Source organism: Pinus tabuliformis, chromosome 6 (assembly GCF_031772625.1).
Source record: "Pinus tabuliformis cultivar Carrire ecotype Pingquan chromosome 6, CPIR1, whole genome shotgun sequence".
Classification (NCBI taxonomy): Eukaryota; Viridiplantae; Streptophyta; class Pinopsida; order Pinales; family Pinaceae; genus Pinus; species Pinus tabuliformis.
Window position 1 is genome coordinate 793,200,590 of NC_142292.1, and position 288,358 is coordinate 793,488,947.

At 39.5% G+C, this 288,358-nt stretch overlaps 2 protein-coding genes and 1 pseudogene across 3 annotated transcripts; 1 reads left to right on the forward strand and 2 right to left on the reverse strand.

Moving 5' to 3' along the window:
* Positions 1–17,607: 17,607 nt before the first annotated feature.
* LOC149261175 (calcium uptake protein, mitochondrial-like) lies at positions 17,608–216,721 on the reverse strand (annotated as a pseudogene). Its single transcript, XR_016258402.1, has 9 exons — positions 216,682–216,721; positions 54,517–54,584; positions 54,021–54,086; positions 52,798–52,955; positions 52,080–52,161; positions 50,507–50,720; positions 19,141–19,317; positions 18,884–19,003; positions 17,608–18,727 (listed from the first exon to the last, which is right to left on the reverse strand). The product of XR_016258402.1 is annotated as a calcium uptake protein, mitochondrial-like (transcript).
* Positions 70,631–71,567, reverse strand: LOC149261176 (uncharacterized). The gene is made up of 2 exons (XM_089381281.1): positions 71,377–71,567; positions 70,631–71,252 (listed from the first exon to the last, which is right to left on the reverse strand). Exons 1-2 carry the CDS (start codon positions 71,541–71,543, stop codon positions 70,772–70,774), a joined length of 648 nt encoding a protein of 215 aa, XP_089237407.1. The 5' UTR covers positions 71,544–71,567; the 3' UTR covers positions 70,631–70,771.
* Positions 216,722–220,059: 3,338 nt separating the features above from the next.
* On the forward strand, positions 220,060–220,628 carry LOC149261177 (uncharacterized protein PHLOEM PROTEIN 2-LIKE A4-like). Its single transcript, XM_089368037.1, has 2 exons — positions 220,060–220,142; positions 220,346–220,628. Exons 1-2 carry the CDS (start codon positions 220,060–220,062, stop codon positions 220,626–220,628), a joined length of 366 nt encoding a protein of 121 aa, XP_089224163.1.
* The last annotated feature ends 67,730 nt before the right edge of the window (positions 220,629–288,358 follow it).

Below are 288,358 nucleotides of genomic sequence, written 5' to 3' on the forward strand. Positions count from 1 at the left end.
GCTAGAGAGATCGCCTATGTCCACGAACGAGATTTATCTTCACAACAACATGGTGAATCCACTGGGGAAGTTATAGCCTCTTCAATCTCTTTTTTCGATTTGGCTTTTTGATCAGTTTTACCAACCATTAAATTATCATTTAGTTTTAGCTTGTATAGGTCTACACATTGAATGATCACTACTTTAGAGTGTTAGGTCTGAACTATTTGTTGAAATTCTTTTTTTCCCAAATTTCTTGCCAACGTGTTTTACCCTGAACAATTATGTTACCAGTGTGGTTTTCCTTAAAACAGTCATGATGAAACCCCTTTCAACATAGGTTTGGCTATGACAGCCACGTTGATCTTAGAGATTTGAAAAAAATTAGGGTTTTTTCCCTAGAATCCAGTGTGTCCTGGCCTCTGAAGGTCTTTTCCTGTCCTCTGTGTCTAGATTTTCCAGTGTTTTGTCTAGTTGTCTTGGTTAATTAGCAAAATTTGTCTCTTTGGCTTTGAAGTGCTTCAAGTGAAAATTTGATTTAATTATAGGGTTTCTATTTCAATTAGTCATCACTTTCTCTTTGTTTATGTCATTGAGATACTGGTTTGTTAATTGATTGAGTCTTGTTTTCTATGGAAATCATTGAAAACATCAGTTTGCATTTGTTTTAGCTTGTCTTTCACAAAGTTTCTTTCCAAGTTGCATTAGGTCATTTGAATTTGGAAATAATCTTTGTTTCTAATCAAGCATAGATTACATTGTTTGATTTTCAAGTTGGGAAAAGTGCCTTGTTTATTTGTTCAAAAATAAAAAGTGAAAGATATTTTCATTTAGGTGCTTTTGAATTGGATTTGGAGCATTTGAATCAAATTCTCCTTTTTATTTAGTTGATTCTTTAGTTGCATTAGAGCATTCAAAAATCAAATAAAACATCATTTATATAAGTGCATCTTAGTAAAAGTGAAAATAATTTTGCTTTTGAAAACTTGCATTAAGGATAGTGAAAAGTGAAGATCATTTTTACTTTTGAGCTTTGCATTTGGAAAGCGAAAGTGAAAGTTAGTGGAAGGCATGTTGTTTGATTCATTATTATTGAAATTTCTTCCCTTTATTAGTCTAGCTTTCATTGAAGTGGAAATTTTTCATTTTCTCATATAACTGCATCTTATGGATTCAGCTAACATCGTTTTGAGCCCAAAATTGAAATATAATTCAAGATAAACATTAAAATTTATTCAATTAAACTAAGGAGCATTTGGAACTTAATGCAAACATTTAGAGGTCTAGGCTAGAGACATTTAGAGGTCTAGGCTAGAGACGTGTTCCAACGTCTATAAACCTAGCAGCTGTCGTTATCTGCCAACATTGTATCCCGGGGGTGAAATCTTGTTTCACATACGAAATTATATAGGATCGTTCTCCAGTACTCTCAGGTATATCGAAGGCACTCCACATATGGAAAGCATATGGGAAAGAGCTCATCAAACGGTTATGCATTAGACAACGCTAACACGGACTTATGTTCCCATACCGTCATGTATATATTGGGAAACCCCACTAGGTTTCTATCCTTTAGCCACAGGTAATAGAATCAGCCACCTTGTAAACGTGATACACCAAACAAAACATTCGGGAAAATTGGTCGTTGTACATTAAGTCCTTGGTTTCGAATAAGGTTTATATTGTGGTTCATAGATACTTGGTAAACCCTCTTACCTAGATTTCCCCTCTTTTATTTTGTTTTTCTAATTTCTAAAATCAATTAATTGACCGTGGAACAACATCCTTCCTATGGAAATACTCCTTAGTAGACCTTAGGTTGATACTAATGGCAACATTTCCTGAGTCTACCAATCAATGAAACCCCTCTGACGAGAATCCTAGTCCTTTTCCTTCTTTTGGAAATACTGGTGCTCCTTATATGGCAACGTTGTCCCTTCTTGGATTGACCATTGGTCTACCAGTTTGGTTATTTTCGGCCTCGGTGATTCTGAGTGTCCAAACTTCTTTTCAACCGAGTTCTCCTCCACCTAAACAACATCAACCTCATGTTGATCCTAAAGTTGACCCCTCACCTTATTTACCTATTTCTTCACCCTGTTCTTCCTCTTCGCCTAGTGAAAGTTTGGATTCTAGTAACCAGGAATCTAAGAAGAAGAAGAAGAGGACGAAGAAGAAGAAGCAAAATAAGCAAGGGGGAAACCAAGCAGCCATTGCTATGAATGCAACTAATGTAGAAAAATCTTCCAACCAGCCCTGAAATTCCCTTGCATGTTATGTAAGGGTGACCACCTTCTTCGAAATTGTCCTGGTATTCCCAAGGTCTTAGAAGTGTGGTCCATAGGTTCACATCAACCTTTGTCATCAGCCTCTGGAGATCATGTTGGTGATAAACCTTCAACTAGTAATAATAAGGTCCATGGGAAAAAGGGAAAAGTAAAATTTCCATGTAAGTTGTGTGAAGGTAATCATCCCATTCACCTTTGTCCTCTTATGGATGAGGCTTCCAAAGAGTTGGAAAAACTTACAACTTCTGAGCCTTGTCTTCCGACTAGTTATCAAAATCTTTCCCCTGATCCTTCGCTAGTTGATCAAGTGATTGATCAAAATTAGCCTTTGGTCAACCCCGCTCTCTCTGAAAGTGATTCTCGTGAGTCCATTCTCGACCAACCATTCCTTGAGAAAATGGTAGACTTGGCTCCACCTTCATTTGATCGTACCTCTATAGTAGACAATGAACCTCATACCGCTTAGGTTCTTCTTGTTTCTTCAATTTCGAATGAACTGGAGGGAAATCCTCATGTTCCCAAGGTGCATGGGAGTAGTTCTCCTATTCCCATAGCGCAAGTAGATAGCTCTCTCGTTCTTATGGCACCCTCTTTGAGTAGTTTGGTTACTTCTTTTGATTGGAGTCGACTGGCAGAATATCTTCTTTCGTCTTATGTTCCTTTCCAGATTACAGTGCAAGCTTATAATATGGTCGTACCTAGCACAGTTGTAGACGAGGGCACATCTGCTAGTATTATGTCCTCCACTGTTTGGCAAGCTTTAGGTTCTCTGCAACTTGTCCCCGTCACCCATAATTTGTTGGCTTTTAACATAGGAACCAGTCAATCATTAGGGATCCTTCCTAAGTTGCCTACTACTTTGGGAGGCAAGACTGGCTATATTAACGTGATGGTTGTCCAAGGCCTGTTGGATTTGAATCTACTCCTTGGACGTGACTATGTTTATGTTATGGGAGCTCTTGTCTCTTCCCTCTTTCAAGTGATGTGTTTCCCGCATGAAGGAAGAATTGTGATCATCGATCAACTTTCATTTGTTGGTCCTAATATGGCTCCTGATCAACCATATTCCCTAAATGGTTATTCTATGTAAGTGGTATCACCCCTGCCACAGGATAATTACGTGGCCACCTGTTCCATGCCCATGTCTATTGATGATCTAGTTAGCGATATAGTGCACCATGTACTGGAGGCATTGGAGCCTAATATTTCTATTAGATCCCTTGACATGTTTACCTTCCAGAGCATTTTTCTCCCATCTAATGACAAAATCATGGAAGCCATGGTCTCTTATAGTCCATGAACAAGGTGTCATGAGCATAGTTCTTTTACTTGTGTCAAGCTCGTTAAAAAATGAAACAAGGCGTCATGAGCATGGTTATTTTCCTGTGTCAATATCATTAAAAAATGAAACAAATCCCCTTCCAATTTGAGTCTTTGATTAGATCTCATAAAGTCCTAGTCAAATCTTTCACTTGGTCACATATGTGAACCTTCATTCCATCCACCTGTTAGTAACTAGTAGTCTTCTTAGGTGAATGAAATGAAGCTCGAGGGGCATCTACCTTGAATTGAGTCATTATGTTGGGGGAATGCAAATTCATCTCAAGCATAGTTTATCTTTGTTTCAAGCGTGTTTAAAAATGAAACCAAACCCAAGCATAGTTTGTTTCCATTTCAAGCTTGTGTAAAATGAAAACAAATCCTCAAGCATAGTTTCCCACGTTTCAATCTTGTGTAAAGATGAAACCATCCCACTTTACCTCTTGTGATTGTCGTTTTTATCAGCCTATTTTTGTCATATGAGCCTTGGTTTTTCCTTTCCATCGTCACCATCTCTTTGGTCGATCATACGCTTTCACTTGGTAGTTTTACCCTTACCCGAGCAACATATGCGATGAGTAGTCTTACTAGTCAGCGTCTTGACCTTTATGTGTTTTGAGTAGTTCCATCATCACCGGAACCAGTTTCTATCCTTTTATACCACTTGTTCCTCCATGAGGAATCCTCTTTTAGCTCTTTTCATACTATAAAATCATGAAAAGGTTGTCGAGCACTTGTCTTTTCGAACTCATAAAAGTAAATGAAAAGACGTCTACTTAGTATAAGTTTAACCCTTTTCTAGACTAAGATAGAGTAGTTATGAAAAAGGAATACCTTAGTCAAACATGGCTAAGAGGTTCTCTTAAATATTGTTTTATACCTTTTTGGATTCGAGAGACTATCTACGAAAACGGACCTTTGGAGTTTCCTTTTTGCCTCTTTTTCAAATTCTCTAAACATGAAAAAGACATCAAGTTACCCCTCCGTCGGACTCATAAAAATTAAACAACGTAGGACTTGTCACCATGACAAGACCGAGTTACTCCTTCCTAAGGGTCATTAAAATTACTAAAATGGATTCATCCAAAGGATGAACTTATATGACAAGTATATGGTATCCTCTTCAAGCTTGTGTAAAAATAAAGAGGTACTCACTAGAAATAACAGGGGAAAAATGAAAGTGGACATCTCTTGTATTTTGTGTAAAGGCAAAATGTCGCTCTTGAACATGACACTTATCTGTTGCTTGTGTCGGGTTTGGGTTATCTTCACTTCATCACTTTCCTTCCTGGGTTTGGGAAATCTGTTTGCCTCTAATTTGATCACCCTTGTTGTCACCATGACCTCTGATCCCATTTTGAGTCAAACACTACCAAACTCTGGAGTCGTGTCGTTGAGACGTTCAAGAGAAGTCCTATCTGCAAATTCAAACTTCCTATGTGTATTTAACCTTCTCTGCAACAATCCTGAATCACTCCTATCATTTTGAGATATACTATGTTTCGTGTTGACGATGTGGGAAACATTATGTCCCCCCTTTTATGGATCACTTCATGTCAACTTCAACTCATTATCCAAGAAGATGATTTAGAAACTCCCTTTCAGTACCTTGGAGCTTGCATGCTTCAATGGTAAGTTCTTCGTGTTCGACGACATGCTTGCATCATTGGCCTTCAATCGAATGATTCTACAAGTGTTCGACTTCAACTCACCTATTCACACTTGTAGATTGTGTTGGCGTACCGTGAGGGCCATCGTCATTATTGGTTGATACTCCCGTGCTTGTTAACGATTTACACAGGACTTGTCACCATGACGAGACCGAGCTGCTCCTTCCTAGGGTTCATTAAAATTACTAGGATAGATTCATCCGAAGGATGAAATTATACAACAAGAGTATGGTATCCTCTTCAAGCTTGTGTAAAAATAAAGCAGTACTTGCTAGAAATAGCAGGGGAAAAATGAAAGTGAACATCTCTTGTATTTTGTGTAAAGGAAGCATGTCTCTCTTGAACATGACACTTATTTGTTGCTCGTGTTGGGTTTGGGTTATCCCCACTTCATCACTTGCCTTCCTGGGTTTTGGAAACCTGTCTGCCTCTGATTCGATCACCCTTGTTGTCACCATGACCTTTGATCCAATTTTGAGTCAAACACTACCAAAATCCAGAGTCGTGTCACTGATATGTTCAAGAGAAGTCCTATCTATAAAGTCAAACTTCCTATACTCATTTCATCCTCTCTGCAACAATCCTAAATCACTCCCAACATTTTGAGATATCATATGTTTCGTGTCGATGATGTGGGAAACATTATGGCCCCCCTTCAACAGATCACTTCCTGTCGACTTCGGCTGATTATCCACGAAGATGATCTAGAAACTCTCTTTCAGTACCTTAGAGCTTGCATGTCTCAATGACAAGTTCTTCGTGTTCAATGATAGACTTACATCATTGGCCTTCAATTGAATGATTCTATAAGTGTTCGACTTCAGCTCACCTATTCACACTTGTAGATTGTGTTGGTGTACCTTGAGGTCCATTGTCATTATTGGTGGATTCTCTCGTGCCTGTTAACTGTTTACATTATTGATTGGTATTCAGGTAGTTTCTACCATGTTCAACATCAACACATCTATTCACATGGTTAGATGTGTACTTTGGGTGGGATATAGATGAAGAAGCTAGATTTCATCTAATAAATCCAGGTTGCGAGGAGTTATTGGGTATTCATGATTACATACATGATCCTTTTCATATGAATGGATGCATCCATGTCGTGGATCCATACACATGATCCTTTCTAGGTGGATGGTTGCGTCCATGTCGTGGATTCATGTATTACTATATGCATATAGTGACATATCACTAGGCATGTTTATGTCACTATATGCATATAGTGATGTATCACTAGATATGTATATGTATATGCTTGATTTGTAGGTCTCCTAGCGGTGTTTTTCCGGCCCTTGCCTTGACTTGTAAAGCATTTCACCCATCACTCCCTGTTCTATCCTCATGCTTTAGGGGGCATTTGTTACACAGTATTTTTTCACACTTCCTATTCCACATCCTGAAGTGCCAAAATGTTGACAACTGGGAAGTGTACTCATCATGAAACACACACTAAAACATCCCTGAAGAATGGAAGAAAAACTGCCTTGAGTCAATTCTGGAGAAGGTTGACTGAAACCCTAAATCTCAGGACCAACACTCTCTGCTCCATTGCTTGCCCATGCTGATGGCAGGATGTAGTTCTTTGACCTAGTGTTGTCAACGTTGGTTTTGATATGAAATCTCGCGCTGAACCTCTTCTAGGAGGTTTTCTCAAAATGGAGGAGAAGCTTTGTATACTAGAAACTTCAAGAAACAACGAGCTAATCGGGTGTGATATATTTATACATGATGCTTTAATCAAAGCGCTAGTTTGATGTGTTGTGACAAGGAGTAAACAAAATTGCAAGTGTACCATATTGACAGGCCAACAATGAGGTTTGATTTGAATTTATTTCAATTCCTTTTAAATCTAATGGAAATTATGTGCTTGGTACAATATAGCAAGGAAATGCTCGATTTGGGTGGTTGAAACTAATTACAAGAATTAGCCACAAAAAAAATGAATTGGAATATGGCGCAGTATGTTGGTGAAGCATTGAGGAGCAGGGCCATTGTGGGACACTAGTACCCAATAGTGTCCATTGATTGCCATGAGCTTGTTATGACCAATATGATGGCTTTGAGGTAGGGATATGCCTTGGTTTTTGGACCTTATAATGCAAGAAAACCTTGGCAAGGGATAGATTTCCTGAGGGATTGTGTAGCAGAGAAGAGGATGCCAGGGAACTTGGAAGGTGATTGTCTGCACAGAAGGGGGTAACCAGATTGCCTGAGGAATTGTGTAGCACATTGGGAGTGTGCCCTGGAACAATGAGTTGCTAATTGTTCACTGAGGGAACATGTAGCGAAAGGATCATAGTGTTGGAACTTGGATGCAGGTTTGACTTTGGTAGTGGATTCTGGACTTCCTTGGAAGGAGGTGAATCTCGTACTAGTTTTGAAGGTGGAGATGTGAGACTATGGATTCCCTTGTTGACTTAGGTGGACATCGTATCCTTTTATTTGTTGGTTAGACCATATGTGCATATGCATATCTGTATAGTATTGTAAATATTATATTGAGTTGTGATTATAAAGCTCCAAAGAAAGTATGATTATTTTTTGGTTGAAGTAGATGTGCATGAGTATATATGTGGTTGTTAATGTAAATATCGTAATGAGTTGTGTTATAAAGCTCCATTAAGCGGTGTGTTTGTTTTTCTTTCAACAAGATGTCATTGTAAATATTGCATCGAGCAATATTATAAATATCCATAGGCGATATGTTTTGTTTTTACTAGTTCGATGGTCATATGTTCCATAGAACATCGAGGACGGTGTTCCCCCAAGGGAGATGAGTTTGTAACAACTTTGGGTTAAGTTTCCATGTAAATAAAAATAATACCAAGGTCATGGGACATATTCCAAGCTAAATGGTGGGGAAAACATCACATTGGGGGTCACTTTTGGTTTACTTATGGCTATGGAAATTGGCAAAAGAATTGGTGAAGGTAAAGAGGCATTAATTGACATGTATTTATGAGAAATAAAGGAAAATATGAGAAAAGGAAGCTGAAAAGACACAAATTTGCATGCTAAGGAAATCAAAGGAAAATGAAGAAAAATGAGAAATCAATGATAAAAAGGCACCTAAGAATCAATTCAAATATTTTTCCCATCTTTGGAGCAGATGTAGCAAATGAAAGAGAATAATCACTTGGAAAAGCAACTAAAGGAAGGATAAATGAAAGCAAAGGATAAGCAAGGAAAACAAGGAGAAGGTTGGATCAACAACTTCAGTAGGAAGATTTCACAAGTAACATGTTGCATGTGTGATTTCCTAGTTGAGGTGTGAATGCATGTTACATGCATTTGTTTATTTGGTTCATCTATTGTCATTGGCATGGGTTTTGTCAGGTTTAACAGTGGTTTCATCCTTTCCTTTCTATTTATTGGATAGCCTTGGTGTGATGGGGTGCATCCTTGGTTGAGATTTGGATTTTCGAAAGGTTTTAGAATCGGGTGAGGTGGTCTCAGGAAAATTCCCAAGGGTTGGTGGTGGAGATGGTTTTCTCTGGGAAGCCCTCAACAGGTCGGTGGAAACATGCAAATTCGTCAAGGTATGTGGAAGAAACTCGAAGGCATCCAACCTCGGTTTGGTTTCGTGATCATGAGACCGATTTAGGTGAGATCACGATAGGTTGAGGGTGGAGGTGGTTTAATCTATGGAGTTCCCCTATTGATTATGTCTTGGTTTATCCCACGATATCCCACATTAATTCTTGGAATATGGCACGGGGGTGATTGGATAAAAGAAATATTTGGTTCAGCTCAATCTATGGTCAGATGGTACGTGGAAGTCCCTGACTTGGTTGGCTTTTGCATAAGTTAATAAGAGTTATTTTCCTATTGTAATATATGAGCACTTGTATTTGGTATTATGTTGATTTGATGGATGTTATGTCATGGTTAATATTCTAGTTATATGTTGGCCATAAGCATGGTTCTATGATATACTCTAACTATGGCTCTTGTTCATGATTTGACAAGCAGGTGAATGGTCGATGAATGCATGGGCTAACAAGTGTTGTTGCAACTACTTGAGAGGGAATTATACCTTCTTGGTGATTCTAAGATGAAGTTTAGACTCTTAAGATCATATATGCATTTGTGACCTGTAGCTTCTATGTTTGACGGAATGCGTGGCATGGCTACGCATAGTTAGGTCAAGTTCTTGTTCAAGTTCTAAATGATTAACATTGTTAGCATCTTATTTATGCTTATGGAAAGTTACAGGCAGTTCTCGGAAATGGTCTAGAGACTATCTTAAAAAGTGGCTCACATCCTAGAATTGCAGGCACAAAACTTGAGTTATTGGGCCTTAACCGCATGGAGGCAAGTGTGTGAGTGCGGTTATAGCCTCATAACTGCATGGAAGTAGTGTCAAGGGTGTAGTTGTGGGTCCAAGTCAGTGAAAAAAGGTTTCATCTCATGGATTTGTCACCTGGGGTGGTTTTTTAGCTCTTGGGTTGTTTGTAGTCCTGAGGAAGGTTAGAAAGGTTTTAGTTAGTAGGCCCAACTTCCTTAACTGGAACTTGGAGGTCGGGTCATCTCATAGCGACACTCGTCTCATGTTTACCTTGGTAGGCATGTGAATTTTGGGTAAATGTAGGAGGAGGTGTTACAATCAATATGTCTAATCCAATGGCATTTATGTGCAAGGAAAGCGAGAAAATTGAAGGAGCATCCAACATTAAAGCTGGAATAAGAGAATCAACCTAGTTCTTACAGAAAACGATGTCATGAAATTCGTTCAATGGAAAGTTCCAGTACCAAATGACAAGAGGGTGCTCAAGAGATGGAAAAATGTGAAAAGGGGGAAATTAAGGCTCAAAGGATCCTCTCCCAGTCCATCAAAGACCACCTTATCACTTATGTATCAGAATTATCTACATCTAAAGAAGTCTATGATACCTTGGTAAAATTATACTTTGTTAGTACAACAAGTCACAAGATAGACCTAAGAACTAGACTATATCAATCAAAGATGACAAAAGAATACACTAGCTTCTTATTTCATGAAGCTATAAAAAATTAAAGATCAACTTCAAGAAGTTGGTGATAAAATATTTGATTTAGAATTAATTACAGTGGAAATCAATGCCTTACCTGAAGAGTGGGATTCTTTTGCAAAAAGCATTTGTGCTAGAAAAGAAACTCCATCATTTGAAGAATTATGGGCTCAATGTATAATAAGAAACCAGAATAAAGGCTAGAAGTGATACTCAACCTGTCTATGAAGCCTCTCAAGCCTTTGCAGCCAAATTAAAGAAGAAATTCAAAAAAAGAAGAAAAAAAAGAATAAAGACATGTCTAGAGTGCAATGCTTTGGTTGTGATGGATATGGAAACTACAAGGCAGATTGTCCTATGAACCCTAAGAACAACAAAATGAAGGAAAAATATGAAGAATTAACAGATGAGGATGAAGAACCTTCAAAGAAGCAGAAGGAAGATCCCAAAGACCTCTATTATTGAAAGATCATGATGACTAGTGTATCATGCACTTGGCTTGTAATATAAAATTCAGAATATAGGAAATAGTCTAGCATGTGTGATAAAATTTGAGGACATATTTAAAATATAGTTAACTCCCTCTACAGTATTAGTACAAACAGGGAGGAGTAGATAGACATCACATTGACCATTCTTCTCATAAAAATACAAGCTAAAGAGACTGCAGACCTCAAGAGGAAGACGAGTTGGATAGGAGGAAGGAAGATGAAATTTGTTCTTTGTTTCTATGTTTTGGTTCAAGTCTAAAGAAGGAATGTCGATCAAGTAATATTTGCATGATTTTGTGATCAAATATTGGCTAGAATTTGTGAGGGACTCTGTGCATAAGGATGAGTTTTGTGTGCATTCAAAATGGAGACAAATCCCTGTCGAGGAGTAGAAGCTCTCTGTGCCAAAAACATGTGCTAGGATCGAGTTGTTTTCATTTAGTTCATGAGGGTCGAGTCTCCCTTAAAGAGCATTGTATAAGACCGTAAAGGTATACTACCTACCGTGTAAGGGTCAAGCCCTTAGTTTAGCGAAGAAAAAAAAATCAAGGTGTCTTGTGCCGAGATTTGGAGTTGTAACAGAGATACGAGGGACAAGGGTTTATTTTGCACAAGGTTGTGATACTTGCAGATTGAGAAGAGATTGCAAGGAGGATGTGTGGCAATGTCTTTGTGGTGAAGAAGTGCTATACGATGCATGGTTGAAGTATGTTCTACATGGAGGATTAGGACAGAGTTTTGGTTTCCTTAGAACAATCATCTTATGAGGAATTAAGGCATTGTGTTTGGGTTGCCATGTAAGCTCTAGTTCTGTGATTTTTTATGGAACAAATAGATAGTGTGAGGGTTGGTTAATATGCCCTTAATCAGTGGACTATGTAAGAGCTGGTTTGATTCCCTTGTTTAGTGAATTCTATGATAAGAGGGTTGTGTGCTAGCAGTTGTAAGTATAGTGATACAAGAGTGTTTTGTCACTATGGGAAAGCAGTTTGGTTGGTGCCCTAAAAAATGACAATTTGGAGCAGCATAAGGATAGTTAGAGGGTTGTATAGAAACCTTAAGGTCAGTCATCTAAGGGACAACTAGAGGACTGACAAGAAGGTATATTCAAAGACCCTAAGAGTTGGATTTCTTGGAGGAACATGAGAAGCAGCTAAAGGGAAAATTATGTTGAAGGTTGATTGAAGAACTGCAGTTTGAAAATAACAATGAAATTGTGTTCAAGGATTGGACAATGTATTTGCTAACCTTGTATTGTGATGATCAATTAGTTGAAGGACTATGTGATGGACTATCTTCAAGGAAGGAAGCAGTACAGGAAGTAGTGTTGGATGTAGTGCAGGATGCAATAGGTGAAGACCTCAAGTGTAGGATCATCATCTGTTAGGAGGCAGATTTGGAGCCCTTGTTCAGACATTGTAGTTGAGCAAACTCAGTGATAAGAGGATTCGTTGAGTAAGCTACAACATATTCCCACGGAATAACATGTAGTAGATTTAAGGGAAGTATGTGTACTTCCAACATAAGTCAAGGCTTGTTGATGCACTCTCCCTATTTGAGAGGGAGTGAGCATGGAGTTCTCCTCTCAAGTTGAGAGGGAGTGAGGACACATGATTTTCCTTGTTGCATGTACTATGACAGATTAGGATTGAAATCCTAAGTCAAGTACATGGACATGAATAAGGAGAATGGTGGATTAGATAAGCATCTTGGACGAACATTCTTGAATCATGTATTGTGATGGATTAGGATGGAATTCCTAAGTCAAGTACATGGAATTGGATAAAGAATGGTCCAGTGGACAAACATTTCCTTGAGTGAAATGGTCCAGTGGATAGACATTTCCTTGAGGGAAATGGTCTGAGGAAGGACATATTTCGGGTATCCTATGTGGAGTATGTGCCTTTGAGAGGCAGTATGGTGTCCCATGGAATGCCTCCCAACATTGTGCTTTGATCTTGTGGAGAGATAGAGTGTACTTGTCAAGGCCTTGGTAATGTGACAATGTTGGCTATGATGATACTATCATCATTGATGCTTATCAATCTGGATCCCTTCTTATGTGAATATTTCAACTTGAGATAGACATGATTGAGTCATTATGAATACCTCCCTAGTTAAGAGGGAGTGTTGGAAAACGTATCTAGTGTCAGTGTTCATAATGAAAGAAAAATTATTATTGATTTTTTTCTTTTATTCTATTCCTGATCAAAGATGTTCTTCATGCTTTAGGAGTAAAAAAGAGTCGAAATAATATGTATTTGATTCATGTCATTTGACATTTGAAAAGATAGAAAAATGATTTTTATTTTGGTCAATAAAAATCAATCAAAAGGTTCAAGTCAACCCCCTCTCAGTTAAGTCATCTTGTATGGCTATTGGACACCTCTTGGACAATTATTTCAAGACACCTAATTGAGCTCTTTTAGAGCAAAGAAAAGTGTACAAGTTTGATCTTTGCGATAATCATAAGACATATAGGACAAAATTTCAAGAGCAAGAAGAAGTCAAGAAATTGAATTCTCTTCCATACCTTTTACATGTGTGAGTTCTTTGAAATTGTGTGATAGGGCCGAAAAATCTAAAGTACCGTAAAGTTTGTGATAAGGCCAAAAACTTCGAAGCATCGCATAGTTTATAATAGGGTCGAGAATCTCAGTTTTTCCTGAAGTTAGCTACAAGGTCAAGACCTTTGCATCTGGACCGAAGTTTGAGAAGAGTTGACTATATCTTGAGTAGAAAGGAGGGTGCCTACATTTGATTTTGACTTAAGAGGAACACTAACTTGGAACCTTTGAGGGAGTCTTTGGTCCTGGGTTGGATATCTCATTTTGAATTGATTCAATAAGAAGAGGATTGTTGGGTTTGCCCCCTTGTGGGGTTTTGGCCTGGCTAGAAAACCTAATTTTTTGTGTCTCTTGCTTCTTTGTGATCTTGGAAGACTAGTGTTACATAATTGCTTCATGAAGGAATAATAAATAATAGGAGATAGAAGATTAACTCTCACAAGTAATTACTAAGAAAAGCAATCATCATATACATTGCCTTTGATTTTCTAACAAGCAGATCTATCAAAGACAAATGATATTCATGCAATCTTCCAATCTCAGGTAGCCATATGCAGATTCAACGGTTTCTGGCCAAAAATGGTGGATCTATTTCAGTGGATTTTCATGACATGGACAATAAATCGTGATATCCACCTATGTTTCAAAGGTTTCTTCATCATAAAATTTGAATTATTGGAGGCAAGAGATTTTATCTTACAAGAGGGTCCATGGTTCTGGCATAAACGACACTATCCAGAATGTCAGTATGGATTAGATTGCATAATCTACCTCTATCAGTATTGGGGAAGTACATAAAGACAAATACACAAAGAACTGAAGAAGGAATCTATACTATTGCTAGAATATGCATGCAAGTAGACCTCGACAAAGGATTATCGGATCACATTCTCCTAACACATAACAAGCAGTGTTGGACCCAATTTGTAGATTTTGAAAACACGACATTTGGATGTTGAATATGTTGACAAGCGAGACACTTACAAAACTCATTTCCTATGGCAAAGAAAGATCCAAGAAGGAAAAAGAAACCAATCAAGAAACCCAAGGGATGGCAATTTCCATAGCAACACTCTGAAGAAGAGGACGACGAGGAAAGGGGCACTCCCATGAATGAGGAAACCCAAAATCAACAAGAAAATGTAGCAAATAGAGTTAATCATGAAGCAGTAAGAACTCCAATCCCAACATTGCAAAAGGAGAAGATTCTTGTAGAAAAAGAAACAAGAGGTTACAAATGACATCATGTATCTGAGTGTTCAAATTCAGATAAGAAAAGTCCAAGAATGATTGAAGAGAACCAACTAACATTTGCAATGGCCACTCTTAATCAAGGAGGATGGCAGAAAGTAGAAAAGAAGAAAGGAAGAAAAGGGTAACTAAGTATTTTCGTTTAGACCCGAGTTGTTTATTTTATTGTTTTTATCCTGTTTGTTATTATTATTATTATTATTATTGTTATTATATTGATATGGCTAAAACAATTAATAATAATAGTAAGCATTAGATGTCAAATGGTATTGTAATCTATATCTATTTCAACCTTTATTTTACCTTCAACTACATTATGTTTGGATTATCATTTAAATATTTAAATCCAACCTTCATCTTCTATTTAATTGGTGATTTGTGTTTTTTTCTCCTTTTATATATGCTTGATGGTTGTTGATGGTGATTTTTTTCTTATCCATCTCATGATGTTTGTAATTGTTATAGTATTTATGTCTAATCAATTCTCACCAACTTATTATATTTTTCTCTCAGTGATGGTTTTTCAATCCTTCAATTTTGACATCTAATTTTGTTTTTCCATGTGATGTATGTATTAGATGTTTATTATTTATTCAAACCATCTCTTGCTCCCACATTTTATATTTCACACCATGTGTTCATTATATTCTCATATTAATATATCAAAACTTTCTATGTAAATACTATGTGATAATAATGGTTCCAATTACCATCTTACAAAAATATTATCTTTAAAGAGTCATATAAGATATACTTATAAATGCTTTTCTAATAAAGAAACATTGTAATAATGGCACTAATTCTTATTTTGTTTTAACACAAAAAAACAAAACAAAAAATACACTATAAATTACTAACCAACTAGTCTTCATATTTTTTAAGTGACATTTTATATTTTACTTGGCATTTGTAAATATGGTTAAATTATGATATTCATTTTTATCTATGGTAACAAGTTTCAAAGATGATGTGACCATAGTTGTATTTGGAGAAAAGATAGGGTACAACTCTCTCTTTTTTTTGTAGGATGGTGAAACTCTATTTTTTTTGGACGCTTATGTCACCTTTGATTACAAAGTTAAACAATGTTATTTCTTGATGATGACATGAAGCTTGATAGGGATGTGAAGATTCTGAAAACACATACATATATGAACTTTCAGGGTCCATAAAAATGCTTTCAACATGGTTTGTCATAATATTATGATTTTGGGGAAAAACTAATATGGTTGTTTTTATCACTCACACACACATTAGTTTTTGCCCACGGGGTGTAGAATAGACAAATATGGGGTGTACTGTTAAGTCACTCCGTGATGTAATGCTCACCAGTTCGAAACTCCATGTGCAAAAATCCCAGCCATGTTGAGGGCAAGTGCAATCCCCGAGTGATTTTGACGGCTTAGATGTCCCTTGGTTGCAGTTTCTCAAGACACAGGGCAAGCTTGAAGTAATCTTTGGAAAACTCAGACAACTTGACAAACACACACACACACACGCATTCATCTCTTCCCAAATAAACCTAAACTGATCTAATTCCAATGTGAAGATAAGATATTCTCCCTGCCTCTTAACAATAGACTAAAAAACTAAAAATGATCTCAACAAACTCAACTCTATCTATTGCAATAATCTCCCCCATTCATCCTAAAAGTTGTTCAAGTATAACAAATAAACCTCACTTTATCAATTGATCATAAAATCTGTTGAACAAAAATGAAATAATATAATTCCACATGATATTACTCTTCCCACATTTTAACAACTGATACTAAAAATGATCTCAGCAAACTCAACTCTATCTACTGCAATAATCTCCCCCATTCATCCTAAAATTTGTTCAAGTAAAATAAATAAACCTCACTTTATCAATCGATCATAAAATCTGTTGAACAAAAAAGAAAATATATTACTCTTCCCACATTTTAACAACTGATATCTTCTGCATTGATCACACAATATTACTCTCTCCACATTTTAACAACTCATATCTTCTCTACTAATCAATTATTGTACTATAGGTGTGATAATATTCTAATTTACCATTATGAATTCAGGAACTAGTTTTACTCAAAATTCATTTCGCTGTATTCAATTCTTGCTTCAAAAACTATCTGTACTTGGACACAAACTTCAAGGTATTCTTGCTTTAACAAAATTTAAAAGTATAGTCCAAAAACCCCACAAATTAGCCTGGAAAAAAATAGAAATTCCGGCAAGATTATGAGAAAATCTGGTAGAAACATTTTAAAATCTGGTTTGCATCTGTCAAACTTCAAGATTTTGGGTGCCCTAGGGATTTTTTTATGGTGCTGAATCCATTCCCACCATCAAAAAACGATTCAAACCCTCCAAAATCCTTTTTTTTTTTTATTTGACCGGATTCCAGCAGAAAACTGTCGTCCAAATAAAAAATTTATAATGTCGGCAGACATTGCAAAATAACACTCTCCCATAACTTGTATTATTTCTTATTTCTGACAAAAATATAAACATAACAAAACAAATTTATGACATCAGTAACATCGCAAAATAAAACTCTACCATAGCTTGTATTATTTCTCAAAAAATAGAAACAAAGCAAAACAAATGAACGATTAAATTCCCAGGCCAAAAGATCTTATTCATCAATGTCAGAAAACCAAGTAAAAAACAAATCATATAAATGATAAAGAGATTTCATAACTTGATTTTAAAGACTATTTGCAGCGCACTTTATGATTAAAAATTATTTCGATTGAAAATTTAAACAAATCATATAAATATAAATGATAAAGAAAATTCCCAAACTTGATTTTAAAGAGTATTTGCGCGTTTATTTCAATTTAAAATTTATCAAAAACTTTCTATAAACTATTCCTTGGAAAGTGGGAAAAATTGAAGTTTTAGCCAAAATCAGCCATTCTCAAGATAATAAAAACTCGCCAATGTTCTACGCTTACCAAAACGAAAACTGCCAGTGCTTGGTAATTTTTCTTATCCTTGTTTATTCGGTGCCCTTCCCTCAATATCAAGGGTAAATTTGTCCTTGTTTCACAGTGGCATGAATAACCATCTTAAAGATATTATGCTATTGATGGTTGGCTGCTATAGACACTCTCCGACAAGTTGAGACCCCAGTGCTTTACAGGTTGAGTGAATTGAAAATCAGGTTCAGATTATCGGCCAAAATCACTGCCAACTATTTCCATCCTCTCCCATCAAAACAATGACAGTTTGATTTTAAAATAAAGCAGAGCGGGTTTCAGCAGAGAGTTGAGTAATTACTGGTAGATAAGTTACAGATAAACGTGTAATGTTTCGTCCAGATACAGAGAGCTTAAACTCAGCCAAACACTGATGTGTCGATAAATATTAAAAACCATGAAAGAAGTCCTAACAAATAGTAATTTAAGAAAACAGTTAGTGAAACCATATGTTCTATATAAATAGTTCCGTGATATTAAGTTACACTCTTAACTAGGAAGCACAGATTAGTTAGATTAGTTTTTTTACTTTTAAAGATGACATAAAAAATTGATATTCTACATGAGACGGTTTCCCTTACTCGACAAGTCACCACCAAGTTCCAACTCCGATTAAACCCACTAGGCATTCTAAATAATTGGCAATGAAAAAGCGTGTGAATTGTTAGATGCCATAACGAAAACTTCCCGAAAGACGATTTGTAAAGAGCCATTGCTCGTCTTCTGCCTCCAGCCAAAGTCACTAGGGCTTGAAGGTAATTCCTTGTATTGCCAGACACAGTGACTGGATTTTCCAATGATGATATGATTTGAATATATATCAGCCGCAATAGAAGCTCTGAGCTGCCAGGATTTGTTTGCTCCTTCCAATGTACACAACTAGCTGTCACAAGTCCTGCACCTGTTGCAATTGTGGAGTCTCATCAAACCTCATTGTAAAATTCCTTGATTTGCATGGGATAATAATGAATGGTTCTTCAAATCATTAATAATTCCACGCTGAACAACAAACTTTTGCACATTTCCACCAACAAGTCAGCGAGACAATGATCCCAGACTCTATAGGGTATGCAATATCTCTTTCACGCCTCTCTAATACTGCGAAAAATTCATCCATGCTAAGGTTGCCATCAATATTTATGTCAAAAATATAAAATATGATATCAACCATGTTGTCTGTGACGTCAACATCACAAACCTGCACAATACAAAATTTTCTCAGTTTATTCGCCATTTAAAATCCTGAAGCCATAGAACTTCATTTTCTTCAAACAAAACTATCTAAATGCTTGCGCATATTTAGCACAATTGTATGAGAAAAATCAAGCAAAGCTTAAGAGAATTGATTTACTACGTGAGATGCTGCTCGTCGAAAATCAGACTTGGTCAAGGTTCCACAAACTTCTCCATAACCAGATATGGCCAATGATAGAAGTTGTAGTTTCTTGCCCAACTCAACAAAGTTCTCAAACGCCTGCATATAGTAGTGCATGAAACATGTACAAGGGTATCATAATAGAGAACTATTGCACATATATGACCTATCCCACATTATGCTGAAGAACCAAAATCAGATCAAAGAAGTCCCCTTTTATCAAGAAGAGGTCATACCTCACGTCTATTGTGTATATTACTGAGACTAGGGTCCTTGCTGAGATCATCCACCCGATCCAAGTACCGATTTACACATATCACATATGCTGCAGCAACCATGGACAACACAAAATCTCTGGCTGATATGCTGCCACATTCCTGATGATCATAGTGCAAAAACTCTAGAAGTGTAATCTGCTAGAACATAACAGTACAAGATTGTTAGAAGGGTACAAGAAAATAGGCTAAATTTTATTCATCAATATCATGCACAGTTGATCAAAGAAACCCTCGCCAAATAGGAAGACGAAATCTAAGAAAGCATGGCTGACAAAGTAGCATATCATCATCAGAATGTCCCAATGAACCATTGAACTAGAAAAAAGGCAATACGTCACACAAACCAATCACGTTGAAACATCCAATAAAATTTCTCAAACACTCTCACAATTTGTCAAGAGGGGTTAGGGTTATTTTCTGACTTTTTCGGAGTTTTTTTTCAGAACTTTTTACAGTGGTTTATAGTTTTCAGTTCCCACAAGCTGTTGACTGCAGACTCCCCTCCTTCCTACACAGCTAGCAATTTTCCCTGTCAGCAGTGGGTATGGTGGAGCTCGTGGATTTCTCACCAAAGTCTGAAAACTATTAGTCTATCTGGGTTGACGTGCCTCCTATGATTCATGCGGGCGCAGATGAAAGGACATCTGGGGGGTCAGTCATCGGAGACAATGCTCTATCCCATTCCTGGGAACTGGGTATGCAATTTTCTCCATCCATTCATTTTCATGTTAGTTCTAGTGATTTGGTGACAGTTCCAACGTCTCTTCTAGTCTTTGGTTCTTTGGTTCTTCAGGGTTTTTCAATGAACAAGGCCCTTTTCATGTTAGTTCTAGTGATTTGGTGACAGTTCCAACGTCTCTTCTAGTCTTTGGTTCTTCAGGGTTTTTCAATGAACAAGGCCCTTTGGTACCCAGTTCTCTACACCTAGGATTATCACAGAGCGGGGATCTCTATGGAATGCTCTCTACAAGGTTTTAAAGTGGTGGCTTACTCCACAGTGAACGGACTTATGAGGGACTAGGGTTTGCTTTCTCCGGGGGCTAGCATAAGATTCGTACCACTGGAGGTGTTACATTTTCCCTAGTTTCTGAGGATAACTTGGGTATTGGCCATTCTTTGGGTTGAGGGTATTTTCTGCGAGGACCAAAACCCTAATTTGCCTTGTGATGCAACAATAGGAGAAGGGCCATCGCTTTATCAAAATGCACAAGTACCTTACACAGAGAAGAAAGCTAGGGATTCATCACGAGGAGATGATTCTGATAGTGGGGGAAGGAGGAATAGTGAAGCTTAGGGCTTAGACTCCACATATATGGGGCTTCAATAGGAGGGGGCTGATTTCATGCACACAGAAGAAGCGGTTGCTACAAGGCTCGGGCCCATCTCACAGTCAATGTGAACCTACGGCAGTGACCCTTCCTCTGCCGGAGTCAATATGGTTATTTCTGCCATCGCAGCCATAGCAGGGACTTGTCAGATCACTGCCTCTAGCCAAACGGAGACTATTACAGATGGGACTTCCTCCGCGGAACCTCTTCCTTTGGGTACTTTTTCCTCCCCCACTCCTATCTCAAATCTTATAAGTCCTTTTTGTTCTCTTCTTGTGGGATCATGTAATATGCTTATACCCCTCTTTCTGTCCTTGAGGCCTTTCCTATTCAAACATTATGAACACGGTTCATGTCTAACCCCCCTAGCTCCCTCATCTATTTTGTTCCCTATCCTGTTCCCTTCCACTTTGAAGGCATCACCTTCCTCCTCTCTTTCTAGATACTAGATCCCATGTGAAGTCAGATTGCATCCTGGGTATAGGTGGCCTGGGTTCTTCATCTCCTATTGAACACGGAGGTTGGGGGAGGGGTCAAAAATATTCCATAATGAGAGCTAAACAGAAGGGAAGTCTTGAAGTTGTGGTCGAGAAACAAAAATCTATTGTCGGGGTGCTTAGAGCAGCAGGCCCCAGACGTCCCCCGTCCATGATTTTTCTATCTTTCAATTGCAAGGAGTTGGCTAGCCCCCAAAGAAGCTAGGCCTGAAAAGATTGATGCTTTATGAGTCCATTCACATTAGTTTTCTGCAAGAAACTCTGGGGAATGGTGAATGTGAGGGCTCTGGAATCCCTCTTGCCTAGGTGGGGTTTTTTGGTTTCAAACGCCAGGGGGAGGCCTATATGAAAATTTCAAAACTGAAATCCTATTGTAGCAACTGAAATTAATTCTTCTAATTGTTAATTAATTTAACCATTTTATTTGATACGACAAATACCAAATTAATCACGCTGCAACCTTCACAAATAAAACTATGTAAATAAGTTGGAAACTAAGAAAATACTAGCACACAAAATAAAAATGACACCGTTATTTTTGGACAAATGTCCCCAAAAAAACCCAACTTGGGAAAACCGACGCAGCAGCTGAAGGTTTTTATTATTATGCAACAATGAAATTCTAAGTACAATAATCTAGATGTCGAAATCTAGCTATCCTGTAGAGAAAATACTGGAAAAAATATCTAGAGGGAATTTACCCTCGCTCTAGGCAATTATGGCCCTAGAATGCCTCTAAAAAGCAAGTCGTCCTACTGGGCCTGCGCAGACTCTACGTCAACCTGATGTTGCCTACTGCAACTGTTGCCTGAACTAACTGCTAGTCTAGTTATCTTGCCTGCTGCTGTAGGAAAACGTCTCTTCGACACTTTGGAACCTTTGCTTGGCCTCTTGAACTGAAAACATCTTCCTTCTTGGTGAATCGAACTGCCTTCTTGAGGCTTTGTGTTGCCTCTGCGCAACCTCCTAGAGAAATCTTGACCTCTCTGCAAATGTATTCGTTGGATCTGGAAAACTTCCACCAATCTCACTGTCCCTGTGCCTCAATGACTTTGCTTTCTCACTGAAGCTCAAACTCTCCGGCAACTGACTACTACTACTCTGGAAAATCGAATTCTCCAAGTGATTGGTGTTTTCTCCAAGTGCCCCATCAACTTCTTCTTATAATCCTTTGTTGGAACACCAAAGGCCAAGATTAAAACTTAATCAACGGCTAGGATCATCTTGAAGCCGATTCATGTGAGTTTCTAGACTATTTTCACCTTGACTTAATTAATTTTGATTAATTAACCAATTTTCTTAAGTTTAGACTTAGGAAACATTAAAAAAATCGTTAATAATCTAATTAAGTCATCTCTAGGTGGAATTTCCAAAAATAATTTCTGGGTTTTGGAGATCTCATGTATTCTAGCCTCCCTACCAAATTTCGTGACTACAAGACATCTGATGCTATAGAAACTAACACTCTCTCTTAGTGAGGATTATGTTCTAGTGTTGCACACCCTGTCACAACACTCTATCTCTGTATCATCCTCTGTCATGTTGTTGATTTCTAGCCATACTACCCACAAACCACTATGCAATTCTAATGTTGCCTTTGTGCTTCTGCTGACATTGCCATATTGTTGCCTATGCTGCATCTACACTGCAACTCCCTCTCATATGTTGTTGTTGCAACCTGAGAAGCATCCAAAGTATTGAATCATCTGTGTTCAGTATGCTGCATCTATCTCCTGAGTCTCTAATAGCTACTAGCATCTGCATTGTCACTGAAGAATTTGCGTTGCTGCCAACTCTGCACTGAGCCACCTTCTTTGTTGTCAACATTACACTGCGCTCCTCAGCATCTGACTGCCACTAGTCTGCAACTGTCACTCTAGTACTGACTGCATCAATTGCCACTAATCCATCCTTCTACTGAATATTGTGGGCCCCCATAGCCAAGTAATGATCCATGAGATGGACTCCTCAAGGACCCTACCCAATCTCTGTAGCTCTTTAGGGCTACAACTCCAAGTCACCCCACCTCACTCCTAGAGGTATGGCTGCCATCATCACAAACTTTGATCTACTCATACAACTGCCAACTACTACAATAATGTGTTTGATCTCCCCATATCTTGAAGTACTAGCTTCCATATGGTTTCTCCCTTTGAAACTAGACTCCCTCTGAGTCTTGATCTCCCTATGGGAAATCTTTATGCTCCCTCCTAGCAACTCGCACTGTCCTCCTACACTCGAACTGGGTTCCCTAGCTCTAACCTGGGAATCTTCTGGCTAGAACTGCACCTGCATAGTACAACTAGACAATTCACACTACCTGGATCACTACAACTAGTTCTGCAACTGTCTCCCAAGTACTGACTGCAACTAGCTTTGCAACTATCTAATGACAGAGTGCGTCTGCTGACACTGAACCTGCTACTATGATACTGCGGGCTCCTATAGCAAAGGTGATGGTCCCACTACAACAATCCCGAACTGATCTAATTGATCTCCTTATTGCAACTGTGCTAGACCCTGCCCATTCGATACACTGGAGTTTCATACTCCTGTATCTAGTGCCCCACTATCTCCTTTCAAGACTAGTCACTGGGTGGGACCCTTCCTCACGTTGCAACTCACACTAAACAACTCGCACTTCTCCCGACACTTATTTTTGGCAACTGGAAGTTGAACTGTTGCCCAAATTTGCATTTTGGCTAACTCACACAGCCTCCTCACGAAATCTCATACAATCAACCCTGCAAAGTTGCAAAATCTATGAAACTCATAACTGGAGAAAATAAACCCAAAAATCTCCCTCTTTCTCGTTGCTCGGATGCTAGATCTACTCCCTACATACTACAACTGGGCAATTCACACTACTTGTGTCCAGTGCCGCATGAACCCCCCCCCCCCCCCGGATCAAAAGCCCAAACCGTGATCCGTAGGGATTCTTGGGTGATTTGCCCTCTCAAACGCGTTTCAGAAAACCGAAACGCAGATTAGTCTGAAAAATGTGGTTCCTGCCATTTCGGAAACATATAGCCAATCCGTGTTTCGGTTTTTCCGAAACGTGTTTCGTACGGCAGATCGATCATACAATCTGCGGCATTTCAGGTCAGATCCATATAGATCGCGACCGCTTTGTTGGGGGTGGGTCCACTTTGGGTTAGGGTGAGGAGTGAAGGGTTTGAAGAGGAAGGGGATGAAGATGAACTTGAAGGAAACACTGAAACACTAGAGGAGAAGGCTGCATTAACACCCTTGTGGAATTTTGTGACCAAACTTGAAGGGGGAAAGGGTGGTGGAAGCTACAAATTTTTGTGCCCTCATGGTTGTCACGAAGGAAAACCATTTAGTGGTTCATATACCCATGTGAGGAGGCATCTTTGTGGGGTGATGGACAGTGATGATAAAAAGGGTGTTGTGGGGATACAAATTTTCCCAAACATTTCAGCTGAACAAAGAAGAAAATTCATCCAAATAGAGGAGGTTGCACAACAAAAAAGAAAGAAACAAAAAACTCATTCTGAATCAAGTGCAACCTCTAGATTTGGTATCTCATCTCCTCATGGTACTTCTGCAATCTCTGGAGGTAAAAGAACAATAGGAGATTTCCTGAATGTTGCTGGGAGGGATGATGTGGATGGAAAGATAGTCTGATTTCTTTGTGCTTGCAGTGTACCATTCAATGTGCTTCACTCTCCCTATTGGCATGATATGGTAAAGGCCATCAATGAAGCCCCAAAAGGATACAAGTCCCCCAACTATGAGAAAGCTAGAACAATGTTATTAGAAAGAGAAAAATCAAAGGTTCAAAGAGCTTTGACACATTTTACAAATGAGTGGGTAGATTGTGGGGTAATCCACAATATCAAATGGGTGGACAAATATTAGAAACCAACATTTGATAAATGTTCTTGGTGTTTCTGCTAGTGGTGCATTATTTATTACATGTCATGACTCCTCCATCAGTGCATCTTCCCAAAACATTGCAGGTTTCCTATTGCAGTCAATCAGAGATGTTGGTCTGAATAATGTGGTTCAAGTGATCACAAATAATGCAACAAATTGTAAGGTAACAAGAAAAGTTATTGAGCGTACTCATCCACACATCTTTTGGTTTGGGTGTCTGGTTCACACATTGAACCTTTTGATGCATGATATTGTGAAGCATAAAGAATGTGGGTGGATTAATGAGCTTTACAGAAGAGGGAAGCAACTCATTAAATTCATCACAGGGCATACAAGGGTAAACTACTTCTATGGCACTTACTCCAAGTTGCAGTTGCTTAAACTTGCAAAAACAAGATTTTCCAGTTATTACGTCACCTTTAGGCGGCTAGTGAAGGTGAGACAAGCTTTAACTAATATGGTGTGCATTGAATCATGGGAGGAAATTAACACTGATAGAGATGGTGCTAATCTAGCCAAGCACACTATTCTTGACATATACTTTTGGTTACAGGATAGATATGTTTTGCAATTCACCAAACCAATTTATTACATGATCAAGTTTGGAGATTCGGATCGACCAATAATTGGGGAGGTGTATGAGCAAATGGATAGCATGTGGGGCAAATTAAAGCCATTGTTGAGCCTAGAGATATCACCTTATACAATTATATTCGTGCAGAGGTGGAAAACCGATGGGACATGCTAAATGTTCCATTGCATGCATTAGCATATGTTTTGACACCTAAATACTATCATCCATCATGGCTTTCAACACCAGCACCTGGGGGGGGGAGTAGGAGAAAACCATACCAAGATCAAGAGGTTTACAAAAACTATATGATTGCATTGAGTAAATTAGTCCCTTATGAGGAGGAGGCAACCATCATATAAAGACAGTTGAGCAACTATACACTTAGCACTGGTCCATTTGCGAGCATGCATGCAATTAGAGATTGAGACTTTTTCTTCTCTTGAGTGGTGGAACATGCATGGAGGTGCTACTCCACATCTACAAACTTTGGCATTGCGGGTGCTATCACAGGTGGTAAACACTTCTTCTATAGAGAGGTGTTGGAGCTCTTATTTTTCCATCCACAATGTTAAAAGGAACAGGTTGAATTTAGACGAGGCAGAGAGCTTGGTTTATGTTCATTACAACTTGCAATTATTGTCCCATTATTGTGACGATGCAAAGACTAATAAAGACCTTAAGGTTTGGGACAGGAATCCAGAGGGGCCCAATTTGGAGGATGGAGTGTTGTGATTAGAGAAATTAGAGGATTCTCTTATCCAGGTATGTCCATTGTGGTATGAATTTTGCTTATAAAGAATTTCTCTAATTCTTGTTTTTAATTTTTTTTGTCAACTAGTGGTTTTTGTTGGTATGAATTTTTTGAGCGATTTTGGAATGATGATGATCGAGTTGAGATGCCACCCCAATCTGGTTCCTTGGTTCCATGGTTCCATGGTTCAACACCAACAACAAGGGGTTCATATTCATCAGTTTCAGTGCCACAACTTCCGCAGGGACCATCTTCTTCATTGCCACCACGTGGAGGCCCACTGCCACGTTCTCTTCGTGGTGGAAGGAGGAGAGATTAGTAGATAGATTCACAATTTACTATTGTTATAGATTAATCATTAGACTTGTAGGCTTGTTGTGAATTTGAACCTTTTTGTCTTGGCGGTGACCAAGTGACCTATCTTGTAAACATTATTATTTGAATTTTGGACATGACAAATGTCGACAGTTGCTCACTTGCTAGATAAATCATAATATGCTCTATGTTTTATGTTTTATAATATGCCTAAATGTTTTATGTTTTATAATATGCTTAAATATTTGATGTATGTTTGTAATTTCTAGAATATAGATGGTTGAGGATTGAATAATTAATCATTGATGTACAATGGAATCATGGATGCCATATCTATGTTGATTTATGTAAAAATATGCATTTTTTCATGTCTTCTACAACTAATTTGGTATTTGGGTTGTTTGTTTTGAATATAAATGCAAAAAAATATAAAATATATATATATATATATATCGTAGATGCTTCGCTTCCTAGATTTTTGGGAAATGACGCTTTTGCATCCCCGCTTCCAAAAAACATCCATGTTTCATCCCCACTTCGTGCACATTGCCTGTATCACTACAACTAGTTCTGCAACTATCTCCCGAGTACTGACTGCAACTGTCTAATGACAGATTGCGTCAGCTACAGTGTTGCAGGAAACGCCCCCCCCCCCACCCCCCCCGGATCTAAACCCTGAAACGCGATCTGTACGGATGCGTGGGGGAAGAGCCGCCCAAAACGCACTTCGAAAAAACCGAAACACATTTTGGACTGATAAACATGCTTCCTCGAAATTCCGAAAGCGTGCATCCGAAGCGCATTTCGTACAACACTTCAACCGTACGAAGCGCGACGCTTCAGAGACCGAATCATACGGATCACGTACAATTCCATACGCGCTTCCTTTTTTCTGCTGCATAGCCAAAAAAAACCTATTTTTTTAATTTTTTATTTTATTTTTGTGTGAGTTGGCTTGTTGGGGGTGGGTCCACCTTGGGTTAGGGTGAGGAATGAAGTGATTAAAGCCCCCATTCATCCCTCATTTACTCACTTTGAGTTTATGAGAGTTGGAGAAGAGAAGAGAGGAAAGGAGAAGAGAAGAGAAGAGAAGAGAGGAGAGCTTGGAGGAGTGAAGGAGGAGGAGCTAGGAGAAGGAGGAGGAGCTTGGAGGACTTCATCTACAAGAGCTAAAGAGGTAAGTGCAAACCCCAAACTCCCTTATTTTTTTGACATTTTTTTGTATTTTTCTCCTCCCTCTCCTACTCTTTCCCATTGTTTCTACTTGCTCCTTTACTTGCAGGTTTTCCACCACTTATATCCATATTCCAAGATGGTGTTCTTTTGGCTTCTATGTATCATTCCACTTTTGGTTTTAATGATGGCAAGGGGGAGTAGGAATAGAAGGGAAGAAGCACAAAAGGATAGTGGTCCCAATATGAGTGACCCAATGTATGATGAGAAGGAAGGGTTTGAAGAGGAAGGGGATGAAGTTGAACCTGAAGGGGAAACTGAAACACTAGAGGTGAAAGTTGCATTAACACCCCTGTGGAACTATGTGACCAAACTTGAAGGGGGAAAGGGTCGTGGAAGCTACAAATTTTTGTGCCCTCATGGTTGTCATGGAGGAAAACCATTTAGTGGTTCATATACCCATGTGAGGAGGCATCTTTGTGGGGTGATGGACAGTGATGGTAAAAACGGTGCTATGGGGATACAAATTTGCCCAAACATTTCATCTGAACAAAGAAGAAAATACATCCAAATAGAGGAGGCTACACAACAAAAAAGAAAGAAACAAAAAACTCATTTTGAATCAAGTGCAACCTCTAGATTTGGTAGCTCATCTCCTAATGGTACTTCTGGAAGCTCTGGAGGTAAAAGAACAATAGGGGATTTCCTTAATGTTGCTTGGAGGGATGATGTGGATCGAAAGATAGTCTGATTTCTTTATGCTTGCGGTGTACCATTCAGTGTGCTTCACTCTCCCTATTGGCATGAAATGGTAAAGGCCATCAATGAAGCCCCAAAAGGATACAAGTCCCCCAACTATGAGAAAGCTAGAACAATGTTATTAGAAAGAGAAAAAGCAAAGGTTCAAAGAGCTTTGACACATTTTACAAATGAGTGGGTAGATTATGGGGTATCCATTGTATCAGATGGGTGGACAAATATTAGAAACCAACATTGATAAATGTTCTTGATGTTTCTACTAGTGGTGTAGTATTTATTACATGTCATGACTCCTCCTCCATCAGTGCATCTTCACAAAACATTGCAGATCTCCTATTGCAATCAATCAAAGATGTTGGTCCGAATAATGTGGTTCAAGTGATCATAGATAATGCAGCAAATTGTAAGGCAACAGGAAAATTATTGAGCATACTCATCCACACATCTTTTGGTCTGGGTTCCTGGTTCACACATTGAACCTTTTGATGCATGATATTGTGAAGCATAAAAAATGTGGGTGGATTAATGAGCTTTATAGGAGAGGGAAGCAACTCATTAAATTCATCACAGGGCATACAATGGTAAACTACTTCTATGGCACTTACCCCAAGTTGCAGTTTCTTAAACTTGCAAAGTTATTACCTCACCTTTAGGCGGCTAGTGAAGGTGAGACAAGCTTTAACTAATATGGTGTGCGCTGAAACATGGGATGAAATTAACACTGATAGAGATGGTGCTAATGTAGCCAAGGACACTATTCTTGACATGTACTTTTGGTCATAGGTTAAATATGTTTTGCAATTCACCAAACCAATTTATTACATGATCAAATTTGGAGATTCAAATCGACCAATAATTGGGGAGGTGTATGAGCAAATGGATAGCATGTTGGGGCAGATTAAAGACATTGTTGAGCCTAGAGATATCACCATGTACAATTATATTTGTGCAGAGGTGGAAAACCAATGGGAACTGCTAAATGTTCCATTGCATGCATTAGCATATGTTTTGACACCTAATTACTATATCCATCATGGCTTTCAACACCAGCACCTGGGAAGGGGGGGGGGGGGGGGGGGGGGGGAGCAGGAGAAAACCACACCAAGATCAAGAGGTTCACAAAAAATATATGATTGCATTCAGTAAATTAATCCCTGATGATGAGGACGCTGCCATGGTACGAAGACAGTTGAGCAACTATATGCTTAACACTGGTCCATTTGGGAGCATGCATGCAATTAGAGATTGAGAGACTTTTTCTTCTTTTGAGTGGTGGAACATGCATGGAGGGGCTACTCCACTTCTACAGACTTTGGCATTGCGAGTGCTATCACAGGTGGTAAACACTTCTTCTGCAAAGAGGTGTTGGAGCTCTTATTCTTTCATCCACAGTGTTAAAAGGAACAGGTTGAGTTTAGACCGGGCAAAGAGCTTGGTTTATGTTCATTACAAATTGCAGAGGAATCTGCTCAGCGAAAATCTGAGTTATTGTTGCTTCCTTTGCCTGCTGGAATCACTATTAGGAGAAATTCGAACTTTTCTACCACCTACAACTAAAAATCGAATTCTTCCCAGCGATTTGCACTACCTAGATAGGAACTACGCAGCACCAAAAAATTTCGGCTTGTTGCTCCCTCTGAACATCGCAATTTTCTTTTGAGCTTTTGAGCTTCCTAGCTAATCACTCATAGTCGAATACCATGTGAAAATTTCAAAACTGAAATCTTATTGCAGCGACTGGAATTAATTATTCTAATTGTTAATTAATTTAACAATTTTATTTGCTATGGAAAATACCAAATTAATCACATTGCAACCTTCACAAACAAAATTGTGGAAATAAATAGCGCTAGAAACTGAGAAAATACAAAAGCACACAAAAAATGACACCATTATTTTTGGACAAATGTCCCCGGAAAAACCCAGCTTGGGAAAACGAGGGCAGCAACTGAGGATTTTTATTATTATGTAGTAGTGAAATTCTAAGTACAATAATTTGGATGTCGAAATATGGCTATTCTGCAGAGAAAATACTAGAAAAAATATCTAGAGGGAATTTACTCTCACTCTAGGCAATTCTGGCACTGGAATGCCTCTGAAAAGCAAGCCGTCCAACTGGACCTGCACAAGCTCTATGTCAACTTGGTGTTGCCTGCTGCAACTGCTGCCTGAACTGACTGCTAGTCTAGCCGTCATGCTTGCTACTGACTAGAAAAACATCTCTCTGACACTATGGAACTTATGCCCGGCCTCTTGAACTGAAAACTTCTTCCTTCCCAACAAATCGAACTTCCTTCTTGAGGCTATGCGCTACCTGTACGCAGCCTCCTGGAGAAATCTCAACCTCTCTGCCAATGTACTCGCTAGATCTGGAAAACTTTCACCAGCGTCATTGTCCCTACCCCTCACTGACTCTGCTTCCTCACTGAAGCTCAAACTCTCCAACAACTGGTTGTTGCTACTCTGGAAAATCGAATTCTCCAAGTGACTCTTGTGTATCCCCCAAGTGCCCATTGACTTCTTCTTATAATCCACTATTGGAGCACCAACAACTAAGATAACAACTTAATCAATGGTTGGGATCATCTTGAAGTCAATCCATGTGACTTTCTAGACTATTCTCACCTTGACTTAATTTGTTTTGACTAATTAACCAATTTTCCTAAGTTTAGACTTAGGAAACATTCAAAAATTGGTTAATAATCTCATTAAGTCAAATCTAAGGTGAAATTTCCAGAAAGGATTTCTGGGTTTTGGAGATCTCATGTATTTTGGGGCTAGAACACATCTGATGCTACAGAAACGACTAGTCTAGTGGTCTAGCTCTGGGTTACAATCTTAAATCGGTTCATATGATTGGATCCTAGAGGTCAAATATGTATTTGGGTGCAAATTTATTTTCCTCAAAATTGGGGATAGAATTGAAAGTGATAAACATATATGGATCATGTCAGAACATAATTGTTTTTTGTGACACATATTTAGACAGACCTTCATGATGGAGGAAAATATTATTGTGGGGGAAGGAGGGGAGGGATTTGAATTTCTCATTAGGGGCCTCTGAGATATGGGGACCTCGTTCCCACCCCGATCCCTTATCTGAATATTTTAGTTACAAACTTGAAGAGCACCATCTTTGTGATGTGAACCTAATCTGGAATAGGGCTACCTAGCGAAATAAAAGGACTGGTGATGCTAGAATTGCTCAAATAATTGACCAATGCCTTATGATTGAACCTTTAATGGATCAAATTGCTTTATTTCGTCAATGGATCGGGGTGGGCGGTGTTTTTGATCACCATCCCATATTCTTGGAACTGCGGGGTGACTAAAGAAAGTCAGGAAGTACTTTCAAGTACAACTCTTCCTGGATAAAAGATGAATCTTTTCAAAAGTTGGTTGCAGACAATTGGTCCCCTTTTAACCTGATTAAGGGGGATCGACAACCCAATTTGCTACGAATCTCAAAAAATTAAAGAAAGAATCGATCTCTTGGAAGGCTAAAAAAAATAAGGAGAGGAGGAAGTTCTTAAGGTTGTCCAAGAAAAACTGGAAAGTCTTGAAGTTCCAAATGAGGGGGCGGGTTATCTTTTGAATGATTCTAAACAAAGGATCGTTCATCTGAAAACCCAAAAGGAGAATTCTTGATAAAAGGGAGGAGATGTAGCTCTAAAGAGTCAAGCCATATGGCGAAAGAGTGGAGATGAAAACTCGCAGTTCTTTCCGTAGTATGCCAAAGGCAAGCGACTTTAAAATACCATATAAACATTGGATAAATCAAATGGCAGCAAAGTGTCAAGCTTTAATGAACTTACAACTCTAGGAAAAATTCATTTTGGAAATTTGTATAAAGCTCCTCTAAAGGCTTTCATTGCAGAGGTGTTATCCATGGTAAGAGTTTTTCACAGATTTGTTGGGATGGAAGAAAATGGTAGATTGATGGATCCAATCTCAGAAAATGAATTGCACAAAACCCTTCACATCTTTCAAAGAGATAAAAGCCCTGGCCCTAACAGTTGGAGGCGAAGTTCTTTGTAGACGTATATAATATCTTTGGCAATGATATGCTAAAGGTGGTGGAGGAATCAAATCAAACTGGTAACATCCATGACTCCTTCAACTACACCTTATTGCTCTCATTCCAAAATCTGAGACACTGCTATTTTATGATGATTAAAGGCCTATTTCTTTATGTAATTGCATTTACAAAGTCATTGCAAAAATTTATTATCTATCGCCTGAAGCCTATTATTTCAACCAATCTCTTAACGGACTAATTTGCATTTTCAGAAGACATGCATATGCATGAGGCCATTGCAGGTGTGCAGGAAGGTCTCCAAAGCTTAAAGACAAAGATGTTGAAGGGTTCGATCATCATGATTAACCTTTCAAAAGCTTATGAGAGCGTCAATTGTGTTGAAAATAGTGTAACTAGGTTCGGTCTTCATCTTGTAATAATGCAATTGTTGTATTATTACTTGAGCATGGGTTTCATGCTCAAGGAATGTTTATTTAGTAATGACTTGCATTTAAGAGTGTTAAGATTGAGTCATGAAAGAGAAGACAACCATGAGTTGTTAAACTTATAAATATATTCAATATTAGTCAAAGAGTCCTTCTAGACCATCAATGAAAACCACTAAGATGTACCCACCGAATTAAAGAAAGGAATTCACTTGTATTCGAGAAGCCTCCCATGATGTCAGCTTAGTAAAGGGGATCAAGTCGTCTTAGAGATGGATGAACAAGCCTATATATAGGCATCAATGGTACCTCCTAGTCATGAAAGAGAAGACAACAATGAGTTGTTAAACTTATAAATATATTCAATATTAGTCAAAGAGTCCTAGACCATCAATGAAAACCACTAAAATGTACCCACCGAATTAAAGAAAGGAATCCACTTGTATTCGAGAAGCCTCCCATGATGTCAGCTTAGTAAAGGGGATCAAGTCGTCTTAGAGATGGATGAACAAGCCTATATATAGGCATCAATGGTACCTCCTTAATTCACATTCACTCTCATGCATTCATGTATCCAAGACGAAGAAAACGAAACGAAGGAGAGGCAGCAGTAGTCAATGAGGAAGTATGTTCCCTCATCCAGTCTGATCACACATGCGAACGTCTGATCCAAGCTAGGGCATCCATGTATATTGATGTTTTATTGGGTTAGAGATTCAATCTAGCAACAAACTGAAGGAAAGATCCATTGTCAAGGAGATCAAAGTTGTAGAAGGGCTAGAAGAGCCCTAATTCTCCTCGCACGTATGTCCACAATCTGAAATAGACAGTTATGATTTCGCTGCTCTAGAACAGTCACTGTTTCGACATCTAAACTTGTAGATGAAGCTCAAGTCAAAGAGCTACATCATGTGTGATTAGTTTACATGTAAAGCAAAGGTGCAAGAAGGCTAAAGGAAGTTGCTCTCGACATCATCTGCTGACTGTCATCACCTTGTTACAGACCTACTACACAGTGCGAAGTTGCAGAAGGAGATTCATTGTTTGGGTACATTTCGGAGGGTTTGTCATTTTGATGTTGAAGGCTATCTTGTGTCATTTGTCAGATTCTTGGAATTCGTCAATAAAGATTCTATAAGAAATAGTTCAAGGGTTTTTCTTCTCAAGATTTGGAGAGGTTTTTGCCCTAGCTTCGTGCCAATATCGTACTTGTGCATGATTAATCTTCTTGTTTTGATAGTTGGTTGATGATAACAATACATGTTTAATCAGAAGGAAATAATATCACAAACAGTTACCATAGTAAAGAGAAATTGAATATTTAAGTTGCCCTTTAATTTCTCAACATGGTATCAAAGGCAAGTACTACTAAGGGCATGAAGAAGATCACCTCCCTCACGAAGAAGTTGGAAAGCATTGGATCAGTTATGACAAGCTTCATCAGCCAAAAGATCAAGCAAGTATGGGTCAGCGCAAAAAGGCAAAAGAAGAACTCGCATTTCTCTTTGAAATTTCGGGAGAATATGGGAATAGAGATCCGCGTAAAGGGAGGGGCAGAACTCGGGTTTGACTACTATGTCAGATGGGTATAAGGAGCAGAAGAGAAACCCGGGCTAGTCTCACTCTACCACATGACAACACACATGATCACAAGGACCTAAGGAACGCATTACAAGAGGACGCAAGAAGTTTTGTGCATACCTTGAAGGCTGCAGTCTCGGCACAAATAAAATGATAAGGATCTCGGTATATCCCAACATACTCGAAGGTATCATGACGACATCAATCCAAAGAGAGAATAGTCTTGATAAAGAGACGCAGAAACAACAATGACAAAGATGATCAATCTCAGAATTATGACAGTGAATTAAGATCACAGTCTCGACACAATTAGAAGCAACAATAACTACTATAGTCTCACTGGAGGGTAAGGATCTCAGTATCACAATCTCAGTGGACCTGTTTCATAATAGTCAATGTATACCTACGATGAAGAAGGGCTCAAAATCCTCATTGTATTTATATAGTCTCATTGTCTCAAAATAAGATCTCACTATTATAATCACAATATACTCTCGGCATGCTCACAATTAATGTGATGAAAAGCTCAGCTAGTGTACAGTGATGATGAATCAGTCATCATGGTGATTGTAACAGTGAAGATCTCAACAGACCTCGTTGACATAATGAAGAAGCAGTAATAAAGATCTCGGTGCAAGGAAGGTACACACTCTCTGTCTTGATACGTTTATGTCTCGGAAAAATTGTCATCCCACAGTAATGCATTCACATCATACTCTGTCTCGATATATTGGTAATAAACAAGTCATACCACCTGAACGAAATCATGATCTCGGTCTCAGCATTGATTATGAGAAGGTCTTGATACCGCTGTCTTAATATATCGAGATCTTAGTGTTATAGTTATGGTTTCAATAAAAGCGCAGAGATTATCTTAGTAAAAGAACAATAAAGTTCTCAGTGAAGATGTGACAATAAAATAGCAGTCATGATCTTGTTCTTCCATGAAGACAAGGTCATGGGCATGATCCCGATCATGATGAAGGCAAGGTCCTGAAACCTATCTCGGTGTAGCTATCATAAAGACCCTGTTGTTATGATCTCAATAAAGGTACAACAATGATGATCTCGGTGAAGGAGCAACAAGGATGATTGCAGTCATGATGCAACAGTGACCTAACTAGAATGCTAGAAGACATACTCTCTAAAATGCAGTAAAGAAGGTCATCTTCATGAGATCTCAATAGGGAGATCTGAGAAAGATGATAAGAAGACAATCATCTATTTTCTTAATAAGCAAGATGTCAAGTGTCCTTCGGACAAGGAAGCTTCCTCATCTAACTTATTATGGTACCTGTACAAAATGGAAAAAGGATAAGTTGTGGACAAAAGTGTTGAAGGTTAAAGCATGAGAAGGGAAGTTTGGTCCTCAAACAAGACAGTTTAATATAGCTAAGATTCAGTGCTATGGGAAGATTATGGAAAGAAGCTCATATCGTCGGAAGGATGGAGGAAGTTGAAGAAAAAGGGCCAAGGAAAGAGGAAGTAACAGACCTCTACTATGAGTGAAAAGGTGTCCCTCATAAAAGGGTCCTATCACAAGCTCCAAATCTCTTGCAAATATGATCATGATAATAAGATGCATCGTGGCATCATGGAAACAAGAGCTCGTAATCATGAAGGACAAAATCCATGGCAGTCGAGCATGAAGAACATAACTCTTGGGAATCTGATTGGACATTAAAGGAAAGGACAAGAAGTCAAAAGGGAAAACATTTGCTAGATGGAGACATGCAAGATCCTCTAGACTCTCTGATAGAAATCTCAGCGAAGGATCCTCTAATATGGGAATGCAGTGAGTGTTTCATCAAGAAATCCAACTTTTGGAATTCATGAGATGATGGTCTGATAACTTGAGAAATGAAGCAAATCTAGGGATTGAAGATCTTTTAAATCAAGAAAATTGCTGGAAGAAGCCTAGATAGCCTAGAGGTATGTATGCTTATATTTATATTTAATATTGTAATGTCATGATATATGGTTGCAGGTAACATGGATCAAGCATGATCAAAAGGAAAAGGATCTCCTCCTCTGTAAGGATACAGAAAGACATGAAATCAACATAATATGTCCTCACCTGAAGTATGAGGTGGTTGACCACAATTAAAGAATCTCTGATTGAAAGCTCCTGAAGGTGTGAGGATTGAAGAGATAGTGAAATATGCAACCATGATGAAGGCAATCAACATCCAAAAGATCAAGAAGATTTTGACCAAGAAATCTCCCAGAAAGATGTGAAGACTCTGATGGAAGTCTGAAAAGTTGAAGACCCTTGACAACAGATATCGTTGGGAGATGTGTCAACATGTATGCAAGATGTCGATACCTACAAGAAGATGTCACTGGAAAGGGCCATCACCAAAAAGGTAAACATGTATGCAAGATGTCGATACCTACAAGAAGATGTCACTGGAAAGGGCCATCACCAAAAAGGTAATATGTGATTTTTTTTTTTTGGTTTCTAACCTCTTGGAGAAAGTCTGGGTATGTGTGTAGGGCAAAGGGCCAAGGTTAGGAGAGTTGTGAAGAATGTCACAACTATGTACCTTGTGATCCAGAGCAATCATTGTTAAAGGAAAGTGAAGATAGATGGCCCTATGAAGGAAGTCCCAAAGGTAAAGCTAAAGACGATACTTTCCGGGAAAGAAGGAATGACATAATGGAGGAAATTGATGGATGGCTAAACTCTACATGTGAAGAAATTGATGACATCAAAGTCTTGGATCATCATTCAACTAGAAGATCCTATAAAGTACCGATGATAGAGTCCCTAGGTAAGAGGGAGCTCTGGGAGGTTCCTATGAGTAAAGGAACTCGAGTAAGTTTCTGAGTGAAGAGAAACTTGGAACTCATCCCTGGTTAAGAGGGAGAGTCAGACACGACATTCTTATCTTCAGTTGGAATTAAGAATGGAGGAATGTGTAATCATCTGGCATCTGACACTCTTTGAGGATGTGGTAGGGCATCCAAGACAAGAGTGCGCAAGAGGAACGATATTCTTGAGGGATGGGAACCGAAGATAAGAATATTCCTAGTAGGGCATATTCGGAGAACACTCGGGTGGGTATGACCCTAAGAGAGACAATGATGATGCGTGTCTATCAGTCATTGGTCTCACCAACATTGTGTGTTTTGATCTATTTGAGAGATAGAGCTGTTAGTCAAGGCCTTTCTATATGGAAAAAATGTTGGTTGAAATGATGCTGTAACAGATGGATGAGTAATCCGACTCTTTGCTTATGAGAACTCTTGTATAGTGAATGTCCATGTACCATGTATGTATGAATGCCTCCCTAGTTAAGAGGGAGAATTGAAAATAGTGTAACTAGGTTCGATCTTCCTCTTGTAATAATGTAAGTTTTGTATTATTACTTGAGCATGGGTTTCATGCTCAAGGAATTTTATTTAGTAATGACTCGCATTTAAGAGTCTTAAGATTGAGTCATGAAAGAGAAGACAACCACGAGTTGCTACACTTATAAATATATTCAATATTAGTCAAAGAGTCCTTCTAGACCATCAATGAAAACCATCGAAATGTACCCACCGAATTAAAGAAAGGAATTCGCTTGTATTCGAGGAGCCTCCCATGATGTCGGCTTAGTAAAGGGGATCAAGTCAGCTTAGAGATGGATGAACAAGCCTATATATAGGCATCGATGGTACCTCCTTAATTCACATTCACTCTCATGCATTCATGTATCCAAGACGAAGAAAAAGAAACGAAGGAGAGGCAACTGCAGTCAATGAGGAAGTTTGTTCCCTCATCCGAAACCCTCATCAAATCTGATCACATGTGTGGAAGTTTGATCCGAGCTAGGGCATCCATGTATCTTGATGTTTTATTGGGTTAGAGATTCGATCTAGCAGCAAACTAAAGGGAAGATCCATTGTCAAGGAGATCAAAGTTGTAGAAGGGCTAGAAGAGCCCTAATTCTCCTTGCATGTATGATGTATGTCCACAATCTGAAATATATAGTCATGATTTCGCTGCTCTAGAACAGTCACTGTTTCGGCATCTAAATTTGTAGGTCAAGCTCAAGTCAAAGAGCTACATCATGTGTGATTAGTTTACATGTAAAGTGAAGGTACAAGAAGGCTAAAGGAAGTTGCTCTCAACATTATTTGTTGACTGTCATCACCTTGTTAAAGACCTGCTATACAATGCGAAGTTGCAGAAGGAGATTCATTGTTTGGGTACATTTCAGAAGGTTTTTCATTTTGATGTTGAAGGCTAGTGTCATTTGTCAGATTCTTGGAATTCATCAATAAAGATTCTCTAAGAAAGAGTTCAAGGGTTTTTCCTCTCAAAGATTTGGAGAGGTTTTTGCCCTGGCTTGGTGCCAATATCTTGTGTACTTGTGCATGATTGATCTTCTTGTTTTGATAGTTAGTTGTTCGATGATAACAATACATGCTTAATCAAAAGGAAATAATATCACAAGCAGTTATCATAGTAAAAAGAAATTGAATATTTAAGTTGCCCATTAATTTCTCAACAAATTGGATCTATATCCACCTCCTTATGACACATCTGGGATTCAAAGTGCCATTTATTACTTGGGTTATGAGTTGCATTACTTTTGTGTCTTTTGTTGTTCTCATCAATGGTTCAGCCATGCCTTTCTTTCATTACCAGTAAGGACTAAGACAAGGTTGTCCCTTATTGCCAGTTCTTTTCTTCTTGGTAGCCGAGGACCTAAGAAGACTTATTTCTCAGGCCAAGAGTAGGGGAGACTTAAAGAGAGTCGCCATGGCAGAGGATCTATAAATAACTCATATCCTTTTTGTGGATGACATTTTATTGTTTTATGATGGTTCAAGGAAGGATTTGGCTTCCTTGAAAGCTTTGTTATCTTTGTTTGAAAAAGCTATAGGAATGTAGGTAAACCATAACAAATCCTCCCTTTTACCTCATGGCTTACCGCGGTATGAACTTCCCAATGCTCAGAATCTTCTTTCTTTCCAATCTAACATGTTTGATGAAGGTCTAAAATACTTGGGTTTTCACTTAAAACCTATTAATTATAGAAAAGCGAACTGACATTGGCTTTTGGAAAAATTTGAGAAACGGATAAAAGTTTGGAGCTTCAGATTGTTGTCACGAGATGATAGGCTAATTCTTATCAAATATGTTTTGCAGGCCATCCCAGTCTTCTGGATGTCCCTCTCATGGATTCCAAAGGGCATCCTTAATTTAGTTCGTAAAATTTGTAGATTTTTGTAGCCGCGGAAAAAAGAGGGTCGAGTATTTCCATGGACAAATCCTCCCTTTTACCTCATGGCTTATTGCAGTATGAATTTACCAATGCTCAAAATCTTCTTTCTTTCCAATCTAACATGTTTGATGAAGGTCTCAAATAATGGATTGTAGATTTCTGTGGTCAGGTTTTTTCGAATTTACACTCGGATATTCCACAGTTTTCATTTTTGCTTTGTCGACGTTTCGAGTCTAGACCCAGACTCATCATCAGGACTTGATTTACAAAGGAGAGAGACAGAAGAGATAAATAGGGTTTAGGGTTCAGTTGTCAAGTATGTGAACCGACAGCCTACTAATTTGAATTAACTAGTTTTATAAAAATAATTGTAGAAAAGCGAACTAACACTGGCTTTTGGAAAAAATTAAGAGATGGATAAAAGTTTGTAGCTTCAGATGGTTGTCACGAGCGATAGGCTAATTCTTATCAAATCTGTTTTGGAGGCCATCCCAATCTTTAGGATGTCCCTCTCATGGATTCCAAAGGGCATCCTTAATTTTGTTCGTAGAATTTGTAGATTTTTGTGGTCACGGAAAAAGGGGGCTCAAGTATTTCCATGGACAAAATCTCCCTTCCAAAGGAGTGGGGAGGTGTGGGCTCAAAAAATTACAATTTTTGGCCAAGGCCTTGGTTGCTAAGGTCGAATGGAGACTGATCTCCACTGTGAGTCTCTGGACAGAAGTGGTGTACATCTTCCCGATTTCGCTTGAAGAATGGATTAGAGCCCCTATAAAATCGAGGTCGAACATATTGGTGATATGGAAAGTCATTATTTCTTCCTTTCACGTGATTGAGGAAGGTTTGTCTGTGATATTTGGCAATGGAGAGAAAGTTTGGATTAGCATGGACCCCTGGGTAGGGTGTGGGACAATATTTCACTTGCCTCAAGAGTTAGTGGAATATTTGCACTCTATTGGAAAATATATGTTGAATCAAATTGTTGATGAGGGTCAGACCTCCATATGGGCGCAAGGATTGTTAGACACGATCCATCTGAACTTGCCCAATGCTTATACAAACATGTGGCATCAATTCATTAAAGTGCTCAATACAACTCATGTGTGGATCAGAGATAGAGATGACTCTCTTATTTGGGCACATGCTCCATCTGGAGTATACTCCCCAAAAATGGGATATGGGTACATCATTGAGCATAGGCAACCTGGAATTATGGCTTGGCATTGGAAGAAAATATGGAAGTTTGTAGAAAATCCATGAAATTCTACAACTGCTAATACGAACAATCTGAAAACAAGTTTCTTTTCATATTGACACATAATTTCTCTATCAAATTGCAGCGGAATAGGAACATAAATAAATACACGATTCACACAATAGAATAGCACAATTTTCTAGGGAGCCCAACTAGGAAAACCCTCTGCTTGATTGAGAATATTACTAAAGAAGAATGAGCAATAGATCTATTACAAACAATCTTTGTTTCACTTGAGAATACAACGGTTCTCATTGCCTTAGACTAGGCTTTGAACACTTGCTTGATCCCTGATCCTGCCTCTGATTTTCATGCACACTAGTAACCCCTATTAAATAGGAAATCCTCCTATTTCTATGCGCACTTCCTTGAGGAATTTCTTCCGTCCAACAATTCACACAACAACTCTAGGCACCTTTCTCGCACACACACAAACCCATGCTCAATTGTGATAAATGAGTGCCTTCGTTCCTCCTTTTAAAGGCAATTCGAATGACTAAAGTTAGCTAGTCTTATTTTTAGGAATTGACCTGGTGATTGAGTGGTTCATGCAACTCATCCTAAGTCTCAACCTAGAATTAGAGACTTTTATTTGTCCTTTTCAAAGTCAACTTGCACTAGAAGACAGTGAACTCGGCCTTCTACTTTAACACATTAGTTAATTGCTACATAGCTCGTCCTAATTTCTAGGAAATCTCCTATTCTTTAGGAAATCAAGTATGCCAAATAAGAAACTCGATTTGACTCCTTGAATTAACGGACAAATCAAGGAATCCATTTCTCGCTACTATTTTCAACACTCCCTCTTAGCGAGGAAGGGATTTTGTACAACTCCCAACTTATCTCCATGATGAACAGAAATGCTTCTTGCCAATCTCTTGCAAGATATATGTTGTTTGCTCCATTGTTGGAATGTACAATAGCCTCACTCTCCCTTTCTACACACAATCTTTAAGATGGTGGTACCTGAATCTTGATATGCTTTGAGTGATCATGAAAAATTGGGTTCTCAGAGAGCTTGATGCAACTCTGATTATCACATCGTATCACAGTAGGCTCCACCCCTTGCCTGGAAAGTCCCACAAGTAGCTTCCTCATCCAAATAGCCTCACATGCTGCCAAACTAGCAGTGATGTACTCGGCCTCTATTGAATTGAGTGCAATTGTTCTCTCCTTCCTGCTATACCAAGAAACAACTGCTGACCCAATGTTGATGATGCCACCAGAAGTACTCTTCCTGTCTGTGGAGTACCTTACCAAATCTGCGTCTGTGCAGCCCTCAAGCCTCACTCTATCAACTTGTCTGTACCACAATCCATAATTTTCTATGCCTATGAGATATCTCAACACAGGCTTTGCAGCAACCCAATGAACTTTGTTCGATTCTAACATGAATTGACTCGATTGGTTGACTGCAAAACAAATATCAAGTCGTGTTTAGACCAAGTACATCAACGACCCAATGAGTTTCCCGTATACTATAGCATCCACTCACTTTGATCTACTAGCATCCACCTTCCTCCAGTTTGTGACTAGATGCATGGTCATGGGCCTGTAGTCCTGCATATGAAATCTCTAGAGAATCTTTCTAGTGTACTTCCCACGTCCCACAAAGATCTCACCATCACCGTGCCAAATCTCCAAGCCAAGGAAATAGTGCATAAGCCCCATATCCTTCAGCTCAAACTCCCTTGCATGGTCCTCCTTGCAATCCCAGATCAAGTTGTCTACTCCAGTCAATAATAGGTCATCGACATAGAGCACTAGAATGAGCGAAAGTCCTCCAACCATGATGTAGTACAGGTTGGCATCCACCTCACTCTCAGTGAAGCTCAATCCCCAAAGGTAACTATCAATATGACTATACCATGCTCTTGGAGTCTGCTTGAGCCCATAAAGAGCTCTCTTCATCCTGCACACATGTGTGTCTTTGCTGAATTGCTCAAACCCCTCCGGCTACTCCATATAAATCTCCTCCTCAACCATTCCATTGAGGAAGGTTGTCTTCATGTCCAACTAGTGGATCTTCCACCCCATCTATGCTGCAAGTGCCAGAATAGTCTTGATAGATGAATACCATGCTACTGGGGAAAAAATATCATCATAATTTATGCCCTCATTCTATGAGAAGCCCTTGGCCACAAACCTAGCCTTGTACTTCTCCACACTCCCATCTGTGCCATGCTTCACCTTGTACACCCACCTCGATCCAACTACTGATTTTCCCTCAGGTCATGGCACAATCCCCCACGCATCCTTCTTCATGATGGAGGAATATTCATCCACCATGGCATCTTGCCAAAGCTATTCTGTCATCATTGCCTCATCCTTGTAAGAAGAAGGCTCAATTTCCACCAACTCTATCATCATTGCCTCATAAGAAGAAAGCTCAGTGTCCACCAACTCTGTCATCATTGCCATATAACTTGTGTGCCTTTGTGGCTTCTTACTCTGCCTAAACATGGTATTAGGAGCTTTAACCTACTCCTGGGCTACCTGAATCAACCTCTTGGCCCACTTGGCCTTCGTCCTCCCTATGTCAAGAGTCTCCATCTGAGTAGTTTCCTACTCTTGTCCTGTTCTCTTCTCCTCATCATCCTGCTGTGCGGGCCTCTTGTCACCTATCTGAGACTTTGTCTATGATCCTACCTGAGGCTCCTCCTTAGGAGCGAGTAGCTCCTCCATCATAACTATTGTTGTATGCTCCCTCTCAAGGGAATCCCTCAAGGCTCTATCCTCCTCGAACCTCTTATCTGGTCTCAAGACTGTCTTCTTGAGTCCTGGTAGATACACCTTGTATACTTGAGTTGTCCCACTGTACCCTACAAAAATACCCTTTTCTGTTGTGGGCTCCAACTTCTTCATGCTATCTTTGGACACATGGCAATAAACTCTTGTGCCAAAGATCCGGAAGTGTGAAACATCATACTTCTTGCTTGTGAAAGCCTTCTCTAGTGTAACTCGTCCAAGAACCCTGTGTTGACTCATGTTTTGCAGAAACACTACAGTGTTGCATGCCTTTGCTAACAAGAACATAGGTAGCCCCTGATAATACAACATGGCCCTGGCTGCTCCAACAATGTTGCGGTTCTTCCTCTCAGCCACCCCATTCTGCTAAGGGTTATGAGGTGCTATCAACTCTCTCTTGGTGCCTTCTTTTGCACACAACTCCTTGAAGGCATTGGAGACATATTCTCCACCATTGTCACTTATCACTACCTTGATCTTCTTCCCTGTCTGGTTTTCAACTAAGCCTTAAACTCCACGAACTTGGTTAAGACCTCATCTTTCTTTTTAATGAAATAAATCCAAGTTTTACAAGAATAATCATCAATGAAAGTAACATAATACATGTGTCTCATAAGAGATGGAAAAGAGAAGGGTCCACACACATCTAAATGCACCATCTCCAAAATCTCTTTGGCTCTGTTGTCTCCACCCTGAAAAGAAGACTTGGAATACTTTCCAAGCGTGCATCCCTTGCACACTCCATTCTTGTCAAGGATGCATGTTGGTAATCCTGAGGATCTGATGAATATTCAATGCCCCATGATGCAATTGCCCCATGCGCCTGTGCCAAAGTTTTCCAATATCTCTACTTTACTCACCACTTGCCTTGTTCCTCAAGGATGCACAAATCTCCACCTACAACCTGTAAAGGTTCTTCATCCTCACACTTATCTGCTTCATTGATCCAGAAGCTAGACGCTTGATGTACACCTTACCTCTGTTGAAGATGACATCATATCCCTTGTCCTCAAGGGTAGCTACTGAAACCATGTTCTTCTTCAACCCTGGAACATAGAGAACATCTCTGAGATGGAGAGTGCTCCCAGACTCCCTCTCAAAGTTGACAATACCAACCCCCTTGGTTGCATACTTGCCATTATCTCCAAGCTCGATATGCACCTATAAATCCTTCTCCTCCAGCTGGTTGAAATACTCCTTGTTCCTGGTCATATGGAAAGAGGCACCTGAATCAATAGACCATGTGTTGCTGCCTATTGAGCTTGCCATGCAAGCTATCAATGAGAAATATTTCTCAAACTAAGAAGCAAACCCATCTACCTCAGCTAAAGCAGCCACATGCTCCTTATTTGACCCCTTTTTTCCGATTAGGACAGTTACTAGCATAGTGCCCAAACTCATGGCAATGGAAGCATTTGACCTTACTTAGATCCTTCTTCTTCTTGTCACTCTTCTGACTAGTCTCGCCTTTCTATTTCCTTTCTTGCCCTTGGCTTTACTTGCAAGAGCAAAATTCTCCTCATCCTCAATCTTGACTGATCTCCCTTCTAAGGTTCCTCTTCAGATCTCTTCCTATATGTATCCAATCCAAAACCTTTCCCAATTGGGAAAGTTCTCTCTCCTACTAACAACATCTTTGAACAACACCACCACACACCACCTAGTTCATCTCGAACATGAGATAACCTAGTAAGATATGTGTGATGGGCCCTCCTTGTTTCATCCAGATACTCCCTAGCTTCTCCTTAAGAGCAACCATATGAGAAACTATATGACCTTTGACAACCTCTAGAATAATCCTCCTAGCCTTGACACCATTCTTAGTATGTTGGGCCAATTGTTGGGGATCTTAAGGTACTGGGACAGCCTGTTTCACGAAGTCTCCCACACCATTATCCTCCAACACTATCATAATCCTCCCTTTCCAAGAGATGCAGTTCGAAGCTCCTTCAAGACAATGATCAACACTCGGTCCTTTGTACACAATGCTGCCTGTAAAAAGAATTGTTCTTGAAAAACTGATTTCTGTTCTCCAACAATAACTCGTGTTGGTGTTTATCATGTTCACCACTTTGATACCATGTACAAAATGCACAAAATTATGCAAATGCTAATATGAACAATCTGGAAACAGGTCTCTTTTCATATAGACAAAAAATTTCTACCAAATTGCAACGGAATAGGAACAGAAATAAATACACAATTCACACAATAGAGCAACACAATTTTCTAGGGAACCCAACTGGGAAAACCCTCTGCTTGATTGAGAATATTACTGAAGAAGAATGAGCAATAGACCTCTTACAAACAATCTCTGTTTCGCTAGATAATACAATGATTCTCACTGCTTTAGACCAGGCTTGAAACACTAGCTTGTTCCCTGATCCTGCCTCCGATTTTCATGTGCACTAGTAGCCCCTATTAAATAAGAAATCCTCCTATTTCTATGCACACTTCCTTGAGGAATTGCTTTCCTCTCCAACAATTCGCTCAATAACTCTCGGCACCTTTCTCTCATAAGCTCACACAAACCCGTGCTCAATTATGATACAATGAGTGCCTTCGTTCCTCCTTTTAAAGGCAATTCGAATGGCTAAAGTTAGCAAGTCTTATTTTTAGGAATCAAACTAGTGATTGAGTGGGTCATGCAACTCGTCCTAAGTCTCGATCTAGAATTAGAGTCTTTTACTCGTCCTTTTCCAAGTCAACTCACACTAGAAGACAGTGAACTCGGCCTTCTACTTTAACACATTAGTTAACTGCTACATAGCTCGTCCTAATTTTTAGGAAATCTCATATTCTTTAGGAAATCGAGCATGCCAAAGAAGAAACTCGATTTGAATCCTTGAATTAAGGCACAAATCAAGGAATCCATTTCTCGCTACCATTTTCAACAAAGTTAAACTGTCCTACAAAGGCACGTCTCTTCCTGTGGTGTATTCTGGAAAATAAATTCCCAACAGGGGACAACTTAAAAGGAAGAGGTATTATAGGGCCATGCTGGTGTGCGCTCTGTAAATATTGTTACGAAACAGTTGACCATCATTTTCAATCATGTCCTTTCTCTTTGGAAGTATGGGTTGCTGTCAGAGAATCTCTGGGTTTTCAATCTATCTGGCAGGGAGAGTCCTTCCAGGAGGCATGGGAGGCTTGGTGGAATGCTGCTACCACTAAGAAGAATCGAATCCTGCCCCCCCTAGTTTCCTGGGGTATATGGCTGTCACGAAATGATGAAATCTTTCAAGCCAAAACAAATATCCCTCACAAGGTGGCAGCTCAGGTCACTGCTATTTATGCTCTCACTTCCTCAGAAGATCCTGTCTACCAGCCACACATTATTTCTGAAGAACCCATCAACGGGATCTTATCCCTGGGCCTACTTTGATGGTGCCTCCCTGGCAGGAGGTGAATCCAGGGGGGGCTACCTTGTTCCTTCGTCAAGAGCATGTTTTCAAAATGCAGAGTGGGTTGGGCAGAGGCACAAACAATTTTCAAGAACTAATGACTCTCAAACTCCTTTTGCTGTTCGCTATAGAGAAGGGTGTTCCAAGGCTTCAGATTTTTGGAGATTCAAAGCTTGTCAGTAATTGGTTCAATGAAACTTCACGATGCCACATGCACACAGTGTCCTTTGCTTGACGAGATTTTCCTTTTAAAGCAGTCCTTTGATCAAATACCTTGTGATCATATCTACAGGGAAAGAAATGGGACGGTAGACTACTTATCTAAGGCACTTCACAATCTGAGGGCACTTTGAAAACTTTTGAGCAGTTAGATGGACAGTTTTATGAGTACTACCATCAGCCATTTATAGACGACAGGCAGATGGATGTTCCTGAAGTACCTCGCAGCTGATTTTTTGCATTTTTGTATTTATGCCTAAAGCCTGCAATATTGGCTCTATTGTGCTGTTTTGTATTTTTTCTTCTACTAATAGTCTCTCTAGAGACTGCTTTATGTATATGTATATATTTCTGAACTCAATAGGGCTTTTAAAGAGTCCTGGATGTTTATATCGACAGTATCTGAACAGTATGGGGTTATACTTGTGAGTGCACCTTGATTCACCTACCAAATGTAACTTTCAAAATCTTTTAATGAAAGTTGCACTTGTTTTCCTCGGATAAAAAGAAAAATAAACTTGTCAAGATAATGACACAATGAAGATATATACCATAATAAATAAGCCATTAGCATCACCCTATGGTCCACAGTGAATGGATTAGATGTCTGGTTCTGCATGAAATTTTACAAAATATACAAATATTTATATAACATGCAAACGGATGCACTTGGTTCCCTTCAAAACCTGGTTATTCAGCTTTATGTGCATCCACTAAAATCATCACCTTGCAGAAACAGATATGCACAATCCTTTGAGCTAAGTCAGGGGAAAGACATTGTATAATTTGACAAGATGATCTTGCACTACCTTTCTTTGTGCCATTTCAGATATGAGAATGGAAAACTAAAAATATATGCAAGAAACAGTTGCAGCTTCATGTTTTTGAGACGGATGCTTTACCTGCCAATGATAGCAACATTTTGGATTATTTCTGTTTTTACAAAGAAATTGAAAGGCCCAGGTTCACATTCAAAGATAGCATCAACCTAAGAGTTTAAACTGATCTCATCCACACAGTCAAGTCATGGACACACCTACTGTTTGTATCATAAAACTTCCTAAAATATAACTTATACCCTATGTTGCCAGGAAACATGGATTCAAGTACGGGTACTGGGACGGGTACATCACTTTTGAAATAGGGTACATGGGTTCGTCGCAGGTATATATATATATCTATATATAGATATATACCCCCAAAATATTTTCCAACTTTAAACAAGAAAAATAAAATATTTATTCTTTAAACTTTAAAGATTTAAACATGCATATCATTGAACATTCAAATTGATATCAAGTGCAAATTGGGGTTTACATATTAATAAAAATCACGATATATGTGCATTGTCATAGTACATTAAAAAATTGCCTTAAGGCATCTCCAAACACGAACTAGGAAATTTCGAAATAGTGAACAATGGCTTCCTCAAGACATGTCATCAGCATCACTTATATCTTCAGTGAGCATGCTCTCCAGCTACATACCTACACTAGTCAGGACCTTAACATAGCTACACTAGTAATGAAATTTGGTCTACACAATAAATCTACAGTGGCCATCTCTAGGTCGGAACAGCCAAAAGAGAAATAAAAAGGCCGAGCTTGAAAATAATTACAACAAAATCATTAAAAATAATTGACCCTAACATTCCCGATTTTTGGGTTCCACACACTTGTTGCCAAGGTTTGGCACACCCAAGTAGACAAAAGAAACCAAATTTTGGTTGCGAAGAAGAACCCGGTGCTTACTCAAAGCGGTTATTTTGGGTGTGTTTTAGAAGAACTTGTGCCTGAACCTGGTACTTGAGGACAAGAACCCTACCCCCGGGTTCGCGAACCCGTGCAACATAGCTTATACCACATCTGATCAGATTTGCATTTGGACAATGTGAATAACAATATATTTGATAATATTTGCATATGGACAATGTTAATAACAAATATCTCCCAGCATCCCTTTCAAACATGAGCCTTGGCTCCCAATGTTCATAATGCTCATTCTTTCTTGTCTTATTCCGTCTCTCACAGCCTAATAGTCACCTACTCATCTTAGAAAGTGAACCCTTGTCTCTTGATATTGATGTAAATACAGATTGAGTAAGAGTCTCATGGTTAAGAACATGTGTTTCCTCCTAAGAGGTCACAAGTTCAAATCCAAGGAGGGGGTAGAGTATGTACACCTTTATAGACTTTAGCGATAAAATTACTGTGTACGGGGATCCATTCTCAAGCAAACAAGGGGATCTCATCCATCCCTTATTAGACTTTAACAATAAAATCAATTTGGTGTCTGGCAATTATACATTTTTGTGATGTATAATTGCATACTTTTCTAAGGGCAATTCAACAAACCATACTTTCGTAAGAGATAGCACCCTATGTCAACCACTTCCACTGTCTTATAAATAATGCATTCATCCCTAACGAAAGAAAATGCATTTTAGCTAACAGTATGTTATTTATCGTGAATATCACTCAGTCTTATAATTATGCTAATAGTATATTACCTATTGAGAATATATATCAATCTTATAGTTCTACAAGTGCACATCATAACATATCCACAACTCTTCAGAAAAGGCACCAAAGAAGGTTTTATAAAAATTAACAACATGACAATTCTCCCATGTAAATTCATCATTATGCAATGGATTCTTTCCTTGCATAGTCTTTTTACTGTTCTCAAGTTTTTTTTTCTTTTTTTTATTCTGAGGTTTTCTGTATAAAAACTGTGGGGGGTGGCACCAAAACATCCAGTTTTTAGGAAGGGTTGCTCAGAAATCCCACTTTTCCAGGGTGGGGGTTGTCAGTGCCCAAAAGCCCCACATTTTGCCAAACATGACCCACATTGAAGAAATGTTTCCCTTGTGTTTTGAAAGCTTCACAAAATGGAAGGCATGGCAAAATGTTTCACCAGGTGTCTCACATCCTGAGGGCATGGGAAGCACAAGGGTCGCTTCACCGCCAACCCTGCAGCATGCATGCCCATGGAACATCCGTAAAAGCATATTAAACTGAAGCATGAACAGAACATTTGTACTTTAGTAATTATTAGTTGATTAGTTTTTCAAAGAAAATTTTTATTAAATGTAATGAACATGACATTAAGTGTTATGGCCAACCATAGACACATACTTCCTTGTGCAAATCATTAACAAACTGTGCAAAGTTCATAAGCTGAAGATGGTCCTTCTTGTCCTTCCCAAAAAAATACTCCACAAGACCTCCATTATCCACAGAATTGTCAACTTTAAGTCCTATACGAAGACCATCACGTTGAGCAGACCCTTGCCTGTTATTAGCTCACAAAAATTTCATTACTTTCTTGAATTCTTCTTTCTTTATCTCGCTGAAATAGGGAACAGTCTCCACGTTAAAGCTTTTTTTTAGATGTGTAGTCAACAAGCAAACACAAAAACTGAATTTTATCAGGAGTTCAAAAATGAACATTCCGAACTCTGAGAGGGAGAAAACTGCAATTAAAAAAATTATTGAGTGCCGCTCCGAGAACTATTTTAATACATCGAGAGACTCCAATGTAAATATGCAATCCTACAAAAGTCTTAATAACTAGAAGATACATCCCAGTGCATCATCCAGATGTAATCATTGGGAAAGTGCACCAGCCTTATTAAATGTGCCAGTTGGAAGGAAATTTGTGAAGAATAAGCACATTTTTACAATTGAACCAGCTCCATGTTAAATCCTTAATTAAATGAGTAATCAATGAACAAACATGAAAAGTGATTTTTAATAAGAGCTAGTGACAGTTGCTCGGAAATTTAAACAGCGAATTTGACCATTGAACAGACTTGAAGATATGTCGCAGTACCTCATACAAACAGTTTTAGTAAAGCATGCCAGTTGGAAGAAAACTTTTGAAGAGAGAAAATGAAATCTTGATAAAGCTCGTTGCTTCCTAAGTTTCATACAGTGTATGGATCACTTAGAGATGTCAAAATAAACATTCCTCAGACAATATTCTAGTTTTAGATTGAGTTTTTATTTGAGTAAAACGAAGATAATCACTTTGTTAATCTCAAAACAATCTTTTGTGTCTAGAATATTGTAAGACTCTTGAGAAACTATAAATTATCTGAACTAATCATCAAAGATGGATAATACTCTCAGCCCCTCTGCCTAACTAAATCTAGTGGCATTTCTTGTTACTGTGCATTTTTATCAAAAAACACTTATATCTCAAACCTAGAATATTAGTTCCAGTCAAACAAAATGTGGACGAAGACAATAATATTCATGTCAACCTGCTTCAGTAAATTAGACAGTAAGAAGCACAAAATTTTCACAGGTTGCAGCAAAATATAAGACCTAAAATTGAGGGTTTTACTTATTGTACTACAGAATGAGTAGCAGTGCATGGGTAAGCACAGCTTATATGGTTGATCACAAGTTACAACAACACCCCGTGATTATATTACTGGACTATCCTTATACTACTAACATTGCTAAGGCAAATGCCTTATCCGGGGACAAGTTCCACAATTCTGATAATAAAATCCCCATTAACGGCAGGCAATGGATTGAAACTACTTTCAAGCATGATTACCAGTCAATGAACTGATTAGCAAGCACTGGATTACTATGCAATGCAAATAACTTTTTGTTTGTACTCTATCACGTCAATGTCCATGTACAGTCAGCAAAAAAACAGTTGTTGCACTTTATAAGGAGGGAGAGGAGGGCATACCCATTGTGGTCCAGATTGAACATTTTGATCGCAGCTAAAATATCTGATTCGGGAATACTCGAGTGTTATGAAGAAAATATACCTGTTTAACATAATAACACGTAAGCATCCAATGCTGAAGAACATAATACTAAGGCTTATAAATGTTTAATTTCTCAGACAAGAAAATAATATAAAGAAACTACAATGAAACCTCTCTTCAATGAATAAAAATGTACCAACAAAAGTTTGAACTGAACCTTGAAATGTCAAGCATCCCAGGAAACTAAGGATTTAGTAGCCCTATATGATATTAGGATTCAATATTGATATATTTTTTGACTGCAAATGCTTGCTCCAGGAGTCTTGACTTTATGAGTTGACAAATGTAACCTAAAACTTGTAAAATTCTAACTCAAAAATGACAGCATGTTGCCAGATCATATGACAGAATGCACAATTACTACTACATCAGTGTGAATTTATCTCTTTATATATGCCCGACCAACTGAAGGCAGCAAGGTTCCCATGATTGCTCCATCTGTAATAATGTGAAGGATACCACATTCTTTTTCTCACCTAGTCTATATGGACAGATCTTTACAAAAAGTCCCATGCAATGCTTTATTTCTCTAAGGTATTTACCTGGGTAACTAGCCTTCTTTCAGGGCCAGAAAGAGATCTTTCAGGGGCTTCCTTCAAGGCCTTTAAGCAATATTTTTAGATTAAAAAGAGTTACTCTGGAAAGGAGATAAGGCCATTCCCATTAGTATCAAACCGCATGAAGAACTCTGAGTGAGGGCAATGAAGTTCTCCAGAAGATCGTTCCCCTCTCAAACATCCATTCCTGACAATATTAGAATCTGGTGTTGGAAACACAGGAACTACTGCTCGCACCTATGTTGCAGGAAACGTGGGGTAGGAGGGTGTTTCCGTACGGAAATGAGTACGAAACGCTGAAACGCGTTTGGTACAGTGCTGAAACGCGTTTCAGGCCGTACTGCCACGTTTCACGAAACTGAAACATGGCCAGTACGGCCTGAAACGCGTTTCAGGGCCGTACGACCCACGTTTCAGCATTTACTTGTGTTTTTTTTAATTTTTTTTGTTATTTGTTTTCTAATATATTCTTACGTTAGCCTGGTGACTTCTAGTTGCTTCCAGATGCCTGTCTAAAGTTATAAAAGTGAACTTTTGCCCTAGTGTTGATATGCAGACTTGCAGTTCATGGTAATGTTAAATTCTTAAAGTAAAAGTGATATTCTCCTTTATTTTTCATTTTCATCCTTTTACTTAAATTTTTAACATTACCATGAAATGACTCAGCATGTTTGAGAGTGGTTTCGCCCTTATTGGATTTCATATGGAGAAAGTAGAATTTTAGATCTCACTCAAAATCCAGCAGACTTATCTGTTTTTCAGGATTTCAGGATTGGGGGATTGCAATGTTTCCATTGGATTTTATCATGTACTAGGGTATGGAACTTGTATTTAATCGAGAGAACAAAGCCCTCTATGCAGGGGAGACTCCCAATAATCAAGAGATAGTAGGGTACTAGGGTATGAAACTTGTATTTAATCAAGAGCACTAAGGTCATTCGACTATGTAGGAGGAGACTCCCAATCAAGCACGAGACAAAAAATTAGAAATTTCTCGTGGCTGATTTTGGATATTTCTATTTTCATTATGTGATTATTCATGAGTAAATGTGATGTAAATTTAGATACTTTTAGTTTATGCATTGACAATTGACAATTTTATCATAATGTAATAAATTAGAATGTATCATATATGCTTTATGATTGCACATATTTCTTAAATGTCCTAAAATATATATATATATATATATATATATATTCGCGTTTCCCCGTTTCCAAAATTTGGGGAGGTCGCGTTTCGTATCGCTTCCCGTTTCGGAAACTCGTACCTGTTTCCCCGTTTCGTGCAACCTTGGCTCGCACCAGGTCAGCATGAGTCATAAATAACTCTCCATCAGAAGTTCTAAAGGATGCAAAGTATTCAAATACCTGAAAGAAATGCAAATATAAACGATAGTGTTTTAGTGTGCCCAAAAAGATGAAGACGACTAACAACAAATCAGACAGTATTTAGAGTGAAACTTCTATAAAAATATTTAGGCAACAACTCAAAGCTTCATGCAATGGCAGGATGTATAAGTTAGCAAGAAACACAGCTTACAAAAAAGCACGGTGTATGTTATGTTTCTCCACCTAAATTTCTTCTCTTATGAAGTAATTGGACGGCAGGCGAAAAAGGCAACACTATACTGGATATATTCCCAAAAGCAAGTAATGAAACAGTTCAAATTCTTTGATAATTAGACTACATAAACTCCAAGCCTCATCAGCATTATCTGAATATAACCTTCCATTAAGTTAGCTTCTAGTCTTCCTAACAAGTATTACCATATTTCAACTGCCAAAGTTAGAAAATTACCTTTTCAGGAGAACTTCGCATCCTTATTCTCCTTTCGTAGTTGAAAAATAGTCGTCTCCTGTACGAATCTTCCATACATACGAAAGAAAATCCTATCAAAACACTATGGATGCCTTTTCACAACATTTCTCATCATGAAAGTTAAAACAATTCACAAATTTCCACACACAGTTTCATGTGCCCACTTCAATTATTTCTCTGTGGAATTGGTTGTTGTGTCTGAAAAAGAAGGAAAAGGATTTAATTGAAATAAAATCAGTCTTGTGTCCAATCATATTGGGGAACTGGGACCTCACTAGCCTAAGGTGCTTGGCTTACCATAGATACATTTTCTGTGAGATATAAAAGTAACAATCTCCTGAGTATCCCTGAAAATCAAGCAAGCATAGAAAAAGCATAACCAAATCAAGATGAAAACAAATAGCTCATCTTAGCAAATACAAATCAATCAACAATTGGATGCAGTTAAAGAACTCTACTCTCTGTATGTTTGGTTTCAAAGATTGCACATAAACACAAAAACAACAATGCAAGGAGATCCCAAATCCAGAAATGATGCTCATAATAAAAATGGAACCCCACTAAGGGCACCTCTCTAGTTTATTCCTGCTATCATAATGCTCTCAAAACAACTTAAATTACACACCACTTAAAGAGCTTCATTAGACTATTCCTACTTCCATATTGTTCACAATCTTGGAAAAGATATGTAATATTTATTTCCTTAAGACGAATACATGCCAGACAAAAGCATAGCTAGAATGATATCAAGTCAAGTTTAAGTTTTAGCTTTAGCTAGAACAATATTGGGTCTATTTAAATATAAACTAAGGCTTTGAATCACCCAAACTATACCTCCATTTGGACTCCACATGTTGAACCACTAGGCTTAAATATCAATTCACCATTTGGGATTTTCAAATATCCAGACCGCCAGTAATGGCACCCCTCAAGGTAACAATATAAAAATATCAAAAACTACAAAACAATATAGCTCAAGGTAACAATACAAAACAATCGGTTATTACATATTGTTAATTTTAAGTACGTTCTATGCTAGAGCAATTTATTTAAATTTTCACAGTTAACAATCACATCAGCATTAAGATAAACTAGAGATAGAACATAAATATAAATCACAGAGGACAAACCAAGACAAGAGAACACAAGATGTGGCGCTAGCCAAGGACAAACCCCACAATGTGTGGGAAAACCCTTGATCAATTATTCTTTTATGTTCTTCAAAGTTCAGCAGAGAAAGAAAGAAAGAAGATAGTACATTTACAATAGAAGTCAACACTTTGACTTATCTAGATCTAGCATAGATCATTTCGTATAACGATGAGATCAGTTGAAGACATTCTGCTTCAACTGATTCTCCAAGGTGACCCCTACACCTATCATCGTGCTGCATCTCATCCATTTGCTGCACCTTACTGTGTAGCACCATCATGCTGCTCATGATCTCATACATCACGCTGCCCTACATCATGCTGTCCATGATCTGCATCATGCTGCCCATGCTCATGATCTCATTTATCATGATGCTTCCCGTTGCATCATTCATCACAGTTGCACCATTGCTGCACCTTTACTGAGATCATGCTTGTTGTACCTTTTGAAGTTGTTACAGCAGCATCTTTCCAATGATGAGATCTATTGAGATCTTCACTGTGCTCTTTGTTAGATAACTTCATTTAGGGCTTCATTATTATAATGACAGTTTCATCATGATTACATAAACACTATATAGAAACTGTAGTGATAACTGAGAGATCACTGTTGTGACAACGTTTGAGCTCATCCTTAAATTGATGCCAAGACATTACTGCTGACTCTTGAGCTAGCAGGAGCACAGATCAACACACATATATATACTGATATCATATGTTAATACATAGTCCTTTTTCATCCATCCGAGATTTGCTTATTCTTGTGGCTATTGCTGTTTACCGAGACAATGAGTACCTTACTGCGACTAAGTGTCTCCATTTACAGCGTGTAACTGTCTTCCTTACTGCGGCCACCATTGCCTGTGTGATCTTGCTGCGTCTGCTGCGTTGTTTATTCATTGCCTGCATAATTTCCAGCGTGTATGATGCCTTCATTGCCTGCGAAATTTTCCAGCGAGTATGGTCTCTCTGCCCTGCGTATAAATGATGAGGGCATTACATTGACTGCGTATCAATGTCTAACTGCGTGTAAGGTCTCTCTGCGTATAAATGATGAGAGCATTATGTTGGCTGTGTAGAGAGCGTAGAAATGTCTTTATGACTGCGTATATATATGTCTCCATGTACAGAGTTTGACATGTCTCCATGACTGCATTTGCATGTCTTCACATACAACATATCCGGTCTTCCATACAGTGTATGAGAGCAGCGTCTTCATATACAGTGTGAGACAGCGTATACATATACAGCGTATGAGGTCTTCCATGTACAGTATAAGTAATTGACTGCGTTGGATCAGTTAGGGCATCTTCTGTGGTTAGGGCTTCATGATGGGCTAGCATATTCTTTAGTGTCTCTTCTTCTCCAAAAACCCAAGACGTGGAGAGGAGGAGATCACTCAAGAATGTGTGTTCAAATGACATAAAATCCTCATCTATTTATACCTAAAACGTATAGGTTGAATAGACATGACGTTTGGGTTCTTGAGACTACATAAGCGCTGGTCGGCTTGATAATAATTACATAATCAAAGTAAATTCATATCTCCATAAATACTTATCGGAATCGGATGATTTTAGGATTAATCCTACACCTCTCGACGAGAGGGATCCAATAAAAATATCAGCTGCCATAAATAAGCTGACCCACATGGAGTTTGGCCCTAGTTGCCAATTTTAACACATATCAACAATTAGATGAAGTTAAAGATTATTATACACACACATATGATTATGTCTGAAAAAAATCTATGTTTCAGAAACTTATGTCATTTCTCCATTCAGGCAACTCAGTTCTAATTAAGTATCCCACAAGTGTGTGCATGTAGTCCCAATGGTTAGCTTACTGAGTTGAACCATCTGACATAGGCCACAGGTTCAAATCCAATCAAGTCCATTGGGGTTACCAAATGTTATTGTGGTTGGTGGGTAAGCCATCCTCTGTCCAAATAGTCTAGGGAAGATAGGGTTGGATTCCACAAGATCTTCCTTGGGGAAAATGTGTGTTTGTGTGTGTGTGTGTGGAGCCAGGTGAGGTGAGGCACAGAGGACAACTCAACAATCAGTTGAGGTGGCCAGCCAAAGCATGTTGCTGATGGGGATCCAACAGCACAAGTTCCAATTTAATCAATCAAGTCCTTCGGGGTTTACCAACCAATAATTGTGGCTGGCACTTGAACTGCCCTCCATTGAGATATTCCAAAGAAAATGGAGGAATCCCACAAGATTTTCCTCAAGTTTTCTTCATTCAGCCTCAGATGCTAGAAGAGATAGTTTTTGTGAACCATGACCTGGTTTCTGGATCCTTTCCCTCTGTACATATCCTCCCCCTTGCAGCCGCCCACACTTGGAGTCAATGGTTCTACATGTTTTAATATATACACATCATGTTTTACTTTAGATAGACCTCTTGTTCTTTATATAGGAGACATTTTTGTACTCCTGCTTTGTATCAACATCATTGCACTGAGCAGTCTAGTTGACCTACTTATATGGTCATTTGTTGCACATTAATATAACTATCTTATCTGACCTATCCTTGGAAATATATGTGTGTGTGTGTGTGTGCGCGCGCGCGCATTTGTTACACACAAATATATAAATGCTTGTTACACACACCCACACAAAAAAAAATGTTTGTTTCAGAAAAAATTCTCCCTTCCAAAAGTTTGTTAATTTTCCCATTTCCAACAACTGGATTCTAAGGATCTAATTAATTATGCAAAACATTCCATCCTTTGAAAGACATGTTAGAAAACATATGCTTGATTAAGCAATCATTCACATCCACAGGTAAAATCTAAGTTTAGACATATCTTGATATCACATGATTTATTAAATGGAAATGGAAACATATGTAGATTTCCCACTTGAAGAAAATCAAAATGAAAATATTTTATTGGATCGATTGTGGTTAAGAGAAGAAGAGAGTGGCGTGCTAGGCTACCTACCACGGTTGAATTTTATTAATGATCATTTGGCATTCTAAAAGCCATAAAGGCAGAATTATTTTTTGTTGAATCCAAAGCTTGTGCCTAGTCATCTATGTTGTCTTTGCCTCATCTAGCAAAACTGATTCTCGTAAACAAATAGTTAAAGTCCATACCGTTGTCTCTTGGATTGTACAGGCACCGCGACAACCGCTAAGGGCGAGGGTTGTCACTCTGATCCCTGCCCACTCTGTTCTAGTTGTCTCCAAACAGTAGGCTATAAGGGGTAGTCCCGATGGAAATGAGGTGGAGGAAAACAAGTTGAGAACCAACTTGTTCTAGAGACACAGTTGATGGCCTAGCTACTCGGTAGAATTTAGCAATATTAAGAATTTGATTAGATTTAATGTTAAGACTAACGTCTGATGGAGTAAAAGCTTCTTGCTTGTTAGAAGTTATAGCCAAGTAACCAAATGAACAAATGTCGCTAATCTGATGAACTAACCTATATGAAGATGCAACTCCTAAGAACTAGGTGTGATGCTAGGATGTTGGTTAATTTTTAGATTAAATGCCTAATCTAAGTGGAACCTTTCCATTAATTGTTTTGAGAAACAATGTTCAGAGTAGGTTGCGAGATGGAAGCCAACGGAAAAAGGTAGTGGCCTGATTAACGATACCTCCCCTTGTGTTCCAACCACCCAATGCCTCCAGCGCTGCAAAGACTATGGCTCTGACGACTGCAAGGTCATTGTGTTAAACACTAAGAAGCGTTGAATCCCTCAAGCTAGATGACAGAGGGTTGTCCTAGGAGTCTATCAACCAAGCTTATGCTTGGAGGTAAGTTATTAAGTGCAAAGCTAAGACTAGAATGCTTATGCAATGATTATGAGTGAAGTCACTTGAGTTAAGATTGTTTAAGTGTTTAAGTACTTAAGTTATAATTACTTTTTATGACAATGGTACTTAATAGCAATTAGAAGACAATCTTAAAACAAGACAAGTGCTTAAGGATACAAGTGCCAATGAATCAATCCACAATATACTTAGAACAAATTATCCAATTTCTCAATTATTACACAATGCCAATAAAATTTATTCAAAACGTTCTTATCACAATGCCAATTAGATTTCAAATGCCAAAGTAACTTATACCATCAACAAGATCAGCAATTTAGAGCTTAAGTGTATGAGTGTTTTAAGTGTAAAATTAAAAAATACTTCTACCTTAGAACAAGACAAGTGAATGTTAGATCTTAAATATCCCAAATCAGCAATAATACTTCAGAAATTCAAGCACTTATTTTTTTTTGTAAGCTAAGGTAGAACCCATTCTATTACTCGATAGAAATTAGAACTTTACATATCATCAGGAAAGTATAGAGAACCCGCCCACTTGGGGAAATCGAGTGATAAACCACCTATAGTTTCTGGTAGCCGCCCAAAAATAAAAGGCCCACAGTCTCAGAATCTTAGCCAAAATTACTAAACAGTCATTAGAGTTCCTAATGCTATTGATCTGCAAAAAACAAGTATCTTTCTCTAAGAATCTCAAAAAACTACAGCTAAAAAGGCAATGAAGATTTTCCAGCATATCTTAGATCAGGCAGTATCCATGTCAGGTTGTTGACTTGTCCCTCCCGCATCATCTCGTTGCATGCTCTTCAGCAGTTGATGCATAGCCTCCATCTTTTCCTCTTGTCGCTCCATAGCAACACGAATGAAGCTAAGCTCTCTGCGCAGGTCCGGGTCTCCCTTGACCAGCTCCACCATCTCTTTAGCCACCTGCTCGAGCGCCTTCGCCAGTAACCCCTTCATCACCTAGTAAATGTGTAGTGACTGTTTAAAGAGCGTCCTTCGTCCCCTAGTATGACCAGGGTCGTGGAGCAGAGACTCCCATTCTTCCATTTCGTCAGCGGACTGGTTCTGGAGGGACTCCTCCTCCATAAACTGCATAACTCTTCGAACAACGGGATTGGACTCCCTCTGGAACGCTCTTTCCGCCCGTCTGAGTCTATAATTCACTGTTTGCATTGTCTTTTTCTCAGGATTCAACTTCCGCCCCGAACTCTCACCTTCCCCTGCGTCCTCTTCCTCTGGCCCCATCCTCTTTTTCTCCTCGCCTTCGTTTCCTCAACAGGGTTTCTCGCACGGTTCCTCAGCCCCGGGCTCCGCTCCTTCTTCCCCTTCGGCTCAGAGAACCCTTCACACTGCTGGCGCTGACCCTCAGCAGCAGCCCTTTTCTGCGTGACCGACCACCCTCCATCACCACCCAGCGGAAGTTCCTCCTCCAACTCATCTTCAATTTCCCAAATCTCCGTCGGGGGGCTATCCTGGGCTCTGCCCTTCCCTTTCTGTTCCTGCGTCTCCGTCGCCACCCTTTGATGTTCCTCAGTCTCCTTGGTCCGCTGCCTGGTCTCCATAATTCGCCCGCTTCCTTTACTGGGAGGTCTCTGATATTCCACGCGCTCAATCCAGGCTAGACGGCTCTCCAACACCCTAATCACTCCTCTCCCAATTTGGAAACAACCAGATGTCCGATCGCCTTCCCCGATCTTGATATAAATAGGATTTTTGACCTCCTCATACCGTTTATCACCGGCGAACGAATGCCGCCATTTGCTAGCTCGGTGGGCAATATTAATGGTAATTATTCCTTGGGTAATGTTTGTTATCGAGGCTTCTGACAGCCCACCATCCCCTCCACTGAAAATACATAAATTAATGATCTCACCCTGCGCAAGATCGAGTGCCATTACCTTCGCACACTGCCATAGTACAGCTCTGTACTCAACCATCATTTCATTAAGCTTCCCCGATTGATCATTGATAAAAAACCGGGATCTCCACATCCTTTGTTCATGCCAGCTCAAAGATCCGACAAGGTGCTTACGTGGCTTGGTCATAATCCGAGTTAATGATCCCAGCCAACTCTTTCCACTCGCTGTTTCCACACACAGCCTTCCATTGTTGGTCAATCCTGTTACCCCTCCCTCTGCTGCCCCAATTGGCCAGGTAATCAGCCGCCTGGTTACCTTTCCTGCGGACATGACTTACTACCTTATACTCAATCTTTTTTAAGAGAACTGCAATATCCTGAACGATACCCGCAGTACGCCAACTGCTGGTGGCTTTTTCCCAGCTCTTGCCATTATTTAATTTCCTCACCATGTCCACTGCAATCTGAGAAACGCCCGCGATTTCCAGGTTAGGATAACCATTTCTAACTGCAATCCTTAATCCTTGATGGAGGGCCCAGAATTCAGCTTCATTATTAGTCATCTCTCCTCCCCCTTCTGCGAATATCCATCTGACCTGTTTATTACTATCTCTGAAGATGCCTCCGAAGCCTGCTTCTCCTGGGTTTCCTTTCGAAGCCCCATCGAAATTTAACTTAACAAAGGTATTCCTGGGATAACTGAATTTGTCAGGGCTCTGGCTCCTCATGTCCTGAGGGACGGATAGCTTGTGATGGACCATCTCCAGTTTTAAGTTTAACTTAATCAGAATTTCTTGTTCCTCCTGATTTGTCTTCCAATCATCCTCGTACCATCTCTCCACCAGAACTGTTTCCCGCATGAGCTCTACAGCTTTTACCCAGATTGTCTCCGGATCCTTTGACAAATTCTGGAAAATCCTCCGATTTCTCTCCTTCCAGATCATCCACATAACAAACCCCGGAATAAGATTCCAGGCTCTTTTAACGACCTTGCATTGGAAGACTTCCTTATTCCATTTGAAGACCAATTCATTAAAATCACTGATGACAAATCCTGGTTTATTGAAGGTCTGCTTAATATTCACCCACAGATTCTTAGAATACGGACATTTAATCAGAAGATGATCTCTGGTCTCCCCCTCCTTATTGCAGAGACAGCATATCGATGGCCCATTGAAGCCCTTTTTCTAGATTCTATCCCAGGTTAGGATCTTATTTTTTGCAGCCAACCATATGAATATGGAGACTTTTGGCCACCAATTATTTTCCCATACGACTTTCCAATCCAGGTTTCCAACATCCCCATTCTGAGGATCAAATAAGTAATAAGCTTCTTTGGTGGTAAACAGACCTTTCATGGAATTCCCCCACCTAAGGATATCTTGGCCATCACGAGCTCTGATTTTCCTGGATCCAACTTCTTTTTTGTATTTGTCTTGCAGTTCTTGTTCAATCTCCCTATCCCATTCCACTGGATCAATCCAAACTCTCCACCCTTCTTCCACAGTATGAACTTTCCAATAGTCTCTAACACAAGTCCTGTTTCCTTCTATTCTGGCTCGGATTTGATTAAGATCTTGGATTCTACTCAGTCTTTCTCTCTGTTGCCACCTAACTTCCCAAAAATTTGCCTCTGCTCCTCCATGGATCTCCCAGAAAGCAAGTTTTCCACCAGATCCCGGTTCTGGCGAGCCAGGTCCCAAATAGAAGAACCTTTAGGCGTTTCCTGTTGCCTTAGGATCTCTAACGTTGAATCAGGCATGTTATATTTAGTCTTCCATATGTTCTTCCACAGATCATTGCCCCCCCTGAGCCACCTCCACCACAACTTGGCTCCCAGGACCCTGTTGATAGTTTCAGGGTCTCTCAGCCCCAAACCACCTTTCTCCTTTCTCTCCGTTAACTGTTCCCAAGATACAAGAGCCCACTTCTTTTTTTGGTCAGACCCTCTCCAGATGAAGTTCCTTATGATTTCTCTGATTTTAGCACAAACCCCTAAAGGTGCGGCCATTATCGAAAGAGAATAAATTGGGATAGCTTGCAAGACAGATTTCACCAAGACTATTCTACCTGCAATGTTTAAGGCTCTGAAGGCCCAGTTTGCTACCTTTGCGTTCAATTTATCCAAGACACCCTGCCAATTTTTCATCTTTTTAGAGGTGAGGTCTAGAAGATTACCTAAATACCTCGTAGGTAATTCCCCTCTTCTAAAACCCAAAAGTCTGGTGAGATGGGTTCTTACCTGATCTAGTGTGTTGAATATGAAGATACAAGATTTGTCTCTATTGATTTCCAGGCCAGATGCCTCCGCGAATAAATCCAGAATTCTTTTGATATGTCTGACTTCTTTGACTGTTGGTTCTCCAAAAAGCATAATGTCATCCACGAATTGTTGGTGGGTTAAGGGCAAATTATTCCCCCATAGCTTGAGACCCTTCAACCTGTTTGCCTCTCTTTCTTGTTTAATAAAGCGACCCAAACCTTCAGCTGCAAGGATGAACAGAAAAGGGGATAAAGGATCTCCTTATCTAATTCCTCGAGAAGCATTAAAAGTTTTCGTTGGAGTTCCATTGACCAGGATAGAGAAATTTGGAGAGGAGATCAAACTATGGATCCAAGCAATCCACCTCTTATTAAACCCAAAGCTCTCTAGGACTTTTCCCAGATAATTCCAATTCAATCTGTCATAAGCCTTAGACAAGTCCAGCTTAATCAGCATGCCTTTTTGTTTTTTAACCTTAAGAGAGTGCAAAACTTCCTGAGTTACAACAAGACCATCAAGGATCTGTCTTCCTTCAACAAAACCAGTTTGTTCTGTAGATATTAACTGGTCTAGAAGGGGTTTTAATCTCTTAGCTATCAGGGACGTTACAATCTTGTAAATAACATTGCACAATGCTATTGGTCTAAAGCCATTTGCATCCTCTAAATTTTCACCTTTAGGAATTAAAGCAAAAAAGGTAGCGTTGAGAGCCGGCCATACCTTTTGATTCCTTCTTGATTCTTCAACCAGATCAAGGATATCTCCCCCCAAGAAATGCCATCCCGCCTGGTAAAAGTCTACTGTGAAGCCATCTGGTCCCGGGGCAGTACCCTTCTTCATTGCTTTCACCGTCTCTTCTACCTCCTCGAGGGTCGCAGCTCTCATCAAAGCCTTATTTTGGTCTTCAGTGACAAGGCTGGGAATGGCTAGCAGATTTCCTGAATAGCTCTAGTTCTATCAACCTGTGGTTCAGATAAGATTTCTTTGTGGTGATCCACAAGAACCTGTTCAATCTCCTCTTGCTCCACCGCTCTATTTCCATTCCTATCCTTAACGGATAGGATTTTGTTCCTCTGTCTATGTTTAATCATTGCCTGATGGAAGAATTTAGTATTTCGTTCTCCCTCTCTTAACCATTTTATTCGAGATTTTTGTCTCCATAGAACCTCCTTCCGCTTTCGTCTTTCTTCTAATTTCCCAAGGATGACCCCTTCTTTGTTGATGCTATCCTCTGTCCTGCCTTCCACTATCATCTTTTGCTGAATGCTTTCCATTTCTCCTTCTAATTTTTGTTTATCCTCAAAGATGTTTCCAAACTCTTCTTTGTTCCACTTTTTAATTTTGCCCTTCAGCTCTTTCAGTTTTAATTGGAACGTTTGCATTTTTCCTTTACCTTGCATAGAAGATTGTCGCCACCATTCCTCGATTCTCTTGATGAATTCTGGGTCTCTCAACCAGAAAGATTCAAACCGGAAAGGTCTCCTCCCACGATTCTTTTTGATATCAATCTCTAATCTAATCGGCCAGTGATCAGACCCCAAGGAAGGTATAATCTTTGCCTCTACAAAAATGTCTTTATTCATAATAGCTTCTGAAACTAGGAATCTGTCCAGCCTAGAAGCGATTTGGTTTTTGCCTCCTCTCCTGTTATTCCAGGTAAAAATCCCATTGATAGTTTGAATGTCAACTAGTCTTAAATCCTCTATCGTCTCATTGAATCTATCCATGATTTGGTCCACCTTCCTCACCCCTCCTTTTTTCTCATCCAAGGATCTGATTAAGTTAAAATCACCCCCTATGATCCAGGCAGCTTCAGGATACAGTCTACGGATAACTTTCATGCTTGCTATGAAGTTTTCTTTTTCACCTAAGGAGGGGGGGCCATAAACCCCTGAAACAACAACCTGCTCCTTGGTTCCCACTATCCTACCCTGACCAGTAAGGATTCTACTCATACTAGTCCATCTATCCAGGATGATATCGTTAGGGTTCCACAAAATTGCTATACCTCCTGCAGATCCAATAGCATCCAACCCCATCACTTCGTAATGAAGATTATTTTTTCCTATAATACCCTCAAGCTGTTGAACCGATATTTTAGTCTCCTGCAAAATCATAATGCTAGGTTTCTCTTTTTTCAACTTGTCTTTCATGTACCTTTGTTTACCCTTACTGTTTAAACCCCTGATATTCCAACTGATGACAATCATTTAAAACTTTTGATAGGAGGGGAAAAAAACCTCTGACAGAGGTATCACCTTACCTGAATTGATCAACTCTTCTCCCACCGTCTGGATGGTTTCGCTCATTGTCTTACGACCCCTCTTTCTATTGTTCTTGCCAGAGCTGTCCAGTCCCATCAATTCTGTCCCCTGATCATTTCCGGTCATCACCTGCTTGACTATATTCTCCCCTTTTTTCTCCTTATATTTCTGGAATACTTCCTTATACAGCTGTTTCTGTTTTTCAGGTATGAATCTTCTGTCAAGGTATTTCCATTCTTGAAGAAGCCTTTTCATTATTCTCTCTTCCTCAACCTCGTTTTCTGCCTGGTTCTCCACCTCCATTTGTGATTGCATTGCGGTATCTTCCAGCTGCTCCTCCGTTCGTTCTCCATCGATTTTTCCTGGGTCTATTTCCTTTCCTTTACCTTCCCTTACTATTTCCATTGGGATGTTCCCAGGATCCTCATCATCCTCTAAATTTATTTCATAATCCTCATTGCCCTCCTGTAATACCTGAAATTTGTTCTGGCTTGACATTTGAGCAGGTTTCCCCTGAGGTTGCGATCTAGGGCCTTCCTTGTTTTGCCTTCGTCTTCTTATAACCTGCTGAAAACCTCCAGACACTTCCTCCTGACTTTTCTTTGGTTCCTCCTCATTGTTCAACGGGCATTGCCTGTATAAATGGCCGTATTCATGACAGTTTCGGCATCTAAAAGGGATGTGTTCGTAATCTATTGGCTGTTCCCAAACCTCATCATGATATTCCACCTCAATGCTGTCAGGAAGGGGTTCCGCCAAATTCATGTATACACAGATTCTTGCGAAGGAGTTATACTTACCCCGTTTTGTAGCCTCTGCAATCTTAACAAAACTCCCGATTGTGTTGCCGATTCCTTCTAATATTCCAGGGTCCCAGCATTCGTCGGGCAACCCAAAGAGTCTGACCCAGATTGGTGCCTCCAGCAACTTTTCCTTATCTGGGCTATATCGTTCCTCCCAATATTTCATGAACAGACCTGCATTGTTCAAAAAATATGGTCCTTCTTCAAATATCCTGTTCTTGTCTTCCACGTTCGTGAAGATTGCTATGAAAAACCCTTTGGCTCCCAATTTCAGATCAATATGACCTCGAGGTTTCCATTTCTGGTCAATCCATTGATGTAGCTCCTTCTCCGAAGGCCAATAACCAATGAATTTACAAATCAGGGCATGGTCCTTCATATAACAGTTGTATTCCTCCAACTTGTTACAAGGGATGACATATCTTGGTTTTTTTTGAGCCCGCGGTAGACATTTCCCTTTCATCCTTTTCTGCCATAAATTGCCCATGACCGGGACGTGGCTTTCCTTCTGATTATGCCTCATTCCACTCCCGCTGTTCTCCCCGGTTACCACATTCTTGAAGGAGGGGATCTCTCCCCCCCCCCTTCGGCTCTTCCATTTCCTCTCAGTTCCTGTCTCTCTGTTGTTATCCTGGCCCAATAAGTGAAAAAACGTAGCAATCGGGTCTGCCCCTCCTGCCTGATTCTCTTCCTTATCCTGTCGTCTTCAGCCTTGCTCGCGCTGACTCCTGCAACGTCCTCTAGTCAGGTCCTTCTGTGGCGGCTCCTGCAAACCCTAGCAGAGCGCATCCTCATCTCATCCTCCCGACGCTCGGGGTTCCTTTTTCATTTTTAACAGCGAAATTCAAGCACTTATTGATCTCATGACAGCAGTGAGAAAATCATGCCCTTGGTGTGTTATTAGTGAGTTAATGATGCTACAACAAGTGCTACTTCAAGCCCAATACTAGGAAAAAATTGTCAAAACTCAAAATTTTAGCTTTTGAGCCTTTTTAGGAGAATTATTTAGAAAATTACAGATATGATTCAAAGATTTATGCAGAAAATTCCAGTAAGAAAAATAATAGATCTAGCCTAGAAACTAATGCCCAATTGGCCAAATTTTGAGAAAATTAAATTTTGCAATTTAAGAGTAATTTTTACCATTTAGATGTTCTAGAGCACTTATATCATCGTTATAAAATTAAAATTACAGCAGAAGTAAATAGTGAAAAACTGGGGTTTAAAGAAAAAACCCTAGGACCAAGGCTTTGAAGATCCCTTGGTCCAAATTTGCTAAAACTTTAGAATGAGTTTGCCACCCGAAAATAGATTTTTTGGGGCCAAAAACCTGCAAAACCACCAATTCTACAATCCAGAATATTCAAAGATGGATTTAAGGCAAACTAGGGCTAGGAGGAGCTAGGAAGAGGGTCAAGGAAGGTAGGAAAAGGCCTTGGAGGCCTAGCAGCTCAAGGAGGGGAACTAAAGAGGCCCACGACAAGCCCTAGAGGGTTGTCGCTTGGCTAAAGGGAGGGTCAAGAGGCCCTTAGGGGTTGCGGCCTAGGGTTTTTAGGCCCTTAAGGCCTGTGACACCCTAAAGTGAGCCTCAAAGAGCAGTTGCAAACCCTTTAGGGCTGTGGCCTTAGGGAAATTGAGGGGAGGAGTGGGGCCAAAGGACCTAAGCCTCATGGTTAGGGCTAGATGCCCCTAAAACCAAGATGCATGGGGAATAAGAGGAGGTCGAGGCCTCTAGGCCTGACGGCTAGCCTGAGAGAGGCCTAAAACTTAGACGTAGGGGAAAAATAGGCTAACACGGAGAAAGACGAGGAAGACATTGGCCTTGGAGAGGCCAGATTTGAGCTCGAAAGGGCTGAAACTCAAAACCCCAACTTCAGAAAATTTTCTCCTTTCAGATCTGAATTTTGCTGCAAAATTTTCAATGGTTGGCCCTACAAAAATTTGTAGATACTAGATCTTACTCTCAAGGGCCTAGATCTAGCTCTACTTTAGCTTCTACTCTTGACTTCACCTGCAAAAATGGAAATAAAACACCCAAAACCCCAAATATATACAAAATATCAAAACCCCAATTAGCAAAAATATTTTACAAATATACAAGGGTTTTAAAAAATAATTTTTTTGAGAAATAAATTTTTTATGGATATTTTCTTTGATAAATGGCTAAAATATACTTTAGAAACCCAATGCACACTATAGCCTTAGCGAAGATTAAATCCACCACATAAATATTCGGGATCCAAGCAAAGTTGGTCCCTGCCCATAGTTTGTGAACTTGGAGACCAAGGACTAAAGTACCTGCAAATACTATGTATTTTATCTCAAGAAAATCCATTAATCATATGGCGAATCAAATCATCTAAGATTAGCCCAAAACTATCAATCGAATGACTTTATCTCCATCTAATGAAAAACAGATCTTAGCATTACCAACACAACAAAGGAAAGTTTGTAGTCAATACATACCACAAATCAATGAACATGGAACACCTTGAATTGCACCCCAAAGTCTTTATTATGATAAAAATAAAAGTTCCCAACGGGACAATAGTGTTACATCAATGCTTCAGCAACAATTTCTTAGCCAGAAATCAGATGGCTAGAGACTCAAATGACTCTCTAATTTATAGATAAATCCTCCAAGTGGAAAAATAATGGCTAGTTTGTTTGATCCTTGTCAAAATAATCTCGGCCATTGAAAAATACTTGATCATTTTTTAATCTTAGCCGTTGAATTTTTATTTTTGAGGAATTTTCGAATTTATCAATTAATTCCATTTTTATTAGCTCAAAATTAATTATTTTGATCTAATTTCGTCAAAAATTTGACTTTGACTTAACCACCAAGGTCCAAAGGTTCAATTTTTCTTGAAATATCCAATATTCCCTTAGTGGAGGACCTCCAAAAATTAATTCTTATAAAACCCACGAATTTTTCCACTTAGAGAATTTAATTTTCCTAAGACATTTTAATTTGACTCTAATTAATTAATTTTTTGGCTTAGGATTTAATTATTTTTGCCAGAAAAATTAATTAATTAATTTTTGCCAGGGAATTTAATGTTTTTTCCACACTCTAATATTTTAATCATGGTGTCTAAGTATGAGAGACCATGCATTAAAATATTTTTTACAAAAAAAAAAAAAATTACAATTCAACCCTCAAAGGGGGAATACCCATTTGGCTTATACCCTCAAACTACATACCCAATCTGCAACACAATATGATCTAGTAGACCAAGTGATTTGTAATAAAATAATTTAACCAATTAGCTTACGTCATTCCGAAATCACTTTTATATAAAACTTGACTAAAATGCTAGGACTCATCTAAGACTTTGACGAAAAATTCCATCCTAGCTTTGGAGTGAAGTTGGAGGGAAAAACTCTGCCGACCATCCATGTTTAGAAACACAAATGAATGAGTGAGACGAAAAACCTCCTAGAATGAAACTCTTGCCAAAATAATAGGCTTACCGAATTTGTTACATACACTATTACAATTCAACCCTCAAAGGGGGAATACCCATTTGTCTTATACCCTTAGTCACCAGGTTCGAATTCGAGTTCGAGTTCGAGGACCTTGAAATTCGAATAAAGTTCGGCAACTCAAATTTTGTCAATAAAATTCGACATAAAATTCGACATATAGAAATTCGAAAAAAAAAATGTATATTAAAGATAGAGGGCAGATTTATACAATTATAAAGACTATCTTATTGTTAGAAATTATATTAATAATGGAGTCAAAGCATAATTCGATGAAAAGCTTGAAATGTATAGGAAAAATCAGCAAGTTATAACTTATAACTTATGTAGCACATGAAAATTTCTAATGAGTCAACCATATTGACAAAGAAATAATGAAAATTTCTAAAAGATACCATTTGATCACCAACCAAAATATGATGTACCATGTAACCATCAAAGCGAATAGAACAGTACTGAGTAAATAGTCATCAAATAAGAGTGAACAGCTTCCACATTAGATAAAAAGAGAGTTTAAACTTTAAACTTTAAAGTAGCAGCTAGCTTGGCAGTTTTAGGCTCTAGCAAATTGTTCATGCAAAAACTAAACTAGAACTCTAAAACAGGAACACAAGTTTTATTCTTGACGTTCCTGTTGCCCACTTGTTATATCAAAAAGTTCTATGTCATCAAGAGCAGTATGAGATATGGATCCGCTAGATGCTTCAGCACCAGATTCATCAGCGAATTCCCTGTCACTATCAATGTACAAATCAGCATCACCCATTGTTGCATTTGGAACAGGATCGATCCACGGAGTAGAAGAATTGGATGACTCTTTAGCCACATTCTTCAATGCCAACTGCAAATTACTACGAACATAAACAAGATCTTCTAATTTTTGAGATGACAGTCTATTTCTTTTTTTGGAATGAATGTGGTCAAAGGAACTCCAATTCCTTTCACATGCTGATGCACTTGCTCCTTGGCTTAAGATACGCATTGCAAAATTTTGCAATTCTGGTGCCCCTGAACCATACCATTCCCACCATAGTGTTGGATCACTTTTGCTCCTATCATACTTTGCTGATACTGTTCCAAATAATCCTTCTTCTAACCTGTATGCATTCAAGTTGAGAGTCTCAATCAGTTCATATACAACAAGATTCATATAATTGCAAGACATTAACAACAAGATTCATATAATTGCATGCAAAGGAATATAATTCAATAGACATTTACCTGTATGCTCTCAACTGACTTCTGATCAAACCTGCAATCTCTAGATCTGGATTTAGCTTCTCAATAGATTGGATAAGTCCATTCATGATTTCTTCGTCCCTATGTCTTGGCAACCCAAACAATCTAGGGTCCAAATAGCATGCTGCTGCGTGTAATGGACTATGCATCTTCTTCCATCTATTATCAATTAAATCCCATATCTCCTTGTAATCAGCTTCCACATTATCAAAAGCAATTGCAATGGCCTCTTTGCAACGATCAAGGCTTTCATAAACAAAACCCATACAAGGTTTGTCACCATCAACCATGCGAAGCACATTAACAATTGGGCCACAAATTTTTAAAACCTTGTTTGCATTTTCCCAAAAGCCATTACTGAGCACTATTTGTTCAACATTTTTCCCCTTAGTTTCTTTTGAGAGAGTAGATCTCTCCCACTCAGTGCTGCAAAAAACAGCTCTTAGGCTCGCTTTTTCCTCAACAACTCTTTTCAGAGTAATATAAAAAGTGGCAAACCTTGTATCACAAGGCCTCAACAACTCTTTTGATGCATTCTTCCTGTATATGCTCAAAGTGAGACGATGGTTGATGATGAAGTTTGAAATTGATTTGGCTCTTCGGATTGTTTCATTGACCCAAGGAAATTTGGCTAAGTCATGCAACATTAAATCCAAGCAATGAGCTGCACAAGGGGTCCAATAAATATGCCCATATTTTTCCATAATCAGCTTCCCTGCACCAACACAATTTGATGCATTATCTGTAACAACATGGACAACATTTTCCACCCCAACTTCTTGAATCGCTTCATCCAAAATTCCAAAAATGAATTCTGATGTCTTCACTTGATCCATTGCATTCACTGCCTTCAAGAAAACTACCCCTTGAGGACAATAAACAAGCACATTGATCAATGGGCGATGACACAAATCTGACCAACCATCACTCAAAATTGTGCATCCTGTAAGCTTCCAGGACTCTCTAATATCAGCCAACTTTTCTGTCACTCTGTCTTTCGCTCTCTTTAGCAAAGTTGTCCTTAAAGCTTCAGATCCAGGAGGAACATAGCCCTTCCCAAAATCAATGGCCTTTTTAATTACATTTGTAAAAAATGGACTCCTCGCCACATTAAAGGGAATTGCACATGCATAAAAATACTCAGCAACAGCGTCATCAACTTCTTGTTTCTCAACAGGTTTCCAGAATTGATTTAATGTTTTCGGCACACCTGTTTTTGCTTGAGGAGCTGTAGAACTAGATCCACCAATGTTTGAAACTGAATTAATGGTGGAGGAAGACATGGCAATCTCCCTCTCAATTCGCTGCCTCTTATTCACCATTTTCTGCCTTTGCATCTGTGAACTGGAATGGTCTTTATCCACTTTGGCTTTTTGTTCATCAGTGATCTTACTGCAGGCTTCAACACCACCTCCACTTCCATTGGTAATACCGAGAAGGTGATCCACTGCTCTAGTCAAAGTGCCCTTGAAATTATGTCCACACAGCTGACATGAAAGATTAGAACCATCTTTTTGGATAAAAGTCCAAGCTACAGCAGTTGACTTTGGGGGTGCCATTGGAATTTAGAAGTCTGTTCAATGTCTGAAATGCCTGCAATTCGTGTTGAAATTACATTTTCGTTAGTCATATTCAACACAGTCAAATCAGGCTTCAGCCTTCAACACAGTGAGAAGTTAGAACATAATTACAGTGGCTGATATCATTATAATTTATTACAGAACAGTGGCTTGACATAAAATTACAGAGGTTTGATCTTGTTATGACTGTTGAAATAACAGTGAAAGACAGTGGAACTGGACAGTGGACACTACCTTTCTGTTCAGCTTGTTTCTGGCTTACCTTTCAGGCTTTCTGTATAGTAAATTAGTAATAGAATACATTGAAATTTGAGCCTAGAATGAGCCTGGAATTGAGCCTAGAATAAACTACCTTTCTGTCTATTGAGTGAATAGAATGAGCCTGATTTAAGACTGTTCTAGTGGGTGTATGATATGGGATGCTAGTTTCCAGCTACTTCCACGTTTAATCTGCTGAATATTTTTCCAGATAAATGTTACTTCAATTACTAGCACATTCAACCCTTTTCCTCGGTGAACCTTACCTCAACTTTCAAGTTCTCAAAACTGAATTATAAAGTTTTCTGGGCTCAAAAGTTATTAAATTTATCAGTCTTCTTTTCCCTCCGCGTAGATGAACTTGAATGCTGTGATATGAATTACAGATCATAAAATTCCACACGAATAGGGTCTACAAGTTAAAATTTTAAGTGCAAAGATTTGTTTTGATTCAATATGAGCAAAGATTTGTTCTGAAAGAGAGAAGGGTTATAATCTTAGCATTCTATTAGCAGGTCTTCAATTTAATACCTTTTTAAATATGTCTTATTGATGAATAAGTAGACTATGATGTGAATTGGGTTTGTTGTCACTGTTGAGAGACAATATAAAGGTTTCTAGAGAATTAAATTAAAATTTTATTATATTACAATAGATTTAGATGCACTTAAGTCCTTTCAGATTCATTGAAGACGATTTAGAAATTTCTCATTTAAATGCTATTTGCAATTTCAAGTTTGACATTTTTATATGGTTCTCTTTTCTGTGTCGTTTTTCCTGGAGGACATCGTTTGCATCGGTATAGATTGAATAGATATGGTCAATGAATTACTAAGTCACAAATTATACGAGTCCCTCAAACACAAAGTCACCGCATTACAATCTAACCTAGTTGAAGGAAACATGAAAATTCTAGTTATCACCCGAACTTTAGCACCGATTGGGTGGATTAGATTACATGGACTACTTCACTGAATGATAAAAAGGGTACATCGTTTCCTCAAACAGAAAGTAACTACACAAATTTGGATGCAAAGAAGTGCTTGCCTTTAAAAAAATAAAATCATATATCTAGCGCAAAAGTCAATATCAAAAACAAAAAAGTTATATTTGTGTTGAAAGATTTATCATAATAATGATTTTTAAGTTTTTTTGAATTAAAAATGTATACAAAATTGGTTACAATTCCGATCCAACTTGTTACTAATGCTTGCTGCATTTTTCCACTGACTTTAATACCGTCTCTCTGCATGGCGAGATGATCTTCAAACAGCTCAATGTTTTCTCTAATACATATTTGGACCACAACCATATCAATAGCTACGGAAGTTCCATTATTTAAAATTTCTGCATCCACCTAGTTATGTCAAGCATGAAAAATATCATCACAGGTCACAAGAGAAAGAGTGCGGGTGTGCAAAGGACTGCAACCTATAACAAACTAAAATTTGTGTTTAAAGATAAAAGAAAACAAACTCGTGAGTCGTAGCAAGAGCCTCGATCCTCATATTGAAACAAACTCATACGAAGAGCCTTGATCATTTATAATGGGTAGCTAATATATGTATTTCATGAAAAACTTACAAGTTACAGCGTGTGCGGGCCTGCGGCAGCAATGAAACCCTAGCCCGAGCCGTCAAGGTGTCGACGCGTCGTGTTACAGACTTACAGTGTAGTCTCTCTGTCTCTGTCGTGCGGCGGCAATGAAAACAACAATAAAACCTAATCTAAAGCCTAAAACAGCAATTTACCAACACGCATGCCCGAAAAACGAATTTGAACGCATTAAAACGAATTTAATCGATTTTAATGTCGAATTTATTCGACAAAAATTCGAATACGCATTCAAATTCGAATACGCCATTAAATACGCCGAATTGAAACGAATAAATTCGACTGTCCATTAAATACGCCGAATTTCGAATTTTTTTGATTAAATTCGCCGAATGCGGTGACTAAGCTTATACCCTCAAACTACATACCCAATCTGCAACACAATATGATCTAGTAGACCAAGTGATTTGTAATAAACTAGTTTAGCCAATTAGCTTACGTTATTCTGAAATCACTTTTACATAAAACTTGACTAAAACGCTAGGGCTCATCTAAGACTTTGACGAAGAATTCCATGTCATTCCGAAATCACTTTTACATAAAACTTAACTAAAACGCTAGGACTCATCTAAGACTTTGACGGAAAATTCCATCCTAGCTTTGGAGTGAGGTTGGAGGGAAAAACTCTGCCGACCATCCACATTTAGAAACACAAATGAATGAGTGAGACGAAAAACCTCCTAGAATGAAACTCTTGCCAAAATAATAGGCTTACCGAATTTGTTACATACACTATTACAATTCAACCCTCAAAGGGGGAATACCCATTTGGCTTATACCCTCAAACTACATACCCAATCTGCAACACAATATGATCTAGTAGACCAAGTGATTTGTAATAAAATAGTTTAGCCAATTAGCTTACGTTATTCTGAAACCACTTTTACATAAAACTTGACTAAAACGCTAGGGCTCATCTAAAACTTTGACGAAGAATTCCACCCTGGCTTTGGAGTGGGGTTGGAGGAAAAAACACTGCCGACCATCCATGTTTAGAAACACAAATGAATCAGTGAGACGAAAAACCTCCTAGGATGAAACTCTCACCAAAATAGTAGGCTTACTGAGTTTGTTACATACACTCGCGGTCTTACTAGCATCATTTACATTACATAACTTGTATAATGGGTTTATAATGACACATAAATTGTTGATAGATGACCCGATCATGTTGAAAAAATTGGTACTTCCACTTGCTTGGAACTTTGACAAAAACTCTGCAACATTTGGCCCCATATGGAGACACGTTGCTTCCAAGAAGTAACGTGAGAATCCCATAATCTTGCATCCAAGAAAAAAGAAGTCCATCAAATAGATATCCATTCAAAATCAAAATCATCATGCATACAAAATAAATGTCGTTGGACAGAAAATTCTATTATAACAAACCGAAACATAAAAGACATAATATAAATGCGTGAAATAAAACTATCTAATGACATGAAATAAAAGGGAGTAGGGTTAGAGATACTATACAAAACGATGCCCTATGGCATCAGATGTCATCAATGAGGCACAATCTCGGGCATTTGCCTGCTGATTGGTAGATCAATGGGTTGCTTTCCAGTTGTCCCTTGTTGAAATTTCACCCTCTTCGGTTGGTGTAACTGCTCATCACTTGTTGCATATCTCTGTCAAACTGAAATTTGTTTCTCTTTCTGCTAGGAGGAGGGGATGGTCGGTGGAATGAAAAAAAGTGACAGACCCTGTGGCATGAACAAATTCTGACTCGAAGTGCGGTGGATGACCATGTGGCATGACCTCTTCACCATTTTCCAATCTCTTTGGGACTTCCACATGATACATTCTCTCCACCTCTCTATATAATCTGACCATGCCACCTGCAGCTGCTGGAATAATGGTATAAGATAGATCCATTTGAACATAACCACCAAGATCGGTTGCAAACTTCCTAGAAAGAAGCATTCCCCACACATCTGGTGCATCAATTACTGCTATGTCCATGGTGATGATCTTGTATGGGTAATCAGCCAATGAAGCCTGTAGATCTTTAACCACACCAAGGACTTCAACTTTCCTAGAATCCATTGAAAAAATGTTATGATAAGGCCTAGAGATTCTTAAGTTCAATTGTTCCATAACTTTCTTAGTCATAACATTTGTAGATGCACCAGAGTCAAGCATGCAATTATGAAGCAAACGATCATTTATGTCCAATGTCAGGAAGAAATGTTGATGGTCTTCATTAGTCATATAGTAGTTTAAGTCCTTTAACTTGATTTCTTCATCTTTAGGCTGATTATCAAATCTTTCTTGTTGAGCAATGCCTAAGGCTTTAAAGATTGAATCTCTTTGTGATGGAACCTTCAGCGATTCTAAGACTGGAACTAACATCTTAATGTTATTGATCCACGCTGCCTAATCTACCTTTAATCCTGACTTACACCTTTCGGATGAAACTTGTCTATTTTGGCTCTAATCCTTACCTCTCCTAGTATAACCTTTACTTTTTGCAAGCTCTAAAATCTTCTCCTGAGATGGCTTCTCACTATATGCTTGAGTAATGGGGTCTTTCTCTTCATTGAAGGTATTGATGGCGAAAGCTGAAAATATCATGTCGACACATCGACTTTCCTTGGAGTTATCTTGACTTGCATTATGATCTTGTTGATTCCTACTTTCCTTCAAGATTCTTCTAGCAAAGGCACATGCACTCTCTTCATGGAAACTCTCACAAGGTTTGCAGAAAGGAACAGGCTCATCAATCACATTAGCAGACTCAAGTGGTGTAGGAGGCCTTTGATCATTTGGTGGATTTCTTCTCGGCCATGGATTGTTGTTATTATTATTTCTAGGCGGCATACTCTGCATTCGGGACCTTTCCATTTATATTAATTGATTTTACATCTCGCTCATATGTCTCGCATGTTCAACCTTTATTTATTTCATTAATCGAGTCAATTATTTCACTGTCTCAGATTCCTCTTCTTTAACATCTTTCCCCTTAGACTTGATTTGGACTCTTTCAAAACCAGGGATTTCTGACTTTTCTGAGGCTTTTTTGTCCTTTTCCAATTCCTCAGTTGTGCTTTGGGAAATAGCTAAAGTGTTGGGATTAACACGTCTTATCTCATACTGCGTCTCCGCAAGGTAAGCTTCAATATATTGTTCCAGAATTGCCTTGTTAGGAGGCTTGTAATCTTAATTCATATGCCTTAATAGTTTATTAAATCTTTGGTAAAATTCTTCGACTGTTTTGTTTTCTCTTTTCTTAGTAGTGTTGAATTCTTTAACCAAATACTTTCCTTCCCCTCTTATCTCTATACTTATCTTTAAATGCATCAAGAAGGGATCTCAAAGAGTCAAAGGCATTGTTAGCTTTGTCTTAAAACCAATCAAGAGCATCATCTTCTAGAGAGCACAAACAATTTTATTCGAAAATCCTCGTGATTATCGGCAATAGCATGAGCGAATCTTTAGATAAATCAGTTGAACTTGTTTATGTGACTTTCAGCATTAATAGCATTGTTCCTTGGAAGAGAGGCAACTTACTCATAGTGGACTCATTGTTGGAAATCCATAGATGTGGTAGTTAAAACGATATCCTCTTAATGACAGTAACTTGTGATGATTTCTTTATTCGTATTATATCTTTTATTTATCTTTCCTTATCATCAAGATTAATGTTCAGTAACAAATAAATGAGAACACAAGATGTAGGAACGTTGCTAGGGCAAAACCCCCCTCGAGGGGAAAACCCAGTCACAAATTCTTCCTTCATTAGATTCACAAGATGAGACGACCAAGACCCTTACAACTTAGACTCGAGACTATCTCCATCCATCAAGTCAACCTTGTTATGCTTCAATTCCATTGCTCCTGTAGCAATCAATCTTCTTCATACTTGTCCTTGAAGAGATCACCTCTGCAACCAATCCGAGCTCCTTCATGTATTACTGTGACACTTATGCAACCAATCCGAGCACCGAGCACTGAGATGATATCACTGTGGTGAGAGCACCGAGTTAGTATCACTATGACAACACTGAATCCTACAATGCAAGTTCATCTTTGTGTTAGCAACGGTCCTTTCCTTCTGAAATAGCATCAAGTTGAAGCAGCACCGAACACTTTGAGACATCCAAACCTTTTATTGTAGAGACCCCGAAATATATATCTTTGAAGGTATATCAGAACATTTTTGTGATCACCAAAAAAGAGATTCTCTGAAATCCAAACTTTGATATGTATAAAATGTGAAGATTTAGTGCATGTATATATAGTGGTTCGACCATACAATTGAGACGACATGACATTTCGAATAGTTGTGTACTCATATAGGCTGACATGTGCTCTGCTTATGAAATTGACTTGTAGAGGATCCTTTAAACAACAGGAAGACTTTGATGGATGGAGGAGTCTTCACAAATTTGACTTTGACAAATAACCTAAAGCCTACAATAGAGGCTTAACCTAAGACAAATGACCCAAGCATGAAACCCATGCTTTAATAAGTCAAAATAAAATAATAAGAATTTCTTTTCTTTTCTTTTAACAAATATATTACATTTGACTCAAGTACGATAATGAAGACAGAACCTAGTTACATTTTCCAACACTCCCTCTATACTAGGGAGATATTCATATTTACATATAATCAAATAGGTACATGGAAAATCTCAAACCACATCATCTATGAAGAATTTTAGGCACCGCAATGTCGTGGACTAGATTCCTGACTAGGGCAATCTATCCATTGGTCTCTCAAAAATTTAGGCACCACAATGCCATGGACTAGATTCCTAGCCAGGACAATCTATCCATTGGTCTCTCAACAAGTTAGGCACTGCAATGCCACGAACTAAATTCCTGACCAGGGAAATCTATCCAGATGGGACTAAGATGGACTCAAGCTTTCAGCCTCTCTAGGTACCATCAGGTTTACTTGCTAACCATCAACACAAGGATCCAGGTGTGTGTCAGAGCTCAATAACAAACGCCACACTTTGAGACATCCAAACCTCTTATTGTAGAGACACCGAAATATATATCTCTGAAGGTATATCTGAACATTTTTGTGATCACCAAAAAAGAGATTCTCTGAAATCCGAACTTAGATATGTATAAAATGTGAAGATTCAGTGCTTGTATATATAGTGGTTCGACCATACAATTGAGACGACATGACATTTCGAACAATTGTGTCTTCATATAGGCCGACATGAGCTCTGCTTATGAAAGTCGACTTGTAGAGGATCCTTTCAACAACAGGAAGACTTTGATGGATGGAGGAGTCTTCACAAATTTGACTTTGACAAATAACCTAAAGCCTACAATGGAGGCTTAACCTAAGACAAATGACCCAAGCATGAAACCCATGCTTTAATAAGTCAAAATAAAATAATAAGAATTCTTTTTGCTTTTCTTTTGACAAATATATTACATTTGACTCAAGTACAATAATGAAGACCAAACCTAGTTACATTTTCCAACACTCCCTCTTAACTAGGGAGGTATTCATATTTACATATAATCAAATAGGTACATGGAAGATTTCAAACCACATCATATATGAAGAATTTTAGGCACCGCAATGCCATGGACTAGATTCCTGACCAGGGCAATCTATCCATTGGTCTCTCAACAATTTAGGCACCACAATGCCATGGACTAGATTCCTAGCCAGGGCAATCTATCCATTGGTCTCTCAACAAGTTAGGCACTGTAATGCCGCGGACTAGATTCCTGACCAGGGAAATCTATCCAGATGGGACTAAGATGGACTCAAGCTTTCAGCCTCTCTAGGTACCATCAGGCTTACTTGCTAACCATCAACACAAGGATCCAGGTGTGTGTCAAAGCTCAATAACAAACGCCACCCTTCCAACTTCGAGACCTGGACATCAACACAAAGTGTCGGCCAGATGTCCTCCCAGACAATGCTTCACTCATAAAGCCTCAACAACCATTGATCTAGCAAATCAAGGACCACAAATCTCTCTTGATAAAACTGATCGATAACCAGCAAAAAATCTTTGAGAGATTTACCTATACAAACAAAACCCCAATCAATAAGATAATTTCACATGTACATAACCAAATACAAACCTTCAGGGTCATTCAAACAACAGATGTTGCTTCTCAACACAGTAGGACTATGAATCGAATCTTTGACAGAAGATTCCTTAATCATATACTTTCCTTTCCTACTTCACATACACCAACATATCCTTCATTCTCCAATCAAAACTATGCTCTCCCTCTCAACCAGGGAGATTTTCTTTATCTAGGGTCCCTTTTAGCTTAGGGAGATTTCTTCTATCCAGGCTCCCTCTTAAATTAGGGAATTTTACTTCTTTACGACATCAAAGAATTTTTCTTGGCTTCCATCCTTCTTATCAGAGTCATTCATATATCATGTTTATCACATCAATTTTGCTTGCAATCATCTTCACCAACACGAAGATGATGTACCTGCACAACTTAGATAGCAAGTACAACTAAAATTATAGGAGCATGAACTTAGCCATATCAAAAACTTATAACAGCGGAAGCATTTAGACTTTAAAAACATAATCAACGAGAGACTATACTTCAATACTTCAACTTCTTGCCCAAGTTTAGTTACAAACCCTCAATCACATTCATAGCTCATCAATCAAACTCATTATATCTAGGGTTTCAATTTTCTCAACGATGTAGGACTATCAACCGAATCTTTGACAGAAGATTCCTTAATCATACACTTTCCTTTCCTACTTCACATACAGCAAAATATCCTTCATTCTCCAATCAAAACTATGCTCTCCCTCTCAACCTAGGAGATTTTCTTTATCCAAACTCCCTCTTAGCTTAGGGAGATTTCTTCTATCCAGGCCCCCTCAGAACTTAGGGAATTCTACTTCTTTACGCCATCCTTCTTATTAGAGTCATTCATATATCAGGTTTATCACATCAATTTTACTTGCGATCATCTTCACCAACTTGAAGATTATGTACCTGCACAACTTAGATAGCAGGAACGACTAAAATTATAGTAGCATGAAGTTAGCCATATCAAAAACTTATAACAACGGAAGCATCTAGACTTTACAAACATAATCAGCAAGCGACTATATTTCAATACTTTAACTTCTTGCCCAAGATTAGTTACAAACCCTAAATCACATTCATAGCTCATCAATCAAACTCATTACATCTAGGGTTTCAATTTTTTTTCAACGACAAGTTCCCTTATATAGCAAACCCTAGAAACAAATCAAATCAATGAATCTAAAAACTTTCATAAATCATAGGTTAAACTCCTCACTAAGATTTCATTCATGAGCTTCATTAAACAAAACCAATCACAGCTTAATCAACATCATGAATAACATATACTAGGGTTTGATGTAAACCCTAGATTTTTTTAGAAAATCAAAAAGGCGGAAAGATTTTCCTATAGTTGATAATTACTTGTGATGTGTTCTTGACTTCTTGTTAAGTTTTATATCTTCTTTCGTTTAGCTCATCAATCAATTACCAAAGCAAAAGCACATAAAACAATGGACACCAGATATAGGCACTATGCCAAGGAAAACCCCCCTTGAGGGAAAAACCCAGTGAAAATTATCTTCCTTTCAATAGTATTCTTTGAGACTCTTCACCCTAGACAAAGACCAAACCTTCCCTCCACACCAAGTTAGCCTCCTAGATCTTCAACCTCTCTTCCAGCGACTTCGACTATGTAGCAGCTTCCGGCATCAGCAAAACTTGGAAGACTTTGATCTCCCAAACTAGGGCACGAAACAAAGAGAGAGAGGCACCAAAATTTCATTTTTCTTCTTCTCCTTAGACTCCACCCAACACACACTTCCTTTGGCTTCCTTAGACCCACTTCACACTTCTCCAACTTACTTAGAGATATCAAACTTGCTTGACGTGAGGTAATCCAAAATAATTCGACTTGCTTTTAATTATAGGCTTCAAGGGAGGTCGAATTGATGTCCTTAGGTCGACTTGATCTCTTCTAGGCTGACTTGATGTGGAGGATACATAAATTATATTTGATTCAACACTAAACCTTTTTACATGATTCAAAAGCCCAAGAAGAGTCTCTTTAAAAGTACAATGACTCTATTGACTCATATTAAATCCTAGAAGTCCTCAACGGGAACTTTGACCTAAAACGTGGTGACCCAAGCATGAAACCCATGCTTTAATAAGTCACAATAATAATAATAGAAACTCTTTTCTTTATTCTTTTGACAAGTACATTACAAGATGACTCAAATACATTTAATGAAGACTAAAGCTAGTTACATTTTACAACACAGCCTCTTAACTAGGGAGGTATTCATCATATAAGTACAAGGAAGATCTCAACTATATGAACCATGAAGAACTTTAGGTACCGCAATGCCATGGACTAGATTCCTGACTAGCGCAATCTATCCATTCGCCTCTCAACAATTTAGGCACCGCAATGCCACGGACTAGATTCCTGAGCAGTGCAATTTATCCAAGTGGGAATAAGGTGGACTCGAGCTTTCATCCTCTCTAGGTACCATCAGGTTTACTTGCTAACCACCAACCCAAGGACCCAGGTGTGATATCCAAAAACAGAGCTCTATAATCAACACCACCTTTCCAGCTTCGGGACCTAGACATCAACACAAAGTGCCTGCCAGATGTCCTCCCACGCAATGTTTCACTCACAAAACCTCAACAATCCTTGATCTAGCAGATCAAGGATGACCAATCTCTCCCAATCAAACTGATTGGTAACCAGCATGATATCAAAACCTTCGAGAGATTCACCTATACAAATCATTAGAGAACTTTGAGGTCTAAAATAGGCCTCCTAAGAAAAATGTACAACCAAATAGCCACTATAAGAACCCATAGGATTCAAGATGATGTCAACCATGGGGGATGATTCACCATTTTTGGGGTAAAAATATAAAAAGATTAAAAAACAATAAGATAAAACTACATTTTCAACTTGTTTTTTCAACTTATCTCCCCAAGGTTTTACTCAAATTTCGAGCGGGAGTACTCATTGGATGCAAAATTTAATTCTTCAACCAAATAGTACCCATGTTGCATACTTTCAATGCACCCTGCTACACTAAAAATGAAAAATACATGAAAAAACGTGATTGTAATCACGTTTTTCATGTATTTTGGATGCAAAATTTAATTCTTCAACCAAATAGTACCCATGTTGCATACTTTCAATGCACCCTGCTACACTAAAAATGAAAAATACATGAAAAAACGTGATTGTAATCACGTTTTTCATGTATTTTGGATGCAAAATTTAATTCTTCAACCAAATAGTACCCATGTTGCATACTTTCAATGCACCCTGCTACACTAAAAATGAAAAATACATGAAAAAACGTGATTGTAATCACGTTTTTCATGTATTTTTAATTTTTCGTGTAGCAGGGTCCATCGAAAGTAAGCAACATGAGTACTCTTTGGATGAGGAATCAAATTATGCATTCAACGATTGTTCTCACTCGAAATTTGAGTAAACCCATGGAGAGATAAGTTGAAAATACGAGTTGAAAAAATAAATTTTTATTTTTTCCCTGTAAAATTTGATGATGTAATTTAATCTTATTTTGTTATTTGCACTATTATTTCCTAATTTCCTTAGGAGGCCCATTTTAGACCTCAAAATTCCCCTAATGACAACCCCAATCAATAAAATACTTTCATATGTACATAATCAAATACAAACCTCTGGGGTCTTCTAGACAACTTGACTTCGCTTCTCAACATTTCATAATAGGACTATGAACTGAATCTCTGACAGAATATTCCTCAATCATACACTTTCCTTTCCTACTTCTCATGCAACAACATATCCTCTGAAATTCATTCTTCAATCAAAACCAAGTTATGCCCTCCCTCTCAACTAGGGAGCATCTCTTTATCTAGACTCCCTCTTAATCTAAGGGAGATCTCTTCTATTTTCATCATCGGAGAATATTTCGTGGCTTGCAACCATTTCATCAGAGTTATCATTATCCCCATCATTCTTATCACATCAACGAACATCTTCACCATATCGAAGATTGTGTACCTGCACAACTTAGATAGCAAGTACAACCAAAACTATAGAAGAACAACTTAGATAGCAAGTACAACTAAAACTATAGAAGCATAAAGTTAGCCATATCAGAATTACGAAAGCATTTCAACCTTTCATATATCAGATACCAAAACTTAAACAAGAAACACATATTCTTCAACATCTTGCTAGGGACTTTGTCATAAACCCTAGACTACTTCATAACAACTTTCATTTCATCTAGGGTTCAATGTTTCTTTCAAAAGTGTGACATACGCTACTACAACATATAGCAAACCCTAGAAACAATTTAAACAAATATAGATTTACAAGGCATCTAACAACTTTCAGAATTCATATGTTAGATTTTCCACTAGGGTTTCCTAGATTTCAACTTAGTCATTAACATGACCAGCTTCCACTAGGGTTAGTTACAAACCCTAAATTTATCAATCAAACATCAATCCCAACTAAAACTAAGATTTCATCAATCTTACACAAATCTCAAATCATCAGAGATTTTTACTTCTACTAAGGTTTAACATCAAAACCCTAGAATTTCACAAATATTTTCATCATAGAAAGACAATCATTGACTAGAGCTTAGTTCCAAACCCTAGGATTCGTGACCACCAACAAATAGGTCCACAGATACATCTAGGACTTCATCATCATGCAAATTCATTTCATATCATGTGTTAGTCAAACCCAACTTCACAAAAATCAATAAGAGTTAGACATACAACAAACTTGATTAGACTAGGGTTTGATCAGACAAACACACATACCAAGGAAATCATTTCTAAGACATTATAAGGGTCTTGCTTACACATTCCACCAAACCCTAATGAGTTAGAGTTTCAATATAGGAACATAGCAAACCCAAAATTACCAATACTTCAAAGGTTCGGGATTTTAGACCTTATCATTCAACCCTAACATGTTAGGTTTTCTTGATCATACCAAAATCCTAAACATGACATCATCAATAAAAACTTCAAATAACATTTTTCAATATCCCTAAGCAGTTTAGGGTTTCAGACATTCACATTAGCATACCCTTAGGTTAGGGTTTTCCAGAGAACCTGTCTAGGGTTCTATAAAATCAATTAAGACTAGGAGGGATAGATTTATCAAGTGATGAATCGCCCAAAATAAGAATCAATATGATTCACTATAGCTAGAAACAACAATGTTAGTAATAGATTGTCAAACGAATAAGCATTGATGATAAAGGAATCAATGTTTTAAAGCATACCTTTGTTCCTTGAAAAACCTTGTCTTGAGAGGTCCTCTTTAATACTCCTTGAGAATATAGCAGATGTTTTCCTAATCAAGACAATAGAGGGAGGATGATGATTAGCATTTACTATAAACAAAAACTTTAATGAGTTCATGAAACCAAAAACTGAAAGGAAATGAGATACTTATCTTTGGGAGTTGTTGGGGGCTCCCTCCAAAGCTTGAGGGATACCTAGAAACTTATAAAACAAAAGAAAATGCCTTTTCCAAAAACATGTTAAAACTTATAAATTCTAAATATCAAAAATACAGAATAGAATAACTAAGACTAAAAGCAAAGGACTTAGTAGTGTAAGTCCCTTATGTCAGATTCTTTGGGTTTGACTTTCTTTGGATCTTCTTCTTCAACAACATTGGCTTGACCTCTTTCTCTCTTCTTCTTCAACAACATTGGCATGACCTCCTTCTCTCTTCTTGTTTCTTGGATTGTCGGGACAGTCACTCCTGTAGTGACCCTTCTTATGACATTGATAGCATTCTACCTTGGACATGTCAACTTTCTTCCTTGGTCCTTTTGATTTCTTTCCTTTATGTTGAGCAATGTAGGCATTTGAAACATCTTCAGAATTGGCAACTAATGAGATCCTTAATTCTTCCTCACTGCAAGCAGTCCATAGTTCTTCAAAAGTGGGAGCTTCCTTCCCATTGTTAAGTCCTATAGCAAATGTAGCCCAAATAGGTGGCAATCCTAATAGAGCAGTGATCACAAGTTCTTTGCCTAGAACAATTTCATCAATGGCTAAAAGATCATCCCTGATTCTTGATATTTTCACAAACAAGGCCAATGTGTCTTCTTTAGTCATCTTTGTGGTCCTTAGCTCATTCTTTAAACTTGCTACTTGACCAATGTTCTTAATAGTGAATAGCTTTCACAAGTCTTTATACATTTCCTGAGCATGATTGATGTTGGCTATGAATGGGACAAGGTTTTCCTTTATTTCTTCTACCATTAGTGTCATGGCCACCAATTCTAGTTCCCTGAACTTTACTTTGTCAACATCACTGTAGTCTTTTGTAGGCTTCTTTACTTTTCCTTTGACCAAGTTTCAAACCTTGTTCTTTTCAAGGATGAGGTTAATCCTCTTCTTCCAAGACTTGTGGTTTGAGGCTCCTTCAAGTTTGTTCTTTCCCTTGATTGTGTTAGACATCTTCCTTACATATAGTGGACTTCTTCCCTGAAATAACCCTTTGGAATGGTTCCTTAATTAAGTGCTTGAGACTGCCTTTTTCTTACTTCACCAAAGCTCTGATAGCATGTTAGAAAATCAGAAAGGCAGAAATATTTTCTTATACTTAATAATTACATGTGGTGTTCTTGACTTCTTATTAAGTTTCATATCTTCTTTAATTTAGTTCATCAAGCAATTACCAAAGCAAAAGCACATAAGACAATGGACACCAGATATAGGCACTATGCCAGGGAAAAATCCCCCCTCCAGGGGAAAACCCAATCAAAATTCTCTTCCTTTCAATATTATTTTCTGAGACTCTTCACCCTAGACAAAGACCAAACCTTCGCTCCACACCAAATCAGCCTCCCAGATCTTCAACCTCTCTTCTAGCAACTTCAACTATGTGGAGCTTTCCAGCATCAGGGAACTTTCAGCGTCAGCAAAACTTGGAAGACTTCGATCTCCCAAACTAGGGCACAAAACAAAGAGAGAGAGGCACCAAAATTTCGTTTTTCTTCTTCTCCTTAGACTCCACCCAACTCGCACTTCCTTTGGCTTTGAACTTCTCCAACTTTCTTAGAGATATCGAACTTGCTTGAGATGAGATAATCCAAAGGAATTTGACTTGCTTCTATGTAGAGGTCGAATTGGTGTCCTTAGGTTGACTTGATCTCTTCTCAACTAACTTGATGTGGAGGATGCGTAAATTATATTTGACTCAATAATAAACCTTTTTACATGATTCAAAAGCCAAAGAAGGGTCTCTTTAAAAGTACAATGACTCTATTGACTCAAAATAAATCTTAAAAGTCCTCAATGGGGACTTTGACCTAAAACTTGGTGACCCAAGTATGAAACCGATGCTTTAATAAGTCACAATAATAATAATATAAAAAAAAACCTTTAATCTTTTGACAAGTACATTATAAGATGACTCAAATACATTTAATGAAGACCAAACCTAGTTACATTTTCCAACAATTTTCCATCTTCAAATTCTCAGCAGTCACTATATAGATTCATAAATTCCAGATGGTTATACATACTAAAGAATTTAACTACTACTAGTGTTTAGCTGCAAGACCCTAGATTTTCCAAACCATAATCATCCTAGAATATCAACCTTTGCTTAGGGTTTGTTTCCAAACCCTAGAACTCATGGCCATTAACACTTAGGTCAACACATATATCTAGGAATTCATCAGCACATCATATGTTAGGCAATATTAATATGTTAAACATATACCGACCTAGAACAGGCTAGGGTTTCAACCAAATGAAATCATGCCTAGGGTTTCACTCCTAGGATTCTAAATACATAAAAAGGTTTTGCTTATAGACCCAACCAAACCCTAAATATCTAGGGTTTCATAACATAGCAAAGCAAACTCTACTATTCCAAGATTTCAAAGGTTATGGATCTCAGACACACATCATTCAACCCTAACAAGTTAAGTTTTCATGATCATACTGAAATCCCAAACATGACATCATCAACAAACATTGACAGTATCATACCCTTAGGTTAGGGTTTTCCAGAGAACTTGTCTAGGGTTCTCTAAGAATAATTAACGATGTGAGGGTATATTTATTGGATGATGAATCACCCAAAACAAGAATCTTCATGATTTAAAATAGCTAGACATAATGATGTTAGTAATGTGATACAAATTTCAAAAATAGGATGATCATACTTTAAGAGAATTTATAAACTGTATAGTTTAAAACATAACTAAAGATGTTCCTTGGCAAACTTGGTAAGGGTTCCTTGAAGTGTTCTCTTTGTATTAAGCACAACATGTGATACCAAGAACGTAATTTAATTTCTTAGGTTAGATTTCCTACTTAGCCATGGAGGATGGAATTCTATGAAATTATTCTTTCTTTCAATCAATGACTTTTGCTTGGAATCCTAGATTACTTGTAAATCCTAGAAGATAAGTATGCATGTTATCTAAGGATTCAATCTTTATCCTATACTAGCAAGAATCATTTAATATTAGATAAATTGCAAATCTAAAAACTCATGAACATACGTACCTTGTGATTTCATACCTCTAATTATATTAGACTTGTTGTAGTAACAATACTTACTTGGTTCCTTGTACTCAGATCCTCAATGAATCCTTTCTTCAAGCTGGTTCCTTGGACTGTCAAATTTATTTTCCTTAGGATAGACTTCAAATTCTTCATGTAATGACACAATTCATTAAGGTGCCTTATACTTTGGATCTTCATTCTTGTGATGACCGAGTCTTCTTCACTATGACAATACCGAATTGAGGTAGTACCAAACAAAGCGAGAATACTTATCGAATGTGGAAGCATAATAGTAAACTGTGAGATCAAGTCAACCTTGTTATGCTTCAATTACATTTCTCCTGTAATAATCAATCTTCTTCATACTTGTCCTTGAAGAGATCGCCTCTGCCACCAATCCGAGCTCCTTCATGTATTACCGTGACACTTGCAACCAATCCAACCAATCCAAGCTCCTTCATGTATTACCGTGACACTTGCAACCAATCCAACCTATCCGAGCACCAAACACTGAGATGATATCATTGTCGTGACAACACCAAGTTAAGGTCACTGTGACAACACTGAATCCTGCAATGCGAGTTCATCTTTGTGATAGCAACGGTCCTTTCCTTCTTAAAAGGCATCAAGCTGAAGCAACACTGAACACTTTGAGACATCCGAACCTCTTATTGTAGAGACCCCTAAATATATGTCTCTGAAGGTATATCCAAACTTTTATGTGATCACCGAAAAATAGATTCTTTGAAATCCGAACTTAGATATGTATAAAATGCAAAGATCCAGTTGCTTGTATATATAGTGGTTCAATCATACAAATGAGCCGACATGACATTTCGAACAGTTATGTCTCCATATAGGCCGACATGAGCTCTCCTTATGAAAGTTGACTTGTAGAGGATCCTTTCAACAACAGGAAGACTTTGATGGATGGAGGAGTCTTCACAAATTTGACTTTGACAAATAACCTAAAGCCTACAATGGAGGCTTGACCTAAGACAAATGACCCAAGCATGAAACCCATGCTTTAAAAAGTCAAAATAAAATAATAATAATTTTGTTATGCAATGAGCTCACAAAATAGAAGAGATAGATCAATGACTTAAAACTTAGGCTCTTCGAGGGGGCAACCTCCTTTACATTACACAAATGAACAATTCTTGGATAATACAAATGACAAGACCTCCTTTCCATATATAGGAGTCTAAGAGGTCACAATATAATCAGAGCCAACATAACAATAATAATGTAAGGGCACAACAATAGCAATAGTGGGCTTCTATGGGGCACAATAATAACAATATGGGGACAACATGGGCACGATAATAACAATATGGGGACAACATGGGCACAACAACAACAATAAGGGCTACAATGACAATAATAATAAGGGAATACACTAATATTATAGAGACCTAACATGCCCCTCTCATTCAAAAAAGTGTTGTCCTCAATGCTTGAGTAGTTCTGGATGCTCCTGTATAAAATTCTCATCCTCCCATGTAGAATCTTCAGCGGGTAAGTTCTTCCACTTGATGACATACTCTGAAATTGATCGATTTCATAGCTGTCGAGTTCTTGTTTTTGTGACTACTTCAGGTCCAATATGATTTTTCCTTCTTCGTCAAGCTCTGTCAATATTGTTTGAACTGGTAGCTTGTCACCTATAACCTTCTTTAAGCATGAAACAAGGAAAACTAGGTGCACTTGGGAAGATGCCAGAGGTTCCAATTTGCATGCCATAGTACCAATCTTTTGCAACACCTTGTACGGATCATAATACTTTGGTAATAATTTATTATCCTTTTTAGCTTGCATGAGGGACATTTGTTTGTATGATTGTAGCCGTAGAAATACCCAGTCACCTACATCAAAACTTCTTTCGTTGCGATGTTGATCTACCTATTGTTTCATTCTATTCTGCACCAAAGTGAGGTTATCCTTTAAGAGTTGGAGAACTTTTTGTTGATGCTCAATGTGATCTTCCACTGCTTGAACTTTAGAATTTTCTCTTAAATATGATGTGATGGACAGTGGATGATATCCATAAAGCGTCATAAATGGGGTCATTTTTGTTGCAGTATGGAAGGAAGTGTTATACCACCATTCAGCGAGAGGCAACCATTTGACCCATTGTGTATGTTTATCAGATACAAAGCAACGGAGATATCCTTCGAAACATTTGTTCACTATCTCAGTTCTCCCATCAAATTGAGGATGATAAGATGAGTTATGAGCTAACTGAGTACCCAGAGAAGAAAATAATTATGTCCAAAAATTTCCAAGGAAAATTGGATCTCTGTCACTTACAATAATCTTTGGATTTCCATGTAGCTTTTGAATTGTTTCCATAAATGCAGTAGCAACTGTACTGACTTTAAATGGATGAGATAATGCACAAAAGTGTGCATACCTGGTAAGTCTATCAACTACCACCTTGATGACACTTTTTCCTTTAGACTTGCGTAAACCTGTGATATAATCCATTGAAACCTCCTCCCAACATTGACTTGGAATGGATAAAGGTTGTAATAGACCTGGGGTCTTAATTGTCTCAACTTATTTTGTTGGCAAACCAAACATTCCGCCACAAACTTTTGAATATCAGATTTAAGGCCATCCCAAAAAAATTCCTTCTTAACCCTGTGGTATGTTTTTAAAACTCCTGAATGCCTTTCTATGGGAGATGTGTGCAATTCCCTAAGAATCTTTTGTTTGAGTTGGGAATTCTTACAGAGGTACAAGCAATCTTTGTACCATAACAAATCATTTTTTTAGCTAAATTTATAAGATGTATTGGGATCTTGTTGGGATCTTGCTGCAAATTTTGAATGAGTGCTCACACTTCTTCATCATTCTTCCATTCATCCCTTGCTTCGTTTATCCAATTTGGTTGGATAATAGAAATGGCACAAAGCAATGCTTCCACATCCTCATTCTTTCTTGAGAGTGCATCTGCAACAAAATTTGCTTCCCTTTTTTGTAGATAATTTCAAAGTCATAACCCAACATCTGTGACCCATTTTTGTTGCTCCTCTTAAGATAATCTTTGTTCTAAAAAGTATTTAAGACTATGATGATCTGTTTTTACCTTGAAGTGTCTTCCCATTAGGTAAGGTCGCCATTTTTTAAGTGTATGTAGTATTGCAAACATTTCCTTCTCATAAATAGCTTTATGTAAATATTTTCCTTTGATTGGATGACTTTCGAAAGCAATGGATCTTTCTTCTTGCACTAAAATAGCACCAATTTGATTTCCTGAGGCATCACATTCCACAACAAAGGTTTTTGTGAAGCCTAGCATAGTTAAGCGATGCTTGGCACATTGCCTCTATAAGATGTTCAAAGGCCTTCGCTGCTTCTGGAGTCCAAGAAAATGCATCTTTCTTCAATAATGTTGTTAGAGGTCCCGCTATTCTCACATAATTCTTAACAAACTTGCAATAATACCCTGTCAACCCGAGAAATCCTCGCAGATGCTTTATGGATGTGGGGATTTTCCATTCCTTAATGGCTTTAATTTTGTTAGGGTCTACCTTAACACCTTCATGAGATACAATATGACCCAAATATTCCACCTCTTGTACTCCAAAGAAACATTTGGAGGTTTTTGCATATAATGTTTCTCCTCGAATAGTTTGAGGACTCTATCAACATGTTGAACATGATCCTTCCAAGACTTGCTGTGGATTAGTATATCATTAAAAAATACTAACAAAAATTTTTAAGGGTGGGTTTGAAAATGGAATTCATCAAACCTTTAAATGTAGAAGGTGCATTGCTAAGGCCAAAAGGCATGACCAAAAATTCATAATGACTCTCATGAGTTCTAAATGTTGTTTTCAGAATGCCTTCAATCTTCATTCTGATTTGATGATATCCAGAACAAAGGTCTAACTTGGTGAAGTAAATTGTTCCATGCAATTCATCCAATAATTCATCAATGACAGGAATGGGGAATTTATCTTTAATAGTGAGCTTGTTGAGCTCCCTATAATCCGGACACATGCGCCATGATCCATCCTTCTTGTGCACCAATACTACTGGAGCAGAGAAAGAACTTTGACTAGGTTGAATTGTACCAGCCTCTAGCATTTCTACAACCATACGTTCAATTTCACTCTTTTGGGCATAGGGATATCTGTAAGGCTTGATGTTTGGAGGAACACTTCTGGAATCAAATGAATAGCATGATCATGATCACGAATAGGTGGGAGGCCTTTGGAAGTCTCTAATGCCCTGAAATGCTTGTCCAAGACTTTTTGGAGATCTGGAGAAATAAATGATTCCAATGTGGGAACCCCTAGCGAACATAATTGTGCAATTACGTCTCGTTGTTCTTTCTTTAGAAGCTTTGTCATGTCGTTAGAGCTGATTATTTCCTAGTTTCCCTGTGATACCCCTTAATTCAACTTCCTTTCCTTCCGAAAAAAATTTCAAGAAAAGTTCTTGAAAATTAAAAGTTATCGTACCGAAGATTATACTCCTAGTACAACATTAGCACCACCCATTGGAATGGAAAGCATTGGACTTTTCAACAAATATTCTCCCATGGATAGCTTGATACTATGGCACTTTCTAGAGCAATTTATGGTTCCTCCATTTGCAACCATCACTTGACACTCTGGCGTTGGATATAGGAAGCAATTCAATCCTTTGGCTATCTTACAATGAATAAAATTATGAGTACTACCCGAATCAATCAACACTATTACCTTTTTCTTCTTGATATGTCATTCTATCTTGATAATTTGAGTAGTAATTATGGCCAATGCATTATAAAATATGGTCGGATTCATTTCTTCTTTCTCTAGGGTTTGTTCCTGGTGTGTATCCTCTTCTTTTGATGTTTCTTGTTCATTTTCTTCATCCTCTTCACAATCTATGTAAAAGAATTTCTTCTCAGCACACTTATGACCTTTAGTGTATTTGCTATCACAACTGTAACAAAGCCCTTTTTCTCTTTTTTCTTCCAATTGTTGTGGTGTCAACCTTATAGATTATGGAAGACTAGGAGCAAGAACACTTCCATTTTTATAGTTGTGAGTGGTGGGCTTCCTTGTTGCCATAAATTTGCTTTCAATTTTTCTTGCCAACCTAAATGCCTTCCCCAATGAATCAGGTTCCCAAAGGCGAACCTCATGTTGGATGTTGTCTTTTAAAGTCCCTGTGAACACATCAATCATATGCTCCTCTGGAATATCTTTTACCCTTCTATTCAATTTTTGTAAGTCCTCAATGTCCTCCACCATTGAACCCTTTTGCTTGAGATTTATCAATTGGCTAAAAAGGGTGTTACTTTTTTATCCTCATAATGTGCTATCATTTCTTCCATAAAAATTTCCCAACTAACAATTTGTTTACAAGAGCAAAGCCATCGATACCATACAAACTAATTGGGTTACAAATATAAAGTTGCAATGCGTACCTTTTGTGTGCTTTGCACATTATGGAGATCAAAATATTGTTCCATTTGTAGCATCCATGTTACAGGATCCTTTCCATCAAACTTCCTCATATCGATTTTTGGAACATGGTGGGTCTTCAATCCAACGTTAGAGTCTATGAAATCATGACTAACATTTCTTTTGTTTTCATCATGAGTTTCCTATACTACCCTTTCGTCATTAGTAAGCATACCTTGTAGTAACTTCGTCAAATCTATCTTCAAATCTTCCATGTTGTCTTTAAGTTTTGCTTCTATACCATCCATCTTAGCTTCCATTCCATTCTTTAAACCATCCATCTTAGCTTCAGTTACATTTTGTGAGAGCGAAATTTGTTGCACTTGGTCTTGTAATATTGATATATCATGTTGCATTTCTTCCTCTTCTTCATGTGCATAGTAGAGATTTCAGGTTGCTTACCAGGTGTTTCCATTTTCTTTCTTCGGGTCATCAATGAATAATAATTATGCTTCACAATGCCCTTTGAATCACTTCAAACTACTTTCTCAAACAAGGCTTATGAAAATTTAAAAAAAAAATCACACCTTTTTTTTCCCACTTTGTATGAGCTCAAACTTGAAATGCTTGTAACTCTGTAATTTCGAATCTCCAAGTTGTGAAATTTCGGCCTATGATAGCCCTCTGAGTCTTCTTTCCAACCGCACAAGTCTGATCGCAATTGGATTCCCAAAGAAAGAGTTATGCCCAATCTCCCACGATGCCCTAATTATAGACTGGTTCAATAGAGCAAACTTATACGACATGCCACGTGTCACTGTTTCAACCTTAGGTTCTGAAAACGATACCCAACAAACTACAGTTTGTCTGTTTTTTATCACTTATGATGATATTTGAATCAAATGTTCAGAAAGAAAATTATGACGATTTTCCCAAGGTGCCTTGTTTGAGATCCAATTCGGGAGCTTGCAAAAACCCTAACTTCCTCGGTTCATATCTCCGAAAATATAGCGAGACAAGATCTGAAATTCGATCATGCGGTTCATCACGATTTCGTCTCAAATGGGTTTTAATTTCAGCATCTGAAGATTCAAAAAAATATATTTACAGCGAAAATGCCACGATGACTTGTTTGAAGCAGCGAAAACCCCAGAATCCAAACCTCTTATACCAATTGTTATGCAGCCAACTCACAAAATAGAAGAAAGAGATAGACCAACGACTTACAGTGTAGCCTCTTCGAGGGGGCAACCTCCTTTGCATTACATAAATGAACAATTCTTGGTTGATACAAATGACAAGACCTCCTTTCTCTATATAAGAGTCTAAGGGGTCACAATATAATCAGAGCCGACATAACAATAATAATAAAAGGGCACAACAATAACAACAAGGGGTACAATGACAATAATAATAAGGGAATACACTGGTATTATAGGGACCTAACAAAAAAATTTTGCTTTTATTTTGAGAAATATATTACATTTGACTCAAGTACAATAATGAAGAACGAACCTAGTTACATTTTCCAACGCTCCCTCTTACCTAGGCAAGTATTCATATTCACATATAATTAAATAGGTACATGGAAGATCTCAAACCACATCATCTATGAAGAAGTTTAGGCACCTCAATGCCATGGACAAGATTCTTGACCAAGGCAATCTATTCATTGGTCTCTCAACAATTTAGGCACTGCAATGCCATGGACTAGATTCCTGACTAGGGCAATCTATCCATCGGTCTCTTAAAAATTTAGACATTACAATGCCACAGACTAGATTCCTGACGAGGGAAATCTATCTGAGTGGGACTAAGATGGACTCAAGGATTCAACCTCTCTAAGTACCATCAGGCTTACTTGCTAACCATCAACCCAAGGATCTGAGTGTGTGTCAAAGCTCAATGACCAACGCCACAATTCCAACTTCGGGACCTAGAGATCAACACAAAGTGTCAGCCAGATGTCCTCTCAGGCAATTCTTTACTCACAAAGCCTCAACACCCCTTGATCCAGCAGATCAAGGAACACAAATCTCTCCCGATCAAATTGATCATAACCAGCAAAAAATCTGCGAGAGATTTACTTGAACAAACACAATCCCAATCAATAAAATACTTTCACATGTACATAATCAAATACAAACCTTCGGGGTATTTCAGACAACAGATGTTGCTTTTCAACACAGTAGGACTATCAACCGAATCTTTGACAGAAGATTCATTAATCATACACTTTCCTTTTCTACTGTTAGAATCGGTCTAGTCAGCCCTCCATCAGATATCAAAACTCTTTATGCATTTCATTTTTAGGTGTCCCGCTCCATTCATTCAGCTGCATTCCGCTATCTGCGAGAGATTTACTTGAACAAACACAATCCCAATCAATAAAATACTTTCACATGTACATAATCAAATACAAACCTTCGGGGTATTTCAGACAACAGATGTTGCTTTTCAACACAGTAGGACTATCAACCGAATCTTTGACAGAAGATTCATTAATCATACACTTTCCTTTTCTACTGTTAGAATCGGTCTAGTCAGCCCTCCATCAGATATCAAAACTCTTTATGCATTTCATTTTTAGGTGTCCCGCTCCATTCATTCAGCTGCATTCCGCTAGGGGCATGCCATGATCTGACGGAGAAGGTCATGATAGTCATTTCCCCTCATGTCTGGCTCCTGCTGGCTTAGGTCTTTTGTCAATGATCACCAAAGTCCATGACAGTCAAGGTCTGGTCCTTTAATGGACAAAAGTCATTTTCAGTCACTAGGTCTAGGGATTAATCAATTTGGTCTTTAAATATGTCCAGTAAAGCCATGCAGGGCAGAGTGAGGCCCTTACAAAGTAATGATTCAGAGAGTTTCATCGTCATATGGATAAACTTCAACTATTCTTCAAAACTCCGTTTTGAAGAAAAGTCAAACAATGTCATTGGTGATAAAATTTTCAAAGAGATCGTCAGGTGATTTTTTCAAATGCAGTCATGGTTTCTGTGGCCAAATGTCCTGTCATGCAATCCCTGCAAAAAGTGCTGAAAATTTCATCATTTGAGCTAAAATTTCAGATGAAAAGTGAAAATCAGGGTTGTTTTAAAGTCAATGAAAAAGTGTCAAACATAACATTAGAAAAATGGGTTTTTGGAGAAGCAAAAATCTAACCCATCACTTCCAAAGTCTTTATAAACAATTTTCCACCAAAATTGAAGTCATTGTGCAAATCAGGTGCGTAGGGAGACATTGCAAAAGGTTTGAGTGTGCATCGTGGTGTTTGGAGCAACGTTTGGAGGCCATTATAGGCGCGTGGCGCATATAGGCAGGGGTGCGGTGCACACACAGGGCGCGGCTCACACAGAGCCCGCCCGCAGTGCAAATTCTTAACTGGCGCGGCGCACACCCAGAGCGCGGCGCACACAGACAAAGCACCAGAAATGTGCCAAAACTCCCTCAATTTTTTTGTGAAGCACATCAATTGCAAGGTAGGCTTGAAACATCACTTGTTCATCAAATTTTATGAGTGATATGGTTGTTTTATGCCTGTGATTGAATGCAACAAACTTCATAAATTCAACCACAAGAAGACACCAAAAAACCATTGATGCTAGGGTTGTATAGGTGTATGTTGATGCCAAGGCTCTATTTTTCCTGCCCTACCACTTTTCCTTATTCCCCTATGCCATTTTTCCTATTATCACTACCCTAACACTACCAAACTCATATTCCCTTTCCCCTCCTCCTATTGGTCAATAAAAACCCCAAACCCTACCTTATTAAAACCCCAAACCCTAACCCATCAAAATACCCAAAACACCTACATATCCCTAAACAAAATTCTCCCTATAACCCCTATTCCCATTACATTACTCCCCTCCTAATACTCCCTTTGTTTCATTGTTCCCCTTGGTGGCAGATATCACAAACAACACCCAGCTTCACCATCATCAAAGGGCAGCCTTAATACAGTATATAAACAGCAGTCATGGCATCTGAGGGTTCATCAGAGTATGAGGTGGAAACTCACAGTGATACAGCTTCAGGAGAACAGGCCCCCAGGAGACATCACGGGAGTGGAAAACATGTTAGGGATGAGCCAAACACCCTCACTAAATTGCAAGCATGCCCTCTTGCTATGTCATGTTTCCAGCACCTAGCATGTTTTGAATTTTGTCAAAGGGTGGCAAAAGTTAGAGTTCATCATGAGTTGGCCCGTCTTTTTGTGCTTCATCTACATGGAGGTCAGTCTATTTTGGCCGGGGTCACCTTCACATTGACACCCGAAACTATCTCAATGGCAACAGGCATACCAAATGTTGGAGAACAGTGGCATAAGAAGAAGAAGGTGGATAGGCAATATTATGAGCCTTACATTACGGCCAGTTGTTTGAGGCATCTCACAAGAGTCTTCCCATTCAGATTTTTGAAAGATGAGTATGCTCCGCTCATGAAATTGATCATGAAGTACTTCAGTTGTGAGGGGAGGTTTTCTTGCCTATATGCCTATCACATCAGGTTGCTCATGCATTTTACCAGGGTGCGGATGATGAACCTCCCATTTTTCATTTACAGGAACATAGAGAGGATGAACAATTTCATGCATCATAAGACCCATCAGCAGCAGCTTAACAGTGTTTATCACTTTGCTCTTATCCGGATTTTGGTAGATCATCAGTTGGGATTGCAGGGCATTGCTTGGGAGGACTTCATCTCCCGTGACTTCTTCAACACTCCACAGGTAGTATCAGAGGCAGAGCATGAGATAGGTGGTCCTTCTCATCAGTATGAGCGCCATGAGACCGCTACTATGCCAGTATTCATCACCTATCAGAGAGGCAGTAGACATTTGTTTGCAGTGGCAAAGCGAGTGTTATCTCGACCCGGGGTGGAAGGGGCCTCGCTTCCTACATCGACGACACAGGAACAGGATAGAGGTAAGGAGCCCATGCATGATGAGGGGCCTTCAGGTGAACGAGAAACAAAATTCGTTCTCCTTCATGATGATGAGACAGATACAGAACCGACAAATGCAGAGCTTAGAGAGATCATCCAGGAGCAGCAATCAGTGATTGAGGCCTTATCCTTTGACTTGGAGAGGGCTAAGTGGAACATAAAATACCTGGAGCAGAGAAACAAGCAGCTTGAGGATCAGCGGGCGATCATGGAGCTACAAAACATTCATGAGCATTGCCAAGATGCACAAAGGAGAAGAGTTGAGCTCACGTCATTGGAGCAAGAAATCAATGAGGATCGGGAGGCCAATCTCAAGAGCGTGAACATGCACTTAAAGAGGCTGCTAGACAAGGCCGACAAGGACCATGCTTTGCTGAGACACATGGCTTATCATTACAGGACACGAAATATGAGTGCAAAGGCCCAGATAAGGAGCTTGAAGGCAAAATTGAGCAAAGCAACAAAAGAGGCAAAAGAGGCAAAAGAGCAAGATTGGCTTCGAATCTTGGCTGAGGCTTCTTTGGCACAGCATACCACCCCATAGAGAACCTCCAGTCCAAATTTCAAGGAATTTGGAGCAATTTTGGTCACATGACAAATTTTTGGGCAAAACACAGGTTTTTTCTCCCAATAGCGCGGCGCTAAAAATCAGGAGCTCCAAATGAAAAATGGTTGCATTTTTGGATTCAGCATGAAAAATCACGACTACTGGTGCTTGGACAAGAAATTTGGGCAAGATCTGAATCTCCAGGAGGTCAAAAACACCCAAAAAATGACCTCTCTGCCCCTATTTTGACACACAGGAAGCAGTCTTGGGACAATGAAGATTTGGAGGGGCAAATGAGCACCAAATTCAGAAATTCCAGTTGGGTTAGAAAGTAGACAGGACATGCTTTCCAACAAGCACACTTGGGCACATTTTGGACTCCTGCAAGTGCCTCAAAACAGGCTCCCAAGTGGCGCGGCGCACAGAGAAAATGGCGCGGCGCATATAGGAAAAAATGCCAAATTTGCCTCCGTTTCACGAAATTTCGATTCGCAACTTTTCTAAGTGGGCCCGCTCATCTACATTTCAGTTTTTTGGAACCTAAGGCGGAATTTAAAGTATTTTCTCTCCAAATTGGCTTCTATCCAAGTGGCGAAAGAAGGCAAACGGTCACCCAAGCCATTTTTCATGTTTGTAACACTGCACCTGTAGTTAATGGTTGACTCTTCATCTCCATTTTGTAATGATTTGAGTAACTCCCCAACCCTTGGGCATTCTATCTCTTCATGGCACATTCTATATATTGTATGCAAACCATTTGCAAAGGGTTGGTTGGCTTGTAACTTCTGGGAGACTATGGGAAAGAAACTCTACTTCTTCACTGTATATTTTTGATAGAGAATTAATAAAAGGCAACGGCTCTGTGTCATGAGATTCATGTGGTTGTGAGTGTAGCAAATGTGTCTCTTATGTTTTCATATGTATTTCGTCATGTTTCATAATTCAATTCAAGTTCATTTCCAGTGAAATTTTCTGAGTTAGATAAGGTAGAATTCAATTTTATTGCTCTGCCTGTGGGAAAATTTAATGTTCAGTGTTCTTCTGTTGAAAAGGGTTCATGTTCTTATGCCCTTTTCACTCTCCTAAACAATCTCTCCATTCCGCGTTATTTCAAACTAAATTGCTACGCTTTCCGCCTATCTTGCCTCACGAAGTAATCTATATCTTTATATTAAATTCTCTGTTCTTTGCTGACCATTGGTCCCATACCATCCCAGAAGCTCAGTCATTCATAAAAATTGTTTCTTGTATCCCTATTCACTTACTAGCCTAAGATCAATACTTCACTGTAAGTCATCTCAGACCGTTTTTTTTGCTTATCTATTCACTGAGAGTGACTCGGAGAGAGCCCTCTCCTGTTCTGGTAGGGCTAGCTACCAGACTAAGCGTGGTTTGTGGTTACCCTGAATTTTGCCTTCCTAAGTGGCAGATTTAGGTGCTAACACCTACTTCACATACAGCAACATATCCTTCATTCTCCAATCAAAACTATGCTCTCCCTCTCAAACAGGGAGATTTTCTTTATCCAGGCTCCCTCTTAGCTTAGGGAGATTTCTTCTATCTAGGCTCCCTCTTAACTTAGGGAATTCTACTTCTTTACGACATTGGTGAGCAGCCTATCAACATTGGCTCTTTACAACTAGAATATGCAGCCTACAACCAGTACACCTAGTAGGTTGGTCAAACATAAATGCTTTTTAGCACCAAGCTTACATTCATACTATATTTGTTTGAAGGATTATAGGACTAATGAAAAAATTCACCATTAAACTTGCCACTAATAAAAAGACACTATTGAAAAGTACAAAGGGGAGAAGAAATCAGAAATTCTACCAACATAAATACACCATATTACAAGAGAACAACTGCAAGGCTAATCATGTTAGAAATACTGAGAGCGGGGGTGAATCAGTATTTCTTTTCAATTGTTACTTTTACCAGTTAGATCACTTATATTTAGAACACAAAATGAAGAATAAGAATAAATGCTTTTATTAATTTCTTCTTTACAATAAATCAAGTACAATATATGTAGGGCTCCAACCCTAGATGAAGACATCGATCTTCAATCTCCCAGGCTCCAACCTGTATTTGCCAAGCACTGACTTGGACTTCCGAGGCTCCAACCTTGTCAATTTTGAGGCACCAACCTCAAGGGCTCCAACCCTATATCTGGTTCAGGCTCCAACCTGTATTTTCCAAGCACTAACTTGGACTTCCGAGGCTCCAACCTTGTCAATTTTGAGGCACCAACCACAAGGGCTCCAACCCTATATCTGGTTCAAGCTCCGACCTGGTTTATTGAGGACTCCGATAATCTAGGGCTCCAACCCTATTCTCCAAGGCACCAACCTTGTCTTTTCGAGGCTCCAACCTATATTTGCCAAGCACCGACTTGGACTTCCAAGGCTCCAACCTTGTCAATTTTGAGGCACCAACCTCAAGGGCTCCAACCCTATATCTAGTTCATGTTCCAACCTAGTTTCTTAAGGACTCTGATCCTCTAGGGCTCCAACCATATCCTCCAAGGCACTAAGCTTGTCTTTTCAAGGCTCCAACCTCTTGGGCTCCAACCCTTAGTTTACTTCGTCAAGATATATTTGGTTATACTTCACGGCTCCCGATGTCTACTTCAACGAGCCCTGTCAATCTTCAGTTATCCCTTCACTTAGTCTCCACGTCACGTCATCAATGACAACCTTGATCTTCACATGAAGGTGTCTCCGCTGTTCTTCACGGTACCCAAACAATTTCTCCAATGTCACCTCATGATGGCTAGTGCACCATGTCCTCCATGGATCTCCACAAATCTTCAAAGTCAGTTCCAAGGGCAAGGATGATCAAGTGTGTTCCAGAAATACTCAAGAGGCAGCTCCAAGATGTCTCCAACAACTTTCTTCAAGCAAGTCCAAACTGTATCTTTCCAAAGTATGCTCAAGAGTCTCCAATAAACTATTTCAAGGGTTCTTCAAGACAATGGTGTCTTTCTCAAGATGTCTTCACTGAGTTGTGCTAAGATATTCTCCAAGATGTTCAATTTCCCTTCAACAAGATGCTTCAACAAGCCTTCAATGTCTGGTTCAATAAATAGTCCCTCAAGATCTGAGGTTTTAGGTAAAATGTCTGCTTCAAATGTCTGTCCACTGAAGTTTATGTTTGCTCAATGAATGGATTCAAAAGTGACTGTGGCTTCTGTTCCAAGGAGGTCTCATCAACAATGTTTTGTTTGTTGCTTGAGGTCAAGTTTTACAGTCTAAGTTTCCTCAGCAAATCATAGGTCTGAATATGTCAGAGTTGCAGGTCTGAGTATGTCAGAGTTGCAGGTCCAAGTATATAAGAGTTGCAGGTCCGAAAATATCAGAGTTGTAGGTCTGAAATATCTGTTCCTTTAGGGCCAAAATTTCAGATCTGTTTAGGGCCAAATTGCAATGCAATTATAGATCCGCAAGATGCCAGCACAGAACATTTTACAGGCTTTATGTCTCCACACATTTGCAACAGATGTGAGCAATTTTCTTTCACAAGGCTGAGAAGTAATCTAGACAAGGCAATCTGAATTCATCCAAGAAAATGAAAATCCAAACAATCTTTGTTTTCCTTTCTTCGCTACCCTGTACTTCTGCTCTTGTCTTGACTGAAATTGAATGCTATAAATGAAGTCTGAATCATGTATATATAGTGATTTCATTTTAAAATTGAAGGGACACGTCTTTTTGGAGGGAGGCCGACATGAATGTGTAAGTGTAGGTCGGCTCACAATTAATTATATTTTTCTTTATTTAAAAAATCATTATCTCATCAACCATCGAGAGTTTGGGGGCAAATAAGAGCTCATAAGAAAGAGGAAAAAATCCTCTTTAAGATGGTGTAGGATCCATTTTGAAAGGATGCCTCCAAGGTGTCCAAATTTATTTTTCTTTGTGACTTCTCTTGAAATTTTTAGTACAGAAAGTGATTAGGACAGCAAGATCATTAGGGCTTCTTTATTGTTATGACTCCAAGCTCTTCATCATAGTGTGTCATCAATATCATGTGTGGTCATTCATGTATAGTCCTCCAATAGTGCAGTATCCATCAAGGGTAAGGACATCATCCGGGTTCTAGGCTTCTTCATTAAGAGTAAGAACATCATCATGATTTCTAGGGCTTCTTCATCAAGAACAAGGATACATGAGGTTATGGTGTCTTCATGGTTAGTTCAAGCATCTACGACAAGACATCTTCTTAGTGGCTTGACATCTTCAATAATGGCATCCTTATCAAACAAGAGGGACTTGCCATCATGAGCAAGGACATCATCATATTATGCATCACAAGAATATTTGCTATCCCAATAATTCCATATTGACATCAATGAAAACCTTGATTAACAAATCAATCTATGGTTTTAAATTCAGAATAAGAAGGGGTTTTGCCAACTCAAAATTCCCAGCATCCTAGAAGAATTCTAAAAGCCATAAAGGCAGAATTATTTTTTGTTGAATCCAAAGCTTGTGCCTAGTCATCTATGTTGTCTTTGCCTCATCTCGCAAAACTAATTCTCGTAAACAAATAGTTAAAGTCCACACTGTTGTCGCACGGATTGTACAGGCACCGCAAGAACCGCTCAGGGTGGGGGTTGTCACTTTGATCCCCGCCCACTCTGTTCTAGTTTTCTCCCAACAACAAGCTATGGGGGGTAGTCCCGATAGACTTGTTCGGGAGACAGTTGAGTGGGCTAGCTACTTGGTAGAATTTAGCAAGATTAAGAATTTGATTAGATTTAATGTTAGGCCCAGTGCCTGATGGAATCAAAACTTCTTGCTTATTAGAAATTATAGCCAAGTAACCAGATGGACAATTGCCGCTAATATGATGAACTAACCTATATGAAGATGCAACTCCTAAGAACTAGGTCTGATGCAAGGATGTTGGTTAATTTTTAGATTAAATGCCTAATCTAAGTGGAACCTTTCCATTAACTATTTTGAGAAACAGTGTTCAAAGTAGGTTGTGAGATGGAAGACAACGGGAAGCAGACAGTGGCCTTGTTACCCACCATTTTGTGGGTGATATTCCTAGGAGAAAATTTTCTCCAAGATGGTTCTCAGCTCGCAGCCCCTTGCAGCCACCAACTAGCTCGTTGTGCCATTTCTCCACCGCCTGAGCCCACCATGGGGTTCCTCACCCATCTTTCATGATGATATGTTTGAAAGTGGGCCTCTCGAACCTAATGGCATGCCTTGTCATTTGGTAATTGAGTATTGTACTTTTCTTATCATGGACACTTCTAAGCATGGATTAATTGCGGGATTTGGCGGAAACAGTGAGCTAGGTTTGTGCGAAAATAGTGAGCTAGGTTTGTGCTTTTGTTACCCTTGGATCTTAGTCCCGTGGGATCTCCTCTACTGACATTTAGGTTTTAGGGTGGTACTACATGGGAAACCCCAATTTTGGTTGCACGGTCCTACTCCCTCATCCACATACATTACTCCCCTTCCATTCATTATAGCCCCATCCATTCTTCTTCCCACATTTCCCCACTTAAATTGAGTGGTAACAGGCCTGATTAACAATACCTCCCACTGTGTTCCAACCACCCAGTGCCTCTGGCACTGCAGACACTATGGCTCTAACGACAGCAAGGTCACTATGTTAACCACTAAGAAGGGTTGAATCCCTCAAGCTAGATGAGATAGGGATGTCCTAGGATTCTATCAACCAAACGTATGCTTGGAGGTAAGTTATTAAGTGCAAATTTAACACTAGAATGCTTTATGCAATGATTATGAGTGAAGTCACTTGAGTTAATATTGTTTAAGTACTTAAGTTATGATTATTCTTTATGACAATAGTACTTAATAGCAATTAGAAGACAATCTTAAAACATGGCAAGTACTTAAGGATACAAGTGTCAATGAATCAAACCACAATATACTTAGAACAAATTATCCAATTTGCCAATGATTACACGATACCAATAAAATTTATTCAATATGTTCTTATCATAATGCCAATTAGATTTCAAATGCCAAAGTAGCTTATACCATCAACAAGATCAGCAATTTAGACCTTAAGTGTATGAGTGCTTTAAGTGTAAAATTCAAAAATTCTTGTAACTTAAAACAAGACAAGAAAATGTTAGATCTTAAATATTCCAAATCAGCAGTAATATGTTGAAATTTCTAAGTCTGACACGTTAGAAACCCCTACTGCATTATCTGGTTTATTTCTCCTACTTGTTTATTGCATTCACAAGTTATTTATAAATATAAACACTGAAATAAACACAAATGCAGCCTTAACTCATATATAGATCATCAACTAAAATACTGAAACAAACACACAAGGGACATCGCTATTTTTGGGCAATCATCCTCGGAAAAACCCAATGCGGGAAAACCAACGCAGCAGTTCAGAGGGTTTTATTATTATGCAGATTCTTAAGTACAACTAGGGTGTCGAAATGGCTCACCCAACAGAGATTGTTACACGACAGCGATACCTCTTCTCGGAGACAGATATTCAACCTCTCAGCTCTAGGCTGCCCCATGAAAATCCTTCCGACGCTTCCTCTTGGCTCTGTGTCAGCCCTGCTAGCCTCAGTGTAGCTCCCGAACCCTCTGCGTCAACCTTCTGACTCTTTGCGTCAGTTTTGTGGCCCTCTGCATCAGCCACACAAGCCCCTCAACCTCTATGCAATCCCCATCTGCCTCTGCGTGGCACCTATTGCCTCTACGTAGCTCTAACTGCCTCTGTGTCAGCCTCTTTGGTCACTGCGTTGACCCTCTGGTATTATCTCTGCCTCTCTGCTATGTACTCACTACCCCTCGCTGCAACAGATCACTTGTTCGAATTTTCTCAGCAAACCCCACTCCAAAAAATCGCACTAACTGATCAATCTTGTTGTATCTTCAACTGACCCTCAAGCCTCCTCTTATACTTTTTTTGTTGAGTCTTCAACGGCCAAGATTAAGTCTCTAATCAACGGCTAAGATTAGATCTGGCTTGATCCATGTCATTTATAACATTCTCACCCAGTTTTATATTAATACCCAATAATATTTTAATTTTCCTAAGTTTAGACTTAGGAACCCCATTAAAAATACTAATTATTTTAATGTCTCTCCAACCATGTGGAATTTCCCCAAACCATTTCTAGGTCTTGGAGATCTTATGTGCCTTAGCCTCTCCACCAATTTTCATAGCTAGAGCACATCAGATGCTACCACAAATCAACACTCCCTCTTCGCGAGGAATGTGTTCTAGTAATGCTCCACCACTAAAACATTACACTGATCCTTCCGCACCGGTACATGTGTTGATGCTTGACCTGCTGCCTCACATCATCTACACTGCTTCTCCCTGTACTGTTGTCCATGACACTGCCACATCTGTACTGCAACTCCCTTTCAATATGATGCCCATCCTACCCATAGCATTGACATTGCTAACTGTTGCACTGCAACTCAGTTACCAAGAAGTAAGTAACTTATCTACCCAAATTCTGACATCCTTGTCAGTGCAGAAGCCTCCTAATGCTGAAGCTACCTCTGCTTCTGTCATGCACTCCCTCTGCTGCATCTGCGCTGCTGCAAACACCTGTGTGCCTCTCGCACTGCTGCAACCCCCACTACGCTGCTACAGACCTCTTCACTCTAGCACCGCCTTGTCGCTCCATCGCATCTTGATTTTACCCAATCTTTGTCATCCTGCTACTGTCGTTAAGGGCTCCCGTAGCTGGATATGATCCAAGAGTTTGGGCACCTCAAGGATCCTGCCCCTAGTATGTAGTCCTCCTAACTACAACTCGATGTTTCCCAACCTCCTCTAGAGGTGCATGAGAACTCATAGCACAGTCGTCATCAGTCTCAACTTCTTTCTCCGCCTTAGCCAGAGTTGCCTTGGAGTCGGAACAATGTTTTCAAAACCATTTTTAAAAACCGGTCTAACCGGCCGGTTAGCAAGGCCGCCGATCTAAACCCGCCAAAAAACCCGGTTTGAAAGGCCATTTTGCCATTTTTTTGCCCTAACCGGTGAAAACCAGCCGATTTAGGACGGAATCGGCCGGTTTGTATCAAACCGGCCAGTTCTGTCCTAAACCGGCCGGTTTTAGGCACGCCCACCGTAAAGTTAAAAAAGCATATTTTTTACTGTGTTTTAGGGGTTTTGGGGGGAAACTAAGGGTGTTTCAACCCTAACAATGTTAGAAATTAATGGTAATGTTAAATTCTTAAAGTAAAAGTGACATTTCCTTTAATTTTCATTTTCATCCTTTTACTTAAATTTTTAACATTACCATGAAATGACTCAGGATGTTTGAGAGTGGTTTCGACCTCATTGGATTGCATATGGAGTAACTAGAATTTTACATTTCACTCAAAATTCAGCAGACTTAATGGTTTTCAGAATTTCATGGTTTGGGGGTAAACAATAAATGCAATCGGAGCTCCAAATGATGAGCAAAACTCCTGATCTAGATCCCATTGTGTTGGACGATATTGATCCAACATCAAAATGGGTGGAGGAGACTGAAGAACCTGTGTTTGAGACTGATTTTGATATCGACCTGGCTTTAGCAAGGGATCACGCAGATTATGTGGTGGCATCAGAACCAGGATCAGTAGCGGCATCAAGGAAAGGCAAAGAACCAATGGAAGGCACTAGTCATGTAGGCCGACAAACTCGTGCTTCCATTAGGTCCACTTCTATTGTCATTGGTGGCATTGATACTGAGGTTGCAGATCAGGCTGAGGCATCCTCACACTCTGAACCAGATGATGTCTATGTAGCTCCTGATGATGATCTTGTGTCTAGTAGTGGTGATGAACTTGATGATTGATCATGTGTACACCGTAGACTTGTAGTAGGCCAATGGCCTCATAGCTTGCAGCATTGTTTTTGGACTTTATAGGCCATTTAGAGCCTCATTTCTTATGTATTTTTCTATTTTGTCGATGATATGTATTGCACTTGGTGCCATTTTGATATATTCACCTTTACATGGTATATAAATGAGCAAACTTTGTTGTCCCGCAGATGCTAGAGTTGCATCCTCTTCCTCCTCTTTCTTGATTCGACTTCCCTTCCCACTACTCCCCGCCTTGGTCAACTGTCTGATCTCTTATTGGAATCATGGTTTTACATCTTAAAAATAGTTTTGTTTCATTAAAAATTAATTATTTAATGTATTTTTTTAAAACCGGTTCGTTTAGACCAAACCAGTCCCGGTTAGACCGGTTCCGATCGGTAAACCGGTTCATTAGGTGGACCGGTCCGGTCACCAGTTCCAGTTTTAAAAACATTGAGTTGGAAGCCTCTCCCTTGTTCTTCTTCCTGGTACACTGGGATGCACAGTGTCCCAACTCCCCACAATGGAAGCACTTTACCTTGGGGATATCCTTCTTCCTCCTCTTCCCTTGTTGTCCCGCAGATGCTAGAGTCGCATCCTCTTCCTCCTCTTCCCTTGTTGTCCCGCAGATGCTAGAGTCGCATCCTCTTCCTCCTCTTTCTTGATTCGACTTCCCTTCCCACTACTCCCCGCCTTGTTCAACTGTCTGATCTCTTATTGGCGAAGAGTTGCCCACATCTCTTCCCATCCTAGAAGATTAGCTATGCCCAAAATGCCTTGGACAAATGTCTCCCACTCCTCGAACACTGCATTCAGGGCAGCCCTCACCATGAATTCCTGATTCAGCGTAGCCCCTATGGAAGTAAGTTAGTCACGAATCTCATGCAATCTAAGGAATAGATCTATCTTCTCCCCCTTCTACATCTGATACGACCGTAGTTGATTCTCCAATAACATTTTCCGTTGCACGGAAGTGCCCTAATACAATGTCGTCAAAGTATTCCACATCTCCTTTGATATGTTCTTTTCAGCGATATGTGGTACGACATGATCCTTGACCCCATCAAGGATTATGCACTTTGCCCTCGCCATTGCATCCTCATTCTTCTCATTATCAGTTGGGTCGACTAGGATAGCCACGGTTCTAAGGGCGAAGCCCTTGATGCAATGTCTATCCAAGACTGCCAGGATCCTGGCCTTCCAGATGACAAAGTTGGAAGCCCCGTCCAACCTGTACTGATCCCTCAGTCTGTTCACTGCCATTTCCGCTCCTCTTTTGGATTCCCTCTGAGTTTTGACTTCCCACCTAGAAATCTCCTTCTAAGTCCGGATTTCCCTGCTGGAAATCCTCCCGCCAAATGTCGAACCGCTCCTCTCCAATCCTCCCTGCAAATGCAACTCAGATCTGGATTTCTTAGCTAGAAATCCGTCAAGGTAGTGACTCCCTCTACCTTGGTTCTGTCCCATTAGGTATTCTTCTGCTTCGACAGAAACAGCACCCCACCAGCTTCCCAACCACAATATGCCCACAGCTCCCTAGGCCCCAGCAACTGAAGAAATTGAGCCTTCCAGCTCTGCGCAATCCTGGCAAAGGCTGAATCACTCCTCTGGCTAACTGCGTCAATCCTACCTAGTTGAGTAGGACAACGTGGCTCTTTGTGAGCCTCTTATGCCTCTCTCTGCCTCTGTGCTGCCCCTCTCCTTGGCTCGAAATGATGACGCAGGCCCTCTGCGTCACTTCTTCTCTACTACCTTCTGCTTACGAGCAGCTCTGTCTCTCGAGACAGCTGCTACTGCTGCAAATTTCCGATATCGTTGGTGCCTTCAGTCCTCCTGTGATCTGCAATCCTCTGATACTATGTTGAAATTTCTAAGTCTGACACGTTAAAATCCCCTACTACATTAGCTGGTTTATTTCTCCTACTTGTTTATTCCATTAACAAGTTTTATAAATACAAGTATTGAAATAAACACAACTGCAGCCTTAACTCATATACAAATCATCAACTGAAATTCTGAAACAAACACACAAGGGACACTGTTATTTTTGGACAATTGTGCCCGGAAAAACCCAATGCGGGAAAACTGATGCAACAGTTCTAAGGGTTTTATTATGATGCAGATTCTTGAGTACAACTAGGGTGTCAAAATGGCTCACCCAACAGAGATTGTTACACGGAAGTAATACCTCTTCTCGGAGATACATATTTAGCCTCTCAGCTCTAGTTTTCCCCATGAAAATCCTTCGAGCACTTCTTCTTGGCTCTGTGTCAACCCTGCTAGCCTCAGCGTAGCTCCTGAACCCTCTACGTCAGCCTTCTAACTCTCTGCGTCAGTGCTCTAGCCCTCTGTGTCACCTAAGCAGGCCCCTCAGCCTTTGCGCAGTCCCCAACTACCTTTGCGTGGCTCTTGCTGCCTCTGCGTAGCTCTAGCTCCCTCTGCGCCAACCTCTTTGGTCACTGCGTTGACCCTTTGGCACTATCTCTACCTCTCTGCTATGTACTCACAGCCCCTCGCTGCAACAAATCACTTGTTCGAATTTTTTCAGCAAACCCCGCTCCAGAAAATCGAACTCACTGATCAATCTTGGTGTATCTCCAACTGACCCTCAAGCCTCCTCTTATACTTTTCTTGTTGAGTCTTCAACTACCGAAAATAAGTCTCTAATCAACCGCTAAGATTAGATTTGGCTTGATCCATGTCATTTAAAACATTCTCACCCAGTTTTATATTAATACCCATTAATGTTTTTAATTTTCCTAAATTTAGACTTAGAAACCCCATTAAAAATATCAATTATTTTAATATCTCTCCAACCGGGTGGAATTTGCCCAAACCATTTCTGGGTCTTGGAGATCTTATGTGTTTTAGCCTCTCCACCAACTCTTTTGGCTAGAGAGCACATCCAATGCTACCACAAATCAACATAATATTTCAGAAATTCCAGCACTTATTGACCTTGTGACAACAGTGAGAAAATCATGCACTTGGTGAGTTATTAGTGCCACAATATACCCAGAATTGAGAACTAGCTTTGCCAATCAGGGAAATTAGATTTTTTAAATCTCTTATGATGTAAATTTCAGAATTATATCAGATCTGAAGTAGATTGTTACAGAAGTAAGTAGACATGAAATCAGTGAGTTGATAATGCTACTTCAAGCCCAAAACAAGGAAAAAATTGCCAAAATTCAAAATTTTAGTTTTTGAGCTTTTTTATGTGAATTATTCATAAAATTATAGATCTGATTCAGAGATTTATGCAGAAAATTCTGGCAAGAAAAATATTAGATCTAGGCTAGATGACCAATGCCAAGTGGTCAAATTTTGAGAAAATTAAATTTTGCAATTTAAGAGTATTTTTGACTAATTAGATTTGTTTTAGAGCACTTATATCACTGTTATAAAATAAAAATTACAACAGAAGTAAAACAGTGAAAATCTAGGGTTTAGAGAGCAAACACTAAGCCCAAAGCCTTGAAGATACCTTGGTCTAAATTTGTTAAAACTTTAGGATGAGCTTGCCACCTAAAAAATAAGTTTTTTGAGGCCAAAAACCTGCAAAACCACCAAGTATTCAATCCAGAAAATTCAGAGATGGATTTAGGGCAAACTAGGGCTAGGAGGAGCTAGGAAGAGGGTCAAGGAAGGCTAGAAAAGGCCTTGGAGGCCTAGCGGCTCAAGGTGGGGGCATAAAGAGGCCCATGGCAAGCCCTAGAGGGTTGCCGCTTGGCTAGAGGGAGGTCGAGAGGCCCTTAGGGGTTGTGGTATAGGGTTTTTAGGCCCTTAAGGCCTACGACACCCTAAATGGAGCCTCAAAGGGCAACCGCAAGCCCTTTAGGGCTGCAGCCTTAGGGAAACCGAGGGGAGGAGGGAAGCCAAAGGCCCTCAACCTCATGGCTAGGGCTAGAAGCCCCTGAAACCAAGACGCATGGGGAATAAGATGAGGTCAAGGCCTCTAGGCCTCACGGCTAGCCTCAGAGAGCCCTAAAACTCAGACGCAGGGGCAGAATAGGCTGACACAGAAAAGGAGGAGGATGCTAGCCTTAGAGAGGCCGGATCTGGCCCCGAGAGGGTTGAAACTCAAAACCCCAATTTCACAAAAACCAAAAAAAAAATTCTACTTTCATATCTAAATTTTGCTGCAAAATTTTCGATGGTTGGCCCTGCAAAAAATTCTAGATACTAAATCTTACCCTCAAGGGCCTAGATCTAGCTCTATTTCAGCTTCTTCTCTTGACTTCACCTGCCAAAATGGAAATAAAACACCCAAAACCCCAATTAGCGAAATTAATTTACAAAATTATTTTACAAATATACAAGGGTTTTAAAAAAAATTGAGAAATAATTTTTTTTATGGATATTTTCTTTGATAAATGTCTATAGCCTTAGCGAAGATTATATCCAACACATAAATATTCAGGATCCAACCAAAGTTGGTCCCTGCCCAGAGTTTCTGAACTTCAAGACCAAGGACTGAAGTACCTGCAAACACTATGTATTTATCTCAAAAGAATATCGTTAATCATATGGGGAATCAAATCATCTTAGATTAGCCCAAAACTATCAATAGAATGACTTTATCTCCATCTAATGAAAAAGAAATCTTATCATTACCAGCAAAACATAGGAAAGCCCGTAGTCAGTACATACCACAAATCAACGAACATGGAATACCTTGAATTACACTCCAAAGTCTTTATTATGATAGAAGCAAAAGTTCCCAGCAGGACAATAGCGTTACATCAATGCTTCAACAACAATTTCTTAGCCAGAAATCAAATGGCTAGAGACTCAAATGACTCTCTAATTTATAAATAAATCCTCCAAATGGAAAAATAACGGCTAGTTTGCTTGATCCTTGTCAAAATAATCTTCATCGTCGAAATATACTTGATCATCTTTGAATCTTAGCCGTTGAATTTTTATTTTTGAGGAATTTTCGAATTTATTATTTAGTTCTATTTTTATTAGCTCAAAATTAATTATTTTGAACTAATTTCCTCAAAATTTTAGACTTTGACTAAACCACCAAGGTCCAAGGGTCCAATTTTCTTTAAATATCCAATATTCCCTTGGTGGAGGACCTCAATGGGGGAATACACGTTGGGCTTAGACCCTAACACTACCTACCCAATCTGCGGCACAATATGATCTAGTAGACCAAGTGATTTGTAATAAAATAATTTAGCCAATTAGCTTAAATTATTCCCAAATCTCTTTTACATAAGACTCGACTAAAACACTAGGACTCACGTAAGACCTTGACGAAGAATTCCTCCCCAGCTTTGGGGTGAGGTTGGAGGGAAAAAATCTGTTGACCATCCATGTTTAGAAACACAAATGAATCAGTGAGACGAAAAACCTCCTAGGATGAAACTCTCGCCAAAATAATAGGCTTACCTAGATTGTTATATACATTCACGTCTTACTAGCATCATTTACATTACATAACTTGCAGAATGGGTTTATAATGACACATAAAATGTTGATAGATGACCCGATCATGTTGAAAAAATTGGTACTTTCACTTCCTTGGAACTTTGACAAAAATTGTGCAACACACACAACATTTCCAAGCTTGCCTTGAAAATAAAAATACATGAAAACATTGAAAAATAATCAATACCTATATAGTTTCTTCAAACATGATTCGATTGACAAGCAGCACATGTCTACAAATCAAATAAGTTACACTATCTAGAAAAATTGTTTCACGACAAAAAGTAGTTAAAGTCCACTCAATGTTTCCACGACTGCCCTTCAAAATACCAGAATACATGAAAATGTTTAAAAACATATAACAATATAAATCGATATCTATATGGTTATTCGGTGTCTACAAACAAGATAGGACTAACAAGCAAGACACATCTACAAATCAATGGAATTACATAGTTGTGAAGCAAATCATACCAAATAAAATAGTGAAGATAGTTCATAAGGTAAAGGTCGTAGATGATGATGTTATTAAGCTAGAGGTCACAAAAGAAAATATGATAATATTCCAAAAATATAAAAAAGTGTCTTAGCAAGTGATCCTTACACCAAGCCCTGTAGGCTAGCTTGAGTTGTTGAGAGCTATGAATGGCGAGCAGGAGGTCTCACGATCAAGTCGCCAAGCTGGCTGCCTCAACATATGTGGGCCCCATTCAATGTCCCTACCAAGTCAGCGTACAATAGTCTATGTGGTCCACTTTACACTGCACCATCCTTGGAATGAGGGGAAGTGCCACCCTAGGAATACATGAAAGTTGAAGATGACGACAATCTATGGGTTTCTCCAAATGAGATTGGATTGGTTTGACTAGAAAGAGCTCAAAAATAAGTTTTTTCATGGAAAAACAGCCAAGGTAGCCTTGGATAAAAATTAAACAGCCAATTCTAGATAATCTCTATTTTAAAATTAGCCTATCTGATGAGGGTGAAAGTGTGAAGGTCAAACCAGAGCTAGTCAACAACTTCAGGCGATATACCCCTTAAGCAACCTACAGGTAAATGATAAGACCAATCCCAATTGAGTAAAAACTAAACAAGAAATAAAAGTTTAACTCCAATGTGGTCTACCAAGATACAAACAATTTGAAAAGTTACAATGGAACTTAAGTCAAAATTCACCTAGTCCCTGACCTTTCACTGTCAGGCATAATCACCCCAGCTAAGCACTACTGCGATAAGAATTAAGTTAATTAACTGGCCATTTTGTCATATTGTCCTTAACACAGCCACCATAAACAAACTCAATTAGTTTTTTACCTATAAGTACTTGAAGATCTATTTCACTGCAATCCAATCCAAGATTTAGCCATAAACTAACTAACAACACCAACTAAATAGGAAATTTTATCCTTCTACAAACTAAAACATATATCAAGGTTTCGATTGAATCGTGAAAGGAAATTCCTAACCTCATCCAATCAATCTCATCTTATACATCTCACTTCACATCCCTCAACAATTTACAGCTCATGGATGGGTGTAGAAAAAGGCTCACAATCCTTAATCCTAGTCCTCAACAATATTCCTAAAACATTTATCTTTATTTAGTAATGCTTTCTTATTCTTCCGCTCTTTGCGTACCTATATACCCCCGAGAAATAATGCACTTCACCCAGATTCTTAATCTGAAACAAAGACAACAAATAATGCTACAACCTACCAATCAACTCAGAATATTTGCTAGCAAGTAACAAGTAGTTGACTTACAAGGCAATCATTAAGACGTGTTCAACTCTTCTATAGTTAATGTTGGATTAACAATACTATATTGAAACTCAATCTCCAACATTACAAAATCAATTTGCTTAGATTATTTTTTGGGCAACTTTTTCAATCTATAAATGGACTTCTATAATAGACAAACAAATTGTTCTTTCTCCTCCACAACAAAACCTTCCAAGTTTTTCCACAAATTTCTCCCCATCTCAGGTATTTTGTTTTTACATCCATATAGTGCACCTACCAATCAAAGCATACAAACATCAACAACAATAGTCTAATCTAATGTTGCACGAAACGAGGACGTTTTTTGGAAACGGGGACGCGGAAGCATCATTTTCCAAAAATCTAGGAAGTGAAGCGTCTTATATTGCATTTATATTCAAAATAAACATCCCAAATACCAAATTAGTTGTAGAAGACATGAAAACATGCATATTTTTGCAGAAATCAAGAGATATGGCATCCATGATTCCATTGAATTTGTAATTATTTGACGTAAGACTATTTTAGTGCATAGTCCCTCACAATCAGAAAACATGGCTAAAAATATTCGAGGGTGGAAAAGAATATTAATCCCCTCTAGTGTCAATTAATTATTTTTTCTGGCTAAATTAAATTAAAAACCTAAGCCAAAAAATTAATTAATTTTGAGTCAAAAAATAATTTTAGACAAATTAAATTCTCTCCATGTGGAAAATAATAAAAAATGTGTGGATCAAACGAAAGTCAATTTTTGGAGGTCCCCCACCAAGGGAAAAACGGATATTTTAAGAAAATTTGAGCCCTTGGACCTTGGTGGTTAAGTCAAATCATTTTTTTGAGGAAATTAATCCAACATATTAATTTTTGGATTAATTAAAAGTAGATTTTGTTACCCACCACTTTGTGGGTGATATCCATAGGGGAAATTTTTTCTCCTAGATGGTCCTCAGGGGGTAGCCAACAGCCCCTTGCAGGCCCCAGATAAGCTCAATGCGCCACTATCTCTGCCACCTGAGTTAGCCATGTGGTCCCTCGCCCATCTGTTATGATCGTATATTTGAAGTTGGGCCTTCCAACCCCGAAGGTATGGCTTCTCATTATGTGTTAAATTGACAACTAGGGCCAAACTCCATGTGGGTCATCTTATTCATGGCTGATAATATTTTTATTAGATTCCTCTCGTAGAAAGGTGTAGGATTGATCTAAAAATCATCCCATTCCAATAAGTATTTATGAAGATATGAATTTATTTTGATTATGGAATTATTATCAAGCCGACCTACAACTCATGTAGGCTCAAAAACCCAACAGTCGCATCTATTCAAACATCAACGTTGTGTATAAATACAGGAGAAATTTTCTTCATTTGCACTCACTCATCTCATCACATCTCTCTCTCTCTCTCTCCTGCGCAGAAAAGAGGCTCTTCTCTACTGCGCAGAAAAGAATCTCTCTCACACCTAGTTTGATGGACGCTGTTGAAACTGAAGTTGCAACTGCAGATCTAAACTTTGACCAGCGTGGACCATCAAACCTCCTCTTCTGAACTGCGCTATAGGTTCATCTAGACCTCCTTTGAAGGCCGCAACTTTTGGTGGTGGAATCAAGCCAATCCAACGATCGGTTTGCGATATATCCACTGCCCTAGTTTGAAGGAAGTTGTTGAAACTGAAGTTGCAACTGCAGATCCAAACTTTGACCAGCGTGGACCATCAGACCTCCTCTTCTGAACTGCGTTGTAGGTTCATCTAGACCTCCTCTGAAGGCCACAATTTTTTGTGGTGGAATCAAGCTGATCTGATGGTCGGTTTGCGAGACATCAATTCGCCCTAGTTTGAAGGAAGCTACTGAATCTGAAACTGCAACTGTAGATCCAAACTTTGACCAGCGTGGACTATCAAACCTCCTCTTCTGAACTGCGATGTAGGTTCATCTAGACCTCCTCTGAAGGTCGTAACTTTTGATGGTGGAATCAAGCTGATCCAACGGTCGGTTTGCGAGATATCGATTGCCCTAGTTTTAATGATGAAGCCGCTAATGCTGATGCTGCTGATCTAGGGTTTGCTACTGCTGATATAAATCAGATTTATTGTACTATTTCTCTCTGTTGAATTATTGAAGATAAAAGAAGATTTGATCAAAGGGTTTCCCCACACATTGTGGGGTTTGTCCCTGGCTAGCCGCCACATCTTGCGTCTCTTGTCTTGGCTTGTTTTCTGTCGATCGTTTAATGTTCTATCTGCACTTTACTTTATGTACATGTGATTGCTAATCTGTGGAATATAATAAGAAAGAGAAGTAAATTGTTATAAGCATTGAACATACTATAACTTAACATGGTATCAGAGCTGAGGTGAAGACAAAACCCGAGCAAAAGTAAGAGCAATCACCGAAAAAAAGATTGGCAAGGCTATCCTAAAAGAACTATGGGTCCTCATCACTCTTTCCTGCTGAGGACAAGCTCTGTGAGAAAGTTGACTATCACGGCTGGAAGTTGTCTATCAATCTAACCCTAGAAGATCAAGGAGTAATGGACCATGTGAGGGGCAATATTGTTGAGCCTCCATCCAATGCATCCGCTGCTGCCCGGAACAAATAGAAAACCAGAGAAGTCAAAGCAAAGAAGATCATCCAAGACTCTATTGACAAGTGCTTGCTGGCCTATGTCTCCGACCTGGACACCTCCAAGGAAATCTATGATAAGACTGGTGAGTTTATTTAAAGTTAATGATGCAAATCAAGTCTTGTTTCTTAGAAATAAGCTGAAGGAAATTAAGAAGGGAAAAGATGAGAGTATGCAAGCATACTTCTTAAGAATCACTGAGATCAGGAACGATCTCCTATCTATTGGGGAGACTATTACTGATAGGGAAATGGCACTCACGACTCTTGGAGAATTACCATCCGAATGGTACATGTTCAGAACTACTCTTCTGAACAATAATGTAATCCCTGGTTTTGAGGAATTAATGGCTAGATGCATTCAAGAAGAAAAGGACGATGTTACATTTGCGATAAAGCAGGTCACTATGCAAGGGAGTGCCTTGATAGAAGGGACTCTCACCGGGACGATGATCAAAATCCCTCTCATGGCAATCAAAGGAATGGAAAATCTAATAGCAGAGGTAAAAGGAGTGTTGGAAATCAAGGAAGAGGACAACCATTCAAGAAGGCTAGAAATTCGGATGTATTATATGTACCTGACCTCAAAAAGAACCTGGTGTCCATCTCGGCAATGGAAGACAAGGTAACCTTCAGCGATGGCAAGAGGTTGGCTTTAAGAGGGAGACTACTATACTCCTGAACAGAATGGTGTGGCAGAAAGGAAGAACCGTACAATTGTGGAAGTTGTTCGTGCCATGCTCCATGATCAAAGACTTCCAAAGTTTCTATGGACCGTAGCTGCAAACACTACCGTATATGTACAAAACTGATGCCCTCATCAAGCATTGGGTTCCAAGACTCCTGAAGAAATGTTCACCGGTAAGAAACCTGACGTATCTCATTTTAGAATTTTTGGAATCCCTGTATATTTTCATGTGCCAAAAGACAAAAGGATCAATGGGTTCCACATCTCTCTTCTAAGTTCACAAAGGGTGAAGTCGAAGCAGAGCATATTATCAGAATGGTGTAGCAGAAGTTTTTGATGACCCATCTAAACATCACTTCATTGAGAAGTTCGGATCTAAGGGTGGAAGGAAAGGCAGATGCCTTGGTTGCAATAAGTTCAACCATTATGAGGAGTGTCCAAATGGCAGGGACACATCACTTGATGATCATTCCTAGGACATCTTCAAAAGAATGACAGGTAATGTAGTTCATAAAGGATAAATGGTTGACTCTTCAAAGAAAGCAAGGAACCCCAGGTATAAAGAATCAAATATTGTTTCTGATAAGATAAAGAAGTGTTATCTTGTATTGGCCCTCTCCTTTTCAGATCCTTTGGGAATCTGGCACATTGATTGTAGTTCTTCAAGGCACTTCATCGGATAGAAGGGTGCACTCTCTAATTTGGTAGAGATGGAAACAATCATGGGATTACACTTGGAGCCGATGCCACCTATCCCAAAAATGGAATGGAATTCAAAGGTTTTATGGTGGCATTCGTCAATGGGAAGGTACATGTTTGAAAATTGAATTTTCGGAGATGTTTTTGAGTTCAGGGTTGTAGGAAGTCCACTGGGGACCATGTCCATTAACACATAGCACCAGAGGTCTATGAGTCAGATGGTGACTGGGAAGCCTGAATTCAAAAGGAGCATGAAAGTACATGTCTGAGATGTACCAAAGGAAAATCTTACAAGGGGACCATTCCCCTCAGGTAGCAGGGCCACAGGTTTGGAACAACCCGTGGAGTTTGAGATTCATGAATGGGAATCTCATGTATACAGGTGGAAGAAAACCCCCTATGTCTTGAAGCAAAACACCCCGAGTGTAGTATGAGAGGATTGATCGCTGTTTGATGAAGCTGAGATTCACTAGGAGTGAAACCGATCCAAACCATTACTCGAAGGTTGTGGATGATATACCTCTCATACCGGCACCTTATGCAGACGAACTATTTCTGACAAGTGCAGACCCTCTCATTTGCAGAAGTAAGAGGGAGTTGGATTCCGGACATGGTGAGCTCATATCTGGTTGAGTCTCACTAGATCGGTGCCAAGAATCCTCTGAGATATCTTCGGGGCACAATCTATCATGGATCGAGATACACTGCCGAAAATATGAAAACTGCATGATTATTCGAACGCTGACTGGGCAGGCAGTGTGAAGAATCACTAGAGCACTTCTCAGTGCTGGTTCTCTTTGGATTCTGCTTCGATGTCATAGGTGAGCAGGAAGCAGAAATCAGTTGTTATAAGTACCACCGAGATCGGATACATAACTACGAGTATGACCTCGTATGAAGTTGCTTGCTTGTGGAAACTCTTCAATAAGCACACATGATGAATAACACTGTGATTCTCTATGACAACCAAAGATGGGATTCGAGTATTGAGGAATCCCGTATTCAATGATTGCTCCAGCAGATAGACATCAGATACTGCCTTATCTGGGATATGATAAGTCGATGAGCAAGGAGGCTCCATCACACTGAGATGATTTATAGGTCGCTACACTTTGTCAGAGCCCCGAGGAAACATCATATTTTTGATTTTCCTGAACGACTTGGAGTCGTCGAAAGACTCTTGTAAAAGGGTCCTGCATGTTGCATACATTGAGCTCTGGGAGCTCTGGGGGCTTGCGATTCTTTCTGGAGCAACATATGACCATAGGGTGACTCACCCTCCCCTGGTGGTGCACACTGTGGACAAAATGATTCACTCTCTTGTGGGACAAGATGATTTGCTCTCTTGTGAGACAGGATGATTCGCTCTCCTGTGGACAGGATGATTCGCTCTCCTGTGAACAAGATGATTCGCTCTCTTGTGGGACAAGATGATTCGCTCTCTTGTGAGATAGGATGATTCGCTCTCCTGTGGACAGGATGATTCACTCTCCTGTGGGACAAGATGATTCACTCTCTTGTGGGACAGGATGATTCGCTCTCCTATGTAGCAGAATGATTGGTTCTCCTATGAGGTCTGGATGATGTGTTCTCCATGACGATTATGTAGCAGGATGATTAGTTCCCCTGTGAGGCCTGGATGATGTGTTCTCCATGGCGATTGTGTAGCAGGATGATTAGTTCTCCTATGAGGACGAGATTGATTAAGCTCTCCTGTCGAGGCATCCTACCCATGCAGTCTGGGACTCATGGGAAGTACCTCTCATCTAATCAATAAGCAGCGAAATGAAATTAGGGACCATAGTAGTACCGATGGACGCATCGCTGTATCTACCGTACTCCCTACGCTAGGATGACCGTCATTGATCTGGGATCAATGATACTGGTCTGGGACCAGTGGTAGGAGTTGTACCCACTATGACGCTGACTTCGGGTCAGTTGAGATTGGTCTGGGACCAATGGTACATACTTTGAGATTGACCTTGGGTCATGCAGTACTGGTCTGGGACCAGTGAGAGTGGTACATACTATGACGCTGACTTTAGGTCGGTTGAGGATGATACTGGTCTGGGACCAGTGGTAGGAGTTGTACTCACTATGACGTTGACTTCGAGTTGGTTGAGACTGGTCTGGGACCAGTGGTACATACTCTGAAACTGACTTTGAGTCAGTATGATGCATCCTCGATCATTTCTTCTTCATAATTCGGATAAAAGCAGAGCAGAACAGAGCAGAGCAGTACAAATCAATACAGGGCAGAACAAGACAAAGCAAAACAGGTAGAATAGAGCAGAGCAGGGCAAGGGTCAAGCTGTACAGGGCAATGCATTTGATGGATGAATAGTAGCAATTGACAGATAGATTGCAGATGGAGTTCCCCCTAGTTGACAGGGAGTGTTAAATTGGCATCTAGGGCCAAACTCCATGTGGGTCATCTTATTCATGGTTGATAATATTTTTATTAGATTCCTCTCGTCGAGAGGTGTAGGATTGATCTAAAGATCATCCCATTCCGATAAGTATTTATGGAGATATGAATTTATTTTGAATATGGAATTATTATCAAACCAACCTACAACTCATGTAGGATTGATCTAAAGGTCATCCCATTCCGATAAGTATTTATGGAGATATGAATTTATTTTGAATATGGAATTATTATCAAGCCGACCTACAACTCATGTAGGCTCAGAAGCCCAACAGTTGCATCTATTCAAACATCAACATTGTATATAAATACAGGAGGACTTTTCCTCATTTGCACTCACTCATCTCATCACATCTCTCTCTCCTGCGCAAAAAAGAGCCTCTCTCTCACACCTAGTTTGAAGGAAGCTGCTGAAACTGAAGCTGCAACTACAAATCCAAACTTTGACTAGCGTGGACCATCAAACCTCCTCTTCTGAACTGTGTTGTAGGTTCATCTGGACCTCCTCTGAAGGCAGCGACTTTTGGTGGTGCAATCAAGCCGATCTGATGGTTGGTTTGCGAGATATTGACTGCCCCAGTTTGAAGGAAGCTGCGGAAACTGAAGCTGCAACTGCAGATCCAAACTTTGACCAGCGTGGACCATCAAACCTCCTCTTCTGAACTGTGCTATAGGTTCATCTGGACCTCCTCTGAAGGCCGCAACTTTTGGTGGTGGAATCAAGCCGATCTGATGGTCGGTTTGCAAGATATCGACTGCCCTAGTTTGAAGAAAGCTGCTGAAACTGAAGTTGCAACTGCAGATCCAAACTTTGACCAATGTGGACCATCAAACCTCCTCTTATAAATTGCGCTATAGATTCATCTGAACCTCCTCTGAAGGCCGCAACTTTTGGTGGTGGAATCAAGCCGATCCGAGGGTCGGTTTGCGAGATATCAGCTACCCTAGTTTTGATGATGAAGCAGCTAACGCTGATGTTGTTGATCTAGGGTTTGCTACTGCTGATATAAATCAAATTTATTGTACTATTTCTCTTTGCTGAATTATTGAAGATAAAAGAAGATTTGATCAAAGGGTTTCCTCACACATTGTGGGGTTTGTCCCTAGCTAGTCGCCACATCTTGTGTCTCTTGTCTTGGCTTGTTTTCTGTCGATCGTTTAATGTTCTATCGGCACTTTACTTTATGTACATGTGATTGCTAATCTGTGGAATATAATAAGAAAGAGAAGTAAACTGTTATAAGCATAGAACATACCATAACTTGACATTGTGTAGTTGCGTATTTTTGTTTACTTATCATGGGCACCTTTGGGCATGGATTAGTGGGGAGGATTCGGCAGAAAGAGTGGGGTAGGTCTGTACTCTTGTCTCCTCTACCCAATTTGATGGTTAACCTTGTATCCTAGTCCCATGGGATCTCCTTCACTGGCTACTAAGATGGGAAACCCCGATTTTGGTTGCATGGTCCCGCTTCCCAATACCATATACATCCCTCCCCTTCCGCTTATTACAACTCCATTCATCATTTTTCCCATCTAGGTCCACATTTGTCAACTGCGTCCACAAGGAGTTAGCATTCACCCCCCCTTGTCCACACCTTGGGTCGTGGTCTAGAACGATGCCCTCGAGATTGATGCAGCTAAAAAGAAGGAAGAAGCATAATTTGGCCACCCTAATACGAAATGTACCATAAAATGCAAAAGATGGCGGGACATACAAATTTAGCACGTGGGAAAAAGCCAAGTATGAACTCTACCCCTATCATTATGGCCATGGTACCTAAAGCTTCTCATATTAACCCCTTTACATCATTAAGGAACCCATGATGGTCCCAACCCCTGGTGGGTGATGAACTGCCCCACCATAAGGGGGTATCCACTGCTATACCCTACACATCATGCCCTCATCCCCTAGAGCCCCGAGCGGTTATGAAGAAAAAATAATCAAAGGCAAAACGCATATGAAGAAGGTTGGAAAAACAAAGGTTGGGGTAACTCATGTACCACGATTGCTCCCTCCTACACGCATATACCCAAGTGTCAGCTTCCCTTATTACAGCTACCCTTGTATTGTGGCTTGGAGCCTTCCCGTGATCCTCACTCCATTCCATCATTATATCACATGCCACCTACCACTTCATGGATGTACCATGGGCATGTCACCCCCTTTAAAGGTTGAAACCATCTAATAGAGTCCTTGGTTAACCCTTTTATTGAGCTTGGCGACACGTATACATGGTAAAGTCCGCTATCGAAGGGCATGCCACTATGAGGTGTCCACTTGTTTTCTGTCATTTGTAAGCTCTTTTACTTGATTACTCTAATGATTTGTTGTACTGGAAGGTGAGGGGACGCATTCGATCTTATACAGAATTGCAGGTGGCTCTCCATTTGGGGTTTGGTCTCCCTATACGGGGTCCAAGCCCTCCAGAGGGTCACATTGGCACTTGTAGGGTGAGCGTTGAGAGCCATGGGCCTCCACCATAGCAGAGAGCAGATTGCTACTACATGGATCACTCATCACCATTCATTGATTGCTCGTATTCCACCTTTTTGGATGAGGATGATGCACCTGGACCACCATGCCTAGCTATCTTCACACTTGCACCACACATTTAGCAGATGTTCCAGGGCTCAAATTAGGATGTCTCACCATGAGAGACAAAGGGGGGGCTTATGTCATCATTCTAGCCCTTACATATAGTATATCGATCCACTTGGAGACCCTTGAGGATGTCATTGTGCCGCAACATCCACTTGGGGACACCACATTTCATTTGCTTGGATATCAAGGGGCCACCCCCTTGATCACTATGTTCGAAGCCTATTCTCTCACCTTAGAACACTTTGGACTCCACTAGGCCTCTTCAATGGCCCAACGACTCATTGTATCCACTATTTTTTCCTCTTGAGAGGCTTATCTTCGTATTATGGATCTATCTTGGTGGGCTTGTCACCAAGTCATGTCATTATTGCACATTATTTTATTACTTGGGGCTTAATTAGGCCTAATTAGGCAAATCAAACTCATTAGGAAGGATGTAAATTGATGAGAGCTCATTTGAGTTTCATCATCACTTGGATTTAGATAATTTGTATCTCTTAAGATTTTCGCTAGACCTTTTTGATGGACGAATTGGAAAATTCATGCATTTCAATGTTTGGAAGATCTTAATTCTTGTCTTGGAGCTTCGTTTTTCTTGCACTATGATGATTGGAATAGTTTCTCTATACTTGTGAGTATTCTTTCATGTTTATTCTTGCAATTTTGTCTCATAAATGATCTGTGGAATGTTTTCGTTAATGAAGTTGTTGTAGCTGCTCTTGGGCTTATGCGAAGTTGCTTGTCTTGTCTTTGTGAGGGATTTTTCATTTTGATCATTGAGAAGTATGGTGAATTAGTGTCCTAGGGGTACATGATTGTTCATGCTTTTCCATGATAGGTCATCTTTTGCAGATAATAAGAAGTATAAATTTCCCTTGTGACCTAGTTGTTGCTAAGGCCATACGAAGGCATTGAAGAACTCCTCGATTGGAATTAAACATCTCTAAACATTGATTTCATTAGACTCCATTCTCCCAAAAGACGAGGCACTGGTCTAGTCCAAAGGCGATCACGAAAGAACACTCTTTCACCTCCTTCCTTCTTTCCTAAGCCCTAACCTAGTAGGCCACCTAGGGCATCACACAAAATCATTTCTAGCCATTGAAAATCCTTGAAAATTGGTCAACTACTGCATTCGGATCTTCTTGACAGGTCCTCCAGATTTAAGGTTGATCCCACAATGGAATCTCGAGATATTCCAAGCCCTAGCTTGAAGGTCGTTCTCCTCCTTAGGTATCCTTTGGTTAGTGGCTTCATTAGGATCATTGCACTCAAATTCAAAGATAAATTCAATTTCTTTGATCCTATTCTCCTCCCAACTTGGTCAAGACCATCAATTTGTTGCTACAAACCAAACCCTTGGCCTTGTTCGGGTCCACTTGGGCTTCTTTTTGGTCCCGTAAGCTTGACACTCCAATTTCACAAAGGACACCCTAAACCCTTTTCTTTTAAGATTCCTTGATCTTGGCAACCTCTCTTCAAGTAACATTCCTCAAACCTTAGGTCTTGGTAATCCCCTAGCCCTACTAAGAGAGCCATTCATCTTGTTTCTATAGCAAGCAAGCCCAATATCTGAGCCTCTCTTGTGAATAGGCTTTAGGAATCACCTCATATCCTATCATTGATCCATCTATTCGAGTGATTCCTCTCATACTAGGACTCCTCCCATCGGTTAAAGTCCGTAAAGAGAAAGGACCTTTAGTTGAGGTGACAGTGGACTATTGCTCCATTGTTGCCACTTGACCTAGTAGTTGCTCTATAGGATTCCCTTCTAGGACCCCTGCTAGTTTGAATGGTAAGATTTTTCGCGCCATTGTCGAGGACACGAGGAGTATGTCTTGTTCTCCATATGACAATATTGATATATCATTTTTGGCGACTCCATTGGAAGAACGAAGCCCTAATGCTTCATTAAGCTTCAAAGTTAATGCTTATAGGGTGAAGCAAGCATATATCAAGGCATTTGATTCACCCTAGCGACTCCATTTTAATCCTAAGATGCAAAATCATTAAAAATGGCTTATTATCAAGAAGAGAATACCCTTGGCTCTCCATTTGCAAAACTGAATGATCAAGACCTTCAAGAACTACAAAAAATTGTGGACCAATATGTTGAGTTTTGTGATGATTTATTGGAGAACATGGATAAAGAATTCATGTTGAGGTTTCATAGAATAACACACAATCAACTTTACATGATAACATGTGCCTACGAGAAGGATCCAGTCGTCTCTTTGAATTTGTTAGCCAAACATGTGTTTTTAATATTCTGACTGACCTTATCAATGAAAAATATTATAATCAGTCACAAAGCCCCATAGAATGTAATCAATTGGATGATCAGGGTGACCTTGAAAAAAATTCAAGTGTGGAGGAACATCATGAAACTGGGAAATATATGGAAGAATGAAATCAATCTAAATAAGATCGTGATGGTCGTAATCCCATAGAGGATCTTTAGGATGAAAGCCTAAGGATTGACAATATGCATGGCATGAGTGAAAGCCATGAAGATGACATTTCTGATTTCTTGAGCATTAATAAGGGAAAATGGGATGTGGGCAACCATCATTTTGACAGCGACCCTATTTATGACACTGACAAGGAAAATGTGGTTGAAATCGACTCTCCTTTTCTCCAAGACATTACTCATAATGATATGCCTACTCACACCATTTAAAGGGAGGATCGTTGTTTTCCCATGAATGAAGAAGGTTTATTGGGAATAGCAGGCCCCATTTATGACACCGATGATGACACTAACAAAGGCCATGCTTTCCCACATCTTCTCCTGGATCCCAATAGCATAGCTACATTATCCACAAGCCCTTAACTTGCCCATTCTCACATTATCACCCTTTTCCCCTCCTAGGTATGACGTTGAGAAAGAACTATCCATTAGATATATCCCTCCTTCCCCCTCATACCCTCAAGATTGTGAATACAATTTTTCCATTGAGCAACCAATCTATTGTGCAGCTCCATGTCTCGAATACCCTTTCCTTTCCCATCATAACCCCATGGCATCCATGAGGTATAATATTATTAAAAGTGGTTTTCATAGGGAGTTCTCGAGTTTCATCATTCATTCTTCCATCCTTTGCTTAGAAGAAAAGCTCCACACTTCTAGAATGACTTATTTTCCTTATGCTAGGACTTCCTCTTGCATCGAATGGATATCATATTTTCCCGCCTCCCACCTGCATCATCCTCCATATGATTGTGTATATGTTCGCTTTGGGATTTGCTACATGAGTAATCATATAGGTAGGCATATTTACATTGATCTAACAATATGTTGGTTGCAGTGGCTCTATAATTACACTTAGTATTTTCCTGAATCGATAAGCATGTTAGGGTAGGATGCATTGCATATTGATTTTCTCATTAGAACTAACTTCATATTCTATTATCATGCTAGATTAGTTGCAATTAGAATAAAATTTTATTTCTTGTTGATTTATATGGCCTAATATACGCATGGGTGATCATACGACACCGTAAAAACTTGTTGCCCCGGGTGCTTAGTTTTTGACATGTGCAGGCTACAGGTCTGTGGTCTCCAGAGATTGTTGGTGTTCTCATGACCTCCCCATCTGAGTACGTTCCCGCACTCTTCTTAGAAATCATGTCCCAGTTGGAGCCAGATGTTATCCACCACCCTATGGGAGATATCCAAAGGGGAAACATTTTCTCCTAGATGGTCCTCAGCTGGCAGCCTGCAGATATGCTCGATGTGCCACTATCTATGCCACTTGGTTCCTAGGGCCTCTTATATGAGCCCCTTTACATCATTAAGGAACCCATAATTGTCCCAAGCACTGGTGGGCAATGAACTGCCCCAATATAAGGGGGTATCCACTGCTATACCCTACACCAATGTTGTAGGAACCCCCCCCTAAGGATATGGAGGCAAAACCGTGTCCCGTATGGATCCGCCACCGATCCTTTTGTGGAATAGCAGATCCGAAAATCGGATCGGCGGTTCCGGCTTTTTTTGGCGATTCTTGGAAATTTGGATCCATGGGGGCCGGATCCGCAGTTCCTACTACCCAATCTGTGGATCCGGAAAGGATCGGGTGCGGATCTGTGGTGGTTCGAGCGTGTATCCAAAGCGGATCTGAGAGAAGGTGGACAGTTCACACGGTTCCGCAGGGATTTTTTGTTTTTTTTTTTGGAAATTTCGAACTATTATGTGAAGAACTACACTTTCCAAATACTCCCAAGGTGACCCTTTATGCTTCCTAGATTCTCCCTAATGGTAATGTTAAATTCTTGAAGTAAAAGTGACATTCTCCTTTATCTTTCATTTCCATCCTTTTACTTAAATTTTTAACATTAACATGAAATGACTCAGGATGTTTGAGTGTGGTTCCAACCTCATCAGACTTCATATGGAGAAACTAGAATTTCATATCCCATTCAAAATTCATCAGACTTAACAGTTTTCAGGATCAATGGGATAGTGGCGTTTCATTGGATTATATTATGTGATTGGCATTTAATCAAGAGTATCAAGCCCAATATGTACCCTAGTGTTGGTGTTGTTGATTGTTGAACTCCTTTGTCATGGCCTTAGCAATTATGTACCCTTCACTCAAGTCAAAATCATTGATCAGGCATGTTAAACTTTCTCTACCATATTATAAGGCTTGGATTACGCTGTTTGATCAAAATTAGGCAATGTTGACTAATATCCCTATAGAATTGAAGTAGAGGCAAAGGCTAGACAAGAGAAGAGAAATCTAGATTCTAGATGGTTGATACTGGAATAATTAATCATTGATGTATAATGGATGCCATATCTATCTTGATTTATGTAAAAATATGCATGTTTTCATGTCTTCTACAACTAATTTGGTATTTTGGATGTTTTTTTAATATAAATGCAAAAAAATATAAATATATATATATATAGTAGACGCTTCCGAGATGCTTCGCTTCCTAGAGTTTTCGGAAATGACGCTTCTGCGTCCCCGCTTCGTGCAACGTTGCCATACACATCATGCCCTCATCCCCGACAACCCCGAGCAATTATGAAGAAGGGTAGAAAAACAAAGGTCGGGGTAACTCATGTACCACGATTGCTCCCTCCTACACTCATATACCCAAATGTGCGCTTCCCCTACTACAACTACCCTTGTACTATGGCATGTGGCTTCGAGACTTTCGCTGATCCCCACCCCATTCCATCACTATATCACATGCCACCTACCACTTGATGGATGCACCATGAACATGTCATCCCCTTTAAAGGATGAAACCACCTAATAGAGTCCTTGGTTAATGTTAGGATATTCCGACACATAGGATATAGTTAAGTTCAACTTGGTCTAGTATAGAGTTAGGTTAGAGTTAGGTAAAGTGTGTTTCTTTACCGTTGTACATTTTGTAACTTACAATCTGACGGTCACGATATGTAGTGATCCGACGGTTCACTCTCACCTCGGTATTACCGACACTTGATCCGTGGCTTGACACCCGATTGGTCCATGAGTTCTATTTAAAGCGCATGGAGGGTCATTGTTCGGGTAATCCGTGCATGAGAGAAGCTTATGTAAATTTTCATTCTTTGATTAATAAATTGCCTGTAGTACCCACGTTAGGACAGGCCGTGGACTGTTTCCCTCCTTGCACTCTGAGGGTTTTAACCACGTCAAAAATACTGGTGTATTGATTTGAGATCTGGTTGTGAGCGGTGTCCTTTTGGTATTCTTTCTGTGGAACTTACCCTGTAAATTCCTACATGGTATCAGAGCTATTTGAGGGCCGCGTCCGTTGGTGATCCAAATCTGAAGCCGGTAGAACTGCATGCGGCTGTCGTTTCCTAGATCTGCTGTTTCTGACTGCTTTCGGGCCAAGAGGACTGCTCTGTTGCGTTCGGAGCATCTGTTCCAGTGAGGAACCCCTTTCGTTTCACGCGAAAAGGTTTCTGGTAACCCTAGCTGCGTCATTTTTCAGATCGGGAGGTATACAGTGTTTTTTTTGCAGTTTACTGTTATTTTCTCTCTGCGTATTTCGGTCTCAGTTTATTTAGCCTTTTTTTTTTAACCGGATCTATACCTTTCATTTCTGCGTATGCTCTTTGCCCTGCGACTCTGTGCGATCTGGGCAAATCAGAAACAGAAAGGAAGGATTTTTCTCATGCGTATGCTCTTTTCCCTGCACCTTAGTGTGATCTCGGAAAATCAGAAACATTGAGAAAAATATTTAGTTTTTCGGCTAAAGCTAACCTTGAGATTTTTTTTTAAAATTTCTAGTTTTTTGGCTAAAGCTAACTTCGAGCCGCAAGGTTCGTTTTTCTTTGCATATTCGTGTTGGGTTTTGTGTTTTGTGTTTTGTAGAGAAAAAGAGCTTTCTCAAGGCAAGCACGCAAACCAAGCCCCCCCCTCTCTCTCTCTCTCTCTCTCAAATCTTTTGTATAGATCAATTGGTTCAAAGCTATTTTAAGAGAGTAGAGGTCTTGGGTTCAAGTCTCCATTTTGTGGGGGCGGATTTTTTCATTCCCGCACATTCGCGCACTTTGCCGGCAACGTCAACAATTTTTTTTCAAAAAGCCATAACTTCTTCATCCGGAAGCCTTTTTCAGAGCCGTTTTTTTTAAAACCGCCTATTTTTTCGAGATCTATCCATTGGAACACTTACTTTCAGCATCTTCAGCTTCAGTTTTTTTAAAATGGAAAGTCCATGCCAAGTCATTATTGACAGCACTAACTACTTCCAATGGGTAGCCTACATGGGAGATTTACTTAGAAGTAAAGGTCTCTACAGAATAGCCACATACCAAGAGAAGAAACCAAAAGATGAAGACAAGGCGGCAAAATGGGAAAATAGACAAGATCAAGCACGTGGTTTGATAGGGATGTCTATTTCTCCTGATCTTAGATTCCACATTGCAGAACTTGATACTCCTCATGAAGCATTAGAAAAACTTGCTAAAGTTTTTGGGATTAAAAATGAAATTAGAGCCCATCAACTTGAAAATGAGCTGCTTACTTTGGATCCTAATAATTTTTCTTGCATTGAAGATTTCTTGTCCAAATTCAAGACCCTTAGATATCTCTTGGAAGGTGTTAAAGTTAAGAAAGAAGATGGTAACCTTATTTATTCCATCCTTACTAAGTTGGGACCAGCCTACTCTGTATTTGTTTCCACTTTCCATTCTACAAGGGAAGCTTTCATTTGTCAAGGACAAGAATACAAGGCCCCTTCCTTTGACTCCTTTTGTGATTCCTTAATAAGAGAACAAGAAAAACTCTTACACCTTGGTCTTCTTAATCTTGGAAACTCTTCCACGAAAGCGTTAGCCGCCCAGCAGCAACCAAATTCAAAGAATCCTAAGAAGTCATATCCTCAAAAGAATGGTCCTAAACCATCTCAGCCTCAAAATGAAAGATCATTTCAGCAAAATGATAAGACCAATAAAAACAAATGGAAGAAGACTGATAGACATTGTAACTTTTGTATTCGAGATGGCCACTTAGAATCTAAATGCTTTAAGAAGATGGAAGCCTTGGAAGCTGCAATGAAGAAACATAACATCCATGTGGAGCCTACTTCAACTTCAACTTCCGGAATGGCACTTTCTGCATGTCATTATCAATCATCTCAATCTGGTTATGCATTAAATGTATCTTCTTCTTCTTCTCATTCTCATGAGTGGCTCATTGATTCTGGAGCCTCTTGTCACATGGCCAAAAACCAAGCCATGTTTTCTTCTTTAAATGATTGTAACACCAAAAATATATATATTGGTGATGATAGATCTCTTAATGTTGTAGGGACTGGAACTGTTCATCTAGACAATGGTCAGTTTAATGATGTATTATGTGTTCCAACCTTATCCTGCAACCTTCTATCTGTCTATCAGATAACTCATTCAGGTGAAGGTAAAATTGTTGAATTTTCACCTCATGATGTTGTAATCAAGGATCTAAAAGATCCTAAACAGATTCTAGCTACTGGTCTTGCTGATGATTCCAAAAGGTTGTATAAGTTTCACAACTTTGGGTCATCCAATCTTCCCTCAGTATTTGTTGCTCATAATGATGAAGTGAGCAAACTTTGGCATGAGCGATTTGGTCACTTAAACTATCGCTCCCTTCAGCATCTATGTAAAGAAAATATGGTGACAGGTCTTCCTATGGTATCTTGCAGAGATGGTGTTTGTTCCGGATGTGTACTCGGAAAACATCATCGGGACAGTTTTGACAAACGTGCCTCTTGGCACGCCTCAGCCCCTTTACAGCTTGTGCACAGTGATTTATGTGGTCCTCTTCCTGTTGCTTCATTCTCTGGCTGCAAGTACTTCTTAACTTTCATTGATGATTTCTCCAGACGCACTTGGGTATACTTCTTAAAACTCAAGAGTGAAGTATTTAACACCTTTTTGGCCTTCAAAGCCTTTGTTGAAAAACAATCTGGACATCAAATTCTTAAGCTAAGAACTGATAATGGTGGAGAATATGTTAAAAACACATTCATCAACTTTTGCACCGAAAATGGCATTCAAATGCAACATACTGTTCCATACACTCCACAACAAAATGGTGTAGCTGAAAGGAAAAATCGCACCTTAAAGGAAATGGCTAATTGTATGCTGCAATCTAAAGGACTCAGTCTTAGTTTTTGGGCCGAAGCAATTAATTGTGCAAATTATATAATCAATCGCACTCCTACTAAGGTTCTAGAGAATATCACTCCAGAAGAAGCTTGGAGTTCCATTAAACCAGATGTAAGTCACTTTCGTGTGTTTGGAAGTGAAGCATGGGCCCATATTCCAGATGAAAAGCATAAAGCTTTAGAACCTAAGAGTGAGAAATGTACTTTTGTTGGATATTCTGAAGATGTAAAAGGTTATAGACTTATTCCATTTAAGTCCAAAAATGTTATCATTAGAAGAGATGTAAAATTTGATGAAAATAAATCGGCCTGCGAGCCTAGTCCGGCGGATGTGCCACCTCTTCCTATCTCTTCTATCTTTGAAAACATTTCTTCTTCAGATGATGAAAGCGAAGAATATTATCCTCCCCCACCTTCTCAGGATCCTCAACTTCCAAGATGGGTCCGTGCTACTCGGGATGCAGCAGGTGATCTTGCCGGTGATCCTACAGATCAGCGACGTACACGTTCTTAGTTTGAAAGAGCCTCTTCTTTACTGGCTCAAGCTCCAGTAAATCATGATCCTGACACTTTTGCAGAAGCTTCAGGCCATCCACATTGGGAAGCAGCTATGAATGAAGAATATCATTCATTGATGACAAATGATACATGGGATCTTGTTCCTCTACCAAAGGGACGCAAACTTGTTAGATGTAAATGGGTTTACAGAACAAAGTATGGACCAGATGGGAAAGTTGATAAACATAAAGCTCGTCTCGTTGCTAAGGGCTTTTCACAGGTTGAAGGCATTGACTACACTGAAACCTTTTCCCCTGTTGCCAAAATGAACTCCATCCGTCTTGTTCTTTCCCTTGCTGCCTCTTTAAAATGGGAAGTCCATCAGATGGATGTTAAATCTGCCTTCTTGCATGGGGACTTGCAGGAAGAAATCTATATGGAACAACCCATTGGCTTCATACAAACAGACTCCAGCCTTGTTTGTCGACTTAAGAAATCCCTTTATGGCCTCAAGCAAGCTCCTCGGGCTTGGTATGCCAAAATGGATAGCTTTCTTTTAGAATCTGGCTTTTCTAGGTGTCATTCTGACAATACTGTCTACACCAAGAAAGTGGGCAACTCTCTTATCATCCTTGTTCTTTATGTTGATGATCTTATTCTTACTGGTAGTGATCCCAACCTTATAAACCATGTGAAGTCCAGCCTTAAAAAGAAATTTGAAATGACAGACTTAGGACACTTACACTATTTTCTCGGTCTTCAAGTCTTGCAATCCCAGGAGGGTATTTTCCTTTCCCAGTCCAAGTATGCTTGTGATATTCTTCGTCATTTTCACATGGAAGACTGTAAGCCAGCCCCTTCTCCCTTTCAGTCTGGAGTCAAACTTTCAGTCTCTTGTACTTCTCCTGAAGTTGATGCTACCTTATACCGTCAACTTGTCGGAAAACTCTTGTATTTAACCCATACTCGTCCTGATCTTTCCTTTGTTGTTGGCCTTGTTGCTCGTTTTATGCAAAACCCCCGTGAAAGTCATCGGAAAGCAGCTAAAAGAATACTTCGTTATGTTCGAGGTACAGTACAGTTTGGGATTCATTACAGTGCCAAAGCAGCTCCTCTGTTAGTTGGTTTCACTGATTCTGATTGGGCTGGTGACCCTGATGATCGGAAGTCTACTGCCGGTTATGTCTTCACTCTTGGTTCAGGACCTATTACATGGGCTTGTAAGAAACAGGCTGCCATTTCTCTTTCGTCAGCAGAAGCAGAGTATCGTGGTGCCGTGGAAGCTAGTAAGGAAGCCTTGTGGCTTCGTCAGATCCTATCAGAGTTTGGCTTTGAGCAGCAACATCCAACCACACTTTGGTGTGATAACCAAAGTGCCATTCAGCTATGCAAAGATCCAGTCCAGCATCAGCGCAGCAAACACATTGAACTACACATGCACTTCATCAGAAAGCTCATTCATGACCATGTTCTTGAAGTGCAATATTGTCCAACAGATGATCAGGTTGCAGACATCTTCACAAAGGCTCTCACAGAGGCGAAGTTCACTAAACTTCGATATATGCTTGGAGTTCAGGAAGTTGTCACTAAGGGGGGATAGGCTCTAGTGCCTCCTTCCTTCTCCTATTGTGTCATATTTGTAAATCCTTCAATCCTATCCCAAGTTGTTCTTAAGGGGGGATGTTAGGATATTCCGACACATAGGATATAGTTAAGTTCAACTTGGTCTAGTATAGAGTTAGGTTAGAGTTAGGTAAAGTGTGTTTCTTTACCGTTGTACATTTTGTAACTTACAATCCGACGGTCACGATATGCAGTGATCCGACGGTTCACTCTCACCTCGGTATTACCGACACTTGATCTGTGGCTTGACACCCGATTGGTCCATGAGTTCTATTTAAAGCGCATGGAGGGTCATTGTTCGGGTAATCCGTGCATGAGAGAAGCTTATGTAAATTTTCATTCTTTGATTAATAAATTGCCTGTAGTACCCACGTTGGGACAGGCCGTGGACTGTTTCCCTCCTTGCACTCTGAGGGTTTTAACCACGTCAAAAATACTGGTGTATTGATTTGAGATCTGGTTGTGAGCGGTGTCCTTTTGGTATTCTTTCTGTGGAACTTACCCTGTAAATTCCTACAGTTAACCCTTTTATTGACCTTGGAAACACCTGTACACGTTGAAGCCCGCTATGGAAGGGCATGCCACTATGAAGTGTCCACTTGTTTTCCACGATTTGTAAGCTCTTTTACTTGATTACTCTAATCATTTGTTGTACTGGAAGGTGAGGGGACGCATTCGATCTTATACAGGATTGCAGGTCGGTCTCCATTTGGGGTTTGGTCTCCCTATACGGGGTCGAGGCCCACCACAGTGTCACATTGGCACTTGTAGAGTGAGCGTTGAGAGCCATGGGCCTCCACCATAATAGAGAGCAGATTTCTACTACATGGATCACTCATCACCATTCATTGATTGCTCGTACTCCACCTTTTTGGATGAGGATGATGCACCTAGACCACCATGCCTAGCCAGCTTCACACTTGCACCACACACTTAGTAGATGTTCCAGGGCTCAAATGAGGATGTGTCTCACCATGAGACACAAAGGGAGGGCTTATGTCATCATTCTAGCCCTTGCATATGGTATATCGATCTACTTGGAGACCCTTGAGGATGTCATTGTGCCCCCACATCCACTTGGGGACACCACATTTCATTTGCTTGGATATCAAGGGTCCACCCCCTTGATCACTATGTTTGAAGCCTATTCTCTCACCTTAGCACACTTTTGACTCCACTAGGCCTCTTAAATGGCCCAACGACTCATTGTATCCACTATTTTGCCCTCTTGAGAGGCTTATCTTTGTATTATGGATCTATCTTGGTGGGCTTGTCACCAAGTCATGTCATTATTGTACATTATTTTATTACTTGGGGCTTAATTAGGCCTAATTAGGCAAATCAAACTCATCAGGAAGGATGTAAATTGATGAGAGCTCATTTGAGTTTCATCATTACTTGGATTTAGATAATTTGTATCTCTTGAGATTTTCGCTAGACCTTTTTCATGGACGAATTGGAAAATTGATGCATTTCAATGTTTGGAAGATCTTAATTCTGTCTTGGAGCTTCGTTATTCTTGCACTATGATGATTGGAATAATTTCTCTATACTTGTGAGTATTCTTTCATGTTTATTCTTGCAATTTTGTCTCATAAATGATCTGTGGAATGTTTTCTTTAATGAAGTTCTTGTAGTTGCTCCTGGGTTTATGTGAAGTTGGTTGTCTTGTCTTTGTGAGAGATTTTTCATGTTGATCATTGAGAAGTATGGTGAATTAGTGTCGTCTAGTCCAAAGGTGATCACGAAAGAACACTCTTTCACCTCCTTCCTTCTTTCCTAAGCCCTATCCTAGTAGGCCACCTAGCGCATCACACAAAATCATTTCTAGCCATTGAAAATCCTTGAAAATTGGTCATTTACTGTGTTGGGGTCTTCTTGAGAGGTCCTCCAGATTTGAGGTCGATCCCACAATGGAATCTCGAGATATTCCAAGCCCTAGCTTGAAGACCATTCTCCTCCTTAGGTATCCTTTGGTTAGTGGCTTCATTAGGATCATTGCACTCAAATTCCAAGATAAATTCAATTCCTTTGATCCTATTCTCCTCCCAACTTGGTCAAGACCATCAATTTGTTGCTACAAACCAAACCCTTGGCCTTGTTCGGGTCCACTTGGGTTTCTTTGTGGTCCCGCAAGCTTGACACTCCAATTTCACAAAGGACACTAGAAACCCTTTTCTTTTAGGATTCCTTGATCTTGGGTACATCTCTTCAAGTAACATTCCTCAAACCTTAGGTCTTGGTAATCCCCTAGCCCTTCTAAGAGAGCCAGTCATCTTGCTTCTATAGCAAGCAAGCACATTATCTGAGCCTCTCTTATGAATAGGCTTTAGGAATCGCCTCATATCCTATCATTGATCCATCTATTCTAGTGATTCCTCTCATAGCGAGACTCCTCCCATCAGTGAAGGTCTGTAAAGAGCAAGGACCTTTAGCTGAGGTGACAAAGGGCTATTACTCCATTGTTGCCACTTGACCTAGTAGTTGCTCTATAGGATTCCCTCCTAGGACCCCTGCTAATTTGAGCGGCAACAAGTTTCAAGAAAAATTTGAGTTTTTCCTCAAAATTAAAAATTCGACAGTGGAGATTAAAAGATGATCAAGCTATTTTCAACGATCGAGATTATTTTGACAAGGATCAAGCCAACTAGCTGTTATTTTCCACTTGCAGGGGTTTCTCTATATAAGGAAGTGATTTAGCTTCTATTAGATATCTTTGGATGATGTAATTTTGCAACACTAGTATTGACCTGCTGCTTCGCTGGAATTTTTTTTATCATAATAGAAAGTCTTTGGGGTTCAGTTCATGGTGTTCCTCTTCTGCTAATTTGTGGTATGTGTTAGCTATGGGTGATCCTATATTGTGTTAAATATTTTATAATAAATTGTTATTTCATTTGTTGGAGGTAAGAACATTCTATTGGTACATGCTATCTTAGGTGATCTGATTCACCATATCATCTAACAATTTTATTTTGAGAAAATTATTGAGATTTACAGTTATGCTAGCCCTTGGGCTCTGTTACCCACCACTTTGTGGGTGATATCCCTAGGAGAAAAAATTTCTGCAAGATGGTCCTTGGCCGGCAACCAACACTGCCCCTTGCATCCACCAGATAACTCGATGTGCCATTTTCTCCACCACTCGAGCCAGCCTTGTGATCCCTCGCCCATCTGTTATAATCGCATGTTTGAAGGTGGGCCTCCCGACCCCAAAGGTATGACTTTCCATTGGTTTAGTTGAGTAAATTTTTTTACTTATCATGGACGCTTTTGGGCATCGATTGGTGTGGGGATTAGGTGGAAAGAGTGGGCTAGGTTTGTACTCTTGTCTCCTCTGTCTGATTCGATAGTTAGCCTTGTAACCTAGTCCCGTGGGATCTCTTTTACTAGCCATTAGCTTTAGGGTTGACACTACATGGGAAATCCTAATTTTGGTAGCATGGTCCCACTTCCCGACACCATATACATCACTCCCCTCAGCTCATTTTAACCCCATTCATCACTTTTTCCATCCGAGCCCACATGTGTCCACTGGGTCCACTTAGGGTTAGCCTCTGCCTCCCCTTGTCCACACTTTGGGTCGGGCCTCAAATAATGCCCAAAGGTTGATGCAACTAAAAAGAAAGGAAAAAACATAATTTTGCCACTTACAACAAGAAATGTACCACAAAATGCAAAAGGTGGTCAGGACATACAAACTTAGCAAGTGGGCAATAGCAAAACATGAGCTCTACCCCTCATTCATGGCCATCACCCTTGTTCCTATGGGCCCTAAATGAGCCCCCTACACATTAAGGAACCCATGATTGTCCCAACCCTTGGTGGGCAATGAGTTGCCTCACATTAAAAGGGTGTGTTGTTCCACAGATTGTCACGACAACGCTCAGACCGGGGGCTGTCACCCTGATCCCCGATCTCTTCGTTTAAGCAGTCTCCCGCAGCTAAGAGGGGTAGGCCCTATGGGACAAAGGATGACCAACTGTGGACCAGTTGGGTCGAGAGACACAACAAGGCAAATTAGCACTTGATTGATTTTAGAAGTTAATGTACCAGTGCCTTATGGCGTTAATGATTAAATAATTGTTTATCAAATGCTACAAAAATATGAACTTTGTAATTCCACCATTAACAATCATTTATCATCAAATAACCCAAGCAAAATGCCAGATATTCAACAAAAGTACAACGCCTTAATAATGATCTAGCAATTAAAATTTCAAAAGATAAATGCTTTAAATAATGAACATTTAAGCATGTTTAAAAAATGATAAATATTAATCCCACATCAAAAATCTATTAGCCTTAGCATAATACACCAAAATTTGGAAGCGTGACAAAATGTGCTAAGACTCAATGCGACACAAAAAATATTTCAAAAAAAAAAACAACTTTCTATATATATATATATATATATATATATATTATTTTTAAAGTCAAAATAAAACAAAATTAAACTCCTAAATTAAAATCTAATCTAAAACCATAAAGAAACTTTTTTTATATTTTTTTATGATTTTCTAAGCTAAAAATGAAATAAAACTAAAATCTAAATAAAGTTAAAATCTATTCGAAACTAAAAATCTAAAAAAAAAGGAACTTTAAATTAAATATTCAACAAACAAACAAAAAACCTTTAATGAATTTTTTATTTTTGTATTTTTTTTATATGAGATTTTTTGATTTATTAAAAAATAAAACAAAGCTAAACTTGAAACTAAATTAATCTAAAGCCAAACATAAATAAAATCTAAACTACTATACTAACACTAAGTCCTAACTAAAAGAAACGTATACATGAAAGAAAAACTACGCATAACCCTAGGTCGTATATACAAAACAAAAATCGAAATGTGTTTCGTTTGTTAGCAGGTACGCAGAAGGGATTTCGATGGCAGCAAGGGAAGGATCGATGGCAAGGAAGGAGACGAAAGTGAAGGCAGCGTTGAGGACGCGAAGAAGTTTGCAGGTTGAGGAGGAACGTGTGGGGACCAGGTGAAGGATACGCAAGTTGGACGCAGAGAAAAGGTGACTGCATGATGGCAATAGGTGTATGGCAGCTTGAAAGCTTGCATGCGGAGGAAGGGTAGCAGAGGCTACGGGTAGAGGGATGACGAGGAAATCCGTGTCTAGGCTTGGCAACAATCGAGGAGCTGGGTGAAGGAAAAGAGAGAAATTGCTTGGGCGTGATGAGGCTCAAGCTACGTGGAGGGAAATGCAGGTTGTTGTGCAGCGTTTGAATGATAAATCAAAAGACAGCGTGGAGATGAAGGTATGGACGCTGTGTGTTGCTGCGATTGGAAGGGATGGACGTGAGAGCAATAGAGGAACACGCAGGGGTTTGCAGGTGGATTGGTTGCAGGTGGCATGCAGAGGGGTTTGCTTGAAAGGCAGCGTGAAGGGTGAAGGGACTGCGATTTTTATGCAAACTCTGGCAACGTTAAAGATGATGAGCTACGAGTTTGGATGGGATGGCCAAAAGAAATTGCGTGGACGGTGCTGGAGGAGTGATGAAGACTGCAATCCGATTGATGATGGGAAACGGATATGGATATGCGGGCAACAGTGTGAGGAACTACAGTGAAAGAAAGGAGCAGCAAAGAGTTGGGGCAGAGTGTAGTCACAGATTTCGCAGTGCGAGTTTTGATGGCAACGTTGACAGTGTGCGTGGAAGCTGGAATGGCCAGCGAAATCAAAAAATGGATTCACGCAGGAGTGGTATGGCTTGTGCAGCCTTGAGCTCCTTCTGAAAACTGAAAGAAAATTTAACTCCCTTTGCTTCAAAACCCTGAAACAAATTTCCAGATCTGACAGTGATTGAATTTGAAACCCTTGGACAGCAAAACAGTGCCCCTGTAAGAACCGGTTGTGAGGCCAGATCTTACCCTCCAGGGCCTAGATCTGGCTTCAGGACAAGATTATATCCTCAGCACCAAAACCTGCAACAACAAAAGCAAAAATACCCAGAAATAATATATGCAAAAAACTAAAACCCTACAAATTAAATCACAATATTTATAGATTAACGACTCTGAGTAGCCAGATTTGTCAGTAATCCATAGCGATATTTTCGGAGTTTCATATTTACTATGAGGTACTTCAGAAATCTCTCATGCATTCAAAAGCTAAATTTAAATGATAGACCCAGAAATCAAAACTGGTTGGGCTCTTCAAGAGAATGCTTTTCGAGAGTTAGCTGGTTCAGCCGAGAACTTCCACAAACGCTCGTTGATCCTTACAATCTAGATTTTTCTGCACAGCTCAATTCAACTATCAATAAAGAGGGGGAAAACAATAGTAAAATCCAAATCTAATGGAAATACCTGCCATTATTTTTAGAAATTTTATTACTATTCAAACCATAGTGAGTAAACAAGATACCTGTGTTCAACATCACTCTTCACCAAGCTGGCTGAAAATAAATTTATGCAGAAAATGAAGCAGCTTACAACATTTTAAAAGAGTAACACCAGCAAGATTTCAACTCCAAAGTCTTTCTTTATTGCACAAGAAAAGTTTACAAGAGAACTTTCTTCAGCACAAGACTCACAAATTGAATGATCTCAAATGACCCTAACACCCAATTTAAAGGGAAAATTCCCAACGGTTAGTTCAATTGATCCATGTCAAAATGATCTCAACCGTCGATGAAGATCAAAATCCCTTTTAATCTCATCCGTCGAATTTTTAAATGCATTTAAATATATTAAAAAATTGAAATTCTGCATTTATTTACTCAAAACTGACTTATTATTATTTTATTTTATTTTTTCAAAAAAAATTATTTTTTAATTATTTTTTTAATTTTTTAATTTTATTGTTATTTTTATCTATTTTTTAATTTTTTAATTATTTTTTTATTGCTGGATCCTCAAACTTAGCCTTTGGAAAAATCACCCAGGACCTAGGTCTTAGGACTTATGAGGGGATTAAAACATTTTCTAACCCTCAAGACACTTTACATCATGACTTTTACAATTTTACATCTCAAGGGGGAAAACCCACTTGACATAGACCACCCAGTTCTGCAACACAACTATAATTTAGCAAATCAAGCAATTTGTAATAACCTAACCAAGTAGTTAGAATTATTTCCAAATTACTTTTACATAGAATTGAAGCACACTAGGATTCCCCTAAGATTCTAATGACAAAATTCATTCCGGCTTTGGGGTTAGGCTGAAGGAAAACTCTGCCGATCATGGATCGGTGAGACAAAACCTTCCGGAACGTAGATTATCACTAGAAAATTAGGTTTGCCTAGGCAGTTTACATACATGACTCAGATCTACTAAGATTATTTACAATTTACGCATGCAGACTGGGTCTACAACATAACATGATCAGGTCGACGATGACTGTTGAATGGCACGGATATGACGATCAAGCGCTATCCCTTTTGCGAAAAAAAAGGTGGTGTACTACTATGAGTAGTTGACACGTAATGGTCAACAGGGGGTATCTACTGCTATATTCTACACATCATGCTCTCATCCCCAGGAGCCTCAAGTAGTTATGGAGAAAAATCAATCAAAGGCAAAAGGCATATAAAGAAGTGTGGAAAAACAAAGGTTGGGGTAACTCATTGACCACGATTTTCTCCCTCCTACACTCATATATTCCCAAGTGTGGGCTTCCCTCATCATAGCTACCCTTGTACCATGACAAGTGGATTGGTGCCGCCCCTTGATCCCCACTCTGTCCCATCACTATATCACATTCCATTGATGGATTTACCATGGACATGTAACCCCCTTTAAAGGTTGAAACCACCTAATAGGGTCCTTGGTTAATCCCCTTATTGAGCTTGGAGACACCTGTACACGCCAAAGCCCACTATGAAAGGGCATGCCACCATGAATTGCCCACTTAATTCCATAATTTGTAAGCTATTTTACTTGATTACTCTAATGATTTATTGTATTGGAGGGCAAGGGGATGCATTGGAACTGATGCAGGATTGCAGGTGGGTCTCCAATTTAGGGTTTGGTCTCCCTACATGGGGTCCAAACCCTCCAGAGGACCACATTGGCACTTGTAGGGTGAGCGTTGAGAGCCATGAGCCTCCACCATAGCAGAGAGTACTTCATGGATCCCCATCCCATTCAGGGATTGCTTGTGTTCCACCTTTTGGATGACGATGATGCACCTAGATCACCATGCCCAGCCGACTCCACACATGTACCAGACACTTGGAAGATGTTCCAAGGTCTGGATGAGGATATGTCTCAATGTAGGAGACAAAGGGAGGGCTTATGTCATCATCCTAACCCTTACAGATGGTTTACAAGCATTATCAATCCACTTGGAGACCCATGAGGATGTGATTGTGCTCCCTCACCCACTTGGGAGCACCACATGTGACTTGATTGGAAAACAAGGGGCCAACACCTTGTCCACTATGTTTGGAGCCTTTTCACTCAACTTGGCATATTTGGACTCCATTAGGCCTCCTCAATGGCCCAACGACTCATCATATTCATTATTTTGCCCTCTTGAGAGGCTATTCTTTGTATTATTGAGCTATCTTGGTGGGCTTGTCACCAAGTCATATCATTATTATGTATTATTTTATTATTTGGGGCTAAATTATGCAAATTAGGCCAATCGAATCACTTGGATTCGATTGGTATCTCTTGAGAGATTTTCGCACTTTTTGCTTGGATAGACTTTTTGGCATTTCTTGATGCCCTATGATGTTTGGATTTTCGCTATTGTCTTTGGAGCTTTTTTCTAATACAAAAGTGGATGAATGGATATACTCTCTCTCTCTCATGTAAGTCGAATTTTTGATGTTATTCTTGTTATCTAACTTTCTCAAATGCATGTATAATGTAATCATTATTCTTATATGGGTTGATGTAATGTGAAATTCTTCTGGGGCCATGAATAAGTAATTTAATGCATACATTGTTCATTGAGGGATTGGGTGAATGTTCCTACAGGCACCTCTTAGGTTGGAAGACCTCGAAACTTCATCTCTTTGGCAAATGTGAAGTATAAATACCTATTGACCTAGTTGCTTCACTTGGAGAGGCTAGCAAAGATCAATTGCGTTCAAATTTCAAAAGAAAATTTTTCCTTTGATCTTATTCTCTTTCCTAATTAGGTCAAGCCCCTCTTTGGTCGATCAACTCCATACCCTTGACCTAGTTTGGGTCCGCTTGGGTTCTTTGTGATCCCACAATTTTATAACTCAAATTCCACAAGGATTACATAGAATCCATTTCTCCATAAGGATCCCTAAGTCTAGGAAGCACCTTGTCAAGGCATCTCCTAGATCGCCTATCACCTTGCTTCTCAAGCAAGTAAACTATTTAATTGAGTCCCTCTTGTGAATAGGCTTTAAGAATCACCCATTATTCGATCATTGATCTATTCATCATTTTGATTCTTCTTGTATTGGGTCTCCTCCCATCGGTGAAAGTCCATAAAGAGCAAGAAGCCTTAGCTGAGGTGACAGTGGGGTATCGCTCCATTGTTGCCCCTTGACCTACTATTTGCTCTATAAGATCCCCTCCTAGGACCCCTGCTAGTTTAAGCGGTAACATTTTGGCGTTGTTGTCGGCGACACGAGACGTGTGTCTTGTTCCTCATATGACAGTATCAATATATCATTATTGGCGACTACATTGGAAGAACGAAGCCCTAGTTCTTCATTAAGCTTTAAGGTCGATGCTTGTAGGGTGGAGCAATCATTTTTCTAGGCATTTTAAATTCACCCTGGCGACTCCTACAAATTTTACATGTATATCTCAATAGGATGTCTTTCTTTGATGATTTTCCCGCTTTGGACATCACTAGCATCCCTGGGCACCCTAATCATGTTACAAGAAGTATGGTACGTGGGTTGCCCAATTTTGATGGTGATCCACTCTCCGCAATTGATCATGTAGAAAGATTTAATGCACATTCTTCAAAGGAGAAAGTGGTCCACCAGGATGTCCTTATGTTGTTCATGAGATCTCTCTGTGGTCATAACTCATGGTTGCATAATCATGAACCTAGGAGCATCTCATCTATTGAGGAGTTATTTGATGATTTCTTAGACATTTTCAAGTATCCCACACATTAAACATTCAAGAGGAAGCCTTCATCGAGCATCATCATGACCTTGGCAATCTAGATGATGAGAAGGAAAGGGGGTCCTCCCTAGGCCCGCATGACGAAAGATGGGATTATGATAATTCTGAAAGCATGTGTGATAGGGAGGGTGAGTTTGTAGAGAGTGAAGTTAGGCTTAACCCTACATTTCCCAAGGATATTATCTCTGATGATCTACCCTTTCAAAACCTTGCAGAAGGTGATCCCATAGCCCCTTCCAACATTGTTATCAATGATTACTTACATATTAAAGAAGAAAAATGGGAGGTCCATGGAAATCGTTTTGACAAAGACCCTATCTATGACACTGATATCAATAGGACCCTTGTCTTTCCTCGTAATCCTGGGGTTATAGTTAAGTCTCGTGTGAGCCCTTTCCTCAACCTTTCTTACATTATCTCTAATAATGATGAATCCTCCATCCCTCCTAAGTGTCATCATCGTGGGCTACCTACTTGAGTTTCTCCATCTTATCAGTCTCCCTTTCCTCCTAATCATAACCCTATGGTGGCCATAAATCATGACATAAATGATAAGGACCATGATGGAAGTGATATGCATAAGGTTGCCATCCATCAAAATTTTATGAGCCTGATTGTTGACATCTCTATCTTTTGGTTAGAGGAGAGGATCTCGTGGAGTAGATTACATCCCTTTGTTCCTTCCTCTCCCGTGATCCTCCATGCGTGGGCATTTTATTTTCCCACCTCAAGCCCTAGTGACCCTAAATATGATTGTTTGTGTCCTTTCTCTTGGATTTGCTACATAAGTAATCATTGGGCAAAATGTTTTTATATTGGTCTAATGATGTCCTAGTTGCACTGGCTCTACGATTACACTTAGTGCTTCTACGATGTAATACGCATGTTAAGGTAGGATGCATTGAATGTTGATTTTTCTCATTAGAACCAACATCATATGATATTATCATGCTAGATTAGATTGCATTTGAATTTATTTAAATTTTATTTACTAGTTGATTTTCAATGGCCTAATATAAGAATGTGCAATCATGAGACGTCGTGAAAGCATGCTGCCCCATGTGTTTGATTTGTTATATGTGCAAACCCAAGAGATTGCTAGAGTTCTCATGACCTCCCTGTTCAATACATTTGTGCACCATCCAAAGAGATCATGTCTCAGTTGAAGCCAGATGTTAACCCAACATTTGTGGGTGATTTCCCTAGGAGAAAAAATTTCTCCAAGATGGTCCTCAGCCGACAGCCGCTTATAGCCACCAGATAGCTCCATGTGCCATTTTCTCCACCACCCGAGCCAGCCTTGTAGTCCCTCGCCCATCTGTTATGATCGCATGTTTCAAGGTGGGCCTACCGACCCCAAAGGTATGGCTTTTCATTGGTTTAGTTGAGTAATTTTGTTTACTTATCATGGACACTTTTGGGCATGGATTGGTGGGGTATTCGATAGAAAGAGTGTGTTAGGTTTGTACTCTAGTCTCCTCTACCTAATTCAGTAGTTAGTCTTGTATCCTAATCTCGTGGGATCTCATTTACTGCCCATTAGCTTTAGGGCTGGCACTACATGGGAAATCCGATTTTAACCCCATTCATCACTTTTCCCATTCGGGTCCATATGTTTCCACTGGGTCCACATATGGTTACCCTCCCCCTCCCCTTGTCCACACTTTGGGTCGGGCCTGGAACAATGCCAAGATGTTGATGCAACTAAAATGAAAGGAAAAAGCATAATTTGGCCACTTACAACAAGAAATGTATGATAAAAATGAAAAAGATAATCGGGACATACAAATTTAGCACGTGGGCAAAAGGCAAACACGAGCTCTACCCCTCATTCATGGACATAACCCATAATTGTCCCAACCACTGGAGGGAAACGAGTTGCCTCACATTAAAAGGGGGTATCTATTGCTATATTCTACACATCATGCTCTCATCCCCTGGAGCCTCGAGCAGTTATGAAGAAAAACCAATCAAAGGCAAAAGGCATATGAAGAAGGGTGGAAAAACAAAAGTCGAGGTAACTCATGTACCACGATTTGCTCCCTCCTACACTCATATACCCAAGTGTGGGCTTCCCTCATCATAGCTACCCTTGTACCATGACAAGTGGCTTGGTGCCTTCCCCTGATCCCCACTTCGTCCCATCACTATATCACATGCCATCGACCCATAGATGGATGTACCATTGAAACCACCTAATAGTGTCCTTGGTTAACCCCCTTATTGAGCTAGAGACACCTGTACATGCCAAAGCCCACTATGGAAGGGTATGCCACCATGAATTGCCCACTTGATTCCATAATTTGTAAGCTCTTTTACTTGATTACGCTAATGATTTGTTGTATTGGAGGGCAAGGGGACGCATTGGATCTTATGCAAAATTGCAGGTGGATCTCCAATTTGGGGTTCTCTCCCCTATACAAGGTCCAAACCCTCCAGAGGGCCATGTTGAGAGCCATGGGAATCCACTATAGCAGAGAGTACTTCATGGATCCCCATAACCATTTATGGATAGCTCGTGTTCCACCTTTTGGATCAGGATGATGCACCTGGATCACCATGCCCAGACGGCTCCACACATGTACCACACAATTGGCAGATGTTCCGAGGTCCACATGAGGATGTGTCTCAATGCAGGAGACAAAGGGAGGGCTTATGTCATCATCCTAGCCCTTACAGATGGTTTACAGGCATTATTGATCCACTTGGAGACTCGTGAGGATGTCATTGTGCCCCCACACCCGCTTGGGAGCACCACATGTGACTTGATTGGATTTGGAGCCTTTTCACTCAACTTGGCACATTTGGACTCCATTAGGCCTTCTCAATGGCCCAACGACTCATCATATTCATTATTTTTCCCTCTTAAGAGGCTATTCTTTGTATTATTGAGCTATCTTGGTGGGCTTCTCACTAAGTCATGTCATTATTATGTATTATTTTATTATTTGGGGCTAAATTAGGCCAATTAGGCCAGTCGAATCCCCTTTAGAGTGGTATAAATATGAGAGAAGCTCATTCTAACCTCTCATCATCACTTGGATTGGATTGGTATATCTTGAGAGATTTTCGCACTTCTTGTTGGGATAAACTTTTTGGAGTTTCTTGATGCACTATGATGTTTGGATTTTTGCTATTGTCTTTGTAGCTTCTTTCTAATGCAAAAGTGGATCAAAGGATATACTCTCTCTTTCATGTATGTCGAATTTTTGATATTATTCTTGTTATCTTACTTGTCAAATGCATGTATATTGTTATCATTATTCTTGTATGGGTTAATGTAATGTGAAATTCTTCAGGAACCATGAATAAGTGATTTAATCCATGTGTTGCTCTTTAGGGGGTTGGGTGAATGTTCCTAGAGGCACTTCTTAGGTTGAAAGACCTCCAAACTTCACCTCTTTGGCAAATTTGAAGTATAAATCCCTATTGACATACTTGCTGCCCTTGGAGAGGCTAGCAAAGATCAATTAGGGCTCCTTAGCTCACGAAAACTCTCGATCTATGTGTATCTTGACCCCATTAAACCCAAGCAATTATTCATTGATCCTCATATCCCTTTGGTGGTCAAATTTACCTCTCTTTTCTTCACTTTTCCAAATTCTAGGCCTAACCCTAAAGCGTCACCTAGGGCATCAAGCGAAATCTTTTGTAGCCATCCAAACACCTTGAAAATTGGTCCACAACTGCATTGGGGTCTTCTCAAGTGGTCCTCCAAATTTGAGCATTGTCCAACGGCGGAATCCCAAGATATAGCAAGCCCTATCTCGAGGATCATTTCTTTCCCTAGGTTGATTTGGGCTAGTGTCCTCATTTGGATCGTTGCATTCAAATTTCAAAAGAAAATTAGTCCTTTGATCCTATCTTCTTTCCTGATTAGCTCAAGCCCCTCTTTGGTCGATCAACTCCATACCCTTGACCTAGTTTGGGTCTATTACCCATCATTTTGTGGGTGATATCTCTAGGAGAATTTTTTTCTCCAAGATGGTCCTCAGCCGGCAGCCAGCAACCCCTTGCAGCCACCAACTAGCACGATGTGCCATTTCTCCACCACCTGAACCAGTCATGTGGTCCCTCACCCATTTGTCATGATTGTATGTTTGAAGATGGGCCTCCTAAACCTAAAGGTATGCCTTGTCGTTTCGTAATTGAGTATTGTAGTTTGCTTATCATGGATACTTTTGGGCATGGATTAATGGGGGGATTTGGCAGAAAGACTAGGTCTGTGCTCTTGTCCCCTAGACCTCTTTTGTATGTTAACCTTGGACCCTAGTCCCATGGGATCTCTTTTACTGACCTTTGGGTTTTAGGAATGGTATTACATGGGAAACCCTGATTTCGATTGTGTGGTCCCGCTCCCTCATCCGCATATATCACTTCCCTTCCACTCATTATAACCCCATTCACCATTTCTCCCACCTAGGTCCACATTCCTCCACTGGGTCCACATAGGGTTAGCCTTCTCCCTCCCCTTGCCCACACCTTGGGTCGGGGCTGGAATGATGCCCTGAAGGTTGATGCAGCTAAAAATAAAAGTAAAAGCATAATTGGCTACATTCAATAGGAAGATGTACCACAAAATGCAAAAGATGGTCGGGACAAACACATTTAGCATGTGGGCAAAAGCCAATACATGAGCTCTACCCCATCATCATGGCCATCACCCTAGTTCCTATTGGCCCTAGATGAGCCTCTTTTATCATTTAGGAACCCATCATTGTCCCAACCCTTGGTGGGCAATGAACCGCCCTACCTTAAACGGGGTATCCACTGCTATATCTTATCCCTTGAGCCCCGAGCAGTTAATTGAAGAAAAAACATAAAACCCAAAAGGCATATAAAGAAGCATGGAAAAATCAAGGTCGTGTTACCTCATGCGCCACAATTATATACCCAAGTGTGGGCTTCCCTTTTATTAGCTACTCTTGTACCCCAACATGTGGCCCAGAGCTCCCTCTTTCATTCCTTATAGCATTCATCTCTTTATCACATGCCACCACCCTTTGAAGAATCTACCTTCGACATACTAACCCCTTTAAAAGTAGAAACCGCCTAATAGGATACTTGGTTAACCCCATTTGGAGCTTAGAGACATTAGCACATACCAAATCCCACTATGGAAGGGCATGCCACCATGAATTTCCCACTTAATTCCATGATTTGTAAGCTCTTTTATTTGATTACTCTAATGATTTGTTGTATTGGAGGGCAAAGGGAAACATTGGATCTTATGCAGGATTGTAGGTGGGTCTTCATTTTGGGGTTTGGTCTCCCTATACGAGGTCCAAACCCTCCGGAGGGCCACATTGGCACTTGTAAGGTGAGCGTTGAGAGCCATGGGCCTCCACCATAGCAGAGAGTACTTCATAGATCCCCAGCACCATTTAGGGATTTCTCGTGTTCCACCTTTTGGATGAGGATGATGCATCTAGATCACCATGCCCAACCGGCTCCACACATATACCACACACTTGGAAGATGTTCCAGGGTCCAGATGTGGATTTGTTTCACTGTAGGAGACAAAGGTATAATGTAATTTATTTGTCAAAAGAAATTTTATAATGACTTATTAAAGGATGGGTTTCATGCTTGGGTAATCATGTTTAAAGGCTCCATTGTAGGCTTCTAGGTTTTATATTGAGTCAATAGAGTCATTGTAAATTTTATTGAACCATTCTTGGGCTTTTGTATCATGTAAAAAAAATTATTTTTTAGTCAAATAGGTCATTTGACACCTCCACACCAAGTCGGCCCTATGATGATGAAGACGACCTACAATAGGGAAATTCGACCCCCATAAGAGACTATATATAGACAGGAAATTTGATCCATTTGCTCACTCACTCAACAAGTTCGATACACAAGAAAGAGAGGTAGAAAAAGGAGCGAAATTCTAACAGAAGGAAGAAGAGGAATCAAACCCTAATTACTACTAGCATTGAGGAATCAAGTAATTATCAAAGAAGAGGAATCAAACCCTAATTACTACTTGCATTGATTTCTCAACATGGTATCAGAGCAAAGGACGAAGAAGGTTGGAGATCACTTTGCTGGCTTGGAAGAAATGATTACTCCCTCTATGACAAGTTACTTAAAGATGGGATTCAATATCATAAGAATTGCAAGAAGCTGGATTGGAAGGATCATCTACAACTTATCTAAGAAAGTCAAAACCAAAGAATTATTGGTTGTACTTACAGGTACTCTTGATGATGACAATGCATGGATCATTGATAATGGAGCATCAAGACATATGACAGGTGAAAGTGGACAACTTCATACTTTATCAAAGGAACAAACCATCTCATGCAGTGGAGCTAGAAGACAACAACAGTTTGTTAAGTTATGGTATGTTCTATGCTTATAACAGTTTACTTCTTGTTCTTATTATATTCCACCGATTAGCAATCACATGTACATAAAGTAAAGTGCATATAGAACATTAAACGATCGACAGAAAACAAGCCAAGACAAGAGACACAAGATGTGGCGGCTAGCCAGGGACAAACCCCACAATGTGTGGGGAAACCCTTTGATCAAATCTTCTTTTATCTTCAATAATTCAGCAGAGAGAAATAGTACAATAAATCTGATTCATATCAGCAGTAGCAAACCCTAGATCAGTAGCATCAGCGTTAGCGGCTTCATTATCAAACTAGGGCAGACCATATCTCACAAACTGACAGTCGGATTGACTTCATTCCACCACCAAAAGTTTCGGCTTCCAGAGGAGGTTCAGATGAACCTACAGTGCAGTTCAGATGAGGAGATCTTCTAGGCCTCGCAAGTCAATCTTTACTTCTGCAGTTGCAGCTTCAATTTCAGCAGTTTCCGGTTTCAAACTAGGGCAGTGGATATCTTGCAAACCGTTCGTCGGATTGACTTCATTCCACCACCAAAAGTTGTGGCTTTCAAAGGAGGTTCAGATGAACCTACAGCGCAGTTCCAAAGAGGAGATCTTCTAGGCCACGCAAGTCAATCTTTACTTTTGCAGTTGCAGCTTCAGTTTCAGCAGTTTCCGGCTTCAAACTAGGGCAGTCAATATCTTGCAAACCGTTCGTCGGATTGACTTCATTCCACCACCAAAAGTTGCGGCTTTCAAAGGAGGTTCAGATGAACCTACAGCGCAGTTCCAAAGAGGAGATCTTCTAGGCCACGCAAGTCAATCTTTACTTCTACAGTTGCAGCTTCAAATTCAACAGCTTCCGGCTTCACATGTGTGAGAGAGAGAGACCCATTTCAGCGCAGTAGAGAAGAGACTCATATCTGCGCAGTAGAGAGAGAGAGATGTGATGAGATGAGTGAGTCCAAATGAGGAAAAGTCCTCTTAAACGAACACACTCATTTGAAACAACAATTTCCAATTCAGTTTTTGTTCCATGAGTTCAACATTCCTTGCAGTGCTAGCCATCACACAAGTGCACATATGTATACATGTACACATGCTTATTCATAAACCAAAACAATTCAAGGCTTCTCCACAAGGCTAGCCACAATCTTGTAGTCTCATATTCCTAGGGTTCCTAGGGAATCTGTTCAGCGCATATATATGTATGTGTCAAGGAGCTTGAGGGAGTGCCCCCTCCTCCTTCTCGTTGTTTTGTATTATTGATTCTTGTCCCTGTGGCTCATAGGAACTATTGCCTTCTTTCTTTTTCTTCTTGCGGAGACAGTCCTTTTTCAAATGATCTCCCCCACAGCACCAATAGGATAATATCCCATTCTCCATTTTAGCCTTACGGGCCTCTTCTTGTTATTACCATTCCTCCTTTTTTAGGGTTCAACTTGGTATTTCATTTCCTGCAACTGCTTTTGCAACTAATCATTCCACTCAACCAGTTCTTGTTGTTTCCTAGTGAGTTTTATGAGTTCTGCTCTACAGATCCAAATTCCAGAGGGTTCTTTTCCCCTGGAGGGATGTCCCTCTTCCTCGTTCTTGATTGGCCTGGTCCATATCCTGTTGCACCATGGCACAATACATGTTTCCTTTCAGTGCCCCATAGTCCTACTATGTGCTACCACATACACTCAAATGTTAGTACACAAAATAAGTTAACACATATGCCAGTTGTCATCTTACCATGTCAGGCCAAGTATGTAATTTTCCAGTTGTCATACATCTTTAAGATCATCATCAACCACGTATCATAGACCAACGCACCAGTTATCACATGCATAAGCTTGTTTTCAGAATTTAGCAATGCATATGTATTAACGTTATTCATAATCATCATCATGCCAAAGCAAAAGTTAGAGTTCAATCTTTGACCCATACTAACAACATTGTTTATTATCATCCTCTCTTCTGAGGCCACACTACTGTTTTAATCAACTTTTGAACACAAGAAGAATTCATCCCTATTATCAAGGTCAACAAGAGCCATGGCATCTGCAAGTTCAAAGGAACCTCTAATATCTTAAGGCACTACATCATATACAGACCATTGGATGTTCCCATCCAATTGCCATATATATATATAAGTTCAATAGTAGCAAGCATGCTATGCAACACAATCAATCACAAGATCATGTGAGCATTCACATGCACACATATCTCAATTTAAACGTTAATCATGTCTTAAAATCTAGCACCTAATGTGTGCATTTTACATCCCAGCATAATGTTTAAAAATCAGAAGTCGTATGCACATATATGTGTATATATATATATATATATATATATATATATATATATATATGGTTTGTTTACAATCATGCCTTTATAGGTACGAAGGGATCAATCTTCCACATGAACACCTACCATCTTATAATCAACAATTATCATATTCATGAATGCATCTTGGGTATGCATGCAATCACATAATCCATCCATCATAATGCTACACCAAGCATTCACTTGCACAAGTAAGCAACCAACATAAGCAGACAATCATCAAGCACATCATTCTCTATCAAGCTACAAATCCTGCATCTACAAGGTCCACACTAGACCCCTACCTTTGAGTTCATCTGGTTCCAGTATGACAAGAAAGCATTAACCACCGATGACAAAACACCCCTAATAAACATAATAACCATTTCTTCATATAGAAATAGTCAACCTCCACCGGGGTCCTTGCCATATGCCAACCAGGCCATGAAACTCTCACACCCCAATTAGCTAGCATACACATAGATACAAAATTTCATAAATATACATAATGCAAGCAATCATAGGGAGTTTTCCCAGTGCTCCTTGCATGAAAAGGCTCACCATATGACCAACAGTGATGATACACTAAAGCAATCATATACTCAACCATGCCACATAACTAAAGCACCACGTAAATGCATCAAACATGTCTCAGTAGAATTAAAACTCAGCCCTAACTATTATCAGCCTCATTCTTTAAACAAACAAGGCATTAACCACAAGAATGAGTGCTTACAAGGAAAAACATGGCAACCAACACATGAAAACAACCCTCCTGATGCCAACCAACAATCACATGCATTGCCAAGGCATTTATCACAATAACATGCCAAACATCATTGCAATTAATACGCAATTCCAATCAACACCTTGAGAAAGATATTGTCCTACTCACATCAAGGCCATTGAGCTCCATCTGAAAACCAGGGATCCATCCATTATTACCATGCAAGCAGTAAACCAATTTTAGACCAGCTTTTAAAACCTAAAACATTAGCTTAGCTAATTTACTAAAGATCATTATGAAACCCCTTTTCGGGAACTCTATTGCTACTTGCCTATTGTAGAGCATTATGAAACCCCTTTTCGGGAACTCTATTGCTACTTGCCTATTGTAGAGCCCATCTAGCCCAAGTGTTGATCCTGGGTGCTCTGACACCACCTGTAACAACCTTACCCCACCTACCCCAGTGGGATGTGTTGTTACTGCTAATCCAACTCTTATATTGTCAGAAGAATGGGATCATTAGTATTATTATTATTATTCTTTTTTTCTTTTTTTGTCCTTTATCCATTTTAATTATCAATTCTCATTCTAGGGTTCGAATGAGTCCTCTTCGATCCTCAACTCTTCCTCAGAGTCTCCCAAACTTGGTGGACATATGTCAAGCATAATATATGCCACGCGTCTCCAGTCGACATGTCCCACCGTGCATTAACCCCCCTCGAGCCAATGAAAACTTGCCACACAAGCTCGCTCCAATATTCCCCACCAACACCATCCGATTCAACTATCGCGATGAAGGCAGAGTAATCTACAATCAACGGGTGAATTTCAATAGGTCATTGTGCCCAACCGTTAATGGGAGAGTACCCTGGTGCAATCAGGGTTCCGACTATGGGTTCCAAAGCCCCCATGCGACAGTCCACAGCCACTCCACCCAACTGATGGCTCACATTAATTGTGCCACCCCCACCTCTTTTCCAATGACATCACGGGAGGGGTGTCGCAGACCACTCCCGTTGTAAGATCTCCAATGACCTTCGTCGTCTGATTGAGGTGGGGCCCTGGTCTAGTAACACCTGTGTGCCCTCCACGCCAACCCTACGCCTTATCCCAGTGCTTCCCAAGTCTACTCCTCTTCATGTCACCAGGGTAGGTCCTTCGGGACACATGGGGCAGTGGGTCACACCTCTACTCCTTGCTTCTAGTAAGTCCACGAGGTGGCAGTGCCACGTCACCCTACATTGAACCATCCCAGCACCACCACGACTGCTCTTCTTTTTATACCACTAGGGTGGGACCACCAAGACACATCATACCTGTCCCTTCACCCCAGCAACCCTCATGCGACAAATCCCTTTTTCGTCGGGATGGGACCACCGGGACAAGTCATCCCAATCCCCTCTTCCCAACAACTCCTAGCATGTTATCCTTATGCTCTTCTAAGGTCAAACCTCCAAGACAGGTAGGTCGGTGGGCCACACCCTCGCACGAACCTCATTCCGGATTGGTGCCAACTATGGCACTAACACGTAATCCCACTCGGACTCACCCTGCTCCCTCCTGCACTTGATCTTGGGAATGCTCCAGGGTTGATCAACGGGCTGACCTATCATGTGGGTACGTCGCTGGCTAATAACATGGTTTTCGGGCCATGCGTTTGCCATCAGAGCGCGACTTACATCATCCCGCCAAACAATTACGCCTTTGCATTTAACTTCGAGGAAGGCCCAACGAGTTGAGCTGTCTTACGGCCAACCCCTCACTAATCCTATTGCAGTCGAGGTGACGTGGATGCCACTCTATCCCAACCCAAGTCGTCTAGCACTCCACAACAAGTTTCCCCGTTTAAACATGCGGGACCTTTTTTTCAACTTCGGCGATGAGTTGTCGAGCGGTATCCACTCCCAGCCAATGGGATTGCACTCTGCCTCCGAGCTATAGGCCTAGCTAGCCCAACGCCAGTCATCCCTACCAAGCCTCTGTTGCACTAATATAGAACTTTCGAGTGAGGTCTCAAGGCCATGTCACCCTGCTCTTGCTCAATCGTGATAAGGCAGAATCTCAGCAGCCAATTTATGGTTGTCGCGTTTAGGTCTTCTATCAGATCGATCGCATAATCTCACCTGAATAGCTTATAAACTAAGGCACACCTGACATTGCCGCAAAGCGCTCCGTGCATAACGTAGCCCTTCGAGCATGGATTCATCCATGGCTTGGTTGCGGTGGATCTACAACCGACAGAATTTGTGCTAGCATTCTGCCCTGGCCACCACGGCTCCCTAAGCATTCATGGTGCTATCCTCCTGAGATTACAATAGAACTACTTTTCCCGATTCCATGAAAGTTGCAAAATATGAAAAGGGCATAAGGAGACCAGCACTCCTCAATGATTGGCAGGCCCAGGTGCACCCCAAGGCTTGCAATGCCTTGATCGGCAACATTTTGATTTGTCAACGTCAAAGACAATCATACGATCCATAGCTGCTGGAAGTGCATTGTTGCACAATCAGGGTTTCGGCTATGGGTTCCAAAGCCCCCATGCGACGGTCCACAGCCACTCCACCCAACCGATGGCTCGCGTTAATTGTGTAACCCCACCACTTTTCCAATGACATGGGGGGGTGGTGTCACAGGTGACTGCCGCTGTTGGATCTCCAATGACCTTCATCGTCCGATTAAGGTGGGCCTTGGTCTAGTAACACTTGTGTGGCTTCCACACCAACCTAACGCCTTATCCCGACGCTTCCCAAGTCTGCTCCTCTTAGCATCTCCGGGGTAGGACATGTGGGGCAGTGAGCCAAACCTCTACTCCTCCTTGCTTCTGGTTAGTCCACGAGGTGGCAATGCCATGTCACCCTGCATTGAACCATCCCAACGCCACCCCGACCGCTCTCCTTTTTGTACCACCGGGGTGGGACCACCAGGACACGTCATCCCTGTCCCTTCACCCCAACAACCCTCATGTGACTACTCCCTTTTTTGTCGAGATGGGACCACCGGGACAAGTCATCCCGATCCCATCTTCCCAGGGCTTATGCTCTTCCAAGGGCAAACCTCCAGGACAAGTGGATCAGTGGGCCACACCCTCACACGAACCTCATTCCAGCTTGGTGCCAACTATGGCACTAACACGTAATCCCACTTCGACTCACCCCATCCCTCTCGTACTTGATCTTGGGAATGCTCTAGGGTTGATCAATGGGTTGACCTATCAGGTGGGTCCGCCCCTGGCTAATAACATGGTTGTCGAGCCACGCATTTGGAAAGTGGGTCTTATGGCCAACCCCACACCAATCCTGTTGCAGTAGAGGCGACGTGGATGCCACTCTATCCCATCCCGCGTCGTCTAACCCTCCACAACAAGTTTCCCATTTAAACATATGAGACTTTTTTTTCAACTTCGGTGATGAGTTGTCGAGCAAGATCCACACCCAACCAATGGGATTGCACTCCGCCTCCAAGCTGTAAGCCCAGCTGGCCCAACGCCAGTCATCCCTACCAAGCCTTTGCTGCGCTAACTTAGAACTTCCGGGGTGAGGTCTCCAAGCCATGTCAGCCCTCTCTCGCTCAATCACAGTCAGGCAGAATCTCGACAGCCAATCTATGGTTGTCGCGTTTAGGTCTTATGTCAGACCGATTCACATAAACTCACCCAAATAGCTTATAAAATAAGGCACGCCTGACGTTGCGGCAAAGCACTTTATGCATAACATAGCCCTTCGAGCATGGATTCATCCATGACTTGGTTGCGATGGCTCTACAACCCATAGAATTTGCACCAGCATTCTGCCATGGCCACCATGGCTCCCTAAGCATTCATGGTGCTATCCTCCTGACCTTACAATAGAACTACTTTTCTTGATTCCACAGCAGTTGCAAAATATGAAAAGGGTTTAAGGAGATCAGCACTCCTCAATGATCGGCAAGGCAAGGTGCACCCCAAGGCTTGCAATGCCTTGACCGGCAACGTTCTGATTTGTCAACGTCAAAGACAATCATATGATCCATGGCTGTTGAAAGTGCATTGCTGCACTTATCAAAGATCTCAGAGGCGTTTGGCTATTAGAGGGGACGCACTTGGATAAAATGCCACCAGCAAAAGAGATATGGCCACAAGCAGCCATATCATCACGGCATTGAAGCCATTGATCACAGCAAGCTAAGAGGTGTTCGCAAAAGGTTACAGGTTAACAACTTTAAGAGAGAGTATCATCCTCAGCATCAACGCAATGCCATGTAAATTACAAAACAACTCGTAGCTAGTATATGTATACAAACCCTATCAAACATCGTCTTCGATGTAACCATTACTCATTTACGCAAGAGGATATAGCCAACCCCGCAACAATCCTGTTGCAGTCAAGGCGACATGGATGCCACTTTGTCCTAGCCCAAGTCATCTCGCACTCCGCTACAGATTTCCCCTCTTTAACCTGTGGGACATGTATGTTTTCAACTTCAAGGATGAATTGTCGCGCGAGCTCCACTCCCAACTAATGGGACTACACTTTGCCTCCAAGTTGTAAGCCCAGTTGGCCCAGTGCCAGTCATCATTGCCAAGCCTCCATCACTATCTCAACGCACAGCCACCGAGGAACCTGAAAACCATTCTCCTTCACTCCTCTTCATCTTTTCTCTATGTTGAGTAATGCTCGAATGGATATTGAATCCTACCTGAAGGAATCAATGTTCCAAGAATGAATGCTCTTCTATTTTCCATGCTCTGTATCCAGAATGGATGAATGTATGAGCTCCACTCCCAACTAATGGGACTACACTTTTCCTCCAAGTTGTAAGCCCAGTTGGCCCAGTACCAGTCATCATTGCCAAGCCTCCATCACTATCTCAACACACAGCCACCGAGGAACCTGAAAACCATTCTCCTTCACTCCTCTTCATCTTTTCTCTATGTTGAGTAATGCTCGAATGGATATTGAATCCTACCTGAAGGAATCAATGTTCCAAGAATGAATGCTCTTCTATTTTCCATGATCTGTATCCAGAATGGATGAATGTATGAATCCTCCTCCATGCGCCACCCCCCCCATGTTTCACTGAATTTGTGTTCCCATAGATGAAAGTCTAAATGGGTGAATGTTGCTGCATATTCTCCTAGCTTCATTAATTCTTGCCCTTTTTGCCTTGCAAGTCTCCCTCTGACCACATTGGCCAGTGTACTTCCTTGCAATCAAATTTAATTCAGAAGACTGGTTTTTCTAAAGGCACGCTAGCCAACCTTTAATGGTTATCAACAACAATCCAAATTTTCCTCACAAGGAAACCTTTACATCCCAAGAAAGTAACCTCCTCAGCTCTAGAATTCGTGTCCCTTTTCTCTCAGCTCATTTTAATTATATTTATATTGCAAAATATTTACATTGCATTTTCATAATGAACCCAAGTTGGGGCTGTCACAAACCCCTCCCCCTAGACGGAACATTATCCTCGGTGTTCTTTGATCTTATGCAATAATGAAAACAAAATAGAACACAAATTGTTTCATGGTGCTTTATATGTACAGCTCTACACAGTATTTACAATGCTTCATGCATTTGCTTAAACTAGCAAATGAAAGTATAATCAAAATTAAGCCATTTTCCATGGCAATCTTTAGTACTTTAAGCATGTCCAGACCATCCTGGATTTTTGCTTGCCTCCAATGTCCAGCGCTTGGCATCCTTGTGCTCCTTCTCCTTACAGCTCTTGTCCTTTCACACAATATAAAACATTAGGAAACCTCTTGTGCTCATGCAACGAACACACTCATTTGAAACAACAGTTTCCAAATCAGTTTATGTCCCCATGAGTTCAACATTCCTGGCACTTCTAGCCATCACACAAGTGCACATATGTATACATGTACAAATGCATATTCATAAACCAAATCAATTCAAGGCTTCTCCACAAGGCTAGCAATAACCTTGAAGTCTCATATTCCCCAGAGTTCCCAGGGAATCTATTCAGCACATATATATGTATGTGTCAAGGAGCTTGAGGGAGTGCCCCCTCCTCCTTCTCGGTGTTCTGTATTGTTGATTCGTATCCCTGTGCCTTGTAGGAACTATTGTCTTCTTTCTTCTTCTTCTTGCAGGGACAGTCCTTTTTCAGATGCTCTTCCCTGCATCACCAACAGGAGAATATCCCATTCTCCTTTTCAACCTTACGAGGCCTCCCCTGTTGTTACCATTCCTCCATTTTGAGGGTTTAGCTTGGTATTTCATTTCCTGCAACCGTTTTTTCCACTCATCATTCTTCTCAGCCAATTCTTGTTGTTTCCTTGTGAGTTCTCTAAGTTCTACTCTGCGGATCTTTAGCTCATCTTCCAAGTCTTTGAGCTTAACTTCCAAAATCCTAAAAGGTTTTTTTCCCTCGCAGGGATGTCCCTCTTCCTCGTTTTCAATGGACTTGGTCCATACCCTACTGCACCATGCCACGATACATGTTTCCTTTCACTGCCCCCGAGTCCTACTATGTGCTACCACATACACTCAGATGTTAGTGCACAAAATAAATTAACAACACATATTCTAGTTGTCATCTTACCATGTAAGGCCAAGTATGTAATCTTGTAGCTGTCACACATCCTTAATATCATCATCAACCACGTTTGAACAAACTAACGATCACAAAAATCTTAAATCTGAATTCATCATCATGCCAAAGCAAAAATTAGAGTTCAACCTTTGACCCATACTAACAACACTATTTAATATCATCCTCACTTCTAAGGCCGCACTACTATATTAATCAACTTTTTAACACATGAATAATTTAACCCTTTTATCAAGGTCAGTGTTCCCCGAGTGAATGCTCTTCTCTTATCCCTACTCTGTATCGTGAATGGATGATTGTCTAAACCCTCCTCCATGCCCCCCCCATGTTCAATTGAATTCATGTTCCCATAGATGAAGTCTGCATTGGTGAACGTTGTTGCACAGTCTCCTAGCTTCATTAATTCTTGATAACAATAGTCCAGATTTTCCTCGTACGTTAACATTTACATCCCAAGCAAGTAACCTACTCAGCTTTGGAATCCATGTACCTTTTGACTCTAACCATTTTAATTATATTTAATATTGCAAAATATTTACATTGCATTTTCATAAGGAACTCAGGTTGGGGCAGTCACAAACTTCTTCCCCTTGAAGGAACATCGTCCTAGGTGTTCTTCTTCTCTTATGCAATACTGAAAACAAAATAGAACACACACTGTTTTATGGCACTTATATGTACAGTTCGACACATTACTTACAATACTTCATGCATTCGCTTCAACTAGTAAATGAAAGTATAATCAAAATTCAACCATTTTCCATGGAAATCTTTGGATACTTTAAGCATGTCCGGACCAGTGTTGCAGGAACTGCCCCCCCCCCCAAGGATCTGGAGGCAAAACTGCGTCCCGTACAGATCCACCACCGATCCTTCAGCGGAACCGCGGATCCAATTTTCGGATCTGCAGTTCCGCCTTTTTTTGGTGATTCCTGGAAATTTGGACCCGTGGGGGCTCAATCCGTGGATCCAGAAAGGATCGGGTGCGAATTTGTGGAGGTTCGGGCGTGTATCCACCGTGGATCGCGAGCAGATCTAAGAGAAGGTGGACGGTTCACACGGTTCCGCGGGGCTTTTTTTGTTTTTTTTGTTTTTAATTTCAAACTGTTATGTGAGGAACAACACTTTCCAAATACTCCTAAGGTTCCCCTTGATGCTCCCCTAGATGCTTCCTAGATGCTCCCTAATGGTAATGTTAAAAATTATTAAAGTAAAAGTGACATTCTCCTTTATCTTTCATTTCCATCCTTACTTAAATTTTTAACATTACCATAAAATGACTCGAGATGTTTGAGAGTGGTTCCAACCTCATCTAACTTCATATGGAGAAAATAGAATTTCATATCCCATTCAAAATTCAATAGACTTAGTAGTTTTCAGGATCAAAGGGATTGTGGTGTTTCATTGGATTATATCATGTATGAGGGCATGTGATTGGCATTTAATCAAGAGAACCAAGCCCTATATGTACCCCAGTGTTGATTTTGTGGATTGTTGAACTCCTTTCTCATGACCTTAGCAATTATGTACCCTTCACTCAAGTCAAAGTCATTGATCAGGAAAGTTAAGCTTTCTCTACCATATTATAAGGCTTGGATTAAGCTATTTGATCAAAATTAGGCAATTTTGACTAATATCCCTATAGAATTGAAGTAGAGGCAAAGGCTAGACAGGAGAAGAGGAATCTAGATTCTAGATGGTTGATGTTGGAATAATTAATCATTGATGTACAATGGATGCCATATCTATCTTAACACCTCCACATCCCCGTTTCCAAAAGATGTCCCCGCTTCTTCCCCACATCGTGCAATGTTGGTTCGGACCATCCCAGTTTGTTCTTCATCTTGGAATGTTTCTTGCTTCACATGTCCAGTGCTTGACATCCTTGTGCTGCATGTCCTCTAAGCTCATTGTATCTGGGTACACTCCCATTTTGCTCCTTATCACAATCAACCAAGCTCATGACCAAGAAACCAAAATTTATATATTTCGGCCTTCCCTTCTCTACTTCTCAGTCCCTCGGGCAATCTCATTACCCCCCTCTCCGTGCAATCACTCACCTTCCAAGTTCAAGCATCCCCTTCTCTGCTTCTTAATCCCTCGAGCGATCCATCCCATGGCAAGGCTTCCTCACATCGAAAGGAGCTCAATCTGAGACATCTCCCTGCCTCCAAACTATCACACAGGTCATAGCATGATTCATGGAGATTAGTGGGCATCATTGAGTTCCAGTGTCCCACAATGGCTCTATTTTGACTTTAGCATATTGTTGTCATTCCACCTTGTGGTTAACTTCATTCATTCGAACCGGGTAATCCCATACTCATTCCTACAACATGAGAACACAGACTTCATGAGATTCATCATAAGGAACTATAGTAATTTAAACCATACCTTATTAGCAGTTTATTCCTGTAGTGAACTTGGAATTCTGCCTTAATTCCTAGCACAGTGAAACCAAGTCAACTCATGATTCAAACCATCATAAATCAAAATATGGTATTTTGATTTGTAATTTAAAGGCTCAAAAATCAATAAAATTCTGATACTTATCTTAATTTGCTCCTTGGTTCCTTCTTTGACCACGTACAAACATCGGACGGCTTGTCATCCCGACAAGCACCCAGTGACTTCTCTTCTCTTTGCCATGTACACACACCGGATTGGATGCCATCCTGGCAAGCACTGAGTGCCTTCTCTTCTCTTTGCCACGTACACACATGCGATGGATTGCCATCCTGGCAAGCACACGGTGCCTTCTATTCTCTTCTCTTCAACTACCACACACACTAGATTGGTTCCCATCCAAACAAGCAGCCAGTGGTGGGTATATGGGATATAATCAAGCCCAATTGCTACCTTGTGAACATGGGCACTACCAACAAGGAGTCACTACCAATCTGGGTAGTCTTTTGTCGATAGGAATTCAGGTGTATCCCACACCTTCGTGAGCCTAGGCAGTCCCATACCTACCTGTCTCACATCTCACAACACCAGGGCCCAGGCAGTCCAATGCCTGCATACCCAAAACATTACACAACAAATGCACATATACACAGTTTACCACAACACATACACGTACACATGACACAACACAACAAATGCACATGCACAACACAACATATACACATGTACAACACAACAGATGCACATGTACAACACAACACATACATACGTACAACACAACAGATGCACATGTACAACACAACACATAGACAACACACATAACACGGTATGACATGTGCACAACAGTGTTGTCAAATCCAGAGACGACGTTGTCTCCATCCACATACACTAGGCACACTGCCTCTAGTGTCTTTTCCACATGTTGTAGATCATACTGCTTCGTTCTGTTGATATCTTCTTCCGATATACTCTGCAGTATTTCCTATTCATGACATAGCATCGTCATAATTAATGAATCATATTCACATGTTGTTAAAATAATAGATCAACCAGAGCCATCCTTGCCCCCTTAATCCTTTATTAACCAGGAACCTGTCATGCCATTCACATCTGCATTGAACAAGTTTAACCAATCCCTCTTCCACAAGAAGGGCCCTTGACAAAACTATGTCAGACAAAATAGCATGTTCATATTGCACGGAACAATTGGCATGATCTTGGACATATCACAGATTTATATGTATATCGAGTCAAGGTCGGGAGACTTCCCTTTTTCCATTCTCATGGCTATTATACCATTGTCCATTATTTCCCACAATCCCAACCAGTGTTGCAAGTGGTTTATTAGCACGAAGGCACCACCTTCAGTGACAGTTAGGTTCAATACTTTGACCAAGGATTCTAGTTGGAAGTTAATACACTCATCGGATTCCTCACAAAACAAGGAATCTCATTTGATGACCTTATTATGCCATCCCAAACATGCCATTGATACATTAGTCAATTTTTTTTATAAGCATAATTAATGCGTAACCAATTATCCTTCCACAAGAATGATTCTTGACAATAACCTGTCAAACACAATGGCATTGCATATACTCATTTAATCATCGACATAATATAACAGATATTCACACAATATCAGACAAAATCAAGGTAAGGAAACCTCTTGTGCTCATGCAATGAACACACTCATTTGAAACAACAGTTTCCAAATCAGTTTCTATCCCCATGAGTTCAACATTCCTGGCACTTCTAGCCATCACACAAGTGCACTTATGTATACATGTACACATGCATATTCATAAACCAAACCAATTCAAGACTTCTCCACAAGGCTAGCAACAACCTTGAAGTCTCATATTCTCCAAAGTTCCCAGGGAATCTATTCAGCACATATATATATGTGTGTCAAGGAGTTTGAGGGAGTGCCCCCTCCACCTTCTCAGTGTTCTGTATTGTTGATTCGTGTCCTTGTGGCTCGTAGGAATTATTCTCTTCTTTCTTCTTCTTCTTGCAGGGATAGTCCTTTTTTAGATGCTCTTCCCCGTAGCACCAACTGGAGAATATCCCATTCTCCTTTTCATCCTTAGGAGGCCTCTTCCTGGTATTACCATTCCTCCTTTTTGAGGGCTCATCTTGGCATTTCATCTCCTGCAACCGCTTTTGCAACTCATCATTCTACTCAGCGAGTTCTTGTTGTTCCCTGGTGAGTATTCTCAGTTCTTCTCTGCAGATATTTAGCTCATCTTCCAAGTCTTTGAGCTTAACCTCCAAATTCCTGAAGGTTCTTTTCCCTAGGAGGGATGTCCCTCTTCCTCGTTCTTGATGGGCTTGGTCCATATCCTGTTGCACCATGCCACGATACATGTTTTTTCACTACCACCGAGTCCTACTATGTGTTGCCACATACACTTAGATGTTAGTGCACAAAATAAATTAATAACACATATTGTCAGTTGTCATCTTAACATGTCAGGCCAAGTATGTAATCCTACAGCTGTAACACATCCTTAATATCATCATCAACCACGTATCATAGACCAAGGCACCAATTATCACATGCATAAGCTTGTTTTCCAAATTTAGCAATGCATATGTATTAACCAAAGCAAAAATTAGAGTTCAGTCTTTCACCAATAGTAACAACACTAGTTAATATCAACCTCTCTTCTGAGGCCACACTATTGTTTTAATCAAATTTTGAACACATGAAGAATTCAGCCCTCTTATCAAGGTCAACAGTAGTTATGGCATTTGCAACTTCAAAGGGTCAATTAGAAAAAATCTCATGTTATCTTAACATTTATCATACTTATAATTGTGATATTCACATAGATGCATTATTGGACCTGCATGCAATTAAAGTTAACACATTTTGTAACATCGTCGCTCCTGCAACTAGTCAGTAACTAACCATGATCTTTGTTGCTGGAACAAATACCTGCAACCAAGTATTTATTGCGCAACATCATACCTCTAATCTCTTAAGGCACTATATAATATACAGGCCATGGGATGTTCTTATCCAATTTGCATCTATATCTACATACATACATACATACATACATATATATATATATATAGGTCAATAGTAGCGACCATGTTATGCAACACAAGCAATCACAGGATCATGCAAGCATTCACATGCACACATATCTCAATTTAAACATTAGTCACATGTCTCAAAATCTAGGACCTAATGTGTGCATTTTACATGCCAACATAATGTTTAAAAATCAGAAGTCGTATGCACATATATATACATATACCAGCGTGTTTACAATCATGCCTTTGCAGGTACGAAGGAATCAATCTTCCACATGAACGCTTGCCATCTTATAATCAACAATCACCATATTCACGAATACATGTTGGGTATATGTGCAATCACATAATCCATCCATCATAATGCTACACCAAGCATTCACTTGCACAAGTAAGAAACCAACATAAGCATACAATCATCAAGCACATCATTCTCTATCAAGCTACAGATACTACAATCTACAAGGTCCACACCAGACCCCTACCTTTGAGTTCATCTGGTTCCAATATGACAAGAAAGCATTAACCACCGAAGGAAAAACACCCCCTAATAAACATAATAACCATTTCATCATATAGAAATAGTCAACCTCCACCGGGGTCCTTGCCATATGCCAACGAAGCCATGAAACGCTCACACCCCAATTAGCTAGCATACACATAGATACAAAATTCAATAAATATACATAATGAAAGCAATCACAGGAAGTTTTCCCAAGGTTCCTTGCATCACATTAATAGTCACATACATATTCTAGCAAGCATGCAAAGGCTCACCATATGACCGACAGATGATACACTAAAACAATCATATACTCAACCATGCCACATCACTAGAGCACCACGTCAATGCATCAATCATGTCTTACAGGAATTAAAACTCGGCCCTAACTATTATCAGCCTCATTCTTTAAACAAACAAGGCATTAGCCACAAGAACAAGTGCTTACAAGGAAAAACATGGCAACCAACACATGAAAACAACCTTGTTGATGCCAACTAGCAATCACATGCATTACCAAGGCATTTATCACAATAACATGCCAAACATCATTGCAGTTAATGTGCAATTCCAATCAACGCCTTGAGAAGGATACCATCCTACTCACATCAACGCCTTTGAGCTCCATCCCAAAACCAGGGATCCATGCAGTAAACCAATTTTAGACCAACTTTTAACACCTAAACATTAGCTTAGCTAATTTTCTAGAGATCATTACGAAACCCCTTTTCGGGAACTCTATTGCTACTTGCCCATGATAGAGACCATCAAGTCCAAGTGTTGAACCTGGATGCTCTGAAACCACCTGTAAAAACCTTACCCCACCTAGCCCAGTGGCACGGGTTGTTACTGCTAATCCAACTCCTCTTGTATTATGAGAAGAATGGGATTATTAGTATTATTACTATCTTTTACTTTTTTGTCCTTTATTCATTATAATTAACAATTCTCATTCTACGGTTCAGATGAGTACTCTTCCATCCTCAACTCTTCGTATATAGTGGTAAGTGGAGATATGTCAGGCATATTATATGTCGCACATCTCCAGTCGACGGATCCCACCGTGCATTAACTCCCCCCGGGCCAATGAAAACTTGCCACACAAGCCTACTCCAACAGTCCCCACCAATGCCATCCAATCCAACAGTCGCGATAAGGGCGGAGTAATCAAAGGTCAGCAGGTGAATTGCGACAGGTCATTGTCCCTGATCGTTAATGGGAGGGTACCCCAACGCAATCACGGTTTCGGCTGTGGGTTCCAATGCTCCCATCCGACAGTCCATAGCGACTCCACACATCCGACGACTCACGTTAATTATGCCACCCCCAACCCTTTTTCCGTTGACATCGCTGGGGGGGTTGTCATATACCACTCTCGTCATAGGATCTCGAGCGACCTTCGTCGTCCAACTGAGGTGGGGCCCTAATCCGGTAACACCTGTGCGCAACCAATTCAGCCTGGCGCTTCCCAAGTCTGCTCCTCTTCATGTCTCCGAGGTAGGACCTCCGAGACACGTCGGGTGGTGAGCCACATCTCTGCACCTCCTTGCTTTTGATTGGTCCACGAAGTGGCAATGCCACGTCACCCCTCGTTGAACCATCCTGAAACCACCCCAACTGCTCTCCCTTTTATACCACCAAGGTGGAGACCACCAGGACACGTCATCCCTGTCCCTTCACCTCGGCAACCCTCGTGCGACTACTCCCTTTTTCACGAGGATGGGACCACTGGGACATGTCATCCCGGTCCCATCTTTTCGGTGTCTCCTAGCCTATTCTCCTTATGCGCTTCCGGGGGCAACCCTCCGAGACACGTGGATCAGTGGGCCACACCCTCACACGACCCTCGTTCCAGATTGGTGCCAACTATGGCATTGCCACATAATCCCGCTCTAACTCACCCCGCTCCCTCCCGCACTTGATCTTGGGAATGCTCCAAGGTTGATCAACGAGCTGACCTGTCAGGTGGGTCTGCCCCTGGCTAATAACATGGTTGTCAAGCCACCCGTCTACCATCAGGGCCCGACTTATGTCATCTCGCCAAACATTTACACTTGCATTTAACTTCAAGGAAGGCCTAGCAAGTTAAGTTGTCTTACGGCCAATCGTGCACCAATTCTGTTGTAGTTGGGGCAACGTGTATGCCACTTTGTATGCCACGGGGCAACGTGTATGCCCAATTTAATTCAGAAGACCAGTTTTTCTAAAGGCACACTAGCCAACCTTTAATGGTTGTCAACAATAGTCCAGATTATCCTCATAAGGAAACCTTTACATCCCAAGTAAGTAAACTCCTCAGCTCTGGAATCTGTGTCCTTTTTGACTCGCCCATTTTAATTATAGTTACATTGCATTTTCATAAAGAACTCGGGTTGGGGCTATCACAAAGGATCTCAAGGTTGAAAGAGGAAACGTCAAATCTCTAGAAGCCTTAATAAAAAGAATGAAGAATCAAAGAAGACCATCATTAGCCTTAAAGTGCACTTGGAAGAAGCTAGAAAAATTGAAGAATCACTCATAAGAGAATTGGAAGAAAGCAACAAGGCAAGGGAAAATCCAGAAGCACAAATAGTCTCTCTACGAAAGGAAGTACAAAAAGGAAATGTCCAGCAAAAATTTGCAAATAGCTCCAAAGCATTGGATGCGCTCATCAACAGTCAAAGACCATGTAATGACAAGACAGGATTGGGCTACAGGGAAACATTCGTAAAAGGCAAGAGTTCCTCCACGACAAAAAAGGTAGATGGACAGAAAACTTATGCAGAAATTGCTAAAGGATCTATCAAGAACGAAGGACCAGAAGGTTCAAGAGACACAAAATCAATAAGAAGGCTCTTGGAGAACAGTACCACAAAGAAGGTATCCCCCTCTCAAGTATCAAACCATCTTTCTTGGTGTATGTTATTCTTGCAGAAATTTTGGACATAAAATTGTAAATTGCCAGGCCTATGATAGGAATAGAAGCAACTTTGGAAAATCTTTCAAGAACGATTATCCAAGAAATTCTCGAAAGAATTACAGGCAAAACTGTAATAGGTTTGGATATTTAAGCAATGAAGTAGAATGCCATATATGCAACAAATTTGGACATCTGGCTAAAGATTGCAGGTTAACCGCTCCCCCAAGGGAATCACAGCAAAATCAAAATGCTCCTCCAAAGGTCAGGAAGAAGAAAATTGGGAGTTGCGCACTTGCCATAAAAGCTCAAAGCAAGAAGAATGTGTAGCATGTTGATAGTGGTTGCTCAACACATATGAACACGCACAAACAAGCTTGGTACTAGGGTGGTACTACTTGGGAAACCCTGACTTTAGGTGTGTGGTCCCGCTCCTTTATTCTCACATATTACTCCCTTTCCACTCACTATATCCCCATTCATCTTTTCTCCCACCAGAGTCTACATTCCCATTCTAAGTCCACATAGGGCTAGCCTCCCTATCCCCTTGCCCCTGCCTTGGGTTAGGCTAGAATGATGCCCCAGAGGTTGAAGGGATTAAAATAAAAAGTGAAAAGCATAAATGGCCACATTTAACAGGAAATTGTACCACAAAATGCAAAAGATGGTCAAGACAAAAATAATTAGCATGTGGGCAAAAGCCACTATATGAGCTCTACCCCAATCACTGGCCATCACCTTGGTTCCATAGGCCCTAAATGAGCCTCCTCTGTCATTCAGGAACCCATGATTGTCCCAACCCCTGGAGGGCAATGAACCGCCCTACCTAAATGAGCCTCCTCTATCATTCAAGAACCCATGATTGTCCCAACTCCTTGAGGGCAATGAACCGCCCTACCTAAAAGGGGGTAATCACTACTATATATTACATATCATTGTCCTTTGAACCCCGAGCAGTTAATTGAAGAAAATTCATAAAAGGAAAAAGGTATATGAAGCAGTGTTGATAATATCGGTATCGGGAAAATATCAGCGAGGGTCCAGAAAATATCTTATCGACAATATCAGCGAAAATGTCGGCAAATATCGGCAATCATAAAATATGCATGATATATTCATTTTTTTCAGATTTCTAAACATATAAAGCAATAACAACATGAACTAAACACATTGGCACATAAATATGGAAAAGGCATTGATATATATGATGTCAAATAGAAATGATACATCAAACTTCAAAGGCGATACCAAATCCTGCTGATCCCTGATAATTGTCCAATCAAGGACTCAAACAAAATAACATCACATATCCTGTTGATCCCTGATAGTGATAATTGTCCAATCAAGGACTCAAACAAAACAACATCACATATATAAAACTTTAAAAGTATTTCATCATCATGAGTTATAAACTTATATGTAGCAAAAGTTGCAAAACAAATAAAACTAGCAGTTATCTATCTGAGACCACTGGCCTCTCCTTAGCAGTTTTCTTTCTGTCTTGTTCAGCAATTGATTCATGAGCTTTTTGTATAACCTCTGCACTAGAAACCATACAAGGCATTACATCTGCATCATATGTAGAGAGTCTAGCCAGATGGTATTTCAATCGTGTAATCCCTCCTGACATCTTGGTCCCACACAAGTTGCATGATATATATGCCTAATTTGCCCCACCAACAGCGTCCCCATACTCCCAAAATGGGTCCAAAGCTTTTGGCATATTTGACATTTGTAGTGAACTAATTCAAACCTAGGGCACCAAAAAAACAAAAAATTGGCATTAAACCCCCAACACAAAATGAAAAAATACTAAGTAATAACAACCTCATTCAAAAAAAAATGCTACATTATTTTCATTTTGCAATGTGAATGAAAAATGGCAATAAGAGGGTGCATAAAAAAGTTGAAAAAAAAAAAATGAAGCTTGCTGTCCAAATATGGAGAAAACCCTTGCATTGGTTCATGGGCATGAAAATCATAGCAAATGGAAAAAAACAAAGAAACAAAATGTTGGTAGGCAAAGAGACAAGCAAGCATAACCCTAAATCTATGAAAAAATCATTAACATAGGGGTTTTTAAGAACATTCCTATTAATGGAAGAAATGAAGTTTGTCTCACTATTCTTCAATCTTTGATCCACAAAAAAATCTTAATTGGTGGTGATAATCGTTGTTTGATCTTCAAACCCTCCTTGACAAGCACCACAAAACTCTTTTCCTTCCTTCTCCAACACTCAGAAATAGAAATGAAGAAAAAAAAACCAATTTTTCCTTTTTGTAGCTGTGGAAAAACACGCCCGGCGATATTTTATATTGTCGCGCGATATTTTCTCGGCGATATTTGGGCTCGCCGAAAATATCGCAATATTTACGATATTCGGCGATATTTCGCCGATATTATCTACACTGATATGAAAAAGGGTGGAAAAATCAAGGTCGGGGCACCTCACATACCACGATTGCTCCCTCCTATACTGTTAATTTTAGATAACAATGGTATGTTCTATGCTTTAGAGCAATTTACTTCAATTTTCTTATTAGCCCAATATCAATTTCTAGATTAGCAATCACATGAACATTGATAGTAAATGCGGATAGAACACAAATAATAAGCGCAGAAGATAAGCCAAGACAAGAGGACGCAATATTTGGCGAATGCTGGGGAAAAACCCCAATGTGGGGAAAACCCTTTGATCAAATCTTCTTATTATTTTTCAAAAGTTCAGCACAAAGAGAGAGTACAATATACAAAATTTACTTGCCCAAACACAGTCAAATATGTTCAGTGAAACTGCAATCAACAGGATAACCCATCCAGAAATTCAACGCTAGTCAAATCAGCAAAATTACTCCTCCAAATCAGCGCGTCAAACCTAGTCAATTCGGCCTCCAACAACAAGTCAAATCAGCCCAAAATAGTCCTAAAGAAATCAGTCAAACTTGGTCAATTCATAGTCAAACTTGCAGTCAACGCTAGTCAAACTACCCATAAATCCTCGAAATTTGTGCCAAAGAATGCGACCTGCCCAAACAAAAATTCTCCCAAGAAAAACACAGTCAAACAAGGTCAAATGCTACTCGGTCAACGTTGGTCAAACTTGCTGCAACTTGGTCAACGCAGGAAAACAGAAAACGCAGTCAACCCTTCGCACATGTGGAGGAGAAAAAGGTTGTCCTAAAATTTGTACGACCCAATCAGATGAGGAGAGAGAGATATGTGTGTGATTATGAATGTCCAACTGAGGTAGATGCTCCTTCTATTTATATGCAATGTTGAGAGTGAAGTGACATGACTTTTGGGCCTCTGAGCCTAACATTAGATTGTTGGTCGACCTTGACAATTTGTCCATAGAAGAAATAAATTCATAATTCCATTTATACATGTCAGAATGAGATAATCTTTAGATCAATCCTACACCTCTCGAAAAGAGGAATCCAACCAAAATGTCATCTCCATCATATGAGCTGTCCAAGGTGGAGTTTGGCCCAAGTTGCCAAATTTAACATATACATTACATGCCAATGGTGTGGGCTTCCCATTATCAAGCTACCCCTATGACTTTCCACCCCCATTATAGGGATCTACCTTGGACATACTATCCTCTTTAAGGGTTGGAACCACCTATAATAAGGTACTTGGCTAACACCTTTGGAGCTTGGAGACACTAGCACATGCCAAAGTCAACTACGGAAGGGCATGCCATTATGAAGTGTCCATGTTGTTATCCATGATTTGTAAGCTTTTTACCCGATTATTTTAATGATTGGTTGTACTGGAAGCCTAAGGAATGCATTGGATCTTATGCAGGGTTACAGGTGGTTTCCATTTGGGTTTGGTTTCCCTATATGGGATCCTAAACCCCAGAGGTCTACAGTGGCACATGTAGGTTGTGCATAGAGAGCCATGGGCCTCCACAACAGCAAACAACACTCCCCGGATCTTCATGGATGCTCAGAGATTACTAGCGATCCACCTTTGGGATGATGATGATATGTTTGGTACATTATGCCCAACAAGCCCCCACAGGAGCCCCACACTCTTGACAAGTGTCTCAGGACTTGTACGAGGTCATGGCAGCATTCATTGCACCACTTGGACCCTTGCAGAGGATTCATATGGAGACCCATGGGGTCATCTATGTGCCCTCATACCCAATGGGAGCACCATTGGTCTACTACTTGGAGAACAAGGGGCCACCCCCTTGTCCATCATATTCCGAGGAATTTATTCCTCAATATGGCACTTCAGGATATTATTGGGCCTTTAGAGGGCCCTACGACATGCACATATTATTATTTGGCCCTTTGTGAGGCTTATTTTTACACTTATGAGCTAGTTTGGTGGGCTTGTCACCAATAGGGGTTTTATTTGCACAATTTTTTATCATTAGGGGCTAATGTAAGCCCATAAGCTAATTCGAACTCCTTAGGAGGCTATATATTGGTGTTAGGTACACTCATTTGTATCATCACTTGACTTGGGATCTCTCTAATCATAAAGAATTTCGCACATTTTTTCCTTGTTGTATATTTTTGGAGATGGATGAATTTTGATGTATGGATTTGGGCTACTTCTCTTGTCTTGGAGCTTATTGAGCAAACAAAATATTGATTGGATATACTCTATAACGTTGTAAGTAAATTTTAATGCTATTATTCTTTTTGCTGCATACTGCTAAAATTAGGGCTAGTTGTTGCATTAATGAAATGTGGAATTGAGCAACGTCGGTGGAAGCGGCTGGTTGGTAAAGTCGGACTCGTAAAGACGATGAGGTCTTGTGCTCAAACCTGAGTGAGGGCATTGACTAGTCGCGAGGGGTGACTTGCCTGGGCCAAGCCCGCTCACCTTTTAAGGTCGGCGGAGGCGGCTAGTTGGTAAAGTCGGACTTGTAAAGATAGTGAGGTCTTGTGCTCAAACCTGAGCGAGGGCGTTGACTAGTCGTGAGGAGTGACTTGCCTGGGCCAAGCCCGCTCACCTTTTAAGGTCGGCAGAGGCGGCTGGTTGGTAAAGTCGGACTCGTAAAGACGGTGAGGTCTTGTGCTCAAACCTGAGCGAGGGCGTTGACTAGTCGCAAAGAGTGACTTGCCTAGGCCAAGCCCACTCACCTTTAAGGTCAACGGAGGTGGCTGGTTGGTAAAGTCGGACTCGTAAAGACGGTGAGGTCTTGTGCTCAAACTTGAGCGAGGGCGTTGACTAGGCACGAGGAGTGACTTGCCTGGGCCAAGCCCTCTCACCTTTTGACGATGGTTCCACGGTAGGTGAAGCAAGAGTTGGAAGAAAGAGGAGGTCTACAACTTGAACGAGGATTGAAGTTGACGTTAGGGTTTTGCATTAGGGTTCCATGGCGGGATGCGCAGGGGGGAGCGCCACTCCCTCTTACAGTGAGGCAGTCATAGAAGGAAACAAGGAAGCAGGAGGGAAGCATTTCAAAAAACCGTCGAGAAAGATTTCAGAAGCAAGAGGCAAGGAGACAGTTGGAAGAAACGAATCCCAGGATCAGGAAGGGAATCAACAGGAAACAAGTAAAGAAAAGGAGAAGGGAGGCGGTAGCAGAAAAACAACTTCCACAAGAACTACGGGAGTTTGCAAACCCAAATCGAGCATCATTCCCCGGGTCGTATTGAGTGATCCTGCGATTCAAGCGCACAAGGACCATATGAAAGAACATGCGATCATCTGCAAGTTCATGGGGTTATGGCCAACGGAGAGGGCTTTACACATCTAGATTAGGAGCCATTGGAAGCCAAAGGGAGAAATACATTTACATTTGGGTTCTAAGGGCTTCTTCACGGTGGTGTTCGCGAACCTAGAGGACAAAGACAGAGTGTTTGAAGGGGGGCCTTATTTCTATGCTATGGCAGGACTCTACATGCAGCCATGGATGATGAACTTTGTCCCGAAACGTGAAACATTTACATCTGTACCGGTTTGGATCAAACTATACTCACTACCTCTAGATTACTGGCTCCCAGAATCTTTGAAAACCATAGGCAACAAGCTGGGGCATTTTCTGAAGATATCAAAGGCAACTCTCAAAGGTAAATATACCTCCTTTGCCCGAATATGTGTGGAAATGGATCTATCTGGAGCCCTTCCGGAAGCAATAATTTTAGAGGTATATGATGAAGATTGGGTGCAAACGGTGGACTATGAGCACATACCTTTCAGGTGCTGCAAATGTCATGAACACAGCCATCTGTTTAGAGACTGCCCAACAAACAATATGGAAGGCAATGGGAAAACACCTTTGGATAGAGATCACGAGGGTTTCACCAAGGTTGGGGCCAAAGGGAAAGGGGGTAAACGGCCACACAAGAAAAGCAGTGAAGACAGAAATACAAGACACAATAGTTTCAAAATCCTAGAGGAAGTAGAGGAGAACATGGAGACAGTCCAGGACAGGGAGAACGCATCCAAGGAGCAGGAAACGGAAGCTGAAATGGAGGATATCACAGTAAACAACCAGCAGAAGGAGGATCTACCAAGCTGCATGGAGATCAATAAAGACTATGAGATGACTCCAAGTGAGGCAGGAACAGAGGACCATGAACTACAAGAGATTCTAGACAAGGAAAATCTGGATCTAGAACTATTTCTGGAACAAGGCAGGAACAAAGGAGTGGACTCCTTGCCAAAAGAAGACTATGATTGAGTTCAACAACTCTTTCTATGGAGGGCACAATCGAAGGGAATTGGTGTCAAGAGAAATGTCGAAAGCCAGGAGCAGAGTGGGGTCAAAACTATGGAGAACTCACAGGCACAATCTCCAAAGAACTCAAGAAAGAAAAGAGGAAGGAAAAGACAGAATGAACTGCTAAACAATTGTGGAAAACTACTGATTAGCTTAAGGTAAGATGAAAGATCTTATCAGTTATTCCTTTACTAACCTTTCTTAATGAAGCTTACAACATGGAACATTAGAGGTTTAGGTAGTAGAAGGAAACAAAGGAATCTGAGTAACAGAATTAAAGAAGAAAAACCAGACATGGTCTTTATTCAGGAGACCAAATGTTCAATGGAGAAAATAAGAGAAATTCATAATAAATGGTTAATCAAGTATGAGTATTTAGAGGTCAAGGCAAATAACTCGACAGGTGGGATTCTTACGCTGAAGCATCCAGGAACTATCTATCTTTGGTATGCAGCCCGGTAGGTGATAAGGAAACATATATGATAACAGATGTTTATGGACCTCAGAAGCAAGTAGATAAACTCAAGCTTCTTACCTCCCTGGAACATCTAAGAGCACGATATCCAAATATGCCTTGGATAGTTGCAGGGATTTCAATATGATAAGATCTCTTTCAGACAAAAAAAAAAAAAAAGAGGCACTAGGATAGCTAGGCAGAGATTTTGAAGCTTTCCAAGATTTCATCATGAACATGGGACTAGTGGATACCGAGACAATAAATGGAACCTTCACGTGGAACAACAAAAGGGGAGGGGCTTCTCAAGTGGCTTCAAAACTTGATAGATTTATCGTCTCTGAGGATCTCCTCCTCACAAGACTTGCCATCACAGCGTCCATTCTGCCCTTTGGGGGTTCAGATCATTGGCCAGTTCAGCTAGAAGCTACCTTTATGGGCACTCCAAGGAATAGGCCCTTCAAATTCGAGAATGCCTGGCTCTCACACCCCAAATTCACCAGTAACATTGACAAATGGTGGAAAGAGGATCTGAATATTCAGGGCACTAAAATGTACATGCTCCAGCAGAGACTGAAATATATTAAATCCAAACTTAAAGCTTGGAACAAAAAGGAATTTGGCGATATCCTCAAGGCTAGAATTGAGACTGAACAGAAACTCCAGGAAATCAATCAGATCAATATCACAGAGGGCTTCAATGAAGAGAGGCAAAAGCTAACTAATTCTTTGCAAGAAGAATGGGAGGATCGATGCTTACAAGAGGAAACTTTCTGGAGACAAAAATCCAGGATTCAATGGATCGAAAAGGGAGAAAGAAAAACTAAGTTCTTCCACAAATCCACTATGTCCCATACGGCACATAATAGAATCACAAAGGTTAAGGATTTTCAGGGTGTTGAGCTTGTCTCCCACAAGGACATGGAATCAAATCTAGTACAACACTTCTCTAATATTGCAAAGGAGCCAATGGAGGATAGATCTAGGTTCATTAATCAGTTCACCTAGTATATCCCCAAGCTAGTCACTAGAGAGGACAACCACAATCTCAATAGGCCAGTCTCGGAAGAGGAGGTCAGTGAGGTGATCAAGGAAATGCAAAGTGGAAAAGCACCAGGCCCGGATGGATTCAATGTTGATTTCTTCAAAGCCTGTTGGGATACAGTCAAACAGGATATCATCGAAGTTGTGGAAGACTCTAGAAAATACAAAAAGGTTCTGAAAGCACTGAATGCTTCCTTCATAGCTTTAATCCCCAAAAAGGAAAATGCTATGACTCCAGATGGATTTAGACCCATAGTTGTATGTAATGTGGTGTATAAAATCATCTCCAAGGTGGTAGCCAATAGACTCAAGCCCTTACTACCTTCCCTCATTTCGGAAGAGCAAACAGGCTATGTGGAAGAAAAACAAATTCTCAACAACATCATCCAAGCACATGAGGTCGTACACTCTCTCAAAAGCAACAAGCAAGCAGGCATGATTATTCAGTAGGACATTGCGAAAGCCTATGACAAACTCAGCTGGTCTTATATCAGAGCTACTTTGAATGCATATGGCTTTGATCAAAATTGGATAAGATGGGTTATGGCACTAGTCACCACAACCAGCTTTTCCATTCTGCTTAATGGAGCCCCTTCAAATACATTCACACCTTCCAGAGGACTTAGACAAGGCGATCCGCTCTCCCCTTTCCTCTTTGTCTTCATGATGGAAGGGCTAGGCAAGGCAATCAAAATGGCAAATGTTGAAGGTCGAATTCAGGGGATCAAGCTCACCCCAAATGGAGAGGCTAATACTCATCAACAATTTGTGGATATGAAACTATGTTGCAAGGCATACCCACAGCCAGGGAAGCAAGGGAAATCAAAGATATCTTAAACGACTTTGCTGCCATTTGCTATGGCAGCAGGCACAGAGGTAAGCCAAAATAAGTCCAAAATTTTTTTCTTTAACACAAATATTGCTATACAAAGAAACATTACCAAAATTCTGGGTTTTCAAAGGGATCAGTTGCCTTCCAAATATCTTGGTATTCCTCTTACTGATAAACCTCTCAACAAAAAAATATGGGCACCAACTTTAAATAAACTTCCGGACAAAATCTAAAAATGGACATGCAGATCATTAAACTTAGCAAGGCGACTTGTGCTCACAAAGGTAGTCTTGCAAGCCATTCCCATTTTCTTGTTTGCAGCTATCCCTGCTCCTCAAGGCATTAAGCAGCAGATAAGGAACATTCAAAGGGACTTTCTATGGGGTAGAGGGGAAGAGAAAAAAAGTGGGCCTTAGTTGCCTAGGACAAGATCTGCAAGCCCAAAAGCCATGGTGGCTTGGGGCTGCATGATCCGGAAACTCTCAGTAAAGTTTCGGGAGCTAAGCTTTGGTGGCAATGGATCAAGGAGTCGAATGCCCCTGGGCCAAGCTTTGGAAACAAAAGTACGCCAAGCACTGGCACGAAAAGGATCTTATTAGAATGACAGGACAAATTAGAGGATCACACATATGGAACCTTGCTTAGGAGAACAAAAGCATTGTTTAGCAACATTGTTTTTAGGAAATCTGAGCAGGGGACCGAGCTCGATTCAAGGAGGACAGTTGGCAACAGGAACCCATCCTCAACAGGATTGACCTAGCAGCCCTCAAGAGAGACACAGACCTCAAAGGCCTATTAATGGTAAAAGATTTCTAGGAACAGGAAAGGAACAATGAAAAATGGAGGAAGTGGAAGGAACTAAGTTACAGTGATGAGAATCCTTTGAAGGCCATGGCAGAGGCTCTCACCATGGACTTAAAGCACAGACGGATTCTGGTTTCCTCCTCACGCGACCAATTAAGATGTGGGAAGAATAACGAAGGTAACTTTAACCTCAAAGAGGCAAAACAAGCAATCACAGGATTCAACTTTGTAAATGCTAATAAAGTCTGGAAGGAACTTTGGCAAACTCCTCACTGGATGAAAATAGAGCTATTTATTTGACTTGTGCATCAAAGGAAGATCCTAACTTGGGAAAACCTTCTAAAGAAAGGTTTCATTGGCCCTTCCAAATGTCACCTATTTGGCTCACATGAGGAAACAATTGAACACCTACTCAACCTCTGCTCTTTTTTTGCTAAGGTATGGGAGTGGGTGGCATCAAGCTTTCGACAAGCCAATAGGGACAATCTCAGTATATCCAACACTCTGAGAAACTGGAGGACGAACTTCTCAAAGAATGAGATCATCAACAAAGCTTGGATGCTAGTACCAAGCTTTGTTATCTGGAATGTTTGGAAAGAATGCAACAGGCGAATCTTCACAAATAAAGCTAGCAAACCCCAGCATATAATCAATCAAATTCTAATACAGCTTAAAGAAACAGTTAAGAGCCTTTTGAGGTCAATTCCCACGAATCCTCCTCTGCCTCACAAGGAGATTATTATTCTTAATTTGGGTCTTCAATCCATCAATCCTCAAGGAATAAGGAAGGAAGTGAGAACAATTAGCACAGGGGCCAGTAGATGGCAGCCCCCTCCTCAGGGCTTCTTCAAAGTAAACATTGATGGAGCTTCTAAGGGCAATCCGAGGGAAGTTGGCTTTGGGGGTGCTATAAGAGATGCTCAGGGGCACACAAAATACATCTTCCATGGCCACTTGGAAAAGGGTACCAATAACATGGCTGAACTTCTGGCTTTAGATCAATGCTTGGAAATCCTAGTGGAGGCAAATTTACAGAATGTTATCCTTGAAACAGATTTGGATTTAATCATCAGAGCAGCCAAGAAGATTCACAATGGAACTTCGCCAGACAAACTGTCGAAGCACTGGAAGCTACTGCAGATTTTTCACCGTATCCACTCTCACTTGTAGACCCTTAAAACAATTAGATTTGTTCATGTTAGAAGGAAGGCAAATATTCTTGCAGATCGGTTGGCCAATGAAGGTTTGGCCAATAAGGACAGGGATTCTCGGCATGCATGGGAGTTGTTAGCTGAAGGGAAACTGCGACAGGACTGTTTCATCCTGACAACCAAAGATCGGGATTTATCGATGAACAGTGTTGATCAAAGGGATTCGGGAGACAGGAGTGAGGATGATATCACCTTATTTGTCTACAAGTTTGGGATATGGTTGCTCTCCACAATTTTGTTAACTTTTGGATGAATGATGAAGGTTTCAAGTCGAGCAATGACGCAGAACGGATTGCCTGGGTGTATTTGGCTCAGCGGGTTTCTGTTGGCGACTCCAGGCAGAAGGCTCAGCAAGGTCTATGGGAATGTTCTAGCTCTTTCGCAAAACCACAATCTCAATACCATAAGTGGTATTTCGCGCGGGACTCAAATGGTATCTAGTATTTTGGTAGGTGCATGCAATTCCACTCAGTGGGTAACACGTGGCATCGAGAGGTGAGAGAAAACTGCTTTCATCGCACAGTTAACCTCCACACTTCTCGTTCATGTGATATCCCTGATGACTGTTGGATCGGGATTATGTATTCAATGGCTGAGATATGTCGTGCTTGTTGCCTTAGAGTTCCGGACCTGTTGCAGATTATTGGACCCAGTTTAGAGTTGCGGTCGGGTCCGTGTGCAAGGGGCAGTGGGGTCCACTATGGGTCCCACTATGGCTTACCGCAAAACCATGAACACAAAACCCCAAAACCTTATGTGGTATATCGCGCGGGACATGGTTGGTATCTGGTATTGTGGAAGATGCATGCGATTCCACTCAAGGGGTAACACGTGGCAACAAGAGGTGAGAGAAAACCGCTCTCATCGCACGGTTAACCTCCGTGCTTCTCGTCTGTGCGATATCCCCGCTGGTCGTTGGTTCGGGACTTTACTTTCAACGGCTGGGATTGGTTATGCTTGTTACACGATTGTGGGTCCCTTTGTGGGTCCCTTTGATTGTGGGTCGTTGGATCGGGGTTATGTATTCAACAACGAGGTTTCGGTTTCGTGGACCTTTTATTGTTGCCTCCAGGTCCGTCTAGTGGATGCAGTAGGAACCACTTTGAGCTGTTTGTAGGAACCTCTTTGAGCTTTGGTCCCTGGTTTTTTGCCGCCCCTGCTGTCTGGGGCACTCTGTATATTATGTAATTTGATCAGATTAATAGAAGGTTTGTCTCTTACTTATCAAAAAAAGGAAATGTGGAATTGAGCATGTTTTAGCTAATTTAATGTATGGACCAATGTTATATGAATGAAATGTCCTAGAGATTTATTCATCTCGAGAAGCTTGCATCATTTACTTTGAAGTATCAATGCTTGAAGGTAACTTTTCTTTTCTTTATCTCAACATTGAACGAAGTTGACTTTTTGGGCCTCCTTGATCAAGAAACCAAGTTCTTACTCATCATTATCCTTGACTCCATATCCCCAAGTGAACTAGGCACTGATCCCTCAAAAAGGGTGATCATTTTAACCCTCTTTTTACCATTCTCCCCTTTTTCCCCAAGTCTAGCTCCATTAGGTCACCTAGGGCATCAATTTCTTGGGAATTGACCCAAGTAAAATTTTCTATCTCCTATAGGCTACTGCGTTGGTGGGTCCCCCGTTTCTCCTTCAAATTTGAGGCAATTCTAACGGTGGAATCTCCGAGAATCTCAAGCCCTAGCTCTGGGATCGAATTGTGCCTAGGCATCCCCAAGGCTAGACCTCAATAGGATCAATTCAACCTTTTGAAGCAAGTATCCTTAAGTGGTCCTTTCCTCTCTCCTTGGCCAGGATAGGGACATCATTGGTTGCTACATTCCATCCCCGAAACTGGGATAGGTCCACTTGGCCCGTGTGGTCCCACTTCCCAATAAAGATTATTGTCAAAGACCATTTGGGAATCCAAGTTTCCCAAGGGTTATAGGGATTGAGAAACTTGTTCATAAGCCTATCCTTTCTCCCTCAACCCTCCAATCCTCACCCCTTATCCATGGTGGACCAAGTCCTTTGCTTAAAAAGCAAGCAAGCTCCATTCTTCACTCCATCCTTGGGAAAGGGTTTTCAGGGTCACTTCTCACCTGTCCATTGACCTATACTTTACAAGTGAATCCCTACACTACCGGGACTCCTCCCATCGGTGAAATTCCGTAAAGAGCAGGGAGACTTAGTTGTGGTGATAGTAGGCTAAGCCTCCACTGTTTCCCTTAACCTAGCAGTTGCCCTCTTAAGAACCCCTTTAGGTCCCCTGCTAGTTCGAGTGGTAACATTTATGGCGTCGTTGCCGGGAAGGAAGCAGGTCTGCCCCCCTAGTGAATCATTGAGGAATTGATTCATTAACGACATTTCTTAACATTCCTCTGGCACCTCCATGATCTCCATCTCAAGATGGAAAGCCATGAGACACTAACCTATCATCGTAGAGAAGAACATGAATCTCGTGTCTCTTTCTATGATAAGAAGCTCAAGAAACTAATCCATAAGCATAAAATCTTTGCACCTTTCAACTTTTCAAAAGTAATTGGGGCCATATTCACCCCCCTTCCAGAGGATGATGACATACCTACATTTAGTGGGGAGGAAGATCCTCAAGAACACCTTCTAAGGATTGAGGGCCTTCACCTGTGGGGAATCTTATAATAAGTTCAACTGCATAACTACCTTTGCTCAAGCTTGATAGGAGAGGCCCGTGAATGGTATTTTTCCCTTCCCGCAACATTTATATCTTCATGGGAGAAGTTGCTTGAAACATTTGAAAAGAGATGGTGTCGTGAAAAGGATATGGTTCAATTATACAAGGGGTTCTTGTCTATTGAAAGAAGGAATGATGAATCCGTTGTCGAATTCAATCACAAGTTTAATTCTATCATACATGCCTTCCCATGTAACTTAACCCCTCCAAGAGAAATAACCTTTGCAGTATACCTTAATTCTTTCACAAGAAAGTTAGCTTTTGATACACGAAATAAGCAACCTGACAGCCTCATCCAAGCCCAAAATATCATATTTGACCTTGATCAATCTATGAGGCAAACATCTATCAACATGCTCTACGTCGAAGAAGATAGTTCATCCGATGATGAAGATCTTTCCCCTAATGAGGAGGATGCTTGGCCCCCCTGACCCTATTTTGAAGGTCCCATTAAGGATAACCTTGGATATAAGCAACCCATTCTACATCACCTTCGGATTGAATGGATTTACCTTAAGGAATTGCATTCTAAATTCTAGTAGCCCTATCAATATCATGCCTTCAAGCGTTATGAAAAAGTTGGGACTCAAGCTATCAAGGAAATGTTTTTTCTAAAATGATTTTGAACTCTGACAAGCTTAAGGTGTGTGGGATCATGGAAGGACCTTCCTTCATACATATCCGGAGAAAAGGTTCTCCATCAATATAGTTGTGGTAGAAACACTCCCAACATGGGGAATGATCGTGTCCCAAAAGTTGATTGAGGATCTCAACCTATCCATAAATGAAGATGGCTCTGTCATTTATCTCCCATGGAAAGAAAACTCTTATGCGTCGATCCCCACACATGAATTATTTGCCCCTATGATTGCCTCATCCCAAGAAGATGAAAGTAACATAAAAGAGGAGAGTGACAACATTGGAGAATGGAGACTTTTCAAAAATGAACATGTTGCTACCCCTCCCCATCCAGGGCTATGGGTAATGTACTTTGATGGGGCACATTCCAAATCTGGGTCAGGGGCTGGCATTGTGATCATTTCCCCATACGAAGATACCTTTTGTTTTCATTAAGACTCCAATTCACTTGCACTAATAACATTGTCGAGTATGAGGTCCTTCTGTTAGGTCTGGAAGCAGTCAAATCTAGAGGGATTCAAAAATTGATCGTAATAGGGGATTCTGATCTAGTGGTCTCGCAACATAGGGAAACCTTTGACACAAAAGACGAGAAATTGAAACCCTACAAAGAGAGAGTCACTCACATGCTCAAAGGGTTCGATGATATATCTCTCCGAGCATTTCACAGATCTTTCAACGATGTGGCCAACACCTTGGTCGTGGCTGCTTCCACTTCCACAATTATCCCTCATGATGTTGCAAGAAAAGGGAGATGCATCATTGACACAATTCATAGACCTTCCATTCCTGACTATGAGGAACACTAACCTGTTTTTGAAAAATAACTTCCTGCAAGATCATGAAAGTTCTCGCTCAAAAGAGAAGGATGTCATCAATGAGCAACACTTTGACAAGAACGATTCTAGCATTACTAATAGTAGCCAAGAAAACCCTGACACGCTAGATCTAAACCTAGGATCTATGACCTCTCCCCAAATCATCAAGATTGGAAAAAACCTCTTTAGAAGAGAAAGGGAGGAGCTCGAAAACCTGCTAAGAGAGTTTAAGGATGTTTTTGCCTGGTCATATGACGACTTAAAGGCTTATAGCCCTGATAATCCACACCATTCCTCTCAAGGATGGGGTGAAACTTGTTAAGCAAAAACTAAGGCGGATGAATCCAAAACATGCCCCTCTCGTCAAGGAAGAGCTCCAAAAGATGGTGGACGCGGGGATCATTTCCCATTAGACATTCGCCAAGGATCTCCAACCCTATGATCACTCGCAAAAAGACTAGTAATATTAGGATGTGCATTGACTTTAGAGACCTTAAACGTGGGTGCCTAAAGGACAAATTACCCTTTGCCCAACATGGAAAATCTACTACAAAGGATAACGGGGTCTCAAATGATGTCATTCTTGGATGGCTTCTCTGGATACAACCAAGTCATTGTCAAAGAAGAAGACCGCCCGAAAACCGCTTTCACTACACCATGGGGAACATACATGTACCTTAGGATGCCCTTTGGTCTCCTTAACGCTGGATCTACTTTTCAAAGGGCCATGGACTTCATCTTCAAAGACCTCATCGGGAAGATCATGGAGATCTACCAAGATGATTTGACCGTAGCCTCCAAGGAAAGAAAAGACCATTGCAAGCATCTAAGGAAGGTGTTTGAGAAATGCAGGCAATATAGCATTTCTCTCAATCCTAAAAAGTCAATTTTTGTTAACCATGTGCCTAGGAGATTAGGGTTCGGATCTGGAGCACGATCACCTAGCCGTCGTCGCTCCTGCTGAGCTCCCTCGGCAACCTCCCGCTGAGACCATCTAGTGTGTGGAGATAGCTCGGCACGGTGAGCCTCCTCATCAAAATTTTGAGTCCAACCAGTATGGATGTCGAAGGGGCCCCCCTTCACCCCCTCCTAAGATTGCTACCTTCAAGAGATTGGTAGCCTCCTGTGGCAAGAGGAAAGCACACTCGAACCAGCAGAAATTTGTTAAGAAAGTCGAATCCATCACTTCGATAGAGCTACCTGCTGAACACCCGTGCCGGACTGCGCTGAACGAGGGCTCATTGGACAATTCACGAGTCTCTGGCACTCTCCCAAAGCTATTGATGGATGAGTCCAGTGACATTGGAGGCCCCTTGTCTCTGAAGGAATACGAAGCCACATGGTAGGCAGAGGTTATTATGTTTTTGTTTTCAAATCAGTAGAATATCGAGATCTCATTTTCCGAAACGGTCCATATTTCATGGGCCCCTAAGGGCTCTATATGAATAAATGGACGTCGGCCTTTGATCCGTCCCTGTCTGGGTAAGGTTACCTCATCTTCCTCTTCATTGCTGGAACCCAAAATCTATGGAAACAATCGGGAACAAATTAGGAAAATACATAGATAGGGCTGAAAGGAGAGAACAATATTCGTGTGCCAGAATATGTGTTGAAGTCGATCTGGAGATAGGATTGCCTGAGGCGATCAAGTTGACCATAGCTGGCTAGTCTCACATCCAGGAACTAGATTATGAACAACTCCCCTTCAAGTGCCGACATTGTCATGGCTATGGTCATTTCGCACGAAACTGCAAGAAGAAAATCGAGGAAGAATCTGAAAAAGAAAAGGGCGAACAGTGGACACAAGCCAGAAAAACCGCCACAACTAAACAGACCATCAGAGCGAAAAGGAAAGGAGGGAATCCAGAGACCGGAGGACCCTCTACTGGGAAGAGTTTAACCGAAGATCAAGCCACAGCAAAGGCCACCATCTCAACAAATCCTTTTGCTGCTCTAAACCCTCCAGAAGACCAACCAAAACTTGAAGAGGGAGAGGTGCAACAGAATATGGAACAGACAGAAGACGCAGAAATAAACTCAGGATCTCAGGAACAAACCGTAGAAGCCATTTCAGAAACCCCTTGTATAGATGCAATCCAACAGGAAAATCAAGGCCCTCCAATAGGCGCCACTTCCCCACCCTCTTATGCAGAAATGACCAAAAAGAAAAAGCTGATAGATAGCCCTGGTTCTTCCGAAGATGAACCCCTCGAGCAATCCAACAAAAAGGCAGGAAGGAAGTCTCGCAAGGAGATCAGAGAAGAAGAGGCAGAGTGACTAAAGATGCAGGGCAGTCAGTCCATAATCAAAATGTCACTAGGCGGGAACACAAGGACTAGACCCCCAAAGGGTGGGTCTACACCGCCCCCCTCTAGTAAATAATGCAGATTGTCTCTTGGAATTGCAGGGGTCTGGGAAACCCACTGAAAGCTGAAGCAGTAAAAGACTTATTAAGAATGGAAATCTCAGACATTCTCCTGCTCCAAGAGACAAATATAGAAGAAGATGCTCTTCTATCTTTAAGTCGAACCAAATGGAAAAAGAACTCAGGAAAAGCGGTTAGCGCTAAAGGTACTTCAGGGGGCCTTGCAACCCTATGGTCGGAGGATAAGTTCCAGCTTAAAAGCTCTTTTGCAACCCAACACTGGATATATACAGATCTTCTTCACCTCCCAAGTAAGATTTCTCTAACCCTCTTCAATCTTTATGTTCCTGTTAATTTTTTGGAAAAGGACTGCTAGAATTCTCTCTCAAACTTCCTAGAAATCTATACCCCCCAAAACATCATTCTGGCGAGGGATCTCAACATCACTCTAGACCCAAATGAGAAAAAAGGTGGAGTATGGGGTAAATATCCCTTCCATGCCTCAGTGGAGTCTCTAATTCTTGAATGGGACCTTCTCGACCACAAACCTAAGAAAGGTCGTTATACCTAGACCAACAATAGAGTTGGTAATGCCAACATTGCTGCCCGTTTAGACCGGTTTCTAGTTCAAAGTACTATGTTGGAGGGGAAGCATTTAATCTCTTCAAAAATCCTGCCCAAATAACCTCTGATCATAACCCCATCTCGCTGTTGATAGAGAAAGAGGAGGACTTGGGCCCTATTCCCTATAGATTCAACCCTCTTTGTGTATCGAGAGAGGGCTTTATGGACATAGTGGCTGACGTTTGGGCACAACCAGTTGAAGGATCCCCCAGCTTCGTGTGGGAACAGAAACTCAAACACACTAAGTCTGCTTTAAAAGTCAGGGCAAAAAAAAAACCCTTTCCACTCCTACGAACCATAGACAAAAGACAGTCCAAGCTCTAACTGAGATTCAACTAGGCATGGAAGGATCTGAAATCACCAAAGCACAGCTGCTCATCGAACAGAACACCCAGTTCAATTCCTTTCTTTCCTTTCGACAAGAACAGGAATACTGGCGCCTTAAGTCTCGCAGCCTCTGGCTCCAAGCTGGAGACAAAAACACAGCTTCTTTCACAGACAATGCAAAGCCCATCTCTCTCGAAATCACATTTCCGAAATATCCAACAGGGAGGGGGAGTTATCAAAGGACAGCCTCTCATAAAACAGGCAGCCACAACCCATTATCAGAATCTGTTCCAGGAGGATGGTTCTTCTGATGACGACCTGGCTGCCGACTTTCTGTCAAACATCCCCCCTCTTGTCACTGCAAATGTAAACGCTGGGTTAATGAAACCTTTTTCCAAAAAAGAGATAGTTGAAGTCATTTGGTCAATGCAGCCGGATAAAGCACCTAGGCCAGACGGCTTCACCATACATTTCTACAGAGCTTGCTGGAATGTAATAAAACTCGACCTTCTCAGAATGGTAAAAGCCTTCCAAAAGAAAGCCAAAGTGGGAGGGTGCACCAACTCCACCTTCCTTGCCCTTATCTCGAAAGAAGTTAACCCTGACACTTTTGACAGATTCTGGTCAATCTCTCTTTGCAATGCCTCCTACAAGATCCTTGCCAAACTCTTAGCCAATAGACTCAAGCCTCTGTTCGGGAACCTGATCTCCCCTCTGCAGGACAGTTTCGTCAAAGGAAGGCACCTCATAGACAATGTGATCCAAGTGCAAGAAGCCCTCCACTCTAGCCACTCTTGGAAGGAAAAAAGGTATGCTCATCAAGTTGGATATGTCAAATACTTTTGACCGAGTTAAACTCTCATTTCTCTATAAAATCCTCCTCTCCTTCGGTTTTAGTGCTGATTTTGTCAACTTGATAAAAGCCTACACAGACAGACCTTGGATAGCCCCCCTGGTCAATGGCAAACCTTCTGACTTCTTCCAATCCTCTAGAGGGCTCCGCCAAGGATGCCCTTTTTCACCCTTTCTTTATATCTTGTTGGTAGAATCCCTAAGCAGAAAGCTGACAGCGGAAATGGAAGTAGGCACTATCCCAGGTATCAAGGCAGCAAGAGGGGTGGACCCTATAAATCACGCCCTCTTTGCGGATGACTCTCTCCTTTTGGGAGGGGCCTCGATTAAGATAGCAAAGGCTTTCAAAGAAATCCTTCAACACTTCTGTTTAATTACAGGAGCCTTGATCAATAAAAGAAAAAGTGCGGTTTATGGCTGGAATGTAGATCACCCAACTATCCTTCGAATTGCCTGCATATTGGGATTCCCTGGGTATGACAAGTGGGAAAAGATCAAATATCTAGGCCTTCCCTTAACCTTGGGACCAAGCCCTCCCTCCCTATGGACTGAAGTAATTAGCAAGATAAAAGCAAAAATAGCATATTGGGGAGGCCAATGGCTAACAAAGGCAGGGAAGTTGGTTTTGATAAAGGCAGTCCTCTCCGCCCTTCCCATCTTCCAGTCTTCCCTTCTACTAGCTCCTAAGTCTATCACGGAACAGATCTCCAAACTCCTTCGGGACTTCCTATGGAATGGGGGCAAGGGCAATCAGAGAAAGTTACATTTGGTAAGATGGGATATCCTGAATAGACCACTCCAACAAGGTGGGTTACAAAGACAGGATCCGAGCTTAGCAAATCTAGCTCTTGGTGGAAAAATCATATGGCAATTGTATGCAGATAAAAATCATCCTGTCAGCAAGATCCTCTGGAAGAAATACCTAAAGGGAGGCTCCCTGAGAAACCTCACAACTGCTTCTACTCCAACAGGAACAGCAATATGGAATTTAGTCAGAAGAAGCATCGACCATATACAGCAGCATTTATACAAAATACCAGGTAATGGGCAGAGAACATTACTTTGGGAGGACATCATTCAAGGGAACGCCCCATTGGCCACCATAAATTCCTGTAACGATTTAAAAATCCGGCTAGTGAACAATGGACTTCTCTGGCTTGCAGACATATGTTCTTGGGACAACAAAGGGAATTAGGCCGGATGGACTTTTCCAGGGGTTCCTGACCCTCTGGAACCACAAAAAAACTTGCTTTGTGCAGCACTTTTTGGCCTCGCCCCTGTCCATCGTACATCCAAAGTTAAATGGGGTGGGGAAAAACCGGAATTTATACAACAGCGCAAGGATTCTCCTCATTACAAGCCACGCGCGCACCTTTGCTGACTCCAAAGCTCTCGAAATCCGTTTGGTCTCCCTTTTGCCTTCCAAAGGTGAATTTCTTCACTTTGTTACTCATGCATAAAAAGGCACTAACAGGAGAAAATTTGAATAAAAGAGGCTTCCATGGGCCCTTTAGATGTTGCCTATGCACTTATGTTATCGAAACCTCTGACCATTTATTGGTTCACTGTGTTTTCACACAAGAAGTTTGGAAGATGGTCCTCCACGGACTTAGCGTACCCACCCCCTCCCAGATTTCAATTGTTACTCTCTACACCTCCTAGGCAGATCAAAACCCTGAGAAAAAATCTAAAAATGCAGGCTGGAAAAACATTTGGCAAGCTATTCCAAAATGCCTTTGGTGGAAAGTGTGGTTGGCTCAAAATGAGTGTGTTTTTAACAACAGGATCCCGAAATCAGTGGAAGTGGCTGCCAAAGTAAAAGCTCTATTGTTGGAAATAATAGATAAACCAGCTTTTGCCTTTTTATTATCTGCAGAAGTCTCTGTGTGGCTAGGACCCTACGTGCCAGGAGAAAGGAAAGATTCAATCAACAAACCGTTGAAAGATCCTACTTGGCAATCCAGGCAATGCAGGCGCAAGGGGATTGATTCTTTCCCCAGACAGATCGGAAAAAACCAATTTCAGTTGGGGCCTAGGCATAAGCTCAAACAATCAAGTAGAGAGTTACAGCCTCCTAAAAGCTTGCCAGATTGCGAAGGAGTTAGATTAAAAATCAATCCAAATATTCGGAGACTTGGAGCTTCTAATAAAGCTCTTAAACTCCGAAGATTATTTTAGTAACCCAGCTTTTAACAAAACCTTGCAGAGAATTTGAAACACTTTGAAAGACTTCGACACAGTTGACTCATACCATATTCTGCGGGATTTAAACAAACAAGTGGACTCGCTGGAAAATAAAGCCTGCCTGCTACCTCAAGGTAATCTTAGCCTCAACGGAGGACCCTACTCAAATCATCCTTTGCCTTAGACAATCTACAGAAGGTAGATCTGCTTTTCAGAGGGAGAGTGGTATTTGGTACCTTGAAAGTCACATTTAGGATCGCCAAGCAGCAAGAAGATGGAAAAACAACCATAAGGACTATCAAGCAGAAGAAACAGCACCAGAATGTACAACAGCAGATGGTAGAAGGAATAGTCGCAGAAGTAACAACAACCAGAATGAACAGCAACATAAGGAATAACACCAGAAGGAACAACAAAAGAAGGAACAGCTTCCGAAGGAACAGCAAGAAGTTCAAAGAACAGCAGCAGAAAGAAAAACAATCAGAAGGAACAGCATCAGAAAGTACAGCAAGCAGAACGAACAGCGTCCAAAGAAACAACAAGTTGAAGGAACAGCAACAAAAGGAACAGCATCCAAAGAAACAGTAGGTCGAAGGAACAACAAATCGAAGTAACAGCATCCGAAGCAACAGCAAGCCGAAGGAACAGCAATAGAAGGAACAGCAGGCCGAAGGAACAGCATCCGAAGGAACAGCTAACCAAAGGAACAGCAGGCCGAAGGAACAGCAAGCAAAACGAACAATAGCAGAAGGAACGGCAAACTTAAGGAACAGCAAAAAGAAAAGCATAAGGAAAAGGCCGCAGAATTTGCTCTCCCAGAGATAAAATGTAAGACAGAAAACAAGAATAGCCAAAGAACTCACAGAACTTTTGAATATAAGCATAGGAGAAGGGACTACCATCAACTCATTCTCATTGCTCAGTTTTTAAAAGCTACTGTCAATTGTAATAGGAGCTTGCTCCACTTTTGGCAATAAATACATTAACCGTCCTTGTTAAAAAAAAAAAAGTCAATCTTTGGTGTGGACAAAGGAAGATTGCTAGGACATGTGGTCTCCAAAGATGGGATTAGCATTGACCCCGAAAGAATCCAAGCTATTAGCAACATTCCTTATCCCAAAAATCAAGATGATTTAAGGTCATTCTTCGGCAAAATCAATTTCGTGAGAAGATTCGTACCAAACTTTGCTAAAATTGTCAAACCAATGAGCGGACCTTTTGAAGAAAAACACCTCGTACACATGGGATTCCTTGTTAGCCCTGATTACACTAAGGATTTTATCATCTTACTCCTTTGCCTCTAAAGACACTATTGTTAGGATACTTATCCAAAAAGACGACAATGGGGATGAGAGACCGATAGCTTTTATGAGCAAGCCATTTGTGATGCTGAGACAAGATACACCGTCACTGAAAAGCAAGCATATGCCCTTGTCAAGTCGGTTAAGCATTTTAGGGCCTATGACAGGTACAATAAGATATATGCATATGTCCCGTACCCCGTTGTCAAAGATGTGTTGTCCCAATCTGATTGTCTCGGATCCAGGGGAAAATGGGTGTCCAAAATCCAGGAATATGATCTTGACATTTGCGCAAAGAAAATTATCAGGGGACAAGGCTTGGTTGAAATGATGACTAAAAGCAATAACGAAGCTATTAAAGAAGGAGAGGAAGCAAAACTATGCACTACTATCAAACTTGAGGAGGATGAATGGTACAAAGACATAGTCTATTATCTACGCAACATATCCGCCCCCCTCACCTAACAGACCACAAAAGAAGATCCTTAAGGTTGAAGGCCTCTAAGTTCTTCCTAACCTAAGATGGACTCGAACGGATGAACCTCGATGGGGTGATCCTCAAATGTGTCAATAAAGAAGAATCTGAATGTAGGAATTTACAGGGTAAGTTCCTCAGACAGAACACCAAAGGACACCGCTCACAACCAGATCGCAGATCAATACACCAGTATTTTTGACGTGGTTAAAACCCTCAAAGAGGGAAACAGTCCACGCCCTGAGCCAACGCGGCCACTTCAGGCAATTTATTAATAAAAGAATGAAAATTTACATATGTTTCTCTCATGCACCCTCCATGCACTTTAAATAGAAATCATGGACCAATCGGGTGTCAAGCCACGGATCAAGTGTCGGTAATACCGAGCAGAGAATGAACCGTCGGATCACTACATATCGTGACCGTCGGATTGTAAGTTACAAAATGTACAACGGTAAAGAAACACACTTTACCTAACTCTATACCTAACTCTATACTAGACCAAGTTGTACTTAACTATTTCCTATGTGTCGGAATATCCTAACATCCCCCCTTAAGAACAACTTGGGATAGGATTGAAGGATTTACAAATATGACACAATAGGAGAAGGAAGGAGGCACTAGAGCCTATCCCCCCTTAGTGACAACTTCCTGAACTCCAACTATAAATCGAAGTTTAGTGAACTTCGCATCTGTGAGAGCCTTTGTGAAGATGTCTGCAACTTGATCATCTGTTGAACAATATTGCACTTCAAGAACATGGTCATGAATGAGCTTTCTGATGAAGTGCATGTGCAGTTCAATGTGTTTGCTGCGCTGATGTTGGACTGGATCTTTGCATAGCTGAATGGCACTTTGATTATCACACCAAAGTGTAGTCGGATGCTGTTGTTGAAAGCCAAACTCTGACAGGATCTGACGAAGCCACAAGGCTTCCTTACTAGCTTCTACGGCACCACGATACTCTGCTTCTGCTGATGAAAGAGAAATGGCAGCTTGTTTCTTACAAGCCCATGTAATAGGTCCTGAACCAAGAGCAAACACATAACCGGCAGTAGACTTCCGATCATCAGGGTCACCAGCCCAATCAGAATCAGTGAAACCAACCAATAGAGGAGCTGCTTCGGCACTGTAATGAATCCCAAACTGAACTGTACCTCGAACATAACGAAGTATTCTTTTAGCTGCTTTCCAATGACTTTCACATGGGTTTTGCATAAACCGAGCAACAAGGCCAACAGCGAAGGAAAGGTCAGGATGAGTATGGGTTAGATACAAAAGTTTTCCTACAAGTTGACGGTATAAGGTAGCATCAACTTCAGGAGAAGTACAAGTGACTGAAAGTTTGACTCCAGATTGAAAGGGAGAAGGGGTTGGCTTACAGTCTTCCATGTGAAAGTGGCGTAGAATATCACAGGCATACTTGTACTGAGAAAGGGAAATACCTTCCTTGGATTGCAAGACTTGAAGACCGAGAAAATAATGTAAGTGTCCTAAGTCTGTCATTTCAAACTTCCTTTTAAGGCTAGACTTCACATGGTTTATAAGGTTGGGATCACTACCGGTAAGGATAAGATCATCAACATAAAGAACAAGAATGATAAGAGACTTGCCCACTTGCTTGGTGTAGACAGTATTGTCAGAATGACACCTAGAAAAGCCAGATTCTAAAAGAAATCTATCCATTTTGGCATACCAAGCTCGAGGAGCTTGCTTGAGACCATAAAGGGATTTCTTAAGTCGACATACAAGCCTGGAGTCTGTTTTTATGAAGCCAATGGGTTGTTCCATGTAGATTTCTTCATGCAAGTCCCCATGCAAGAAGGCAGATTTAACATCCATCTGATGGACTTCCCATTTGAACGAGGCAACAAGGGAAAGAACAAGGCGGATAGAGTTCATTTTGGCAACAGGGGAGAAGGTTTCAGTGTAGTCAATGCCTTCAACCTGTGAAAAACCTTTAGCAACAAGACGAGCTTTATGTTTTTCAACTTTCCCATCTGGTCCATACTTGGTTCTGTAAACCCATTTGCATCTAACAAGTTTTCGTCCCTTTGGTAGAGGAACAGGATCCCATGTATCATTTGCCAACAATGAATGATATTCTTCATTCATAGCTTCTTCCCAATCTGGATGGCCTGAAGCTTCTGCAAAGGTGTCAGGATCATAATTTACTGGAGCTTGAGCCAGTAAAGAAGAGGCTCTCTCGAACTGAGAACGTGTACGTCGCTGATCTGTAGGATCACCGGCAAGATCACCTGCTACATCTCGAGTAGCACGGACCCATTTTGGAAGCTGAGCTGAAGGAGGATCCTGAGAAGGTGGGGGAGGATTGTCATCCTCACTATCATCATCTGAAGAAGAAATGTTTTCAAAAGTAGAAGAGATAGGGAGAGGTGGCACATTCGCCGGACTAGGCTCGCAGGCCGATATATTTTCATCAAATTTTACATCTCTTCTAATGATAACATTTTTGAACTTAAATGGAATAAGTCTATAGCCTTTGACATCTTTAGAATATCCAACAAAAGTACATTTTTCACTCTTAGGTTCTAAAGCTTTATGCTTTTCATCTGGAATATGGGCCACGCTTCACTTCCAAAAACACGAAAATGACTAACATCTGGTTTGATTGAGCTCCATGCTTCTTCTGGAGTGATATTCTTTAAAGCCTTAGTAGGAGTGCGATTTATTATGTAATTTGCACAGTTAATTGCTTCTGCCCAAAAACTAAGACCAAGTCCTTTAGATTGTAGCATACAATTAGCCATTTCCTTTAAGGTGCGATTCTTCCTTTCAGCTACACCATTTTGTTGTGGAGTATATGGAACAGTATGTTGCATTTGAATTCCATTCTCAGTGCAAAAGTTGAAGAATGTGTTTTTAACATATTCTCCGCCATTATCAGATCTTAGCTTAAGAATTTGATGTCCAGATTGTTTTTCAACAAAGGCTTTGAAGGCCAAAAATGTGTTAAATACTTCACTCTTGAGTTTTAAGAAGTATACCCAAGTGCGTCTGGAGAAATCATCAATGAAAGTTAAGAAATACTTGCAGCCAGAGAATGAAACAACAGGAAGTGGACCACATAAATCACTATGCACAAGCTGTAAAGGGGCTGAGGCGTGCCAAGAGGCACGTTTTTCAAAACTGTCCCGATGATGTTTTCCGAGTACACATCCGGAACAAACACCATCTCTGCAAGATACCATAGGAAGACCTGTCACCATATTTTCTTTACATAGATGTTGAAGGGAGCGATTGTTTAAGTGACCAAATCGCTCATGCCAAAGTTTGCTCACTTCATCGTTATGAGCAACAAATACTGAGGGAAGATTTGATGACCCAAAGTTGTGAAACTTATACAACCTCGTAGAATCATCAGCAATGCCAGTAGCCAAAATCTTTTTAGGATCTCTTAAGTCCTTGATTACAACATCATGAGGTGAAAATTCAACGATTTTACCTTCACCTGAATCAGTTATCTGATATACAGATAGAAGGTTGCAGGATAAGGTTGGAACACATAATACATCATTAAACTGACCATTGTCTAGATGAACAGTTCCAGTCCCTACAACACTAAGAGATCTATCATCACCAACATATATATTTTTGGTGTTACAATCATTTAAAGAAGAAAACATGGCTTTGTTTTTGGCCATGTGATAAGAAGCTCCAGAATCAATGAGCCACTCATGAGAATGAGAAGAAGAAGATACATTTAATGCATAACCAGACCGAGATGATTGACAACCACATGCAGAAAGTGCCATTCCTAAAGATGAAGTTGAAGGTGAAGAATGCTCCAAATGGATGTTATGTTTCTTCATCGCTGCTTCCAAGGCTTCCATCTTCTTAAAGCATTTGGATTCTAAGTGGCCATCTCAATTACAAAAGTTGCAATGTCTATCAGTCTTCTTCCATTTGTTTTCATTTGTCTTATCATTTTGTTGAAATGATTTTTCATTTTGAGGCTGAGATTGCTTAGGACCCTTGTTTGGTTTAGGACCATTCTTTTTCGGATATGACTTCTTAGGATTCTTTGAATTTGGTTGCTGCTGGGCGCTAACGCTTTCTTGGAAGAGTTTCCAAGATTAAGAAGACCAAGGTGTAAGAGTTTTTCTTGTTCTCTTATTAAATAATCACAAAAAGAGTCAAAGGAAGGGGACTTGTAGTCTATTCCTTGAGAAATGAAGGCTTCTCTTGTAGAATGGAAGGTGGAAACAAACACATAGTAGGCTGGTCCCAACTTAGTAAGAATGGAATAGATAAGGTTACTATCTTCTTTCTTAACTTTAACACCTTCCAAGAGATATCTAAGGGTCTTGAACTTGGACAAGAAATCTTCAATGCAAGAAAAATTATTAAGGTCCAATGTAAGCAACTCATTTTCAAGTTGATGGGCTCTAAGTTCATTTTTAATCCCAAAAACTTTATTGATTTGTTTCATTGCTTCATCAGGAGTATCAAGTTCTGCAATATGGAATCTAAGATCTGGAGAAATAGACATCCCTATCAATCCACGTGCTTGATCTTGCCTATTTTCCCATTTAGCAGCTTTATCTTCATTCTTCGGTTTCTTTTCTTGGCCTGAGGCTATTCTGTAGAGACCTTTACTTCTAAGTAAATCCTCAATGTAGGACAACCATTGGAAGTAGTTGGTGCTGTCAAGGGTAACTTGGTATTCACTTTCCATTTCAACGGAAACTGAAGCTAAAGATGCTGAAAATAAGTGTTCCAATGGATAGATCTCGAAAAATTAGGCTGGTTTAAAAAAAACGGCTCTGAAAACGGCTTCCGGATGAAGCAGTTATGGCTTTTTGAAAAAAAAGTTGATGAAGTTGTCGACGAAGTGCGGGAATGTGCGGAAATGAAAAAGTCCGCCCCCACAAAATGGAGACTTGAACCCAAGACCTCTACTCTCTTAAAATAGCTTTGAACCAATTGAGCTATACAAAAAATTTGAGAGAGAGAGAGAGAGGGGGGACATTACGCTACCCGAAAAAACTATTCACAAGATTTTGAGGGCAGGGTACTATTGGCCCACCATCTTCGCTGATACCCTGAACTTCATATAAAAAGGTGCCAACCATGCCAATTTTTTCCGGAAAGAAGCATTTGGGCGCCATGCCTTTGGAAAATGTGGTGGTGGACACGCCCCCTTTCGACAATGGGGCCTGGACTTTATCGGGGAGTTCAAGGAAAATTCAAGTCATGGCCATAAGTGGATCGTCACAGCAACCAACTACTTCACCAAATGGGTGGAGGCCATACCCACCAAAGCAGCGACTAACCAAGTAGTCATGGATTTCCTTAAGGATAAAATCATTACCAGGTTTGGGGTTCCTGCCAAGATTGTGACTGACAATGCAAGTAGTCATGGATTTCCTTAAGGATAAAATCATTACCAGATTTGGGGTTCCTGCCAAGATTGTGACTGACAATGCCAAAAGCATTCGATTCCATGGCCCTCACATCCCTCTGTAACAAGTATGGTATAATATTGTCTCACTCCTCTAATTATTACCCCCAGGGTAACGGTCAGGCTAAATCAAGCAACAAGAACCTCATTAGGATCATCAAGAGAACTATGGACAATCACAAAAGGGATTGGGATAGCAAGATCAAATATGCCCTATGGGCTGACCGAACCACAGTAAAGGCTTCCATTGGCTTAAGCCCTTTCAGTTGGTATATGGATCTAAGGCCAAGCTACCCATGCAGCTCCAACTACTTGTCCTTGAATGCCTGAAAGCCTTCCCCGAACAACAAGATGATATACAATCTCATATTGAGAAAATCATTGAAAGCGATGAAAACAGGAGGAGAGCCCTTGATCAAGTTGCCCATGGCCATGACAAGATGAAAACTGCATTTGACAAACACACACAAACTAGAACATTTAAACCCAGGGACCTTGTACTCTTGTGGGATAAAAGAAGGGAGAAGTCGGGTATGCATAAAAATGGGATAATCTATGGATAGGGCCCTTCAAGATAATTGACACCGATAAATTCGTATCACTTGGAAACTAAGGAAGGTGAGTCGGTTCCCATTCCTATAAATGGGCAACTCCTAAAGGAGTACTTTCCTAAAGGCACTTGACTTTGTACTATATGCATGTTAGGGTAGGATGCATTGCATAATGATTTTTCTTTTTAGAATTGACCGCATATGATAGATTAGATTGCATATATATATATTGGTTTATGAGCTAACATTAAGCATGGGTGATCATCAGACACCGTGAAAAACATGTTGCCCTGTGGCTTCGATCTTTGACATGTGCAAATAACAGGTCTATGGTGACCAAGAGATTGTTGGAGTTCTCGTGACTTCCTATTCGAGCAGCCTCGTCCACTTCATGAGAAATCACATCCCAGTTGGAGCCAGATGTTACCCACCACTTTGCGGTGATATCCCCAGGAGAAATTTTTCTCCATGATGAGCCTTAGCCGGCAGCCCCTTGATGCCTCCTACTAGCTCGTTGTACCATTTCTTTGCCACCTGAGCCAGCCATGTGGTCCCTCACCCACCTATATTGATTGTATATTTGAAGGTGGGCCTCCCGAACCTAAAGGTATGTCTTGTCATTTGGTAATTGAGTGTTGGGTTTACTTATCATGGATACTTCTAGGTATGGATTGATGGGGGGATTTGGCAAAAAGAGTGGGCTTGGTTTGTGCTCCTGTCCCCTTGATCTCTTTTGGTTGTTACTCTTGGATCTTAGTCCTGTGGAATCTCCTTTATTGACCACTCAGTTCTAGGGTGGTACTACTTGGGAAACCCCAACTTTGGGTGCGTGGTCCCATTCCTTTATCCGCACATATTACTCCCTTTCCACTCATTATACCCCCATTCATCTTTTCTCCCAGCAGGGTCCACATAGGGCTAGCCTCCCTATCCCCTTGCCCCCACCTTAGGTCAAACCTAGAATGATGCCCCGGAGGTTGAAGCAATTAAAAGAAAAAGTGAAAAGCATAAATGGCCACATTTAACAGGAAATTGTACCACAAAATGCAAAAGATGGTCGGGACAAAAATAATTAGCATGTGGGCAAAAGCCATGATATGAGCTCTACCCCAATCATTGGCCATCACCCTGGTTCCATAGGCCCTAGATGAGCCTCCTCTATCATTCAGGAACCCATGATTATCCCAAACCTTGGAGGGCAATGAACCGCCCTACCTAAAAGCGGCTAATCATTGCTATATCTTACATATCATGCTCTTGTCCTTTGAGCCCCAAACAGTTAATTAAAGAAAATTCATAAAAGGCAAAAGGTATATGAAGAAGGGTGGAAAAATCAAGGTCGGGGCAGCTCATGTACCATGATTGCTCCCTCCTATACAATACATGCCCAGGTGTGGGCTTCCCCTTATCTAGCTACCCCTATGCCCCACTATGTGGCCCAGGATTGCCCCTCTCACTCCCTATTCCATTCCACTTATTTGTCACTTGCCACCCCCATTAGAGGGATGTACCTTGGACATACTATCCCCTTTAAGGGTTGAAACCACCTAATAAGGTACTTTGCTAACCCCCTTTGGAGCTTGGAGGCACTAGCACATGCCAAACCCCACTACGGAAGGGCATGCCATTATGAAGTGCCCACGTTGTTATCCATTATTTGTAAGCTTTTTACCTAATTATTTTAATGACTGATTGTATTGGAAGCCTAGGGGACACATTGGATCTTATGCAGGATTACAGGTGGTTTCCATTTGGGTTTGGTTTCCCTATATGGGATCCTAACCCCCAGAGGTCTTATTGGTTCTTACTTGTGGCCATTTTTGCCTTTAATCCCCTTTTTTTATTGCATCAACCTCTCGTGGCATCATTCCCAGGCCCGACCCAATGTGTGGAGAAGGGGAAGGGCATGCTAACACCTTGTGGACCAAATGGACAAATGTGGACTCAAATGAGGAAAATGTGAAAAGGTATTGTAATGAGCGAAGGGGAGTGAAACATATGGTATGGGGAAGCGGGACCACACAACCAAAATCAAGGTTTCCCGTGTAGTGCCCTTCCTAAAGCTACTAGCCAATAAAGGAGATCCCACAGGACTAGGATTCAAGATTAACCCTCGAGTTAAGGCAAGGGAGCAAGACTACAGTCAAAGCCCTTCCTCCTTCCAAATCACCAGTAATCCATACCCAAGTGTGCCCAAGAAAAAAATGCACATGCACCCAATTACATAAGGAAAAACCATACCTTTAGGATTGGATGGCCCACCTTCAAACAAGACGAGGGGACATCTAGTTGGCTCAAGTGGCGGAGATAAAGTAGCACATCAAAGCTATCAAGTGGCTATCAAGGGCTGTTGTTGTCGGTTGAAGGAAAATGCGTCAAAAGGGAAAGCTCTCCAAAGGGGTACCCACTTTTGGGTGGGCTACAAGGGCAGTATTGGTGTAGGGAGGACACCCTATAACTTATGAGAGTCGAAGACTATAGGATTAGTGGGCTACAGGGGCAGTATTGGTGTAGGGAGGACACCCTATAACTTATGAGAGTCGAAGACTCTAGGATTACGAGAGGTTGTACTCCATCTATGAAAGGAGATGTTGGCCATCATGCACACATTGGCCAAGTTCAGGCAATATCTGGTAGGGAATCGGTTCAAGGTGAAGACTGATCATACCAATCTACAGTTCTTCTTAGAGTAGAAGGGACTTAATGACAAGCAGTAGAAGTGGGTCAGTAAGATCCAGGACTACGATTTTGAGATTGAGTATGTCTGGGGGAAGCATAATGTGGTGGTTGATGCACTTTCTAAGAGACCCCCAACACTCTCTCTCATGGATGTTGCACAGGATTGGAAGGCACAACTCTTGGTAGAGTACTCTAAGAACCAACAAGCATGTGAGATTTTGGATGGGGCCTTTCGAGATGACAAGTGCAGGGTCATGGATGACATCATTTACTACAAGAACCAGATTTATCTGGTTCACAATTCTCAACTTCGGGAGAAGGTCCTAAAGACAGGACATGATTCACCGTTAGCAAGGCATCTAGGATTCCTGGAGACTTACAGGGCGGTCAGAGAGTGTTTTATGTGGAGGGGCCTCAAGGAGAACGTGCTACGATATGTGCAAGAGTGCAACACATGCCAGAGGAATAGGGTAGAGCACACACACCCGATAGGATTACTTCAACCTCTACCTATTCCGGAGCAGAAGTGGGAGAGTATCTCCATGGACTTCATCACAGGGCTCCCAGTTATTCAAGGACGAGATTGCATCTATGTGGTGGTGGACCGGTTGACGAAGTTTTCCCATTTCTTTGTTATTCCCCCTCGGTATTCAACTTCACAAGTAGCCGAGTTGTTCTTCAGGGAGGTGTTCAGACCCCATGGTCTCCACAAGACCATTGTTAGTGATTGGGACAACAAATTCATGGCGGGATTTTGGCAGGAACTCTTGAGACTGGTGGGCACAAAACTCACTCCCAGCACTAGCTACCACCCTCAGGAATTATGTGATAGGGCAACAGCGAGCATGGATGAAGTGGCTACATCTTGGGGAGTACTACTACAACACCACCTATCACATGTCCATTGGTATGTACCCTTTTCGAGCTATTTATGGTTATGACGCTTTATCTTTTGCTGACATGGTGTTTGGATATAGCAAGGCCCTAGGGTCCAAAGATTGGATCGAAGAGAGGCAAGAGATACTTAAGGCTCTCAAGGACACTTTTCAAACTGCACAGAATCAGCATAAGATTTATGCAGATCGCCACTGAGTTGAGAGTCAATTTGAGCTCGAGGACATCGTCTATTTGCACCTACAACGATACAGGCAATCAACTCTCAAGCAAAAGGGGGCTGAAAAACTCAAACCTCGTTTCTATGGACCATACAGGGCGACTAGGCATGTAGGGGAGGTGGCATATGAGTTGGAGCTCCAAGCAGGAAGCAAAGTGCATAATGTGTTCCATGTGTCTTGCCTGAAGAAGGCATTGGGACAGCAGGTAACAACTTCAACAGAGCAATACTAGATGAGGAGGGACATCTAGTACTGGTCCCTGAAGCCATTTTGAAGATGAGAGAGAGGAAGCTTAGGAAAACGGTCATCAGGGAGCTCTTGGTCAAATGGAGAGACTTACCCCAAGAAAATGCTACATGGGAGGGTGAGCAGGTATTATAACACCCACCATTGCAGTTGCTTAAAGGCAAGCAAATTTTGGTGGGGAGGATTATGATATCCCCAATATCATAATTTGCTCAAGTGTAGCACAATTTTACAATTTTGGCATTAGAGGTGGATTTTGGCAACTCCTAGTGACTTAGGTAAAGTGGGTGGAGTAGGCCCCACGTGATTTTTGGAGGCAAAAGGAGGCACTGCACTAGGAGAGAGAAAAATCAAAATCTTTATTGGAGTGTGGGGGGCAACAAGGGAGACCATTTGAACCACCAAGGGAGAAGGGTCAAATTAGTGGATTGAGGGGGCCACCAAGGGAGACATTCGAGCCACCAAGGGAGAAGGATCAAATTAGTGGATTGTGGGGGCGACCAAGGGACTACCTAAGGAAGCAAAGAAGAATTTGTCACTATCCTTTGACTCTCTCTTACGGAATTCGACCTCTCTTGGAACTGTTTAGCACAAGAGTTGGAGTGTTGTTCAGCACAGGGATTTCATGCGAAATTCCATCCCATTCTTCGGAGAACTTTGAGTGTCACCCTTGTTGGGACAAAGGGGATTTTACTTCCGAGCTCCTACAGGGCTACATTGCAGCAAGACATCCAGTTCTACACACTTCCTGGGCGCAGAGGTAGTTCATGTGGCACATTTTGGGTTCAACGATAGTGGGATGGAGTTGTCGACTAATTGCAAGTGAATTTTTCTATTTGGTGTCAAAGTTTTGGTGGTGATTTTGCAAGATTGGAGTGCAACAATTTTGTGGGTCAAATTTATTTTCTTTTGGAAGTGTGCAGAGGCTACTGGACAAGGTAGGAGAAGAGGAGAGTTCAAGGAGCCAAGGGTTGAAAAGGATGGGTTTATGGAGGATCCCTTCAGGGATGGATTTGGGGCTTTAGCAGCAGTTCGTACAACTAGCCAGAAAGCCACTCACACCTCTTGGAGGGTTTTTGTCACCCGAAACTAGCCCAAACCCCTCCTGGGTTTTTATGGGTATTTGGAGGAGAGCTTGCAGCTGAAGTTTCAGAATTTTCTAAGCAATGTACAGGGAAAAATCTTTAGTTTCAGTGGGCAGCCAACAGCAGAATTTCTAGGCAGCATTTCCATTTTGGAGCCATTTCAGCGTTTGGTTCAACGAGATTCCACCTGGGTTTTGCATAGCTTGCTTAGCAAGCCTAGGGTCCATCATTCCTACTCATTTCTATGTACTCAGATTCCCATAATTAATAAAATCACTCAGTTGTTCTGCTTATTTTCTTTGGTGTTCTGATGTGGGTGCTTGGTTTTAAGTTTTATATTGTTATTCCTAGTTCATAGTTATGTTATTCACTGTTAATTTCCTAGTAGGAATATTACATGGTTGACAGTTTTGTTGCCAAAGACAGTGAATAATTCTACGACCATAGCCAATACCAATATGCAGACAATAGGTTTGGCGGAGTAGCAGAGGGAGTTGACAAGATTCAGGTTAAACACTTTCCTCCTAACGAGTGAGTGTTATATTTTCAATTTACTGCAAAAGTATTTACTTCACGTTTGTGGGTGCTTCATGAGATTTGGGGTACATCGTGTATGCTCATCCCTTGGGTGGTCCGAGATGGATTATAAAATGAGAGATGGTCCATGATATATGCAATATTGAGATAGCTTGCTTAGTTGATGCTTAACCTTAGTTAATTTCAGGATTATTGTTCTTCCCCTTAGCATTGGAGATCTCTCAATAGATTGGTGGACACCCTTCATTGAGGCCTCATGGTGTAGCCACTTGTTTAGAGGGTCCCTTTTAGGGGATGTGGAGCATTGTGCATCATGGAGGAGTGCTTCAAGCCTCGATTGAGATGTGGCAACTTGGTTTCCTATTCAAAGGATTGGAGATGGTTAGAGGACACTTGGGCCTTCAAGAGTGTTCATGCAAGGACGGTGACCCAATGGAGTAATTCCTAGGAGGATCAATGGAGTTCATGAAGGCTTGTGATGGAGTGATGCAGACTTGCTTTGTGTAGCTACATCACCTTGGAGCTATTATTATGTATGACAACACCTTGAATCATGACACATATACCTTGGAGTGTAGCATCTCAATTGTGTTGGTCTACAAGTGCTCATTGTCAGTTGCTTGTAAGGGCTAGTGCCCACATTGTATTATTGGCCTTCCTTACCTCTAATATAATTAAAGGAAGAAGAGACTATTTCTATTCATCATCACTTGTTTCTCCCTTTGTATTTCTCTTCTTTGAGAGATTCGCTAGGTTCATGAATTCATGAGGAAACCTTAAGAGAAGCAACAAAAGGGAAATAGGATGTCTTGGTTTGGAGTTTTCTCTTGTGACTAGGGTTTTCTCTTGTGGAGGAGACTTTAGAAATAATGATCACATATATTCATTCACTAATGTGTATTCACTCTTGTGATGAGATATGACTAAGAGAAAAGAATGTGCACTCTCTCTCTCTCTGAAGTCTTCACTTGTACTTGTATTCTATGTCTCTCTTAAGGCACTCAAGTTTATTGGTCTTCCTGGAGTTTTTGAGTTAGGGTTTATCCCTTAGAGATTGGAGATGATATTTTTGAGAGAAAACCCTAGGAAGAATTTTTTAATAAGAGAATAAGAGGGTGTCTTGCTTTGGAGGTTGTGTTGGAGGCTTCTTCCATTTGAATCTTCTTGGATGAGCTAGGGTTTGATGAATTACCGTAGCTAGGGCATGCTGGAGTTTTTCTACTAGCCCTGAAATAAGGCTATAGTATGTACTTGTGCTTTATCTTGACCTTATATATGAAGTTTCTTGCGCCATTTTTAGATTTGAATTTCAGCTATATATATTTTTTATGCTTTGCTAAATATAGCTAATTGGACATAAGTAAATTTAAAGGAAAATTGTTAAGCGATCTAACATCGAAGGAAGAATATAAGGGATTGATTTTACAGTTGTTATACTGCTGTAAAAGTGGAATTTCAGATCAGATTATTGGCTCATAAATTTCCCAAGAAGGGACTGAAACTTATCTCTTTGTTTGGTATATTTTCTCCTTGAATTTGTTGGAAAGTTTGGGGCTGGTTTGAGGTAAACTTTTTTTATCATTCCAATGTTGTTTCACACTTTATTTTACAACAGTCATAAAGGCTGAAATTCTAAGGCTAATATACGAGAAATCCTCTAGTAAGAAGGTGAAATTTAAGTTCTACCTTAATTGCCCAAGTGCATGAAATTTCCACAGGCACTTGCCTGCCAAGCAAGTTATAGTGCTTTCAGAACCTTAAATTTTCTAAATTAAGCCCTTAATTAAGGTACCCTATCTCAATTCTAAACAATGCTCTCTTTTGCTTTCATAGAGATTTTGGATATTGATTAAAGTACATTGTTTAGGTGTTTTGTAGAGGAGATGTCCCTCGGTTCTAACGTCTAGACAATGTAAGAGTTAATCTCAGCATATATCTTCTAGTGAAGGGTGTACATGGAACCTATTTTTAGCATCTTGTTCCAGAAGTGCTTTGTGTGATCTCATAACAGTTTTAATGAACTAACAGATTCTTTATCAAGATCTCCATGCTGCATGGAGATGTAACACTGTTTTCATCTCTTTTTAGGAGTACGCTTCAGTTGACTTACGTTTAGGTGTTTTTTCTGGGAGTGATTTGCAACAGCTTTCAGATCTCATTTTCACCTTATAAGAAAATTTGCATAACAAGGTTTTGATAATGTGTTGTTGTGGAAGCTAGCATTTTCGTTAACACAGTTGAGGGCTCCTCTAAATCATGACTTAGGTGATGAGATGTGATTTTTTTCAGCAAAAATTCTTTCGTATTGGGCACATTGGCCCCACTGGTAGATGGTGTAAGTTATTTTTATAAAGGTTTTGGTATTGTCGGTTTACTATTTTTGGCATAAGCAGAACGTTGCTTGTCACCATAGTTAAGACTGAGTGGATAAGGATAAGCCATTAACCCTTGGGGCATGGGGAGCTATTTTGATGAACTCGTGTTCTAATTTGGAAAGTGGTCAAGCTGACCTTGCATGGCAGCTTTGATTCTGGGAATTTTGTTTAGTGAAGTCAAAAAATAAACTAAGCCTTAATTATCTAAGGATGTGGAGGTCCAAGAAGAAGGCCATCAGTGCCTTCAGTTATCACTTGCTTCTTGTCTCCGTGCTAGCTGATGAACTTGGGTATTTTAGCTATCATTGAGTGTTGGAGATAGTGGAAGTACCTTTTGTTGCTTTCGTAGCAATTTTCTTCTAGTGGTGCCAGTGGACAGTAGTCATGATGCTTGATCTCCATATCCCCGTAGACTTTTAGGGGAATGTGAAGTCAATCTGATATTTCTCAGAAACATACTTGTGGCTTCTCTGATTAAGAGAAGAATGATCTTCATCCATGGCAACCAATATGAGCATATTGATGGTATGAAAAATATGTTTCCTGATCACTCCCTTAGTTTTAAGAATTGAATTTGTAGGATTCTAGTGTTGGTAAGATTGATTTGCCGTGTTGGTATTCCTCTTTCCATATTCTTATGACCTTTCCAATTACCACACCATTCAATGAATGAGGTTAGATTAGAAGAGTTTGGCATACTGTCTGGAAGATTTTTCTCATTATTTTCAGGTTTGCTAGTTTTTAAAGGAGACTTTCAAATTCAAGTATTTATTGCTGTCTCCGAAGGTTCCTCATTAAATTGGTAGATGGAAGTCACAGAACTGCAATTATTTTTGCCGATACAGAGATTATTTACTTTAGATTTGCAAGATGTGATGAATTAAAGATATACCTGTTGCAAGATATGATTAATTAAAGACATATCTGCTACGGATCTGAGTTACCAGTTTGTTGATTTGAGGTTGATATTGTAAATCTTTATGAAAAAGGCAAAAATGGCCCTTCCAATTACCACACCATTCAATGAATGAGGTTAGATTAGAAGAGTTTGGCATACTGTCTGGAAGATTTTTCTTTTTCAGGTTTCCTAGTTTTTAAAAGAGACTTTCAAATTCAAGTATTTCTCTGAAAGTTCCTCATGATCAAGAATGGTAGATTGAAGTCACAAAAACTGCAATTATTTTTGCTGATACAGAGAATATTTACTTCAGATTTCCAAGATGCGATGAATTAAAGATATACCTATTGCAAGATATGATTAATTAAAGATGCACCTGTTACAGATCTGAGTTACCAGTTTTGTTGATTTGAGGCTGATATTGTAAATCTTAATGAAACAGGCAAAAATGCCCTCCTAATACTTGATTGTGCTTAATTGTAGGTAGTAGGTAAATAAAAATGCCCTCCTAATACTTGATTGTGCTTATTTTCAGGTTTGCTAGTTTTTAAAGGAGACTTTCAAATTCAAGTATTTATTGCTGTCTCCGAAGGTTCCTCATTAAAATTGGTAGATTGAAGTCACAAAACTGCAATTATTTTTGCTGATACAGAGATTATTTACTTCAGATTTGCAAGATGTGATGAATTAAAGATATACCTGTTGCAAGATATGATTAATTAAAGATATACCTGCTACGGATCTGAGTTACCAGTTTGTTGATTTGAGGTTGATATTGTAAATCTTTATGAAACAGGCAAAAATGGCCGTTCCAATTACCACACCATTCAATGAATGAGGTTAGATTAGAAGAGTTTGGCATACTGTCTGGAAGATTTTTCTTTCTTTTTCAGGTTTGCTAGTTTTTAAAAGAGACTTTCAAATTCAAGTATTTCTCTGAAGGTTCCTCATGATCAAAATTGGTACATTGAAGTCACAAAAACTGCATTTATTTTGCTGATACAGAGAATATTTACTTCAGATTTCCAAGGTGCGATGAATTAAAGATATACCTATTGCAAGATATGATTAATTAAAGATGCACCTGTTACAGATCTGAGTTACCAGTTTTGTTGATTTGAGGTTGATATTGTAAATCTTAATGAAACAGGCAAAAATGGCCTCCTAAGACTTGATTGTGCTTAATTGTAGGTAGTAGGTACATACTATTGAAGAATGTAACTAGGGTCGGTCATCATGTAATGTACTTGTCAAAAGAATAAAGAAAATAATTTCTATTATTATAGTTATGACTTATTAAAGCATGGGTTTCATGCTTGGGTCATCATGTTTTAGGTCAAAGTCCCCATTGAGGACTTCTAGGATTTATTCTGAGTTAATAGAGTCATTGTACAATTAAAGAGACCCTTCTTGGGCTTTGGAATCGTGTAAAAAGATTTATTATTAAATAAAATATGATTTATGTAACCTCCACACCAAGTCGGCCAAATGGAGATCAAGTCGGCCTAAAGGACACCTATTCAACCTCACCTAGAGCCTATAAAAGGAAGGAGATCAAATTCATTTGGAGCATCTCATCTCAAGCAAGTTCGATATCTCTAGTGAAGTTGGAAAAAGTGCGAAGTAGGTCAAGGAAGTCAAAAGAAGTGAGATTTGGGTCAAGGTCAAAGAGAAAAGGAAAATCAAAGTTTTGGTGGTACTCTCTCTCTCTTTCGTGCCCTAGTTTGGGAAATCGAAGTCTTTCAAGTGTTGTTGTTGCCAGTTGTTGCCTGATGCCGTAAGTTGTAGCATAGTCGAAGTTGTTGGGGTGGAAGTGTTGTTGCAAAAGGGTCGAAGATCTGGAAGGGCTAACTTGGTGCGGAGGGAAGGTTTGGTCTATGTCTAGGTTGAAGAGTCTCAAAGAAAACTATTGAAGCAAGAGAATTTTTTACTGGGTTTTCCCCTCGAGAGGCGTTTTGCCCTGGCATAGTGCCTACATCTTATGTCTTGTGTTTTTGTGATCTTCATACACACATAATATGGTAATTGTTTGGTGAAAGATAAGATAATAAAGAAGTAAAAGAAGCCAACATAACTAACAAGTAATTATCAAGAAAGAGGAATCAAACCCTAATCTACTTGCATTGATTTCTCAACATGGTATCAGAGCTAAGGTCAAAAAGATTGAAGCTCACTTCATTGGCTTGAAGGAAAATGATTACTCCCTCTATGATAAGAATGGGATTCAATACTACAAGAAGTTGTATCAAAAGGATCTTCCACTACTTATTCAACAAGGTCAAAAGTCAAGGGTTCTTGGTTGCACTTACAGGTTCACTTAATGATGATAATGCATGGATTATTGGCAGTGAAGCATCTAGGGAAGAGTAAACAACTTCACACTCTATCAAAGGAATCATCTTCTCATACAGTGGAATTGGGAGACAACAAAAGTTATGCTATTAGAGGTTTGGGATCAACATCATTGAAGTCGGAGAATAGAGCTAAGATGAAGGAGGAAAAGAAAATTTAAGGATCCATTGAAACTAATCTAAGGAACCTCGAGAAGTTGATTAACGAATCACATAGGGAGACCTTATATGGAAAGAAGCTTATTATCTTCAAGGACAATAAAGGAAGAGAACAAATTAGAAGAATCATTCAATTACAATGCTTGAAAGAAGAGGATAGATCTCATCCTCGAAAAGTCTTAGATCTAGTAAAAGGAAAAGTGAAGAAATCAAGAAGTCAAAGAAAGAAGGGACGGGGATCAATCAAACTTTTCCAAAGAAGTTTCACCAAAGAAGAACATGATGGAAGCACCCGAACTCAAAGACATATCTGGTAGGAACTCTTAGGGACTCTATCCCTTACATCCCTCAAGCTTGAAAGGAGCCCTTACCAACTTCCAAAGATAAAGTATCTTACTCCTCGTATTGTCTTTTATATTTGGTTTCCCTTACTTATCTAAGTTTGTTTATATTAAATACTAATCACATCTAGCCATATTTTTGTCTAGAAAAGACTTGTTGAATACTCAAGGAACATGGAAGAAGGCTTCACAAGACAAAGCATTGGAATTACAAGGTTTGTTAAGAAACAAGAGGTATGTTTTATATTACAAATTTTGCTCTCTCCATATTCATTCTTGATAAACTATTACTAACATCTTTTTGTCTAGCTTCCATGAATCTTAAAGATTCTTGATTGGGCGATTCATCATTAGATAAATCTACCCTCCTCATATCTTTGATTACTCTTGTGGAACCCTAAAAAGGTTCATTGTGAAAACACTAACTTACGGGTATGTTAATGATCATGTGTGAAACCCTAACCTACTTAGGGTTATTGTTGAAATAAATTGTATGATGATTTGATGAAGTCTAACGTAACTGACTGATGCTTTGATGATGTTTTGTTTGGGGTTTTGGTATGGTTATGGAAACCCTAACTTGTTAGGATTGAATGGTGATGTCTAAAATCCTGAACCTTTGAAGTATTGATAATTTACGGTTTGTTGTGTGTTGTATCAAAACCTTAGATCATTAGGGTTTGGTAGAGTGTATAAGCAAGACCCTTATTATGTCTTAGAAATGAAATCCTTGGCATGTGTGTGCTTGTCCGATCAAACCCTAGACTGGCCTAGTATGTTATGTGTCTGACTCTTATTGATATTTGTGTAGTCGGGTTTGACTAACACATGTTATGATATGCTTGTGCATGATGATGGAATCCTAGATGTATGAGTTGACCTAATTGTTCATGGTCATGAGTCCTAGGGTTTGGAACTAAGCCCTAGTCAAAGTTTGATTCTCTAGGATGATAGTATTTGTAAATTCTAGGGTTTTGTAACTAAACCTTAGTAGAAGTCCAAATCTCTGATATATAATGATTATGTGATAATTTGAGATTTGTGTAAGATTGTTGAAATCTGAGTTCTAGTTATGACTAATGTTTGATTGAGAAAATTTAGGGTTTGTAACAAACCCTAATGGAAGATAGTCATGTTGTTGATTGAGCTGTGATTGGTTTTGATTGCTAAATCTCATGTATGAAATCTAGGGTTTGTATGAAATCCTAGTGGGAAGTCTAACATATGAATTCTGAAAATTGTTAGATACTTTATAGATCTATATTTGTTTGAATTGTTTCTAGGGTTTGCTATATGTTGTCGTAGGGTATGTCATACCTTTGAAAAAAACATTGAAACCCTAGATGTAATGAAAGTTGTTATGATAAAGTAGTCTAGGGTTCATGATAAAGTCCCTAGAAAGATGTTGAAGAGTATGTATCTCTTGTTTGTGAGTTTGGGCATCTGATATATATAAAGTTGAATGCTTCCATGATTTTGATATGGTTATATTGAGAAGGAGCATGGATGAAAGAAATCTCCTTATAATAAGAGGATGGTTGAGAATATCCCTTGCACGGGAATGATAAGATCCTCTATGATTAAGAGGGAGTGACAGATATGGTTCTCTACTTCATGTGTCATGCACTAGACCAGAACTAACAACCATAAGTTTTAGTGAAGGCCATGAGTGAGAGAAGAAAATTGGAGAATGTATTTTGAAAGGATAAGAAAAGTCGGATCGATTTATGAAATATGTTGCTTCTGTCAAGATTCATTGGGAAACCTCTAAGTCCTACTATGGAAAGTTTGGAAGCAACATCAAGTTGTCTAGAAGACCTCAGAGGTTTGTAATTGATTATGTACATTTGAAAGTGTATTACTAATCGGGGTTGTGTTTGTACAAGTAAATCTCTCGAAGTTTTGATAGCATGCTGCTTACCACCGATTAGTTTGATTGGGAGAGATTTGTTGAGGCTTTGCAAGTGAAGCATTGCTCGGGAGGACATCTGGCCGGCACTTTGTGTTGATGTCTAGGTCCCAAAGTAGGGAGGGTGGCATTGGTCGTAGAGCTCCGACCTCGGATACACACCTAGGTCCCTGGGTTGGTGGTTAGCAAGTAAGCCTAAAGAGGCTGAAAACTTGATTCCACCTTAGTCCCACTTGGATAGATTGCCCAGGTCAGGAATCTAGTCCATGGCATTGCGATGCCTAAACTCTTCATTGTTCATATAGTTTGAGATCTTCCATTATATTTGTATATTATGAATACCTCCCTAGTTAAGAGAGAGAGTTGAAGAATGTAACTAAGTTGAGTCTTCATTAATGTATTTGAGTCATCATGTAATGTACTTGTCAAAAGAATAAAGAAAAGAATTTGTATTATTATTATTATTATGACTTATTAAAGCATGGGTTTCATGCTTTAGGTCAAAGTCCCCATTGAGGACTTCTAGGACTTATTCTGAGTTAATAGAGTCATTGTACAATTAAAGAGAGCCTTCTTGGGCTTTGGAATCATGTAAAAAGATTTATTATTGAGTAAAATATGATTTATGTAACCTCCACACCAAGTCGGCCTAATGGAGATCAAGTCGACCTAAAGGACATCTATTCGACCTCACCTGGAGCCTATAAAAGGAAGGAGATCAAATTCATTTGGAGCATCTCATCTCAAGCAAATTCGATATCTCTAGTGAAGCTAGAAAAAGTGCGAAGTAGGTCAAGGAAGTCAAAAGAAGTGTGAGTTGGGGCAAGGTCAAAGAGAAAAGGAAAATTGAAGTTTTGGTGGTACTCTCTCTCTCTCTTTCATGCCCTAGTTTGGGAGATCAAAGTCTTTCAAGTGTTGTTGTTGCCAGTTGTTGCCTGATGTCGTAATTGTTGCATAGTCAAAGTTGTTGGGGTGGAAGTGTTGCTGCAAAAGGGTCGAAGATCTGGAAGGGCTGACTTGGTGTGGAGGGAAGGTTTGGTCTATGTCTAGGTTGAAGAGTCTCAAAGAAAACTATTGAAGGAAGAGAATTTTTTACTGGGTTTTCCCCTCGAGAGGATTTTTGCCTGGTATAGTGCCTACATCTTGTGTCTTGTGTTTTTGTGATCTTCATACACACATAATATGGTAACTGCTTGATGAAAGATAAGATAACAAAGAAGTAAAAGAAGCCAACATAACTAACAAGTAATTATCAAGAAAGAGGAATCAAACCCTAATCTACTTGCATTGATTTCTCAACACATACAAATTCAAAAACTGATCTAATTTAAAGAATTCCAAAAGTGTCATAAACAAAAGTACAATATTATTGACAATGCAACACTAAACATATGCCTTTGTTTTATTATTGACAAGGCAATGCAATGTATTAAAACTTTTAAGCCTAAGGTTACTTTGTCAGCATCAGAGAAGAGCACTGGAAATTTTTCAATCTGTGTAAACCTTTTCTCTGGACAATTACCCTTGTATTTGAGTTATTACATTTAGGTTTGAAGTAAATCAAAATTTTGCCTCTAGGTTTGGCTAAGAAAGGAAAACTTCTTGTGACACTTCACATGAAATGAAATAAAAAAATGTAAAGTAATATTTTAAAATAGTCCAGTCAAAGTATTTCAAGTCCAGGCCCAAACCAATCATTCTTCCCTTCTAAAAATTTGATGAACTATAAAAATGTTAACTTTTGTCCACTTAAAGATTTACAGGTCAAGTTGTCTTAAAACACCAAAGTGCCATCACTTAAGTAAAATGTGTGTAATTAGATGATGAGATACTATGGCATAACTCATACTGTTTAAAAATAGAAACAAATGAATATAGTCACTTAAGTGACTAGTACTCACGACTTCCCGTGAAATGAAATGAAAAGAGGTAAAGTAATACTATAAGATAGTTCGGTCAAAGTATTTCCAGTCTGGGACCTAACTAATCAATCTCCATTTCTAGAAATCTAATAAAACTATAGAAAGTTTGAGTTGAATTTGTCTACTTAAAAATTTATAGTTGTGCCTTAAACCCAAATAAGCTACTATGGTATAATTAATACTGGAGTGAAAAATGCAAAAGACGAGTATAGTCACTAAAGCGAGTATGAATTCCAGTTGCAAAAATTGCGAGAGAGTATCTAATTAACCCTGTTAAAAAAACAACTATCTAAATAGTTCTTTAAACATTTATTGTCTATGTTTAAATATCAAAGAGCTGTCCCATTAACCCTGTTAAGATAAGATATCAAACTGATCAAGATGAGTACAGTCCCTAAAGAGAGTATGAACACCAGTAGCGAAAAATGAGCAGGAGTATCTAATTAACCCTGTTCAGAAAAACAACTGTCTAAATAATTCTTTAAACATTTATTGCCTATGTTTAAATATCGAAGAGGTGTATTTATACAGTTATTGCCTATGTATAAATAAGGGTAAAAATATTTAATTCGAACATGCATCGTCCTGTGCCACATGAGTTTTTGAAAACCGCTATGTTAGACCTAAATCTAATTGATAGTATTTATTAGTGTGGAAGCTACTAAAAACGGCTTTTATCATAGTGAAACAAAACAAGTGTAGCATTGAAAGAAACTTATACACACGTTCTGTCAACTCCTGTTCAAACCCAGGAGAAAGAAGAGGCAGACTACCTACCTTTTTCAGTGCCCTGGGAAGACTCGTAGTGAAAACCGCTAAGACATCAACACTTGCAGTATAGTTTTCACAATCATCGAACAAGGCGATGTCACTGCTTTGGCAAACGAAATCACTGAAAGGAAACAACGATTTATGCACCATGTACCTTCAGTCCTCCTCAACCCTTCTATGTAACTTACTATGAAATGAAGAGGAATGAAACTTATTTACCTGGAGGCTGGCTGAGCGATGACTCCAGGATCGTTATCTTGGTTCTCAGAGCTTTGATAGCATACCATACCAGCAGCTGCAAATATGTGCTTCTGGGGTTCCAAATATTGGAAAAACTCAATGTGTGCCTGTGGGGTTTCAAATATTGGAAAAACTCAAAAAAATGGAACAAATGCAAAAACAATCCAGAAACCCCATCCCATCCCATCCCGGAGAAACATTTAGAAAACAAGATTGATAGAAACAAAGATAAAGATAGAATTTAAAATTGAAGAGCAGAAACGCACATGAATTAAATAGAAACACATCGTAACAGCCAAATGTGCAAAAGGAAAAACAAAATATGAGGTCCAGAGAAGAAAAAGGAAAGGAAAACTGTTTTGAAAAATGAAATTGAATACATTCAAATCCAAAAAGAGCATGAGCGCGATATGAATTCAGAAAACCATCTCCTCTGTCACGGGATTCAGAAATGTAGAATGTATGCTGTGATGAGTGGAAGGGTTTAAATAGAGGGGCGAGGAAGCAAAAGCAAAAGCCGGTATCCACTTGTCCAACGGCTACATACAAAAGCAAAAAGCCTGCCCCACAACGCCTTCATTCCTGGCTTTTGCTGTAACAAACAGAGTGAGACAGACAGTAGAATGAAATTAGTAGTGATGTTAACGGTGTTAACAAATATCGTTTGCCATCCGGGCCCCTCCAGTCAGTTTTCCGTCCCTGTGTTTTCAATTGGTCTCCATCCCTTGATGTCGGCCAGAGTCAATCTCTGTTTTACTCACCTATCCATGACATAACTTAATTTACTACGTAGTTTATCTTAGTTGAATAGGAAATGTAGATTTAGTCCAAACATGTATCGTTATGTTCCTTATTCATGTGGAAATTATCAACAACATGTAAATTTCTAAATTAGTCTAGAGCATTTCCACTTGGCAAAAGGGAAGGTATAGGTCTCTTATATTCACTGTCTGGGTAAACTACAATGGAGTTGGTCTTTGTAACCTAGTAGGTATGTTTTTGTTTTGGTAATTCAAAACCCTTACAATATTTATTACTAGTGATTAGGAGTAGTAATAACCACAATCATATAATAAAAGCTATTCAATATTTTATTTTACTTATCTATTAAAAATTGTTAAATCGTGTAACTAAGGCCAAATTCCACTTTGGACAACTCATTTGATGGAGATAGTTATTTCATTGAATGCCTCTTTTTGAGAGGACCAAAATTGACCCAAGGATCACACAAGGAGAAATATGTTTTTGAACTGAAGCCCACACATATGCAAATTGTCAAGATTGGCCTCATCATCATGTAGGCTCATGAAGCCTAACAATCATGTCTTTTGAGCCACATCAACTCATATAAATAAGTGTGCCCTCAAACCTCATTCGACACATTGAAGTGCATCATGACATAGCAAATTCTCATCTGAAGTTGGTCGCACCCCCAAGAGACCAAGCAAGGAGGACAAAGAGCATGTTTCTATTTGTTTGAGCCACAAATCTGGGCATATCCTAGCGAAGGTAGAAGAGGGTAGTTAGAGCACTTCCAGGTGTCTGTTTGGGGGTCAAAATGATCAGATGCAAGGACCGAGTTTCACGGAGTCATTTTGGGTCGTCTTGTAGAAGGTTTGGGTGGCAGATTCTTTGTTTAAGTAGGTGCAAGCTCCTTGTAGCACTACAGAGGGGTCGAGCTCAATGTAGACAACCACAAGAGGGTTGTGACCTCTATCTTGGAGGGTAGAAGGGTCATACTTGTGCTAGAGAGGGAGTTGCAATTGTTGGTGCTTAACAGTGGAGCCCTAACCAAGCAACAAGCTAATGAGTTTTTTGAGAGTAATTACACAACGAGTCATGTTAGAATTAAGAACATGGAGGATGATTTGGTCTAGTCAAATAATCAAGCCTTGAGTCAAACATTATAGGAGGGACTATGTTTTTGAACAATTTTAATGTACGCTTTTGAGATACATGTATGACTATAGAAGACACTTTTATGTGGTTGTGTTAGCTTTTAGAGTAAGGTAATGTTTAGCTAAGATATCCTTTATAGTAAGGTAATGTTTAGCTAAGATATCCTTTATAGTCTTTTTGGATAAATTTATTTTAATTTATTCTAATGGAATATATATATTTTTTTAAATATTACTTAAAAATAAAAATTAAAAAATAAACTAAAAATTAAAAAATAAAATAAAAAATTGGAAACACAGAAGCTATAGGTTAAAAAAACCTATGTTAGGTTGTAGGTATTAATGAAAATCATTATGAAATTTATTTTAGACTTTAATCTCTATATCCACGCACTAGTCCCACTAGCACAGGGATCCACCTCGTCCATGTTGCTCATGTTCTCCATATAACCGTGCGGGTGGATCGGTGCCAGGTCATCCACCTTCCATTTGTTCATATATTTCAAAACAAATAATCTAAGGTTCAGATGTTGTTGACTATTTAACCTATTCGAATATCTACTAATCTAATTTAAGAAAACACATCTTTTCATCATTTCATTACATGGAATACCAATCGATCACAAATATAGAAAAGCTTCATACCTGTCTATTTCTTAAAAATATATGTATTACAAAAGATTCATACATGTGTTGAGTTGTGCTATGCTGATTGAATAATACTGGCATCATGCAACACATTCATTGTTTTTATAGAAACACTACACAGAAGCTAATCAAGTCTCTCAAACGATCAGAGACGCCTCCCAAGGACAGCAAATGCCCGTCAGAGACGTTTAAAGTTGTTTTACTCAACTCCCCACAAGGCCCCATTCCAACATGAATTTCCTACGTGTATGACAAACTTGCATTCTTAGGAAGGAAACAAACAGAACCTATTCATATCAATTGAAGAATTAAAATGGAAATCTATGTTTCAATTAATCAGAGAGAGAATTAGATGGGCATATAATCTCTAAATGTATCTCTGAAACTTCTCATATAATCTATGTATACTTGAATCAACGTTCTTCCCTTGAGCAGAGGTAGCGTTTCAGGCCCTAATGAGATATACTCTTTGTTTCTCCTTCCAGCCTTATTGGTGTATACCAAATCTGCATTTCTCTAGACTTCTTCTAAAGCCCAATGAGGTAAGAGAATGCTACATCCACAACATTACAAGCATAGCAGTATAAGTAAAAGCACAATGACGACCTTATCATCCAGAATTGCATATAAAACAGGGAGCATAGCTACTTCAACCTTAATGCCGAGTATTCCCAGTCTGCCGTAGATAAATGGCCTTGCTCTCTATTTCATAAAAGAAGCAATGATTCTCTAGTTTTTTCGATTGTTTTTAGTGTCTGTTCTTTTTATAAGTTGTGTGCTCTTTGTATGGGTTCAAGCTAGCGCGTGATCCTGGTTAACTCTCCTTGTTTTTAAACAGAGGAAACCCTCACAGAGTATACATTGACGTTATGGTTTGTGTTCAGATTCGAGGTGCTCGCGGAATTATCAGTGGTTTGGTGGTTGGAGATCCGTGGTCAAATCGACTGCAGGCTTTTGTCTCCAAATACCAACTACAGAGTGGTGTTTGCCCTTAAATTCACAGAAAATACCTCTGGGTGGGAAGTGCCAATTAGGTTTTCTGTTACAACGCCAAAGGGAGAACAAATGGAATTAGAGAAGCGTTTGAATGAAAGAAGAGGCGAAAACCAGGGTATAAATGGTGGATGGATGGAAGTGGTTGCAGGAGAATTTACAACCAGACCCTAAACAGACGATGGTGATGACTCTCACATCAAATTTTATATGAAAGAAGTGTTACGGAGGATTCCTAAACGTGGGGCTTCTTCTGGTCGGCGTGAAGATTGAGCCCATCTACACATAATTGCATCTATTGTGTATATTGCATCTGTTTCATGTTGTAGACTTAGTTGCATTTATTGTGAATAGTGCGTCTGTTTCGTCGACGCTGCTGGTTGTGTCCCTCCCTACACATATTTTATTTGGTTCTGGAACTTGCACATGATGACTCTGTTTCGTAGGCTACTCTGTTGACTTTGTTGAGTTTTACCATTAAATAAAACAAAACCGGCCCTGATTTACGAAATGAAAAAAGCCTCATTTTCACGAGATTTTATTTCCTTTTCTAGATGGCATTTTTGGTTTTTTGATAAAAAGGCAAGCACTTATTTTGTAGTTGGTAACTATGTTGGAAAAGATTTTGACTGAATTGAGAGTTACATATTGTTAGTGTTGGTCTTTTCCAATGCATATTTTTCCATGGAGCTAAGTGTTGTGATTCATGTAGGATTATTATCTGTCTAGTTGTTACGCCGTAAGGCGTTTCCCTCTGAAATAAACTCTCCAAACTACTGTCGTGTCAAAATATGTGCCATTCGATTTGGTTGTTAGACGATCGAGTAATCCTTAACCGTTGATTTGAATTGCGCAATGCCAAGCGCCACGCTCCATACGAACCGTCAACCGTCTTTCAACAAGATACGTTGCGGTGAGCACAGACGAGAAGGAGGTGCCTGGGGAGGCGAGACATTGTGGTGGTGTGGAGGGAGAGACATTAGTATTCGCAGAACCACAAAATCGATGGCCACGCTCAGCCAAATAATCAAGCAAGACCGTCATCCCGTCTGGCTTGCTGATGCGCTGATTCTTTCAGCCGTTGCATACAACGACAATCGTCGGCAGGAACTTGAAACACTGAATACCACATTCGGCTTGCCGGAAACGGCGATCTATGAATTTCTGGAAGAAGACAAGCTGCGAAAAGAAGGCTTCGAGATCGGTCGAAAGCAGGTTCTTCTGGTCATTAAAAGCCTGGCCAAAGATCACATGATCATCGCCTGCAGAGACACCACGGGGTTTATAGATGCGCTAACGGATCTCAACATAATGCAGAGGTCCTTGAGCTTGGGAGCGGGAGCTGCTCATGTGGGGTTTCTTGACAGAGCCGAGAGCATCCCATTGAAGTATCTTAGGCGCCAATTAATACAAGGGAACAAAATTGTATTGACGGGTCATTCTTTAGGAAGAGTCGTTGCCTCGTTGCTCACCCTCAGATTGTTGGAATGGAGCCCTAAGTTTTGCCACGAACAAGTTCAATGTTATTCGTTCGGATGCCCTCTCTTCGCGGATTCAAAATTGGCAAAACATATAAATTCACGTTACAGAAGACACTTTGTGCATATAGTTTCCAAGAGCGATATCGTCCCCAGGCTTATGTCGTTTGCGCATTTTCTGTACACCCTGTGGGCCGGCTTGGAGGTCGGCCCACTGGAAGATGTGTTCAACATAACGCGGCTAGCGCTTCTGGTATGGCAAGTGCTCCCCAGAATCCGTAAGCAGCGTCTAGGAATAGCAACAGTGGCGACGCAGGCGGTGTCGTGGGTACCCGGCTTGATTCGTGGCTTCGTCCATCGGTTGTTAGCTTTGGCGTTGTCCTACCATTCGGGGTCAGGCTACTCCTTCGTAGGCCAGATGGTGCTGCTTGATGCAGACAAAAGCTTCGATGAGGATATCGATAACTCCTCGGATGTGGATAAGCACCTGGCCTTTCAGTTTACTCAGTTTGTTTCCATGGACAGCATAAATGAGCACAGCCTTCTGAGCTACATCGAAAATGTCTTTTCTGTTAAGACGAAGGAAGAAGAATCTGATTCAGAGCCGAAGGTCCACAGAACCACGGTTAGTGTTTCGCTTGCTGATGGTAGGGATAGGAAGAGTAAATTGAGTAATAATCGGATTCGTCTCACAGAGTTCGAACCCGAGACCTCTCATTCTACCGAAAACCCTGCCGGGAATATTTTGAATAAAAGAAAGAATTCAAAGTCTTTCCGAAGCAAGGTTGCGTGCTTAATCTTTGCTAAGCGTATGCAGGAGTCTGCTCCCATACCCATCAGGCAGAAACCGAAAGAGAGAAAGATGGCTTGCAATAGTAATGAAAAACCTGGGCAGATTGGGCAGATTTGCTCGCAAGTGGAACACACTTTTCGTGACATCTTCCATTTATTATGCAGTTATGCAATTTCGCAAATTTTATGCATTGCAATAGCAAATGAAAGGACCCTGTGGGATGTAGCCTGTATCGCAATTTCTCCTGTGCAAGGAAAAATGTTTGCCCTTAACCTGAACCACACATCTCGATGTTTGGTACGAACATTTCAGCTGTTCCTATCCTGTCATTGTTCTGAGGATGTACGATTGAAAATTAATTATGTTCGGCAAAATGGACGTCTTTTAAAATGCAAAACGGTCAAATATTTTTACGCTGTAAGGCGTTTCCCTCTGAAATAAACTCTCCAAACTGCTCTCGTGTCAAAATATGTGCCAGCACGACGCTCCATATGAACCGTCAACCGTCTTTCAACAAGATACGTTGCGGTGAGCACAAACGAGAAGGTGAGGCGCCTGGGGAGGCGAGACATCGTGGTGGTGTGGAGGGGGACTGATACAGAGATACCCATTTGGGTAAAAGGTTTCCTATTTATGATGGTGGAAGACGTTTGTACACAGCTAGGCCATTGCCCTTTACCTCAGAATAATTCAACATCTTGCTTGTTGAGGGGGACGATGGATGTGGTCCAATAAGGGAGCGTCAGTTCAAGATACTTATAAATTTTAGGTCAATTCCTATCTGGGAGGGAGGATGATGCTCTGCATGAAGCCCTGCAAGTTCTTGATATTGTTCTATGTGAGCCACCAACTAAAAGGTACATTCCTGTTAGCAGATCATTTTATTCTGGCAACCTGGGGGCAAAGCAGTCCCTTGGAGAGGGATTGGAAAGTTGGCGTGGGTTTTACCAAAGTTTAAGGCCAACCCAAATGGATTATCGCTCAATATTGATATGTCTTCAACTATATTCATTGAATCATTAGCTATGGTTGATCTTGTTTCGCAACTGTTGGATAAGGATTTGAGAGCAATACCGTCTCCATGCTATACAAAGAGATTGGTCAACACAGGCTTCTTTAGTTATCTGGATGTATGTTTCAATTGCCTCATAAGGAACGAAGGAACCGTCTCTGAGTGTTGGGGTTGCTTCTCGAAGTAGTGAGGGGCTGAACCGTGCTTTCCTTTGGTCTGTGTCTCAGTCAACAATACTTTGTAAGTGATTTTGAAACTTTTGTAACGACATCTTACAATATTCCCGTAGCTAAAATTCATTTGATTGAGCTGAAAATTGTGCATGACTTAGCATCATCCCAATGCAGAAAATTTAGTTGAGATCGAGAAAATAACCGGTGGCTTCGTAACGCAAATTGGCAGAGGAGGATTTGAGCGTCTACGCCATGCATGTCTCTATGCCATCTAAGTACTGTCAAAAACATCGAAACAAGGAGAGCAGGAACCCTCAACAGAGGCATAAATTATTGCTTGAGAGGTATATATAATTGCTTGATTGATTAAGGTCTCATGTTTTCATATATAAAAAAAAATTGTCATTAAAAATAAAATGTCAAAAATTTTGTTGTCATAAAAATTAAATGGTTTGATCTCTCTTTGGGCAGTTTTGGAGAAATGTGTGAAAACAAAACAATGACACGTGGGAAAAACAAGGTATAATATAAGTTTCTTTGCGTTCGAAATTCCACCATAAATTCGTGTGTCGTTTGTGGCATATTGCGGTGAAGGAGAATTATAAATATTGATTTACCATTATATGTCCATGGTAAACTTCCCTGACCTATGGTTGATCTTGTTTCGCAACTGTTGGATAAGGATGTGAGAGCAATACCGTCTCCATGCTGTACAAAGAGATTGGTCAACACAGGCTTCTTTAGTTATCTAGATGTATGTTTCAATTGCCTCGTAAGGAATGAAGGAATCGTCTCTGAGTGTTGGGGTTGCTTCTTGAAGTACTGAGGGGCTGAACCGTGCTTTCCTTTGGTCTGTGTCTCAGTCAAAAATACTTTGTAAGTGATTTTGAAACTTTTGTAATGACATCTTACAATATTCCCGTAGCTAAAATTCATTTGATTGAGCTGAAAATTGCGCATGACTTAGCATCATCCCAATGCATAAAATTTAGTTGAGATCGAGAAAATAACCGGTGGCTTCGTAACGCAAATTGGCAGAGGAGGATTTGAGCGTCTACGCCATGCATGTCTCTATGCCATCTAAGTACTGTCAAAAACATCGAAACAAGGAGAGCAGGAACCCTCAACAGAGGCATATATTATTGCTTGAGAGGTATATATAATTGCTTGATTGATTAAGGTCTCATGTTTTCATATATAAAAAACAAAAAATTGTCATTAAAAATAAAATGTCAAAAAAAAATTTGTCGTAAAAATTAAATGGTTTGATCTCTCTTTGGGCAGTTTTGGAAAAATGTGTGAAAACAAAATAGTGACACGTGGGAAAAACAAGGTATAATATAAGTTTCTTTGCGTTCGAAATTCCACCATAAATTCGTGTGTCGTTTGTGGCATATTGCGGTGAAGGAGAATTATAAATATTGATTTACCATTATATGTCCATGGTAAACTTCCCTGTGATGCTCTATTATGTCCAACCTTGTGTTTGATAGGAAAAAACAATTTCTAAATCACTATATGTCCACTCGTTTTAACTAACAATCTTGTTATTGAACGAGACCAAATGTTTTATAGAAGTGACCGACTCAAAAACAAGACTCGACATTCCATTGAATGCAAGCCATGAATTAGAGTATCTATAATATCTGGGAGAGAACTGGTGGATACAAATGTCTCTGAGCTGAGGAAAAATAGTCATATCCTCTCGTATGTAAGCTTTGTTCATGTAAATATATTCATATTTGTGGGTATGAAGATATTGGAGAACTAGAAATGTAATGGTGTTTTGGATTTTGAATTTTATCTCTCGGGGAGATAAATGATTTTGTTAGTAAATATTGAAATCTTTTGGGATGAATAAGTGGTAAAATAGGTCAATATGAGCACAGTGTGGAAACTGGCGGAGTTGGCCATGCTGGGAATAAAAATCCAACACAATGAAAAACAGGCAACGAATGAAGTTATAAGTGAATTGAAAAACAACAACCGAATGAAATACAAACAACGAATGAAGTTGTAAGTGAATTGAAGAAAAGACATTTGATTTATTAGGGAAACTAATTCACTGGATCACAAATCTGTCCATGATCAAATCTTTTATGTGGCTCTAGCATCATACTAGACTAACAACTCATCTCCAAAGTATCTATATTCTCAAACTTATATCACCTACTTACATAGGTTGGGTTTCTATGGTCATAAAATATTCACTCTTTATCCTGAGAATATAAGATTTGTGAGAATCTCGCAACAACCTTTAACTAACACAGTTTCATCCCGTATGACATCACTGGAGGCCGAAAGCAATTGAGCCTTTTTATCCCATCAATGCAACTTTTTAAATCCCCAAATACCTGAATATCTTTGATGTTGAGCCACTGAAACAAGTATAAAAAACCCGAGATGCAATAATTTTTGCCCAGTTATTAGTACCCTACCACCTTAAAAACATGTTTATGTTGTATATATGGCCGTAGTACCAGCTGAGATATGTCAAAATAATAATATGGTATAAGAACTCTTATAAAGGTTCATAGTTGTGTGTATGAAAGATATATAATTTATCAGTTCTGTTGAACATATAAAAACCAGTCACAAAGTTTATAATATAGAGAAAATAAGATTGTCCTCCTGATAATCTGCAATCAAAGAAAAAGCATGTAAATTGCTTTGAAGAAAAACTGACTTTATTACATTCTTTGAAGAAAAACTGATTTTATTACATTGTTCCGAGAATTGTTGATCCTTTTGTTTAAATAGCCTTGCTTTGCCTTTGTCCATTTGAATTGGATGCGGAGGAATTGTTTGGGTGGCCAAAAGTGGTAGGAATCTGGGCAAAATAATTTCAAAAAATCTTGTAGATGCAGTGTTTGAATTTTATTTTTGATAGTAGAAATAGATTCAGCACCATCAGTAGAAATAGATTCAGCACCATCAAAAACGTCTAGGACACTTAAAATTTTGAAATTTAACAACTATAACTTGGATTTACAAAAATCTTTACCACATATTTTCTAAATATAACCTAAATTTCCATAACAATCCAGACAATTCCTCAGCTAGTTAAACTATGGAATTTAGATTTGTTCTTACACAATTCATGGATCCTTTGATTCTATGCATGTGATGAAAACTGATAGGAGAGGCATGAGATTTGAAATCATATTTTGATATATTGATAACAAGGTGTAGTTTCTTATTTCAAATGTTCCACTAATCAATCTATAATAAGTTTGGAATTTCTAGGTGATATTTTTTTCCTTTGCCATTAGGATATTTAGAGAAAATAATTGTGGATAATTGTTTCACACTGTGTCTATATTTACACAGAATAAAAATTGGAGTATGAATTGTTTATAAAAATTTAGCCTCCCATCCATCCTTTTGATGTGTCTCGTCACGCAGCTCTATTTTTTGTTTTACTTTACATATTTATTGCCTAGCATATTTATTTCTTTACATATTTATGCCGTAAGGCGTTTCCCTCTGAAATGAACTCTCCAAACTGTTGTCGTGTCAAAATATGTGCCATTCGATTTGGTTGTTAGATGATCGGGTAATCATTAACCATTGATTTGAATTGAGCAATGCCAGGCGCGACGGTCCATACGAACCGTCAACCGCCTTTCACATGCTGCAGGCAACGATAGCAAAACTAGCCGTATTCTGTGCCTGCCAGGAGAAAAAGAGAGGCTCAGACTCTTCAAATCCGACCTTCGCCAAGAGGGAAGCTTCCATGCTGCCGTTGAGGGTTGTGAGTACATTTGTCATTTGGAAACTATAATGGATTTCGCCATTGAAGCACAGGTATTTTTTAACAACCACCCGAATGCACAACTTCCGGAAACAACGAATTTATTACTGGATTTTGACCCCTTTTTGGATATAAATTTTCCCTTTTAATGTACTTTTTCTTCAAACACAGATGAATGTTATCGAAGCTGAGGTGAATGGTACTCTTGATATTTTGAGGACTTGCAGTCAGGCAAAGTCTGTGAGGCGTGTAATTTACACATCATCCATAACTGCAGCCTCGCCACTTAATGATGATGGCGAATTCAGGGACTGCCTCGATGAATCTTGCTGGACCCCAATCGATATCATGAGACGTGAAAAGCCTATTTTCTGGGTAAGTTCGCTGTTACTACTCACTTCAAAGATTTGTATTAAAAGATCTGTAAGTTTATCTTAACTTCAAATATAATCAATCTAGATTTATTAGGGTTAGGGTCCAGGAGATCAAATTTATGAGTTGTAAAGTTGCATGCTCATAATAGATTTAGAATTAGATAAATCTAATCAATCTGGATTTATTAGGGTTAGGTTGTAGAGGATCAAATTTATGAGTTGTAAAATTGTATGCTCATAATAGATTTAGAATTAGATAAATGTAGACCGGTTTTAAAAAGTGATGAAATCCCAAATAATTTTCATATTCCACTATAAAATGAGCTTCTTAACACAATCTCTTACCCAACACAATCATTATCTTGACTCGACTGTAAAATGAGCTTCTCAACCATTATTTTGAAATTAATTTGAAATGCAAATCTCTTGATATTTAGAAAAATGTAATTTACATTTTTATCTTGTCACACGTATGGTATGCGTTCATTAGATATTTGATCTTATTTTTGTAAATTTTCATGGCTTGGTGTTTCTCTTATGGATTGTTTTATTTCATTGAGTTTAGGTTGATTATGGATTCTCTGTATCTCATGGGTATAAGCATAGTTTTGTTACATATCAATAAGATAAATGAAATCTGAAATCAATATATAAATGTTCATTTCATCTAATCTTATATTAAAGTCGCATCTCTGTATCAATGTTGAACATTTTGATTCTCAGTATCCAATGGGTAAGAGCATAATTTTCAGATCTGCCATTAACAGAAAAATGCCCATTTTTCCTGTTCTTATATTAATGTTCACATCTCTCAGGCAACGCTGAGCATTTTGAATGGTTAAGGGAGCTTCATGATATCATGGGTTCCATTTTATTAGTCCACACTGAGGATGCTTGTAATGCTCACATATTCTTGATGGAGCGTCCCTCTGCGAGAGGTCGATATATATATGTTCAACAGTCCGTGCTACCAGCATTTTTCCAAGGAAAATAACCTTGCAAATTGAAACCCAACGACACCCTCTATGAAGAAACCAAAAACACCAGAAACCCTTGTCTTCTCGTCAAATCTACCAAAATATTCGTATAACCATAAGTAATTTCAATACTCTTCCACAAGAATCCTCAGCAAACATATCAGTCTTCAACAGTCCAAAGGTGAGAAATCTCTTCAAAGATGACTTATTGCTTTGGCTCACTGTTTCCAATAATCCATCTTTCACAATCTTATAAATGAATTGTGTATGCAAATAGCCACGCTTACAAAGATAGAATTAGGTAGAAATGAGGGTGATGAATATGCAATATACAACCAATCAATAGGATGCTCATTGCTATCATTGTTACAGTCACACATAAGTCAATGTCATGCAACCAGTGTTACTCTTACAGCATCAACAAATCGTCAAGGATTTGTCACACAAGGTTTCTGTCCTGTGTCAAGGTCTTTAGCTATTAGTGATACTGGTGAAGCTTCAGACCTAGGATCACAACTTGAAGAGAAGAAACAGGTAGAGCCTCCTAATATGAACATAAATATCACAGATACCCAAAGAAAAGCTCGGTCTTCTCAAGTAATGGTGCTTCTGAGTTTGCTACTGAGGCATGACAACACAAAGTTGTACATTGCTTCCTTTCTATTTTTTGAGGGGAAATGTACACTATGAGTAGCCACTTGTGATATTAAAACAGTGAGCTCTGAGGTCAATATAATGCTCAGACTTATTGAGAAACAAGAGCTGGAGATATTCAATAGAAAAAGATGGAGATGGGTGTTTCAATGGACAATCTGCTTCAAACAATTTCAGATCACGGAATCAGGAATCGATTTCAATTATTATGCCTCTATATAATTCATTCTCTGATGAAGGATTCATGGTGGAAGGAACTTGAAAAAAACTTGTTCCTCAGATTTTGGCAAAGATGATTAGATTTCAGAAATGACAAATCAAACATCCATAACCATCAGTGTTGTTAGATTTATCACCAGCAAAATCTAACACTGAAAATTCAAATTCACCAAAGAGTATTTCAGAGGAAAATCATCGTGATGATTGAGTAATATGGAGAACAACTACAGATCCATGGTACGAGCATTTTTCCAGGGAAAATAATCTTGCAAATTGAAACCCAACGACACCCTTTATGAAGAAACCAGAAATACTAGAAACCCTTGTCTTCTCGTCTTCCACAGTCCAAAGGTGAGAAATCTCTTCAGAGATGACTTATTGCTTTGGCTCATTGTTTCCAATAATCCATCTTCTACAATCTTAGAAATGAACTGTGTATGCAAATAGCCACGCTTACAAAGATAGAATTAGATAGAAATGATGGTGATGAATATGCAAAGATGTGGTTGATACAGAGATTGCAAACTCAGAGGTTTGCTTTATTTCTGGATGAAGTTTGGAGAGATGGTTCCCAGTTGATGGAAGAAATTTGGTTTCTTGCTGCTAACCCACCACTCCAACTCGAGACTCGTTGTAAGTTCAAGGAATCGCAAAGTCCTGTCAGAAATTGGAGTTGCGGAGACATCTATAATAAGAATGGGGCATTTAGTAGAAGAGGAAAACTGGCAGCTATTTTTTATTCATCCTTTTCGAATTCCATGATTCAGTTGGGGCTTACTCACGAGGTTCTTCTTCGGTTGTCCACACTCAGAGAAAGTGTTCAACCTTCATCCAGTTCTTTGTTCTTGATTGGCATATCTGATTACAAGTTATTTTCTCAGTGATATAGTGATAAAGTAAATTCAAATTAACTCACATGTACAATTTATAGTGTTCTTCCTACCTCTCCTCTCCTTTGGCTATAGCTTTCCCATTGAGCAACTTGGTAGCTTCATAGTCATGAACAACAATTTATATGCAATATTAATTCAATAATTAATAAAAAACAGTGTAAGGCACCCTAAATCAATTTCATTTCTACTACATCTCTACATTTCATTTAGATTTGCCCATTCCATGTCCTGATTGTTCCTCAATTTATGCCTTACGGCGTTTCCTTTGCAACATTTGGTGCAAATGCTAGTCTATGTATACTTGAATCAACGTTCTTCCCTTGAGCAGAGGTAGGGTTTCAGGCCCTAATGAGATATACTCTTGTTTCTCCTTCCAGCCTTATTGGTGTATACCAAATCTGCATTTCTCTAGACTTCTTCTAAAGCCCAATGAGGTAAGAGAATGCTACATCCACAACATTACAAGCATAGCAGTATAAGTAAAAGCACAATGACGACCTTATCATCCAGAATTGCATATAAAACAGGGAGCATAGCTACTTGTATGCATTTAACAACAAAATTGATAATAGAGAGATACTTATATGCATTTAACAAAATTGAATTAACAAAAGAAGACACACAGAAACAAAGAGACTATACAAAATTTGACCATATCAGATGAACATTAACAAAAGAAGACAGAGAAAGTTGAAACAAAGAGACTATACAGGATTTTACCAAAAGAGAGGAGGATGGGGATGACGATGTGGATGTGGGAGGATTTAATTTTGTGCCAATCAGGGGCAGGGCATGTGAAGTAGTTTGCAACAGTCACAGGAGGCAGTACCAAGACAAGACAGGGGTAATCGTTGTTTGCCATTGTATCGCCAAGACAAGACAAGGGTAGTCTATGTTTGCCATTGCACCACCCAGTTCAGAGCTTGAAAAGGGTCGGTCGAACAATCCTCATACTGCAACATTGATCCCAAATCAAATTACTTCCTACTGATCATCTTTATTTGAATCTATAATTAAAAAAACAAAAAACCAAAAACCAAAAACAAAAACAAAAACAAAAACAAAAAACAAAACAAAACAAAAAACAAAACAAAAACAAAAAAACAAAAAACAAAACAAAACAAATAGAGACTCGATGCATAGAAATTCACCTAATCTACCTGCGATCCAAGCTAATGGAAAAGATTGTATTCCAAGCTAAACAAATCGATCTTTCTAGTTGTTGTTATATTTGTTTCGTTTGATTTGAGAGTTCAAGAGTCGGGTATATACGTAAAATGTGCTTCTCCTCCATTTTCATCCAGCTGGAGCACCCACAAGGAGATGATTCTAACTCGCCACCTCCAAGAGTTCAGTGGCATTTTCAGCTAATACCTAAAGCATTTCTAGAGAAAAATGACTGACATATTATTCCTTTCAATTTATGAAACAAAAATTCACTCATGTTATTGTGAAGATTTTCAAGACTTTCCAAACATTCTATAAACATCTAGGATGGACTCCAAACAAGGCATTATTCATATGACAAAGTCCCTATACCAAAAAGTATGTTAATCGATGTTGCCTTTATTTACAATGTCAGAGGCTTTATTAATGACCAAAAATCTACCCTAAATTCATAGGGTTTCAACCTCATGACTTACTACTTGCAAATGAAGAAAATCCTATTGGGATGGATTGCATATGACTTTGTGAAATCACATGGGCTAGAGGAGTAGGAATATAGTTAATTGAAAGGTTGGTGGCCGATTAAGGGAGCTTTCTATCAAAAAGGCCATAATGATGGAACAAGAATTGGAGACAATGGGGAGAAGGACAGGGAATGTGACTGTCGATGGTTCCACTGTGTTATGGATTGATAATGGTATTTGAAGAGGTTCATGACATGAGTTTTCCATTATTATTGACAAGATCCCAATGAGACTTTTCAGATATTCAAGAAAGGGTCGGGCCAAAAAATTTCCATGTCAATTTCAAAATAGAAATATTAAACTTGATTTTAAAGAAAATTAGCATTTGAAAATATTATAATTATTTTTGACATGATGTCACCTACTAAAGATACTTTACTTGGCATGCTAGAGGCTTTCTTTTATGTCAAAAAAATTACCCTCAAATCACTGGGATTTGACTTAGTGACTTTTCACTAGCAAATAAAGAAAATTCCATTGGAATGGATTGGAGAGGGCTCTATGAAACGATCTAGCCAAGGGGAGAAGGGATATACTCTAGAGGGTTGAGTGACTAGTCAAAGGAGCCTATTATCAAATAACGATCAATTATGACCCAAAATTGGGGATGATGTAGAGAGGAAAATGGAAAGAAACCATAGAGGGTTTCATGGTGGTATCAAACAAGAAGGATTTTTTGGAAGGCTCGTGAGGGGAATTGAAAGGGAATTGGAACAATAATTTAAAGAGAGAGAGAGAGAGAAGGTTCAATTTATGAGAAGTCGATAAGGAGAATTTAATGGGAAAGAAAATTTAAAGGTAGGGAGACAGAAGGAGCAAAGGTTCTACTGATGAGGATAATGAAAGAGAAAGGGATGATCCTTCTTCACAAGGCAGGGGACAACTGGACCTTTCCATCCAGAATAGAACTGCACTTGGTGATCTTACTTTCAACTCCAAACCTATCACTACCAACATGACAATATTCCACAGAAAATATTAATGCCACAAAGAGTATTATGCTATTGTTTGCAATCACATTATTAAGGTAAGCTTCTTCCTCTCACTTATATGTTGTTATGTTTAATTAGATAGTGGACTTTTTCTTCAATGCAGTTCTCCTAAAATTTCTCCTTTTGTTTGCTTGTTATTTTTTCCTAAGTTTGTCTTTTTGGTGTTTAGCTATTCTAATGCAAGTTCCCATGACTATTACATAGCCATAAAAACATATCGGTGTTATTTAGTTCATTAATTTATTAAATTGTTAGTATCTCAATTTGTCATTTTAGAGAGGTTTTAGACTGCGATTATATATCAATTTACTGAAAAACCAACTTTATGTATTGAACTTACAAAGTTACACATTGCATGCTCTTATAGATAAAATCAAACCAAAATAGAACATTTGAAAATATTCTATTTTGAATTATTGCTTGCAACGTGTTTGGAAAAATGATTTGTTCTTAAAAAAATACTTTGATATGTAGTTTAGTAATGAAGCTTTTCATTTATAGTTCTCCATCTTTATTGAACTCGAGAGGAGAACAATGTTGACCTATTACGAGGTGAATGATAGGGAAAAGGCATGGCATGATTTCCATATCAAGCAAAATCAATTCCAAGTTGATGATCTTGTGTTGATGTATGACAACAAATTTCTGAAACTCCCTAGGAAATTTTAGATGCATTGGATGGGATTCTATATTATCCAATATATCACAGATGCAATGACAGTACAATTGGAGAAACTAAACGAGGATCCCATCAATGAACTTGTCAATGGGAGCTTATTGAAATTATATAGAGGCAGCTGCCCCACTTTCCAAAATTGATCTATATGTAGGGGAAATTTTCCTTTGTTTTTGTAACCTTATTAGTGTTTGTAGGTAGTTGTTGTGAAGCAGAGAACCCAAAGAATGTTGTGCCTGCAGGAACAATGTGGCAGGCTTGGTAGAGCAGATATTTCCTGTTGTAGTGAAGGACTAGCGCACTGCACACCAAGAACATTACATAGTCGGGTGAAGAAGAAGCTAAGGAAAGTGTGCAATATTAGTGATAGCCTAAAAATTGGACTACAACTAGTGTTCGATGATGGAAACTGCAACCAAGAAATTGTAGAAAAATGCACTGGAAAAATCGTGTGCCACCCATGTGGTGGGGCACCATGGAAATTTATGTAAAAAAATAAAATAAAAAATAAATTAAATTAAAATATGTCCTAGATTAGCAGTTATGTCAAAAAGGTTATTGACATGACTTCCACCATGGTTAGAATCACAAATGATGTTCCTGCCTGGTGAAGTTATTATAAGATATTACCAAGATTACTAAGAGTTATTGCAATTGAAAATGAGCACAACACATGCAAGTCACTAGTACTTCATCCAATTCTTTTCTCATTGTCTCGTATTTGTAGGAATAGAGCCAAGGTATGAAGCACAAAACAAAGAGAAGTTCTAAGATCAAAGTGTAGTTGCAGAGGAATTTTTTAGTTGTTAAATACATATGCCATGGCTACATCATTAGTTCCAAAGAAATCAAGAACAGAGGGTGCTAGTGGTGTGCCACCTCCACAACTTGTTGCAAAACCAAAAACTTAGTTGTTGAAAGAGCCAAAGTATTAATTGTTAACAAGTCCAATTCTTCAAGGGATTATCAAAGAAGGTGACATGCTCAACATGATTGACAAGCAAAAATATAATGACCACGATGTTGCATACCCCAACAAGTTTCCCCAATTTTCCTAATACAAGTACATGACTATCATAGTGCAACCAAGACTTCAACAAGTCTGTGAACCTCAACAATGGCCTATGGGACTTGATAAATCAGGTATTTGAAATTTGATGGATATCCCCCATTTTGGTCTTAGTAACGAAGTAAATATTTGTGTTAAATTACTCTTGAGTTGTCTACAAAATGCAGTTATGTGGCTCAATGAGCCCATAGAAATTGGTTCATAGCTCATATCTAGGATTAATTGGTTATCCATGGTAGGAGAGGATCCATAACCTCTCTTTCACAAAAGGAATGAAAAGGATGTTGCTAAGGAGGTGATAGAAAAATACGATGTAGTTTGTGAATAGAAGGGGATATTGATCTCCATTATAAGTGAGGAGCAGGTGCATTTTTCCATGCAACTAATGTCTTGTAAGTTGCTTAGGAAGTGCGAAAAGGAACAATTCTTTGTAGGATCAGTGGCTACCATAACGAAATGCGTCGCAAGTGTTTAGATGAAATGGGCCACCTTTCTACTAAATCAATTTATGTAAGATTGTTTGTAGGCATAGGATAGGAATGCAGAGTTCCACTATGCATGGCTATTGATCCTCATTGCTTTGAAAAATGGGAAGTCTCTCAAGATACCAATTTTCCAATACCGAACAAGCCTAAATTCATTGCATCGTGGTTTGGATCACCCTAGTATACTTATGATAAAACGAGCTAGATGAATACAAGTATGAAATTTTATATATGGAAATAAATTAGTAATCATGTTGTTTTGAAGGTACCACACATTTTGGTATAGGTCATTGAAGCCTATAAGGAAATCACAACATTCCATGCAACTTGATGGGCCTCCAAATTAGACATAAATTAAGGCCCATCTGACCATCCTTCAGCACATTAAACCTCTATTTTTGCATTAGATAATGCATTTTTAACTTTAATATGTTCATTAGGAAGGTTTATGGATAATTATATATTTGTGCTTAATATTATTTATTTTTGTGGAATATTATGAGAATATTGGGCAGATTGTGGAGATTTGGAGGAGGAGATAATCTAGGGACCTGCTCCCTACTACAAGATGTTCAATATTAAATAATAAATCAACAAGATATTATGGAATTATGACACAGATTGTGGAGCTCCAATAATTGAGAAAATCTAGGAATGTGTTCACTGTCATTTAATGCAGATTCCTAGTATTGGGAACCAGATCCACTAATCAAGGGATTTTGGTAGGGAAATATTCCTCCTTTCATGGGGAATGATTCCTAATAATTTTGTATAAGTACCGAGTCGAATTTGCCTCTAGGGGTTGATTTTATTAGTCTTTTTGTGGAGAGAACTCGTACTTTTTGCAACTCCACTGTCATTTCTTGCAGGGATGTAATTGTATTGATGGAAATAATGAAGATTGATGTCATGTTCAGCTTCTAAATTTTGGTCTCCTCCATAGGAATTTGAGTTTTCTTGGGCTTGGCCATCCTAGGAGCCTCAAAGCCCTTTTGTATCATTTACTTTTCTTCTTTTCACTTCTTATTAACATGCATCTCTTGTTCTTGTTTTCTATCTCCGCATTTAGTATTAATGATTTCTTGTTGTAGGATTGGGTTAAATGGTTGAAGTAAGTTATTTTGCAGGATCACAAGCATCATTTCATCATTGGAACAACTTTGGAAGGTCATAGTAATCATTGAACTACTTGGATTAGTTTGTTTATTCCCAAATCTAGATTTCTAGAAGTCCCTTGTGGCAAATAACAATAAATTTCTGCTATTTTTTAGAGCATGCTAATGAGCTTCAATCAAGTTGATTCCATTTGCATTAGATAAAAAAAAAATAAAATTAATAAAAAAAATTATCCCATTGCATTTGCACTTGATTAGGTTAGACATTTGATAGATTTACTAGCTCACTAGTTCTCGAATTTCTAGATTTTAGACTAGTAATTTTCTGCTATTTTTTAGCATGGGTTAACAGAGGTATTTTTGAGTGATTCCACTTGGAATGGATACCTAAGACATCCTAGTCAATAAAAAAAATTGTCCCATCCAATTTGGATTTGATTTGCTTGGTCATTCGGTGAATTATAGTTTCCTGTAGTAAATATGTTGTTTCCTGTAGTACTCTTCCAACGTGTATATACTTGCCCAAATTTTCTCAAAAAGATTGGTTTTGGTCCCTTAGGGTTGAATCATGACCCCTAGGCTCTAAATCAATGATTAGGGAAGACTAAAGACCACTTAGGACTTGCCTCTTTACCCATGCAAAACATTTCAGCGATTTGGGCTAATGGACAGATTTATGAAATAGATAATACAATGATGATTGCCACATCCAATGAACTTTGTTAATGGATCTAAACTCTTTGAAATGTAATGGTTGACATTTAGTTCATGATCTTTACTTTATGCAATTAGAATATGTTTATTTCCTTGTATTTTCTTTCTTGCAATAGGTTAAGGTTTCCATTTCGAGCATTTCATTTTCTGCAATTAGTTTAGGATTTGATTTCATTACATGCACTCCATTACATCATGACATCAAAGGAAGGACACATTATATGTTGCACATATAGTGATGACACCTCTTAAGTTTGTACAAACCCTAGGTTGATAATTAAAATTGGTAGCCTTGGGAGTTGTCCATTCTTGTTGCAATACCGAGGCTCATCACAACTCATCACCACATGTATGTACAAGCATGCGCAGACCCTAACAATAAATGGTGGAATTGTTGTTACAATCTTGATGAGAATGTAGTGTCACAGATAGTGAACAAATGGATGGTGGATTGTGTGACATTCCTAGTTAAAAATTCATGTAAAAAATATAAGACCAAGGTCATGGGACACATATTCCAAGCTAAATCATCATAAAAACATCCTAGTGGGTGTTCATTTTGGTTATTATGGCTAAATAAAATTGGCAAAGGCAATGGCAAAGGCTTTGGAAAGGTAAAATGGCATTTTTGGCACACTTATTTATGAAAATAATGGAAATTGGGAGAAAATGAAGGTGAGAAAGGTCACAAGTTGCTTGTGAGGAGGAAAATGAAGAAAATAGAGGCATCATTAATAAAAAGACTTATGAGGATCAGTTGGCAAACTTTTGCTTAGGCTTGGTCAGTGTAACCTTTTGCCAGTTTAGTTTTGGAGCTCTCATTCTACTCTCTCTCTCTCATACTCTTAGACACTTAGAGTTTTCTTGGAGCACTCCTGGAGAGTGTGGCATACTTGGATGTTTAGAGCAAGAAGGCAAAGGAAGAGCAGGAAAGCACAAGAGGACATCGGGATCAGCAGCTACAATGGGTTTTTCTTGCAGGTATTGAGTTGCATGTATATTTTCCTCACTAGTTTTGGCATGCATGACATATGTATGTGGTTTATTGGTCATGATCTATGGTTGGCATGGAGGATTGCCTGGATTGATAGTGGATTTGCCTAGCCTTGCCATTTTCCGGATAGCCATGGTGTTGTGAGTTAATTTCTTTGTTTTTCTAGTTGGTTCTCATGTTTACTTTAGCTTGGGTTGAGTTACTAGTTCCTAGGAGCCTTGGTTGGACAAACGCTTGGGAAGCCCTGTAATAGTTTGGGTTGAGTTACTAGTCCTAGAAGCCTTGGTTGGAAAAACGCTCTAGAAGCCCTTGATGGGTTGAATTACTAGTCCTGGAAGCCCTGGTTGGACAAACTCTTTGGAAACTTGGCGACAATTGTGGGTTGAGTTACTTGTCCTGGAAGCCTTGGTTGGAACAAACGCTCTAGAGCCTTGGAAGGCTTGGGTAGAGACCAATCTAGTGATGGTTTGTGATGTCCGACCATGAGGTGGAATCATTGTTTGATGGGTTGAGGTGGTTTGGCCTCTGGAAGCCCTCGTTTGATTTTGATGGATTGTTCCATGAGATCCCACATTCATGCTTGAAATATGGCACAAGGGTGACTAGTTGAAGAGAGATTTGGCTCAACCATGTCTATGTTCAGGTGGTTCGTGGAAGTCCCAAACCTGGTTGGCCTTTGCATCATTAATATGAGGTTATTTCTCCTAGTTAATTCATGAGTATTATAATGGTTTATATGTGGATTATATGGTTGTTGTTTCCTTTGTATTTATGTTGTTATTATGCTGGTTATGAACATGTATTATGACAGTGGCTATGTATGGATCTTGTCACGTTTTTACTTGTAAATGAATGAACAATATATCTATGGCCTAATAGATGAAATTTCAGCTAATGTGTTGAGGCATCAATGCTTCTTAGCGATTCTCATATAAGTATGAGACCCCTATGCTGAGTTCTGTTGTTAAGACATGTAGATTTCATGTTTGTGACATGTTTGACGAAATGCCTGTCATGTCTAGTCGGGGTCTAGTCTAGGCCTTGTTGATGTTTTTGCAAATGTATCTTTGTTCTTCTGTGAAATTTCATTTCTAAATGTGTCATTGAGTTTTAGGTAGTGACCTAGGCTTTGGGCCTAAAAAAGTGGCCCAGAGTCACAGGCACAACACTAGGGAAAAAAGTCCCTAGAAGCTCCCTTTCCCTTGATGTGGGAGTTTCTAGAGCCTCCTAGACGCACCTTGGTCCATATCAAGGGAGCGTTCAGGGGTTTGATGCACTAAAACTTTAGGTGGATTCAGGGGCTGGTTACCTGAGCAGTTGGGACGACTCCTGGGAATTATGTTGTTGAGGTGGAAGGTTTGTGTGATGTGTTCCGTCGATTCCACTTCCTTAACTGACACATAGGGAGTTGAATCATATCATAGTAACTTCTCGTCACATGTTTACCCGAGTTTGTTGGTTAATTGGGTAGATGTGGGAGGAGGGTGGTTACCGAGTGGTATCAGAGTGGGTTGCGCTCTCTTTGGGTCATATCTGATACCACAGAGTGGTATCAGAGCAGGTTTCGTTCTCTTCGAGTGGTGTCTAGTTTTTGTTCTCCTTGTATGATATCTGATACCACAGATTGGTATTAGAGCAAGTTTCGTTCTCTTTAGGGGATGTATAGTTTGTGTTCTCTTTACGTGTTATCTAATACCACAGAGTGGTATCAGAGCATGGTTCACCCCTCAGACTAGATGGGCGATGTGTTGGTCATGCCTTCATGTCGGTTTCATATGAGTTCTGTATACTTGAGGTCCATGTGCTTGTTGCATTTGCATGGTGTTGATCATGGTTGTAGTGATGTAGCCATGTGAAGGTTGATGGTGTTGTTGTGGGATGTGTCGTCTTGAGTGTATGGTTGTATATGCATTTGTTATGCATGTCAATGTATATATGTTTTTATGCATGCATTTTCATGGTGAAGGTTGTTGTGCATAAGGTCATTGTATGCAATTACGTCATCATGATTATATTGGTATGTTATGATTCTAATGTGTTGGTTGAGATAGAGCAAGAGATGCAGATCATTAAAGTGAAGTTACAACAATAGACTTTGAGGTAAGAGAAAATCATCATACAAGTTTGTATGGTGGGCATGCAAGTATGTTGGTTAATGTTTGTTAAAAGCATTAGGGTTACTGATATGCTTGTCATTCTATTATTATTATAGTTACATGTATGATAAATGCTAGTTGATAGTGTGATCATAGGCACATGTGTCAGGTAGTCATGCATGGTAGTAACTTGTTGTTGTTTTATGATAGTTAACTTGATAATTATGTTATATGTTGTTGATGAGCATGTTATATGTTAACTTTTCGTTGTTATATGTTAGTTAATGATTAGGGTTATTGCATTAAGATCTTGATGTTATATGTATCATGCTAAATTAGATTGGCCTATGCAGATGGTTAGGGTTATGACATTAAGGTATGAGTTTGACTATGTCATTTATTTGATGTTTGATTGTTTGATTATGTCGTCTAGTTGATTTATTTAACATGGTATGTTTGCAAGTTGGTTGAATGTTTGATGAATTGCATAATATGACTATGTATGTAATGTTGCTTGAAGGTTAAGATGGTTTTACTCACACATATGTGTTGAGATAGATGATATGTACTTGAGTGTAAGTAGGTGACAGTTGTAGCATTATGTCTAATTACTAGGAGTTGACTATGGATTATGACATGATTGTTAGTCTTGGTAAAGGATTATTTCAAATTAGTAGATATGTTGTATTGATCTTTGGAACATGTGGTTGACATGTGTGTTCATAAGGTAGCGTGATTGGCACAACAAGGTAAGATAATTGGTATATTGTTACATTTATTTATGCATTGACAGTTATGCGTTATGGCGGTATGATACAGAGAATTGCATGGAAAAGAAATTGTCATGGAATCTTGAAGAAGGCTCAGGTTGAGCTTTCCCTTGGAAGCACTGGGAACCCATGGGGATTGAGTCATGGCATCTGTTGAGAGTCTTGTGCTTTCGGTACCTTGTGTAACATCCCTAGTGAAAATTCCATGTAATGAATGTTAAAAACAATAACCATAGATGACTAGGACACTTATTCCAAGCTCAACGTTGGGCAAGACATCCTAGGGGGTGTTCATTTGGTTGTCTATGGCTAAGGAAATTGGCAGAGGCAAAGGCTAAGGCATTAAAAGGCATTTTGGTAAAATTATTTATGAAAATAATGGAAATTGGGAGGAGAAGGAGGTGAAAGGTCACATGTTGCATGCGAGGAGGAAAATGAAGGAAAATAATGGAAAATGAAGAAACTAGATGCATCATTCATAAAAAGGCTTATGAGGATCAGTTGGTAACTTTTTGTCAATTCGGTGTTGGAGCTCTCTCATTTCTCTCTCTCTCTCTCTCATACTCTTGGATACTTAGAGTTTTCTTGGAGCATTCTTGGAGGATGTGGCATACTTGGATTCTTGGAGGAAGAAGGCAAGGGAAGAGTAGGAAAGCGTAAGAAGGCACTGGCATCAACAACTACATCAGATTCGCTTGCACATACCGAGTTGCATGTATGATTTCTTCACTAGTTTGGACATGCATGGCATATACATGTGGATTCTTGGTCATGAACTGTCATTGGCATGGAGGATTTCTTGGATTGACAGTGGGTTGCCTAGACTTTCCATTTCCTGGATAGCCACGGTGATTGTGGGGTTATTTCCAATATTTTGTTTCAGTTGGTTCTCATGTTTCCTTAGCTTGGGTTGAGTTATTAGTTCCTGGAGCCTTGGTTGGACAAACGCTCTGGAGGCCTATAACAACTTGGGTTGAGTTACTAGTTGTGGAGCCTTGGTTGGACAAATGCTTTAGAGCCCTTGGTGGGTTAAGTTACTAGTCCTAGAGCCTTGGTTGGAAAAACACTCTAGAGCCTAGGACAACTGGGGATTGAGTTACTAATCCTAGAGCCTTGGTTGGAACAAACTCTTTTGAGCCCTAGATGGATAAGATGAAGACCAATTTGGTGATAGTTTTGGTGATGTCTGACCATGAGGTGGAATCACTATTTGATGGGTTGAGGTGGATGGCCTCTGGAAGCCCTCGATGAGCTTTGATTGACGTGTTCCATGAGATCCCACATTCATACTTGGAATATGGCATAGGGGTGAATGGATGAAGAGAGATTTGTCTCAGCCATTCCACGATCGGGTGGAACATGGTAGTCCCATCTCTGGTTGGTTCATTGCATTCATTAATGAGAAATCCATTCCCTTGATTTTCATGTGTAAAGGTACTGATGTATTTATGGATTTTATGGCTGATATGTTTATTATATTTATGTTCCTATTATGTTGGTTATATGCACATTTTATGAGAACAACTATGTATGGCTCTCAGCATGTTTTTACTTGTATGTGAATGGATAATGTGCCTCTGTCCTAATAGATGATAATGAAGCAAATGGCATGAGGGAATAATGGTTCATAGCGATTCTCAGATAAGTATAAGATCCCTACACTTAATTATGTTGTTTACACATGTAGATTACATGTCGATGATATGTTTGACGAAATTCCTGTCATGGCTAGTAGGGATCTAGTTAAGGTCTTAAACAAGTATTTGCTTTAGTACTTTCATTTCCATGTTATTTTATTGATTTGAAGAGATGGATAAGTTCTAGGCAGTTTCTTGGGCTCTGAGCCTGAGAAAGTGGCTTAAATCCTGGGGTCGTTGGCACAACACTGACAATTTCGGTCCACAGTCGCTGGCAAGCAAGCCTGTGAAAGCGACTTTAGGTTGTCCCAAGAGACCTAAAACAACAGTGGGACCCAAGGACATGTTGTCTGAGTGGCTGACTTGTCTTCTGAGGGTTCTTTTGATGATGTTGAATGTCTATATGGTGTGTTTTTGTCGGTTCCACTTCCTTAATGTGACTTAGGAGGTTGAATCATATCATAGTGGCCTCTCGTCGCATGTTTACCCCAGCTGGCCGGTTGCTTGGGTAGATGTGGGAGGAGGGTGTTATAGAGTGGTATCAGAGCATGGTTCACCCCTTGAACTGGATGGGCTATGTGTTGGTCATGCATGCATGTCAATTGCATGTGTCTCTTGCACTTATATATACATGTTTCAATGGCTTGATGTTGGATGAGCGCTGCAGTATGGTTATCATGGAGAATTTGTTATTGATTTCATGAAATGTAATTGAAATGAGTATGTGGAAGATTATGTATGGATTACATGTCACTTACATGTCAATTTAATGGTACCTACTTACATCCTTGTATGTTAGGTTACATTTTGAATATTTTGATTACATGCATCAGTGTTGTAGGTTGATTACAAGAACTGATCGAGTATGTTTGACTACATGCAGTTATGTGTATTTTTTGTTGGTTTGGCATTGCTTATGCATACTTCTGGTTGCATATGGAAATGTGTACAATGGAATAATGGTTTTTGTCATGCATGAGGTCATAGCATGCATTGTTGATATGGCCTTGCATTGATGACTGGACCCTAGTTAGAGTAATGTTTATGAGTTGATACATTTACTTGTGTATGTCTATATGTTGTTATGATTATGTTATACATGTATCAGGCTGATTTTGTAATCTTGAAAACAAGGTATCCTCCCCAAGTTATGCTAAGGTACGTGATTTATTGTGATTGGTTTATCTGACATACTATGCATTGCAGGAATAAATATCAAATGGATAGCAAGATGGTTGACTACAGAGACTCTCCCTATGAGCTCGAAGAGTAGTATGGTGTTGGGAGATCTTCCGACTTGGAAGTGACATTGAGAAGTTTAATGGAAGAGATCAGGAATTGTAAGGTTGATAATGACAAAATCATGCAATCACAGGAAAAGTTAGTAGAGGTAAATGCAGACATACTTCAAAGCTTGTCAGATTTACAACGATAAGGACCGCTCCAGATCAATCATGAGCAGGAGGACAAAACTAATGGGGCACACGACAGCAGGTCTTGTAGTAGAAACAAGTCGGATCGATCTGACACCATTCGAAATGACAGATTGTTGGACACTCCAGAGAGGAGAAGGGATATACATAGGTATGATTCTAGTTCTGATTCAGATAGGCACTATGATTGTCATTAGTATCGTCCTTATAGGAGGAGTGATAGGGGGTATTTTCTGAATGAATTTAAGAAATCAAAGCCACCTACCTTTGATGGGGAAATGAAGAGACCACGAGATGGAGAAGCATGGTTGCTTGGCATGAGGAAGTTCTTCAAGTTGCATGAATACTCAGAGAACATGAAAGCTAGAGTAGCTACCTTCAGCCTCAAAGGTAAAACGAACATTTGGTGGGAATATGTGAAGAATGTCAGATGTATTCATGAGGAATATTTGCCTTGCAGTGAGTTTGAGCGGCTGTTTAAGAAGTACTTGTCAGAAAGGTACTTTGATGACAGGGCAAAAGAATTTTATGAACTAAAGATGGGTTCCATGACAAATGATGAGTACACTAGAAGATTCTTGGAGTTGTTGAGGTATGTGCCTTATCTTACTGAGGAAAAGGCCAAGATTCAAAGGTTCATTAGTGGATTACCGATTGCATTCAAAGACAGGATCGAGTTCGATGAGCTTAGATCATTGGAGGAGGCCATTCGAAAGCTAAGACATTGCTATGAACAATCGAAGCACAAAACTAAGACTAAGTTAGAATTGAGAGGTGATGTAAAGAACAAAGGAAAATGGGATAAAAAGTGAGCAAGGCCACATAGTACAAATAGCAAGGAGAATGTTGCACCACCTAATAAGTTCAATGCATCAGATAAAGGACAAGGATATCAGCCTCAGGATTAGAGTAAGGAGCTTGTGCATTGTTGGACTTGTGGCAAACACCACCTTAGGAGAGATTGTCTGCAGCATCAAAGTGGTAGATCTCAGATATACAGTGAGCAGGAGGCACAGACTATTGGAGATGTAGGCCAAAGTATTCCTTGTATCTATGCAGTCGTGGACAACAGGAAGGCCAAGCATCAGGTATCTATCATTAAGATGGATGGTAAGCTCTGTGATTAAGTTATTTATATTTTGATTCACCCTGAATCTAATTATAGCTATGTTAGTCCTAGCTTGGTGGATAAGTGTGGTTTGAATAAGGAGTTGCATTCAGAGTCTTAGTTAGTGCAGTTGGATACAGGTACGAAGAAGCGACCTCATCATTGGGTAAGAGTTTGTGCATTTGATTTGAATGGTATTCCTACCGCACCACATTTGAATATATTATCGTTGGGTTCATACAATATGTTATTGGGCATGGATTGGTTGTATTTACATAGAACCAAGGTTGAATGCTATGACAAAGCTATTGAGTGTGTTAATGACAATGGAGAACCAAGAGTGTTGCAAGGTAAGAAGAAAGCCACATCAGTTAGGATGGTGACATCTATGCAAGCAAAGTGTAGCTGTAGGAAAGGGTGCAAGCTATTTGTAGTACATATTTCTAGTGATAAGGGTAAGGAGGTTGAGGATGCAGGTGCGTTGAATAAGTACCCGATTTTACAGCAATTCAGGGATGTATTTCCTGAGTACATTACAAATTTTCCACTTCATAGGGAGGTAGAATTTTCTATTGAGTTAGTGCCAAGGGAAACTCCAACATCGAAAGCACCTTACATGATGAGCACACCTGAGTTTGTTGAGTTACAATTGTAGCTAAAGGAGATGTTGGACAAGGGATACATTAGGCCAAGTGTATCACCTTGTGGCGCACCAGTCTTGTTTGTGAGGAAGAAAGATGGTACCCTCAGATTATGCATTTATTACAGGGAGTTGAACAAATTGACTATCAAGAAAAAAGTACCCTTTGCCAAGGTTTGATGACTTGTTCAATCAGTTGAAGGGAGAAGTTGTGTCTCGAAGATTGACTTGAGATCTAGATACCATCATGTACGCATCAAAGAGGGCAACATATACAAGATTGCGTTTAGGACCAGGTATGGGAATTATGAGTTTGTTGTGGTTCCATTTGGCTTAACTAATGCTCCAGCTATGTTCCTGTGTTTGATGAATAGTGTGTTTCATCCATATTTGGATAATTTTGTTATTGTGTTCATTGATGATATACTAGTATATTCTAAAAATGAGGAAGAGCATGCCGAGAACTTAGCAGCAGTGTTGAGTTTGTTGAGAGAGCATCAGTTGTATTCTAAGCTCAACAAATGTAGTTTCTTTCAGATGGAGGTACACTACTTGTGACATGTTGTCTCCAAGGAGGGCATTGCAGTAGAACCAAAGAAGATAAGGGCCATCATGGAGTGGTAGCTCCTAAGAGTGTGGATAAGGTGAGATATTTCATGGGTCTAACAGGCTACTATAGGAGGTTCATCAGGAACTTCTCGCAGATTTCTTATCCTATCACATCATTGCAAAGGAAAGGTAAGAAGCTAGAATGGAATGAGGCGTGTAAGGGTAGCTTTGAGTAGTATAAGCAGTTGCTGACACATGCACCAGTACTACAAATTGCAGATCCGGACAAAGAGTTTGTAGTATGTATAGATGACTGCAAGAGAGGTCTTGGTGAAGTCCTTATGTAGGATGGACAGGGAGTCTATCACGAGTCCCAAAAACTAAACGATCACGAGCACAACTATCCCACACATGATCTCAAGTTGGTAGTGATTATACATGCATTGAAGATGTGAAGACACCACCTTCTTGGCAGGAAGTTTGTGCTTATGAGTGATCACATTGGGTTGAGGTATTTGTTTGACTAGCCGAATCTAAATTCTAGGCAGGCTAGATGGTTGGCCACAATCAACGAGTTTGAATTTGAGATCAGATACATCAAAGGAAAGAAGAATCGAGTGGTAAATGCGCTTAGTAGGCGGGTATAGGTGAATCACTTGGCAGCTATGAGCTCTTATGGGATAGATTTGGAGGATAGGATCTTGCAGGCAAGACAACAAGATGTTGGATATATGGAGATTGTTCACAGGTTGCAACAGGGTGATAGTACAGGTACAAGTTCAGGTCATGGTACATTGCAGGTACATGTACATGTAGTGGTACAGGTACATGTGGTAGTACAAGTACAGGTGCAGGTGCACAGGACTTGGATTATTGTCTTACAGAAGATGGATTGGTTAGGTTCCAAGACAGGATATATGTGTCAGATAGCAGTGAGCTCAAGAAGGTGATCTTAAGGGAGTTTCATGCGAAACCATATTCAAATCACCCAATTATCAGAAGACACTCACAACAATGAAGATATATTACTATTGGCCAAATTTGAAGAGGGATGTAGCAGATTTTGTGGCTAGATGTTTCGATTATCAGTAAGTGAAGGTAGAGTGCAAACATCCAAGTGGACTACTACAACTGATCGCTATCCCAGAGTGGAAATGGGAGGTCAATTCCATGGATTTCATCACAAGGTTGCCGAAGACAATGAAGCAACATGACTTGATCATGGTCATTGTTGACAGTTTACAAAGGTTGCACACTTCATTCCAGTGAAGTCTACTTTCTTAGCTAGTGATGTGGCACAAGTATTTATCACAGATGTGGTTAGACTACATGGTGTCTTGAAGAAGATTGTGTCAGACAGGGATGCGAAATTCACTTCCAAGGTTTGGAAGGAATTATTCACAGGTTTGGGCATAGAGTTGGCCTTCAACACAACTTATCATCCACAGACGGATGGATAGATAGAGAGGGTAAACAGGATTTTAGAGGACATGTTGAGGATGGATGTGATGAATCAGCAGTGGAAGTGGGAAGAGTATATCCCTTTGGTTGAGTTTGATTACAACAATGATTATCAGGAGTCATTGAGGATGAGTCCTTTTGAGGCATTGTATGGGCATAGTTGTAACACCCCCATCAGTTGGAGTGATCCAGTTAGCAGGGTATTGATTGGACCAGATATGTTGGCAGAGATGGAATAAGAGATGCAGGTGATCAAGAAGAATCTTAGGAAGAGTTATGCTGATAAGAATAGGTTGTTCAAGGAATTCCAGGTTGGGGAACATGTGTACTTGCGCATCAAACCGAAGAAGATCTCATTGCGGATCAGATCATGTGCCAAGCTGGCACCACAGTTTTGTGGACCCTTTAGTATCACCGAGAGGATTGGGCTAGTAGATTATCAACTTGCACTGCCTTCGACAGTGAAAGTCCATGATGTTTTCCATGTTTGATTACTTAGGAAGTATGTTAAATGTGTTGATCATGTGATTGACTGGTCTGTATTGTAGGTGGAACCAGATGGAGAATTTCAGTCGAAGCCTTAGTGTATATTGCAGAAAAAGGCGCTCATGCTCTAGAGCTGAGCAATAGAGCAAGTTAAAGTGCAATGGAAGCACTTTGGGTCCGATGAAGCTACATGGGAGATGGCGGATCAGATGTGGACTATGTATCCTTTCTTATTTGCGGTCGAGGCAAAGCAACTTGATATGGTGGGTTGGTGATTGTTATGGTGGTTTGGTAGTTTCTTTATGGTGGTTTAGTATTTGCTTATGATGGCTTGGTATATTCTTCATGGCGATTTAGTATTTGCTTTATGTTGGTTTAGTATATGCTTTATGGTGATCGATATATGTTGTATGATGGTTGATATATGCTATATGATGTTTTTGATATATGCCTATATATGATGTTGGTATATGTTTGATATATGTTTTGGTATATGATTTGGCATATGTGTTTGGTATATATAATTTTGATGATGTTGTTATATGTAGACCCGTGTATGGATGTAAATATCGTAACGAGTTGTGTTATAAAGCTCCACTATGCAGTATGGGTGTTATGTTATTATGCTATCATGTGGTTATGTTATCATGGTGTTATGATGTCATATGAGTTTGTCTTGAGCAAGAATTTCATTGTAAATACCATAACGAGTTGTATTATAAAGCTCCACTATGTGATATGTTGTCCTGGTGTCATGATGTCATGTCTTGAGTAGATCTTTCATTGTAAATACTGCATCGAGCTGTGTTATAAAACTCCATAAGCAGTATGTCTTCTTTCAGCAGGTTGCTGGGGTATAGGTGTGATTGAACACCTAGGACGGTGTCCCCCAAGGGGGAGGGTTCTGTAACAACCCTGGTGAAATTCCGTGTAATAAATGTTAAAAAAAATAACCACGAAAGACTGTGACATTTATTCCAAGCTGAATGTTGAGCAAGACATCCTGGGGGGTGTTCATTTGGTTATTTATGGCTAAGGAAATTGGCAAAGGCAAAGGCATTAAAAGGCATTTTGGCACAACTATTTATGAAAATAATGGAAATTAGGAGAAAAAGGAGGTGAAAGGTCACAGGTTGCATGTGAGGAGGAAAATGAAGGAAAATAATGGAAAATGAAGAAAATAAAGGCCTCATTCATAAAAAGGCTTCTGAGGATCAATTAACTTTTTGTCAGTTCAGTGTTGGAGCTCTCTCATTCTCTCTCTCTCTCTCTCATACTCTTGGATACTTAGAGTTTTATTGGAGCACTCTTGGAGGGTGTGGCATACTTGGATTCTTGGAGCAAGAGGCAAAGGAAGAGTAGGAAAGCGCAAGAAGGCATCAACAACTACATCAAATTTACTTGCAAGTACCGAGTTGCATGTATGATTTTTTAACTAGTTTGGATATGCATGGCATATGCATGTGGATTCTTGGTCATGGCCTATCATTGGCATGGAGGATTGCCTGGATTGGCAGTGGATTGCCTAGCCTTGCCATTTCCTGGATATCCATGGTGATTGTGGGTTTATTTCCATTGTTTTTTTTGGTTGGTTCTCATGTTTCCTTAGCTTGGGTTGAGTTATTAGTTCCTGGAGCCTTAGTTGGACAAAGGCTCTGGAGCCCCACAACAACTGGGGGTTGAGTTAATAGTCTGGGAGCCTTGGTTGGAAAAAATTCTCTAGAGCCCTGGATGGCTAGGATGGAGACCGATCTGGTGATGGTTTTGGTGATGTTTGGTCGTGATGTGGAATCACTGTTTGATGGGTTGAGGTGGATGGCCTTTGGAAGCCCTCGATGAGTTTTGATTGATGTGTTCTATGAGATCCCACATTCATACGTGGAATATGGAACGAGGGTGAATGGGTGAAGAGAGATTTGGCTCAGCCATTCTATGGTTGTGTGGAACGTGGTAGTCCCATCTCCGGTTGGTTCATTGCATTCATTAATGAGAAATCCATTCCCTTGATTTTCATGTGTAAAGGTATTGATGTATTTATGGATTTAATGGCTGATATGTTTATTGTATTTTCGTTCCTATTATGTTGGTTATATGCACATTTTATGGCAGAAGCTATGTATGACTCTCAACATGTTTTTACATGTATGTGAATGGATAATGTGCCTATGACCTAATAGATGATAATGTAGCAAATGGCATGAGGGAACAATGGTTCATAGCGATTCTCAGATAAGTATGAGATCCCTACACTTAATTTTGTTGCTTACACCTGTAGATTACATGTCGATGATATGTTTGACGAAATGCCTATCATGGCTAGTAGGGATAAAGTCAATATCTTGAACAAGTATTTACTTTAGTACTTTCATTTCCATGTTACTTTACTGATTTGAAGAGATGGATTAGTTCTGGGAAGTGTCTTGGGCTCTGAGCCTAAGAAAGTGGCTTAAATCCCGGGGTCACTGGCACAACGCTGACAATTTTGGTCCACAGTCACTGGCAGGTAGGCCCGTGTGAGCAACTTTAGGTTGCTGGTCACTCCCTTTCTCATAACATAAGAGCAACTATGGCCCAAGAGACTTAAAACAATAGTGGGACCCAAGGACAGGCTGTCTGAGTGGCTGAATTGTCTTCTGAGGGTTCCGTTGATGATGTTGGATGTCTATATGGTGTGTTTATGTCCGTTCCACTTCCTTAATCTGAATTAGGAGGTCGAATCATATCATAGTGGCCTCTTGTCGCATGTTTACCCCGACTGGTCGATTGCTTGGGTAGATGTGGGAGGAGGGTGTTACACCTTGTCATTTTCTTGTGCTTGATTTACAGTTTTGCTATGTCTAGTGCATGATAATGCCACTTTGTTTGTGGTGTCATATTGTTATTGGTTTTCATGATTTTCTTTTTGTTTGTTTCTTTTTCTTGCCTTTTACGTTTTGAGGGTCTTGGGAATTGGTTGGGAAAGAGGAAAGTTGATGAACTTTGGGAGAGTTGTGTGGAACCCAACATGTAATGAAAGACTCAGATGAAGTTGGTGCATGTGTAAGGGCAGCTAAAGGTAAGAGTATGACAGTCGGCTATGTTGGTTGGGTCCATTAGTGTAAATGGATGGTGGTAGGACAATCATGGGAAAGATAACATGAAAGGTAAAGTAAATGGATGTGAGACATCTAATTCCTTGGATATGTTGGGAATGATTGTTCTCAATGTTGTGCATGGATAAAGGGAGTTCTCTTAACCTTGACCTTATGGTGTATGGTAATTATGTTTTGATCATGATTATGCTTATGTCTATATATGTATACATGTATGTATGTATGTATGTCATTTTCTGACAAGATCATGATTATTTTATGCTAATGTTTATATGTATATATATATGTATGTATGCATACATTTGTCTGACAGGGTCATGAGGAATTGTATTTGTGGACGAATGATTTCTTATACAGGTGAATGGCATGAAGAGATTCCTGGTTCATGAGGAATAAAGTGGGAAGAGTAGTCTGAAATATCTTTGAGGTCAGTATCATGTGGACATGAATTGATATTATGTGATTATAACATGTCTATGTTTATGTTATGGATAGGCTAATGCCAAGAGATACGTCAACGGAATGAAAACAACGCGATCTGTAGCATGTTAAGATAAACATGGATGGCAGAGGGACACCGGAAGCAAGGTTGCTTCGTAGAGACAATGTAGTTTTGGATGTGTAGTGCTATTGTTGTGGATATGTTGTGCATATTTTATATTTAGTTATTGTACCTACGATGTTGAGTGCCCATTGTGTATATGGTGTTGTGTGCATATTGCATATGCAATTTTGGGTATAGATGGTGCTATGTACATGTTGGATATGTGGTGTTGTGTACATATCGTATTGTGTAGATGATTTATATGCGACGTTGTGTGCATATGGTGTTATGCACATGTTAGATATGCAGTGATGTGTACATATGATGTTATGCGCATGTTGTATATGCAGTGCCATGTACATACGGTTTTGTGTGCATGTTGTACAAGTGGTACTATGTTCATATGGTGTTGTGTGCATGTGGTGTTGTGTACATGTGATGTTATGCACATGTTGTGTAGGTGGTGTTGTGTATAAGTGGTACTGTGTACATGTTGGACATATGGTACTGGTGTACATGTGGTATTGTGTGCATGTCATACATGTTGTGTTGCGGGCATGCAGGGGTTATGTATGTGCAGTGTGTAGTCGTGGTATCCTGACATATGTATTCATTGTGTTGTACTCTGTGTATGTATATGTATTGTGTTGTACATCGAGTGTAGGTGTATGTATTGTGTTGTGGTGTACACCAAATGTAGGAGTATGTATTGTGTTTTCTTGTACACTAGGTGTAGGTGTATGTGTTGTATGTTAGGTGTAGGTGCATGTATTGCATGGTGTTGTATGTCGTGTGTGGTTATATGTGTGCGATTCACACTATGTGTACATGTACATGGTTGAGGAGAAGGCATTGGTGTTTTTCGGGTGTGGTAATTAATCTGGTGTGCATACATAATAAGGACAAAGGTAGAAGATAGGGATTGATTAAAGGATAAGTATCAATATTTTATTTCAGTTTATTATGCATGTGATTTATGATTCTCATCTATGATGACTACATGTGATCTATGATTCTGGTTTATGATGGTTACATTTTATTTATGATTTTGATCTATGATGGTTGTGTTTTGAGCTAACCTGATGTGATACATTTATACTTGATGATTTGGTCAAAGATTCTATTTTGACTTCTTGTTATAGGAAGCAAACAAAATTGCAAATGTACCTCGTTGACAAGCCACCAATGAGGTATGATTTGAAGTTATTTCAATTTATTTTGAATCTAGTGGAAATTATGTGCTTGGCACAGGGAAACATGAAATGCTCAGTTGGGTGGTCGAATTGAAAATAAGCATTAGCATCAATAGCAAAAGGAATTGGAACAGGCAAGAGTGTGTTGGTAAAGCATTCAGGAGCAGGGCCATTGTGGGACATTGGTACCCAATAGTGTCTATTGATTTCCATGAGGATGTTTTGACTGATATGATGGTTTTAAGGCAATGATATGCCTTGATTTTTGAATCTTTTGATGCGAGGAAGCATTTCCAAGGGATGTACTGCCCGGGATGGGGGTGCCAACTGAACTTGGTAGGTGTGTGACTACACTGAAGGGGGTGACGGGATTGCCCGAGGGACTGTGTAGTAGATAAGGGAAGGTCGAGGATGGATTTGTTTTGGTCATTAACATTGCCATATGGAATCAAATGCACATTGGGAGTCTGCCTTGAAACAATGAGTCGATAACTATTCACTGAGAGGACAAGTGGCGCAAGATTATAGTGCTAGGAATTGGATGCAAATTTGACCTTGCAGTGGATTTTGGACTTCCTCGGAAGGAGGTGAATCTCGGTATTACTTTGAGGGTGGAGGTGTGAGCCTCTAGATTCCCTTGTTGCGGATGCAAACATCGTATCCTTTTATTTGTTAGTTGAGAAAATGTGCATCGTGTATGTTAGTGTATTATTGTAAATACTGTATCGAGCTGGAATTATAAAGCTCCGCAAACAATCTGATTATTTGTTGGGTGAAACAAATGTGTATGTATGTATATGTGGTTATTATTATAAATACCATAATGAGATGTGGTATATAGCTCCAGTAAACAGTATGATTGTCATATCTTCAGTAGTTATCATTGTAAATATTGCAACGAGCTATGTTATAAATCTCCATAGGAAATATATTTTGTTTTCAGTAGCCTTGTTGGTTATAGGTGTCATTGAACACAAAGGATGGTGTTCCCCCAAGGGGGAGGGTTCTATAACAACCCTGGTTAAAAATTCATGTAAAAAATATAAGACCAAGGTCATGGGACATGTATTCCAAGCTGAATGGTGGGAAAAACATCTTAGCGGGTGTTCATTTCAGTTATTATGGCTAAAGGAAATTGGAAAAGGTAATTTCAATGGCTTTGAAAAGGCAAAATGGCATTTTTGGTACACTTATTTATGAAAATAATGGAAATTAGGAGAAAAGGAAGGTGAAAGGTCACAAGTTGCATGTTAGGAGGAAGATGAAGGAAAATAATGGAAAATGAAGAAAATAGAGGCCTCATTAATAAAAATGCTTCTAAGCATTAGTTGGCAAGCTTTTTCTGAGTCTTGGTCAGTGTAACCTTTTGTCAGTTCAGTTTTGGAGCTTTCATTCTATTCTCTCTCTCTCTCTCATACTCTTGGACACTTATAGTTTTCTTGGAGCAGTCTTGGAGAGTGTGGCATACTTGGATGCTTGGAGCAAGAAGGGAAAGGAAGAGCAGGATAGAGCAAGAGGACATTGAGATCAACAACTACAATGGGTTTTGCTTGCAGGTGTCGAGTTGCATGTATGTTTTCCTCACTCGTTTTGGCATGCATGGCATATGCATTTGGTTTATTGGTCATGATATGTCATTGGAATGAAGAATTGCTTAGATTGACAATGGATTTTCATAGCCTTTCCATTTCCAGGATAGGCATGGTGTTGTGGGTTGATTTCTTTGTTTTTTTTTGGTTGGTTCTCATGTTTCCTTTAGCTTGGGTTGAGTTACTAGTTCCAGGAAGGCTTGGTTGCACAAACGGTTTGGAAGCCCTATAACAACTTGGGTTGAGTTACTAGTCCTAGAAGCCTTGGTTGGAAAAACACTTTAGAAGCCCTTGGTGGGTTGAGTTACTAGTCCTGGAAGCCCTAATTGGAAAAATGCTCTGGAAGCTTGATGATAGTTGTTGGTTGAGTTACTAGTCCTAGAAGCTTTGGTTGGAACAAACACTCTGGAGCCCTGGAAGCCTTGGGTAGAGACCAATACAGTGATTGTCTGTGATGTTGAACTGTGAGGTGGAACCATTGTTTGATGGGTTGAGGTGGTTTGGCTTCTGGAATCCCTGGTTCAATTTTGATGGATTGTTCCAAGGGATCCCACATTCATGCTTGGAATATGGCATGAGGGTGACTGGATGAAGAGAGATTTGGCTCAACCATGTCTATGGTTGGGTGGTTCGTGGAAGTCCCAAACGTGATTGGTCTTTGCATCATTAATAAGAGGCTATTTATCCTTGTTAATTCATGAGTATTATATTGGTTTATATGTGGATTTTGTGGTTGTTGTTTCCTTGGTATTTATGTTGTTATTATGCTTGTTATGAACATATATTATGACAGTGGCTATGTATGGCTCTCATCATGTTTTTACTTGTAAATGAATGAACAATGTATCTATGACCTAATAGATGAAATTGCAGCTAATGTGTTGAGGCATCAATGCTTCTTAGCGATTCTAAGATAAGTATGAGACCTTGTGCTGAGTTCTGTTGTTAAGTAATGTAACTTTCATGTTTGTGACATGTTTGACAAAATGCTTGTCATGGCTAGTACGGGTCCAGTCTAGTCTTTGTTGATTTTTTTGCAAATTTTTCTTTGTTCTGATATGAAATTTCATTTATGAAGGTGTCATTGAGTTATGGGCAATGACATGGGCTCTTGGCTTGAAAAAGTGGCACAAATCCCGGAGCTGTCGGCACAACAATGGGGAAAAAGTCCCCGAAAGCTCCCTTGCCCTTGCTGTGGGAGTTTCTGGAGCCTCCTAGACGCACCCTGGTACATATTAAGGGAGCCTCCTAGACGCACCCTGGTCTATATTAAGGGAGTGTCCAAGGGCTTTGATGCACTAAAACTTCAGTTGGAATCAGGGGATGGGTACCTGAGTGGTTGGGATGGCTCCTAGGAGTGCTATTGTTGAGGTGGAAGGTCTATGTGATGTGTTCCTCCAATTTCACTTCCTTAACTGACACATAGGGAGTCAAATCATATCATAGTAACTTCTCGTCACATGTTTACCCCGGTTGGATGGTTACTTGGGTAGATGTGGGAGTAGGGTGGTTACATATTGACATATACCAATTACTGACGGGCAGTCAAAGATACGTAAATTTGACAATGGCATAGAGGGGGAATGTCAAGGACCACAATAGACAGAGTCATCTGCCCCACAACCGAAGGAATGCCCCAAAATTTCACCACATGAACTTGAACAAGAGTGTCCCAACACACTGCAATGGGAACCTAAGGAAGAGGAAGCTACACCAAGAGGTGAGAAGAGGCTATTGTAAGGTTGAAATAAGGATGCCAAAAAAAATCAAAAAGTGAGCAAGAAAACAGGCCTTGAAAATCCTTCTCTGTCAGAGGAGGACTTATAGAAATTGGTTTAGCTAATCAAAGAAGTTACAAAGCAGGGAACTGTCGATCTCATCATATATATTGAGAAAGTTGTGCAGGAGTAGAGGAAATTACAAGATCAAACGTAACAACAACTAGAGAAATTTTATCTAATGATTGACTCATCTTGGACAACTGCTGCTACACCAAGTGTAGTAGTGCCATCGACTACAACTCTTGCACTAGAGATATGACCATAACCATCACATCCATCCCCAAATTTGGTAAAGAATCGTACCTTGTTCATCCCACTAGTCACAATACACTTCATGGTCACTAATGACCAACAACAAACTCAAGTGTTTCCTCATATAGTTTTAATTAGTTACCAATGCATGTTTTAAATTCTTAGCAACAATCCATTTCCCAGGAAGTACATTTTTGAGCACAAACAACCTTGGTGGACTTGATCCGAGTCACTAATAAGCACAAGGCTCTATAAGATACACACACACAATTAGAAGAAGCAAGGAAACAAGCCAAAGAAATAGAAGGGACACTCTAACGGGTTATCAAAGCATTATATAGTAAGATGTTGGGTGTCCCCATGGAAATTGACCAAGATTGAAGAGGTTGTTCATGGCCTAAAATAAAAGGTGGAAGAGCTACAACTAGATATAATTCCACTACCCCACTAGAAGAAGTAGAAAGAAGGGAAAGGGTATAAATAACCTCCAAATATTTTGAGAGTGCACTCGAGATTGAAAATGAATGCACAAAATTATATAATTCCAGCATAGACTTATGGAATAAATTGTAGGATAGTGACGAGCTCAAAGACATTGGGACAAGGATTCAAACTATGGAGCAACAAAATAAAACTATATGTTATTGTTGCAAAATGCAAAGTTGCAATTGTCAAAAGTGTGACATTGGGAAGAAAGATTAACCAATGAAGAGTGGAGCAACAAAAAATAGCTCAAAAAGTGGAACAATTGCAAGTTGAATCCATGCAACTCATAGACAACCTCACTACAACACAAATCACAATACCCAAATTCATTCTCGAGAATGAAACTTTGTTCTAAATTGCTCTTATGCCTATCAAGACCACCACAAATATTATAGGATTAGTAGAGGCAACAAAGACTATCACACACACTAATAAATAAATGTTTGAAAAATTTATAAAGGTTTCTTCTTCCATTGGTGCACAACAATGAAAAAGTGGCCCAAGGATGAGTCACAAGTAGTGTTGGGGGAGTATTGGGGCTAATAAAGAACAATGAGAAAAGGGAGGAAAATTTTGAATTTTTTTCGAAGTGTGAAGAAATCGCACAGAGGAGGGAGGAAACTACACACGAAATGCCATAGATGCCTAAAAAACTACACAGATAAGTGATGAAGGTTAAGAAGACTATACATTAAACGAAATACTCCTTAGTCGATAGTGTATCCTCCAACTATGTAGATTGGTTAGATATGGGCAGTGGTGGTGATTCATTCTGGTTTGGTCCAATGAATGGTTGCAACTTGACATGTATGAGGATAACATATTAGGGTGAGCTAGCTAGGTGAGATGGTTGGGGATTCCTTGAAGTAGGATGTTGAAGACAAAAGCTATAAAATGAGTTGTTTCCAACAGTAGTTGGTTATGTTGTCTAATTAGTGGTTTTTTTGTTGCTTTATTTGATGTTATTTTTGTTTTGTTGTTGGATAATAGTTCTGCTATCAAGTTTTTTTGATGATTTTACTATGGGTCTAATAGTTTATTATTCTATTGCCAATATTTACTCTATTTATTGTAGTGGTGTTGACCAGACAATGTATGAACGATCATAATTTGAGTTCTCACATTCGGGTATATGGAGATTGTGTATAACTTGTGCTACTGATGCTTATTATAAATATGAAATATCCAGAGGTTTTGTTCCAGTTCCATGGTTTTATCACTTATGTATTTCTTATCAATAATGAGATCAATGAATGAGTTATAGAGTCTTAACAAGGTTTGTGGCAATGTTTTGTGTGAATAGTGTATAGTTGATGTATATTGTAAATAAATGTTTCACTGCATAAAAAAATTAACTTTTGTTTCTTTTTCTTTTAAATAGAGTTGTCTTTTCACCCACACAATGAATTCTTGTCAAATGTTTAATTTTCTAGTTAAACCACATATTGTGTTTAAATAATACATGTTGTAGTTGTTGGGAAGGTTTCAATGCATTTTGTAGGGGTGTATGAATTCATTTATGTTCAGTGAATATATATATGACATATGGAAATTGCATTAGTTCATGGTGGGTTATTTTAATCCAGAGTCATCTCTATTTCCCCTATTTCCTTGCACAACCTTTTGTTCAAGGGACAAAATTAATTTCCAACAATAAGGGGGTCTTTTAGGCCTAAAATCCCAGTTATACCTTTGTTATATATATATATATATATATATATATATATATATATATATATATATATATATATATATATATATATATATATATATATATATATATCTATATATATATATATATATATATATATATAATGTTAAAATAATATAGATAGTAACAGACATAAACAATGATTAATTAACTAATAATTAATAGTGAAGAGGCATGTCTCTACAGACATGACCGTTTGTGAAAGGGTACTTACCTGGCTATATATACAAGACCCTCACTCTCAATTGTATCATATTCTCATTCATACATTTAATATATAATCTTGTATCTTCAATGGAGATCTACATATTCCAAGTCTTCTAGAGTATTTAACTTGAAGAATGAACTTTGTTCGTTCCATTTGGTATCATAGTTGTTCAATCCTCTGGCTTCTCAACTATTGCACAAGGGCCTCGTTCTCCGATCCAAGTCTTTGGCCATCAAAATTCGTCAACTTTGTTGCCGTTGAAGCATTTCACTACAACTTTTGGAGGTTCTCCATTTTCACCATTAAGCCTTTAGCCAGTAAGGGAATGAATATATATATATATATATGAAGATGTATTTAGAAAAATAACAAAAAGAGATCAAAAATATTATATCAAAAAAATATTAAAAAGTTATATTAAAAAAAAAAAAGTCAGCGTAAAGATGCACCTGTAGTAGTCGCCACCTTCCTAGTCACCACATCGTTTGAATTAAAGAGCTGCCTGACCTGCTGCCATAATAATCTTCCACCGTTGCCATCCCTCGTTGACCTTGGGCACCATTAGCAACATGTGGAAGCCCCTGTTGCCAACGAAGTAGCCACAACATTCATCCATATCATGCGCCACACCCATCTTGTTGTCGCTTCCTATCCACCACCTCAATCATTGTCACAACACCGCCACTGCTCCTGCTCCTTGTCACCCTTCCACAACCACCATTTTACTGCCTCTATTGTCACCGTAAAGTCACCCCGTCTGATAGCCCATTGAGTTGTCGGCTAGACATCCGCCTCAATCTTAGAACATAAACAAACGCTGAGCCAGGACGTCACCTTTCAGCTTGTGCTTCCACCATCAGCTCGACCCTACCTCCTACGACACTCCCATTTACTTCCGTCTGCCCCTACTCAGTCATCATTCGCCTTGCCTGACACCACCGTTCCTTTTGGGCCATGTTACTTCTTCAGTCAGTGCATTGTGCCCATTCATAGCCCTGTCTGATGTTCCTTGGCAGTATCCGCTCACTGCTTTTCCACTATCAACGACGCCATTTTTTCTCGAGTCAAACAACACCTTGAGGAGTCATGCCTTTTTATGACGAGCCTCTCGCAACTCCGCCAATCAATCGTGCTATAACCATGTTGACTTCATTTGGGTAATGTGATTCTTATAACATAATTATTTTACTATATACTTAGTTATAACGTAGTTATATAACTATTTTACATTATAAAGCTATTTTAACTAATAATTATATAGTTTCATTATTAATATAATAGTTAACTTATATATATATTAAAAGTTACATGAAAATTAACTAAATATAGAAAAAAGGAATAGATCCTAATCCGCAAAAGAAAGAAGAACATTTGAAAAGTGTTAAGGAGAAATATTTAAGGGAAAAACAAAATTATTATACTCCTAAACATTCATAAAGGAGTATATTGAAATTGGAAAAGCAAACACCATTGGATATGATGGTCACATATTTTATTATATAGGAGGAATAAATTTTGAAGGGGTCATTTTAAAAGGTTTAAGTCCCAAATCAAGGTTAGAAGGGCCATTTCTTTATTTTATTGCAATTCAATAAAGAAAAGTATATTAAGATAAAAATCCTTCGGTGTATTAAGATAAAATTGGGATTATTAAGTATTAATATTGAGTAGGATACTTATAATAAGGTATTTTTATAAGTTCATTCCCGAAAAGAAAAAATGGATACTAATAATGAAAGTTTTCTTAAAACTTTTAGTATATGTGTCGATGCGCTATTTAAAATCAAAGGATCACTTGCAGGGAATGATGTTATCATCTCTATTGATCCTGCTCAAAATAATATTAATGTTAGTACTAAATGTGCTAACCAATTAGTGATTTCTGAATCAAATATAATTGAAATGAATTTTGTTGACACGAGTGGCAAACAATATGACATAAGCAATCTACAACTAAGTATTGGAGACTACACTTTTGTCTCACAATACACTGTTAAAACCTTATTTTGCGACAATAGTGATATAATTCTGGGTTTGCCATGGATGGAATCACTAGGGTCTTTCATCCTAAATACAAAAAAGAAGTTTTTGAAATTTTCATACAAAAAGAAAAAGACAACATTACAGGGTGTTACAGTCAAGCCAAATTCCGTAACACCAGAAGAAATGCAAGATATCTCAAAAGTAATTTTCAAGAAGGTAAAAAATTACTACAAAACATGCAAAAAGAAGTTGACAAGATCACTGCTGAAAAAAATGAAGAAGTTTCATGACTTAAAGACCATAGTGAAAAACTACTATGCAAATTAAGAAGCTTAAAAAGGACAAGAAGTCATTGGAAAACAAGGTACAATAACTTATCGAGAAGGAAGCATCGAATGTAGAAGTCCAAGTTGAAGAGAAAGGAATTGATCCAGTGAAATCATAACTCAAGAAGAAGGCAAACTGGTTGAGGAAAAGACACACTTAGATGTTGCAGTTCAGATGATAAACAATGATAAACACCCCAAGGCTCTATAACCAACTCAACAATATCGTCACTTGAATTAAATCAATATATCGCCACACACATGATAGGGGAAAGACAAACCAAAATAAATCTTTATCTACATCCGAATCACAAGAACAAACATCTCAATCATTCTACGAATCCACCATCACTTTGAACATAAACAACAAACTTATGTTCTGAAGACTACTAATGTCAGTACAATTCAGTCTTGTGATAACAATTCACATGAAGTATCCAATAGCCACACGATTCCATAGAAGATTAATTTAGGATGGTCAAATCCATTCTCAGTGCGACAATTTTGTATCACTTAGAGCATCATATCGTCTTTTTTTGACGAAGATGACATTTCCGAGAGAAGAAGACATTCGAAACAAAAAAAAGAGATCAAGCATTTCATCCATAAGCTTTGAGGACAAAGTTTTTGGAGGAGTAAGGCAATGTTATGATATATATATATATATATATATATATATATATATATATATATATATATATATATATAAGATTATATATTAAATGTATGAATGAGAATATGATATAATTGAGAGTGAGGGACTTGTATATATAGCCAGGTAAGTACCCTTTCATGAACGGTCATGTCTGCAGAGACATGCCTCTTCACTACTAATTATTAGTTAATTAATCAGTGTTACTAATAATTAGTAGTGAAGAGGCATGTCTCTACAGACATGACCGTTCATGAAAGGGTACTTACCTGGCTATATATACAGGTCCCTCACTCTCAATTATATCATATTCTCATTCATACATTTAATATATAATCTTGTATCTTCAATGGAGATCTACACATTCCAAGTCTTCTGGAGTATTTAACTTGAAGAACGAACTTTGTTCATTCCATTTGGTATCAAAGTTGTTCGATCCTCTGGTTGCTCATCTACTGCACAAGATCCTCGTTCTCTGATCCAGGTCTTTGGCAGTAAAAAAAATTCAGCTTTGTTGTTGTTGAAGCGTTTCACTACAACTTTTGGTGCCTTTCTTCATCTGGGTGCCTTTTCAATGCCTCTATCTTTCATTGTCTAATGCATAATTCTCATGTCTGACCACTTTTCAACATCAATATATATGTTCGAAAGTAGCTCATAAGGTACATAAGAGTTCAATTTGAAAACCAATTGTTCTACATATTCTATCATCTCTTTATTGTTATAAATGTTGCAAGCACTAAGCAAACACCTCCAAGCAAAAGCATGAGGTTTTACTAGAATTTTATTAATTAATTATAGTGCTTCGTTAACATGCATAACATGGTTGAGAAGGTCAACCATGCATTTGTAGTATTCAAGCTTCAGTATAATGTAATAATAATCATACAACCAATAAACTATCAATGCTTCATTTAGAAGGATATATGGCTCTACTTTTAATTATGTAAGCATGGACTCCTTTGCCTTGTTTTAGAGCTCCTAATATGTGAATTCTAGCAGCAAAGATTTCCCGGTGACTGAGCTAGGCATAAATTCTTCAAGAAACAATGTCAAGGTTGGGTAGGCATGTCCATTATGTGCATAAACACCAATCAATGCATTCCATGATACCACATCTAACCAATCCACAACCATGTCATCTTACTATTCCCACACCTAACATTCATAAATATAAGGAAATTATACACAGAAACATCTAACTCAAATCCACTTTGAATTACATAAACATGAATCAACTTGTTGTATTTCAAGGCTTCAACATACACACGATAAGAGGTAGTTGAGTTTGTCTTCAAGCCTAGAACCTACATCTACTAAAAAATTGTAAGACTACACCCTAATACCTATTTTGGTATGTCCATTGGCCATGAAATCCCATGAACTCACCTTTATTTCAACTGTGATTTATTCATTTATTTTGGGGTCAAACATATAAACAAGGCCATTGAACCTTGCGCAAGAAAAGTCATGGCATGCTTTCCATATACTTGGAATCTCACCCCAATTGTATAATGCACAATCAATATACAAACATTTGCCAAAGATTTAGTAGTACTAGTATCATCACATAACCTAAAGTTTTCTATCAATCTCAACATAGCCAAATTTTGTCTTCGTAAGACCAGCTATTGGTGGAAGTGATCACCATTTACCACGAACAAAGTTAAGACCTTACCAAAGAGTTATTCAGGTATATGCATCATTCATTAGTAGATAAATCCATTCTTCCATGTTATCTATGATTTTTCTCAACAAACAGACCCCAAAAGTGGAAATGAATCGGTGTCACGACATTTGTTGATATACATACCAATAGCAGAGTTTTAGATACAATATTGTGAATCATCTCCATAGATCCAGATTCCTATTTGTGTACGCTTGATTTTGAGTGGTTGCAAAAAAAGTCTACTATTGAATTTGATTTACATCATTTCCCATTGTCATTGTATAACTTGAGCAATCAATCTTTCCACCAAATAAGTTACTTAATGAGATATAACGCAATATTGGCCATAAGTAGCTCCTTGTATGTAGAAATTATGATGTAGAATTGCAGCTGCTTATGAAGTTTTAATTAAAATCACAAGACATAAACCTACTCTACTACTCTACGGAAAGTAATTCACATCTAGAACAAAAATATCAGACATGCAATAAGAAATCACACACATTAAAATAGTATTTTCATGGGGAAAGAAAACTGCTAAAAACCCCAATGTCTACTTGCATTAATCTGATGAATAGAGATGTATTACAATTGCTCTACTCAATTGAGCACAACCTGCAAGTGCATAACCTATATCTCTCCTCACTGAGAAGCTTTGACCCAGACTTAGTCAATTTTTGCCACTGCTTGAGCTCCTATTTCCTTGCGTTGTTCTTTGAGATACTAGGCCCCTATTATTTAAGAATTTCTCCAAAATGGATTGCGAAATTCCTTAGGTTTATCTCTGACTACATGCAACACTTGTACACTCAAGACTAGTCTATAACTGTTGTTACACTACCTTGGAATCTCCACCAAGACTAGGGAACTCAAATTCTCTACATGCACTAGCTATTTTGGGTTGATTGATAAGTTAATTGGATGATCACTGAGTTTGAATGAAGTCCCATTGTTTAACTAACTTTCAACATGTTCCTTCAATAGTTAGAACTAGTTTAACTAAAAATAACCCAGGATCACTGACCTTGATTGCTACAAATTAGAAATCACACATGCTTAATTGAACTCTAACTCCTCCAACTTGAATATACTGAGTAAACTGGGTGACACAAGCCATGTCACACAAGTTAACTGCATCCAAGTTGTCGGTTTATGTGGAAATTCAAATTTTCTCATTTTAATAAAGGTAGAATCAAATTGAAAATTTCTTGGTGCATTTTTCAACACCCCCTCTTAGCAAGAAAGGGATTATCAACCACCCTTATCCTTCACCCATGGAACTCGAACTTCCCCTCTTGACAAGGCCTTTCTCAAAATGCCAACATCTTATTCCTATGTCGGAATGTACTGCAACAACATTATCCACTTCTGCACTGATCCAGGTGGATATTGGTGGCCACCTACCTATTCCACCTAGACCCCCCAATTGGTTTCATCTGTTTCCTTGTTCATTTCATAATTTACTATTTTTAGCAGTTTTTCAGGTCTTGAACTTTCAAAGCATTTTGACCCCTGAACGAAGTTTTTTTGGGGTCTGCGGCAGGCCCATAGCCATAGGTAAAGGCATACAATGAAACTTGTAGTACTCAGACAGACCTTTCCAACAAGGTATCGTACACGCCAAACATAGATAATATGACCAAGTTACGACCCCAGGAAGTTGGCTGCCCAACTAACTCCAACGAGGCCCACAAACTCTTGGTGTTACATCTCCTTGGGTTAGGGTTTTGGTTGTTTAGGGTTTTCTCATGTTTTCTAATAATAAATAGGTCGTTAAGCCTCATTGTAACACAATTTAGAGGCATGTAGCTGCCACATCTCTTCTCAGATATAGGCTACCATCGCCCGAGCTATCTTATTTCCATTTTGTTTGTAAGCATAGTTCAATGTTTTTCTATTAATAAAATGAAGTGTTTTTCTGCTACATCCATGTGTTTATGATTATATCTGTAAATTGTTGTGTTCCTCTTTAAGTTTAGATCAATGGTATTAGAGTGGTATGCTCTTTCTCTGTTTTTCTTTGCATCTCCCCAATGAGGTCAGGGTATAAGGAGTTAGGGCTTGATCTGGTTGAAGCATTGCAAGATCAGCCTCGCAAAAACTGAAGACCTCCGATGGCATAACAAAATAAATATGAGGTGGCAGGAGATCTTTTCAAAATGTTGCTCAAAGAAGCCCACAAGTGATAGAGGGACGCGATGATGGATAACTTTAACCAAATCCTTCGACGACTACCCACAAGTGATGCATCTTCATCCAACAGCCACTCTAGAGGCGCCACTCCTTTTAAGGTATAATTTAACTTCAATATTCCCATATTCGAAGGACTGATAGATGCAGATGCCATTCATGACTTTTCCAATCGGGAAAAGATTACTTTTGCACTTCTTAAAGCCGCCCCACACGTCAAGTATTGGTGGGAAGGATATTTTTCAGTTCATGACTTTTCCAATCGGGAAAAGATTACTTTTGAACTTCTTAAAGCCGCCCCACACGTCAAGGATTGGTGGGAAACCTACTATGAACAAAAGGACGAGAGTGAGCCCTCATTGTTTTCATCCGCACCCACTTGGAATTCTTTTTGAGACACCATCAAGGAACAATATTACCCTTTCAGAAGTTATGAAGACAAATATATAAAGTGGACCACGCTATGACAGGGAAGGGACCAATATGTGCCAAAGTTCACAAATACTTTCCATACCCTTCGCACGATGCTGGGTATCAAGGATACGGAGTGACATTTGGTGCTCAAGTACCGCAACTTTCTACACAAATATATCCAGGATGATATGGAGTTCCTGGACTTTCCTCGCTCGACATAACGTATCGGTACATTGTCAAGATTGAGCAGAAGTTTAAATAGAAGAAGCAGGACTTTGGATCTGTGAATCCAAAGTAAGGAAAAGCTGCCCCCAAACCACAAAACAAAGGACCAAGCCAAGGCGATGCCACCCAGGATATTCTGTCGAAGCCACAAGCAAAGAATAACACCCTAAAGACTAAGAAGGACACGAGAAAATGGTGTGAGTTCAATAAGAGCTCCACTCACAATACAAGTGAGTGTCGGGCCAAGCAGTCACTAGTGGCTTCTGAATGAGACGCAAGTTCTGACTTTGAATCAGAACCCGATAAAGGAACTAACAAAGGGAAGTAGATCATTGATGCAGAGCCTAGTGCTACTGTGGCGACCACCAAGATCTAGAAGATTGAGCCTGAAGATCCTGAGGTGGGGAAACACCTCTTCCACTCATATATGTGGATGAAGGGCTCTCCAATGCAGTTCATTTTCGATAGCGGGAGCCCAAAGAACCTCATTTCAATAGAGGTCATGAAGCAGCTAGGCCTAAAGACTATAGCACATCCACAGTTGTACACCAACAGTGCTGCCTTCCCTACAACATCAAGCCCTCCACGGATGAGTTACTGTGTGACATTTCTCCTCTTGAAGTTTGTGATGTATTGTTAGGACAACTGTACTTGTGGAATCAACATGTTGTATATGAGTCTAGATCTCACTTTGTGATTATTATTTTGGATAACAAGTTGTAAAAGATACTAGAGGTAGCCCCGTCTACCACCATCTCTTTGATCACTGCAAAGAAATGTAGTAAGATCTTTTCCCATACCAGGAAATTTGTTTTCCTTATGATTCACCCCTAGGGCAAGAAGAAAATTGTGGCCATGACTTCGAGGTAGGGCTCCTCTGTACAACAACAACAGATGGACAAGGTCGTGGAGGAGTACAAGGATATTTTTGCCTCACCCACAGGGGTACCTCTGCACTGTTAGATAAAGCACTCCATCTATCTGACCTCGGGCGCGCCGCTGCCCAACGAACTGATCTATCGACGCTCTATTCTGGAGAACGATGAGATCAAGAGGCAAATTCAGGAACTATTACAAAAAGGGCACATCAGGCCAAGCTCATCACCTTGTGGGAGCCCGATTGTATTGGTACAGAAAAAGGATGGGACCTGGAGGCTCTATATTGACTATTGGGCGCTGAACAAGATCATTGCCCAGAATAGGCACCCAATCCCATGGATTGATGACCTTTTGGACCAGCTCAAGGGGGCCAAATATTTTAGCAAGATTGACTTGAATTTAGGTTATCACCAGGTGCCTATCGAAACCTCCGATGTGTGGAAGACTGCCTTCAAATCCAAGGAGGGCCTTTTCGAATGGTTGGTCATGTCATTCAGATTGACGAACGCCCCTACAACCTTCATGAGACTAATGGAAGACATCTTGAGACCCTTCACTAATGCATTTGTGGTGGTGTATTTATATGACATCTTGATCTTCATCTAGAGTTGGGAAGAGCACCTCCATCATATTCCACAGGTCCTTCAAACCTTGCACCAACACAAGTTGTGTGCTAACTTGGAGAAATGCACATTTGGCCTGACCCAAGTACAATACCTGGGGTACATCATTGATGAGCAGGGTGTACATGTGGACCCTTCCAAGATACAAGTAATTCGAGATTGGCCAGCCCTAACCACTTTAACAGAGCTCCGCAACTTTTTGGATCTTGCCAATTTCTATCGTAAGTTCATGTTGGGGTTCTCTCATATCACTTGGCCTCTAAGTCAAGTCACCAAGGGCGGAGTGAAAGAAAAGTTTTTTTGGTTGGAAACCCAATAACAAGCATTCTTTGAGTTGAAGAATTTCCTCCGTTCTACACCAGTTCCCGCATTACCAGACCTGCAACAACCATTTGAGATTGAGACAAATGCCTCTGACTAAGCTATTGGTGTGATTCTTACTCAGCATGGGCATCCAGTGGCTTATCACAGTGAGACACTCTTAGACACAGTCCAAAAGTACCCCACTTAAGACAAAAAATGTATTCCATTGTGCAGGCTTGCCATCAATGGAAGCATTACATTCTGGGGAAGGAAATGGTCATCCACATAGATCATTGACCTCTATAGTTTATGCAGACACAAGGGAAGTTGCAAAACAATCGCCATCAGAAATGGTCTACCTATTTGCAAAAGTTCCATTTGAACATTAGGTATAAGAAGGGCAACACCAATAATGTTGTTGATTGCCTGAGTCGACCACCGGTCATGGTGCTTGACTCCCGTGGGAACAAGACATCGGGGTGGCTGCATCTTTACAAGAGCAATCCAGAATTCGGTAGCATATACCAGACAGTCCTAGAAGGGAAGCAAGTTCCAAATTTTCACCTTTATGATGCACTGTTATGCCACCTGGGACACATCTGTGTTCTTGCAAGTGATTGTGCCAAGATAATTTGGGAGGCACACTATACTTGGGTCGGTGGAAATTTCGGAGTAGAGAAAACATTAGCGGTATTGCAGAAGTATATTTATTGGTCGAAACTTCATCAGGATGTTGGGTTGTACATTAGATCCTGCACCGCCCGTGCCATTTCCAAACTAACCATCAAGAAGGAAGGCATGTATACTGCTCTACCTACTCCTAGCTGGCCTTGGGAATCTGTCTCCATGGATTACATGTCAGGCCTTCCTTCTACTAAGCACAACAATGATTACATTTTTGTGGTCGTCGACAGATTCTCTAAGATGGCCATCATGGTGGCTTGCAAGAAGAGTATCACGACAGAGGCCAATGCTAAGCTCTTCTTTGAGCGAGTATGGGTACACTTTGGGATCCCGTAGCCCATTATCTCAGATCAGGATAACAAATTCCTAAGTTAATTTTGGTCAATTCTCTGGTCGATGCTAGATACAAAACTTACTAAGTCCACGACTTTCAATCCCCAAACTGATGGCCAAACAGAGGTTGTCAACAGGATGTTCGTACACATTTTGCTCATGTACAACTCGAAGCATCCACACACGTGGGATGAAAGTATTCACTATGTCCAACACAGCTACAACAGAGCGCTCCACAGTTCAACAGGACACAACCCCTTTCAGGTAGGGCTGAGATTTCAACCATTATGCCCCATTGATGTGGCCATACCATTTGCAGCCACTTAGGTAGATTCGACTCACGTTGAGTTTGAAGCTGAAAGGGCTAACAACTTCATTAAGTGCATTCAACACATCTGCCAACAGGTCCATGATATACTTGACAAAGCCAATGTTAAGTACAACCAGTGCCGTGATCAACATCGAGTGCCGCACAAGTTCCAGGTGGGTGATAAAGTTTGGCTACGTTTGCGGAAGGATCACCTTGCTGGACCACACCGCAAGCTTCGCTCACTCCGATATGGGCCATACACCATCACCAAGGTCGTTGTTGACAATTCCTTTGAGCTCAACATCCCATCATTCCTTGGTCTGCACCTAGTGTTCAATGTAGATCGCCTTTGGCCATACTTTCCACCATTGTTGGACACATTTGACATTGCAGGACATCTCACACCGACAGAGCTCAACTCGGACTGCATGGAACATGCCACAACTGATCAGATCATGGACACACAAATCAAGAATTCTCACCAACAGAGAATACAACTATATCGAGTAGTCAAAGCAGGCCAACTCCTTCACTAGGGCAAGTGGTTCACCAGGGACCAGGTTCAACATAAATTTACTCACCTCATGGAGGCTATGCACGCAATGGGGATCATTACTTCCTAAGGGGGGAGGAATGATCTAGGTGGATATTGGTGACCATCCGCCTATTCCACCTAGACCCCTGAGTCAGTTTCATCATTTTCCTTGATCATTTTAGCATTTACTATTTTTAGCAATTTTTTAGGTCCTGAACTTCCGGAGCAGTTTTGACCCCCTAAACAATGTTTTTTTGGGGTCCGCAACAAGCCCAATAGCATAGGTAGGGGCCTATGGCGAAACCTATAGTACTCAAAGAGAAATTTCCAACAAGGTAATTTACGCACCAAACAAAGATAATATGACCAAGTTACGACCCTGGGAAGTTGGCTGCCCAACAAACCCCAACAGAGCCCACAAACTCTTAGTGTTACATCTCCTGGGATTAGGGATTTGGTTGTTTAGGGTTTTCTCATGTTTTCCAATAATAAATATGCCCTTGAGCCTCATTGTAACATAGTTCAGAGACGTGTAGCCTTCTCATCTCTTCTCATAGATAAGCTACCATCGCCCGAGCTATTTTATTTCCATTCAGTATTTTTCTATTAATGAAATGAAGTGTTTTTATGCTACATCTCTGTGTTTATGATTATATCTGTAAGTTGTTGCTTCCATGTTTAAGTTCGGATCATGGACACAGTCCTGTAAATAGTGATGACAAATATTTATATGCTTGGATCGATCGTGAAAAACAAGATTCCTAGGGAGCTTATTGCAACTATGATTATCACAATAGATCACAGTCAGATCCATTATATGATCAAACAATCCAACAAGTATCATTCTCATCCTGTTCGCCTCACATGTTGCTTGTTTGGAAGCCATGTATTCTGCTTCTGCCGAGTTGAGCGCCACAAATATTTTCTTTTTGTTGTTCGAGGAAACAACAGAAGACCCAACACTGAAAAATTCCACCTGATGTACTCTTTCAAGCTGATGGACTCTCCACCAATCTGCATCTGTGAAGCAACACAACTTCACTACCTCTGTCCGTCTATACCATAGTCTAAACTGGGTAGTGCCTCTGAGGTACTGTAGAATATGCTTAGCTGCCTTCCAAAATAATTTGGTTGGCCTAACCATAGCTTGTCTTAGTTGGTTGACTGCATAACACATATTTGGTCATGTGTTCATAAGGGACATCAATGAACCCACTAGTTGTCGATAAATGGTAGCATCCACTTTCTCACTTGAAGTGGCATCATCCTTCCTTTAGTTGGTCTCTAGAGGTGTCTCCATGGATTTGCAACTCTCCATGTGGAATCTATGTAGTATCACATTTACATACTTTCCTTGAGAGAAAAATAATTCCCCATCACCTTTCCATACTTCTAACCAGAGGAAATAGTGCATGAGACCCATGTCCTTCATTTCAAATTCTCTTGCAAGGTCCTCCTTGCAAGATCTGGTTAACTATTCATCACCAGTTAAAATCAAGTCATCAACATATATGACAATAATGAGAAATTTACCTTCTACCAAGGCATTATAGAGGTTTACATTCGCCTCACTTTTTGTGAATCCCAAACTGATGAGATAACTATCGATCCTGGTGTTGAAAGCATAAGGTGCTTATTTGAGACCGTACAACACTCGCTTGAGTCAACACACATGAGAATCTCGATCAAAAGTCTCAAATCGTTCTGGTTGCTCGATGTACACCTCCTCCTCAATAAATCCATTGGGGAATGTTGTTTTTACATCCATCTAGTGGATCTTCCACCCCATCTACACAACTATATCAATAATTGATCTAATGGATGAGTACCTTGCTACAGGAGCAAAGGTCTCCTCATAATCAATTCCTTCAACTTGAGAATACCCCTTCGCCACAAATTTGGCCTTATACTTCTCTATTCTTCCATCTGCTGCTTGCTTAACCTTAAAGATCCATCGTGAACCCACAACTGATTTATCTGATGGTATTGGGACCAATTCCCAAATGCTTTTTTTTACAATGGATTTGTATTCCTCCACCACTGCATAATTTCATACAGGTTGTTGTACTGTTTCCTCGAAATATTATGGCTCAGTATCTACAAGTTCAGTCATTAGAGAAATGTAGCCAATGTACTGATCAGGTGACCTTCTCTGCTTGCGCAAATTTGAAGGAGAACCCACATTCTCCCTCGCATCATGCACAAGTCCCTCAGCTTCCCTAGTTCTTTTCCTACCTTCTCTTGATGGTTATGCTTAAATGGTTGTCTCCAGTCTCTACTCCTCAATTTGTGGATGCTCGACAACTTCTTGAGGTTCCTGCTTTGGAGCTAAAAGCTCCTCTTCTGGTGGGATCTGAAGCTCCCTCTCAAGAGAGCACCACATCACTTTCTCCTAATCAAACTTTACATCCCTTCACACAATTGTCATTCTAAGGGATGGAAAGTACACATGGTATTTGTCGGGAGTTTTTGTGTAATCCACAAATACTCCCAATTCTTTTGTCGTCTCAAGCTTCTTCCTTGATTCTTTGGAGACATGGAAGTAAATAGAGGCTCCAAAAATATTGAAGTGCAACAAATTCGACTTTCTACGCGAGAAAGACTCCTCCAATGTAATCATGCCCAGAATCCATTAAGGACTCTGGTTTTTCAAATACACTACTATGTTGCATGCCTTAACCCACAAATGTAGAGGTAGGACTTGGTCATGCAACATCACCCTCACTTCTCCCAGAATGCTATGGTTCTTTCTGTCAGCTACCCCATTCTGTTGTGGGTTGTGGGGTGTTGTCAACTCTTGTCGAATTCCTTCCTTGGCATAATTTTTTTTGACTTCATTCAACACGTACTCACCTCCATTATTGCTCCTAAGAGCCTTCACATTATTTTCGATTTCTTTCTCAACTAGTACCTTGAATTCTATGAACTTGGAGAATGTCTCATCTTTCTTCCGCATGAAGAAGATCCAACACTTCTGTGAGAAGTCTTCAATAAAAATGACAAAATATTTGTGTCTGGAAGTGGAGGCTATCAAGAAAGGTCCACAAATATCAGAGTGGATCCTTTCTAGGATTGCATATGCTTTGTTGTCCCAATCATAGAATGTGTATTTTGTGTACTTCCCCAAAGTACATCCTTTGCATACATGTTATGAAACGAGCTCACAAAAAGATAGAAAAGATAGATCAATGACTTAAAACTCAACCTCTTCAAGGGGGAAAGCTCCTTTACATTACACAAATGAACAATTTTTGGATGATACAAATGACAAGACCACCTTTATATATATAGGAGTCTAAGGGGTCCCAATACAATTAGAGCCTACATAACAATAATATTGTAGGGGAACAACAATAACAATAGTGGGCTTCTACGGGGAATAATAATAACAACATGGGGACTATATGGGCACAATAATACAATAAGGGGGTTGCACTAATAACAATAAGGGGTTACACTAGTAGTATAGGGACCTAACATGCCCCTATCCTTCAAAAAGCATTGTCCTCAGTGCTTGAGTAGTTCTGGATGCTTCTGTATAAAATTCTCATCCTCCCATGTGGAATCTTCAACGAGTAAGTTCTTCCACTTGATGAGATACACTAAAATTGATCGATTTTGTAGCTATCGATTTCTTTTTTTTTGTGACCCCTTCTGATTCCAATATGATTTTTCCTTCCTCATCAAGTTATGGAAATATTGTTTGAACTAGGATCTTCTCAAGTATAACCTTCTTTAAGCATGAAACATGGAAAATTGGGTGCACTCGGGAAGATGCGGGAAGCTCCAATTTGTATTCCATAGTACCAATCATTTGTAACACCTTGTACGTACCATAATACTTTGGGGATAATTTATTATCCTTCTTAGCTTGCTTGAGGGACATTTGTTTGTATGGTCGTAGTCATAGAAATACCTAGTCACCTACATCAAAACTTCTTTCGTTGCGTTGTTGATCTACCTGTTGTTTCATTATATTTTGTGCCAAAGTGAGGTTATCCTTTAAGAGTTTGAGAACTTGTTGTTGATGCTTGATGTGATCTTCCACTGCTTGAACCTTAGAAATTTCCTTTTAAGACGATGTGATGGATGGTGGATGATATCCATAAAGTGCCATAAATGGGGTCATTTTTGTTACAGTATGGAAGGAAGTGTTATACCGCCATTCAGCCAAATGCAACCACTTAACCCATTATGTCTGTTTATCATATACAAAGCAACAAGGATATCCTTCCAAACATTTATTCACTATATCAATTTTCCCATCAAATTGGGATGATGAGATGAACTATGAACTAACTGAGTACCCAAATATTCCACCTCTTGTTCTACAAAGAAACATTTGGACATTTTTTCATATAATTGTTTCTCCTCAAATAGTTTGAGCAGCCTATCAACATGTTGAACATGATCCTTCCAAGACTTGTTGTAGATTAGTATATCATCAAAAAATATTAGCACAAATTTTCTAAGGAAGGGTTTGAAAATGGAATTCATCAAACCTTGAAATGTAGAAGATGCATTGCTAAGGCCAAAAGGCATGACCAAAGATTCATAATGACCCTCATGAGTTCTAAATGTTGTTTTTGGAATGTCTTTAGTATTCATTTTGATTTGATGATATCCTGAACGAAGATCTGACTTGGTAAGGTAAATTGCTCCATGTAATTCATCAATGACAAGAATGGGAAATTTATCTTTAATAGTAAGCTTGTTGAGCTCCCTATAATCTGGACACATGTGCCATGATCCATCCTTCTTGTGTACCAATACCACTAGAGAAGAGAAAGAACTTTGACTAGGTTGAATTATACCATCCTCTAGCATTTCTGCAACCATGCGTCCAATTTCACTCTTTTGGGAATATGGATATCTGTAAGGCTTGATGTTTGGGGGAACACTTCTTGGAATCAAATGAATAGCATGATCATGATCAGAAATAGGTGGGAGGCCTTTGGGAGTCTCAAATACCTTGGAATGATTGTCCAAAACGTTTTGGAGATATGGGGAAATAGATGATTTCGATGTGGGAACCTCTAGTGAACATAATTGTGAAATTACGCCCCGATGTTATTTCTTTAGAAGCTTTTTCATGCTGTTAGAGCTGATTATCTTTCCCGGTTTCCTTGCTATACCCCTTAATTCAAATTCATTTCCTTCCCAAAAAAAATTCAAGAAAATTTCTTGAAAATTAAAAGCTATTGTACCCAAAGATTGTAGCCATTGGACTCCTAGGACAACATCTGCATCACCCATTGGAATGGAAAGCATTGGACTATTCAAGACATGTTTTCCCATGGATATCTTGATATTATGGCACTTTCTAGAGAAATTTATGGTTACTCCATTTGCAACCATTACTTGACACTCTGGTGCTGGATGTAGGAAGCAATTCAATTCCTTGGCTATTTCACAATGAATAAAATTATGGGTACCACTCAAATCAATCAACACTATTACATATTTCTTCTTGATATGCCCTTCTATCCTGAGAGTTTGAGGAGTGGTAATTCCTATCAATGCATTACAAGATATGGTCAGATTCATTTCTTCTTTCTCTAGGATTGTTTCCTAGTGTATATCCTCTTCTTTTGACGTTTCTTGTTCCTTTTCTTGCTCCTCCTCCGCATCTATGTAAATTAATTTCTTCTCAACACACTTATGACCTTTAGTGTATTTTCTATCACAATTGTAACAAAGCCCTTTTGCTCTTTATTCTTCCAATTGCTTTGGTGTCAACCTTATAGGTGGTGAAAGGATAGGAGCAACAACAGTTCCATGCTTATAGTTATGAGTACTAGGCTTCCTTGTTGCCATAATTTTGCTTTCAATTTTTCTTGCCAACCAGTATGCCTTCTCCAATGAATCAGGTTCCCAAAGGCAAACCTAATTTTGGATGTTATCATTTAAAGTCCCTATTAAGACTTAAATCCTATGCTTTCTAGGATATCATTTATCCTTATATTCAATTTGTGTAAGTCCTCAATGTGATCTGCGATTGAACACTTTTGTTTGAGATTTATCAATTGGATAAAGAAGGTGTTTCTCTTTGTATCCTCATAATGTGCTATCATTTCCTCCGTGAAAGTTGACCAAGTGACAAGTTGTTTACAAGAAAAAATCCCTCTATACCATACAAACTAATTCGATTCTAAATATAAAGATGAAATACACACCTTTTGTGTGTTTTGCACATTATGTAGATCAAAATATTTCTCCATCTGTAGTATCCATGTTATGGGATCCTTGCCATCAAACTTCCTCATATATATCTTTGGAATATGTTGGGTCTTCAATCCAATGTTAGATTCTATGAAATCATGATTAACATTACTTTTGTTCTCATCATGAGTTTCCTCTACTATCTTTTCGCCATTAGGAGGCCTTTCTTGTAGCAGTTTTGTCCCACCTTCCTTCAAACCTTCCATGTATTTATTCAAATATTCCATGCCTTTCTTCCAATATGCTTCCATACCATCGATATCAGCTTCCATGGCATAGATAAAACTATTTATCTTAGCTTCGATCACATTCTTCAAATCATCCATCCAATTTTGATTACTAGGTGTTTCTATTTTCTTGATTCGAGTCATTCTTTTTCTTCCTTTTAGGATCTCGATCTTGAATCTATCATATCTATGAAAGTTTGGATCTCCAAGATCTGGAGTTGTGACCTATGGTATCCCTCTGTGTCCTCCTTCCAATGCCACAAGTACGATCGAAATTGGATTCTCCAAGAAAGAGTTATGCCAAATCTCCCAAGATGACATGATTATATACTTTTTCGGTAAAGCGAACTTGTACGAATTACCATGTGTCACGGTTTTGACCTTCATATCTGAAAATGATACAAAGATAAGTAGAATCCGTCCTCTTTATGTAATTTCTGACGAAATTTCAATCTGATGCTCAGAGAGAAAATTATGAAAATTTTCCCAAGGTCACCTATTTGGGATGTAATTCAGGAGCGTGCAAAACCCCTAAATTTATTGGACCATATCTTCGAAAATATAGTGAAACAAGCTCTAAAATTAGGGCCCGAGCTTCACCAAGATTTCAGCTCAAATGGGTTTTAATTTCAGAGTCTGAATCTTTGTAGAAACAAAATTATAGCGAAAATTCCATAATGACTTGTTTGAGATGGAATTCTGGAGCTTGCAAAACCCCTAACTTCCGCAGATCATATCTCCTAAAATATATCGAGACAAGATATGAAATTTGTACCTGGGGTTCATAACGGTTTCTTCTCAAATGGGTTTTTTTTTTCTCAGCTTATAAAACTTCGTAGCGAAAACCTTTTAGCGAAAATTCCACGATGACCTATTTGGAGCAGTGAAACCCTAGAATCCAATGCTTTGATACCAAATGTTATGAAACCAACTCAAAAAAGATAGAAAAGATAGATCAACAACTTAATACTCAGCCTCTTCGAGTGGGAAACCTCCTTTACATTACACAAATGAACAATTCTTAGATGATACAAATGAAAATACCTCCTTTATATATAAAGGAGTCCAAGGGGTCCCATTACAATCAGAGCCTGCATAACAATAATATTGTAGGGGCACAAAAATAACAATAGTGGGCTTCTATGGGGCATAATAATAACAACATGGGGACTATATGAGCACAATAATACAATAAGGGGGTTGCAATAATAACAATAAGGGGTTACACTAGTAGTATAGGGACCTAATAATACATCCTGTTACTCAAGTGCTCCTTTAGGGAGGCATGTGGTTAACTACTACATAATCTTTAGGGCACCATGATGCAAATGGCCAAGTCTTCTGTGCCAAACTCCATCGACATCACGGATTCGCACCTTCTTCGCCTTTGTGCAAAATGCAACATAGTCTTCCAACCCTAATATTTTTCACCTATCCATTGGTTATGTGTCTTAGGAATGCCTTTCCTTCATTGAATATCACATAATAACCACGGTCTTCCGAAAATTCAACAGATATGAGATTTTTCTTTAGGCCCGGCATGAACATGCAATCCTTGAGCCTTAGGGTTGAGACTGACTCCCTCTGAAAGGTGACTATACCAATCTCGATTATGCTATACCTTCTGTCATCCCCCATCTCGATGTGCATCTGTAAATCTTTTTCTTCCAGATCACTGAAAAATTCTCTACACCTTGTCATGTGGAACAATGCACTTGAGTCCAAGTACCACATGCTCCCCATGATTGTGCTGGCCGTGCATGCGATAAGGGTAAAGTCAAGCTCAAACTGTGAAGCCAAGGCTTTAGTTGCTGCTAATTTGAGGTATCCTTGCTTTCCTTTTTGTGTGGAAAATTCGTGGCATAGTGCCCAAATTCATGACAATGAAAGCATTTAATTTTGGAAAAATATTTCTTCTTTCCCCCTTGACTGGACTCTAGTTTGGATTGAGATTTCTTCCCTTTTACCTTCTTTTCCTTTCCAACCAATGCAAATTTTTCTTCATCCTCACCCTTGGATGAAGTCCCATATCTAGTATTCCACCTTATTTCCTCATGTACCAAATCAGACCATAACTGCTCCCAATTCGGTAGTTTCTCCCTCCCATTCACTGAATCTTGATAGTTATGTCAACTCTTGGGAAAGCCTAGAAGGGATAGTCTTCTTCAGGGACATTAACACCAACCCTGCCAAGTTCATTACGACGTTGTGTGAACTTACTTAGATACTGTGGAATCGTGTCAATCTTCTGCATCTTGATACTTTGAAGTTCATCCTTGAGTGCCAACTTCCTATGGTTACTATTTTTCTCGAACAATTCCATTATTGCTTTCCACATTGTGAACGAAGTTTCTTTTTCCTAGGAGATTTGAGGCAATGTTATCTCATTCTCCCTCCAAGATTATTCTCCTAGCCTTGGCTACATCTTTCTTCCACTAAGCAAGTTTATGGGAATCATATGTTTGAGGTTTTGAACATCTATCTTGATGTATTCTAGCAATCCATTATCATCCAATATCGCCTCCATGTGATCCTTCCAGGAAACAAAATTAGAGGTGCCTTCCAAGGCATACTTTAGCCTTAGTCCATTGAAGGCCATCTTCTCAACTCTGAAGAGACCTTGCTGCACTGAACTCAAAATTCAATCCTCCTAAGAAAGAACTTCCAAATTCCTTCTCTATTGTTAATCTTGCTCTAATACCATGTATAAATTACGATATAGAATTGTAATTGCTCATGAAGTTTTAATTAAAATCACAAGACACAAACCTACTCTACTGCTCCGTGGAAAGTAATTCACAATCTAGAACAAAAATCTCATACATGCAATAAGAAATCACACACATGCAAATAATATTTTTCTTGGGGAAAGAATCTACTAAAAACCCCAATGTCTGCTTGTAGAAATTCCCACTATAGATCACCTGGTAATGCAATGTACTAAAGCAAAACACTTGATCTACTTCTACAAACAATTTAGTGGAAGCTTAATCAAACATGAGCAACATCAATCAAGAATAAATATAACTGAGAATGAGAAATAACCAACCATAACACAGAAGATATATCACTGGGGAAAGCACCAGCCTAAAACCCCAACTCTGTATTATCATACAAGTGGAAATATTGTTCAAGTTACAAAAAGAATCAGCTCTCAAGCTATCCTGCTCTCTCTGCAATCAAACAATTCTGCTCACAGACTCAATAGACATAGAATATATATTCCTCAAGCCCTCCAAGCCTCCTATTTACTTGCACAGTTTTGATTTTGGTCCAATGATATCACATGTGCAAATTGGCCTCATCACACTCACTGTAACCTCTGATCCAACTATGCAATCCTTAAGGAATATTATTCCTTCTACATGTAAGGAATATTCACAATAGAATATTCTTGCAACTGATAGTACACTGTCCCTCCATCTGATCTCAACTAGGTCTTTGAATGAACTGACATGCATGAGTTATCCATGAGTGAATCTTCAGTTATCTGAATAACAGTAGTTACATGCATGCAAGCATTAACTAACTGAACTCTCATTAATTTAACAAACTGTTAATCTAACTAGACTTGACTCAGTCAACTGAGCCAACTAATTACAACTCAAATTTACAACTCATCCTTATCTCTTTAACTGATGGATAAATCCCTCAATCAAAGGAGAAACTGGTGCATGTCCTCACATAGACTTCATGTTCATAATTCCTTAACTAATTAACTCAAGATGAATTAATTAATCATTTTACAAACAATTGTTAACATCAAATTCGAATTTTACTTCCTATGTTTAGTCCAGGGACTGACTAAAATAAGAAGGGATCCCGAAATGCTATTTTTAGCACTTTCACTTTTCACCCATTGCTGCTAAGATCCATAATGGCTAAACTGGTATTTATAGCTGGTCTATTTATAGCAGTGCTATTTTTAGCATTTTCTATTTTTATAATTTCTTGTTGCACATTTCAAAACTCCCTCTCAACAAGAAAGGGATTATCAATAACCCTGATCCTGTCTCTGTGGAACTCGAACTTGCATTTTGACAATGCCTTAGTCAAAATATCTGCATCCTGCTCCTCGGTCGAAACATACTGCAACATCATGATCCTCTTGACCACACAGTCCCGTAGATGATGGTAACAGATATCTATATGCTTGGACCTATCATGAAACACTGGATTCTCAGAGAGTTTTATGCAACTCTGATTATCATAGTATATCACTGTAGGATCCATCATCTGACCAAACAATCCCACTAGAATCTTCCGCATCCAAATGGCCTCGCATGTTGCCTGACTGGTAGCCATGTATTCAGCCTCTGCTGAGCTAAGTGCAACTGATCTCTGTTTCCTGCTATACCAAGAAACTGCAGCTGAACCAAGGTTGAAGATTCCTCCAGAAGTGCTCTTCCGGTCTAATGGACTACCAGCCCAATCCACATCTGTGAAGCCTTGCAACTTCACTCCCTTTGTCCATCTGTACCATAATCTGTACTATGTAGTGCCTCTGAGATATCTCAGCACATGCTTCACTGCCTTCCAAAACAGCTTGGTAGGCTGAACCATAGCTTGACTCAGCTGGTTCACCGCAAAGCATAAGTCGGGTCATGTGTTCACCAAATACATAAGTGAACCCACCAGTTGCTGATAAATAGTAGCAGCTACTACCTCACCTGAAGTAGCATCCTCCTTCCTCCAGTTCCCAGCTAGAGGAGTCTGCATGGGTTTGCACTTCTCCATGTGAAAGCGTCTGAGTATCTCATTGGCATACTTGCCTTGAGACACAAATACTTCCCCATCTTTTTTCCACACTTCCATGCCTATAAAGTAGTGCATGAGTCCCATGTCCTTCATCTCAAACTCTCTTGCAAGGTCCTCCTTGCAAGATTTGATCAACTGATCATCACCTATCAAAATCAGATCATCGACATAAAGTACAATAATCAATGGCTTACCTTCTACCATGATGTGGTAAAGGTTTGCATCTACTTCACTCTTGGTGAAGCCCAACCTGGTGAAATAGCTGTCGATCTTGGTATACCAAGCACGGGGTGCTTGCTTCAGCCCATACAGTGCTCACTTGAGTTGGAAAAGATGCGACTCGTGATCGAAGGTCTCAAATCCTTTGGGCTTCTCAATGTATACCTCTTCCTTAATCTTCCCATTGAGGAATGCCGTCTTCACATCCATCTGATGGATCTTCCAACCCATTTGAGCTGATAGAGCTAGCATCGATATGATAGATGAGTACCTTGCTACGGGAGCAAAGGTCTCATCGTAGTCGATCTCCTCAACCTGTGAGATACCTCGGGCAACAAACCTTGCCTTGTGTTTCTCAACACTGCCATCAGCTACCCGCTTTACCTTGTAAGGCCATCGGGAACTAACCACTGACTTGTCTCCAAGTCTAGGGACAACATGCCACACACTGTTCTGTATGATAGAATCATACTTTTCTGCCATTGCATAACCCAGACTGGTTGCTGCACTGCCTCCTGAAAAGAAGAAGGTTTGGTTGCTACACACTCCCTAACCAGGGCCATGTAGCCAGTGTATCTCTCGGAAGATCTCCTTTGTCTGCACTGAGAGGATGGCTGCCCCACATTCTCTCTCGCATCTAGCATCAATCTGTCAGCTACTCGTGAGTGTTTCCGCTCTTCTTTGGAAGACTCTCTAGGAGTGGTGGTCTCCACTACTGGATCCTCTACATGTGGCTGATCCACATCATCAGGAGGCTCCTTCTCCTTTGGAACTAAAGGTTCCTCATCACCATGCAACTTGAGCTCCCTCTTAAGTGACACTCACATGGCTCTCTGCTCGTCGAACTTAAGATCCCTGCACACTACGGTCCTTTGACTGGCAGGCATAAACACATGATAGTTGTGGGGTGTATCTGTGTACCCCACAAGTATCCCTATCTCAGCTGTTGGTTCTAGCTTCTTCCAAGCATCTTTGGTCACATGACAGAAAACTGGTGATCCAAAGATGGAGAGGTGACTCACATCTGGTCGCTTCCTCGAAAAAACCTCCATAGGTGTCTTCATCCCCAAAATACGATGAGGACTTCTTTTCTGAAGGTACACTGCTGTATTGCATGCCTCAACCCACATATGAAGTGGTAGGCTTTAGTCATGCAACATCGCTCGAGTTGCTCCCACAATAGATTTGTTCTTCCTTTCGGCCACCCCATTCTGTTGTGGGTTATGAGGTGCCATCAGTTCCCATTTAATTCCTTCTGTAGCATAGAAGTCTTTAAACTGCTGGGAAACATACTCTCCACCATTGTCACTACGTAAGAATTTTACTTTCTTTCCAGATTCTTTCTCTGCCAAGGCTTTAAACTCACAAAACCTCAAGAAGGTTTGATCCTTCTTTTGCATAAAGTAGATCCAACATCTACGAGAACAACCATAAATAAAAATAACATAGTACCTTTGCTTAGTGGTGGAGGCTATAGAGAATGGTCCTTGTGTAGTTTTGGTTGGGGTCCAATGATATCACATGTGTGAATTGGCCTCATCACACTCACTGTATCCTCTGATCCAACTGCGCAATCCTTAAGGAATACTATTCATTCTACATGGAAGGAATATTCATAATAGAATATTCTTGCAACTGATAGTACACTGTCCCTCCATCTGATCTCAACTGGTTTTTTGAATGAACTGAAATGCATGAGTTATCCATGAGTGAATCTTCAGTTATCTGAAATATAGTAGTTACATGCATGCAAGCATTAACTAATTGAACTCTCATTAATTTAACAAACTGTTAAATTAATCTAGTTGGACTTGACTTAGTTAACTGAGCCAACTAGTTACAACTCAAATTTACAACTCATCCTTATCTCTTTAATTGATGGATAAATCCATCAATCAAAGGAGAAACAGTTGCATGTCCTCACATAGACTTCATGTTCATAATTACTTAACTAATTAACTCAAGATGAATTAATTAATCAATTTACAAATAGATGTTAACATCAAATTCGAATTTTACTTCCTATGTTTAGTCTAGGGACCGACCAAAATAAGAAGGGATCCCGAAATGCTATTTTTAGAAAAGATATTTTTAGCACTTTCACTTTTCACCCATTGTTGCTAAGATCCACAATGGCTAAACTACTATTTATAGCCGAGCTATTTATAATAGTTCTATTTTTAGCATTTCTTGTTGCACATTTCAACACTGCTTGCACTAATATGATTAATATAGATGTATAACAATTGCTTTTTTCAATTGAGCACAACCTGCAAGTGCATAACTTATCTCTTTGCTCACTGGGAAGATCTGACCCAAACTTAGTCAATTTATGCCTTTGCTTGAGCTCTTATTTCCTTGCTTTATTTCTCGAGAAATTAGTCCCCTATTATTTAGGAATTTCTCCAAAATGGATTGCGCAATTCTTTAGGCTGATCATCTCATTGCATGCAACACCTGTACACTCAAGACTAGTCTACAAATGATGTTACACTTCCTTGGAATCTCCACCAAGCTTGGAGAAATCGAATTCTTTACATGCACTAGCTATTTTAGGTTGATTGATTAGTTAACTGGATGGTCACTGAGTCTGACTGAAGTCCCACTGCTTAACTGTCCTTCCACTAGTTCCTTCAATAGTTACAACTAGCTTAACTGAAAACAACCAGAGATAATTGACCTTGATTTCTATAAATTAGCAATCACACATGCTTAACTGAACTCTAACTCCTCCAAATCAAATTAACTAAGTAAACTGGGTGACACAAGCCATGTCACACAAGTTAAATGCATCCAAGTTGTCTACTGATGTGGAAATTCGAATTTTCTCAATTTCATCAAGGCAAAATCAAATTGAGAAATTCTTGCTGCATTTTTCAACATTGTACACAATAAACTACCTTATGGGAAGGATCTTCTCATGAATGGTATTAGTAAAATATTGAGAATGACCTATACAGATTATTATATATTGATCGACAACCCATCAAAAGACAAAGAGAACAAACGTTAAAGTGTGATGCATTTGAGATGTCTCGCAATTTGACGAGGAAAGATGTGATAAGATGGAGGTCATAAGTTGTTGAGTTAAAATGTGAATTGATATGGATAGAATGCGATTAGCTTAGCCATAAATCAAAGTATCATATCACAAAATCTAGAGGGATAATCCTATTATCATTTGCAATAGCGATCTACAATAAGGGAAATTGCATAATCACAATTTACGAAAGAATGTCGTTATTTCAATATGCAATGAGTCGAAGATCACTATGATAGATCACTATCTACATCCTTGGCATGTGATTATTCATAATTTAACTTCCTAATATGTGACTAAGTCACCATTTATATTTGTTCCTTGCCATGGAACTCTAGATACTCATTAGTGTGCGATTAGTCGCAAAAATGACTTGCTTCCTAATTTAAATGTTTCCTTTCTTCAATTGGCATATTGTTTCCCAAACCAAATTTAATATTAATAATACAATCTGTCCAAATTACAAGAAAATATTGGTAATACTTACCAACACCATGACACTCACCATCTATTGCATTTCTTGTAGATGCAAAAGAATAAGGGGTTTTCACTAATTGGAAAAGGTCCATCTCGAGCCTTTAATTCAACTCCCTTTCACTGCTTGTAATATATATTGTTTCATGCATACTATTTACATGTAGTCCCTTTAGAATGATATTGATCTATAAAACATGTTGATTTTCACTTATTGTAGGAACCTCCTTCGGTAAAAGGGTAACTAGTTTTTCTCCAACAACTTCATATGATGTAACTTTATCTAGAAGTAAACTGACAAGTCCTTCATGCTTTGTAAGTATTCCGATGAAGTTTTGCTTCCTCTTCTCTAATTCAACCACACTACCAAATACTGTAGTGTTCTTTCTATTATCCGTCTCACCCTCATGTAAGGAATCTAGTTCAAATTCGTCACTTGATACCTCCCTAACTTGAGGTCTTATGTTAGGTCCATATAATACTAGTGTGCCCCCCATATTGGTATTGTTGTGCCCATGTTAGGTCCCTATAATACTAGTGTAGCCCCCCATATTTTTATTTTTGTGCCCATAGAAGCCCATTACTGTTTTTTTTTATCACTTACATTATTATCGTTATGTAGGCCCTAATTATATTTTGACCCTTTAGACTCCTATATAAACCAAGGAGGTCTTGTCATTTAAATAATCTAAGAATTGTTCATTTATGTGATGTAAAAGGAGTTGGTTCCCCTAGAAAAGGCTTATTTTCAAGTTGTTGATCTATCTTTTTTTGTTTTTGTTTTTTTGTTTGTGGTATGTTTACATAACATTTGGTATCAAAGCTCTGGATCCTAGGGTTTTGCATCTTCAAACAGGTCATGTTGGATTTTTTTGTTTGTTTGTTTGTTTGTTTTTGTTTTTGTGAGGCTTTTGAAGCTCAAAAATTTACCACGTGGAGTCAAATTCCTTTTGAACTTCATGTAAAAATTTCAGATCTTGGTTCGCTACATTTATAGACATATGGTCCAAGGAATTTAGGGTTTTTGCATGCTCTAGAATTCAGTCTCAAATAGGTGTTCCTAGGAAAATTGTCATAATTTTCTCTTGATATATTAGATTTGAATTTTTTAAAAGTCACTGAAATTAAAAGGAGAAATAAAAGGCTGCCATAGGACATAGTTTAGAACTTGCGAGGCTGAAATTACAAAGATATAAAAGATATTAGATCTATTGGTACTATTTTAGATGTTTCTATTAGCATGCTTCACAAATGATTTTTGGGAAGCATTTTTAGGGTACGTGGAGTGCATAAGTCCTATTTTTTAGTTAAAGCACAAGGAGGAACCATTGAATTTGTAGATAACATGAGTATGGTACATTTATATCCATTGAGTTTCGAAATTTTGCTAAAGATCCAAAGATTGGGGGCACTAGATGATAATATTAGTTTGGGAAAATGTTTTATTAGAAAGGTGATTGAAAATTTAGATCGGAGTTTCAAAAATTTATATGTATTTAATGCTGCTCAGTTTTTCAGTTCCTGGCATTATTATGAAGTGAATGACAAAGACTCTTACAATAATGTAGTTGAAATGTTTATGTGAAAAAACTAGTGTCGGGGAATCACCTATTGTGTATACTACTAGATGTTTAAGTGAAATGGATGAATCTATTTGTACTATTTCTAAAGCATACCCCAAAAAACATATGTATGGAACATGGGATCTATGTGGAGGTGAACCTAAATGGTTTGAAGGATTTCCATATTTGATGCAAATTATGGCGAGTTATTCTTGTTATCCCAACAAGCACAATAATGTGTGAAAGATACTTCTCAAATTTAAATGAGATTAAAAATGATGGTAGATCAAGACTTTCACTAGGCACTAGAGAGCATGTAGCATAGCTATGGAAGCTTCCATGATGGACCTATTTTTTCTTCAGTGACACCATTTTGCTCAGGGTTGTAAGGTACAATAGTTTCCTCCTTGATTCCATCCTACTTGCAAAATTCAACAAACTCATTTGATGTATATTATCCACCATTTCCAAATGCGAAGACCTTGATATTCTTCTATTAGTGCTCCTCATACTCTAAATGAGGTAGATTGTAGTGCTATTTATGATGTATGGAAATAAATGACAACTAGAAAGCCTTTTTCATTAGACAAATAAATTTATATTTTCAATGATGTAAGTGCAAATACTTTTGAAGATCATCAAGTGAATTGAAGAAGCATATACCTAGTTTTGATTAATGGAATTTGACAAAAATGTTTGCTTATTTACTAAGCTCTCTTGAGATTTTATAGTGTTTCAATGTAGTCACTCTCTAAATTTTTAAGATTTTAAAAAATTAGGACAATATTTCATTTTGACATTGTTTTTATGAAGAGCTTATGATGAAAAAAAGTCAGAATGTTATTGAAATATAATATTAATTAATGGTAAGATAGAACGAATTTTTGATCATTTTAAACAAGCAGAAAGGACTCATCAGTGTAGCAAGTCTCCTTGGACCTGGAAAAGGGTTCTGCCAGTTTTTGTAATATACTATTGATGGTTTTTGTAATTGTTCTACTCAGACCAAGATTAGTAGGCTACTAGTGTTTCAGATGAAGTTGATATCATGATCACCGAAATGGAACTGTAATGTATCCAAGTAAAATGAAAATTATAATCTATCTATGATTTAATATGAATAGAAAAATATAAGAGTTTTTTTCTTTTCAAAAAAAGAATGTAGAGAACCACTAAG

Coding starts and splice junctions, on each gene's coding strand:
- LOC149261177 (XM_089368037.1), top strand. CDS start 220,060: ATGACGACCTTATCATCCAGAATTGCATATAAAACAGGGAGCATAGCT. Junction 220,143..220,345: donor CCGAGTATTCCCAGTCTGCC/GTAGATAAATGG, acceptor GTTTGTGTTCAG/ATTCGAGGTGCTCGCGGAAT.
- LOC149261176 (XM_089381281.1), bottom strand. CDS start 71,543: ATGCATAGTCCATTACACGCAGCAGCATGCTATTTGGACCCTAGATTG. Junction 71,253..71,376: donor AGTCAGTTGAGAGCATACAG/GTAAATGTCTAT, acceptor GAATGCATACAG/GTTAGAAGAAGGATTATTTG.